Raw genomic sequence first — 288,358 nt, forward strand, 5'->3', positions numbered from 1 at the left:
ACCCTGACGTCTGACCCTGACGTCTGACTCGGACGTCCGACCCTGACGTCAGACTATCATGGCACCTTTCCAAACTATTTTTATGATATTCTTATGATGAGAAAAAATGAATGGTATTGAAATGTTGCATGGCGGGTCTTCGAAAAAACAACTGGTTGGTGATATAAGACGACCATGACGGGCCTCCGAGATAAGGACTCGCTGGTGATATAAGACGACCATGACGGGCCTCTGAGATAAGGATTCGCTGGTGATATAAGACGACCATGACGGGCCTCCGAAATAAGGACTGGCTGTTGATATAAGACGAAAGTTTCTACGCATCAGCCCCTATTCCACACCACTGATTCACACAGTAAGTACGATTTACGCAGTCACCTTAAAAAAACAAAAACTGTGTTATTTTATTCTGTTGTTGTAAAATGTTTCGAACATGACGTTGTGAGTAGTCGTCTACAATATATTTCGCGTTCTTTGTCTGACGTGTGATTACGAGTTTGCATTTTTGTGAGGGTAAATGACAATCGAAGATTTTTTTCTGTTCGTGAATTGGATATAGAACAATTCTGACGAATGCACAAAAAATAGTTTCATGGAGTATAAGTCAGTTTATTTCTACACCAAGGATATTGGTCAAACTAGTGTTAGCACTGAATATGCTGTTCATTAATTTTACCTGACGAATGCACCGAAAACCCCCAATTAAGTAAGAAAAAAGAGCGAGCTACCTCGGCCTGCGGGTGAGGTACTCTGTAGATCTCCGAGTTGAACCCTTACATACACTTAGAGCATATTGTTGTTGGTTTCTTTTCAATCAAAAGCCAGTTCAACCGAAACACTGTTACATATTTGAATTTGCTAAAGTGACTCTCTGATAACAAGATTGTAACCGTGTATTTAAAAGCTAAAAACTCAAAATATTAAATGATTGGTGAGTGCTAAAAGATTTACTATGATCTACCATCCTCTCATAAGGTAGAATACCGTGATTTCTGCACCTTTCTTTTTAACTAAACTGGGTATCCTTCATGATTACCATTGTTTTTGACATGTATTAATCCTTTTTGGTATATTCAAACAACTGAAATAGTTGTTGATTTTGAAGTAAGAGTGCATCTTTAATGTTGACTGCTACGTTTTCAGCACCATGCGAGCCTTTGTCTTCCTGTCCGCTGTGTTGGCCGTCACGTACGCCGCACCAAGGTAGATACTGTAGCTATATTGGTAGATATATAATTATGCATTATAACAATTACCAAGATTCACATCTGGATGTTAGGACCAGAAACGAGATTTCAAATGTATACTCGAGTTGTAAGCCCATTATTATGATCTAATATTCACTGCCTGGACAGCATATTGTATCGTCAATATTAACCATGTATAAGTTAGCGTTCAAATTTTGAATGTTATTGAATATATCACAAAAAAGCGATATATCAACGATAACACATTTACCGTTTGAACTATTCTGTTACGCACGTAATCATATAAACCGGATACACACGTGATCATGTAGACCGGATACACACGTGATCATGTAGACCGGATACACACGTAATCACGTAGACCGGATACACACGTGATCATGTAGACCGGGTATACACGTGAGCATGTAGACCGGATACACTCGTAATCAAGTGGACCGGATACACACGCGATCATGTAGGAATGACGTCACCATTACGTCATATGTACTTCCGTTGTGTGGAAAATTCTCAATAATAAAAAAATGTTCTTATGATTGATAGACATGTTTTCACATGCTCAATACACTGTAAATCAATTATTCCTCAAACTTTTAAACCTTAAGTATCTATTCTTGCTTAATTTATCATTGAGAGTAGAGATTAAAGCATAAACTGCTGCCCTATAGTTGAAAGGTCATTTTGGACCGTGCAATTTTTAGAGTTTGTTTTTCAAGTGGAGTGATCTTTCTTAGGAATAACTTGACCCCCCTTTTTTATTGACTTAAAGGGTAATTTAAAGCTTGTACTTTAAGAATATATGTGGTTATCATAGCCTGCATTCGCTCGAAATGCCTTTAAATGTTGTCTAAAAATTATAATTTTACACTGAATTATATAGGGAATAACAATGGTTGTGTGTAACCTGTAGACCGGATACACACGTGATCATGTAAACCGGATACACACGTAAGCATGTAGACCAGATACACACGTGATCATGTAGACCGGATACAAACGTGATCATGTAGACCGGATACGCACGTGATCATCATTTATCCGGTTGCTCCCATGCCTCGCACACCCCATTACATTGAATACAATACTGTTCTGGCTCCTCCGTCAATATGACTGTCAGTTCACGGATTCTCAAATAAGCCCTCATAATCTTGATATTAGGTTAGATAACAAGTCATACAAACATTTTATAAACGCACTTCGTCCCTCTAACTGGGAAATGCCTTTGACTCTGGTTTCTATACAGCTTCTTATAGAGCTGGAGCCACTGTTTCGCATCCGTGCAGTTGCTTTCATACCACAGTCAGCAGTCACGGTACTGTACGGATGGTACTAGAACGGGTACAATCTTGACCCACAGGTGCGTGTGTGTGTGGGGGGGAGGGGGCACCAGTCTGGCTGGTTATTGAAATAATACGTATTTCTTTGCATCCCAGTTTGCTCCAACCTAACAACATTTCATTTTTTTAGGGTTACGATGGTAGGAGGCGCCAACTAGATACCTCACAATATAACGTTTATGATATTGTTGTTGCTGGTGATTTTCGTAAACTCTCTCCCACCCCCTCCTCCTCCTCTCACTCCTCTCACTCTCCACCTCTGTATACAACTTTTTTTTCATTTTGTTTCAGCAAAAGTGCACAGCAGACCAGGTTTTTGCTAAATGACTGCAAGCCATTCGACGCAGTGTGTAATTTGCGTAAGTAAATTCTAATTCAATAACATAATCTCAGGTCGGGGATCGAATCCTTTTGCCTCGGTGAGAAGGACTAACCACTTCGCAAACCGGACAACCTTGCTTAGTTCAAACTTTTTTTTCCAAAGATTGTGAGGAAAATTATGATAACTTATACTAAGCGTTGTATTCTAAGTCACTGGTCCGGCTTGGTGACCACAAACCAAACTGACATGCGCCTAGGCTGGGAATCGAACTCGGGTCTCCCGGGACAACGTTGATTGTAGATGCCATTAAGGAAAGTATGGTTTGGCCAAATCGTTGTAAAATGTTCAAAGTTTAAACAAAAACAAAAGCGCTTATTACGTTGAATGATCTTTAGTAATTGCAGATTTATAAAGCCGTTTTCTAGTCGTTTTCACAAAATTGCGCTGGATCTCGATCTTGTTCATTCCTTGAATAAAACGCAGAAGTATTGAAGTGTGTGTGTTACAGAACATGTTTTCAACTTGACGCAACTGAAAGCTGAGCTACAGGTAGCCCTGGACGTCATTGGGAGCGATCCAACGGAGCAGGCGTGTGAACAGGAATTGCACAAGATCGCTGGAAATGCGTTGCTAGACTATGGCGTACCACTGGCCTGCCACTCGTAAGAAACATGGGAGGGTTCCCGTTACCCCAATCAGCTCGTGAAACCTGTCCTACCCCGTCCAGTACATACATTAACATTGGAGATTTCCCATTACCCCACTCAACTCATGGAACCTGTCTAACCTCGAACAAGACATTTACATGGGAGAGTTCCAATTGCCCCACTCAGCACGTGTACCCTGTCTAATCCCGTCCAAGACATTTACATTGAAGATTCCCCATCACCTCATTCAGCTCGTGTAAATTTTCCACCCCTTCCAAGAAATAAACGTTGGCGAGTTCCCTTTTACTCAATCAGCTCGTGTAACACGTCGAAAACATTTACATGGGAGAGTTCCCATTACCCGACTCAGATAGTGTAACCTGTCTAACCCCGTCCAATACATTTACATGGGAGACCTCACATTACCCGATTCAGATAGTGTAACCTTTAAACCCGTCCAAGAAATTAACATTGACGAGAAACCATAACCTCACCCAGCTCGAGAAGCCTGGCTTACCCCGTCCAAGACAAGTACATGAGAGGATCCCCATTACCCCACTCAGCTTGTGTAACCTGTCTAACCACGTCCAAGACATTTACATGGGAGAGTACCCATTACTCAACTTTAGCTCTTTTAAACTGTTTAACCCCAATCGATACAGCTGCTTATTTGTCATGACCCAGTATGAATTATCTCACTCATATATACATCTGCTCATCTGCCATTATCCAGCATGGTGTTTCTCTACCGTCCTTACCTCTGCTCATCTGGCATAACCCAGTATGGAGTATACCCCTGTCCAAGACAATAACATGGGACAGTTCCCTTTACCCAACTCAGCTCGTGTATCCTGTCTCATCCCGTCCAAGACAATACTATTTTAGAGTTCCCGTTTCCACATTCTGGCTTGTAAACTGTCTAACCCCGTCCAAGACATATACATTGGAGAGTTCCCATAACCCCACTCAGCTCTTGTAACCTGTCTAACCCCGACCAAGACATTAACATGGGCGAGTACCCTTCACCCTACTAAGCTGCTGCTCATCAGACATTACCCAGTAAGAAGTCTCTCTCCCGTCTTTTACCTCTGATCGTCTGTCATTACCAAGTATGCTGCTCTCTCCCGTCTTTACCTCTGATCATCTGTCATTACCCAGTATGGAGTCTCTCTCCAGTCTTTGCCTCTGCTCATCTACATTTACCGAGTATGTGGTATCACTCCCGTCTTTACTTCTTCTCATCTGTCATTATCCAGTATGGAGTCTCTCTCCAGTCTTTACCTCTGCTCGTCTACCATTACCCAGTATGGAATTCCTCTCCCGTCTTTACCTCTGATCGTCTGTCATTACCAAGTTTGGAGTCACTCTTCCGACTTGGCCTCTGATCATCTCTCATTACCCAGTATGGAGTCTCTCTGTTTCGTCTTTACCTCTGCTCGTCTACCATTACCCAGTATGAATTCTCTCTCCCGTCTTTACCTCTGATCGTCTGTCATTAGCCAGTATGGAGTCTCTTTTTCGTTTTTGCCTCTGATCATCTCTCATTACCCAGTATGGATTCTCTCTCTTTCGTCTTTACCTCTGCTCGTCTACCATTACCCAGTATGGATTCTCTCTCCCGTCTTTACCTCTGATCGTCTGTCATTATCCAGTATGGAGTCTCTTTTCCGTTTTTACCTGTGATCATCTCTCATTACCCAGTATGGAGTCTCTCTTCCGGCTTTACCTCTTATCACCTCTCATTGCCCATTATGGAGTCTCTCTCCCGTATTTACCTCTGATCGTCTGTCATTACCAAGTACGGAGTCTATCTCCCGTCTTTTCCTTTGATCGTCTGTCAATACCAAGTATGGAGTCACTCTCCCGTCTTTTCCTCTGCTTATCTACCATTACCCAGAATGGAGTCTCTCTCCCGTCTTTACCTCTGCTCATCTATCATTATCCAGTATGGAGTATCTCTCCCGTCTTTACCTCTTCTCATCTGTCATTATCCAGCATGGAGTCTGTCTCCCGTCTTTACATCTGCTCATCTACCACTACCCAGTTTGGAGTCTCTCTCCCGTCTTTACCTCTGAACGTCTTTCATTACCAAGTATGTAGACTCCCTCCCGTCTTTACCTCTGCTCATCTACCATTATCCAGCATGGAGTCTCACTCCCGTCTTTACCTCTTCTCATCTGTCATTATCCAGCATGGAGTCTGTTTCCCGTCTTTACCTCTTCTCATCTGTCATTATCCAGCATGGAGTCTCACTCCCGTCTTTACCTCTTCTCATCTGCCATTATCCAGCATGGAGTCTGTATCCCGTCTTTACCTGTTCTCATCTGTTATTATCCAGCATGGAGTCTCTCTCCCGTCTTTACATCTGTGCATTTGACATTTATAAATATGGAGTCTCTCTTCCGTCATTACATATGTGCATTTGCCATTACCCAGTATGGAGTCGTTCTCCTTCTAAGAAAGGTCACTCAATTTGAAGTTTTGTTTCGAAGCAATTTCTAGTTCTATTAAAACATTTTTAATTTCGGAGACATATAAAAAAACATTCTCTTTGAATGCAGGTATGCGACTTAACATAATGTTGAACAGATATAAAGTATGTGCATCACTCAGACTTAAACTAAATATCAATCTGAAGTAGCATTGTAGAGGCGCTACATTGTTCTATTTTTAGTTTCCAGACGCTGATAAGCCATTTGCATCTGACGCCCGACACCACAGCCGCACCTGCCCGCCGCTTCCTTCTTGACCTACATGTTGTCATTGATGCGATCGGTAACACTTTATGAACCAATTTACCGTCGGATACTCCCTTTGTGTGCAGTTTGCCTGGGAAATTCTCGTAATCATGACTAATTTATGAGGCAGTTTTATTGGTTCCGCAAAGTACCAGATGCTATACGGTTGAGAAATACTTTATCAATTGTCGGAGTTGGCCCGGGTCCGTCGTCTTAATACAATAATTTTTAGACTTTTATAACCGTATCTCGGAAATCGCATCGGCAGATCGACATAACATTTTTAACTTTTGGCAAATTAATGCGCGCACGGGCGTATCAACTACAGCGCAGTTAGAACTGCGTTGGTCAACAACCTAATTTACATTAACAGTTACGTCGAAAATACCTAGTAAGCAATCTGCTTCAATTGTTATGGACTGCGTTCTGCATATCAATTAGCTAGCTAAAAGTAGCGCTGTTAGGTGTTTTCTATCTTTGTTATGCGGTTAATATAGTTCGAATAAGCTGCGTTTTGCGTAATTTTACGCGATTAAAATTGTACAAAAAGCAATTATTTCAATATCAGCGAGTTACAGAACGCAATATAAAAAGCAGAATCTGCAAATAGTTTCTAAATGAACGCGTACTGAATCAAATATACATGTAAGACCGAGGACCGATAATATCTACATGTATTTTATAGTTAAGAATTGAATCTGGGTCATCGCATTCAGACAGGTTTTTAAACTCTTAGAACTTGTTAAAACCCGGAAATAATATGGATCGTATTATGATGCAATTAAATGCTATTTAGGCGTGAGATATCAAACCATAATGTTTTAAATGAAATTATAATACTTCATTTTATCCTATCATCAGTTTTGTTTTGGTTATTGAAGTTTATTCATAAGAATATTTTCTATGTTTTAAATTGCTTAAATCGCTCTTACTTGACATTTTTATTGAGATTGATAGTTTTTCCTTGTGTTTGTAAAATGAGTGTCGCATAAGACCATTCTCTTGTGTAAGTACATACTAACAACCTTTAACCAGTACTAAATTCATATTATACACTTTTATCATTCAAATCAAATCGCGTAAAGCATTGACAGGCTATCGACCTGCTACAATTTGTGTCATAGTCATGTAATGTCAAATGAAACAGAAAGTGTGTGAATATTCCTCAGTTTGTCTCATTAATTTCAGACCAAAGTTTTGAGCATGTAGTATAATGCATATGCATATTTAAAAACCACTGATATAAATGAGTAATCTGTTCATTCTGTGACATAGGTTGAGGGCATTATTAAGATACATGTACATCAAACATACAGGGAATAAATAGTATTTGGGTGATTCGATCCAGAGGTATTTGTCGTTGTAGAAGGAAGCCTTAAACATAAACCTAATTAATATGTCCAATGCATTTTGTTGGGGATGCATTTGGTTAGACCGGCATATCATGGAAGTGAATTTAATATGCCTAAGTCAAGTTCAAATTGTAGAGTAGATTTTACTAAAATTCCTAAACGCTTTATCCGTGACAGTGCATTGGTTTTGAAACCAAAACTCCAGATAAGGTTTTATATGATATTGAGAATTACTCCATACTTTATACGTATATATTTGGCGTATTACACATTTCAAGTGACTTATACTACATGATCTAATTGAGAATCAACATAAAACTTTACAAGTGTTCCAAAGGAAATTATGAGCGAGCATATACTATATTTTTATGTTAATAATTATGTTTTACAATTACATAACTATACTCACAAAACGTTGCGGGCCGAAAGCCATTCAACGCTTTAAGCGCTTTGATTGGCAATATTAAAAAAAAACACACGACACTGAAGTTGTGAACCATGTGAGAAACCCTTTAAGTCACGTGTTTCCTCACCCTGATTTTAACTGGACAAATTTTTCAAATGTTTCATTTGAAAACGTACATTCAAAATGACGGTACGACAATATTTCGTTTACAATCTTTCTAGGCACGGCGAGGGTAAACACAGAGTAAACACTTCTATCCTTTTCAACAATTTCAGCCCGTGCATTGGGAGTGAACGTGGATCACCTTCATGAAATCGTGCAGCAGCTGGTAAATGTGCTCGGTAGCGACCCTACAGAGCAGTTATGTGAACAGGAAATGCATGCCCTCTTTAGCGGAGCGCTTATCGACCACGGCGTCCCACTCTTCTGCGGATCGTACGTATCTACTCTCCATCGTGTTTAATACAGTTAGCCAACTGTGCCATAGGTAGAAGCATTCACCAAAGATGGTGCATTATTAAATATATCACCTTTATTTAAGCTGTACAGTCATTTATGGGCTGAATATAAAGTGAGCTACTGTGACGGCCCGTAAGTGAGCTACTGTGACGGCCTGTAAGTGAGCTACTGTGACGGCCTGTAAGTGAGCTACTGTAACGGCCTGTAAGTGAGCTACTATAAACAGGTCGTAAGTGAGCTACTGTGACCGCCTGTAAGTAAGCTACTGTGACGGCCTGTAAGTAAGCTACTGTGAAGGCCCGTAAGTAAGCTACTGTGACGGCCTGTAAGTGAGCAATGTGACGGCCCGTAAACTTGAAACTTGAAACTTGTTTATTTGATTAAACGCCTATTTTTACATAAAATACTCAATGGCGTTGTACAATACAATGATAAAATATTTTAAATAATTTAAAGATATAATACTATCTAGACATCAAACATACTTAATTTGAAATAAACAAAAATATAAATAAATAATTAAGCTAAATACATAGTTAAAGCAAATAAAACACATGACATGAAGTAAGATAAATTAAAATATCTAAAAATAAAATGAATATACAACATAAAATAAACAATCATTGCATGCTAATTTATCACAGTTAGTTTTCCACTGTTCATTGTTCAGTCACTGTTTTTAAAACAACATGTCAAATTTTCGAAAGTAATGTGTCTTCAAGTTCTTCTTAAACACTTCTAACGATTTCGATGTTCGTATATCAGATGGCAAATCGTTCCACAGGGCTGGGCCAATGGTACTAAAACTGCGATCAGAGAATGTTTTATGTTTGTTTGTTGGTACGACGTAACACCCCACACTGGATAGCGAAGAACGAAGATTGCGTGGTGGTTGCTTTACTGTCAACAGATCTACTAGGTATGCCGGTGCCTTTCCGACCGAGCAATTGTACATGATGGTTAAAATTTTAAAGTTTATCCTAGCTTTCACTGGTAACCAGTGTAATTCAAACAAAGATTGTTTGGAGCTTTCATATTTGCCTCGAGAAAGCACAAGTTTTGCACACATGTTTTGAATTCTTTGCATTTTCTGAATATCACAGGCAGCAATGCCATACAAGATGGAATTACAGTAGTCAATGTGTGACATTACCAGTGAAAGAACAAGAATCTCCGTTGCCTCTTTGGTCAAATATTTTCGAATGTTTTTAATTCTCATGTAGTTTAGCATGGCTGTTCGGCATTTTCGTTTTACATGCTCCTTAAAGTTTAAAGTTTCATCGAGAAAGGCACCTAAGTAACGTATACAGTGTCCAGCTTCGATACTGTCACCAACAATATTGATGTTTTTGTTTGACATTTTGCAAGTTGCTGCCTACTCCCGAACATGATGAACTCAGTTTTTGCTGTATTCATTTTTAGTTTATTTTCATTCATCCAATCATTGATTATTACAGCACACTGTTCAATGTCTTGAATAGCACTTTGTTCTGCAGAAGGTATGTTTGGCCGAAAACGTTTATTGGCAATATGGTCGTCGGCGAAACCGTACACTGTGATGGTCGGGGGTATCACATCAAACAGGGTACCTGCATAAGTGAGATACAACCATGGGCCTAGACAGCTTCCTTGGGGCACACTACATTTTAGTTCTCGAGGTGTTGAATACGTCGAATTGACATTAACACTACAATTACGAGGGTGTAAGTACGAGTCAACCCATGCAATAGCCGTAGAGGAGAGGCCATATTGCTTGTTTAACACATCTACAAGAATAGTATGGTCGACTGTGTCGAAAGCTGCGCTTAGATCTATGGCTATTAATGCTGTTACCTCTTGTAGCTCCAACCCACCCAGAATGTCATCAACTAGACGCAAGAGAGCAGACTCACATGAGTGATAACGTCTATAGGCACTTTGGTTTTTGGGGAGTAGATTATTTTCATCTACATGTTTATTTAATTTCAGAAGCACTGCCTTTTCAATCACTTTAGAAAGGAATGAAAGATTGCTGACCGGTCGGTAATTTGAGAATGTAAGTTCAAGGCCAATCTTTTTAATCAAAGGTCGAACAATGGCTTTTTTCCATTTACTAGGGAAGACACCTTGCATAAGGGATACATTGACCAATTTGGTAATGAATGGCAAAAGTTCACCTAAAAACTGTTTCAGAAGCTTAGTTGGTAGAATATCTAGTTCACATGATTTAGATTGCATGTTTCCTATGATTTGTTTAACTTCATTCTCTGTCAGTTCATCAAAATTGTCAAAAGATGGTATATCCTTCACTTGGGGTTCAAACTGATCAAATGTTTGTAGTGACTCTCGGATTTTGCTTATTTTGTCCATGAAAAAATCGGCGAATTTCTCAGCTGTGGTGTTGTCGTTTTCTCCATTCGGCATTGGGTTATCAGCACTTGTTCTAGTGATGTCAGCAACACATTTATATAACTTTTTTGAGTTTCCTTTGAGATCAAGTACTGTCTGACTAAGTGTCCTTCTTTTCTCCTCTTTCAGTTCGAAATGATACTTGTTTCTTGCTTGTTTAAACAACTGATAGTGCTCAGGGGTCTTATACTTCATCCATAATCGTTCACATTTACGAGATTTTCGTTTGAATTGCAGGATATCCTCGTTAAACCACGGCTTTGGAGCACGACGTACACGAGTTATCTCTTTCACAGGTGCATGTGTATCTAAAATTTTCTGAACTTGATCTTCGAACTCTTCAACTATACCATCTACATTGTTTTCCGTGAGAGATATTTCGTTCAGATCATTCGCAAACTTTGATTTGTCAATTGCTTTAAAATTTCGGAATGATACCGATTCACTTTTAATGTTTTCCTTTTTCACATTAGTAATGACTTTGATGACACAGTGATCAGAAATATAAGGGACCTGTTCACATGACAGTACATTGATGCCATTCGTGACCTCAGATATGACAAGATCAAGTACATTTCCTTCAATTTGGGTAGGGAATGTGACATGTTGTTCTACCCAAGTGAATACAAAGAGTTATTGAAGTCTGTAGATGCACTGGTACCGTCATCCAGGTGTAGATTAAAATCTCCAAGAATCAGGTTCGAATATGAGGGCAGTATTTCTTCCAAGAATTGGAGGAATTCCGAGACAAACTGTAATTCAGTGCCCAAAGATGGTGGTCTATACAATCCCAGGATTGTCATTGAAATGTTTTTGAATATTATTTTCCAAAGGCCATGCTCGAAAGTTTTTCTAGGTATGGTCGGTACTCTGCTGACAGTAACCCCGTTCCTATGGACTAGAGCTACACCACCACCGATTCTGTTCTGGCGATTTACTGTATTTAGTTTGTAGCCGTTTTGATTTAAGTCAGAGATGTCAACTTGATTGTGTTTTTCATCTGAAAACCAGGTTTCGGTTAAAATTGCGAAGTCAATTTTTTCCTCTCTTAAATATTGGCCTATAATGACATCTTTATGCACTGCGGAATGGCAATTTAAAGTTATACATGATATTTTTTCATTGTATTTATTAAGTGTATTCGTCTTCTTTGGATAGACAAGATTGTTGATATTTACACCAGTTTGCTTCTTACTCCTAGGGCGACCAGCTTTTTTCCTTCTATAGTTCAATATCCCCAGGCTTTTTAATCTAGTCAGAACACACTGATAAGGTATAATCCATTGTCTAGGCACTGTGGACAATCTCACCAATTGATCAACACTATACTTCCTAACGGTAAATGTGTGATTTGGATAATCCCTCATGATCACTGAGATGGAGTTCACACAATTCAGGTCACTATAAATCCAATATATTCCTATGTTATGAATAATAAATAAATTGGTTCAAAAACACAAATGCACTAATAAATCCAACAATTGAATTCATATGCATGATCAGCATGTATTCATAAGTGTATTCATAAGTGAGCTTTTCTGTGACGGCCCGTAAGTGAGCTACTGTGACAGCCTGTAAGTGAGCAACTGTGACGGCCTGTAAGTGAGCTTCTCTGTGACGGCCTGTAAGTGAGCTACTGTGACGGCCTGTAAGTGAGCTTCTCTGTGACGGCCTGTAAGTGAGCTACTGTGACGGCCTGTATGCGAGCTACTGTGACGAACTGTAAGTGAGCTACTGTGACGGCCCGTAAGTGAGCTACTGTGACGGCCTGTAAGTGAGCTACTGTGACGGCCTGTAAGTGAGCTACTGTGACGGCCTGTAAGTGAGCTTCTCTGTGACGGCCTGTAAGTGAGCTACTGTGACGGCCTGTAAGTGAGCTACTGTAACGGCCTGTAAGTGAGCTTCTCAGTGACGGCCTGTAAGTGAGCTACTGTGACTGCCTGTAAGTGAGCTACTGTGACGGCCTGTAAGTGAGCTACTGTGACGGCCTGTAAGTGAGCTACTGTGACGGCCTGTAAGTGAGGTTGTCTGTGACGGCCTGTAAGTGAGCTACTGTGACGGCCTGTAAGTGAGCTACTGTGACGGCCTGTAAGTGAGCTACTGTGACGGCCTGTATATGAGCTACTGTGACGGCCTGTAAGTGAGCTACTATAATGGGTCGTAAGTGAGCTACTGTGAATAAGCTACTGTGACGGCCTGTAAGTAAGCTAATGTGATGGCCTGTAAGTGAGCTACTGTGACGGTCTGTAAGTGAGCTACTGTGACGGCCTGTATGTGAGCTACTGTGACGGCCTGTAAGTGAGCTACTATAAAGGGTCGTAAGTGAGCTACTATGACGGCCTGTAAGTAAGCTACTGTGACGGCCTGTAAGTAAGCTAATGTGATGGCCTGTAAGTGAGCTACTGTGATGGCCTGTAAGTAAGCTACTGTGACGGCCTGTAAGTGAGCTACTGTGACGGCCTTTAAGTGAGCTACTGTGACGAACTGTAAGTGAGCTACTGTGACGGCCCGTAAGTGAGCTTCTTTGTGACGGCCTGTAAGTGAGCTACTGAGACGGCCTGTAAGTGAGCTACTGTGACGGCCCGTAAGTGAGCTTCTCTGTGACGGCCTGTAAGTGAGCTACTGTGACGGCCTGTATGTGAGCTACTGTGACGGCCTGTATGTGAGCTACTGTTTTTTCCTTCTATAGTTCAATATCCCCAGGCTTTTTAATCTAGTCAGAACACACTGATAAGGTATAATCCATTGTCTAGGCACTGTGGACAATCTCACCAATTGATCAACACTATACTTCCTAACGGTAAATGTGTGATTTGGATAATCCCTCATGATCACTGAGATGGAGTTCACACAATTCAGGTCACTATAAATCCAATATATTCCTATGTTATGAATAATAAATAAATTGGTTCAAAAACACAAATGCACTAATAAATCCAACAATTGAATTCATATGCATGATCAGCATGTATTCATAAGTGTATTCATAAGTGAGCTTTTCTGTGACGGCCCGTAAGTGAGCTACTGTGACAGCCTGTAAGTGAGCAACTGTGACGGCCTGTAAGTGAGCTTCTCTGTGACGGCCTGTAAGTGAGCTACTGTGACGGCCTGTAAGTGAGCTTCTCTGTGACGGCCTGTAAGTGAGCTACTGTGACGGCCTGTATGCGAGCTACTGTGATGGCCTGTAAGTGAGCTACTGTGACGGCCCGTAAGTGAGCTACTGTGACGGCCTGTAAGTGAGCTACTGTGACGGCCTGTAAGTGAGCTACTGTGACGGCCTGTAAGTGAGCTTCTCTGTGACGGCCTGTAAGTGAGCTACTGTGACGGCCTGTAAGTGAGCTACTGTAACGGCCTGTAAGTGAGCTTCTCAGTGACGGCCTGTAAGTGAGCTACTGTGACTGCCTGTAAGTGAGCTACTGTGACGGCCTGTAAGTGAGCTACTGTGACGGCCTGTAAGTGAGCTACTGTGACGGCCTGTAAGTGAGGTTGTCTGTGACGGCCTGTAAGTGAGCTACTGTGACGGCCTGTAAGTGAGCTACTGTGACGGCCTGTAAGTGAGCTACTGTGACGGCCTGTATATGAGCTACTGTGACGGCCTGTAAGTGAGCTACTATAATGGGTCGTAAGTGAGCTACTGTGAATAAGCTACTGTGACGGCCTGTAAGTAAGCTAATGTGATGGCCTGTAAGTGAGCTACTGTGACGGTCTGTAAGTGAGCTACTGTGACGGCCTGTAAGTGAGCTACTGTGACGGCCTGTATGTGAGCTACTGTGACGGCCTGTAAGTGAGCTACTATAAAGGGTCGTAAGTGAGCTACTATGACGGCCTGTAAGTAAGCTACTGTGACGGCCTGTAAGTAAGCTAATGTGATGGCCTGTAAGTGAGCTACTGTGATGGCCTGTAAGTAAGCTACTGTGACGGCCTGTAAGTGAGCTACTGTGACGGCCTTTAAGTGAGCTACTGTGACGAACTGTAAGTGAGCTACTGTGACGGCCCGTAAGTGAGCTTCTTTGTGACGGCCTGTAAGTGAGCTACTGAGACGGCCTGTAAGTGAGCTACTGTGACGGCCTGTAAGTGAGCTACTGTGACGGCCCGTAAGTGAGCTTCTCTGTGACGGCCTGTAAGTGAGCTACTGTGACGGCCTGTATGTGAGCTACTGTGACGGCCTGTAAGTGAGCTACTGTGACGGCCTGTAAGTGAGCTACTGTGATGGCCTGTAAGCGAGCTACTGTGATGGCCTGTAAGTGAGCTACTGTGACGGCCCGTAAGTGAGCTACTGTGACGGCCTGTAAGTGAGCTACTGTGACGGCCTGTAAGTGAGCTACAGTGACGTCCCGTAAGTGAGCTTCTCTGTGACGGCCTGTATGTGAGCTACTGTGACGGCCTGTAAGTGAGCTACTGTGACGGCCTGTAAGTAAGCTAATGTGAAAGCCTGTAAGTGAGCTACTGTGACGGCCTGTAAGTGAGCTACTGTGACGGCCTGTAAGTGAGCTACTATAAACGGGTCGTAAGTGAGATACTGTGACGGCCTGTAAGTGAGCTACTGTGACGGCCTGTAAGTGAGCTACTGTGACGGCATGTAAGTGAGCTACTGTGACGGCCCGTAAGTGAGCTTCTCTGTGACGGCCTGTAAGTGAGCTACTGTGACGGCCTGTAAGTGAGCAACTGTGACGGCCTGTAAGTGAGCTACTGTGACGGCCCGTAAGTGAGCTTCTCTGTGACGGCCCTGAAGATAGCTACTGTGTTCCGTTAGTAAGCTACTGTGATGGCCTTGAAGATAGCTACATTAGAGTTTTGTTAGTAAGCTACTGTGATGGCCCTGAAGATAGCTACTGTGAAGCTATGTTAGTAAGCTACTGTAATGGCCCTGAAGATAGCTACTTTAGAGTTATGTTAGTAAGCTACTGTCATGCCCCTGAAGATAGCTACTGTGTTCCGTTAGTAAGCTACTGTAATGGCCCTGAAGATAGCTACTGTGAAGCTATGTTAGTAAACTACTGTAATGGCCCTGAAGATAGCTACTTTAGAGTTCTGTTAGTAAGCTAATGTGATTGCCCTGAAGATAGCTACTGTGTTCCGTTAGTAAGCTACTGTGATGGCCCTGAAGATAGCTACTGTGAAGCTATGTTAGTAAAATACTGTAATGGCCCTGAAGATAGCTACTGTGAAGTTATATTAGTAACTACCGTAATGGCCCTGAAGATAGCTAATGTGTTCCGTTAGTAAGCTACTGTGATGGCCCTGATGATAGCTACTGTGTTCCGTTAGTAAGCTACTGTGATGGCCCTGAAGATAGCTACTGTGAAGTTATATTAGTAACTACTGTGATAGCCCTGAAGATAGCTAGTGTGAAGTTATATTAGTAACTACTGTGATGGCCCTGAAGATAGCTAATGCGAAGTTATATTAGTAACTACTGTGATGGCCCTGAAGATAGCTAATGTGAAGTTATATTAGTAACTACTGTGATGGCCCTGAAGATAGCTAATGTGAAGTTATATTAGTTAGCTACTGTGTTGGCCCTGAAGATAGCTAATGTGAAGTTATATTAGTAAGCTACTGTGATTGCCCTGAAGAAAGCTGCTGTGAAGTTATATAAGTAACTACTGTGATGGCCCTGAAGATAGCTAATGTGAAGTTATATTAGTAACTACTGTGATGGCCCTGAAGATAGCTACTGTGGAGTTATATTAGTAACTACTGTGATGGCCATGAAGATAGCTACTGTGAAGTTATATTAGTAACTACTGTGATGGCCCTGAAGATAGCTACTGTGTTCCGTTAGTAAGCTACTGTGATGGCCCTGAAGATAGCTACTGTGAAGCTATGTTAGTAAACTACTGTGATGGCCCTGAAAATAGCTACTGTGAAGCTATGTTAGTGAGCTACTGTGATGGCCATGGAGATAGCTAATGTGGAGTTATGTCAGTAAACTACTGTGATGGCCCTGAAGATAGCTACTGTGAAGCTATGTTAGTAAACTACTGTAATGGCCCTGAAGATAGCTACTGTGGAGTTATATTAGTAACTACTGTAATGGCCCTGAAGATAGCTACTGTGTTCCGTTAGTAAGCTACTGTGATGGCCCTGAAGATAGCTACTGTGAAGCTATGTTAGTAAACTACTGTAATGGCCCTGAAGATAGCTACTTTAGAGTTGTGTTAGTAAGCTACTGTGATGGCCCTGAAGATAGCTAATGTGAAGTTATATTAGTAACTACTGTAATGGCCTTGAAAATAGCTACTGTGAAGTTATATTAGTAACTACTGTGATGGCCCTGAAGATAGCTAATGTGAAGTTATATTAGTAAGCTACTGTGATGGCCCTGAAGATAGCTAATGTGAAGTTATATTAGTAAGCTACTGTGATGGCCCTGAAGATAGCTAAAGTGGAGTTATGTTAGTAACTACTGTAATGGCCCTGAAGATAGCTTATGTGAAGTTATATTAGTAACTACTGTAATGGCCCTGAAAATAGCTAATGTGAAGTTATATAAGTAACTACTGTGATGGCCCTGAAGATAGCTAATGTGAAGTTATATTAGTAACTACTGTGATGGCCCTGAAGATAGCTTATGTGAAGTTATATTAGTAACTACTGTGATGACCCTGAAGATAGCTACTGTGAAGTTATATTAGTAACTACTGTAATGGCCTTGAAAATAGCTACTGTGAAGTTATATTAGTAACTACTGTGATGGCCCTGAAGATAGCTAATGTGAAGTTATATTAGTAAGCTACTGTGATGGCCCTGAAGATAGCTAATGTGAAGTTATATTAGTAACTACTGTAATGGCCCTGAAGATAGCTAATGTGAAGTTATATAAGTAAGCTACTGTGATGGCCCTGAAGATAGCTAATGTGAAGTTATATTAGTAAGCTACTGTGATGGCCCTGAAGATAGCTACTGTGAAGTTATATTAGTAACTACTGTAATGGCCCTGAAGATAGCTAATGTGAAGTTATGTTAGTAACTACTGTAATGGCCCTGAAGATAGCTACTGTGAAGTTATATTAGTAACTACTGTAATGGCCCTGAAGATAGCTAATGTGAAGTTATATTAGTAAGCTACTGTGATGGCCCTGAAGATAGCTACTGTGAAGTTATATTAGTAACTACTGTAATGGCCCTGAAGATAGCTAATGTGAAGTTATATTAGTAAGCTACTGTGATGGCCCTGAAGATAGCTAATGTGAAGTTATGTTAGTAACTACTGTGATGGCCCTGAAGATAGCTAATGTGAAGTTATATTAGTACGCTACTGTGATGGCCCTGAAGATAGCTAATGTGAAGTTATATTAGTAACTACTGTAATGGCCCTGAAGATAGCTAATGTGAAGTTATATTAGTAAGCTACTGTGATGGCCCTGAAGATAGCTAAAGTGGAGTTATGTTAGTAACTACTGTAATGGCCCTGAAGATAGCTTATGTGAAGTTATATTAGTAACTACTGTAATGGCCCTGAAAATAGCTAATGTGAAGTTATATAAGTAACTACTGTGATGGCCCTGAAGATAGCTAATGTGAAGTTATATTAGTAACTACTGTGATGGCCCTGAAGATAGCTTATGTGAAGTTATATTAGTAACTACTGTGATGACCCTGAAGATAGCTACTGTGAAGTTATATTAGTAACTACTGTGATGGCCCTGAAGATAGCTAAGGTGAAGTTATATTAGTAAGCTACTGTGATGGCCCTGAAGATAGCTACTGTGAAGTTATATTAGTAACTACTGTGATGGCCCTGAAGATAGCTAATGTGAAGTTATATTAGTAACTACTGTGATGGCCCTGAAGATAGCTACTCTGAAGTTATATTAGTAAGCTACTGTGATGGCCCTGAAGATAGCTAATGTGAAGTTATATTAGTAAGCTACTGTGATGGCCCTGAAGATAGCTACTGTGAAGTTATATTAGTAAGCTACTGTGATGGCCCTGAAGATAGCTAATGTGAAGTTATATTAGTAACTACTGTGATGGCCCTGAAGATAGCTAATGTGAAGTTATATTAGTAACTACTGTGATGGCCCTGAAGATAGCTATTGTGAAGTTATATTAGTAACTACTGTGATGGCCCTGAAGATAGCTACTGTGAAGTTATATTAGTAACTACTGTGATGGCCCTGAAGATAGCTAATGTGAAGTTATATTAGTAAGCTACTGTGTTGGCCTTGAAGATAGCTACTGTGAAGTTATATTAGTAAGCTACTGTGATTGCCCTGAAGATAGCTAATGTGAAGTTATATTAGTAAGCTACTGTGATGGCCCTGAAGATAGCTAATGTGAAGTTATATTAGTAACTACTGTGATGGCCCTGAAGATAGCTACTGTGAAGTTATATTACTAACTACTGTGGTGGCCCTGAAGATAGCTACTTTGAAGTTATATTAGTAACTACTGTGATGGCCCTGAAGATAGCTAATGTGAAGTTATATTAGTAACTACTGTAATGGCCCTGAAGATAGCTACTTCAGAGTTCTGTTAGTAAGCTACTGTGATGGCCCTGAAGACAGCTACTGTGAAGTTATATTAGTAAGCTACTGTGATGGCCCTGAAGATAGCTAAAGTGGAGTTATGTTAGTAACTACTGTAATGGCCCTGAAGATAGCTTATGTGAAGTTATATTAGTAACTACTGTAATGGCCCTGAAAATAGCTAATGTGAAGTTATATAAGTAACTACTGTGATGGCCCTGAAGATAGCTAATGTGAAGTTATATTAGTAACTACTGTGATGGCCCTGAAGATAGCTTATGTGAAGTTATATTAGTAACTACTGTGATGACCCTGAAGATAGCTACTGTGAAGTTATATTAGTAACTACTGTGATGGCCCTGAAGATAGCTAAGGTGAAGTTATATTAGTAAGCTACTGTGATGGCCCTGAAGATAGCTACTGTGAAGTTATATTAGTAACTACTGTGATGGCCCTGAAGATAGCTAATGTGAAGTTATATTAGTAACTACTGTGATGGCCCTGAAGATAGCTTCTCTGAAGTTATATTAGTAAGCTACTGTGATGGCCCTGAAGATAGCTACTGTGAAGTTATATTAGTAAGCTACTGTGATGGCCCTGAAGATAGCTACTGTGAAGTTATATTAGTAAGCTACTGTGATGGCCCTGAAGATAGCTAATGTGAAGTTATATTAGTAACTACTGTGATGGCCCTGAAGATAGCTAATGTGAAGTTATATTAGTAACTACTGTGATGGCCCTGAAGATAGCTACTGTGAAGTTATATTAGTAACTACTGTGATGGCCCTGAAGATAGCTACTGTGAAGTTATATTAGTAACTACTGTGATGGCCCTGAAGATAGCTAATGTGAAGTTATATTAGTAAGCTACTGTGTTGGCCTTGAAGATAGCTACTGTGAAGTTATATTAGTAAGCTACTGTGATTGCCCTGAAGATAGCTAATGTGAAGTTATATTAGTAAGCTACTGTGATGGCCCTGAAGATAGCTAATGTGAAGTTATATTAGTAACTACTGTGATGGCCCTGAAGATAGCTACTGTGAAGTTATATTACTAACTACTGTGGTGGCCCTGAAGATAGCTACTTTGAAGTTATATTAGTAACTACTGTGATGGCCCTGAAGATAGCTACTGTGAAGTTATATTAGTAACTACTGTAATGGCCCTGAAGATAGCTACTTCAGAGTTCTGTTAGTAAGCTACTGTGATGGCCCTGAAGATAGCTACTGTGAAGTTATATTAGTAACTACTGTAATGGCCCTGAAGATAGCTACTTCAGAGTTCTGTTAGTAAACTACTGTGATGGCCCTGAAGATAGCTACTGTGAAGTTATATTAGTAAACTACTGTAATGGCCCTGAAGATAGCTACTGTGGAGTTATATTAGTAACTAATGTAATGGCCCTGAAGATAGCTACTGTGTTCCGTTAGTAAGCTACTGTGATGGCCCTGAAGATAGCTACTGTGAAGCTATGTTAGTAAACTACTGTAATGGCCCTGAAGATAGCTACTTTAGAGTTGTGTTAGTAAGCTACTGTGATGGCCCTGAAGATAGCTAATGTGAAGTTATATTAGTAACTACTGTAATGGCCTTGAAAATAGCTTTTGTGAAGTTATGTTAGTAACTACTGTGATGGCCCTGAAGATAGCTAATGTGAAGTTATATTAGTAAGCTACTGTGATGGCCCTGAAGATAGCTAACGTGAAGTTATATTAGTAACTACTGTAATGGCCCTGAAGATAGCTAATGTGAAGTTATATAAGTAAGCTACTGTGATGGCCCTGAAGATAGCTAATGTGAAGTTATATTAGTAAGCTACTGTGATGGCCCTGAAGATAGCTACTGTGAAGTTATATTAGTAACTACTGTAATGGCCCTGAAGATAGCTAATGTGAAGTTATGTTAGTAACTACTGTAATGGCCCTGAAGATAGCTACTGTGAAGTCATATTAGTAACTACTGTAATGGCCCTGAAGATAGCTTATGTGAAGTTATATTAGTAAGCTACTGTGATGGCCCTGAAGATAGCTACTGTGAAGTTATATTAGTAACTACTGTAATGGCCCTGAAGATAGCTAATGTGAAGTTATATTAGTAAGCTACTGTGATGGCCCTGAAGATAGCTAATGTGAAGTTATGTTAGTAACTACTGTGATGGCCCTGAAGATAGCTAATGTGAAGTTATATTAGTAAGCTACTGTGATGGCCCTGAAGATAGCTAATGTGAAGTTATATTAGTAACTACTGTAATGGCCCTGAAGATAGCTAATGTGAAGTTATATTAGTAAGCTACTGTGATGGCCCTGAAGATAGCTAAAGTGGAGTTATGTTAGTAACTACTGTAATGGCCCTGAAGATAGCTAATGTGAAGTTATATTAGTAACTACTGTAATGGCCCTGAAAATAGCTAATGTGAAGTTATATTAGTAACTACTGTGATGGCCCTGAAGATAGCTAATGTGAAGTTATATTAGTAACTACTGTGATGGCCCTGAAGATAGCTTATGTGAAGGTATATTAGTAACTACTGTGATGGCCCTGAAGATAGCTACTGTGAAGTTATATTAGTAACTACTGTGATGGCCCTGAAGATAGCTAAGGTGAAGTTATATTAGTAAGCTACTGTGATGGCCCTGAAGATAGCTACTGTGAAGTTATATTAGTAACTACTGTGATGGCCCTGAAGATAGCTAATATGAAGTTATATTAGTAACTACTGTGATGGCCCTGAAGATAGCTACTCTGAAGTTATATTAGTAAGCTACTGTGATGGCCCTGAAGATAGCTACTGTGAAGTTATATTAGTAAGCTACTGTGATGGCCCTGAAGATAGCTACTGTGAAGTTATATTAGTAAGCTACTGTGATGGCCCTGAAGATAGCTAATGTGAAGTTATGTTAGTAAGCTACTGTAATGGCCCTGAAGATAGCTACTTTAGAGTTATGTTAGTAAGCTACTGTCATGCCCCTGAAGATAGCTACTGTGAAGTTATATTAGTAACTACTGTGATGGCCCTGAAGATAGCTACTGTGAAGTTATATTAGTAACTACTGTGATGGCCCTGAAGATAGCTACTGTGAAGTTATATTAGTAAGCTACTGTGTTGGCCTTGAAGATAGCTACTGTGAAGTTATATTAGTAAGCTACTGTGATTGCCCTGAAGATAGCTAATGTGAAGTTATATTAGTAAGCTACTGTGATGGCCCTGAAGATAGCTAATGTGAAGTTATATTAGTAACTACTGTGATGGCCCTGAAGATAGCTACTGTGAAGTTATATTACTAACTACTGTGGTGGCCCTGAAGATAGCTACTTTGAAGTTATATTAGTAACTTCTGTGATGGCCCTGAAGATAGCTACTGTGAAGTTATATTAGTAACTACTGTAATGGCCCTGAAGATAGCTACTTCAGAGTTCTGTTAGTAAGCTACTGTGATGGCCCTGAAGATAGCTACTGTGAAGTTATATTAGTAACTACTGTAATGGCCCTGAAGATAGCTACTGTGAAGTTATATTAGTAACTACTGTGATGGCCCTGAAGATAGCTAATGTGAAGTTATATTAGTAACTACTGTTATGGCCCTGAAGATAGCTACTGTGAAGTTATATTAGTAACTACTCTGATGGCCCTGAAGATAGCTAATGTGAAGTTATATTAGTTAGCTACTGTGATGGCCCTGAAGATAGCTACTGTGAAGTTATATTAGTAACTACTGTAATGGCCCTGAAGATAGCTACTGTGAAGTTATATTAGTAGCTACTGTGATGGCCTTGAAGATAGCTACTGTGAAGTTATATTAGTAACTACTGTAATGGCCCTGAAGATAGCTAATGTGAAGTTATATTAGTAAGCTACTGTGATGGCCCTGAAGATAGCTAATGTGAAGCTATATTAGTAACTACTGTGATGGCCCTGAAGATAGCTACTGTGAAGTTATATTAGTAAGCTACTGTGATGGCCCTGAAGATAGCTAATATGAAGTTATATTAGTAACTACTGTGATGGCCCTGAAGATAGCTAATGTGAAGCTATATTAGTAACTACTGTGATGGCCCTGAAGATAGCTAATGTGAAGCTATATTAGTAACTACTGTGATGGCCCTGAAGATAGCTAATGTGAAGTTATATTAGTAACTACTGTGATGGCCCTGAAGATAGCTAATGTGAAGCTATATTAGTAACTACTGTGATGGCCCTGAAGATAGCTACTGTGAAGTTATATTAGTAAGCTACTGTGATTGCCCTGAAGATAGCTACTGTGAAGTTATATTAGTAACTACTGTGATGGCCCTGAAGGTAGCTACTGTGAAGTTATATTAGTAAGCTACTGTGATTGCCCTGAAGATAGCTAATGTGAAGTTATATTAGTAACTACTGTGATGGCCCTGAAGATAGCTACTGTGAAGTTATATTAGTAAGCTACTGTGATTGCCCTGAAGATAGCTACTGTGAAGTTATATTAGTAACTACTGTAATGGCCCTGAAGATAGCTACTGTGAAGCTATATTAGTAACTACTGTAATGGCCCTGAAGATAGCTACTGTGAAGTTATATTAGTAACTACTGTAATGGCCCTGAAGATAGCTACTGTGAAGTTATATTAGTAACTACTGTGATGGCCCTGAAGATAGCTAATGTGAAGTTATATTAGTAAGCTACTGTGATGGCCCTGAAGATAGCTACTTTGAAGTTATATTACTAACAACTGTGGTGGCCCTGAAGATAGCTACTTTGAAGTTATATTAGTAACTACTGTGATGGCCCTGAAGATAGCTACTGTGAAGTTATATTAGTAACTACTGTAATGGCCCTGAAGGTAGCTACTTCAGAGTTCTGTTAGTAAGCTACTGTGATGGCCCTGAAGATAGCTACTGTGAAGTTATATTAGTAACTACTGTAATGGCCCTGAAGATAGCTACTTCAGAGTTCTGTTAGTAAACTACTGTGATGGCCCTGAAGATAGCTACTGTGAAGTTATATTAGTAAGCTACTGTGATGGCCCTGAAGATAGCTACTGTGAAGTTATATTAGTAACTACTGTGATGGCCCTGAAGATAGCTAATGTGAAGTTATATTAGTAACTACTGTAATGGCCCTGAAGATAGCTACTATGAAGTTATATTAGTAACTACTCTGATGGCCCTGAAGATAGCTAATGTGAAGTTATATTAGTTAGCTACTGTGATGGCCCTGAAGATAGCTACTGTGAAGTTATATTAGGAACTACTGTAATGGCCCTGAAGATAGCTACTGTGAAGTTATATTAGTAGCTACTGTGATGGCCTTGAAGATAGCTACTGTGAAGTTATATTAGTAACTACTGTAATGGCCCTGAAGATAGCTACTGTGAAGTTATATTAGTAAGCTACTGTGATGGCCCTGAAGATAGCTAATATGAAGTTATATTAGTAACTACTGTGATGGCCCTGAAGATAGCTAATGTGAAGCTATATTAGTAACTACTGTGATGGCCCTGAAGATAGCTAATGTGAAGCTATATTAGTAACTACTGTGATGGCCCTGAAGATAGCTAATGTGAAGTTATATTAGTAACTACTGTGATGGCCCTGAAGATAGCTAATGTGAAGCTATATTAGTAACTACTGTGATGGCCCTGAAGATAGCTACTGTGAAGTTATATTAGTAAGCTACTGTGATTGCCCTGAAGATAGCTACTGTGAAGTTATATTAGTAACTACTGTGATGGCCCTGAAGATAGCTACTGTGAAGTTATATTAGTAAGCTACTGTGATTGCCCTGAAGATAGCTAATGTGAAGTTATATTAGTAACTACTGTGATGGCCCTGAAGATAGCTACTGTGAAGTTATATTAGTAAGCTACTGTGATTGCCCTGAAGATAGCTACTGTGAAGTTATATTAGTAACTACTGTAATGGCCCTGAAGATAGCTACTGTGAAGCTATATTAGTAACTACTGTAATGGCCCTGAAGATAGCTACTGTGAAGTTATATTAGTAACTACTGTAATGGCCCTGAAGATAGCTACTGTGAAGTTATATTAGTAACTACTGTGATGGCCCTGAAGATAGCTAATGTGAAGTTATATTAGTAAGCTACTGTGATGGCCCTGAAGATAGCTACTGTGAAGTTATATTAGTAACTACTGTAATGGCCCTGAAGATAGCTACTGTGAAGTTATATTAGTAGCTACTGTGATGGCCCTGAAGATAGCTACTGTGAAGCTATATTAGTAACTACTGTAATGGCCCTGAAGATAGCTACTTCAGAGTTATGTTAGTAAACTACTGTAATGGCCCTGAAGATAGCTACTGTGAAGTTATATTAGTAACTACTGTGATGGCTTTGAAGATAGCTACTTCAGAGTTCTGTTAGTAAACTACTGTGATGGCCCTGAAGATAGCTACTGTGAAGTTATATTAGTAACTACTGTAATGGCCCTGAAGATAGCTACTGTGAAGTTATATCAGTAACTACTGTGATGGCCCTGAAGATAGCTACTGTGAAGTAATATTAGTAAGCTACTGTGATGGCCCTGAAGATAGCTACTGTGAAGTTATATTAGTAACTACTTTGATGGCCCTGAAGATAGCTAATGTGAAGTTATATTAGTAACTACTGTAATGGCCCTGAAGATAGCTACTGTGAAGTTATATTAGTAACTACTGTGATGGCCCTGAAGATAGCTACTGTGAAGTTATATTAGTAACTACTGTAATGGCCCTGAAGATAGCTACTGTGAAGTTATATTAGTAAGCTACTGTGATTGCCCTGAAGATAGCTACTGTGAAGTTATATTAGTAACTACTCTGATGGCCCTGAAGATAGCTACTGTGAAGTTATATTAGTAGCTACTGTGATGGCCCTGAAGATAGCTACTGTGAAGTTATATTAGTAACTACTGTAATGGCCCTGAAGATAGCTACTGTGAAGTTATATTAGTAAGCTACTGTGATGGCCCTGAAGATAGCTACTGTGAAGTTATATTAGTAACTACTGTGATGGCCCTGAAGATAGCTAATGTGAAGACAATTAGTAACTACTGTGATGGCCCTGAAGATAGCTACTGTGAAGTTATATTAGTAACTACTGTGATGGCCCTGAAGATAGCTACTGTGGAGTTCTGTTAGTAACCTACTGTACGGTTACTGTAAGTATCAGTTCGATGGTTTTTAAGAAGTTAGTAAGCTACTGTGACGGTTTGTAAGTAACTGTGACGTTATGTAACAGTAACCGGGCCTTCATCCTCTAAAGTTTTCCATAATATTCTTTGCTTTTCCCTTTTTGTTCGAAATTGCAATATTTTTTGCCAAGGCGCGAGTTTAAGAGCTTAACATTTTGTCATGTAGAGCTCATCAACACCCTGTCGATATCATGACCCTGTGTAAGGGTTTGTCCCGACGCGCGGTTTAAACATTGTTATTTCCCAGTGTTGATCCCTATGTGTCGTTGAACTGCAGGTTCCAGACGCTCGTGTCCCACTTCGGGGTGAGCCCTACCGCCTAGCCACCCGGCCGCCACGCACTGCTGGAATACGTGATGGATGCGCAATCGATTATCAAATATGATTAAAAAAAATACAAGTTATATTCAATAAATGTTAAATCATTTAAATTCAGATTTCAAAATATATATATTGCCATATAATTAAATGCGTGATCATCCTGTTCGTAAAAAAAGAACAATAGCAAATATACTTTTCGCATTGCAAGCATTTCGAAATGTATATATGCCATCTCCAGTCACACGCACACGCACACGCACACGCACACACACACACACACACACACACACATATATATATATATATATATATATATATATATATATATTCAAAGTCAGATACTCAGTTAAATAACAGTCCTGCCCCCCCCCCCCCCCCCCCCCCCCGAAATAATAGCTTTTATACACTGACATATAAATCAGAACTAGTTCTACATGTACATTGACAAAACATACAATTTGATTGAGTACCTCTTATATGTTCTGAAACTGTAACCTAAATTACAATATAAGGAGATTTGGTATAAAATCAAATTGCTAGTTTTGTCAAGGGTTATGAAGTTCTAGATCCGATTAATGTGTCAATGTTTATAAAATATAACTGTAGGTTTTCCCATTGGTAAGAATAAGGCCCTAAATTGCCCACATATCCTAAATATCGCTCACCTATCCTTTAACCAATATGCAAATACCCTCAATCGTTCTCACATCCTTAAGCAATGTGCGAATACCCTCAATCGCTCAACTATCCTTAAACCGATGTGCAAATACCCTTAATTGCTCACCTATCCGTAAGCCAATGTGCAATTACCCTTAATTGCTCACCTATCCTTATACCAATGCGCAAATATCCTTAATCGCTCACCTATCCATAAACCGATGTGCGAATACCCTTAATCGCTCACCTATCTGTAAACTGATGTGCGAATACCCTTTATCGCTCACCTATCCGTAAACCTATGTGCAAATACCCTTAATCGCTCACCTATCCGTAAACCGATGTGCGAAAACCCTTAATCGCTCACCTATCCGTAAACCGATGTGCGAAAACCCTTAATCGCTCACCTATCCATAAACCGATGTGCGGATACCCTTAATCGCTCACCTATCCGTAAACCGATGTGCGAAAACCCTTTATCGCTCACCTATCCGTAAACCAATGTGCGAATATCCTTAATCGCTCACCTATCCGTAAACCAATGTGCGAATATCCTTAATCGCTCACCTATCCGTAAACCAATCTGCGAATATCCTTAATCGTTCACCTATCCGTAAACCAATGTGCGAAAACCCTTAATCGCTCACCTATCCGTAAACCAATGTGCGAATACCCTTAATCGCTCACCTATCCGTAAACCGATGTGCTAATACCCTTAATCGCTCACCTATCCGTAAACCGATGTGCAAATACCCTTAATCGCTCATCTATCCGTAAATCGATGTGCGAATACCCTTAATCGCTCATCTATCCGTAAACCGATGTGCGAATTCTTTAATTGCTAACTTATCCGTAAACCGATGTGCGATTACACTCAATCGCTCACCTTTTCTTAAACCGATGTGCGAATACCCTTAATCGCTCAACCATGTTTTGGTTCCGAATAATTTACAGTATGTGAGGCCCGTCCCAGGTATGGTAATGATGTATTGGTGCGAATAATGTATAGTTTGTGAGGCCCGGCTCAATTATGTAAATGATGTATTGGTTTCGAATAATGTGCAGTTTGTGAGGCCCCTCCCATGAATTGAAATGATATATTGATTCGAATAATGTACAGTATGTGAGGCCCGGCTCAAATCTGGAAATGACGTATTGGTTTCGAATAATGTACAGTTTGTGAGGCCCGTCATGAATTTTTCGTGCAAATGAGACTTTCTCGCAAAAGCCACTTCCATATATTGCTGTTTAGATATTGAGCTTTATTCTGTAAAATATTGATGTCAGGCAGTAAGATATTTTTCAACACGTTCATGTTTATTGGGGAATACAAACTTGAAATAAAGTTGTTGGCTAAATAATGCTTTAATACCGACATATTAAACCAATGTAGTATAATACAAATATTTTTGCTTTTGAACTGACAACTAAATTGAACCATAATTTAAAACTATCTATCTATTGCTAGAGAATTTGGACACGCTTTTGTCAACACATGTTGCGACTCATCAGAGTCGATTTTTATGTCTGCTGAAGGCTCGAGAATTTTGAATTGTTTTGATGTTAAATGTCTCAATAAACTTTGCGACACTTCAGAGCCCGCATGTAATTTTGCTGAAGTGTCGAGCCAACTCGGGAGCTGCCCGGAGACGTCCGTGGACGGTGAGCATAATGGACTATTTTCTTCCACCGACCACCGGTTTCGCGTTCATGGTGCCGTTTTTCACTCAGGGCTTCCGTAAGGACTGTTTGCCTTACTCTGATAATCGTTATCATAAAGGTGCTAAAAACTTCCCAGAGTCTGTGGATGAATTTATTGAAACGGAGATGACGTACGGTGCGCTCTTATGGCCATTCGAGCATAATCCCCAGTTTTGTAACATTGCGGTTTCGCCATTGAACACCGTTGAAAAAAGACATTTCAAGGCGACGTGTTTTTGATGAGACCGTGAACTCAGTTATTTCAAAAGATTCATACCTGAATGAAGACGTAAGCTTGACGTATCCCTCAGTTGTTGACTTGGAGAGAATTGTGATTGAAAAGGGACATGGTGCTTTAATGTTCAAAACGGATTTAAAACGGGCGTAAAGACAGATTTTGGTTGACCCAGGTGACATGCATATCCTCTGCTTTAAATGGAACGATTATATATATATATAGACATATGTTTACCACTTGGACTTCGCTCAGCAGCCTATATTTGTCAGCGTGAGACTAGTATGCTCAATATATTGTTTCTTTACATAATGTAAAAGTGGTAACTTTCTAGATGATTTCGGATGAGCAGACAATGCTCAGTGCGCGGAGAGGTCATTCAATATTGTTTCAGAAGTGTTTCAGTGCGTGGACGAGGAGGAGAACCCCAAAAGATATGCAGACATTGTACCCGCATAATCTTTCTTGGTATTCTCGGGTCAGTCCTTTTTATCAGAACGATACGGACTGTTTTTTCTGTTTCTTTTCTGGAAACATTATCCTTCATGTGGCACGCACCGCAAATGTGCTTCACGGAACGTGTCTCTCATCGAATGTATGCCGTGTGTGGACTGGTTTCACTGCACTCACCACGTTGAGAGCGTCCCTCTTTCTTACTCCAGCTGAAAGTATCCCTCCGACGGGTATCCTCATTACGAACAGCACCGGGCCTCTCCAGTAGCAAATTCAAACTCTCCACTTTCAACTTTTTGGAAGGTGTTATACCTGCTGTTATCTCCGAATGTTCAAACGGCATCAATCAGTCCAATCTTTCGGTCATCGAAGGCATCGCACGAAGATCGTCGAGCGTCACCTCCTCCTTCTGCACTAAAAGGGTTTGGGGTTGGACCTTCGCTTGCGAAACGTCGCCATGGCCACGGCCAAGGGAACGAGGAGACAACTGCTGTTTCCACGTGTCAAGATGTTTCTTCTCGCCAAGGGCCCTTTTCTTTTTGACTTGCCTGCGTAAAATATCTCTGTCCTTCAGCAGATCGTCTAAGTAAAGTAGTGGCCCATTTCTTCTAGCTCGCGGATAGAAACCTTAACGTCCACCACGTTCTTTGATCTCGCACCACCAGACGCCATTTTTTTCAAGATATTTCATAAAATTTAAACTATATAGAATAACCGCTTGGCTGGCAGCGTGCTTAACAATGAAATAGGCGCTTAAAACAGCGCCACCTATCACCTAAGAACTATGGGAAACGCGTGACGTCAGAGAGCGCTTAATAATTATCGTATTTATGTCTAAATACTTGAATTGAAACACTAATACATATTATTGATATGATGTAAATAGCTCAGTTTGAAGAGATTTTTAGAAAATATAATTATGTAGCCAAGTAAGGATTCGATCTCGATCACGACCATCTGTATAGAAGGCCTTGAATTCGAATCTTGGCTAGGGTTTACATTTTTTAACTCATTCGTGTTAAATACATATATTTTGTTTACAAAAGATGGACTATTAAACTAAAGAACTGACATTTTTATGAACCTAAAAATGTAGATATTAAGAAATCTTTCAATACAGTGCTTCCCGTCTGTTGCTTTTACAACAATAACTTGTAAAATCATTAATGTTAATATGCTTTATAATATCAATTTCTTAAAAACTGACTGAAAAAAAAAATAATCTCACATATACTAAACCTTAATTATTACATTTCGATTTGTTGTTTATATATTTAAAAGAAAATTACCTTGCAAAATGAGTTCGAAAGCGCATTGTCGATTGGGTAGCGGTATATCCAGAACTAATCAAATACGGCGTTACAAATGAAGCGTTCATCCGCGTTTATTTCCCTTTGAAGCTTACTTTTTCGCGGAGGAATAAAAAAAATCGTCATGTGAATTGGAAAAAAATCGCCAATTCTAAGTAGGGTTACCCCAAACAAACATTTTTTAACAACTTACTGCAATGGTTGGCTTCTCTTCAAGTCGACGCGGGTTCGATTTCCGGCCTGGGCGCGTGTGAGTTTGGTTTGTGGTCCCCACGCTGTACGAGTGGATCTCTTCCCGGTACTCCGATTTGCCCAACAACACAAGGGCCACACTTTCACGTAACATCATGCTAACGAGAGTGAATAATATATTATGTTTTAATAACTTGTTTCTCAATTGTTGTCACGTATGGAATGAGTTTAAATAATCTATACAATAATGTCAAGTTAGTCATTAAAATGCGCAAACGTGCACTGTGTTTAAGTTAGGTGGGGATTGTGGAGAGATGGTAGGGAGAAGGTGGGAGATGGTCACTCATTTATTTTAGTATCGAGCGTTCACATAAAGGATTTCATATAAAAGGATATCACGCATATACTTATAGCCGTTTCAAGTTACCTACACTCTGCTAGTCAACAAAATGTATGAATTCAAATAAAAAGAAATCAGAGAAGTTTAATTTTTTTGCATCAAGATCAAAATATAGTTTTTAAAGACAAACTGCTAAAATTGCTAGTATTTTATACGTTAAATTGACGTTACTATTTGACCAGACTATCACGTTTTAGCAAGTGCAAGTAATCCAGGTGGCGAGTGTACAGCACCATGTTTGGATATCAGATATCAGCCCTGCCACAGGCATCTAGCATTCCAGCCATCAAACGCCCGACAACGTCAGATAAAAGCGGCAGAATGTAGATCAGATTAAACACAAACTTCTTAAACCCATTAAACGCTAATTGCTGAGAACACCTCGCCGTGCTGTGGAAAAGAAGCCACATGATTTCTCTTCGCTGCAGGATGAAATAAAACTTGGGAAGTATACTAAACGCGTTGATCACCTATTATATATAAAAGGCAAGAGTACCGCGTCTGATGTGGCCCGGTTCATTACAGGATCTAAGTTAAAACTTTACATTCTTCCTTCTGCAAGAAAGTTGATTTTTTTCTCACATTTGTTTACATTTTATATGCTACCAAACATGTAATTCATATAAATATGAAGTAAATAATGGACATATGATATAAAGGCAATATTAACTAACACCTTAAGCCTTTAATGAAACAGACCCACTTAGCGGGGCCCACTTCGCGGGGCCCATCTCTTGTCATCCTGTGTTTACCTACAGAGCCAAACCTGTCAGTACTGATCTCACATATCTGTAATTGTTTTCGACTATCCAAATGTCGGCTGTAATTGGTACCAGAAAATAAAGCATTATCGCAGGGTTCCATCATTCATTTCATAAGCAAAGGTATTTAAAACGTAAAATAGTTCATATATAAATATTTGAATATTTATTCCAAAATCCAGCCATCTCGTCAAAACACAGGGTATACGGCACCACTCCCCGTGCCTTTGCAACACCATATACAATAGTGGCAAGTTGTGCGAGTTTATATGGCGAACATTGATTCAGGGAAACATATTACTTTGTAGGAACACAACTCATTTCAAATTCAACATGTACGTCTTTTTCGCACAAACTATCAAAAACAAACAGCTTGTTCGTAGACCTAGACAAAGAATTAAATACTTTACAAGTACATGGATTGTCCTATCAGTTTGCACCAACGAAACACATATTCATGGCATAAGGATGAGCACCTGACGTCACACTCACGTCACACTTACACACTAGTGAGGTTGAAGTCGCGACGTTCCATTCAAGAAATTGCTATAATTTTTTTTTCTTCAGAAAAAAAAGGTTACAACTGGTAGTACGTTACAATCATTTGAAGTTTTGAATACGTCTATTATTAGCATCAGTTAATATACAATGTGTTCGTCATTGTTTCAATTACCGTACTTATATAGCAGAATATCTTGATAACAATCACGTATCTCATACAGTGTGTAATAACAAAATTCTGTAAAATTCGAAATGAAAAACCAACTTATTTCTGATGTCGATTTTTTGTCAAACTATGGATTCAGACATTAAACCCACGGCTGAAACCAACGTCAATGTGTCGTTGTTCTGACGTGCTGTGCCCTCGGAAAAGTGATAGATGGACATAATATTGCAGCACATCATCCAGCGTCTCTTTCTTGAAGTTGTATTAAATGAGTACTAACAACATGAGTGTGGTGCAGGGTTGCCCACAGGAACTTCATTTCCAGGGGGGATTCTTATGTTCATGGTACCACTATTGTTAACACTTTGTCTGTCTTCACTGTGGTATTTAACTCGTGATTCATAGTTGACTTCATCGGCTGTTATGACGTCATCACACGTCGTGTCTGCACTGCACGTGGAGCTCACACTGAATGTCTCCTTCCTGGGTCGACCCTTGGGCTTGGTCGGCGACTCAGTGTTGCCGCATTGCAGTACCTGGAATATTGACATTCCAGAGTCTTTTAAGAAATAGATCTTCTTCAAAACATGTACTAGTGCAAAACCAAATCAGAACAGACGAACAGTTTATCAAACGGTTACAAATTAGTAAATTATTTTCGATCTCCATAATATAGAGTTGTTAATTATTCATGGCAGTTATATACGTGGAAAATAGAGAGGTTGCGAAACACTACGTGTTTTGTACGTGTACCAGGTACGTCTATGTGAAGCTGCACGTATATTTGAACGTTGCATTTAAGGTTAAAAGTCGTTTGCGAATTTTGTCTTTAAATCTCTACTGAAAAGCCCACGTATACTCGCATAAATAACACTCCCCGTGCTTTCGTTCATGTCATAATATGCGTGTACATTGTACACATAACTGGGTGACGTAGTTCACAAAAAGAAGTCTACACCTAGACGTACGCGTACAAGTAGTGTTTTGCAAAACTCTTTTATATAAAAGGCAAAATGTTCGAACAATGTTTCGGTTGTCCTTCTGAAGGGTTTGGGACGCTTACCAAATAAAAGTTTAATATTTCCGAGATATGTCCAATATTATAAATAGAATAATGTTTACCTGTTTCTTCCACTTCATACGTCTGTTCTGGTACCATGTTTTCACCTGAAGCTGGGTAAGACCCAGCCCCTCGGCGACTTCTATCCGGTCGGGAGTAGAGAGGTACTTCTGAGTCTCGAACCTCTTTTCCAGAGCCATCAGTTGGAGATCGGTAAACACCGTACGACTTCGGCGACACCGTTTCGGCTTTCCGAAGTGTTCCGATCCTAATGGCGATCTGGTACGAATGTAAACAGGAAGTGGAATCGGTATCGCTATTCCATTATCTTTGGAAGTGTTTGTATCCAAAATATTTTCAATCGAGTACCCTGAAAAATAATTTGTTGTTTACATATGGTTTAACAGATGGATATCACTTGATGTATTGATTTGCACTTAAAATATAATTTTAAGTAAATACATTAAACCGTTCTGTAAGGTTCGTCCTACTATTTTGTATCATTGTGCATTTAGGTTCATTTAGACAATTTAATACTAACGATATATTTCTCCAATTGAAACTTATAAGGTTAGAATGATAATGGTAAGTAATAAACTTAGTCGATTGGATATTCCCGTAAAATGCACGTCATAATACGCATGAACGATGATGGTTCGGAAAGCCAATGGACAATACAGTAGAGTCAGATCTCGTAACATGGACGACCACACATACGAACGGTGGCTCTGAGAACCATGCACGACCACACGTACGAGTGGTGGCTATGAGAACCATGCACGACCACACGTACGAGCGGTGGCGCACGGTGGGCCTGAGACCCACACACGACCACACGTACGAGCGGTGGCTCTGAGAACCATGCACGACCACACGTACGAGTGGTGGCTCTGAGAACCATGCACGACCACACGTACGAGTGGTGGCGCTGCGAACCATGCTCGATCCCACGTACTAGTGGTGGCTCTGAGAACCATGCACGACCACACGTACAAGCGGTGGCTCTGAGAAACGTGCACGACCACACGTACAAGCGGTGGCTCTGAGAATCGTGCACGACCACACGTACAAGCGGTGGCTCTGAGAACCGTGCACGACCACACGTTCAAGCGGTGGCTCTGAGAATCATGCACGACCACACGTTCGATCGGTGGCTCTGAGAACCATGCACGATCACACGTTCTAGTGGTGGCTCTGAGAACCATGCACGATCATACGTACTAGTGGTGGCTCTGAGAACCATACACGATCACACGTACTAGTGGTGGCTCTGAGAACCATGCACGATCACACGTACTAGTGGTGGCTCTGAGAACCATGCACGATCACACGTACTAGTGGTGGCTGTGAGAACTATGCACGATCACACGTACTAGTGGTGGCTCTGAGAACCATGCACGATCACACGTACTAGTGGTGGCTCTGAGAACCATGCACGATTACACGTACTAGTGGTGGCTCTGAGAACCATGCACGATCACACGTACTAGTGGTGACCATACACGATCACACGTACTAGTGGTGGCTCAGAGAACCATGCACGATCACACGTACTAGTGGTGGCTGTGAGAACCATGCACGATCACACGTACTAGTGGTGGCTGTGAGAACCATGCACGATCACACGTACTAGTGGTGGCTCTGAGAACCATGCACGATCACACGTACTAGTGGTGGCTCTGAGAACCATGTACGATCACACGTACTAGTGGTGGCTCTGAGAACCATGTATGATCACACGTTCTAGTGGTGGCTCTGAGAACCATGTATGATCACACGTTCTAGTGGTGGCTCTGAGAACCATGCACGACCACACGTTCTAGTGGTGGCACTGAGAACCATGTATGATCACACGTACTAGTGGTGGCTCTGAGAACCATGCACGACCACACGTTCTAGTGGTGGCTCTGAGAACCATGTATGATCACACGTACTAGTGGTGGCTCTGAGAACCATGCACGACCACACGTACTAGTGGTGGCACTGAGAACCATGTATGATCACACGTACTAGTGGTGGCTCTGAGAACCATGCACGACCACACGTTCTAGTGGTGGCTCTGAGAACCATGTATGATCACACGTTCTAGTGGTGGCTCTGAGAACCATGCACGACCACACGTACTAGTGGTGGCTCTGAGAACCATGTATGATCACACGTACTAGTGGTGGCTATGAGAACCATGCACGACCACACGTACTAGTGGTGGCTCTGAGAACCATGCACGATCACACGTTCTAGTGGTGGCTCTGAGAACCATGTATGATCACACGTACTAGTGGTGGCTCTGAGAACCATGCTCGAAAACAAGCACTCCTAGTTCCCGCACAAATTTCTCCGAGGTCTGAAATCCTGGAATATTACATAAGGTAATACAAGACAAAAATGGGCCAAAATCATGAGCGAGTCTCTTTAAATGGCAGATTTCAAAATTACTTACTGTTGAGATACAATTTGTATAAATAAACCTAATAATAAGCAGAAAACCTACAAGTTATAATATCATATTTTATTCTGGAATGACATTTTGCTTTGAAAATTGAGTTCATTGTCACATTTTGGCGATTCAGAGTTTTTTCTGCCTTCCGTCTTTGTTTTGTACAGTATATTTATTTTTAAATAATCGATAGTATTCAAGCAATATATGTACAATAAAAAATAATGTAGCGCGTTTGGCGATTACAAATAATGGTGCGAAAACATGGCATGAAAGAAAAAAGACTGATGAAACCTTTTGTAAACAGGTTATATATGTGACATTGATCTGGCTATCTCACTCTTACACTATGTATGGAAAGTGCTTGATTCTTTTTGGAAACATTGCATGTTACAAACTATCAATTCATCTTGACGACCTTGTTTTTTTTATTTTTTTAAACAGTAACTAATAAACACTACACTATATTTGCTAATGGTTCATGTTTCTCCACCATCAAGATCTTATTCGTTGAATATAAGGGGCAGATAATTTGGTTACAAATTTTCACGAGAAGGCCAACAAACAAGCCTTAGTTTCTCATGAACCTTTTTTCGGGCAATTAATAGATATTCGATTGTTCTACTCTCCCGCTTTGTAATCAGTTATAATCTGGCGCATAAAGGATTTCTATGTCCACATAGATTTCTCTTTATAGTGAGTATTTGTTCGTTGGTGTTGTTTGTTTGTGAGGTGTTTTTTTTATAAAATAGTTGCTTCTTATTTTCTAATCTTTAAAATGAAATTAAAATTATTATATAAGCGACGTGTTTTATTCAATTGTACTTATATATATATCACACAAGAACACCAATAGACAAAAAACAGTTTTGATACTTAATGTTTATTATCGTAAATGTACTCCGATTTGTTATCGTGATTTTCATAACTTATGTGGTACAATGTATACAACACATATTTTACTAATAAACGGGCCATTGGAAATGGTTCCAAAACACAAAGATTCATTTACTTTTACCTCCCGATTAATCATTTTTTCAACATAACATAATCTCTTAACTGATGATTTAGCCAAAAATAATGTTTAAACATATTATTAGAGTAATTTGCCTGTGATGATTTAAATCTTCTTTGTTATTAGATTTAGATTTAGTTATTTACTATTTGACATGTTTCTTACATCTTATGAAAATGTTTATTTATTAATAAATCACTATTTGGGCGAAGAAATAATAAAAACAAAGCGCTTGTTTTTTTCAAATCAGTAACTAAACATATTTTTATCTTTACCAGCTTAAAATCTTCCCTTGTTAAAGTCAGTCGAAGCTGTAAACAGCTCTTACAATATAAAGCTTGTTTAAAACCGTTGTTGTTTGAGCTACTCAGGGCACGTGCATTTCTTGACTAAAATATGTTGGTTGTTGATTGTTAAAGGGACTTGACACCAGATGGTTAACAAATCGGCAAATACAGTATTTCCTAAAAAGGCGCATATACTTGTCAATATGAGCTAGTATGAGGACGATCATACATCACCTTACATGATTGAACGAATAGTTTGTGGCTGTCGCAGCTTAGTTGACCCGTTTAGAAATAGAGCATAATGGTTTCCCAGTTTATAGTGGGTATATGTAGCATTCGAAAGCAACGTAATTAGTACAGATTAGTACAGATTGATATACCGACGCTATTTTTAAATTAAATGGGATTTACACGGTAGACAGACAAGTATAGTTTGGAATTGGAATTCGAAAGATACACGAGTCGTAAGCGATGTAATACATCAGCAATTTAGATTCAATGCCTTGTACACAAGGATATCAATTTTAGGTTAGTTTTTTTTATTTTTTTCCTTGCAGTTGTATCATCTGGTGTTTAGTCCCTTTAAAAAGTAGTTGAATGTCAATTGTATATTATACACAGTATAACCCTCCCTTCCTGTATATACATACGACTGGTTGTTTATCATTTCCAGATAGATTATATTGTCAGATGAGGACTACAATTACACCTATCAACGCGATCTTTCCGAAAACAAGGAGGAAGCAATAATCACTATAATTAATTAATTAATCGCCCAGCAGCGCGCATCAACATATCGGTAATGGGTAATTATGTGATTACCGAGGAATCCAGAAGTCAGGTTTGTTGGGAGTAGCCCGCCATTATGATATACATAATATAATATCATGTGGGCGCTTTTATTTCTTACAACACCCATTAGTTGCACAAAAAAGTTTATGACTACGACATTGTGCGTTAAATCCTAATTTATCAGAACAGATCAGACGTTTAATTCGGCTTATGCAACAAGTCATCTCATCTCGTCAAACAAATACATACACAGTAAACACAATAGTCATGCAAGTGATCATCGTGACAAGGGAATCAATATCAATAAAAATTCAAGTATAGCTAAGAAATATGGAGAATGTTAATGTATATCAAAATTGTGAATAATGATAATGTATGTAATATCTAATATGTATAGCTGTATAGCGGGTTAATTAGATATGTTATGGAAATGCGGCTGGTTACTGGTTGCAAAACTTGCAAATGAAAATAAGATTAAAACTTGCAACTGAAAGAATGTATCATTTAAGGTTCTTTACATGTATTTAAGATGAAGAGTTAGTCAGAAATACCTCATAATTGTATTTTGATTCCGATGAATTAAATGGCAAGGTTTGGGTAAAGTATTGTCATTCTAGAATCAACCAACTGATACGAGAGCTCAATTGCCAGGGCAAATCGGCGGTTAGTTCGAGTCCAACAACAGGTGATAGAAGCGGTAAGTTTGAGGCTTACAACAGGTGATAGAAGCGGTAAGTTTGAGCCTTACAACAAGAGATAGAAGCGGTTAGTTCGAGTCCAACACCATGTGATATAAGCGGTTAGTTTGAGTCCAACAACAGGTGATATATGGCGGTTACTTTGAGTCTTACAACAGGTGATATAAGCGGTTAGTTCGAGTCCAACAACAGGTGATAGAAGCGGTTAGTACGAGTCCAACAACAGGTGATATAAGCGGTTAGTTCGAGGCTAACAACAGGTGATATAAGCGGTTAGTTCGAGGCTTACAACAGGTAATATAAGCGATTAGTACAAGTCCAATACCATGTGATATAAGCGGTTAGTACGAGTCCAACAACAGGTGATAGATGAGGCAAGTTTGAGCCTTACAACAAGAATATAAGCGGTTAGTTCGAGTCCAACAACAGGTGATATATGGCGGTTACTTTGAGTCTTACAACAGGTGATATAAGCGGTTAGTTCGAGTCCAACAACAGGTGATAGAAGCGGTTAGTACGAGTCCAACAACAGGTGATATAAGCGGTTAGTTCGAGGCTAACAACAGGTGATATAAGCGGTTAGTTCGAGGCTTACAACAGGTAATATAAGCGATTAGTACAAGTCCAATACCATGTGATATAAGCGGTTAGTTCGAGTCCAACAACAGGTGATAGATGAGGCAAGTTTGAGCCTTACAACAAGAATATAAGCGGTTAGTTCGAGTCCAACAACAGGTGATATATGGCGGTTACTTTGAGTCTTACAACAGGTGATATAAGCGGTTAGTTCGAGTCCAACAACAGGTGATAGAAGCGGTTAGTACGAGTCCAACAACAGGTGATATAAGCGGTTAGTTCGAGGCTAACAACAGGTGATATAAGCGGTTAGTTCGAGGCTTACAACAGGTAATATAAGCGATTAGTACAAGTCCAATACCATGTGATATAAGCGGTTAGTTCGAGTCCAACAACAGGTGATAGAAGCAGTCAGTTCGAGTCCAACAACAGGTGATAGAAGCGGCCAGTTCGAGTCCAACAACAGGTGATAGAAGCGGTTAGTTCGAGTCCAACAACAAGTGATATAAGCGGCAAGTTTGGGTCCAACAACAGGTGATAGAAGCGGCCAGTTCGAGTCCAACAACAGGTGATAGAAGCGGTTAGTTCGAGTCCAACAACAAGTGATATAAGCGGTTAGTTCGAGTCCAACATCAGGTGATAGAAGCGGTTAGTTCAAGTCCAGCAACAGGTAATATAAGCGGTTAGTTCGAGTCCAACAACAGGTGATAGAAACGGTTACTTCGAGACTTACAACAGGTGATAGAAGCGGTTAGTTTGGGTCCAACAAACGGATTTTTTTACATAAACTGTTTGCGTATGAGCTATTGCAAAAAAAACGGTCCATAGCAGCGACCCATGAAAATGTTTTATCGCGAAATTATACTAGGTTGTACCTAGTCTAATAATGTATAACATGGACTCTTTTTTCATCAGTAAGTATTTTCAACTAAGTCAATTTTAACGTTTGCCCGTACATTTTGAGAAATATACTTGGAGTTTTTTTTCGTTTTTTCGTGTTAATTTGTGATATGTTATATGAAATGTATTGTTGTCATCTGTGTTTCAATTTTACTTTTTAAACGTCATTAAAAGTCATTGATTTTTTTCCGCGTTATTGTGACACAATTGCATCTTTCCTGGCAGTAATATATATATATATATATATATATATATATATATATATATATATATATATATATATATATATATATATATATATATATATATATATATATTATAACACAACCATTGTAGTTAGGGTTAGGTATTTAGTTTTGATTCAGCTAATTAATCGTTTTTCTGATATTTTCTTATTATGGAAAATAAGACATTTGACGGTCATGGTTGTAGCTGTCCTTAACCTTTATTCTTTCATGCTTTCCGGTGGTTTATGGAGATTAATCAGTCAACTAAAAAGGATATTTCACTGTTTTATAAGCCCGATATCAATTATATGTGAGCATGCACACGGCTGGAACACAATTCAACAACGTCATTTCCGAAATGACGTTACGTTCGAATACAATTTGGTGCACTTTTCTGAAAAACTATAATACTGTCATTTAAAATCCTTTTAAGGCATTTAATGAATAGAAAAACTGTTTCAGCGTTAGATTGCTATATATTTCACCCCGTGAACACCATTGTGAATAATACACTCATGAAATATATAACTTTTGGAGCTCACTCGGTGAAATATCTAACGATCTTACACTGAAACAACATTTATCCTCTATATTTTAATCAAAATGCCTTAATCATTGAAACACACTTAATTTGCTTTAGCATGTATACACAAACTCATATAAAGATCAGTTTAAACTGAAAGTTTACCAAAATAGTTCTTCTTAAGCTAGAGTGAAAATGATCGAATGTTATTATTTCAGTCCAGCCAAAATGAAACGATATGAAAATATTGCGATCGTGAAATTCAACTTTTGGTGTTCGCTCGGTGAAATAATTATGTTGCGTGTTAGATTGAAACATGTCGAGCGTTTCAATATCTTTAGTCAAATATATTTATTCTATAAAAATATATTCGAACTTTACCTAGAAAATATAGGATCTATCAATTCAATATATTTCAAAATAATAATTATGGACTAAAAACTATTTTTTTTTATAAAAAATAATTATGTAATAATAAATAAATAAATTGTTCTTAAAGAAATAAATGTTTTCATAAAAGAAATATTTATGTCAGTTAAACAAATGAGCGCATGTAAAAAAAATATTTACGACCAACAAAATATTTATATATCGTTAAAGCTGCACTCTCACAGATATACCATTTTTACAACTTTTTTATTTTTTGTCTTGGAAAGTGCAAATTTTTGCGTAAATATCTGCAAGCCAATGACATAAGATTGCTGACAAAAAAATCAGATCGTAGATTTTCATATTTCCGTTCGAAAATTACTGTAATATGGCTTAAACCGTTACTTACGGTTTAAAAAAATGCATAAAACATGAATTTTTGAACTTAAATATAAAAATCTGCGTTCTTATTTTTGTCAGCAGTCTTGTATCACTGGTTTCCATGGATTTTCGCAAAAAATGCTCGTTCCAAGACAAAAAAAAAGTTTTAAAAAATGAATATATTTGGTATAATTAGCATCATGAGATACTATCTCTATATTGTAACAGCAGTTTTGATTGGTCAAGGCAAAACAATATGGCATGGCCCAAACACAGTGGCTGGATGAGCTGGATGAGTTCCTGTCATAAAGTCACTGTGACCTTCCTGGAATCACGTTGAAACATGGAAGCTTAATAAATTTATTAAATATTAAATATTTAAATTTGGCGAGTCAAAAAAAAATTATTGTTGCAATAAATCCGAATTCCCATCATGCAAATTATACCCAATATTTTTATTACCTCACCCAAATTAAAAGGTCTACTGCATGAACATATACTGCATATTAATATTTCATTAAACATTTTTTAACATGTGCCATTTCACAAATATAACTTTCTTAATTCAATAAATATTTTTAAAAATATTTTTTTAAATCTAGTCCATTCATATTTTTTTCGATTGAATACTTTGAATGAATTTAACCAATATTTCTGTTTTTATTTTATATATATATATATATTGTATATTTGTTATTGAATAAATATATTTGACGTATAATAGTCAACGTTTGCCATCCGCTATATTTCTAGCTCATTGGATATACGAATTTGGTCGTGCTTGAAAATCCCATCTGGTGCCCCTGTGCCGACGTGCTACTTCTTATTTATTTTATTGTATGATTTATGAAAAGTACATTATGCAATTTCAATGCAGCGCAATTAAATGCATAAGTATGCAAGACTTTCAATGAGCAATGAATAAAAATAAACGCCTTTTTTTATTTGATCCCAACAGTGATATATAATTACCACGTTTCATGACCTTAGTAAACAATGTCGTAGGATGTACAAAAATGGTTTCTTACAATTTTCCCACAAATTGATGTATAAGTGGTGCAAGAAGAAATATCAGTAATCCTCGTTACCGGCTTACGTGCATGCCCTCGGGTCGGATTGTTCGATCCGGACCGGAAACACATGTAATGTATTATTATTCCATCACATAACTATTGAACATTTTGTTTTTAATTCACATCAGCGTCCGTAACGTGACGCAAGTCGCCAAGTATGGAGGGTATGGCGCGTGACGTGAATTTCATTTGTTTAAATATCAAAGTCAAAGCAAATGCAGAACTTTGTGTAAGTTCTTAATCTTGCCATATATAACGCCACAAAACGTTCAGATCGCAGTATTTCATTTTTACATTCGAAAATTGATATTTTACGGAAAGATTTTCGGCAGTTTCTCAAAGAAGTGAAAACTGTTCTATTGCGAGTTATCTTAAATGATTGAATTGAAGGCTTTGGTACCAAATTCAGCTGATTGTGTGACAAAATATATCAAAACTGTCAATCTGTGAGAGTGCAGCTTTTAAACAACAACAACAACAACAACAACAACAACAACAACAACAACATCAACAACAACAACAACAACAACAACAACAACAACAACATCATATTCATATTATAGTCGTACACTTCATTTAATAATAAAATATGGTTTTATTTGCGTTATATTGCATTTAACACTTTAAGATCTATTGAATTATTTTTAAGTATATAATTTATACTAAACTATTAAGGTATATATGGATGAGTGTATCGTATATACAGATGAAGTGACCACCGTGCTATGTCCACGTGTTTAATGTCGACTTACGATTTATAAATCGACATTTCGCAGTTAAGTTGACCAATCCACTTATTAACTTGATACGCCGACATTATTATTGCAACATGTCATGATGTAACTTGCATGTCGACCATAAGAACGTCGACTTGACATTTTGAACACTTTATCTGTATATACGATAAACTGCGCCACAATTGAGTGACCATTCAAATATTTTAAAAGAGAAATTATAAGAATGAGTATATTTTCGCTCGATAAAAGGCAGTCTTAAGAATAGAATACATATACAATATTGCAATTTATTCATACCAAATTTCTTTTTTTTCAGTTTTACGCTGAAGTAGTTAATTTATTTCTGTGGTTTATTCTTTTCGTGAATTTAAGAAGCTAAAAACATTAGAATTACTAAGTAAAATAATGAATAGTTAATTAGGAGGTAAAACTCAAAACAACAGTCGTGTACAGTTATTTTTATTTGGAAGTAGTTTAATATGAACATGCTTTGTATTATTATAAATTAATTTCCGTTCTGTTTTTTTACTTATGCGTTTAATCATGTCTAGTAAAATATACGCCCATAAAAATATATGCTTTGCATGAACAGCTGAATCGATTTGCTTTCAGAGCCCGTGTTAACAAGGAGAGTATAACACGGATGGTTTTAAGAATCAATTCGTAGTATTGATACATTTGTCATCGAAATATATTTTTGATAATATGCATGAAGGTCAATAATTGTTCCATGGCTACAGCATAAATACTACGAACACCAATTGATTCTTTTTTAGCTTACTTGCGAGCGGGGCAGGTCAAATATTCGATATTTTAGGGTATTTTTATACAAAGCAAACATTTCGTGTATATATTATGTATATAATTTGTCAATGTCAAATTGTTCACTATTTCTATGATATATATTTATATGTATGCTAAATCTTCATTTGTATATAAATATTCAAATATATTTAATAATTGACCTGCCCCGCTCGCCACTAAGTTTAAGTGAAAAATATAGTCAAAAGTATGTTTACAATTCGCGTTCGATAGAACTCTAGACTAAGTCTTGCGGTATAAGATATCAGAGTATGTCCCGCTTCTTCCATATTTTTTTTATATTACGACATTACCTTACGATGGATGTGGTCATTTTTGGACGTAGAGGTTTGATTATGTTTGAGTGTTTTTTTTAAAAATATTTCCATACTATTTAACCAAGCGGTACCTTACGTTGAATGTGCTCATTTTGGATGTAGAGCTTTTATTATGTTTTTGTGATATTTCCATACTATTTAACCAAGCGTAATAGTGTCACTTTATTTGTCGTACAACTTTCATACCGGCGTTAACCATATTAGAAATAAAACTGAACGTACTTATTTACCAGCACTGCACCAGCAAATGTTGTGTTCAACTTCACACTTTCTAAAGGAAAAGAAACTGTTTTAAAAGCGCCAGTCAAACCATACAGCAATCTAACGTGAATATGGTAAATAATTCAAACCTCTCTTCAGGTCCTGATATCCGAAGGCGGTGGAGTAGTATCCAAGCTCCTTGGTTGCGGGGTAGGGGTTCGCCTGCTGGGCCACCGAGGCCGGCTGGTAACCAGGGGTGGCGAGCGTCTGCTCGAACGTGCTGTATCTGTCGGCGGCGGCAGCCAGGGCGTCCTGGGCTCCGAGGATATCTCGGATGAGGAAGGATGAGGAGCGCGGCCCCTGCAGGAACGGTGGCGCTGAGAACATTCCCCCGACACAGGCCTCACTCGCTCCTCGACAGTGCCCTTCCACCTCTCAAGCAACAGTGTCGTCAACAAATAGTATCCACTCAGCCTGATCAAAATCTTCCTAATTCCTGAGGTTTTCCACAAATACTTGCAAACTTATTTTCAAAATCAAATTACGTATATGCACGACTTTACTGTTTCTTCCCTGCTCGATACAAACAACGTTGGCTTTTCAGCAAATACAACTTCCACCCGGAGTCTGTATACCTACATGTACTAGTTTGTATAGTAACGTAAATTGTTTACAATGTGTGATTGTTACCAAAAAATTAGCGAAACCGAAGAACGTGGAAATCTGCACGAGTTATCTTTTAATCGACTAATTGGTTCCAACCCCTGTCTTGAATCGAGTGAAACCTTGCCCCTGGGTTAAACAAACACAACCCGACCCGGGGAGCCTTCTCCTTAGACGAGATATTAGTATATAATGCTCCACAGTAAGTGATAGGAAAACAAGCTCATATTTCACTGTTGGTTACATGCCTTCCCCGACCAGGAGGGTCTACCCATCCGCCTTGTTTTGTGGGAAACAAGCAAAATGGTGTACAAGTCAATTAGCAATCACGTCGCTACTGGGTCTATATCTGCAGAAACGATAAGCCTGGGTCACTTACATCCGCGCCACAAAAGCGAAAGCCTTAGAAGCTAAAACCTTTCGAATTATACGTTTATAATAAAAATGTCCACAGCTTATAAAGTCCTAAACGACTGATTTTAAAATACACAGTTTCAATCCTATGTTGTAAATATGAATGAAAACAAATCTGTTTTTTTTATATTTTGATTATTTTTACAATATTTAAACAAATTGTGTTTGCTATGTGAGGATTTCTTGCTCTAAACCTGATTTGATCATATTTTTACAGAACACGATTCGAACCCAGTAGACGCATGCTATGTTTAAAACCATGAAGGGCTGTACCGTGGTAAAATGAGTTGAGGTAGTTATTACTTAAATGCGCACTCTTACTCCCAAATAAGATTTACCACAATTAAAACAATTGTTTTAATATACCAAAAAATGATTACATGTTGAAAACAATGATTCTTATGAAGAATACCGAGTTCTATTGGAAAGAACGATGCAAAAAAACACGTTATTTCTACGTTATGAGACAATAGTAGATCACACTAAATCTTTTAGCACTCACTAATCATTTAATATTTTTGCGTTTTCAGCTATTAAATACACGGTTACAATCTTGGTATCAGTAATATTTTTTTCCATAAATGCATTATATAGTAAGACGTTTAAAGCTGCACTCTCACAGATTGAACGTTATGACAACTTTTTATTTTTTGCTTTGGAACGGGCCAATTTTTGGGAAAATTAATGGAAACCAGTTATATAAGACTGCTGACAAAAATTAGATCGCAGATTTTTATATTAAGTTAAAAAATTGATGTTTTGTGCATTTTTCTTAAACCGTTAGTAGCCATAAAACATTAATTTTCAAACGGAAATATGAAAATCTACGATCTGATTTTTTGTCAGCAATCTTATATCATTGGTTTGCATTTATTTACGCAAATATTTGCTCTTTCCAAGAAAAATAAATAAAAACAGTTGTAAAAATGGTACATCTGTGAGAGTGCAGCTTTAAGATTTATCACTCAAAACTTATGTATATGTACTGATTTTGAAAAGAGTGTCACTTTAAGTATTTGGAGAAACTGCGGTCAGAGCCTCAACACATACACACTCATAATATTAGGATAATGGTGTTTGTGCAGAATTGAAAACAATCGCTCTACCTCGCATATTTGTAAATATAACTCCATCAGGCAGAATCAATGTATCTCAATAAAAGTTTTCACATAAAGAACATTTCCGATGATTTCTGTGATGTGTATAATATTATTGTTGTCTCTATCAAATGTTGTATGTAGAGTGTGTACGTATTTTTCGCTTGCACAGTTTTAAAATCGGATACCCATGCATGTGATTACCATTCATAACCAATACACATCATCGACGGATCTCCTAGTGGGGATCGGACAACGGACCGTCTGAGCTGACACGCTCCACCGCTCGGCCATCACCACCGATAGTTATCATCCAATTTGTGACATTGAAAAAGTAGAAGGTTTCATGAATAGGATCTTTCCACAATGGATCTAATCTAAAGATTCCCTTTATACATTTTATAGAAGTATACTGAGTATTCTTCGTACATTAAATCTTATTTGGTTTTTTTCTGGAGCCGTGGCAATACTATATATTTTTAGAAATCACTTAAAACACCAGCTTTGTCGGTTAAGCGAAGGTAACATTTCGTTTATTTAAATTGATAAAACTTCCGAAGGCCCGTTTTTATCATTTTATGAGAATTCGTTAAATGAATTTTGTATTGAATGAACACGAATGTAAAATCCCCTACTTCTAAAGCATGTAGAAAATAAAGAAAAGAAAATGAAAGAAAAGAAAAGAAAAGAAAAGGAAAGAAAAGAGAAGAAAAGAAAAGAAAAGAAAAGAAAAGAAAAGAAAAGAAATGTTAAAGATTCCCGGCAGCAGTACGATTCGAACCTCATCTGCTGGATTTGAACATAGCCTCGCGATCATGAGATTGTTGGTTTTAAAGTCGACGTTGACAACATTGCAACACAACTTGAATGTCAATGTACTGGATATGTACAGATTTCAACAAGCGAATGATTATGTACAGGGTATGTACGGAAGTCAGCAAGTGATTGATTATGTACGGGGTATGTACGGATTTCAGCAAGTGAATGTTTATGTACGGGGTATGTACGGAAGTCAGCAAGTGTATGATTTTGTACGGGGTATGTACCGATTTCAGCAAGTGAATGATTATGTACGGAAGTCAACAAGTGAATGTTAATGTACGGGGTATGTACGGCAGTCAACAAGTGGATGTTTATATACGGGGTATATATGGAAGTCAACAAGTGAATGATTATGTACGGGGTATCTATGGAAGTTAACAAGTGAATGATTAAGTGAATGATTATGTACGTGGTATGTACGGAAGTCAACAAATAAATGATTATATATGGGGTATGCACGGAAGTCAACAAGTTAATGTTTATATACGGAGTATATATATATCGAAGTCCCCAAGTAAATGTTTATGTACGGGCTATGTACCGAATTCAACAAGTGAATGTTGTTAATTCATGGGATATCGGATATACGTTAGACCGCAGGTTATCACTATCACGAGTCGACAGATTTAGATATCATAGGTTAAGGCAACGAAATGGCCTTTATATGAATACGAAATGTAACTTATTTCATTATTCGTAAAGATAAACTATCTGCTAGAGTGCGCAATGCACACATACTAGAGATACTTACATAAATAATTGGTTGAGCTACATACATTGTGTGTATATCACGTGGTAAATTGCGTCATAAATGCTACACGGGTAGGTAATATTTTGCTTCGAATGAAGACTTTAAACAAAGATAACTTCACTATTCCTTCACCATTTTAAATGAAGCATAGCGCAATCTACGCCGCTCACGGAGCCCCGCCTTCGGTCTTTCACCGGAGTTTGATTAAGAGTATAGTTTCTTAAAACACTTCAATACTCCTTTTTACAAAACGGCCGTCTGACGTAGCACTGTCAAAACATTATTTTAGAAAAACAAAGTTTGTCGAAGTGTTTGATAAAACTAATCACCTTATCAAACTCCGATAATAAAACGAAGGCGGGGCTCCTTTAGCGGCATAGACTGCCCTTTTGTTCATTTGAAATGGTGTAGTAAAAGAAAAGTTATCTTTGTTTTAAGTGTTCATTTTAAGCAAAATGTTGCCTTCCGACGTAGCATATATGACATAATTTATCACGTGGTATACGCACACTGTAATAGCTCAAAGCTTGGCCATCTAAAACAAATTCTGAAATGATAATGTATTGTAGACGGTCGATTTTTGAGCTATAACTTTACACACCAGGTGAGTTTTTAATGTAATTTAATCGTACAATTTAGAATGATTGTATTTCTTGAAAACCTAATACTTTTTTGACTAAAAACCAAAAACCTTTAGGTATCCTTATTTCAAATGCATTATACACACTAAACTTTATACGTTCTACCGATGGAATTAAGCTACAGTTTTATTTATTTTGAGGATACGGTTCAAATTAGGCTTCTGTAATATGTCCCTGGATTCTGTAAAAGGAATGCACCTTGTTACAATGAACTGTTACTGGGTAAACACTGGTGATATCAATCATTCTTCATATCCTGGATACAAGAAACAAGATACAAGACACAAGATAGAAGAATCTTTATTTAAATTCGGGTAGATCTTAACAAGAAACATTAGCTCTATGATCTATTTTCCGACATGAATAACAAACATGCAGAACATATCAAAACATAACAAGGAGTTTGTGACCTGGAAATGAAAGCGTATAGTTTTAAATAGGTACAAATATTTGAACAAGTGTTTACAATTGCCGTTACTTATTATATTCGTGCATACAATTACAAAAGGTAAGATGGATAAGAGCATTGAAAACAGTGATAACATTAACAAGTTATGGAAAACACTACAAAAAGTTATACACATTATTACATAGCAAATCGATAGCATATTAAATATTTGTTTTATTTATATTCATTCTTAAGTAATATATGACTTTCTGTCGTTATCACTATTTCATACTGTTCATTGAGACTTAAATAAGTGTTACGGCCAAGACGATCTCTGTCCGTTTCCATTTGAAAATGAGTTTGTTCAATGAGTTCACTTATGGAAATGAGACCACATATTATGCGGTTTACAGTTCAGTGTGCGGGTTAATGCGGTTTACAGCTCCGTATGCGGGTTAATGAGCATACCGCTGACTTCCGACCACGTACCGTTGTGTGGGCGTGGCCGGATCCCCGCCACGTGGCACAAGAGCTGATACACCTCCGTATTTTTAAACGGCGGAGACAGGTAGTTCTTCTTGAAATCTGAAAATATTCGAACTGTTTTTTATTAAGATACAACATTTTGAAAGTGTATTTAAATAGAGAAAAGTGTACCAATCAAAATTTTCTAAACGCTTTACCAATATTACAATATTTATTATAAACTATTATTATTTATATTATTATAAATAACGATATTTTCAACATGGACAGATATAAAGTTCGATGAAAATGAAATAACTGCTATAAATTGCAAAAGTCATCAAGAATAAATGTATAAAATAATTGTCATGGAAGGCAGTCTATTGATTTAGAATGATCGGACAAGGTGCTTCTAAGTCTGCACGTACGCGGCCCGAAAGCAAGGAAGATGGCTCTCATGTCGACGTCGGCGTTGTCGAAGCCATGGTTGCCAACCCAGGGGGACGTCAATAGCTGCTCACCGTAAACCTCTCCCGCACGGGGCTGCAACATGACATAAACACCGTGTGCATAAGGGTACACACACAATACATATGAAAGCAAATTTACAACCATCTTGGATATACAGACACCGTACACCTGAGTTCATATCCACAAATACTGTAAACTTACTTTGCGTACATTCATAAACATCTAGCACCCGGAATAACAAATACCTTACACTCCTACTAAAGCAGCTTACACGTGGACGTACAGACCTACATACAAAACCACTTACAATCGAACGTACAAACAAAACCATCTTACACTCGCATGTACATAAACAACCACCTTACACTCGGACGTACATACACAACCACCTTACACTCGGAGGTACATACACAGACACCTTACACTCGGAGGTACATACACAGACACCTTACACTCGGACGTACAAACACAGACACCTTACACTCGGACGTACATACACAACCACCTTACACTCGGACGTACATACACAACCACCTTACACTCGGACGTACATACACAGACACCTTACACTCGGACGTACATACACAACCACCTTACACTCGGAGGTACATACACAACCACCTTACACTCGGACGTACATGCACAACCATCTTACACTCGAACGTACATACACAGACACCTTACACTCGGACGTACATACACAGACACCTTACACTCGGACGTACATACACAGACACCTTACACTCGGACGTACATACACAGACACCTTACACTCGGACGTACATACACAGACACCTTACACTCGGACGTACATACACAACCACCTTACACTCGGACGTACATACACAGACACCTTACATTCGGACGTACATGCACAACCACCTTACACTCGGACGTACATACACAACCACCTTACACTCGGACGTACAAACACAGACACCTTACACTCGGACGTACAAACACAGACACCTTACACTCGGACGTACATACACAGACACCTTACACTCGGACGTACATACACAACCACCTTACACTCGGAGGTACATACACAGACACCTTACACTCGGACGTACAAACACAGACACCTTACACTCGGACGTACAAACACAGAAACCTTACACTCGGACGTACATAAACAGACACCTTACACTCGGAGGTACTTACAAAACCACCTTACACTCGGAGGTACATACACAGACACTTTTCCCTCGGACGTACATACACAGACACATTACACCCGGAGGTACATACACAACCACCTTACACTCGGAGGTACATACACAGACACCTTACACTCGGATAAACATACACAGAGACCTTACACTCGGAGGTACATACACAGACACCTTACATTCGGACGTACATACACAGACACCTTACACTCGGGTAACATACACAGACAACTTACACTCGGAGGTACATACACAGACACCTTACACTCGGAGGTACATACACAGACACCTTACACTCGGAGGTACATACACAGACACCTTACACTCGGACGTACATACACAGACACCTTACACTCGGAGGTACATACACAGACACCTTACACTCGGACGTATATACACATACACCTTACACTCGGAGGTACATACACAGACACCTTATACTCGGAGGTACATACACAGACACCTTACACTCGGATGTGCATACACAACCACCTTACACTCGGAGGTACATACACAGACAACTTACACTCGGAGGTACATACACAACCACCTTACACTCGGACGTACATACACAACCACCTTACACTCGGAGGTACATACACAGACACATTACACTCGGAGATACATACACAACCACCTTACGTTCGGACGTACATACACAACCACCTTACACTCGGAGGTACATACACAGACACCATACACTCGGACGTACATACACAACCACCTTACACTCGGAGGTACATACACAGACACTTTACACTCGGAGGTACATACACAACCACCTTACGTTCGGACGTACATACACAACCACCTTACACTCGGAGGTACATACACAACCACCTTACGTTCGGACGTACATACACAACCACCTTACACTCGGAGGTACATACACAGACACCATACACTCGGACGTACATACACAACCACCTTACACTCGGAGGTACATACACAGACACTTTACACTCGGAGGTACATACACAGACACTTTACACTCAGACGTACATACACAGTCACCTTACACTCGGACGTACTTACACAAACTCCTTACACTAGGGTGTACTTACACAAACTCCTTATACTAGGGCGTACTTACACAACCACTTTATACTAGGGCGTACTTACACAACCACCTTACACTCGGAAGTTCATACACAGAAACCTTACACTTGGACGAACATACACAGACACATTACACTCGAACATACATACACAACCACCTTACACTCGGACGTCCATACACAGAAACCTTACACTCGGACGTACTTCCACAACCACCTTACACTCGGACGTACTTCCACAACCACCTTACACTCGGACGTACTTACAAAGACACCTTACACTCGGAAGGTCATACACAGACACCTTACACTCGGACGTACTTACACAGACACCTTACACTCGGACGTACTTACACAGACACCTTACACTCGGAAGTTCATACACAGAAACCTTACACTCGGACGAACATACACAGACACATTACACTCGAACATACATACACAACCACCTTACAATCGGATGTTCATACACAGAAACCTTACACTCGGACGTACATACACATGCACCTTACACTCGGACGAACATACACAACCACCTTAAACACGGACGTACATACACAGGCACCTTACACTCGGACGAACATACACAGAAACCTTACACTCGGACTTACATACACACATACCTTACACACGGACTTTCTTACACAGACACGTTACACTCGGACGTACATACACAGACACCTTACACTCGGACGTACATACCCAGACACATTTCACTCGGACGTACCAACATAGACACCTTACACTCGGACGTACATACAAAGATACATACACTCGGACGTACATACACAGGCACCTTACACTCGGACGTTCATACACAGACACCTTACACACGGACTTTCTTACACAGACACCTTACATTCGGACGTACATACCCAGACACATTACACTCGGACGTGCAAACACAGACACCTTACACTCGGACGTACATACACAGACACCTTACACTCGGACGTACATACAAAGATACTTACACTCGGACGTACATACACAGGCACCTTACACTCGGACGTTCATACACAGACACCTTACACTCGGACTTTCTTACACAGACACCTTACATTCGGACGTACATACCCAGACACATTACACTCGGACGTGCAAACACAGACACCTTACACACGGACGTACATACACAGGCACCTTACACTCGGACAAACATACACAGACACCTTACACACGGACTTTCTTACACAGACACCTTACACTCGGACGTACATACACAGACACCTTACACTCGGACGTAAATACACAGACACTTTACACACGGACGTACATACACAGAAAACTTACACTAGGACGTACATACACAGACACCTTACACTCGGAGGAACATACACAGACACCTTACACTCGGACGTACATACATAGACACCTTACATTCGGACGTACATACACAGACACCTTACACTCGGTGGTACATACATAGACACCTTAAACTCGGACGTACATACACAGACACCTTACACTCCGACGTACATACACAGACACCTTACATTCGGACGTACATACACAGACACCTTACACTCGGACGTACATACACAGACATCTTACACTCGGTGGTACAAACACAGACACCTTACACTCGGACGTACATACACAGACACCTTACACTCGGACGTACATACACAACCACCTTACACTCGGAGGTACATACACAGACACCTTACACTCGGAGGTACATACACAGACACCTTACACTCGGACGTACATACACAGACACCTTACACTCGGACGTACATACACAACCACCTTACACTCGGATGTACATAAACAACCACCTTACACTCGGACGTACATACACAGACACCTTACACTCGGACGTACATACACAACCACCTTACACTCGGAGGTACATACACAACCACCTTACACTCGGACGTACATGCACAACCATCTTACACTCGAACGTACATACACAGACACCTTACACTCGGACGTACATACACAGACACCTTACACTCGGACGTACATACACAGACACCTTACACTCGGACGTACATACACAGACACCTTACACTCGGACGTACATACACAGACACCTTACACTCGCACGTACATACACAACCACCTTACACTCGGACGTACATACACAGACACCTTACATTCGGACGTACATGCACAACCACCTTACACTCGGACGTACATACACAACCACCTTACACTCGGACGTACAAACACAGACACCTTACACTCGGACGTACAAACACAGACACCTTACACTCGGACGTACATACACAGAAACCTTACACTCGGACGTACATACACAACCACCTTACACTCGGAGGTACATACACAGACACCTTACACTCGGACGTACAAACACAGACACCTTACACTCGGACGTACAAACACAGAAACCTTACACTCGGACGTACATAAACAGACACCTTACACTCGGAGGTACTTACACAACCACCTTACACTCGGAGGTATATACACAGACACCTTACACTCGGAGGTACATACACAGACACCTTACACTCGGACGTACATACACAGACACCTTACACACGGACGTAAATACACAGACACCTTACATACGGAGGTACATACACAACCACCTTACACTCGGAGGTACATACACAACCACCTTACACTCGGAGGTACATACACAACCACCTTACACTCGGAGGTACATACACAACCACCTTACACTCGGAGGTACATACACAGACACCTTACACTCGGATAAACATACACAGAGACCTTACACTCGGAGGTACATACACAGACACCTTACATTCGGACGTACATACACAGACACCTTACACTCGGGTAACATACACAGACAACTTACACTCGGAGGTACATACACAGACACCTTACACTCGGAGGTACATACACAGACACCTTACACTCGGAGGTACATACACAGACACCTTACACTCGGACGTACATACACAGACACCTTACACTCGGAGGTACATACACAGACACCTTACACTCGGACGTATATACACAGACACCTTACACTCGGAGGTACATACACAGACACCTTACACTCGGAGGTACATACACAGACACCTTACACTCGGATGTACATACACAACCACCTTACACTCGGAGGTACATACACAGACAACTTACACTCGGAGGTACATACACAACCACCTTACACTCGGACGTACATACACAACCACCTTACACTCGGAGGTACATACACAGACACATTACACTCGGAGATACATACACAACCACCTTACGTTCGGACGTACATACACAACCACCTTACACTCGGAGGTACATACACAGACACCATACACTCGGACGTACATACACAACCACCTTACACTCGGAGGTACATACACAGACACTTTACACTCGGAGGTACATACACAGACACTTTACACTCAGACGTACATACACAGTCACCTTACACTCGGACGTACTTACACAAACTCCTTACACTAGGGTGTACTTACACAAACTCCTTATACTAGGGTGTACTTACACAACCACTTTATACTAGGGCGTACTTACACAACCACCTTACACTCGGAAGTTCATACACAGAAACCTTACACTTGGACGAACATACACAGACACATTACACTCGAACATACATACACAACCACCTTACACTCGGACGTCCATACACAGAAACCTTACACTCGGACGTACTTCCACAACCACCTTACACTCGGACGTACTTCCACAACCACCTTACACTCGGACGTACTTACAAAGACACCTTACACTCGGAAGGTCATACACAGACACCTTACACTCGGACGTACATACAGAGACACCTTACACTCGGACGTACATACACAGACACCTTACACTCGGACGTACATACACAGTCACCTTACACTGACTTTCTTACACAGACACCTTACACTCGGACGTACAAACACAGACACCTTACACTCGGAGGTACATACACAGACACCTTAAACACGGACGTACATACACAGACACATTACACTCGGAGGTACATACGCAGACACCTTACACTCGAAGGTACATACACAGACACCTTACATTCGGACGTACATACACAGACACTTTACACACAGACGTACATACACAAACACATTACACTCGGACGTACATACACAGACACCTAACACTAGGTAGTTCATACACAGACACCTTACACACGGACGTACACACGTAGACACCTTACACACGGACGTACATACACAGACACTTTACTCACGGACGTACATACACAAACAACTTACACTCGGAGGTACATACACAGACACCTTACACTCGGACGTTCATACACAGACACCTTACATATGGATGTTCATACACAGACACCTTACACTCGGACGTTCATACACAGACACCTAACACTCGGACGTACATACACAGACACCTTACATATGGATGTTCATACAGAGACACCTTACACATGGTCGTACATACACAGACACCTTATATATGGACGTACATACACAGACTCCTTAAACTAGGACGTACATACATAGACACCTTACACTCGGAGGTACATACACAGACACCTTACACTCGGACGTTTATACACAGACACCTAACACTCGCACGTACATACACAGACACCTTACATATGGATGTTCATACACAGACACCTTACACTCGGACAAACATACACAGACACCTAACACTCGGACGTACATACACAGACACCTTACATATGGATGTTCATACAGAGACACTTTAACTAAGACTTTCATACACAGACACCTTACACTCGGACGTTCATACACAGACACCTAACACTCGCACGTACATACACAGACACCTTACATATGGATGTTCATACACAGACACCTTACACTCGGACAAACATACACAGACACCTAACACTCGGACGTACATACACAGACACCTTACATATGGATGTTCATACAGAGACACTTTAACTAAGACGTTCATACACAGACACCTTACACATGGTCGTACATACACAGACACATTACACTCGGACGTGCAAACACAGACACCTTACACACGGACGTACATACACAGGCACCTTACACTCGGACAAACATACACAGACACCTTACACACGGACTTTCTTACACAGACACCTTACACTCGGACGTACATACACAGACACCTTACACTCGGACGTAAATACACAGTCACTTTACACACGGACGTACATACACAGACAACTTACACTAGGACGTACATACACAGACACCTTACACTCGGAGGAACATACACAGACACCTTACACTCGGACGTACATACATAGACACCTTACATTCGGACGTACATACACAGACACCTTACACTCGGTGGTACATACATAGACACCTTAAACTCGGACGTACATACACAGACACCTTACACTCCGACGCACATACACAGACACCTTACATTCGGACGTACATACACAGAAACCTTACACTCGGACGTACAAACACAGACATCTTACACTCGGTGGTACAAACACAGACACCTTACACTCGGAGGTACATACACAGACACCTTACACTCGGACGTTTATACACAGACACCTAACACTCGCACGTACATACACAGACACCTTACATATGGATGTTCATACACAGACACCTTACACTCGGACAAACATACACAGACACCTAACACTCGGACGTACATACACAGACACCTTACATATGGATGTTCATACAAAGACACTTTAACTAAGACTTTCATACACAGACACCTTACACTCGGACGTTCATACACAGACACCTAACACTCGCACGTACATACACAGACACCTTACATATGGATGTTCATACACAGACACCTTACACTCGGACAAACATACACAGACACCTAACACTCGGACGTACATACACAGACACCTTACATATGGATGTTCATACAGAGACACTTTAACTAAGACGTTCATACACAGACACCTTACACATGGTCGTACATACACAGACACATTACACTCGGACGTGCAAACACAGACACCTTACACACGGACGTACATACACAGGCACCTTACACTCGGACAAACATACACAGACACCTTACACACGGACTTTCTTACACAGACACCTTACACTCGGACGTACATACACAGACACCTTACACTCGGACGTAAATACACAGACACTTTACACACGGACGTACATACACAGACAACTTACACTAGGACGTACATACACAGACACCTTACACTCGGAGGAACATACACAGACACCTTACACTCGGACGTACATACATAGACACCTTACATTCGGACGTACATACACAGACACCTTACACTCGGTGGTACATACATAGACACCTTAAACTCGGACGTACATACACAGACACCTTACACTCCGACGTACATACACAGACACCTTACATTCGGACGTACATACACAGACACCTTACACTCGGACGTACATACACAGACATCTTACACTCGGTGGTACAAACACAGACACCTTACACTCGGACGTACATACACAGACACCTTACACTCGGACGTACATACACAGACACCTTACACTCGGACGTACATACACAGTCACCTTACACACGGACTTACTTACACAGACACCTTACACTCGGACGTACAAACACAGACACCTTACACTCGGAGGTACATACACAGACACCTTAAACACGGACGTACATACACAGACACCTTACACTCGGAGGTACATACGCAGACACCTTACACTCGAAGGTACATATACAGACACCTTACATTCGGACGTACATACACAGACACCTTACACTCGGACGTACATACACAGACACCTTACACACGGACGTAAATACACAGACACCTTACATACGGAGGTACATACACAACCACCTTACACTCGGAGGTACATACACAACCACCTTACACTCGGAGTTACATACACAGACACCTTGCACTCGGACGTACAAACACAGACACTTTTCCCTCGGACGTACATACACAGACACATTACACCCGGAGGTACTTACACACCCACCTTACACTCGGAGGTACATACACAGACACCTTACACTCGGATATACATACACAGAGACCTTACACTCGGAGGTACATACACAGACACCTTACATTCGGACGTACATACACAGACACCTTACACTCGGGTAACATACACAGACAACTTACACTCGGAGGTACATACACAGACACCTTACACTCGGAGGTACATACACAGACACCTTACACTCGGAGGTACATACACAGACACCTTACACTCGGACGTACATACACAGACACCTTACACTCGGAGGTACATACACAGACACCTTACACTCGGACGTATATACACAGACACCTTACACTCGGAGGTACATACACAACCACCTTACACTCGGAGGTACATACACAGACAACTTACACTCGGAGGTACATACACAACCACCTTACACTCGGACGTACATACACAACCACCTTACACTCGGAGGTACATACACAGACACATTACACTCGGAGATACATACACAACCACCTTACGTTCGGACGTACATACACAACCACCTTACACTCGGAGGTACATACACAGACACCATACACTCGGACGTACATACACAACCACCTTACACTCGGAGGTACATACACAGACACTTTACACTCGGAGGTACATACACAGACACCTTACACTCAGACGTACATACACAGTCACCTTACACTCGGACGTACTTACACAAACTCCTTACACTAGGGTGTACTTACACAAACTCCTTATACTAGGGCGTACTTACACAACCACTTTATACTAGGGCGTACTTACACAACCACCTTACACTCGGAAGTTCATACACAGAAACCTTACACTTGGACGAACATACACAGACACATTACACTCGAACATACATACACAACCACCTTACACTCGGACGTCCATACACAGAAACCTTACACTCGGACGTACTTCCACAACCACCTTACACTCGGACGTACTTCCACAACCACCTTACACTCGGACGTACTTACAAAGACACCTTACACTCGGAAGGTCATACACAGACACCTTACACTCGGACGTACTTACACAGACACCTTACACTCGGACGTACTTACACAGACACCTTACACTCGGAAGTTCATACACAGAAACCTTACACTCGGACGAACATACACAGACACATTACACTCGAACATACATACACAACCACCTTACAATCGGATGTTCATACACAGAAACCTTACACTCGGACGTACATACACATGCACCTTACACTCGGACGAACATACACAACCACCTTAAACACGGACGTACATACACAGGCACCTTACACTCGGACGAACATACACAGAAACCTTACACTCGGACTTACATACACACACACCTTACACACGGACTTTCTTACACAGACACGTTACACTCGGACGTACATACACAGACACCTTACACTCGGACGTACATACCCAGACACATTTCACTCGGACGTACCAACATAGACACCTTACACTCGGACGTACATACAAAGATACTTACACTCGGACGTACATACACAGGCACCTTACACTCGGACGCTCATACACAGACACCTTACACACGGACTTTCTTACACAGACACCTTACATTCGGACGTACATACCCAGACATATTACACTCGGAGGTGCAAACACAGACACCTTACACTCGGACGTACATACACAGACACCTTACACTCGGACGTACATACAAAGATACTTACACTCGGACGTACATACACAGGCACCTTACACACGGACTTTCTTACACAGACACCTTACATTCGGACGTACATACCCAGACACATTACACTCGGACGTGCAAACACAGACACCTTACACACGGACGTACATACACAGACACCTTACACACGGACTTTCTTACACAGACACCTTACACTCGGACGTACATACACAGACACCTTACACTCGGACGTAAATACACAGACACTTTACACACGGACGTACATACACAGACAACTTACACTAGGACGTACATACACAGACACCTTACACTCGGAGGAACATACACAGACACCTTACACTCGGACGTACATACATAGACACCTTACATTCGGACGTACATACACAGACACCTTACATTCGGTGGTACATACATAGACACCTTAAACTCGGACGTACATACACAGACACCTTACACTCCGACGTACATTCACAGACACCTTACACTCGGACGTTCATACACAGACACCTTACATATGGATGTTCATACACAGACACTTTAACTAAGACTTTCATACACAGACACCTTACACTCGGACGTTCATACACAGACACCTAACACTCGCACGTACATACACAGACACCTTACATATGGATGTTCATACACAGACACCTTACACTCGGACGTACATACACAGACACCTTACACTCGGAGGTACATACGCAGACACCTTACACTCGAAGGTACATACACAGACAACTTACACTCGGAGGTACATACACAGACACCTTACACTCGGACGTTCATACACAGACACCTTACATATGGATGTTCATACAGGGACACTTTAACTGAGACTTTCATACACAGACACCTTACACTCGGACGTTCATACACAGACACCTTACACTCGGACGTACATACACAGACACCTTACATATGGATGTTCATACACAGACACTTTACACACGGACGTACATACACAGACACCTAACACTCGGACGTACATACACAGACACCTTACATATGGATGTTCATACACAGACACCTTACACTCGGACGTTCATACACAGACACCTAACACTCGCACGTACATACACAGACACCTTACATATGGATGTTCATACACAGACACCTTACACTCGGACAAACATACACAGACACCTAACACTCGGACGTACATACACAGACACCTTACATATGGATGTTCATACAGGGACACTTTAACTGAGACTTTCATACACAGACACCTTACACTCGGACGTTCATACACAGACACCTTACACTCGGACGTACATACACAGACACCTTACATATGGATGTTCATACACAGACACTTTACACACGGACGTACATACACAGACACCTAACACTCGGACGTACATACACAGACACCTTACATATGGATGTTCATACAGAGACACTTTAACTAAGACCTTCATACACAGACACCTTACATATGGTCGTACATACACAGACACATCACACTCGGACGTGCAAACACAGACACATTACACACGGACGTACATACACAGCCACCTTACACTCGGACAAACATACACAGACACCTTACACACGGACTTTCTTACACAGACACCTTACACTCGGACGTACATACACAGACACCTTACACTCGGACGTAAATACACAGACACTTTACACACGGACGTACATACACAGACAACTTACACTAGGACGTACATACACAGACACCTTACACTCGGAGGAACATACACAGACTCCTTACACTCGGACGTACATACATAGACACCTTACATTCGGACGTACATACACAGACACCTTACACTCGGTGGTACATACATAGACACCTTAAACTCGGACGTACATACACAGACACCTTACACTCCGACGTACATACACAGACACCTTACATTCGGACGTACATACACAGACACCTTACACTCGGACGTACATACACAGACATCTTACACTCGGAGGAACATACACAGACACCTTACACTCGGACGTACATACATAGACACCTTACATTCGGACGTACATACACAGACACCTTACACTCGGTGGTACATACATAGACACCTTAAACTCGGACGTACATACACAGACACCTTACACTCCGACGTACATACACAGACACCTTACATTCGGACGTACATACACAGACACCTTACACTCGGACTTACATACACAGACATCTTACACTCGGTGGTACAAACACAGACACCTTACACTCGGACGTACATACACAGACACCTTACACTCGGACGTACATACACAGATACCTTACACTCGGACGTACATACACAGTCACCTTACACACGGACTTTCTTACACAGACACCTTACACTCGGACGTACAAACACAGACACCTAACACTCGGAGGTACATACACAGACACCTTAAACACGGACGTACATACACAGACACCTTACACTCGGAGGTACATACGCAGACACCTTACACTCGAAGGTACATACACAGACACCTTACATTCGGACGTACATACACAGACACTTTACACACAGACGTACATACACAAACACCTTACACACGGACGTACATACACAGACACCTAACACTAGGTAGTACACACATAGACACCTTACACACGGACGTACACACGTAGACACCTTACACACGGACGTACATACACAGACACTTTACTAACGGACGTACATACACAGACAACTTACACTCGGAGGTACATACACAGACACCTTACACTCGGACGTTCATACACAGACACCTTACATATGGATGTTCATACACAGACACCTTACACTCGGACGTTCATACACAGACACCTAACACTCGGACGTACATACACAGACACCTTACATATGGATGTTCATACAGAGACACTTTAACTAAGACCTTCATACACAGACACCTTACACATGGTCGTACATACACAGACACCTTATATATGGACGTACATACACAGACTCCTTAAACTAAGACGTACATACACAGACACCTTACACTCGGAGGTACATACACAGACACCTTACACTCGGACGTTCATACACAGACACCTAACACTCGCACGTACATACACAGACACCTTACATATGGATGTTCATACACAGACACCTTACACTCGGACAAACATACACAGACACCTAACACTCGGACGTACATACACAGACACCTTACATATGGATGTTCATACAGAGACACTTTAACTAAGACTTTCATACACAGACACCTTACACTCGGACGTTCATACACAGACACCTAACACTCGCACGTACATACACAGACACCTTACATATGGATGTTCATACACAGATACCTTACACTCGGACAAACATACACAGACACCTAACACTCGGACGTACATACACAGACACCTTACATATGGATGTTCATACAGAGACACTTTAACTAAGACGTTCATACACAGACACCTTACTCATGGTCGTACATACACAGACACCTTATATATGGACTTACATACACAGACTTATTAAACTAGGACGTACATACACAGACACCTTACACTCGGACGTTTATACACAGACATCTAACACTCGTATGTATATACACAGACACCTTACATATGCATGTTCATACACAGACACCTTAATCTAGGACGTTCATACACAGACACCTTACACTCGGACGTATATACACAAACACCTTTTACTCGGACGTATATACCCAGACACCTTACTCTCAGACGTACATACACAGACACCTAACACTCGGACGTACATACACAGACACCTTACACACGGACGTACAGACACAGACACCTAACATATGAACGTATATACACAGACATCTAACACAAGGGCGTACATACACAGACACCTTACACTCGGACGTAAATACACAGACACCTTACACTCGGACGTAAATACACAGACACCTTACACACGGACGTACAAACACAGACACCATAAACTAGGAGGTACATACACAGACACCTTACATATGGACGTGCATACACAGACAACTTACACTCGGACGTACATACACAGACACCTTACATTCGGATGTACAAACACAGACACCTTACACTCGGACGTACATACACAGACACCTTATAAATGGACGTACATACACAGACTCCTTAAACTAGGACGTACATACACAGACACCTTACACTCGGACGTTCATACACAGACACCTAACACTCGTATGTATATACACAGACACCTTACATATGCATGTTCATACACAGACACCTTAAACTAGGACGTTCATACACAGACACCTTACACATGGACATACATACACAGACACCTTAAACTAGGACGTTCATACACAGACACCTTACACTCGGACGTATATACACAAACACCTTACACTCGGACGTATATACCCAGACACCTTACTCTCAGACGTACATACACAGACACCTAACACTCGGACGTTCATACACAGACACCTAACACTCGTATGTATATACACAGACACCTTACATATGCATGTCATACACAGACACCTTAAACTAGGACGTTCATACACAGACACCTTACACATGGACATACATACACAGACACCTTAAACTAGGACGTTCATACACAGACACCTTACACTCGGACGTATATACACAAACACCTTACACTCGGACGTATATACCCAGACACCTTACTCTCAGACGTACATACACAGACACCTAACACTCGGACGTACATAAACAGATACCTTACACACGGACGTACAGACACAGACACCTAACATATGGACGTACATACACAGACACCTAACACAAGGGCGTACATACACAGACACCTTACACTCGGACGTACATACACAGACACCTTACACTCGGACGTAAATACACAGACACCTTACACACGGACGTACATACACAGACACCATAAACTAGGAGGTACATACACAGACACCTTACATATGGACGTACATACACAGACACCTTACACTCGGACGTACATACACAGACACCTTACATTCGGATGTACAAACACAGACACCTTACACACGGACGTACATACACAGACATCTTACACTCGGTGGTACAAGCACAGACACCTTACACTCGGACGTACATACAGTGTCACCTTACACTCGGACGTACATACACAGACACCTTTCACTAGGACGTACATACACAGACACCTTACACACGGACTCTCTTACACAGACACCTTACACTCGGACGTACAAACACAGACACCTTACACTCGGAGGTACATACACAGACACCTTAATCACGGACGTACATACACAGACACCTTACACTCGGAGGTACATGCGCAGACACCATACACTAAGAGGTACATACACAGACACCTTACATTCGGACGTACATATAGAGACACCTAACATATGGACGTACATAGACAGACACCTTACTTATGGACGTACATACACAGACACCTTAAACCAGGACGTACATACACAGACACCTTACTGATGGACGTACATACACCTTACACTCGGACGTATATACCCATACACCTTATTCTCGGACGTACATACACAGACACCTAACACTCGGACGTACATACACAGACACCTAACATATGGACGTACATACACAGACACCTAACACAAGGACGTACATATACAGACACCAAACATATGGACGTACATACACAGACACCTTACACTCAGACGTAAATACACAGACACCTTACACACGGACGTACATACACAGACACCATAAACTAGGAGGTACATACAGAGACACCTAACATATGGACGTGCATACACAGACACCATACACTAAGAGGTACATACACAGACACCTTACATATGGACGTACATACAGAGACACCTTACATATGGACGTACATATACAGACACCTTACTTATGGACGTACATACACAGACACCTTAAACTAGGACGTACATACACCGACACCTTACTTATGGACATATATACACAGACACCTTACACTCGGACGTATATACCCATACACCTTATTCTCGGACGTACATACACAGACACCTTACACTCGGACGTACATACACAGACACCTAACATATGGACGTACATACACAGACACCTAACACAAGGACGTACGTACACAGACACCTAACATATGGACGTTCATACACAGACACCTAACATATGGACGTATATACACAGACACCTAACACAAGGACGTATATACACAGACACGTAACACTAGGACGTACATACACAGACACCTAACATATGGACGTACATACACAGATACATTACACTCGGACGTATATACAGAGACACCTTACATATGGACGTGCAGACACAGACACCTAACATATGGACGTACATACACAGACACCTTACACTCGGACGTACATACACAGACACCTAACATATAGACGTTCATACACAGACACCTAACACAAGGACGTACATACACAGACACCTAACATATGGACGTTCATACACAGACACCTAACATATGGACGTACATACACAGACACCTAACACAAGGACGTACATACACAGACACCTAACACAAGGACGTATATACACAGACACCTAACACTAGGACGTACATACACAGACACCTAACATATGGACGTACATACACAGATACCTTACACTCGGACGTATATACAGAGACACCTTACATTTGGACGTACATACACAGACACCTAACATATGGACGTACTTACACAGACACCATATACTCGGACGTACATACACAGATACCTTACTCTCGGACGTATATACAGAGACACCTAACATATGGACGTACATACACAGACACCTAACACTAGGACGTACATACACAGACACCTAACATATGGACGTACATACACAGATACCTTACACTCGGACGTATATACAGAGACACCTAACATATGGACGTACATACACAGACACCTAACATATGGACGTACAAACACAGACACCTTACATATGGACGTACATACACAGATACCTTACTCTCGGACGTATATACAGAGACACCTAACATATGGACGTACATACACAGACACCTTACATATGGACGTACATACACAGACACCTAACATATGGACCTACATACACAGACACCTTACATATGGACGTACATACACAGACACCTAACATATGGACGTACATACACAGACACCTAACATATGGACGTACATACACATACACCTAACATATGGACGTACATACACAGACACCTTACATATGGACGTACATACACAGACCCCTTACATATGGACGTACATACGCAGACACCTAACATATGGACGTACATACACAGACACCTAACATATGGACGTACATACACAGACACCTTACATATGGACGTACATACACAGACACCTAACATATGGACCTACATACACAGACACCTTACATATGGACGTACATACACAGACACCTAACATATGGACGTACATACACAGACACCTAACATATGGACGTACATACACATACACCTAACATATGGACGTACATACACAGACACCTTACATATGGACGTACATACACAGACCCCTTACATATGGACGTACATACGCAGACACCTTACATATGGACGTACATACACAGACACCTAACATATGGACGTACATACACAGACACCTAACATATGGACGTACATACACAGACACCTTACATATGGACGTACATACACAGTCACCTAACATATGGACGTACATACACAGACACCTAACATATGGACGTACATACACAGACACCTAGCATATATACGTACATAGACAGACACCTAGCATATGGACGTACATACACAGACACCTAACACTCGGACATACATGCACAGACACCTAACATATGGACGTACATACACAGACACCTTACATATGGACGTACATACACAGACACCTAACATATGGACGTACATACACAGACACCTAACACTCGGACGTACATGCACAGACACCTTACATATGGACGTACATTCACAGATACCTTACACTCGGACGTATATACAGAGACACCTAACATATGGACGTTCATAAACAAACACCTTACATATGGACGTACATACACAGACACCTAACATATGGACGTACATACACAGACACCTTACATATGGACGTACATTCACAGATACCTTACACTCGGACGTCTATACAGAGACACCTAACTTATGGACGTACATACACAGACACCATACACTCGGAGGTACATACACAGATACCTTACACTCGGACGTATATACAGAGACACCTTACATATGGACGTACATACACAGACACCATAAGCTAAGAGATACATACACAGACACCTTACATATGGACGTACATACACAGACACCTTACACTCGGACGTATATACAGAGATACCTTGCATATGGACGTACATACACAGACACCTTACATATGGACGTACATACACAGATACCTTACACTCGGACGTATATACAGAGACACCTTACATATGGACGTACATACACAGACACCATAAGCTAAGAGATACATACACAGACACCTTACATATGGACGTACATACACAGACACCTTACACTCGGAGGTACATACACAGACACCTTACACTCGGACGTACATACAGAGACACCTTACACACGGACGTACATACACAGACACCTTACACACGGACGTCCATACACAGACACCATAAACTAAGAGGTACATACACAGACACCTTACATATGGTCGTACATACACAGACACCATACACTAAGAGGTACATACACAGACACCTTACATATGGACGTACATACAGAGACACATTACATATGGACGTACATACACAGACACTTTACTTATGGACGTACATACACAGACACCTTACTTATGGACGTACATACACAGATACCTTACTTATGGACGTACCTACACAGACACCTTACTTATGGACGTACATACACAGACACCTTACTAATTGACGTACATACACAGACACCTTACACTAGGACGTACATACACCGACACCTTACATTCGGACGCACATACGTAAACAACTTCCTCTTGGAAATATATACATAAAGTCCATAGCCTCAGACTTGTTAACATAAACATCGGCAAAAGCCTATATGTATTATATTTATAAGGTTGATTGAAGGATATGTGAAATAGCTACGTCGTTTAACCGGGGAAGAATGGTTAAGACAGACGTACGTGGATGATGAACCATCCTTTTGTGGCTGTGAGGAAGATAGGTGGCACCAGGGCATGCTTCCTGAAGTGCCAGCGATCCAGAATTTCCCGCTTACGGTACACGTGCAGGTGTTCGTGGAACCCATGCAGGCGCCGATACACCTGGTTGCACAACGATACGATGATTACATTCGAATACCAAACGTTTGATCGAATATTCGAAAATTCGCTTGAGTACTCATTACAGCGCTACATATAGCAAACTACTCACGCACAACGCATGCCGTAGCTGTTGGTAATGTGAATTATGTAGTAAATCTTCACAGTCCGAACCCCTGAGGTTGATACGCCCGTGCATGCTATCTGCTTATGGTAGATTCCGATTGACAGTTATTAAAGTCTGCAGGCCTAGCGGACTACAGCCTAAAAACTTTATCCTTAACCGCACATGGTTTTGGGAACTAAAAGACCATTAGCCATGTAATGAAAGATTACCTCGTCTTCCTTTCCTTGATGCGGCCATATGTACACTTGTGTTCCGGCCTCTATGATCGTCCGTACGTCCGTCATATCGAGCGCTTCCGAGATATTGATCTTGTGCGTTTGATCAACCGATGCCATGCCATGGTCGGACACGATGATGAGGTCAACATCCGGCTTGGGATGGGCCTCAAGCTTATCCAAGATTTCTGTGACGAAGGCGTTCACATGGTCAACTTCCGCCTTTAGCTCACGGGAGTTCGGGCCGTGATAGTGGCCCGCTGTGTCTACCGGCATGTGGTACACGTCTACAATATAGAGGAATGAGATATGTCCATAAATAGAAACGACAATTGCAATATCAAGAACAAAGTCTAATGACAATAACAACACATAACATGATATAGGATGTTTTATGATTTAAATTATACGTATTATAATTCGTGCAATTGAAACCGTTATTCAATTAGCAATGTAACACCCTAGTATGAGGAATCAGTATCATCTACCAACACGCAACGTCGAGTGTATCGTTGAGCAAGCTTTCCATCGCCGTGTCAAGCAGAATGCGGAGCTCTGGCGACTTCCGGTCCAATAGAAACTCATCACAGTAGGACGGCGCCACCCCGTTGATGCTCAAGTTACATGCACGCACATTAAACAGTCCAGCTCGGATTCCCTATGGACGTGTAATGTTAACATTATAATTAAGTATATGTTTACATGTAGCTCTTACATTTATATATTTACTTATATATGTGGGAATTATTTATCTGTATAATTAGATATATTAGTTTGCCACCTAACGTGAAATCCTGTAGCCGCCCTGGGTGGGTTTAGGGTAATTCAGCGGACGAATCATAGTAAACAACCACAGTCTTGACCGACAGACATAGAAGCTGCGTCCTACCTGTAACTGGGCGGTGATGTAGAAGGGCTGCGCGGCCTCCCACCAGTCAAGGTGCAGACTGGAGGCACGCACGAGGGGCAGCTCGAAGTGGCGGTCCTGAGCCTCGTCCCACATGTAGTTACCCACAAAACCGTGTTGCTCCACGTGCAGACCTGCGCACAACGAACATACAGTAAGGATTTGCTTTGTTGAATAGACACTACTACTACATTGGCTGCTGCTACTGTCACTACCATTACCACCACCTCTACTACTACTACTTCTGACAATGCTGCTACTGTCGCTGCTACTAATACTAGTTCTACTACTGCTACTGCTGCTACTCTTACTGCTGGTGCTGTTGTTGCTGCTGCCGCTTCTGCTACTGCTTTTGCAGCTGCTGCTGCTTCTTCTGCTACTGCTACTGCGGCTGCTACTGCTTCTGCTGCTGCTGCTTCTATCGCTTCTGCTACTGCTTTTGCACCTTTTCTTCTTCTTCTTCTTCTTCTTCTTCTTCTTCTTCTTCTTCTTCTTCTTCTTCTTCTTCTTCTTCTTCTTCTTCTGCTGCTGCTGCTGCTGCTGCTGCTGCTGCTGCTGCTGCTGCTGCTGCTGCTGCTGCTGATACTGCTATTACAACTAATTATACAACTACTATTTCTACTATTTCTACTATTACTACTACCATTGCTGTATAACGATTACTTTTTTATGAATATAAACAAATACTCCAGTACAAAACATGCCCATTTAAGAAGAATATACGATCGATATATTTTTCATTTAAGTATCACGTAAATACCCTACTTTACGCTTCGAACTTTAGTTAGAAAAAACGAGCGAAAGTTTCATGTATTTTGTCCTAGTTTCTAATTTTAATGCAGACGGTATGTTGAATATATTTGTCGTCACGCAATCATACCTTTAAGAATACAACGTTAATGCGTGACCTTGTATGCGCTATCGGGTAACTACAGTCAAATGTTATGACCTACATACACTGGCACTGTTATAATCTTTAAAGATTTGATATTTGCCTTTGATTTATAGAAATTGCTTATAACTTATATTTTTTATATTGAAACATTCAACGTGAAAACTAGAATATAGTATACCGACTATTATAAAATATCCCAAGACTTTTAAATCGTATACCGAAACTAGCATATATTATACCGAGACTTCTATATATTAAACCGATGCAAATATACCGATATTATCACATAGTATACTGATACTGTCATACCGAGACTAATATGAAGTATCCCGAGACTATAGTTAAGTATACGGAGCCTTCTATATAGTATCCCGATACTTATATGGTAGAGTATACGGAGCCTTCTATATAGTATCCCGAGACTATAGTTAGTATCCCGATACTTATATGGTAGAGTATACGGAGCCTTCTATCAGGTATCCCGAGACTTATATGGTAGAGTATACGGAGCCATCTATATAGTATCCAGAGACTATGGTGGAGTACACGGAGCTTTCTATATAGTATCCAGAGACTTATATGGTAGAGTATACGGAGCCTTCTATATAGTATCCAGAGACTATGGTAGAGTATACGGGTCCTTCTATATAGTATCCCGAGACTATGGTGGAGTATACGGAGCCTTCTATATAGTATCCCGAGACTATGGTGGAGTATACGGAGCCTTCTATATAGTATCCCGAGACTATGGTGGAGTATACAGAGCCTTCTATATAGTATCCCGAGACTATGGTGGAGTATACGGAGCCTCCTATATAGTATCCAGAGACTATGGTGGAGTACACGGGGCCTTCTATATAGTATCCAGAGACTATGGTGGAGTACACGAAGCCTTCTATATAGTATCCAGAGACTATGGTGGAGTATACGGAGCCTTCTATATAGTATCCCGAGACTATGGTGGAGTATACGGAGCCATCTATATAGTATGCAGAGACTATGGTGGAGTGCACGGAGCCTTCTATATAGTATCCCGAGACTATGGTGGAGTATACGGAGCCATCTATATAGTATCCCGAGACTATGGTAGAGTATACGGAGCCTTCTATATAGTATCCAGAGACTATGGTGGAGTATACGGAGCCTTTTATATAGTATCCCGAGACTATGGTGGAGTATACGGAGCCATCTATATAGTATCCCGAGACTATGGTGGAGTATACGGAGCCTTTTATATAGTATCCCGAGACTATGGTGGAGTATACGGAGCCTTCTATATAGTATCCAGAGACTATGGTGGAGTATACGGAGCCATCTATACAGTATCCAGAGACTATGGTGGAGTATACGGAGCCTTCTATATAGTATCCAGAGACCATGGTGGAGTATACGGAGCCATCTATATAGTATCCAGAGACTATGGTGGAGTACACGGGGCCTTCTATATAGTATCCCGAGACTATCGTGGAGTACACGGGGCCTTCTATATAGTATCCAGAGACTATGGAAGAGTACACGGAGCCTTCTATATAGTATCCAGAGACTATGATAGAGTATACGGAGCGCCTTCTATATAGTATCCCGAGATTTCTGTACATGTATAGTATACCAAGGGTTCTTATAGTATATCGAGTATATGTGTAGAATAACGGGATTAAAGATGAGCTCATTACGGGTAATGTCATCGTCGGATACCCCCTATACACACTGCGTTATTCTTCGTTGTGTACCATAAATGTGGCTAAGAAAATCTCGTAATCATGAATAAATAATAAGGCAGTTTTATTGGTTCCGCAAAGTACAAGACGATTTACGGTTACAAAATATTCTTGCGAATGCTGACGTCGAATCGGGTCCGCCTTCTCAGTTCAATAATTGTTGTTGGTAGTCGAGTGCACACGGCCACTGACACAGTAATGCTATTGAACAATATTTGACTGTAACATTCGAATTCATTGGTAGAGTTGTCTCTTTGTCTCATGCATATTGATTAAAACGCTATATTGTGAGTCAATTGTCCCACGGTAGGTATGAAGTGTAACGGAAGAAAGTACCCGTGGTTGCCGACGATTGAGTAATGCAAGTTTAGGAATATTGAAATAATAAAGGAAACACTTCGATAAATCAAAGTTTATTATTTCAAATATCGTAGATCACAAAACGAAGATTTTATCATCATGCCATGCAAATCACGAGTGATTGTGGCCATGCAGCGTGGAATAATTATACCGTTCGGTTGTGGTTAAAAGATGAATAATTAGGACAAATACTCCGAAGTAAGGCAAAATAACGCATCGTGACCACAAACATGCAATTAGTAAGAACATTAAATGTTAGAGTACTGGATTTGTGAGAGTTCATTGTAACATGTGTTTAAAGAATGACTATTTTATATGAACAATGTTATGTATTTCAATAGCTATTAAAGCTTTACTAAGCGTAGGTAATTATAAAGCCTGTAAAAATATGTACGATGTAGAATCGTGATCATATATATTCACGAGACTAGCCTCTGTTTACTATATACTGGTAAAGGTTTACAATATTTTAGAATCGGTATATTATATAGTAGTCTCGGTATACTATTCATCATACCGAGACTGGAATACTTGTATACCGAAACAAGGATATAGTATACCGATACTGGAATACTTGTATACCGAAACAAGGATATAGTATACCGAGAGTAAAATATTGTATACCTTCACCAGTATATAGTATACCGAGACTAGTTAACCGAGGATATTAGTTAGATAACCGAAACTATTACTAAGTATATCGATACTTTATTATGTACAGTATTCGAAGAAAAGTATATCGAATACCGTGACCAGTAAATAATATACCGAGACCATTGATTTGTACACCGAGACTTATACATAGTTAACCAAGACTTCTTTAAAGTTGTCCAAGAAAAGTATACATCACATAGAGACTATTATGTAGCTTACCATAACGTATAACACATACCGAGACAAGTGTATAGTATACGGAGACTAGTATATAGTATACAGAGTCAAGCCAATTGTGTACCGAGACAAATATATAGTACAACGAGACAAGTATATAGTATACCGAGACTACCTTATAATAAACCGAGACAGCCAATCTATCCGTGTATAAGTCGCGGTGCCTGTCATACAGTTATCGATATGAATTGATAATGTTGCAGATATTTGGCTTCGGAATGTTATCAATTTATTACGTGCTTTATTAAAACAACAACAACATAAAAAATGGAGTCTGATGCAACATGGGTTCTTTGAAAAATTGTGCCTTACTTTATAGTGAGTGAATATTCTGAGGAGAAACGTGACACCCCTTTTTTATTGTTTAATTCAATCGGGGTTGAACTGAATTTTCAAGAAATGTATTCTTATTACATACAAGAAACGCTAGAAAATACATTTTTTCCAAACTAAGGTTTGCCTTTTTACATTGGAATATATAAGCCAATTCATTATTATAGTAATATCATCCGATTGCAAACAATTTCATAATTATGAATACAATAGTTTGTAAAGTCGGAAGTCATCGCTTTGATTGAGGTTAGTATGTTTTTATGGGGGCATAAATTGTAATATTAAAAGAAATATAATATATTAACCGTTTGGCAATAAATAAAGTCATATATTGACGTACTTGGATATTCTTATTACTTTGATAAAATAACACAACATAAAATTTTAATCTAAGCCCTACATTACCTTGATGTAGATACTAAACTTTCATAGGTTTCTATTATTACATTGACTTTGTGGTCTCTACTAAAATGCATTTCAAAGAAACATATCGCTGCCCACATTCCATGTGTATTGTCCTCTTTGTATTTGTGTATCTTCATTTATTAAATTTCTATGAAATTCATTTTTTAAAAATGTACCTTTTGAAACAGAGATTTAAATATTTTTTCCTGACGCAGTTGGATCTTAAAGGGACTGTGTCAGAGATTGGCACCAAAAAAAGTTTTTTTTTCTGTAACGAATCTCAGGACAATTATCTAATAGAATGTGTTACGCTTTGATATCATAATTGTAAAAAAGTACCAAAATGTAAAAAAAAAATGTGTCGGAGATCGGGTTCGAACCCGCGTCGCCAAAATTGAAGTCCAGCGTCTTACTCACTGAGCTACAAAGGTTTAATCTAATCGGGTGACATAATTAAGCTAATACACCTACCTCGGTAATATCACGTGATAACACCGACTAGCCAATCACGCATAAAGAATGAATTCTACCTGGTAGACATACCCAGTAATCTGTTTTAATGGAAAAATACGAAATAACTGCTAAACTTAAATAAATTGTAAACTATGTGGTACTTAAGTTAGTAAGTTTCAATGCATTGTACACATCAATGCCAAGTTTAAATCAGTTTTCGACAATTTTCTTTTTTTCGCTATTTTATCATACGTGAGACAGCCTCTTTAAATGTTTGTTTTCTTTGTAAGATTTTTTTCTTTGAATGTAATATGACTCATTTTATCTAATATTTTATTATTATATTTAAAATTATCCAACTTCTTTTACATTAAATGATCATTTGCAGTCCTACGTTTTCAGTAAATGTAAATTTATAATCACAACAATCACTGAACTTGTATAGCGTGTTTATATAATATAATGTAGAACATCAGCTTCGTGCTCGGGAGCGGCATAAACTGTAGGACTGAAACTAAATTTTCCTTTTTAACATTGAAATATATTAGCCGATTGATTATTAGTGAATGACTCATGGAGATTTACGTGAAGTAAGCGGCCTATTGACCCAGCGACCTAGCGGCGTAAAGTAAGCGGCTTAGCGGCCTGGCCTTTTACTAATGATTAACTCCCGCACGAGCGCGTGGGTTGGAGGCGCCTCGTGAAGCACAGACCTGTTTCTAGGGTTTTGTAGTTCGGGAACGAGTTTGTTGGGAAGTCCGGCACCAGCCACTCTGCACGGCTACCAGACTCGAACAACCGCCTGAAGCCATCCGTCTGCACTCCAGGAAGATCGAAATAGTCCCAGCGGAACCCGTCCACCAGGAAAAACAATAATTTACTTCCGGTTGATGGCACCACGAACGAAAAAAACACAAGAGTTAAAACACGTAAATTGCACATAGTTTTTGAGCTTATCATCGATTGAATTTACTGTTGATGGTTACTATCGCGTTACTCAAGCGGTTCATTATATCTAACATTAGTGCCGCGCGTGAACATCTTCCATGCTTTATATCTTCGACATAATTTATATGTAAATTATTCATAAAGCATACTTCCATCCTCTAGTGACACAACTATTCAGTTAGAAATGAACTCCGAGTGCTTAAAGCCAATTCATACATAACCCGTTATGTAAAGACGGTGAGAAATCAATCGTAACAACTCGGCCATCTCCGGCAAGTTTCGAGATAGACCTCGTAAATAGTAGTAAGGATATACGAAAGTGCGATGCGGCTGCCGGCGATTAACACCGTTTTCAATCCGCGTAAAGAAGGCCCATTGTAACAACAAGGAAATGGATTGTGTTAAATAAAATATGCTTGTTTAAGAGAAAATATTTAGTGTAACCTCAAAGAATGTTCGTTTTATGAATATTTAGATGTTTCCTTATAATTGAAGCACTCTATTTCCTCCAGAAAAATCGTGAGCACACAGAAAATGTACTTGACAGTCATTGAAATGATCATACGGTTCATGGCTAGTCTAATGTTAGGTTCATGGCATGCATGAATCATTACATCGGATTAAATGCATGCATGGACTAAATGTCAACATTTTCTCAACAGTTATAGGAATACCCTATGAAATGTAAGTTTTAAGTCATACTTTGCCGTGTTATTTTTCACACCATGCCTTGCCATTAAAACAACATTACTATTCTGTAAAATCATTGGTTGCCTTGTGCAGAGTTTTGTGGGTTGTGGTAGGATGGGTGTGAGCTTGGCACCCAGTCAGCTTTACCAGCTGAAATCTATGCATGCCTTTACTTCAGCATTGTTGGGTTTGGGCTACAGATTTTTTTTGTGTAAACAGTTCTGTGGGGTTGGGGTGGGGCGGTGACAATCCACGCAGTAAGCTCAATTGTTAGAGTACCAGTACAACGTTCATGTGGATATGCACCAGACAATTGTAACCACGGTCCCCCAGGTCTGGGGAATAGTGGGGACTTTGACTTTCAGTACAGCCAACCTCGGCTAAAATCCCCACTCTGCGCGGATGATCCAATGGCAAAATCCCTGCCAAATGCCCCCACACCACAGGGACTCTAGGTAAGGTCCATTCCCCTCTATATTTTAAGCGAAGATAAAACCACCGCATTCACCCAGCACTGCAGGGCCACCTGATAGGTAAAAACACGGCCCATTTCCCCGGGTTAACCCCAGTATTCCCCCGGACCTGGGGTGGGGTGGGTGGGTTACAATTGACTGGTGCACTAAGTTGACAGAACTTGTCTTAAAATTGAACTTGTTCAAGGCAGATCATGCTTCACTTTACCTCCTAAGCTGTGGATAAAACCCACTCATTAGAAGTTTCCTTACACATTATATTTGTCTTAATCTATAATTATTAGTCTCAATATCTTTGAGTAAATTGTCATTTTTTATTAAAAACAACAACACCAAAAGAGTAACTGATAAGATACTCAACTGATTTATGTTTTTGTAAATAAAAGCCTTAAACAAATATTTAGCCAGGTTACTAAGCTTTTCAGCAATGTATACCAGACTTTTTTCAATAATACTTAATCTTTTTTGAATAATTAGCCTTTAGATCACTCTTCACCAAATGACTCTTTTATGTCCAACTCCATAAAATGCAAACAAGAATAATTACAGTTTGGATCAACATGTCTCTTAATTTTATTTTTAATATTAGTCAAGTAATAACAGAGCCATCTGTATGCAATCCAATGAAAAATTAATGATAAATTAGTTTTGCTCCCATTTTTACTTTCATTTCTATGCCAAGCCCTTTTAAGTGCATTGAGTCTTTTGGGAGACTTCACAATATTTCTGGCGTTTAATCCCCATATATGGCTTTAAGTTGCCATACAAATTTAAGTCTTCATTATAAAAATACTGTATGTCTCCACTTTAACCATAAACACACAATGAGAGGACTATTTAAAGCATGACCATGTGTCAGAATTATAGATCTTTCTTTGTATTTTATTTGTCTAAATGTATTACCGGTCTCTTTAGCAATATCCTTGTGCCTCTTTGAGTACTTGGCTTGACAGTTTGGTTTTTATTACATTGTTTTGAATGTTTTATTTGTACACAACAATGATGATGATGATGATGACACTATGCTATGCCAAAACCTCAACACATTTTTCTTCAAACAGAAAAGGACCGTCATTCAGAATAACTTTTATTACATTATTTGAGAAAATAAACTCATACAATCAACGAAATAAACATGCATCTGTAAAATCACAAGTCATGTTATGTGTTCGTTAAATTTAACTTAATAAAGAAAATAAATATTGGTTGCAGTAAGCAATGCGCATCTTTTCTAATAAACATTCCAACAGACTGAAAAATAAATCAACACAAATTGAAAAACTGTTTGCAAGTCAGCTAGTATCTTATTTTATGCCTTATCAGATTGCTATGCAAGCTGGAAGCTTACAAAATCACTCTTAAGTCTGTTGCCTAAGTAGAAACAAGTATGGACATCCTTTTCCGGAGGTCAAGAGAAAGTATCTTGGAGGTCTTGAACTCACAGCCTTGAATTTGAGGCTTATCCTCTAGACCACTTTCACCTTTTCACATTTTAAAGAGCCTAGTTTACAATATGGCATTTGCAAGGATGTGCCCTATTAACGGATTTTCTGAAGTCTTAAAAATTGAACTGAACAAAATAGTTCTCCTTTATTTGGTCTGCCGATGCCACCTGTTTCTGTTTTTGTAGTTATCATCCCTCCATGATATAGGAAAACCACTTTAAGCGTAGATAAATCCTTTACCATATTACCTTTTAAAATATATGTTCGGATTTATTTAATAATCACAGATCAACAGATGACTTTTATCTTCAACTTCACATCAGTATGTAAGTCATCAATTATTTGAGATGACAAGATGTTCCACTGAACGCTTTGTTTCCATCTTGCACTCATTTTTCCAAGGTAGGCGTTGCAGTTGTGTTAGATGATTTCCATGCATTGCAGGTCAATCCTCATACAATGGCATTTTTGATTACATTCGGATTCCAGTGCCTGAAATAGAAAACAGAAAATACAACAATAATAGGAATTATATTTTCAGATCAATTATTTTAAAAGCCTGTACAACAACAGAAAAGTATTCACAAAACATTAAGTCAACACCAATTTAAAGCTGCATCCTCACAGTTTTACTGTTCTGACACCTTTTTTATTTTTATCTTTAAATGAGCCAATTGGCAATTATTGTGCAAATGTATGGAAACCAGTGATATTAGACTGCTGACATAATATCAGATCACAGTCTTTCATATACAAGTTTGAAAATTTGGTAAAAATTCCTCCTACTAGTCATATAAGGTCACACATAATAGAACAGATTTCAATTGTTTGGAAATTATTTTTTTGCTATTGCTTTAAGCCATATAATTAATTATATGTGTAAATTTAATTTAATTACTCCTTTGGGCTTTTGAAGAATGACCAAGAAGAACTGTCAATCTGTGAGAGAGCAGCTTTTAGCTCTGGACTACTGGTAAATTAAAAAATATGAAATGAAATTGTTATCATGTTTAAATTCATCTACAATGTTGATATTTCAATACTGTCAATCCTTGTTGGTTAATTGTACAAACATGCAGGTAATTTTGGGCTTAAACCAATAGGATACTTGACTGTTAAATTATTGTCCGAATTTCGAAAATAGTACAACCATTACCTCATCTGCCTTTTTCATTAGAAGAAGCCGGGAATCAGAGTCAGCTGCACCCCTGGTACCATACTCTTCTCTGAAAATGACAATAAGATTAAAATTTAAATGTCTGCATTTCATTGGCACAGTAAAAATGTCAGCATTTTTCAATGTTTCTGCATCACCACCACTGGTGGATATCATAGAATTATAGTCTTGAAAGAAATGTGTGCTGGTTTATGCGTTCAAACTCATTTTGTTAAACCAATAGAATGAAGATCTAATTTATTTAGAGAACTATATTAGTGAACAGGGCCGAGGCATTCAATTGTGCCATTACATTAAATTGTTCGACACCAACACTCACGGACATATAAACCATACATCCTTGGTTAAAAGAATGTAAATTTTAATTATAAAAAAATAAAGTTAATGATATGAAATGTATGAGATAAATACACTGAGAAAGAAAGTCTAACCTATTATCGATCTAAGTAAAGTCAGATTCAGACTTATTTGTTATTAAAAAAAATCAAATAGAGTATTTGTTTTCTTAATTTTTGCCACTGATCACTGGAGCTTCAAAATTGTTATTTACTATATTAGAATCTGTCAAATGAAAGAAGACTTTACCCCACCCACTAAGAATTAATGACATTTCCAATTAGTTTCTCATTAGGGCTCTTTTAAAACTATTTTTATATTTTGTTAAAATACAATAAGTATAAAAATAACACTTACACACAAATAAGTGGTAAAAGTTCGCTCCTCATTCTGTCTTTGGACTAACATAGACATAGTTGGTGCTCACTTGAACAACGTAGACTAGATTCCCGACTTGTAATGTTTTACAGCATATACCATCATCATGTTGCTATTACGCTGCCATCTTATATTCAAACACCAATAAGATTTACCAGACTAATGCACCCACAATGTTTCAGACAAATTCAAGTAAAAACTGACTATCACAAATTTTCATTCTATCCTCACTCGGTTGTACTTTGGAACAGTTTGCCAAATCATATTGTCACTATCCCCACCCCTGACACATTCAAGGTGGCTGTGGCAACCATTAAGCATTAGATAAGCGAGCAGTGTTTTTATTCTTTTACCAGTTCACCAATCACTTTTTATCATGTTACCTATTGTGTTCTCTTTTATACCCTAGTTCTCACTTTTCTGATGTGATTTGCCTCATCAGTGTTTTATTTTTTCACTAACAAGCCGGCGCGCACCGTTCATGTCAGTAACACTCGGAAGAGGAGTTGACATTAAACAGAGATAGATAGACATTATATCTCTTGGTTGTTTGAACAGCTTCTTGGTCGGCCATGATGGACTATTTTATGGACGTATTATATCCGAGGCCATATCTTGATACTAGCCGAGGAGTTCCGATTGGGTGAGAAATGTCAAAGGAATGGAATACAGAGAGAGGAATTATAACATCATTTAAAGTGACACTCTTATTCAAAATCAATGCATACACATGTTTAATAAATTTCAAGTTGACTGCTAAAACTTTAACTACTTACTAAATAATGCATTTACGGAAAATATTAATTACTGATAACAATATTGTAACCGTGTATTTAATAGCAGAAAGCGCAAAAATATTAAATGATTGGTGATTGCTAAAAGATTTACAATGGTCTACTATAGTCTCATAAGGTAGAAATACCATTATGTTTTATGCTCATTTTTTTCAAATTAAACTCGGTATCCTTTATAAGAACCATTGTTTTTGACATTTGTTCAACCTTTTTGGAATATATTATTAATTGTGCTAAATCTTATCTGGGAGTAAGAGTGCATCTTTAATGGGATAGTTTAACCTGCCGAATTGATCACTAGAGTCCACAATGAGTTATAACGGCTGTGTAACGCCTAGTTTAACATAAGATTTTCACTCCGTTAAATATTGATCCCATGAATTATTTTAAACGAATGAAGATCATCATTAACGTTGAAATCTGACCCCGACCGTTATGACCATTCCTTGCGTGAAAAGTTGACGCTCGTTACCAATGTTCAAGCTAGTATTCAATATCAAACTAGGTCACTCCTATGGCTTTATTTCAGTTGCATGTTCTAATATCTAGTTTGGCCTGGACTGGTCTGGTCTTCTGACCCAGCATTTCGTGTCGTACCAGGCCAGGCTGTTTTTTATTCATAATCAGAAATAAATGTCAGTGGATTAAGCTTAGTTTGATTGAATCCGCAAAACACCAGTTAAATACAAACAAGTTTTGAAAAGATGCAATACAAAGAAACTAGCAATTGAATATCTATTGTTAGGAGAGTTGGTGGTCTGAGACCAAGTTTGATAGCGACATTGTTTTTTTTTTATTTGAAGTGTTTACGTAGCAATATTTACTGCTGACAGGGTAATTAGCCAACCCTTGTGCTGTGCTCTTTCGAATATTCTAAGAATGAAGGCTTGATTATACTTATTTGAGGGGCCCTATTTTAAGATCCGCTTTCATGGGGGGTACATTCTACATTTCATTTGTCATTCACTATAGTGAATATTTTACATTCTGCATTCAGTGCGCAAAAAGGTCTCTGACTGACTGTTTATGATTGTTATTTTCGTTACCGGTTTTGGGGAAGATACTCTAGACGGCATTGTTTATTAAGTTCATGTTTTTGTATTTTATGTTATCATTGACTCATATATTATGTAATATTTTAGGTCTAAAATGTATTTTTATTGTTGTTGTTTTTATCATTTTTCTATAAAAGTTTCCTTTAGTTTGATATAGTAATAAAAATAAATGAATATCTTATTTTTGTGCCGACGTAAAGTTTATTTAATGTCTATAATGAGTGATTAATACCTGTTTTTGTTAAATCTTCATTCTATAGTCAATCCTTATTACATTTAAGTTCATTGTAAAGCCGAGATAACCTTTAAATGTAGTTTTAAGTACTTTTAAGAAATTTGATCGATGTGACGTTGAAAGTATTACGTTGAACGGTTGTACGTTGACCCTTTGTTCGTTGAACCGTTGTTCGTTGTTTGCGTGTAACAAACGTGTAATTGACATTGTCTATCAGTCCGTTCCCTGATCACTGTTAGGCTTAACCCGCGCTCAGTGTTTAACCGGGTTGAAGGTCGTGCCAGGCCCAACCCGCACCTAGTGTTTAACCGAGTTGAAGGTCGTGCCAGGCCCAACCCGCGCCCAGTGTTTAACCGGGTTGAAGGTCGTGCCAGGCCCAACCCGCACCTAGTGTTTAACCGAGTTGAAGGTCGTGCCAGGCCCAACCCGCGCCCAGTGTTTAACCGGGTTGAAGGTCGTGCCAGGCCCAACCCGCACCTAGTGTTTAACCGAGTTGAAGGTCGTGCCAGGCCCAACCCGCGCCCAGTGTTTAACCGGGTTGATGGTCGTCTCAGGCCCAACCCGCGCCCAGTGTTTAACCGGGTTGAAGGTCGTGCCAGGCCCAACCCGCGCCCAGTGTTTAACCGGGTTGAAGGTCGTGCCAGGCCCAACCCGCGCCCAGTTTTTAATCGAATTGAAGGTCGTGCCAGGCCCAACCCGCGCCCAGTGTTTAACCGGGTTGAAGGTCGTGCCAGGCCCAACCCGCGCCCAGTGTTTAACCGGGTTGAAGGTCGTGCCAGGCCCAACCCGCGCCCAGTGTTTAACCGGGTTGAAGGTCGTGCCAGGCCCAACCCGCGCCCAGTGTTTCACCGAATTGAAGGTCGTGCCAGGCCCAACCCGCGCCCAGTGTTTAACCGAGTTGAAGGTCGTGCCAGGCCCAACCCGCGCCTAGTGTTTAACCGGGTTGAAGGTCGTGCCAGGCCCAACCCGCGCCCAGTGTTTAACCGGGTTGAAGGTCGTGCCAGGCCCAACCCGCGCCCAGTGTTTAACCGGGTTGAAGGTCGTGCCAGGCCCAACCCGCGCCCAGTGTTTAACCGAGTTGAAGGTCGTGCCAGGCCCAACCCGCGCCCAGTGTTTAACCGAGTTGAAGGTCGTGCCAGGCCCAACCCGCGCCCAGTGTTTATCCGAGTTGAAGGTCGTGCCAGGCCCAACCCGCGCCTAGTGTTTAACCGGGTTGAAGGTCGTGCCAGGCCCAACCCGCGCCTAGTGTTTAACCGGGTTGAAGGTCGTCTCAGGCCCAACCCGCGCCTAGTGTTTAACCGGGTTCGCGGGTGTTTTAAGGTCCGCCCACTGCCACTTATCCGACACACAACCCCGAGGTTGTATTCTTAGTCAGTTAGATGACCTAAATTAAATCGTAATGATTAAGAAGGTTAGTTCGATACGCTTACTCGGCCCATACTTAATCATTCAGATTTTAATTCATGTCATCTAACTGTAAAATAGTACAGAACTTTACTGGGATGCCCTCGTTATGTTTTTTATTCATAATGATCAACAAAAAATTGCACATTAAGGTACTGAATTTGTTTGATTAGATGTATGCTATAAAGAGCGTATCGAGGGAAGATAAGTCTCTGTTAAAAAAAAACATTACATAAAATGAATAATCATTATATTACCATGACCTGAAACATTGCAGCTGTGCTTATTATGTTTAATAAATGTGATTGCGACTGGGACGTAACTCGTACAAGTATCCTACAAAAGTAAAACACGAGTATTCCTCCTGAACTACACTACGAACCTACGAAAAAAACCGCGATGTTTACAACACCGGGATGCGTTCGGTAAATCTCAGGTAGTTGGATTTCTTTGCATTTAAAGTTGCACTCTTACTCCCAATTAAGATGTAACACAATTAATACAATTGTTCCAATTCTCCGAAAAGGATGAATCCTAAACATAAATCTTACGAAGGATACAATGTTGAAAGAAAGGTGCAAAAACACGGTATTTCTACCTTATGAGACGATAGTTGATCACTGTAAATCTTTAAGGACTCACCAGTCATTTAATATTTGTGCGTTTTCAGCTATAAAATACACGGTTACAATCGTGTTTATTTGATTATTTTCCAACGAGGCTTTATCTAGTAAAAAGTTAAAGGTTTATTACCCAAAATTTATGTTTGTTTAACAAGTGAATGTATTGATTTTAAATACAAGAGTGCGACTTTAAAACTCATCGTGATCTCGGACGTTGTAGGTTCGCGCTCAGGCTCGGAACTGCGTGTAAAAGAACATACCCAGGTAGGTTGGGGAAGTCGCTGGTTCTTTCCAGAAACACCAAGGTCTTTTCTGCGGGCAAGCGTTCTATGGCATTTATTTTTAACTTTATTAAACAGTTAGAAATATCCTCATTATTGTTGAAAGTTTAACACTGATCAGTTTTCAAAAATATTTTGATAAAAAAATCAATTTTGAATGGTCTCAGGGTCAATTATTAACGTTGAAAAATGACAACAACAACAATAAATAGTTCAAGAACGAAGAACATCAACTACTACTGATACCAAAAATACGACGACCAAGTCCACTACTACTACTACTACTACTGCTACTGCTACTGCTACTGCTACTGCTACTGCTACTGCCACTGCCACTGCCACTGCCACTGCCACTGCCACTGACACTGCCACCTCTACCGCTACCGCCACCGCCACCGCCACCACCACCACCACCACCACCACCACAACTACCACCACTACCACTACCACTACCACCACCACCACCACTACTACTACTACTACTACTATCACTACCACTACCCCTACACTATTACCACTACTACCACTACCACTACTACCAGCAGCAACAACAACAATAAATAGTTCAAGAACGAACAACAGCAACTACTACCACTACTACTACTACTACTATTACTACTAGTACTACTACTACTACTGCTACTGCTACTGCTACTGATGCTGCTGCTGCTGCTGCTGCTGCTGCTACTGCTACTGCTGCTGCTGCTGCTGCTGCTACTGCTACTGCTGCTGCTGCTGCTGCTGCTGCTGCTGCTACTGCAACTGCTATTGCTGCTGCTGCTGCTGCTGCTGCTACTTCTACTACTACCACTACCGCCACAACTTCTACTACAATGGACTCGAACACTGCCTTCATAACGGCCAATAGCGCACGATTGTTCACTTCTTGATTCAACCTTTGTTCGTCCAATTTGCATTTTAACACACGTTTGCCCACGATAAACATTTTACAGATGAATTAGCAATGCCCGGTGACGAGGTTACACTACAGGATGATTAACTAAACAAATTGTCGAGAAAGCAGCAGGAAACAGCACAATTTTATAAAAACAACGTGCTAGTAGAAGGACTTTATTTAAAGTGATTCAAACGAAGTTCATTCACCGGCAGTGACATAAACATTCATGTTGAAGGTATGTTTTTAGATTCATGCTTAAAATTGATGAATTATATCCTGTAAGTTATTTTTGTAAAAGATTTAAAAACTGTCAAGATTGATATTATTGTTTACGAAGTTGTGTTTCTTCAGTCAGTGATGCGTATCATGTATCCGTCTGCTTGTTCATGTTCGTTCATCAGACGACAAATAGTTGGAGAGTGACAGCAGAGTTTGCACTCTTAAAGTGACACTCTTATTTAAAATCAATACATACCCATGTATAACAAACATAAATGTTGAGTAATAAACCTTTAACTACTTACTAATAATGCATTTATGGAAAATATTAACTACTGATAACAAGATTGTAACCCTTTATTTAATAGCTGAAAACGCACATATATTAAATGACTGGTTGGTCCTAAAAGATTTACAGTGATCAACTATCATCTCATAAGGCAGAAATACCGTTTTTGTGCACCTTTCTTTCAAATTAAACATAGTATCCGTCATAAGAACCATTGTTTTCGATATTTATTCATCATTTCCGGTAAATTAAAACAATTGTAATAACTGTGATACATTTTATTTTGGAGTAAGAGTGTATCTTTAATATTTCTACCACCACTACCGGTTTAATGGTTTTCATAAGAATAAAACATCGTATTTTAAATACATACGATGTTATCGGCTGGAAATATTGCCAAATGACATTCAGAACAGAACAGAGCAGAACAGACAGTTTATTCGACTTATACATGTGTACATCGTCGTAATACATATACTTATACATATAAACATGTCACGTATCTAAACTTACAAACATAATGTAATAAAATAAAATATAAGCAAAAATATTATGTAAATTGAATACCAAATAATTATTATGTTAACTTTGGCAGTGAGGGAATGTTTCATAACTACTATATCAAGTTAAATTATTTATCAAGGTGATATTCATCCTCTTTGTCCCTACTATTACAACATAAACAATATCTTTCGTTACGAGGTATATTGTAACGTGCATAACGTCCTGTTTGTATTCTTAAAGGGTGTGCAGAAACTCTCAATCCAACAAAGTATAAACGTAAATTCTTTGGAACTAAATCTAAATATATTTCATAATCAAAGGAAGTTTTGAAAATTCTATACATATCCAAAACAGAACTGTTACTAATATTACCATACCATTCTTGTTTAAATGTATCTATAATTCTACATTTAAATTCGTTTATAAATACATTAACATGCGCAATATTTGGGTTATCAAATACGTATGCAAAACCATAATCATTTAACAGTTTTTTTACCTTAGAAACCCAGTTTATATAACCCTTATTACAGCCATCAATGGCCTGTTTATACACGCACTTTATCATAATGTTATTACTGTTGCAAATCTAAAACCAGTATCTAATAATTCTTACATATCGATTAATGTATAAAGGGTATCTACCTAGTTCTCCATACTCTGTAGCATTACATGTGTTTTTTAACGTGTAACAATCGCTTACAAAATTTTAAATGTATACGTTCAATTTCTTTTGACTTACTAAAACCCCATATTTCACAGGCATAATTCAATATTGAGCCAACAAAAGAATCAAATAGTTGACAAAATATTTTAGGTTTAAGGTCGTATTCTTTGCATTGATATAATAAAGTATTCATGGCCTTAAGAGCTTTTCCAACCAAATGCTCTTGATTCAATGTAAAACTTCCAGTGTAATTTATCACAGTACCTAAATAATTAAAGTTATCAACAACATCGATAGTATGGCCATTATATGTCCAATGCTCATTACGACGTATTCCACCCCGTTTACGGAAAACCATTATTTTTGTCTTTGATGTATTTATATTTAATCCCCATGCTTTGCAATACAAGTAAAGAGTGTTTAAATGGTTTTGGACTTCCTCGGGCGATTTCCCTAAAATGGCCATATCGTCAGCAAATAGCAACATAATTAATACAATGTCATCAATACTTAAACCGGAAGTGATGCTATCTTGTATATATAGTTCTAAGTCCTCTACAAACAGGGAAAAAGAATCGGGGACATAACCTCCCCCTGGCGCAGGCCAACGGCATAACTAAAGTATTCAGAGTAAGATGTACATGATTTCACACAAGATTTAACATTTTCATACATATCTTTCACTATTCTAAGTAATTTACCTTTTATACCAGATTTATACAACTTAAGCCACAGAGCATTGCGATAAATACTATCAAAACACTTCAACATGTCGACATAAATAACATAGAATCTTTTATTATCATTGATATATTTTTGCACAATAGACATTAAAATATATAAATTGCGTCAACTGTTGAGCAACCTTTTCGAAATCCGAATTGTGCATCTGACTATGGCATTAGCCTCACAAAATGACTCGATGCGCTTATTTAAAATTGTTGTAAATACTTTTGAAAAACAACTAACAAGTGTAATTCCTCTATAATTATTGACATCATTAACATAACCTTTTTATGGAGTGGAATGATGACACCTTCTGTCCACTTTTCTGGAAAAAAACAGACGCTAAAATGCTATTAAATACATCACAAAAGTGGCTTGTTAATATGTCAGCGCATTCAATAAAGTACTCATTTAATATACAGTCGCTACCAGCCGATTTATTTCGTTTTAAATGCTTTATTGCGTTACGTACTTCAATTATAGAAATAGGTTGGTCTAACTCTGGAAATGTAGAGATATCTTCATCAAAATCATTACTTGAACAAAACTGTTCAGCCTCGTCGTTATTGCAATCAAATGTTTGTTGCTAAGATTTTTAAAAAATGTTTTTAAATCTTCCAAAGGGATATTACAATTATTGACTTTATTTTTTGATTTAAAAAATTAAAAAAATCTCTAGGTTTATTTTTTCTTAAATTCTCAATATCCTTCATTTTTTGACGATAAGCAAAGTTTTTCTTTTTACGAAGTAAATCTTTATAAGACTTCTTTTGTGCACACAGACTAGCTCTATTAATATCGGTTTTATTCGAATTAAAAATATGTAAAGCTTCTTGGTATAATCGCCGTGCATTAACACATTCATTATCAAACCAATCTGCATTTTTCGTACAACTATCAATATCAAACAATGGTTTGTTACTGTAAGTACAATGTTTAGAAAATAACGGGTCCGCGACACTGCGGATTGTAGCCGTAAATCTATCTAAAACATCATTAATTGACAAACTATTTGAACAGTTTATATTATCAACAATATCATCGAACACAGGTAATTTTGTAATAATCCCAGTGCGAAATTGTTCACGTAGAGTATTATCCCATTTAAATTTAACATCAGTGTATGTATCGTAACTATTCGAGAAATTATTACAATATAATGAAAACTGTATTGGAGCGTGATCGCTCCATTCATTGAAATCGCCAATAGTAAAGTTGGATATCAATGAAAAGTTACATTCATGGGTCAATAAGTAATCAATTACGGAAGATCCGTTATGAGAATAAAAAGTATGTTTACAACTGTCACCAATTCTACCGTTTAAAATGCGAATACAAGTTGATTTACAAAGATCTAGCAATTTAATCCCATGACTATTATGTACATTTTCAAGAGAGGCCTTAACAGAGGCATTATCAGGGACATAGTCTAGGTCGTCAAAAACAGTATTAACATTATCATGTGTAATAAAATCGCATTTGTTGCCTACACGGCTATTAAAATCACCAGATAAAAATATTTTACCAAATTCAGAAAAATATGTGATGTCATTTTCTAGAATTTTAAATAGATCTACGTTAAATGTATTGTAAACTGGCGAACCTTCGCCCCATATATAAGATGCACAAATATATACATCCTCCTCAGTATTAAAGAAATTACGATCTAGTTTTAGCCAGATAATGCTATCATAATGGTTTTTTACAATTTGAATGCCGTTTGCTAGATGGTCTTTAAAGTAAATAACGATACCACCGCTATTTCTACGGGCGTTTTTGTGTTGAAATTTTCTGCAGAAATTAAACGAACTGTAACCGCTTAAATTAACGTTACTAGATAAATTTGTCCAAGTTCATATAAAATACAAATATCAAATGAACTAATCAAATCAGTATTGCTCTTTTTACAATCAGTTAAACCATTGATGTTCCACGACAGGATGGACACCTCACCGCCGTCGTGTCCCTACGCCCTCACAGCAGTTCCGTCGATGTAGAGGGTGTCGTAGGCTAAGTAAGCCCTCTTACCCAGCCGCCTCGCCTCTTTCATCTGGGGAACCAGCTCCCTTCTCTTCTGAATGACATCCGGGGGGAATATTTCAAAAACTCGAAACTGGGTCCCATCAAGCTGTTTCCATGATTTACGAACCATTTCCCGGTCTTTGAAAAAAGAAAACTTTGCAATAATATTCCTGGTCTTGCCCGCAACTGGGGAACCTGGTGACCGGTGAACCCTCTCAAAACAAATACTGTCCGCTACCTCACGGGCGATCTTGAAGGCGTCCTGGAGATACCGACGCAGCTTCCGCTCCGTCGCTTCCGCTTGCTCGTTCCCGTCGGTGTTATCCTCGGGCACCCCGGTGAAAACCAAGTTGTTTCTCATAGATTGAGACTGCAGATATGAGACGTCGTCACGCAGAGTATCTCTCTCCTTTTCCAGATTCTGCATCCGCTCTGTCAGGACAGCCGCGTGCATATCGACCCCCCTCCACCTTGTCTTCGAGACGTATTACTCACGCGTCAACTTTCTTCACTCGGTCACCCAGCGCTACCGACAACTTTTTTATGTCGACCTCAAAAGATGCCATTCTTTTTTCTAAGGATTCAATGGCCCCTAACTTTTTTCTACGGTTTCAAGCCTACCATTCACGGCGTTCAACACATTCAACAAGTCCCGGTTTGTAGGTTCACTGCTGCTTTCTGCCATGGCTGTACTGACCTTTGTAACTCCACTAACTGTGCTCAAAAATACACTACCGTCTAAATTCTCATCACCGTAAAGCACAGAATTAGTCCTGTTTAGAATATCACTTACAGATGTAATTCCAGTGTCCGAATCTCCGGACGGGCCTCTTTGTTTACATATTTTCCGGATATTGGTTTTATTGTCACTACTATTTCTATCTTTTCTCTTTTTATTTTTAGATTTAGTCATTATATTTCATCGTGAATGTGTTCCATGCACTAAAATACATGTACATTAAATCCACCACTCAACTGATCTTATAAACCTTTTCTTTTTAATTAATTCCAAAATTATTTTCACATTCAAAATTCGAGTGTTCGCGCCTAAATCAGAACAAATCGAAGCAGAGCAATGCAATGCAACGTATCTACCGCTTCCGGTTCATTAATGCTCATCAGTAAATGTATATATAAAACTTGATACAGATTCGATGTTAACAGGCTGGCTATATTGTATTTTCATGTTTTGTCCTTGATGAGGATGTTAAACGTGAGTGTATACAAGTGTACAAGAGGGTTTCATGTCCCTGTCCCCCGCCCAGTTACACTCAGTGTACAAGCTGTATGAACGCGCTCGACCGATCCTTTGGCAGGCGTCCTACATTATTTCAATAAAAGTGTGTACGTATTATATTTTTTTATGAGGACATGTGTCACATTCTTTTAATCACACATTTTCTTCCGGTAAAAAGAACGTGGGAACAACTTCCTGCTTAACCTGCGCTTCTGAGAAACCGAGCACCATACAGGCATGTCATTTCCCGCCCTACATGCATCACCATACAGGCATGTCATTTCCCGCGCTACATGCATTGCAGAAATGAAGAACAAGGAAGAACTCATTACATATACAATACCCGCTTTAATTACGCAGGTAAGTAATCATGAGCTCTACTTTAAGTGGCCTGAAAGGTTATAAAATTGTAGAATATTAAAACATAATCATACATGCATCAAATAAACAATGCGCAATTCATACTTATACACTTATTCTATATTCACTAGATGTACAATAAATTAAAAATGAAAACATATATACTCGTAGACCGTGCTGTGTTATATTTTGAAAGCGAGCCTAAATGACTAACACGACCATACATATTTTTCCATGACTTCATGAAATCTTCGCCCCGTTAGATTATTATTTACCGCTAAAACAAAAAAGGTAGTATATGCGAGAAATTGACTCATTTTATAAGTATGGGCAATGCAACGTATTTTTAGCCATACTGAAAATCCTTTCCTCCCACCTCAGATAAGTAGATCCAATAATTTAACCATGCTAGAAATTCTTATCTTGCCCACGGGCGAAGATAAATGCCCGTATGGAACTACTTTTTAATTGTCACCACATTGTAATTACCTCCCTTGTTGAAGACAGTCGTCTGTAGCATCATAGAAACCTTGTCTTGTGGCAATATTTAGAATGCTAATTAACTTTTTCTCGCTTCAAATAACACCATAAAAAAGTTTTCACGCATATTTCAAGAAATAATGCTCCACTCTCCTCCGAACTATTTAAAGACCGATTTGACTAGTAACATAACCTGAATCACTGCGAGCATATCCATGACAACCACGAATTATCAAATATCCATACGCATTTATTTTCACTACGCACAAAAGAGTTCCAGCAAAAAATACATGTTTATACAATTTTGTTTAACTGAGGTGGGAGAAAAAGCATCTACCATAGCCGCTCTTGTAAGATAGGTTCATCCCAACCCTCGCGCAGGGTGTTTTGCGGAAACTCGGTAAACCCCGTTTCCGCAAAACACCCTGCGCTCGGGTCGGGATGAACCTATCTTCCATTCTCGGCCATGGAAGATACTTATAATCTATTCCTTGGTGGATAAAAAAGCATTGTATAGGTAAAATACATTTTATCTATATTTTGTTTAACTGGTGTGTGAGAAAAAAAGCATCTACCATGCCCTCTCGGTAAGATTGTAAGTATCTTCCATGGCCGAGAATGTAAGATAGGTTGATCCCGACCCGAGCGTAGGTAATTCTAGAAATTCTTTTCTTGCACACGGGCAAATATTAAACAAGTACACGTATGGAACTTCTTTTAATGGGCTTCACATTGTAATTACCTCCCTTGTTGAAGACTGTCGTCTGTAGCATCATAGAAACCTTGTCTTGTGGCATTAATTAGAATGCTAATTAATTATTTCTCGCTTCATATGTGACCATAAAAAAGTTTTTCACGCACCTTTCAAGAAATAATGCTTCACTCTCCTCAGAACTTTTTAAAGACCGAGTTGACTATTTATTTTCACTACGCACAAAGCGTAAAAAGGCGTTTGTGATTGTTTCTTTGCAGTAGAATGTATTTGACGTCGATTAAGAGTGCACGCACTATGTTTAATAACTAAACGTAGATAAATACTGAGATGATTTCCAGTAAGAATCATAACATTAACAGTAAAATGATAATGAATGTTCCTTTTTAGAGCCGTGGCGTCACACCAAGTGTAATCAGTAAACGTCTGCTGTTTCGCTTTGAGTTTGTTTTGTTCTATTCTAACCTACCACAACCATTATTCCAGATACATCTTGTTTATCATCATATTATATTTTGAATATTATTAATTTGACAAATGTCCTGATTTATGTTGTTGATAGAATTATTTGTATCTACTTAAATGTACGTATGTAGAAAATGCCATTTAATTGTCTCTTTTAACCATATTTATTCGTCGATGAATAACTGTTTCAGGTCCAAAAATTATCGAGCTGCACTCTCACAGATTGAACGTTTTGACAACTTTTTTTTTTGTCTTGGAACGAGCTATTTTATGCGAAAAATCCAGTGATAAATGAATGCTGACAAAAATCAGATCGCATATTTTTATATTTAAGTTAAAAAACCCCGATGTTTTATGCATCATTCTTAAATCAATAGTCACGCGTTTAGCCATAGAAAATTAATTTTCGAACGGAAATATGAAAATCTGCGATCTGGTCTTTTGTCAGCAGTCTAATATCACTGGTTTGCTGATATTTACGCAATATACGGCTTATTCCAAGGCAAAAGATAAAAATAATTTGTCAAAATGGTAAATCTGTGAGAGGGCAGCTTTAATGGCGAATATCAAGATTTCGTTTTGTACGGTTATTGACTTCAGGTGACGTGTATTTCCCTTTTTTAACCGTAGACTGTGGTATTTTCAGAACCGAAAAAACACTCACTATAATACCAACCCATGTGCAACATAAAACGGGATATAAACTATAAGTGTTTATAATATACTTCAAATATCTTCTTAAAACCTCGTGTTTACAATATGTTATATTTATTACGCCCGGAAAAAGTAAATGCTCTCGAAATGACGTCACTGACGATAAAAAGCCAACTTTTTATGGTTTGTCACGTGACGTGTTTGTATAACGTACATGCAAATAGGTCACCGGGTTTTAACGGCACCAAGTTCCCCTTGACGTACATACATATAGGTCACCGGGTTTGAGCGGCACCGAGTTCCCCTTGACGTACACACATATAGGTCACCGGGTTTAAGCGGCACCGAGTCCCCCTTGACGTACACACATATAGGTCACCGGGTTTAAGCGGCACCGAGTCCCCCTTGACGTACACACATATAGGTCACCGGATTTTAGCGGCACCGAGTTCCCCCTTGGCGTTCATACATATAGGTCACCGGGTTTTAGCGGCAGCAAGTTCCCCCTTGACGTACATACATATATGTCACCGGGTTTTAGCGGCAGCAAGTTCCCCCTTGACGTACATACATATAGGTCACCGGGTTTTAGCGTCAGCAAGTTCCCCTTGACGTACATACGTATATGTCACCGGGTTCTAGCGGCACCAAGTTCCCCTTGACGTACATACATATAGGTCACCGGGTTTTAACGGCACCAAGTTTCCACTTGACGTACATACATATAGGTCACCGGGTTCTAGCGGCACCAAGTTTCCGCTTGACGTACAAACATATAGGTCACCGGGTTTTAGCGGCACCAAGTTCCCCTTGACGTACATACATATAGGTCACCGGGTTTTAACGGCACCAAGTTTCCGCTTGACGTACATACATATAGGTTACCGGGTTTTAACGGCACCAAGTTTCCGCTTGACGTACATACATATAGGTTACCGGGTTTTAACGGCACCGACGTACATACATATAGGTCACCGGGTTTTAGCGGCACCAATTTCCCCTTGACGTACATACATATAGGTCACCGGATTTTAGCGGCACCAAGTTCCCCTTGACGTACATACATATAGGTCACCGGGTTTTAACGGCACCAAGTTCCCCCTGACGTACATACATATAGGTCACCGGGTTTTAGCGGCACCAATTTCCCCCTGACGTACAAACATATATGTCACCGGGTTTTAGCGGCACCAATTTCCCCCTGACGTACAAACATATATGTCACCGGGTTTTAGCGGCAGCAAGTTTCCCTTGGCGTACATACATATATGTCACCGGGTTTTTGCGGCAGCAAGTTCCCCTTGACGTACATGCATTTAGGGCTGTTTGAATGGATATTTCATTTAATTTAATATGGCATAATACATTAAAACGAACAATTTCTGATTACAAAAGAAAAAGTGTTATGCAGTGCAAGAAAACGTATATGGCACCAACTTTTCTTCTCAAGGATCTGCTTGGAATAATTAAGGAATGAATTGCGGGGTTGATGTCATTATCGGGGTATGAACGCAATTGGGTTCGTCAATGTGTGTGGTATCCGAAGGACTCCACGCGTACTTTGACAAACCCAATTGCGTTCATATCCCCGATAATGACATCAACCCAGCAATTCATTCCTTATATTTACACCAATAGTTCATTATTTCATTCAAGAATTGTTAAAAAACTACTTCATTTCATTTAAGAAAACCTTTCAGTAAACCGTTCTTACCCATTCTGTAAATAGAACGACCCGACTATAACCGGAAACATTTTTTTCAAATGACGTCACAATAACGCGGGAAAAGATCAACCACTTGAAATCACTTTAAACGTAAAAATTGAAACACTTCTGGCACCAATATATTTAAAATATAATAAACTAACACTTTCTAAAATGTTGATCAATATTTTACGGGATCTGCTGACACAATACAACCAATAACAAGATCAATAGCTTTCATGTATATTGTAATTATTCACATGGATCAGCGAAAAAATATGGCATTGTAGGAACGTATACACAAAATCATAAGGATTAAAGATAGTAAGGTAACAACGCCAAACGTTATATTTCTACTCATATTGAAAATGCTTTGGTTATGTATGATCTATGAGACCAATCTCAGATCTCTAACACTGTGTAGATAATCGAGCAATATTTGCTAGATCAGCGATCGACATCTGAACAATCTCGATTAAAATAAGAAATCAGTATGGCGTCCCATTCGGCTAATAAAATACACGCGGGTGATTAACGTTGATGCAAGCCACGTGCAAGCACCTTGCCTGTTTACATTGTTGCAGTAATTGTCTGTGATTTGCAGCTATTAAATCCAGAACCTATTTTTTTTACCTACGGTTTTACTTAATTGAATTAGTTTTCCTTAGTTTAGGAATTCCGACGACTTATTCAAGCCGACAAACAACTTATAGTATATTGTTTCGACATTTCGGGGGAAATATGAGCTCACATACATCCGCTAAATTCTGACATCAAATATTAATATAAAAATAATACAAAACACGTACAACCAGTTCCTGACAGTACCAGGCAATATTACATAATACCCCCCTCTTGTTTTGCACCAGTCAATTGTAAACATTGCCCCCCCCCCACCCCAGGTCCGAGGGGTATACCGGGGATGGAGGGAAATGGGCCGTGCCTTTACCTTCCAGGTGGCCCCGCAGAGCGAGTGAATGCGGTGGTTTTGTTTTCGCGCCGAAAACAGCGGGGAATGGGCCGTGGCTTTCTGCAAACAAAATCAGTGCGAGTGCAGATCAATAAATATTCCCCATCTTTCATATTCATATTTGAAAAATAATCATCGGTTTAAAAGGCTCTATCATCTGTTATCTTAAATAAACATCAACATGAAGTTAACACAAAACGTATGCTTTAAATATGTACATTATAATAGGCCTTACCTAGGATGTCCCCGGTGTGCGGGGGCATTTGGCGGGTAATTTTACCAGCAGTTTGTTCCCACAGGGTGGGGATTTTACCTGGGATTGGCTGGACCGTATGTCTAAGTCCCCGCTATTCCCCGGACCTGGTGGGGGGGGGGGGTGCAATTGACTGGTCCATTTGCTAGTATTGCCTTAAACAGATGGCACGTGATTGGCAGCCCTGAAATTAATGTCAACATATTTTACGGGTTGTCTATCATAATTGTAGAATTTGAATGTCCAGATTATGTAGAACAAAATTAACTTTAATAGGGCAACCAAAAAGTACAGGAATGACACAATCTAATTTTATTCCTATAAACCTTTGGCAATACTCCGCTTTTATGAAAACTCTAAACACCACTTGTTCGGGATTTTATGATAATATTTTATTACATTCATGACAAATGAACGTCTCCAATGATCTATGCTGATGTAATGATTTATTTGGTTTTAACATTGAACCCACACTATGAATGTTAGGTTTCTCTGGCACCAAATCAGTGCATAGGGCCGTTCTTATTGCAAAAATGCCATTGCCACTTTCTTGTCCACGATATCGTGTAAGTGTTCCTGTGTTGTACCTCGTGTAAGTCTTCCTGTATGTACCTAGTGTAAGTATTCCTGTGTTGTGCCTCGTAAGTCTTCCTGTGTTGTACCTCGTGTAAGTTTTCCTGTGTTGTACAACGTGTAAGTCTTCCTGTGTTGTACAACGTGTAAGTCTTCCTGTGTTGTACAACGTGTAAGTTTTCCTGTGTTGTACAACGTGTAAGTTTTCCTGTGTTGTACAACGTGTAAGTCTTCCTGTGTTGTACAACGTGTAAGTTTTCCTGTGTTGTACAACGTGTAAGTTTTCCTGTGTTGTACAACGTGTAAGTCTTCCTGTGTTGTACAACGTGTAAGTTTTCCTGTGTTGTACAACGTGTAAGTTTTCCTGTGTTGTACCTCGTGTAAGTTTTCCTGGGTTGTACAACGTGTAAGTTTTCCTGTGTTGTACAACGTGTAAGTTTTCCTGTGTTGTACAACGTGTAAGTTTTCCTGTGTTGTACCTCGTGTAAGTTTTCCTGTGTTGTACAACGTGTAAGTCTTCCTGTGTTGTACAACGTGTAAGTCTTCCTGTGTTGTACCTTGTTTAAGTCTTCCAGTGTTGTATACCTTGTGTAAGTCTTCCTGTGTTGTACCTCGTGTAAGTGTTCCTGTGTTATACCTCGTGTAACTCTTCCTGTGTTATATACCCCGTGTAAGTGTTCCAGTGTTGTATACCCCGTGTAAGTCTTCCAGTGTTGTATACCTTGTGTAAGTCTTCCTGTGTTGTACCTCGTATAAATCTTCCTGTGTTGTACCTCTTGTAAGTCTTCCTGTTCTGAATACCTCTTGTAAGTCTTTCAGTGTTGAATACCTCTTGTAAGTGTTCCAGTGTTGAATACCTCTTGCAAGTGTTCCTGTGTTGAATACCCAGTGTACGTGTTTTAGTGTTCAATACCCCGTGTAAGTGTTCCAGAGTTCAATACCCCGTGTAAGTGTTCCAGTGTTCAATACCCCGTGTAAGTGTCCAGTGTTCAATTCCCCATGTAAGTGTTTCAGTGTTCAATACTCCGTGTAAGTGTTCCAGTGTTCAATACCCCGTGTTAGTGTTCCAGTGTTCAATACCCCGTGTAAATGTTCTAGTGTTCAATACCTCTTGCTAGTCTTCCTGTGTTGAATACCCCGTGTAAGTGTTGATTACCTCTTGTTAGTCTTCTTGTGTTGAATACCTCTTGTTAGTCTTCCAGTATTGAATACCCCGTGTTAGTGTTCCAGTGTTCAATACACCGTGTAAGTGTTCCAGTGTTGAATACCTCTTGTTAGTATTCCTGCTTTGAATACCCCGTGTAAGTGTTCCAGTGTTCAATACCTCTTGTTAGTCTTCTTGTGTTGAATACCTCTTGTAATAGTTCCAGCGTTCAATACCCCGTGTAAGTGTTCCAGTGTTCAATACCCCGTGTAAGTGTTCCAGTGTTCAATACCTCTTGCTAGTCTTCCTGTGTTGAATACCCCATGTAAGTGTTCCAATGTTGAATACCTCTTGTAAGTGTTCCAGTGTTGAATACCTCTTGTTAGTCTTCTTGTGTTCAATACCCCGTGTAAGTGTTCCAGTGTTGAAAACCTCTTGTTAGTCTTCCAGTGTTGTACCTCGTGTAAGTGTTCCAGTGTTGAATACGCAGTGTTAGTGTTCCAATGTTGAATACCTCTTGTTAGTCTTCTTATGTTTAATACCCCGTGTAAGTATTCCTGTGTTGAATACCCCGTGTAAGTGTTCCAGTGTTGAATACCTCTTGTTAGTCTTCTTGTGTTTAATACCTCGTGTAAGTGTTCCTGTGTTGAATACCTCTTGTTAGTATTCTTGTGTTTAATACCCCGTGTAAGTGTTCCAGTGTTGAATACCTCTTGTTAGTCTTCTTGTGTTTAATACCTCGTGTAAGTGTTCCTGTGTTGAATACCCCGTGTAAGTGTTCCAGTGTTGAATACCTCTTGTTAGTCTTCTTGTGTTTAATGCCCCGTGTAAGTATTCCTGTGTTGAATACCCCGTGTAAGTGTTCCTGTGTTGAATACCTCTTGTTAGTCTTCTTGTGTTTAATACCCCGTGTAAGTGTTCCTGTGTTGAATACCCCGTGTAAGTGTTCCAGTGTTGAACACCTCTTGTTAGTCTTCTTGTGTTTAATACCTCGTGTAAGTGTTCCTGTGTTGAATACCACTTGTTAGTCTTCTTGTGTTTAATACCCCGTGTAAGTGTTCCTGTGTTTAATACCTCGTCTAAGTGTTCCAGTGTTGAATACCTCTTGTTAGTCTTCTTGTGTTTAATACCTCGTGTAAGTGTTCCAGTGTTGAATACCTCTTGTTAGTCTTCTTGTGATTAATACCCCGTGTAAGTGTTCCTGTGTTTAATACCTCGTGTAAGTGTTCCAGTGTTGAACACCTCTTGTTAGTCTTCTTGTGTTTAATACCTCGTGTAAGTGTTCCTGTGTTGAATACCTCTTGTTAGTATTCTTGTGTTTAATACCCCGTGTAAGTGGTCCTGTGTTTAATACCCTGTGTAAGTGTTCCAGTGTTCAATACACCGTGTAAGTGTTCCTGTGTTCAATACACCGTGTAAGTGGTCCTGTGTTCAATACACCGTGTAAGTGGTCCTGTGTTCAATACACCGTGTAAGTGTTCCTGTGTTCAATACACCGTGTAAGTGGTCCTGTGTTCAATACACCGTGTAAGTGGTCCTGTGTTCAATACACCGTGTAAGTGTTCCTGTGTTCAATACACCGTGTAAGTGGTCCTGTGTTCAATACACCGTGTAAGTGTTCCTGTGTTCAATACACCGTGTAAGTGTTCCTGTGTTCAATACACCGTGTAAGTGTTCCTGTGATGTATTCCTCATGTAAGTATTCCAGTGTTGAATACCTCTTCTTAGTCTTCTTGTGTTTAATACCCCGTGTAAGTGTTCCTGTGTTTACTACCCTTATGTAAGTGTTTCTGTGTTTAAAACCCCGTGTAAGTGTTCCTGTGTTGTATACCTCATGTAAGTATTCCAGTGTTAAATACCTCTTGTTAGTCTTCTTGTGTTGAATACTTCGTGTAAGTGTTCCTGTGTTGTATACCTCGTGTAAGTATTCCAGTGTTGAATACCTCTTGTTAGTCTTCTTGTGTTGAATACCTCGTGTAAGTGTTCCTGTGTTGTATACCTCGTGTAAGTATTCCAGTGTTGAATACCTCTTGTTAGTCTTCTTGTGTTGAATACCTCGTGTAAGTGTTCCTGTGTTGAATACCTCGTGTTAATCTTCCTGTGTTGTACCTCGTGTAAGTGTTCCTGTGTTGAATACCTCGTTTAAGTATTCCTGTGTTGTACCTCGTGTAAGTGTTCCTGTGTTGAATACCTCTTGTTAGTATTCTTGTGTTTAATACCCCGTGTAAGTGGTCCTGTGTTTAATACCCTGTGTAAGTGTTCCAGTGTTCAATACACCGTGTAAGTGTTCCTGTGTTCAATACACCGTGTAAGTGGTCCTGTGTTCAATACACCGTGTAAGTGGTCCTGTGTTCAATACACCGTGTAAGTGGTCCTGTGTTCAATACACCGTGTAAGTGGTCCTGTGTTCAATACACCGTGTAAGTGTTCCTGTGTTTAATACCTCGTGTAAGTGTTCCTGTGTTGAATACCTCTTGTTAGTATTCTTGTGTTTAATACCCCGTGTAAGTGTTCCTGTGTTCAATACACCGTGTAAGTGTTCCTGTGTTCAATACACCGTGTAAGTGTTCCTGTGATGTATTCCTCATGTAAGTATTCCAGTGTTGAATACCTCTTCTTAGTCTTCTTGTGTTTAATACCCCGTGTAAGTGTTCCTGTGTTTACTACCCTTATGTAAGTGTTTCTGTGTTTAAAACCCCGTGTAAGTGTTCCTGTGTTGTATACCTCATGTAAGTATTCCAGTGTTAAATACCTCTTGTTAGTCTTCTTGTGTTGAATACTTCGTGTAAGTGTTCCTGTGTTGTATACCTCGTGTAAGTATTCCAGTGTTGAATACCTCTTGTTAGTCTTCTTGTGTTGAATACCTCGTGTAAGTGTTCCTGTGTTGTATACCTCGTGTAAGTATTCCAGTGTTGAATACCTCTTGTTAGTCTTCTTGTGTTGAATACCTCGTGTAAGTGTTCCTGTGTTGAATACCTCGTGTTAATCTTCCTGTGTTGTACCTCGTGTAAGTGTTTTCTTGTGTTGAATACCTCGTTTAAGTATTCCTGTGGTGTACCTCGTGTAAGTGTTCCTGTGTTGTATACTTCGCGTAAGTCTTCATGTGTTATGTACCTCGTGTAAGTATTTCTGTGTTGTGCCTCGTGTAAGTCTTCCTGTGTTGTACCTCGTGTAAGTCTTTCTGTGTTGTACCTCGTGTACGTGTTCCAGTGTTGTACCTCGTATAAGTCTTCCTGTGTTGTACGTCGTGTAAGTCTTTCTGTGTTGTACCTCGTGTACGTGTTCCTGTGTTGTACCTCTTGTACGTGTTCCTGTGTTGTACCTCGTGTACGTGTTCCTGTGTTGTACCTCGTGCAAGTCTTTCTGTGTTGTACCTCGTGTACGTGTTCCTGTGTTGTACCTCTTGTACGTGTTCCTGTGTTGTACCTCGTGTACGTGTTCCTGTGTTGTACGTCGTGTAAGTCTTTCTGTGTTGTACCTCGTGTACGTGTTCCTGTGTTGTACCTCTTGTACGTGTTCCTGTGTTGTACCTCGTGTACGTGTTCCTGTGTTGTACCTCGTGCAAGTCTTCCTGTCTTGTACCTTGTGTAAGTCTTCCTAGTAAGTGTTGTATACCTCGTGTAAGTGTTCCTGTGTTGTACCTCGTGTATGTGCTCCTGTGTTGTACCTCGTGTAAGTCTTCTTGTCTTGTACCTCTTGTAAGTCTTCCTAGGAAGTGTTGTTTACCTCGTGAATGTGTTGCTGTGTTGTACCTCGTGTAAGTCTTCCTTTGTTGTACCTCGTGTAAGCGTCCCTGTGTTGTACCTCGTTTAAGCCTAACTGTGATAAATAACTTGTTGAGTCTTCCTGTAATGTTTACCACGTGTAAGTCCTCGCTGGTTGTTTTAAGTATTTTAGGTCATTTATGAATCATCAATCAAACGACAAGTATTCAAACATTATATGTGTGTCATTATCTGCATTCGGAACTGTTGGAGTACGCTGGTTTAATGTACATACATGATAGAACAGTATTGGCATTGGATGACCCCAGGTGATATTAAATGTAATTAACGCTGGAGAGAGAACGTATTTCTTTAAGGAGTCGATTGAACAAAGCCTAGTTTAAAGCTGCATCATGTTTGTTCGAAATGCTATACAAAACATTATGAAAGTGAAACACAACAACAACAACACGTGTTAGAAGCATTCAATTGCAAAGTTGTCTTGGGTTGTTTTTGTCCATGACCTAAAGCAAACTCAGTACATATGAGCTGGCATCCTCAATATATTCTATTTTATATCAAGAAAGATATTTTCCTTTTATACATGAATTGAATTTTGTCCTGCAATTTTAACCAAAGAGTAAACTAATTATAAAATGTGCTTTCAACTTTTCATATGCAATACCGGAAAGCTGTTTTCTGGTCCAAAACAAGAGCGAGTCCCTTCAAACACTAACGGCACATTCTCTGTGTATGAAGAGCATGACCCTGTTTAGAATGTCCTTAGAAATAGTTGGTGTTCTGTATATAACATGTTTTTATGCTTTGCTGGAAAAAATGGTTAATGGTTAAAAGGATTATAATAGTATATATATAGTAGATAAGAAATGGTGTCATTGTGTACACATGCTTACAAGAGAAGGGTACCAGTCTATTTGCGGTTCACTCCGATGGAAAGCGCGCTCCATGTGGGAACGGTTAAAATACGAGGCTACCTGGCCCAGGTACCTCCGCAACACGCACATCAGCCATATGTTGGCAAAACACTCATACAAATAACACTAATTGAATTTTCTAAATCTTACGTTCTAAGAAATCTGGATTTATATTTTGTAAGTTTGACGTTGACTTTTAAAGGTTTGTTTGCGGAATCAAATGAACAGTAAACCGTATGTATATTTAAAGTTTTTTAATGTTGTAAATTCACATAAAACATAATTGATATGGGCATTACCTTATCGTAAATGTTTTTGTAACCTTAGGGTTAGGATCATCATCATCATCATCATCATCATCATCATCATCACCACCACCACCACCACCACCACCAACACCACCACCACCACCACCATCATCATCATCATCATCATCATCATCATCATCACCACTACCACCACCAATACCACAAACACCACCACCACCACCACCACCATCATCATCAATTAGCATCCTCATCATCCTCATCATCATCATCAGCATCATCATCATCAACATCTTCGTCATCATCATCATCATCATCATCATCATCATCATCATCATCATCATCATCATCATCATCATCATCATCATCATCATCATCATCAATCATCATCATCCTCATCATCATAATCATCATCATCACCATCACCACCACCACAACCACCACCACCACCACCACCACCATCATCACCATCAATCATCATCATCATCATCATCATCATCATCATCATCATCATCACCACAACCACCACCACCACCACCACCACCACCACAACCACCACCATCATCATCATCATCAATCAGCAGCATCATCATCATCAACACCATCATCAACATCGTCATCATCAGCATCATCATCATCACCATGAACTAGATAGAATACGACTTACGGCAAATTCATTTCGGAATTCATAACCCAGCAACATGTGGAAAGACGTTTTAGACACAGAAATGTATATACAATTGCACCTAAACAAATATTAAGTTTTGAAGATGCAAATCCAAACCCCTGCATCTATCACAGTTTTCAAGTTATACCTGTGACTAATAGGATGTTATTTTCTCACACAAAATATAATCTATGCAAAATATCGTCATGCAGGGTTTTATTAGACCTTTGTTTTCACAGAGTCTTTGATCAAAAAGCAAACCAGAGGTATTTGAAAAGAAATTTGAAACAAAGTTTTATGTAGTGTACAAAACAGAACCACAGAATCTTAAAAAGTTCTTCAATAACAAAGAAGTTTTGTTTCTTATATCTCCCTGTACCTGGCAAGTACGGGTGTGTGATTTTATCTCGGCTTCCTGCAGTGATTCCATCTGATGCCGTCTTACAATTTGTTTCAGATTATTTTCTAAAACACTTCTGGTAAACATATTTATTCCAGGTTTATTGTATTCTAAATGATGGATCAAAAAAGATTTTGTGAATGAAACCAGAGGAAAAGAAATACATGGTTTCATAGTTTATAACAGCATCATAAATACATATATGCATACATTTCCAGTTAAAATGACTATAAAATGTATTGCAACTCATAATGTACCACCTTTTAGCCAAAACTGTTGTGATTATAAGGAACTACTTTTCTTGCGCATATATCACCCATAGTCGCTTATGTGTTAATCCGATCTTGTCATTTTTCAGTTTAATTTCGTCCCGTTTAGACGTCCAGTATTGACTTAAAAAAGAGTATTGCAACTCATAATGAGTTCCAGGAGACAATGTAATTTTCGATTATAAAGCATCTCTAGAGCTAAAAAGTTATATGCAGTATAAACCTTGTATACAGTTTATACAATCAATAACTAAAGAAGTATTATATATCCTCTTACAAATTCCTGGCAAATGGATAAACGTATTCTATTTGTTTACTATCACTATAGTTTTCTACAAATATTCTTTATCAATTTATACACCCATTTATACTCATCGAAAATGTCAGGAAATACATGTACATGTGAAAAAAGTTAGAAGTTGGAATAAGTTGTTTCTGTACTATTCAAGGTAGTATGAATAATTAATACTGTTATGTAACAAAACATTGCTGCATTAGTTAAAATAAACAGATCCATACGTGTTTTAGAATCGAATGAAATGATTATTGCTACCAACAATGCAATACATAATAATGTAGGGGCAATCTGCATACATTCAGAAGCACCAGCAGTCCTTATGATACTGTTGTCTATAGTTAATTATCCCCTCCAGCCCTCCGCTAGTCTATGTAATCTGTCTAATTCCGACTGCACAGGTGAATACTACACGTCGGCACCGAGGCTTTATCTCGTGCACTGATCGTCATTGATGTCTGATAGGCGAATGGAATAAAATACATTAGAAACAGCCGGAAGGCGAGTTTAGTTACAATGCAGCTTTGCGTGTTTGGAAATACAGCGCTCTTTTTGGCGTAGCTGCATTAGATTTGTTACGACATATTGTGCACCAATCAAATGCTTTAAATCAAATGCGTAGTTTAAATACACATACAATAAAACCTTTTGATTGGTTAATATTTTAAGTGAAGTGGTATCTGAAGGGTGAATCTTGATAACGTAATTAACTTTTTTACCTTTTTTACACTGAATACTCGCGGAAACATATTAAAAGAGTGGCATTGTTGGTTTTTGTAATGTAAACTGAAATGATTTCTGTTAATATCACAGTATTTAAAATGTCATCGCTGAAAAAAACAACATTTTCCCGTTTCGTATCCCTATGATAAGAAATAGGGCAAATCGTTTGATCGGTTGGGCTATTTCAGCAAAAATCGAAATTGCCGGATATGGCCGAGGTCGGTAATGCATTCGAAACGCGCGGGACCTTAATACAAACTGACCAAGATTACTACAGCGCCACTGGTCTAACATGAATACCACTCTACATGTACATGTAAGCAACGCACTAAATTTCAATAACTACAATTATTTTATTATTTCAAACAGTTTTGAAAAATAACTTTTATTATTCTGTCTTTATATCAGCACGCAGCGAGACTTAATATGAAAACAAATGTTTGTTTCATGCATTTTCTTTGATTGATTGTCCTTGTCACGCATTATGCCTTTTAATCTTCCGTGTAATTGCAATTGTTAGTTGAGTTCAGTCGAGGTGATAGCCAGTCGGCACTCCACGGCCTGCCTTCTCAACTGGTTCAATTTGGTGAATGTCAAATATCATACAAAAATAATGAAATAAATGCATGATCAATGTATGAACACATGTTCTCTGTTAATCAGTAAACGTATTTTCCGCTTTTGCTGTGTTTTGGCTGTTTAACTTGCGGAAAACATCATTCAATGTAGGCCATTTTTTTGTTTGTTATATTTGTGACACACTATTCATGTCAAAAGTCACCAAATTGAGACAATTTTACCAGAATAGAGATGCGCCTTATTTTATACGTTACTGCCAGTAGTTAACCCTTGACCCGGATTGTCCGTTATATAGATGGATAATGAATGTCATGGGTCGCCCTATAGCTGAAGTGTCATGTTTGAAAACGTTGAAAACATTTGTATTGAGGTAATTACTACAGTTTATAATGAGAATAATTTGTCAACATTGTAACGAAGATTGTCAACATTCAAATGGTCGTGTTTATTTCTATGGGTGATGTGAAACTACATTTGAAAAATGCGCTCGTTTTCTGTGAACACTTTTTGCTTTAAATGAGAAGCGTTCGAGATGCCTTAATATCCTCGACGTTATTTTGTTCTGGGTTCGTACAAACAATTGAGATTGCCGAAAAGAGAGCATTGGGCTTTAACATCAAATACGTTTTCCAAATTAGCGCTATCAGTAGTTTTCAATTTAATTTATCTTAAGTTAATGGAGGTTTAAAATCTATTTGTTCCGCAATAGTTGAAACAAATCATAGAGATAAAAAGTAGAAAAAGCTCATGTACGAATTGGTGTTGACTGGTGCGTTTCAGTTTTGTACATGTTAAGGTACGGTAGACATATTTTTGATCCATAATTATATAACAGAGCCTTTATGAGCATGGCGTTTGGCACATTGTAGCGACTGGTGTTCGTCCGGGCCCCACATTGACACATTGTAGCGACTGGTGTTTGTCCGGGCCCCTCATTGACACATTGTAGCGACTGGTGTTCGTCCGGGCCCCACATTGACACATTGTAGCGACTGGTGTTCGTCCGGGCCCCACATTGACACATTGTAGCGACTGGTGTTCGTCCGGGCCCCTCATTGACACATTGTAGCGACTGGTGTTCGTCCGGGCCCCTCATTGACACATTGTAGCGACTGGTGTTCGTCCGGGCCCCACATTGACACATTGTAGCGACTGGTGTTCGTCCGGGCCCCACATTGACACATTGTAGCGACTGGTGTTCGTCCGGGCCCCACATTGACACATTGTAGCGACTGGTGTTCGTCCGGGCCCCAGTCAATCAGATCGTAAGGCTTAAGGTCAATAATTTTCGAGGTGTTGCCTCGTTTTTGGCGTAAACTGCGTTTCAATAAAACTATTAAGGACACTAATTCCATAGATCCTGTCAGTGTCTTTAAGGATGTGCCTGGGTCCACTGAAGCAGGGTAAGGTTAACAACTAAGAAGTTTTATTGAAATGTAGCCCAGAAATGCAAGTAGATGTAAATTAAAGCTTTTATATGTCCTTCACCTTCAAGGTTGCCCTTGCAACGCGACATGACTAATTATATAGAAAACGGGCGTACCACGTTGTCATATGATAGAGTCTGGTACGGGTCGCTGACCTGTCATTGCCTGCCAGCTCTAGCAAATATCGCTGTCTCCATATCACTGGTCAGTAGAAATACATCTATGCTTGGTTAAGATGTTAGCTACAATTGGCTTTATCTTTATTTTTGTATACGGTTATTGTACATTTGTTTGTACTCTCGGAGATGGTCGATGTGATGGTCTATGCATATTTCTGTAGAGTATTTGTGTATCCAAACTGGAAATGAGTACTTACTTTGAAATATACGGACAGCATAGCGACTGTTTGAGTTTCTTAGTGCTTTTGCGCGTTAGGTTGATATAATTAGGGAAACATAATGTTATAACCCTCCATTTCATTACAGATCCTCTGTACGAGCGACTATTACCTGTTTGCCATTGCACTCTAATTTCAATAATTTGTCATGCCCCGTCCATTTATGTTTCCCCATATCGGACATGTTATGGCCATTGTACGTTTTAACAAACAAGTTTTAACAAACTCCGTCGTCATTATTTGTATTTTCGGTTTTGCTTGACGCCAGCTAACGTTGTCGTCATATCTGTGACTTGCATCTCTATAAGACATTTTGAATGTCCCCATTCATTCGGCTCTGTTTTTCTGGATGTTGAAATTGGATTTTCGGAGTAATTGTAAATGGGACAACGTATAGTAATGATTACCGACATCTCCTGGTTTCTATTTTAATTACTGTCAGTGCTCAGCATATCTGTTTTAGTTCTTCAGTATTATGTCTCTCACTTATCGCCCTAGCCATTCCATTTTGATTGCATTTTGACAAATTAAACTTTTGCAGACGAACTGTACGTACTGGCAAAATGTGCTTTATTCCCTCATCCTTTTATTGATAATGTTAAATACATGTACGGCAAATAAAAAAACAAGGAATTTAAGTTATTCCTAATTCTCCTGTATTTATTTGACCAGAAAACGAATTGCGTTCTTTTTTGTGGCTTGCCAATGGCAGTGATTATGTCTTAGACGGCCTAAAGGCTTGCCAATGTCGATGTGAGTGTGTATGTCTTAGACGGACCTAAAGGCTTGCCAACGTCGATGTGATTGTGTATGTCTTAGACGGGCCTAAAGGCTTGGCAATGTCGGTGTGGGTGTATTTGTCGTAGACTGGCCTGAAGGCTTGCCAATGTCGCTGTGGGTGTATATGTGTTAGACGGGCCTAAGGGAGTGCCAATGTCGATGTGGATGTATATGTCTTTAACGGGCCTAAAAGTTTGTGTATATGTCTTAGACGGGCCTAAAGGCTTGCTTATGGCGGTGTTTTTGTCTAAGACGGGCCTGAAGGCTTGCCAATGTCGGTATAGGTGTATATGTCTAAGACGGCCTAAAGACTTGCCAATGGCGGTGTATATGTCTAAGACGGGCCTGAAGGCTTGCCAATGTCGGTTTGGAAGTTTATGTCTGAGACGGGCCTTAAGGCTTGCCAATGTCGGTGTGGGTGTTTATGTCTAAGACGGGCCTGAAGACTTGCCAATGCCGGTTTAGATGTTTATGTCTAAGACGGGCCTAAGGCTTGCCAATGTCGGTTTGGATGTTTATGTCTGAGACGGGCCTAAAGGCTTGCCAATGTCGGTGTGGGTTTATTTATCGTTGACTGACCTAAATACTTGCCAATGTCGGTTTCAGTGTATATGTTTTAGACGAGCCTTAAGGCTTGCCAGTGTCGGTGTGGGTATATATGTCTTAGACGGGCCTAAAGGCTTGCCAGTGTCGGTGTGAGTGTATATGTCTAAGACGGGCCTAAAGGCTTGCCAGTGTCTGTGTGGGTGTTTATGTGCTAGACGGGCCTGAAGGATTGCCAGTGTCGGTGTGGGTGTATATGTTTTAGACGGGCCTTAAGGCTCGCCAATGTCGATGGGAGTGTTTATGTCTTAGACGGGCCTGAAGGCTTGCCAGTATCGGTTCGGGTGTGTATATCTTAGACGGGCCTAAAGGGTTGCCAGTGTCGGTTCGGGTGTGTATATCTTAGACGGGCCTAAAGGCTTGCAGTGTCGGTGTGGGTGTTTATGTGCTAGACGGGCCTGAAGGCTTGCCAGTTTCGGTTCGGGTGTGTATATCTTAGACGGGCCTAAAGACTTGCCAGTGTCGGTTCGGGTGTGTATATCTTAGACGGGCCTAAAGGCTTGCCAGTGTCGGTGTGGGTGTTTATGTGCTAGACGGGCCTGAAGGATTGCCAGTGTCGGTGTGGGTGTGTATGTTTTAGACGGGCCTTAAGGCTCGCCAATGTCGGTGGGAGTGTTTATGGCTTAGACGGGCCTGAAGGCTTGCCAGTGTCGGTTCGGGTGTGTATATCTTAGACGGGCCTTAAGGCTTGCCAGTGTCGGTTTTAGTATGTATGTCTTAGACGGGCCTAAAGCCTTGCCAATTTTGCTGCGAGTGTATATGTCTTAGACGGGCCTAAAGGGTTGCCAGTGTCGGTATGAGTGAGTATGTCTTAGACGAGCCTAAAGGCTTGCCAATGTCGATGTGAGTGTGCATGTCTTAGACGGGCCTAAAGGCTTACCAATGTCGATGTGAGTGTATATGTCTTAGACAGGCCTAAAGGCTTGCCAATGTCGATGTGAGTGTGTATGTCTTAGATGGGCCTAAAAGGTTGGCAATGTCGATGTGAGTGTGTATGTCTTAGACGGGCCTAAAGGGTTGGCAATGTCGATGTGAGTGTGTATGTCTTAGATGGGCCTAAAGGGTTGGCAATGTCGATGTGAGTCTGCATGTCTTAGACGGGCCTAAAGGCTTACCAATGTCGATGTGAGTGTACATGTCTTAGACGGGCCTAAAGGCTTGCCAATGTCGATGTGAGTGTGTATGTCTTAGACGGACCTAAAGGCTTGCCAACGTCGATGTGATTGTGTATGTCTTAGACGGGCCTAAAGGCTTGGCAATGTCGGTGTGAGTGTGTATGTCTTAGACGGACCTAAAGGCTTGCCAACCTCGATGTGATTGTGTATGTCTTAGACGGGCCTAAAGGCTTGGCAATGTCGGTGTGAGTGTGTATGTCTTAGACGGGCCTAAAGGCTAGGCAATGTCGGTGTGAGTGTGTATGTCTTTGACGGGCCTAAAGGATTGCCAGTGTCGGTGTTGGTGTATATATAATTAGAGAATGACATTTGTTTATGAAACGCTCTTGGAAAGTTGATCTTAGCTATGGGATCTATATTAATTTCAATAGGTAAAATGTCAATAGCATACTCATCATTGTGTGAAACTCATGTCTGCACATATCTACATATGTTATGGCTCAGGTTAAGCGTTATATGTAGGTTGCTTTGGACCAGTCGTTGACTTGTATTGGAGCTTGGGTCAGGTCAAAGGTCAAGATCACGGGTTTGTCCGCGCAGTTAAGAAGAATAGTATGCTGAATGTTTATTCCCCATCTTGATGTTTCGGTCAATACATCACCCGTCAGTGTCAAAATCGCAATATTTTTGAAATCATGTTTAGGTGAACAGCGAGATGCAGGGTCAAATAATGTTAGGTACGTAGCCCTTTACCCGTCAGTGACCTTGCTTGGTTATGGGTTCAGGTCAAAGGTCAAGATCACAGAAATTATATTCAGTATGTTTGTTTAGTTAATGTGGCACTCTTATTCAAAATCAATACATAATTATACATGTATAACAAACATCTATTTTGAGTGATATACCTTTAACTACTTACTAAATAATGCATTTATGGAAAATATTAATTACTGATAACAAGATTGTAACTGTGTATTTAAAGCAGAAAGCGCAAAAATATTAAATGATTGGTGAATGCTAAAATATTTACCAGAGATCTACTACAGTCTCATAAGGTAGAAATACCGTGTTTTATGCTCATTTCTATCAAATTAAACTCGGTATCTTACATAAGAACCATTGTTTTCGACATTTATTCATCCTTTTTGGAATATTAAAACAATATTATTAAATATGGTGAATCTTATTTGGGAATAACGGAGTGCATCTTTAATACTAATTTGTTGATAATAAACTCGATTTTGACGAACGGCGATAATCTGTTTCCTGGGAAGAAACCAGTACTATGTCCTTTATGAGGGGCTAATATTAAGTACCCCTGGTTGGGATCGAACCCACAACCCATTGGAATACAATTATACCACTCTCATTCCTATTAAGTTGTCGTCGCAGTTACTAGATACTGATAGTATTTGGGGTCCTAAAATGTATGTATGTTTCCGCTTGCCAAATAGACAACCCGTTTTAATTTGGGAAACCAAATGTCAAAGAGGTCGAGATCTTTGCACTCATGTTTGTTAAACTTTGGTTTTAGTTACGCGTTCTAAACATGAGATTTTAACCCCAAGATGAAGAGACGCAGCTGCAAAGATCAATATATCGGAGAAACCGTTTTCGGAATATGAATTCAATCACGAAAGTGTTGTAGAATATTTACAATTTGTACAATAAACAATACGGTAGTTTGATCATCTACGAGAAGAGTTTAGTGAAAGGATGACTGCCTTGATATCCCAAGCAGGGAGCCAGCACAGTGTACTGCTCGCAATGACTTCCTACGTACGGCATAATTACTAGTTAGAAGTTGGTATAGGTTGTCCCTGTATTATTCAAGGTAGTATTAACAATTAATACCGTTATGTAACAAAACATTGCTGCATTGGTTAACAGATCCATACATGTTTTAGAATCAAATAAAATGATAATTGCTACCAACAAAGTAATACATAATAATGTAGGGGCAATCTGCATACATTCAGAAGCACCAGCAGTCCTTATGATACTGTTGTCTATAGTTAATTATCCCCTCCAGCCCTCCGCTAGTCTATGTAATCTGTCTAATTCCGACTGCACAGGTGAATACTACACGTCGGCACCGAGGCTTTATCTCGTGCACTGATCGTCATTGATGTCTGATAGGCGAATGGAATAAAATACATTAGAAACAGCCGGAAGGCGAGTTTAGTTACAATGCAGCTTTGCGTGTTTGGAAATACAGCGCTCCTTTTGGCGCAGCTGCATTAGATTTGTTACGACATATTGTGCACCAATCAAATGCTTTAAATCAATTGCGTAGTTTAAATACACAGTAATTGTAAATGGGACAACGTATAGTAATGATCACCGACATCTCCTGGTTTCTATTTCAATTACTGTCAGTGCTCAGCATATCTGTTTTAGTTCTTCAGTATTATGTCTCTCACTTATCGCCCTAACCATTCCATTTTGATTGCATTTTGACAAATTAAACTTTTGCAGACGAACTGTACGTACTGGCGAAATGTGCTTTATTCCCTCATCCTTTTATTGAAAATGTTGAATACATGTACGGCAAATAGAAAACAAGGAATTTAAGTTATTCCTAATACTCTTGTATCTATTTGACCAGAAAACGAATTGCGTTCTTAAATTTGTGATAAGTAGATATATTTGTATGCGTTGCTTCTATAGAAATCAATTTGTTCAGTTTCATTTATCCTAATTCTCAGGGAATCTCAGGGAACATAATATGCTGATCGTGCACAACTGCAGCTGCCAGTCGGACTGTATTATAGTAAATACTTCAAAGTTATGATCGATTGTACAGAGACTCATTATGAGATGATGTTTCTTCCATTTGTTATGCTTCCTCGCTACGGCGCTATTGTCTGGGTGTATATGTCTTAGACGGGCCTTAGGGAGTGCCAATCTCGGTGTGGGTGTATATGTCTTAGACGGGCCTTAGGGAGTGCCAATCTCGGTGTGGGTGTATATGTCTTAGACGGGCCTTAGGGAGTGCCAATGTCGATATGGGTGTATATGTCTTAGACGGGCCTAAGGGAGTGCCAATGTCGATATGGGTGTATATGTCTTAGACGGGCCTTAGGGAGTGCCAATGTCGATATGGGTGTATATGTCTTAGACGGGCCTTAGGGAGTGCCAATGTCGATATGGGTGTATATGTCTTAGACGGGCCTTAGGGAGTGCCAATCTCGGTGTGGGTGTATATGTCTTAGACGGGCCTAAGGGAGTGCCAATGTCGATATGGGTGTATATGTCTTAGACAGGCCTAAGGGAGTGCCAATGTCAATATGGGTGTATATGTCTTAGACGGGCCTAAGGGAGTGCCAATGTCGATATGGGTGTATATGTCTTAGACGGGCCTAAGGGAGTGCCAATGTCGATGTGGGTGTATATGTCTTAGACAGGCCTTAGGGAGTGCCAATGTCGATGTGGGTGTATATGTCTTAGACAGGCCTAAGGGTGTGCCAATGTCGATATGGGTTTATATGTCTTAGACGGGCCTAAGGGAGTGCCAATGTCGATATGGGTGTATATGTCTTAGACGGGCCTAAGGGAGTGCCAATGTCGATATGGGTGTATATGTCTTAGACGGGCCTAAGGGAGTGCCAATGTCGATGTGGGTGTATATGTCTTAGACGGGCCTAAGGGAGTGCCAATGTCGATGTGGGTGTATATGTCTTAGACGGGCCTAAGGGAGTGCCAATGTCGATGTGGGTGTATATGTCTTAGACGGGCCTAAGGGAGTGCCAATGTCGATGTGGATGTATATGTCTTTAACGGGCCTAAAAGCTTGTGTATATGTCTTAGACGGGCCTAAAGGCTTGCTAATGGCGGTGTTTTTGTCTAAGACGGGCCTGAAGGCTTGCCAATGTCGGTATAGGTGTATATGTCTAAGACGGCCTAAAGACTTGCCAATGGCGGTGTATATGTCTAAGACGGGCCTGAAGGCTTGCCAATGTCGGTTTGGAAGTTTATGTCTGAGACGGGCCTTAAGGCTTGCCAATGTCGGTGTGGGTGTTTATGTCTAAGACGGGCCTGAAGACTTGCCAATGCCGGTTTGGATGTTTATGTCTAAGACGGGCCTGAAGGCTTGCCAATGTCGGTTTGGATGTTTATGTCTGAGACGGGCCTAAAGGCTTGCCAATGTCGGTGTGGGTTTATTTATCGTTGACTGACCTAAATACTTGCCAATGTCGGTTTCAGTGTATATGTTTTAGACGAGCCTTAAGGCTTGCCAGTGTCGGTGTGGGTATATATGTCTTAGACGGGCCTAAAGGCTTGCCAATGTCGGTGTGGGTGTATATGTCTAAGACGGGCCTAAAGGCTTGCCAGTGTCTGTGTGGGTGTTTATGTGCTAGACGGGCCTGAAGGATTGCCAGTGTCGGTGTGGGTGTATATGTTTTAGACGGGCCTTAAGGCTCGCCAATGTCGATGGGAGTGTTTATGTCTTAGACGGGCCTGAAGGCTTGCCAGTATCGGTTCGGGTGTGTATATCTTAGACGGGCCTAAAGGGTTGCCAGTGTCGGTTCGGGTGTGTATATCTTAGACGGGCCTAAAGGCTTGCAGTGTCGGTGTGGGTGTTTATGTGCTAGACGGGCCTGAAGGCTTGCCAGTTTCGGTTCGGGTGTGTATATCTTAGACGGGCCTAAAGACTTGCCAGTGTCGGTTCGGGTGTGTATATCTTAGACGGGCCTAAAGGCTTGCCAGTGTCGGTGTGGGTGTTTATGTGCTAGACGGGCCTGAAGGATTGCCAGTGTCGGTGTGGGTGTGTATGTTTTAGACGGGCCTTAAGGCTCGCCAATGTCGGTGGGAGTGTTTATGGCTTAGACGGGCCTGAAGGCTTGCCAGTGTCGGTTCGGGTGTGTATATCTTAGACGGGCCTTAAGGCTTGCCAGTGTCGGTTTTAGTATGTATGTCTTAGACGGGCCTAAAGCCTTGCCAATTTTGCTGCGAGTGTATATGTCTTAGACGGGCCTAAAGGGTTGCCAGTGTCGGTATGAGTGAGTATGTCTTAGACGAGCCTAAAGGCTTGCCAATGTCGATGCGAGTGTGCATGTCTTAGACGGGCCTAAAGGCTTACCAATGTCGATGTGAGTGTATATGTCTTAGACAGGCCTAAAGGCTTGCCAATGTCGATGTGAGTGTGTATGTCTTAGATGGGCCTAAAGGGTTGGCAATGTCGATGTGAGTGTGTATGTCTTAGACGGGCCTAAAGGGTTGGCAATGTCGATGTGAGTGTGTATGTCTTAGATGGGCCTAAAGGGTTGGCAATGTCGATGTGAGTCTGCATGTCTTAGACGGGCCTAAAGGCTTACCAATGTCGATGTGAGTGTACATGTCTTAGACGGGCCTAAAGGCTTGCCAATGTCGATGTGAGTGTGTATGTCTTAGACGGGCCTAAAGGCTTGGCAATGTCGGTGTGAGTGTGTATGTCTTAGACGGACCTAAAGGCTTGCCAACCTCGATGTGATTGTGTATGTCTTAGACGGGCCTAAAGGCTTGGCAATGTCGGTGTGAGTGTGTATGTCTTAGACGGGCCTAAAGGCTAGGCAATGTCGGTGTGAGTGTGTATGTCTTTGACGGGCCTAAAGGATTGCCAGTGTCGGTGTTGGTGTATATATAATTAGAGAATGACATTTGTTTATGAAACGCTCTTGGAAAGTTGATCTTAGCTATGGGATCTATATTAATTTCAATGGGTAAAATGTCAATAGCATACTCATCATTGTGTGAAACTCATGTCTGCACATATCTACATATGTTATGGCTCAGGTTAAGCGTTATATGTAGGTTGCTTTGGACCAGTCGTTGACTTGTATTGGAGCTTGGGTCAGGTCAAAGGTCAAGATCACGGGTTTGTCCGCGCAGTTAAGAAGAATAGTATGCTGAATGTTTATTCCCCATCTTGATGTTTCGGTCAATACATCACCCGTCAGTGTCAAAATCGCAATATTTTTGAAATCATGTTTAGGTGAACAGCGAGATGCAGGGTCAAATAATGTTAGGTACGTAGCCCTTTACCCGTCAGTGACCTTGCTTGGTTATGGGTTCAGGTCAAAGGTCAAGATCACAGAAATTATATTCAGTATGTTTGTTTAGTTAATGTGGCACTCTTATTCAAAATCAATACATAATTATACATGTATAACAAACATCTATTATGAGTGATATACCTTTAACTACTTACTAAATAATGCATTTATGGAAAATATTAATTACTGATAACAAGATTGTAACTGTGTATTTAAAGCAGAAAGCGCAAAAATATTAAATGATTGGTGAATGCTAAAATATTTAACAGAGATCTACTACAGTCTCATAAGGTAGAAATACCGTGTTTTATGCTCATTTCTATCAAATTAAACTCGGTATCTTACATAAGAACCATTGTTTTCGACATTTATTCATCCTTTTTGGAATATTAAAACAATATTATTAAATATGGTGAATCTTATTTGGGAATAACGGAGTGCATCTTTAATACTAATTTGTTGATAATAAACTCGATTTTGACGAACGGCGATAATCTGTTTCCTGGGAAGAAACCAGTACTATGTCCTTTATGAGGGGCTAATATTAAGTACCCCTGGTTGGGATCGAACCCACAACCCATTGGAATACAATTATACCACTCTCATTCCTATTAAGTTGTCGTCGCAGTTACTAGATACTGATAGTATTTGGGGTCCTAAAATGTATGTATGTTACCGCTTGCCAAATAGACAACCCGTTTTAATTTGGGAAACCAAATGTCAAAGAGGTCGAGATCTTTGCACTCATGTTTGTTAAACTTTGGTTTTAGTTACGCGTTCTAAACATGAGATTTTAACCCCAAGATGAAGAGACGCAGCTGCAAAGATCAATATATCGGAGAAACCGTTTTCGGAATATGAATTCAATCACGAAAGTGTTGTAGAATATTTACAATTTGTACAATAAACAATACGGTAGTTTGATCATCTACGAGAAGAGTTTAGTGAAAGGATGACTGCCTTGATATCCCAAGCAGGGAGCCAGCACAGTGTACTGCTCGCAATGACTTCCTACGTACGGCATAATTGCTAGTTATTAACAATTAATACCGTTATGTAACAAAACATTGCTGCATTGGTTAACAGATCCATACATGTTTTAGAATCAAATAAAATGATAATTGCTACCAACAAAGTAATACATAATAATGTAGGGGCAATCTGCATACATTCAGAAGCACCAGCAGTCCTTATGATACTGTTGTCTATAGTTAATTATCCCCTCCAGCCCTCCGCTAGTCTATGTAATCTGTCTAATTCCGACTGCACAGGTGAATACTACACGTCGGCACCGAGGCTTTATCTCGTGCACTGATCGTCATTGATGTCTGATAGGCGAATGGAATAAAATACATTAGAAACAGCCGGAAGGCGAGTTTAGTTACAATGCAGCTTTGCATGTTTGGAAATACAGCGCTCCTTTTGGCGCAGCTGCATTAGATTTGTTACGACATATTGTGCACCAATCAAATGCTTTAAATCAATTGCGTAGTTTAAATACACAGTGATTGTAAATGGGACAACGTATAGTAATGATCACCGACATCTCCTGGTTTCTATTTCAATTACTGTCAGTGCTCAGCATATCTGTTTTAGTTCTTCAGTATTATGTCTCTCACTTATCGCCCTAACCATTCCATTTTGATTGCATTTTGACAAATTAAACTTTTGCAGACGAACTGTACGTACTGGCGAAATGTGCTTTATTCCCTCATCCTTTTATTGAAAATGTTGAATACATGTACGGCAAATAGAAAACAAGGAATTTAAGTTATTCCTAATACTCTTGTATCTATTTGACCAGAAAACGAATTGCGTTCTTAAATTTGTGATAAGTAGATATATTTGTATGCGTTGCTTCTATAGAAATCAATTTGTTCAGTTTCATTTATCCTAATTCTCAGGGAATCTCAGGGAACATAATATGCTGATCGTGCACAACTGCAGCTGCCAGTCGGACTGTATTATAGTAAATACTTCAAAGTTATGATCGATTGTACAGAGACTCATTATGAGATGATGCTTCTTCCATTTGTTATGCTTCCTCGCTACGGCGCTATTGTCTGGGTGTATATGTCTTAGACGGGCATTAGGGAGTGCCAATCTCGGTGTGGGTGTATATGTCTTAGACGGGCCTTAGGGAGTGCCAATCTCGGTGTGGGTGTATATATCTTAGACGGGCCTTAGGGAGTGCCAATGTCGATATGGGTGTATATGTCTTAGACGGGCCTAAGGGAGTGCCAATGTCGATATGGGTGTATATGTCTTAGACGGGCCTTAGGGAGTGCCAATGTCGATATGGGTGTATATGTCTTAGACGGGCCTTAGGGAGTGCCAATGTCGATATGGGTGTATATGTCTTAGACGGGCCTTAGGGAGTGCCAATCTCGGTGTGGGTGTATATGTCTTAGACGGGCCTTAGGGAGTGCCAATCTCGGTGTGGGTGTATATGTCTTAGACGGGCCTAAGGGAGTGCCAATGTCGATATGGGTGTATATGTCTTAGACGGGCCTAAGGGAGTGCCAATGTCGATATGGGTGTATATGTCTTAGACGGGCCTAAGGGAGTGCCAATGTCGATATGGGTGTATATGTCTTAGACGGGCCTAAGGGAGTGCCAATGTCGATGTGGGTGTATATGTCTTAGACGGGCCTAAGGGAGTGCCAATGTCGATGTGGGTGTATATGTCTTAGACGGGCCTTAGGGAGTGCCAATGTCGATGTGGGTGTATATGTCTTAGACGGGCCTAAGGGTGTGCCAATGTCGATATGGGTTTATATGTCTTAGACGGGCCTAAGGGAGTGCCAATGTCGATATGGGTGTATATGTCTTAGACGGGCCTAAGGGAGTGCCAATGTCGATGTTGGTGTATATGTCTTAGACGGGCCTAAGGGAGTGCCAATGTCGATATGGGTGTATATGTCTTAGACGGGCCTAAGGGAGTGCCAATGTCGGTGTGGATGTATATGTCTTAGACGGGCCTAAGGGAGTGCCAATGTCGATGTTGGTGTATATGTCTTAGACGGGCCTAAGGGAGTGCCAATGTCGATGTTGGTGTATATGTCTAAGACGGGCCTTAGGGAGTGCCAATGTCGATGTGGGTGTATATGTCTTAGACGGGTCTAAGGGAGTGCCAATGTCGATGTGGGTGTATATGTCTTAGACGGGCCTAAGGGTGTGCCAATGTCGATATGGGTTTATATGTCTTAGACGGGCCTAAGGGAGTGCCAATGTCGATATGGGTGTATATGTCTTAGACGGGCCTAAGGGAGTGCCAATGTCGATGTGGGTGTATATGTCTTAGACGGGCCTAAGGGAGTGCCAATGTCGATGTGGGTGTATATGTCTTAGACGGGCCTAAGGGAGTGCCAATGTCGATGTGGGTGTATATGTCTTAGACGGGCCTAAGAGAGTGCCAATGTCGATGTGGGTGTATATGTCTTAGACGGGCCTAAGGGAGTGCCAATGTCGATGTTGGTGTATATGTCTTAGACGGGCCTAAGGGAGTGCCAATGTCGATGTTGGTGTATATGTCTTAGACGGGCCTAAGGGAGTGCCAATGTCGATGTGGGTGTATATGTCTTAGACAGGCCTAAGGGAGTGCCAATGTCGGTGTGGATGTATATGTCTTAGGGAGTGCCAATGTCGATGTTGGTGTATATGTCTTAGACGGGCCTAAGGGAGTGCCAATGTCGATGTTGATGTATATGTCTAAGACGGGCCTTAGGGAGTGCCAATGTCGATGTGGGTGTATATGTCTTAGACGGGCCTAAGGGAGTGCCAATGTCGGTGTGGATGTATATGTCTTAGACGGGCCTAAGGGAGTGCCAATGTCGATGTTGGTGTATATTTCTTAGACGGGCCTAAGGGAGTGCCAATGTCGATCTTGGTGTATATGTCTTAGACGGGCCTAAGGGAGTGCCAATGTCGATGTGGGTGTATATGTCTTAGACGGGCCTAAGGGAGTGCCAATGTCGATGTTGGTGTATATGTCTTAGACGGGCCTAAGGGAGTGCCAATGTCGATGTTGGTGTATATGTCTTAGACGGGCCTAAGGGAGTGCCAATGTCGATGTGGGTGTATATGTCTTAGACAGGCCTAAGGGAGTGCCAATGTCGATGTGGGTGTATATGTCTTAGACAGGCCTAAGGGAGTGCCAATGTCGGTGTGGATGAATATGTCTTAGACGGGCCTAAGGGAGTGCCAATGTCGATGTTGGTGTATATGTCTTAGACAGGCCTAAGGGAGTGCCAATGTCGATGTTGGTGTATATGTCTTAGACGGGCCTAAGGGAGTGCCAATGTCGATGTTGGTGTATATGTCTTAGACGGGCCTAAGGGAGTGCCAATGTCGATGTGGGTGTATATGTCTTAGACAGGCCTAAGGGAGTGCCAATGTCGATGTGGGTGTTTATGTCTTAGACGGGCCTAAGGGAGTGCCAATGTCGGTGTGGATGTATATGTCTTAGACGGGCCTAAGGGAGTGCCAATGTCGATGTTGGTGTATATGTCTTAGACGGGCCTAAGGGAGTGCCAATGTCGATATGGGTGTATATGTCTTAGACGGGCCTTAGGGAGTGCCAATGTCGATGTGGGTGTATATGTCTTAGACGGGCCTAAGGGAGTGCCAATGTCGGTGTGAGTGTATATGTCTTAGACGGGCCAAAGGGAGTACCAATGTCGATATGGGTGTATATGTCTTAGACGGGCCTAAGGGAGTGCCAATCTCGATTTGGGTGTATATGTCTAAGACGGGCCGTAAGGCTTGCCAATGTCGGTATAGGTGTATATGTCTTAGACGGCCTAAAGGCTTGCCAATGGCGGTGTATATGTCTAAGACGGGCCTGAAGGCTTGCCAATGTCGGTGTAGGTGTATATGTCTTAGACGGCCTAAAGGCTTGCCAATTGCGGTGTATATGTCTAAGACGGGCTTGAAGGCTTGCCAATGTCGGTGTAGGTGTATATGTCTTAGACGGCTTAAAGGCTTGCCAATGGCGGTGCATATTTCTAAGACGGGCCAAAAGGCTTGCTAATGTCGGTGTGGGTGTATTTTTCGTAGACTGGCCTTAAAGCTTGCTAATGTCGGTGTGGATGTTTATGTCTAAGACGGGCCTGAAGGCTTGCCAATGTCGGTGTAGGTGAATATGTCTGAGACGGCCAAAAGGCTTGCCAATGGCGGTGTTTATGTCTAAGACCGGCCTGAAGGCTTGCCAATGTCGGTGTGGATGTTTATGTCTAAGACGGGCATGAAGGCTTGCAAATGCCGGTGTGGGTGTATTTGTCCAAGACGGGCCTGAAGGCTTGCCAATGTCGGTGTAGGTGAATATGTCTGAGACGGCCAAAAGGCTTGCCAATGGCGGTGTTTATGTCTAAGACGGGCCTGAAGGCTTGCCAATGTCGGTGTGGATGTTTATGTCTAAGACTGGCCTTAAGGCTTGCGAATGCCGGTGTGGGTGTACAGTAAAATTGCGATCGCTCGAGGTCGCCGGTGACCGAGCCTAAACCTTGAGGGAACCGATGTTTCGAACGACCCGATTTTCAATTCTCCAGTCTGTTATGAAATATATTTCAGTGTATTTCATGTATGAAGTAGTCTGTTTACTAAGACACCGATTATGTGTTGCGCTGTGGAAATAATTCATATGTTCAAAGGCTGTCGTTTACTATATTAACTTGCAAAAATTTAATACTTAACAATTGTTTGTTTATTTTGGAACAAGCATTCGGGAAAAAGTGTGAAATTATGACCTCGAGGGAGCCATAAGGTTTTGTGCATGATTTGTGTACTTGGGACCGAGAATATTGCTCGACTCCTCCCCCCAAAATAGGTTTCGATGCAGCGTAGGTATATTTGATATGAAAATAGAGGGAAAAATGTTCGGGACCAAGCTCCGACCTCGAGGAAACGCCGGTTCTCGAACGACCGCTTGTTCGAATGGCCGCAGTTTTACTGTATATATCTAAGAAGAGCCTAAAGGCTTGCCAGTGGCGGTGTGGGTGTATATGTGTTAGATGGGCCTAAATGCTTGTAAATGGCGGTGTGGTGTATATGTCATAGACGGGCCTGAAGGAGTGCCAATGGCGGTGTGGGTGTATATGTATTAGACGGGCCTGAAGGAGTGCCAATGGCGGTGTGGGTATATATGTCTTAGACGGGCCTGAAGGAGTGCCAATGACGATGTGGTGTATATGTCATAGACGGGCCTGAAGGAGTGCCAGTGTCGGTGTGGGTGTATATGTATTAGACGGGCCTGAAGGAGTGCCAATGGCGGTGTGGTGTATATGTCATAGACGGGCCTGAAGGAGTGCCAATGGCGGTGTGGGTGTATATGTCTTAGAGGTGCCTGAAGGAGTGCCAATGGCGGTGTGGTGTGTATGTCATAGACGGGCCTGAAGGGGTGCCAATGGCGGTGTGAGTATATATGTCTTAGACGGGCCTGAAGGAGTGCCAATGGCGGTGTGGGTGTATATGTCTTAGACGGGCCTGAAGGAGTGCCAATGGCGGTGTGGGTGTATATGTCTTAGACGGGCCTGAAGGCTTACCAGTGTTGGTTCGGGTGTGTATGTCTTAGACGGACCTAAAGGCTTGCCAGTGTCGGTTTGAATGTGCTTGTCTTAGACGGGCCTTAAGCCTTGCCAATGTTGCTGCGAGTGTATATGTCTTAGACGGGCCTAAAGGCTTACCAATGTCGGTTTGGGTGTGTATGTCTTAGACGGGCCTAAGGGCTTACCAATGTCGATGTGAGTGTGTATGTCTTAGACGGGCCTAAAGGCTTGCCAATGTCGATGTGAGTGTGTACGTCTTAGACGGGCCTAAAGGGTTGGCAATGTCGATGTGAGTGTGTATGTCTTAGACGGACCTAAAGGCTTGCCAATGTCGGTGCGAGTGTGTATGTCTTAGACGGGCCTAAAGGCTTACCAATGTTGATGTGAGTGTGTATGTCTTAGACGGGCCTAAAGGCTTGCCAATGTCGATGTGAGTGTGTATGTCTTAGACGGGCCTAAAGGCTTGCCAATGTCGATGTGAGTGTGTATGTCTTAGACGGGCCTAAAGGCTTGGCAATGTCGGTATGAGCGTGTATGTCTTAGACGGGCCTAAAGGGTTGCCAGTGTCAGTGTTGGTGTATATATAATTAGAGAATGACATTTGTTTATGAAACGCTCTGAGTAATTGCCCTTAGCTATGGGATCTATATTGATTTTTGGGTAAATAGGTAAGATGTCAATAGCATACACATCATTGTGTGAAACTCATGTCTGCACATATCTACATATGTTATGGCTCAGGTTAAGCGTTATATGTAGGTTGCTTTGGACCAGTCGTTGACTTGTATTGGAGCTTGGGTCAGGTCAAAGGTCAAGATCACGGGTTTGTCCGCGCAGTTAAGAAGAATAGTATGCTGAATGTTTATTCCCCATCTTGATGTTTCGGTCAATACATCAAAGGTCACCCGTCAGTGTCAAAATCGCAATATTTTTGAAATCATGTTTAGGTGAACAGCGAGATGCAGGGTCAAATAATGTTAGGTACGTAGCCCTTTACCCGTCAGTGACCTTACTTGGTTATGGCTTCAGGTCAAAGGTCAAGATCACAGAAATTATTTTCAGTATGTTTGTTTAGTTAATGTGGCACTCTGATTCAAAATCAATACATAATTATACATGTATAACAAACATCTATTTTGAGTGATATACCTTTAACTACTTACTAAATAATGCATTTATGGAAAATATTAATTACTGATAACAAGATTGTAACTGTGTATTTAAAGCAGAAAGCGCAAAAATATTAAATGATTGGTGAATGCTAAAATATTTAACAGAGATCTACTACAGTCTCATAAGGTAGAAATACCGTGTTTTATGCTCATTTCTATCAAATTAAACTCGGTATCTTACATAAGAACCATTGTTTTCGACATTTATTCATCCTTTTTGGAATATTAAAACAATATTATTAAATATGGTGAATCTTATTTGGGAATAACGGAATGCATCTTTAATACTAATTTGTTGATAATAAACTCGATTTTGACGAACGGCGATAATCTGTTTCCTGGGAAGAAACCAGTACTATGTCCTTAATGAGGGGCTAATATTAAGTACCCCTGGTGGGGATCGAACCCACAACCCATTGGAATTCAATTATACCACTCTCATTCCTATTAAGTTGTCGTCGCAGTTACTAGATACTGATAGTATTTGGGGTCCTAAAATGTATGTATGTTACCGCTTGCCAAATAGACAACCCGTTTTAATTTGGGAAACCAAATGTCAAAGAGGTCGAGATCTTTGCACTCATGTTTGTTAAACTTTGGTTTTAGTTACGCGTTCTAAACATGAGATTTTAACCCCACGATGAAGAGACGCAGCTGCAAAGATCAATATATCGGAGAAACCGTTTTCGGAATATGAATTCAATCACGAAAGTGCTGTATAATATTTACAATTTGTACAATAAACAATACGGTAATTTGATAAAATAATTTAAATTCATTTTAATCATCTACTAGAAGAGTTTAGTGAAAGGATGACTGCCTTGATATCCCAAGCAGGGAGCCAGTACAGTGTACTGCTCGCAATGACTTCCTACGTACGGCATAATTACTACTGACAGGTACAGGCTGGGAAGCGCTGTTTATCTTGTCGTTAATCCCCGCGGCGACCATGTATGAACCCTGCATTCGAGGTTTAATAGCAACAGTAATGTTACAGACTGGATCAGGAATAGAAAGAAATACCAATATACTCTTGTACTCTAAACTTGCGTATATACGTTTGACAATGTACGCGGCGGCGTGTATGATAGACCTTTAATACTATGTGTGTCTCAATGTACTCGTGTATAATAGACATGCGTACACGTGTGTCCATGTACACGTGTATAAAAGACCTGCAAATGCGTGTGTCAATGTACACGTGTATAATAGATTTGCATATGCGTGTGTCAATGTACACGTGTATAATTGACCTGCGTATGCGTGTTTCAAAGTACACGTGCATAATAGACCTGCGTACACGTGCGTCCATGTACACGTGTATAAAAGACCTGCATATGCAAGTGTCAATGTACACGTGTATAACAGACATGCGTACACGTGTGTCCATGTACACGTGTATAAAAGACCTGCATATGCGTGTGTCAATGTACACGTGTATAATTGACCTGCGTATAAGTGTAACAATGTACACGTGTATAATAGACATGCGTACACGTGTGTCCATGTACACGTGTATAAAAGACCTGCATATGCGTGTGTCAATGTACACGTGTATAATTGACCTGCGTATAAGTGTAACAATGTACACGTGTATAATAGACCTGCTTATGCGTGTTCCAATGAACACGTGCATAATAGACCTGCGTATGCGTGTTTCAATGTACACGTGTATAATAGACCTGCGTATGCGTGTGTCAATGAACGCGTGTATAATAGACCTTAAATACTATGTGTGTCTCACTATACTCGTGTACAACAGACATACGTACACGTGTGACAATGTACACGTTTGTAATAGACCTGCAGGTGTGTGAGTTAATGTACACGTGTATGGTAGACCACCGTATGCGTGTGACAATGTACACGTGTATAATAGACCAGTGTATATGTGTGGCAATATGCCCGTGTAATACAGACCAGCAAATGTGTGTAAAAATGTATACGTGTTTAATGGATTAGCGTGTTTGTTTGTCAGTATGCACGTGTGTAATGATTCAGCGCATGGGTGTGTATGTGTACGTGTCAATATACACGTGTATAATAGACCTGTGTATGTGCGTGTCAATAAACACGTGTATAATAGACCTGTGTATGTGCGTGTCACTGCACACGTGTACTATAGACCTGCATATGTATGTGGCAATGTACAAATGTTTAATAAATCTGCATATGCGTGTGGCAATGCACACGTGTATAAGAGACCTGCGTTGTGTATATGACAATGTGCACGTGTATGAGTATGTGTGTCCATGTATAAGTCTAAAAAAGTATGTGTGAGTATTATTATCATCCTAAAAAAAGTAGCCAGGGCAAATTGAAGTGATTCAGATATGATATGCTTGAAGTCAATATTTAATTTATTATGAACGGCATTTGTTTGCCATATACGAACGAATTGCTTTGTATATTTACAGCCCGCGTGAGCAGCACCGACACGGCGGAAATCCGTACCGACGACCGGTAGGCGCCATTCGCCAGGGAAACATATCTAATGCATATGTAAATGAGAATTAGGAGATTTGCGGTTCACGGGAAAATTTCTATTGACAAAACTATAAAGACTTGGAAACGAAGAATTTGGCTTAAAGAAAGTTAGCGGTATTGGCTGATAATACTCGTCATGGTGTTTTCTTCTTAGAAACTCTTCTTTATCAGCAATAATTGCTTTGGTTCTTTAATGTATCGTTGCCTGGTAACGGGATAATAAAATACATGTTATATATTATCATGAACCTAGTCTAATACCACTATCATTAATTTGACAGTTAAATGTAAATGACGAAGATAGTTCAGTGTTCGCGATGTATAAACTACATGTTGTGTGATGAATGATAGCTGAACATACACACAGTCGCGACGTGACCACAGTGAAGCACAGTAGTTGAAGCTGAACCCCGGATGTATCTTCTCTTCCGAGGATTTAGTACGATCTCTTTCTTCAGGAGGAATATTTGAGGCGCAAAAACACGCTGGAGAAAACATTAACTGTCAGAGATCAGACGGTAATATATGTGTGAGACTTTGTGCTGTACATGTTTCCTTTGGCTCCAGAATGGGATCTTGAAAACATAGGTAAGTTAACTGGCAGTGAGTAATACTCACCCAGGTTAGTTGGAGAGCAATGCATAGTTATCTAAGAATTATACTTGCTTGTGTGTTGAAGAAAAGTGAAGTGTTCAAAAGTATGGATTAATATAAATCGATTGGTTTTCTCTTCGAAGACCGATTTGAGAATCATCTATGTATTTTAGTGAGGATTTATTGGCCCATCACACGAGTCTAGTGCAGCCATTTATATCATATGAACGGGAGTGATTGTGGTCGGAATATTCAGGGGGAAATGAACGTCTAAAGAGACCTGAACGCAATCGAAGAGAGAGAGAGATAACGGAACTTAAATAGCATTAGGTTGTTGAGCCGCTTGAAAAGCTGTTGAAAATATCGAGTTTTCATCGAACTGCTACTACATTGTGGATATGGTTAAAAGTTAAATGGCCTTATTAAATTATGAGTAGATTCAGTGAGCCAAAATCACAAGAAAACCTACGACGGGTAGTGAATGTGCCCACCTGTACTAGGGATTATGTGTGACGTGATATCGAAACAGCATTACAAGTAAGGTAAAAACTTAATCAGTCTTTATCAAAGTTCGATTGGCAGGTCAAATATCACGTCTGATAGCAACGAGTTTTGGTAGAATAGTCGAAATTTATATCAAGATGGCAGTATTTTTTTTAAATATGTCGTATATCTACTTTGGTATATTAGCAGTCAGTCGTTCTTGGTCTTTATCAGGCGAATAAGAATATTTAAAAAAGGAGGATCAGTATACAAAATATAGTCTAAGACACTCATCTCAAGTCAAGAGTTATTAGTATTAATTTACCAAACAATACGCCGGGTATCCGTGTCACTCAAGGCCCAGTTATTACGTCGTCAAATGCGTCCTAATAACATTTAAACATGACATGAAGTATGTACAGAGCATTATCAGCGTTCTTATCAGCCTCATATTATTCTATTTGTTATCGACATTACCTGCTCGGCACTCATCACTATTTAAAACCAATGGAATGACAATATTTTTCAAACTTACTTATTCCATATTAATTTACTGAACCGTTCGTTTTAAAGTTGATAGATTTTGATGAGTGTGAATTTGGCTCAGCCATTGGCAAACGCGGCAAACGACATTCGAAATTATACAGTAAAAATACAATTTCGAGCTGCAATGTTGAGCTGGACGGAATCCTATCTCGACATTCAATAATATATAGTGAATTTTGAATATCGAGCTGCATTGTTGAGCTGGACGGAATCATTCGGTATTATACAGCAAAATTTCAATGTCGATCTGCAATGTCGAGCTAGTCGAAATCCTAGCTCGACATTTTATGATTTATATTGAATTTTCAATGTCGATCTGCTATGTCGTAAGCTAGACGGAATCCTAGCTTAACATTCGGTAACTTCTCACACATAAGATTGTTGCGTTTAGGTGTCATACTGCTATGACAATGCTGTACAAAGTGCGCTGATATTTACCATGCTATTTTAAACTGCAAAAATAGTTTTGTTGTGACACTGACTTTAAATAACATGCATAATTAAAACTAATCAATTATGAGACAAAAACAGAGCTGTGCACGCAGAAGGCAATGCTCGTCCGTCTGTCAGGGAGTGCAGGTGAACACTTAGTTAGGACCGATACTGTTTATTTCAAAACATGTTATTGTCAGTCCTTAAGATTGAAATTCAGCAATGGGAGTAGTCGTTAACTGATTCAATTAATGTTCAACATACGAACAATCACGATGACAAAAACGCCATCGTGGCTGTCATACATTAAACATACGCACATTAAAACCCCCCACATATTCTTGGAAGAAAAAAATCATTACACAATCTTAAATATGGTAAAGATAATTACGATTAAAATTTATTTCAATGACAAAAAATCACTTTTTTATTCAAAGAAGAAACAGTATATAAACTACTAGATATGTTTCAATGACAAAACCTTGTACACAAAAAAATATCAGAATTCATATTGCTTCAGTAAACAATTTTAATTTCAACCATTATATACGTTATCATTTACATCCAGGTCTTTATAAACATTTAACGTTTATTTAATCAGCACAGCTGGGCTTGAACGTTTAATAACCATGAACACCTTCGAATCGCCTCTGTTAATAGTTATTTTGCGGTCAATATGACAGGATATTTCACAGTATATAAGTAAATAATTGCATATTTTTTTGGCTTTTGACCTAAAAAGATATCCCCTTCATTATCGGTCGCCTGATTTATCATTAGCATCATCTTGGTAAATAAAAGTTTGGCCAACATTCAGTTTTATAGCTAAGGACGACTGAAGGACTAATACTTGTACTTTTGAATGTCTTGATAAATTCGACGTACGGCATTCGACGTTCAGAATTGGAATTTTGTCTAAATTCGACATACATCATTTTACACTGCAAATTTCATTGTTAGAAACTGGAAATAAATACGGCATTCGACTTTGGGAATTAAAATATCGTCTTTAACTCAACATACAGCATTCGACAGCACGAATGGAATTTCTAAAGACATTGCTGACGTTTCACATCTCAGCATGCCGCATTCTGTTTTCGAACGTCTAAGATAGACAGCTTGTCGTGCTGCACAATTAAACATCCCTATACGAACGGAATATGTATGTCGTGTTGCACAGTTTTCAAACTTTAAAAAATGAATCCCAAATGTCGGAAATATAGAGCCTGCACAATATTTGAATTGGCGGTGTTGATGTCGCAAACATCAACACCGCCTTACGACATCAAATCTGCCTTACGACATCAACTCTGCCTTACGACATCAAATCTGCCTTACGACATTTACACTGCTTACGACATAAACAACTACATTACGACATCAACTCTGCCTTACGACATAAACTCTGCCTTACGACATCAACACTGTCGTAATGCCTTACGACATCAAAACTGCCTTACGACTTCTCTGACTTACGGCATCAACTCTGCCTTGTAACTTCAACACTCTCTGCCTTATTACATCAACACTGCCTTACTACATCAACTCTACCTTACGACATCAACACTGCCTTACGACATCAACTCTTTACGACATCAACACTGCCTTACGGCATCAAGACTGCCTTACTACATCATTACTGCTTTGCGGCATCAACCCAGCCTTACGACATCAACACTGCCTTACGGCATCAACTCTTCTATGATAACCACATATATGCTTAAATTACAAGCTTTAAATTACATTTTAAGCCAATAAAAAGGGGGGTCAAGTTATTCCTAAGAAAAATCACTCCACTTGAAAAACAAACTCTAAAAATCGCACCGTCCCCCATGACAGTTCTTTCAAAATGACCTTTCAACTATAGGGCAGCGGTTTATGCTTTAATCTATACTCTAAATGATAAATCAAGCAAGAATAGATACTTAAGGTATAAAAGTTTCAGGAATAATGATAGTTTTGATTTACAGTGTATTGAGCATGTGAAAACATGTCTATCAATCATAAGAACATTTTTTTTATTGAGAATTTTCCACACAACGGAAGTACATATGACGTAATGGTGACGTCATTCCTTAACGACATCAACTCTGCCTTATGACATCAACTCTTCCTTACGACATTAACACTGCCTTTCGACAGCGACACTGCCTTGCGACATAACCACTGTCCTACGACATCAACTGTGCCTTGCGACATCAACACTGCCTTACGACATTAACACTGCACTCAGACATCAACACTGCCTTTCGACATCATATCTGCTTTGTAACATCAACACTGCCTTGCGACATCAACTCTGTCTTACGACATCAACTCTGCCTTGCGACCTCAACACTGCCATACAGTATTAACTCTGCCTTGTGACCCACATTGTCGTTGAATGGCAGACAGAAACCCACAGTGACGTTGAATGGAAGACAGAAACCCACTCTGACGTTTAATGGAAGACAGAAACCCACAGTGACGTTGAATGGAAGGCAGAAACCCACACTGACGTTTAATGGAAGACAGAAACCACACTGACGTTGAATGGAAGACAGAAACCCACAGTGACGTTGACTGTAATACAGAAACTCACAGTGACGTTAAATTGAAGACAGAAACCCACACTGACGTTAAATGGAAGACAGAAACCCACAGTGACATTGATTGGAAGACAGAAACCCACACTGACGTTGAATGGAAGACAAAAAACACACTGACGTTGAATGGAAGACAGAAACTCACACTGACGTTGAATGGAAGACAGAAACCACACTTACGTTGAATGGAAGACAGAAACCCACACTGACGTTGAATGGAAGACAGAAACCCACACTGACGTTGAATTGAAGACAGAAACCCAAAGTGAAGTTTAATGGAAGACAGAAACCCAAAGTGAAGTATAATGGAAGACAGAAACCCAAAGTGACGTTGAATGGAAGACAGTAACCCACAGTGACGTTGAATGGAAGACAGAAACCCAGAGTGACGTTGAATGGAAGACAGAAACCCACAGTGACGTTAAATTGAAGACAGAAACCCACAGTCACGTTTAATGGAAGACAGAAACCCACACTGACGTTGATTGGAAGACAGAAACCCACACTGACGTTTAATGGAAGTCAGAAAACACACTGACGTTGAATGAAAGACAGAAACCACACTGACGTTGATTGGAAGACACAAACCCACACTGACGTTTAATGGAAGACAGAAAACACACTGACGTTGAATGGAAGAAAGAAACCACACTGACGTTGAGTGGAAGACAGAAACCCACAGTGACGTTGAATGGAATACAGAAACCCACAGTGACGTTGAATGGAAGACAGAAACCCAAAGTGAAGTTTAATGGAAGACAGAAACCCAAAGTGACGTTGAATGGAAGACAGAAACCCACAGTGACGTTGAATGGAAGACAGAAACCAACAGTGACGTTGACTGGAAGACAGAAACCCACAGTGACGTTTAATGGAAGACAGAAACCCACACTGACGTTGATTGGAAGACAGAAACCCACACTGACGTTGAATGGAAGACAGAAACCCAAAGTGAAGTTTAATGGAAGACAGAAACCCAAAGTGACGTTGAATGAAAGACAGAAACCCACAGTGACGTTGAATGGAAGACAGAAACCAACAGTGACGTTGACTGGAAGACAGAAACCCACAGTGACGTTAAATTGAAGACAGAAACCCACAGTCACGTTTAATGGAAGACAGAAACCCACACTGACGTTGATTGGAAGACAGAAACCCACACTGACGTTTAATGGAAGTCAGAAAACACACTGACGTTGAATGAAAGACAGAAACCACACTGACGTTGAATGGAAGACAGAAACCCACAGTGACGTTGAATGCAATACAGAAACCCACAGTGACGTTAAACTGATGACAGAAACCCAAAGTGAATGTTAATGGAAGACCGAAACCCGCAGTGACGTTGATTGGAAGACAGAATCCACACTGACGTTGAATGGAAGACAGAAACCCACAGTGACGTTGACTGGAATACAGAAACCCACAGTGACGTTAAAATGATGACAGAAACCCAAAGTGAATGTTAATGGAAGACAGAAACCCACACTGACGTTGATTGGAAGACAGAATCCACACTGACGTTGAATGGAAGACAGAAACCCACAGTGACGTTGAATGGAAGACAGAAAACACACTGACGTTGAATGAAGGACAGAACCCACAGTGACGTTGAATGAAAGACAGAAAACACACTAACGTTGAATGGAAGACAGAAACCCACAGTGACGTTGAATGGAAGACAAAAAACACACTGACGTTGAATGAAGGACAGAACCCACAGTGACGTTGAATGGAAGACAGAAAACACACTGACGTTGAATGGAAGACAGAAACCCACAGTGACGTTGAATGGAAGACAGAAACCCACAGTGACGTTGAATGGAAGACAAAAAACACACTGACGTTGAATGAAGGACAGAACCCACAGTGACGTTGAATGGAAGACAGAAAACACACTGACGTTAAATGGAAGACAGAAACCCACAGTGACGTTGAATGGAAGACAGAAACCCACAGTGACGTTGAATGGAAAACAGAAACCCACAGTGACGTTGAATGGAAGACAGAAACCCACACTTATATTGAATGGAAGATAGAAACACACTGACGTTGACTGGAAAACAGAAACCCACACTTACGTTGAATGGAAGACAGAAACCCACAGTGACGTTGAATGGAAGACAGAAACCCACAGTGACGTTGAATGGAAGACAGAAACCCATACTGACGTTGGATGGAAGACAGAAACCCACACTGACGTTTAATGGAAGACAGAAACCCACAGTGAAGTTGAATGAAAACAGAAACCCACACTAATGTTTAATGGAAGACAGAAGCCACACTGACGTTGAATGGAAGACAGAAACCCACAGTGACGTTGAATGGAATACAAAAACCCACACTGGCGTTGACTGGAAGACAGAAACCCACGCTTACGTTTAATGGAAGCCAGAAACCCACACTAGCGTTTAATGGAAGAAAGAAACCCACACTGACGTTCAATGGAAGACAGAAGCCCACACCGATGTCGAATGGAATGGAAGACACACTGACGTTGAATGGAAGAGAGAAACCCACACTTACGTTCAATGTAAGATAGAAACAACCACTGGCGTTAAATAGAAGACAGAAACCCACACTTTCGTTAAATGAAAGATAGAAACCCACACTGACGTTCAGTTGAAGACAGAAACCCACACTGACGTTCAATGGAAGACCGAAACCCACACTTACGTTCAATGGAAGACAGAAACCCACACTGACGTTAAATGGAAGACAGAAGCCCACACTGACGTTGACTGGAAGACAGAAACCCACAGTGACGTTGAATGGAAGACAGAAACCCACTCTGACGTTTAATGGAAGACAGAAACCCACAGTGACGTTGAATGGAAGGCAGAAACCCACACTGACGTTTAATGGAAGACAGAAACCACACTGACGTTGAATGGAAGACAGAAACCCACAGTGACGTTGACTGTAATACAGAAACTCACAGTGACGTTAAATTGAAGACAGAAACCCACACTGACGTTAAATGGAAGACAGAAACCCACAGTGACATTGATTGGAAGACAGAAACCCACACTGACGTTGAATGGAAGACAAAAAACACACTGACGTTGAATGGAAGACAGAAACTCACACTGACGTTGAATGGAAGACAGAAACCACACTTACGTTGAATGGAAGACAGAAACCCACACTGACGTTGAATGGAAGACAGAAACCCACACTGACGTTGAATTGAAGACAGAAACCCAAAGTGAAGTTTAATGGAAGACAGAAACCCAAAGTGAAGTATAATGGAAGACAGAAACCCAAAGTGACGTTGAATGGAAGACAGTAACCCACAGTGACGTTGAATGGAAGACAGAAACCAACAGTGACGTTGACTGGAAGACAGAAACCCACAGTGACGTTAAATTGAAGACAGAAACCCACAGTCACGTTTAATGGAAGACAGAAACCCACACTGACGTTGATTGGAAGACAGAAACCCACACTGACGTTTAATGGAAGTCAGAAAACACACTGACGTTGAATGAAAGACAGAAACCACACTGACGTTGATTGGAAGACACAAACCCACACTGACGTTTAATGGAAGACAGAAAACACACTGACGTTGAATGGAAGAAAGAAACCACACTGACGTTGAGTGGAAGACAGAAACCCACAGTGACGTTGAATGGAATACAGAAACCCACAGTGACGTTGAATGGAAGACAGAAACCCAAAGTGAAGTTTAATGGAAGACAGAAACCCAAAGTGACGTTGAATGGAAGACAGAAACCCACAGTGACGTTGAATGGAAGACAGAAACCAACAGTGACGTTGACTGGAAGACAGAAACCCACAGTGACGTTTAATGGAAGACAGAAACCCACACTGACGTTGATTGGAAGACAGAAACCCACACTGACGTTGAATGGAAGACAGAAACCCAAAGTGAAGTTTAATGGAAGACAGAAACCCAAAGTGACGTTGAATGGAAGACAGAAACCCACAGTGACGTTGAATGGAAGACAGAAACCAACAGTGACGTTGACTGGAAGACAGAAACCCACAGTGACGTTAAATTGAAGACAGAAACCCACAGTCACGTTTAATGGAAGACAGAAACCCACACTGACGTTGATTGGAAGACAGAAACCCACACTGACGTTTAATGGAAGTCAGAAAACACACTGACGTTGAATGAAAGACAGAAACCACACTGACGTTGAATGGAAGACAGAAACCCACAGTGACGTTGAATGGAATACAGAAACCCACAGTGACGTTAAACTGATGACAGAAACCCAAAGTGAATGTTAATGGAAGACCGAAACCCGCAGTGACGTTGATTGGAAGACAGAATCCACACTGACGTTGAATGGAAGACAGAAACCCACAGTGACGTTGACTGGAATACAGAAACCCACAGTGACGTTAAAATGATGACAGAAACCCAAAGTGAATGTTAATGGAAGACAGAAACCCACACTGACGTTGATTGGAAGACAGAATCCACACTGACGTTGAATGGAAGACAGAAACCCACAGTGACGTTGAATGGAAGACAGAAAACACACTGACGTTGAATGAAGGACAGAACCCACAGTGACGTTGAATGAAAGACAGAAAACACACTAACGTTGAATGGAAGACAGAAACCCACAGTGACGTTGAATGGAAGACAAAAAACACACTGACGTTGAATGATGGACAGATCCCACAGTGACGTTGAATGGAAGACAGAAAACACACTGACGTTGAATGGAAGACAGAAACCCACAGTGACGTTGAATGGAAGACAGAAACCCACAGTGACGTTGAATGGAAGACAAAAAACACACTGACGTTGAATGAAGGACAGAACCCACAGTGACGTTGAATGGAAGACAGAAAACACACTGACGTTAAATGGAAGACAGAAACCCACAGTGACGTTGAATGGAAGACAGAAACCCACAGTGACGTTGAATGGAAAACAGAAACCCACAGTGACGTTGAATGGAAGACAGAAACCCACACTTATATTGAATGGAAGATAGAAACACACTGACGTTGACTGGAAAACAGAAACCCACACTTACGTTGAATGGAAGACAGAAACCCAGAGTGACGTTGAATGGAAGACAGAAACCCACAGTGACGTTGAATGGAAGACAGAAACCCATACTGACGTTGGATGGAAGACAGAAACCCACACTGACGTTTAATGGAAGACAGAAACCCACAGTGAAGTTGAATGAAAACAGAAACCCACACTAATGTTTAATGGAAGACAGAAGCCACACTGACGTTGAATGGAAGACAGAAACCCACAGTGACGTTGAATGGAATACAAAAACCCACACTGGCGTTGACTGGAAGACAGAAACCCACGCTTACGTTTAATGGAAGCCAGAAACCCACACTAGCGTTTAATGGAAGAAAGAAACCCACACTGACGTTCAATGGAAGACAGAAGCCCACACCGATGTCGAATGGAATGGAAGACACACTGACGTTGAATGGAAGAGAGAAACCCACACTTACGTTCAATGTAAGATAGAAACAACCACTGGCGTTAAATAGAAGACAGAAACCCACACTTTCGTTAAATGAAAGATAGAAACCCACACTGACGTTCAGTTGAAGACAGAAACCCACACTGACGTTCAATGGAAGACCGAAACCCACACTTACGTTCAATGGAAGACAGAAACCCACACTGACGTTAAATGGAAGACAGAAGCCCACACTGACGTTGACTGGAAGACAGAAACCCACAGTGACGTTGAATGGAAGACAGAAACCACACTGACGTTGAATGGAAAAAAGAAACCCACAGTGACGTTGAATGGACAAAAGAAACCCACACTGACGTTGAATGGAAGACTGAAACCACACTGACGTTAAATGGAAAAATGAAACCCACACTGACGTTGAATGGAAAAAAGAAACCCACACTGACGTTGAATAGAAGACTGAAACCCACAGTGACGTTGAATGGAAGACAGACACCCACAGTGACGTTGAATGGAAGACAGAAACCCACAGTGACGTTGAATGGAAGACAGAAATCCACAGTGACGTTGAATGGAAGACTGAAACCCACACTGACGTTGAATTGACAAAAGAAACCCACACTGACGTTGAATGGAAGATAGAAACCCACAGTGACGTTGAATGGAAGACTGAAACCCACAGTGACGTTGAATGGAATACAGAAACCCATACTGACGTTGAATGGACAAAAGAAACCCACACTGACGTTGAATGGAAGATAGAAACCCACAGTGACGTTGAATGGAAGACAGAAACCCACACTGATGTTAAATGGACAAAAGAAACTCACACTGACGTTGAATGGAAGATAGAAACCCACACTGTCGTTGACTGATATACAGAAACACTCACTGGCGTTGAATGGAAGATAGAAACCCACACTGACGTTGAAAGGATGACATGAACTACCCAAACTGCCCTTTTTTATCCTTACACATTAATCCTTTTAAAGTAAACCTATGCACAATGTAATTATATGGTAAATGTTGAATATTGCTTAATATTGTTTGAAACGAAGTTATTTATTTTCAGGTTTATGGCTGAATACGATCAATCCTAATTGATGTCATGAGAGGTCACATTTGGCATATAAAGGTGTCCTCCAGCAATTGTTTCTGTTTCTGGAAGTGTTGTTTAAGATGTGACACTAAAAGTGTTTAGCCATGGAAACGACGCCGATATTACAGCGGCGGATGTCGTCACGGCAGCTGAAGCGGATGTTCACGCGGTACGAGTTCGAGAACGCGGAGTTGGAGCGGCTGTACCGCCGGTACGTGTTCAAGCTCCAACAGAAATCGCTCGCGCACCTGCTCAGTATCACGTGCGCGCTCTGTGCTTGCCTAGCGGCGCTCTACTTCTATTACATTCAAAACGTCACACTTCCGGGAATATACATGTGTGTGCAATTTTCTGTGTTCCTTTTATTGTTCGTGCTTATTCATACACCATTAGTGAAAGAATCTCATCAAGGCATATTGTGCGCTGTGATTCTTATAGGCCTTATAGGATTTGTAGTGTTTTCACTTCCGATGGAATTCGGTAACCAGGTCCGTAATCACCCGGCGCCTGTCTACACGGCGGCGCACGGCGCATGGGAAGTGACGTATGTAGTGTTCCTCATCTACTCCATGATGCCACTCCGCACGTACCTCGCCGTCATCCTGGGAATAGCGCTTTCGCTGACCCATCTGGTAGTGGCGGCTCTCGTTGCAAACAGCGCTCCGGAGCTACTGTGGAGATTGGTGAGGATTATACATGTTCTGTTGCATATTGCATTATTGTATGCGTACCAGGTATGGTTACCGTATATGTTTCATTAGATTTATATATCTCACAATACATTTTACATAGGTCAGGTTTTCAGGTGTCAGTCTGCTTATTTATAAATGAAATTTAATATTAATAACAAAATAAGCAAGTTGAATGACCAGCTTTAGAACCCATAAGACATGGGAGCCATTGACACAACTGTGGATATACGTCCCGGGTTACTCATTACTTGTTTTCTCATGTAGTGTTTCCATTTATGGATACTCAGTACTTGTGACGTTAACATGCGAGTTTAACTGTTATAGAAGAACTTCCAGCGGTACTTAGTACAGCTGTTGTCCATATGTAGTGTGTACCCTTATAGGTTGTTGAGTGGACACTTGCAGTTTTAAGACATTGTTTAAGGCGCTTAACTCACTATATAACAGGTTAAAGATATTTTATAAAGCCTTAAAATTGAGATGCAGGCTCTGTTTGCGTATGTGTGGCTTCCTGATTAGTTTGCACTACAGGCAAGTTTCCGTTTGTTTCAAATATAGCACGCTTAGGGACAGAAAGAAACTCATTGAGAATATTAAAGCGAAATAAGGCTTCCTTCTTTGGCATATTTACTGCAGATTCTTGTCTTCACAGCCGATATTCCCGACGTTAATGCCATGTTAGGTAGCGGGAAAACCATTCACTTCAAGCGTAATTAATACATACTATAAACAGGAAATGACTTGCCGTGATGAACAAATTTATCTCCGTATACTAAACTGGGGACAGCAATTACCTTTTATATGTTAAAGCTTTTACTGAGAAATAATTTTCGGAAAAAGGGAGTGCACATAAGCTGATATAAATCACTCTCCATACGGTTTTCTACTGGTTTTCATTTTAATCGGCCAAGATAACGAACCGATGGTGGGTGGGCACCTCATACACACGACCACTCATTCATATAGGCGGGAGTTTCAGTCGGGGAGGGTGGAAACATTTTGGGATTTAAACATACATGTATATGATATATGAAGGTCTCAAAGAAGGAGTGTCAATTGCCGTGTCAAATTTGATTATCTACGTATATGCCTCTTAATAACCCTGCAAGTCTATCAGGACATCTCCAAGTCCCTTTTTACCAGATTACTTGCCTTTTAATGGGGTTATGCAAGATGACCGTCGTCTCTGAACTAATGCCGCCATTTGATAACTGAATTACATGTTGACATTGATTAATGAGAAAATTGTGGTTAGGCAGTTTTTGTGCTGGAATGTAAACTCGACAGTGTAACCACGGAAACGACACGTTGTATTGCAAGGGATTTACGTAATTAACACGAACACGACTGTCATTTAACAATTCAATAAAGAAAGTATCAATAAATAATAGCACATAGTTGTATAATCCAATAGATTATCTTATCGACCTCCGACAAACATCCTCCGACCAACATCCTCTCCGACTACTGACCAGGTGGAACTCGGCTACCATTCGTGTCATGTTAGTAAATTAAGGAATCCTACCTATAAACAAGCTAGATCCCTGATAGCTCCATTACCCATAAGCGTGGAAACTGGACGTGAGATGGCTTACAGCCAAAACCCGTTGGGTCGATATCGCTTGGCTCGATATCCTCGTTGTACTTTAAAAAAATCTAGGGAAAAAATCTTTCTTGTAATACTTTTTTAGACACAATTTTTGTATGTTCTTTTTCTGCATTTAAAGCCATTGCCTGTTTAGGTCGAATAACAACATATCATATACCGCCTTCAGTACAACGCTGGCCGCTACGACGTCAAGGTTTGCGTTGGTGATCGCTTTGCCGTTAGTGTTATAGAAGGTTGAAGTCGAAAATGCCGATGTGGTTAACTTTAGGGTTGATGATCACTTTTCCGCTAGGACTAGGGTAAGGCTTATTGGCCGCTTTAGGTGAGGTTTAGAGTTCGAGTTAAAGTACACTTTGCCGCTAGATTTAGAATAAGAGTTAGTTACCTCTTTGTGATAATGATTAAGGTTAGTTTTAAGGTTAGTGAAGCACTCGGGCCTTTCGGCGAGAACTCCGATAAGATTATTAGTTAGACTTGTTAACAGTTTGTGCCCAGCCTATGGTCAGAATTTGGGCAAGTGACGTCTTTATCGTAAAGATTAATGTAAGTGACCCTTCGCCGGCTTTTGAGGATATATTTTAAATCCAGAAACTTGAGATGCAGCCTTTGATCGCATATGTTAGGCTTCCTGGTTGGTTTGAAAAACACACAATTTTATTGTTATTGTTAAAAAAAGCATGAGTTTGAAAGAAAAACCTCGAAAATACTAGCAAGAAATAAGGCTTCTTTCAGTGATGCGCTCAAATCATGTACAATTTGTCATCGACGAAATACAATCCAATTATTACATTGATCAAATGAGTGTTGTATACTTTTTCTGTTGATAAGTAATATTTTGCTCCAGCTAGACTTAGTTCGGGGGTAGCTTTAATTCATGTGATAGTTCTAGTCCATTACAGGTCCACCATGGTGTGTCCCTCCTCTCTCCCGTCTTATAATTTACGGAGTATAAAACACAGAAGATGCTCAATACATATCATGCGTCTCTTTTCTTGTTACCAAGAAACATTGTTTTATATCCCTGTAAGGAATGTTACATGCAGCCCCAAGGGATATATAATTTCTCGCGTGTGAACCAGATTCTTATAAGCTAAGAAGCTATGTGCTCTTCTTGTCTAACATAATACAGACAATACCACGGTGACTCATTCCTTGTTAGAAAGTCTACACGCTCAATACAAACCATTCGTAATAGTAAATAGCAATCTTTTTCGGACAATCATTCGCGGCTTTAGGACCAGGTTAAACATATGCGCACACGCATTATTTTTTCCATTTAAAGGTATTTTAATAAAGCGGTGAAATTATTTCAGCTCTTGAATGAAAGCGAAACATATTTTGTTTTATTTTAGTTTCACCCACCCGATGCGGAGTATGCTCTAAAGAGCTATTGTAGCGTTGAACATAGATAGTTTGAAAATAATATACATCTGATTAGTAACCATCTTTTACACCTTAGTAACAGCATGTAGTAATCATCGGTTGTTCAGTAATACGCCCCCTGTGCTATCTAATGGTTGTTTTGCTATACGGCCCCTGTGCAACCTTATGGCTGTTCTGTTATACGCCCCCTGTGTGATCTAATGGTTGTTATGTTATATTGCCCCTGTGCTATCTAATGGTTGTTCTGTTATACGGCCCCAATGCTATCTTATGGTTGTTCTGTAATATGCCCCCTGTGATATCTAATGGTTGTTCTGTTATACGCCCCCTGTGATATCTAATGGTTGTTCTGTTATACGGCCCCTGTGCTATCTAATGGTTGTTCTGTTATACGGCCCCTGTGCTATCTAATGGTTATCCTGTTATACGCCCCCTATGATATATATTGGTTGTTCTGTTATACGGCCCCTGTACTATTTAATGGTTGACCTGTTATACGGCCCCTATGCTACCTAATGGTTCTTCCGTTCTACGGCCACTGTGCTATCTAGTGGTTCTTCGGTTATACGGCGCCTATCTAATGGTTGTTCTGTTATACGGCCCCTGTGCTATCTAGTGGTTCTTCGGTTATACGGCGCCTATCTAATGGTTGTTCTGTTATACGGCCACTGTGCTATCTAGTGGTTCTTCGGTTATACGGCGCCTATCTAATGGTTGTTCTGTTATACGGCCACTGTGCTATCTAGTGGTTCTTCGGTTATACGGCGCCTATCTAATGGTTGTTCTGTTATACGGCCACTGTGCTATCTAGTGGTTCTTCGGTTATACGGCGCCTTTCTAGTGGTTGTTCTGTTATACGGCCCCTGTGTTATCTAGTGGTTCTTCGGTTATACGGCGCCTATCTAATGGTTGTTCTGTTATACGGCCCCTGTGCTATCTAATGGTTGTTCTGATATACGGCCCCTGTGTTATATAATGGTTGTTCTGATATACGGCCCCTGTGCTATCAAATGGTTGTTCTGTAAAACGGTCCCTGTGTTATCTAATGGTTGTTCTGTTATACGGCCCCTGTGCTATCTAATGGTTCTTCGGTTATACGGCCCCTGTGCTATCTAATGCTTGTTCTGTTATACGGCCCCTGTGCCATCTAATAGTTGTTCTGTTGTACGGCCCCTGTATTACCTAATGGCTGTTCTGTTATACGGCCCCTGTAATATTTAATGGTTGTCCTGGTATACGGCCCCTGTGCTTCCTAATTGCTGTTCTGTTATACGGCCCTGTGCCTTTTAATAGGTGTTTAGTTCTACGCCCTCTTGTGTTATCTTATGGTTCATCTGCCACTTGAGTAGAGTTTGCAATATTGCCAAGAAATGTCTGAAGAAAATAGGTTTGGAAGTTAATTAACTTGGTGACTTATGTCTTGTTTGATTACCTGACAACAAGCGTAACATAGCAGACTTGAGCATTGTAGACGGTGTAAAGTGGAAAGTCTATTAACGTTTTAAAAATAATTATAAGTAGTGTTTTGTTATTTTTATTGGAATTGATGTATTACGTGCACTAAAAATATACATGTTTAAATTAAATAAAGAAATGACGATTTAAACAAAATTTGTTCCTTGAGTTATATTACTTTGAGACCAAACGTATCAGTTTATTCGACGTTGCTTTAATAAATCAGTCGCATTTGCTCTACGGCTAGGCGGCGGAGGCTGCGCTACGGCGGCCGTAGGCCCCTGAAATCGAGAGAATCCACGATAACCGTACGGCGTATTATATAATTAAGGCCGGCGGGGTCGCCGTAGGATTTTAGCGCGGAGTTATCACTTTTTTCATTTCTACACACGCCGCAGCAATAGACGTCCTGTAGCCATGCCGTTGAGCGGTTCCACGGCCGCACGGTCGCCGTATAGTCCACCTGTGAACGCCATTTGGGCGCCGCAAGGCTACCTCACGTTTGACATGATATTTGTCCAATTTCACAACCGCCTCAAGGACACTCTAATGCCGCCATGTGTTATTTCTTCAAATGTCCTACGGCAGCTACATGTTATCTTTCGCCACAAATACCAAAAAATCCCGTGTGGCTATCCTATCAGTTGTGGCTGCTACAGTATTCGGCGGCTGTATAAGTGGTATAGGCCGTAGGACTTTAGACCCTACGGCCTGCGTGGTAAATGTGACTCAGGCATTAAGGTATCCGACCCACAAAAAATGTTTTTTTTAACAGCTCCTTTATTCTTAATCAATGTTGTCCCATATAAATTTGGTATTATTTAAAAGATATTTGCTTACTTCAATATTTTAACATATTTTAACGTTATTTGTGCCGGGGTTAGATTGTGCGACGTCTAAATTTACTTTATAGCTGCTGGCGGATAGCGTCCTTTACCTGTGTGTGAACGTGGCTGGCTTCTTCATACATAACGTAACGGAACGCGCCCAGCGTAAGACGTTTATAAAGACCCGGAACTGTATCGCATCCAGGCTAGACATCGCAGACGAAAATGAAAAACTTGTAAGTCATATATGTTGTGGCTTCGTCTGAAAATGGCATTCTTTCTGGTGGCAAAGTAAATTGATATTACCGGAATATGTTCATATTGAAGAAAGTTCAGTAATTTAACTGAATCTGTAAAACGACATAGCTATGGAGATTACTTTTGAAAAGGTAGCTGGCAAAGGCAATATTTGTACATACTTATGGGTGAACCAAGCTGTAGTCTTATACATCCTTTGTTATCTATTTAAATATAGAGTAGCATCAGCCTTTTTAAATGTTTAAGATGAAGGTTGCCTTAATACAGACTGGATGTTCTGTAATTAGTATGATGTTGACGCGCAGAGCCTAACAAAGTGAAGTACCGTCATTAAGATTTAACGTTTGAGTTCGTGCGGTGGGGAGGGGGGGACATCGACCGGTGAAAGCAGATCCCGCTGATATACGGCGCGGTCATAAGGCCAGATTATATGCCATAAGCAGCCCCCGCATTCCTCCCGTCGCAGCAATAAGCCGGATTTACGAGCAACCAGAGACACTAACCATGATTTCACGTTATGCTATAAAACATAATATTATAGTACTTGCTTTATCACAGCAATAAACCTGTGATATATAAATGCGAACTGAAGTAGTATATGCATTAATTTACATTTACCCAAAGCATATGGATGTAGGTATAAAACGGTAATACTCGAAGGTTGATAGGCACCACCGGTGTTTATTTAAATGAGAAAATATATGCATGTGACGTTAATTATTCAATAATAAGTATTGTCATGGTGAACTTTAGGAAAAAATGCTAATATAGTGAATGATATGTTATTGAACTTACATTAAATAACACTTGTACAGTTCAATTTTGACAAACATTTTTATAAAAATAAAGATTTTAAAATTTTCTAATTCTTGTACTTGTCCTTCCAGAGTTATAATCCTTTGAATGTGCGAGTGAAGGACATTTAACACATATCATACGTATGGCATTATATTCGAATTTCTTTACAATGGACGTTTGCCACTTTCTATCCTCTATTCCCCAAAAGTTAAAGATCCAGTAGATCCCGTTTTTCATTTAATGAGGACAATAATTCAGTGGACTTGGACAGTGCAGATATCGCTGTAACTTTACCGAGATATTTACCTCGACATGCCTCTATTTTCGGCAAAAAATAGCCTAAAATCGTTTGGCCACGAGTTGTCTAAAAAACTTTCCGTAACCATGTGTGTACGGATGTTCTGCGTTATCTTTGCCATTGATAAGTATCATCTACGATATCTCAAGAAGAGATTTGTTGAAACATTTGTACAAACTCCTTCGATACTTTATTGACATTGTTATTGAAGAGAACGATACCGTAGTGGCTTTTGTATGGTTGTATTTGAAGTACCTGCTTCTTTGTTTGAGTTTTATACAATGGTAAGTACGAGACAATCGTCATTCCCTCTTCACGATACGTCACAATATGTCCTATGTTATCCAACATCAGTCCTCACACTATGTCACAAGATGTCATATGTTATCCACCATCAGTCCGCACACTATGTCACAATATGTCCTATGTTATCCACCATCAGTCCGCACACTATATCACAATATGTCCTATGTTATCCACCATCAGTCCGCACACTATGTCACAATAAGTCCTATGTTATCCACCATCAGTCCGCACACTACGTCCTATGTTATCCACCATCAATCCGCACACTATGTCACAATATGTCCTATGTTATCCACCATCAGTCCGCACACTATGTCACAATAAGTCCTATGTTATCCACCATCAGTCCGCACACTATGTCACAATAAGTCCCATGTTATCCAACATCAGTCCGCACACTATGTCACAATATGTCCTATGTTATCCACCATCAGTCCGCACACTATATCACAATATGTCCTATGTTATCCACCATCAGTCCGCACACTACGTCACAATAAGTCCTATGTTATCCACCATCAGTCCGCACACTTTGTCACAATAAGTCCTATGTTATCCACCATCAGTCCGCACACTACGTCACAATATGTCCTATGTTATCCACCATCAATCCGCACACTATGTCACAATATGTCCTATGTTATCCACCATCAGTCCGCACACTATGTCACAATAAGTCCTATGTTATCCACCATCAGTCCGCACACTATGTCACAATAAGTCCCATGTTATCCAACATCAGTCCGCACACTATGTCACAATATGTCCTATGTTATACACTATCAGTCCGCACACTACGTCACAATATGTCCTATGTTATACACCATCAGTCCGCACACTTTGTCACAATAAGTCCCATGTTATCCACCATCAGTCCGCACACTACGTCACAATATGTCCTATGTTATCCACCATCAATCCGCACACTATGTCACAATATGTCCTATGTTATCCAACATCAGTCCGCACACTATGTCACAATCAGTCCTATGTCATACACTATCAGTCCGCACACTATGTCACAATAAGTCCCATGTTATCCACCATCAGTCCGCACACTACGTCACAATATGTCCTATGTTATCCACCATCAGTCCGCACACTATGTCACAATACTATGCCACAATAAGTCCTATGTTATCCACCATCAGTCCGCACACTATGTCACAATAAGTCCTATGTTATCCACCATCAGTCCGCACACTATGTCACAATATGTCCTATGTTATCCACCATCAGTCCGCACACTATGTCACAATAAGTCCCATGTTATCCAACATCAGTCCGCACACTATGTCACAATAAGTCCTATGTTATCCACCATCAATCCGCACACTATGTCACAATAAGTCCTATGTTATCCACCATCAATCCGCACACTATGTCAAAATAAGTCCTTTTTTGTCCAATATCAGTTCGCACACTATGTCACAATATGTCCTATGTTATCCACCATCAATCCGCACACTATGTCAAAATAAGTCCTTTTTTGTCCAATATCAGTCCGCACACTATGTCACAATATGTCCTATGTTATCCACCATCAATCCGCACACTATATCACAATATGTCCTATGTTATCCACCATCAGTTCGCACACTATGTCACAATATGTCCTATGTTATCCACTATCAGTCCGCACACTATGTCACAATCAGTCCTATGTTATCCACCATCAGTCCGCACACTATGTCACAATCAGTCCTATGTTATCCACCATCAGTCCGCACACTATGTCACAATACTATGTCACAATAAGACCTATATTATCCAACATTTGTGCGCACACTATGTCACAATAAGTACTATGTTATCCAGCATCAGTCCACACACTATGTAACAAACCCATGTCACAATAAGTCCCATGTTCTCCACCATCAGTCCGCACACTATGTCACAATGCTATATCACAATTAGTCCTATGTTATCCAACATCAGTCCACACACTATGTCTTTATTAGACCTATGTTATCCACCATCAGTCCGCACACTATTTCACAATAAGTCCCATGTTCTCCACCATCAGTCCGCACACTATGTCACAATAAGTCCCATGTTCTCCACCATCAGTCCGCACACTATGTCACAATGCTATGTCACAATTAGTCCTATGTTATCCAACATCAGTCCACACACTATGTCTTTATTAGACCTATGTTATCCACCATCAGTCCGCACACTATTTCACAATAAGTCCCATGTTCTCCACCATCAGTCCGCACACTATGTCACAATGCTATGTCACAATTAGTCCTATGTTATCCAACATCAGTCCGCACACTATGTCTTTATTAGTCCTATGTTATCCACCATCAGTCCGCACACTATTTCACAATAAGTCCCATGTTATCCACCATCAGTCCGCACACTATGTCACAATAAGTCCTACGTTATCCACCATCAGTCCGCACACTATGTCAAAATAAGTCCTATATTATCCAGCATCAGTCCGCACACTATGTCACAATAAGTCCTATGTTATCCACCATCAGTCCGTACACTATGTCATAATACTATCTTACAATAAGTCCTATGTTATCCACCGTCAGTCCGCACACTATGTCACAATAAGTCCTATGTTATCCACCATCAGTCCGCACACTATGTCACAATACTATGCCACAATAAGTCCTATGTTATCCACCATCAGTCCGCACACTATGTCACTATGTCACAATAAGTCCTTTGTTGTCCACCATCAGTCCGTACACTATGTCACAATCAGTTCTATGTTATCCACCATCAGTCCGCACACTATGTCACAATAAGTCCTATATTATCCAGCATCAGTCCGCACACTATGTCACAATAAGTCCTATGTTATTCACCATCAGTCCGTACACTATGTCATAATACTATCTTACAATAAGTCCTATGTTATCCACCGTCAGTCCGCACACTATGTCACAATATGTCCTATGTTATCCACCATCAGTCCGCACACTATGTCATAATAAGTCCTATGTTATCCACCATCAGTCTGCACACTATGTCACAATAAGTTCTTTGTTGTCCACCATCAGTCCGCACACTATGTCACAATCAGTTCTATGTTATCCACCATCAGTCCGCACACTATGTCACAATAAGTCCTATGTTATCCACCGTCAGTCCGCACACTATGTCACAATAAGTCCTATGTTATCCACCATCAGTCTGCACACTATGTCACAATAAGTTCTTTGTTGTCCACCATCAGTCCGCACACTATGTCACAATCAGTTCTATGTTATCCACCATCAGTCCGCACACTATGTCACAATCAGTTTTATATTATCCACCATCAGTCCAAACTTATATCACAATTAGTCCTATGCTATTCGGATTGAGTAGATCTTGCCGCCATCACTCGAAACCTGTGAGATGACGGTTCACTCGACAATAAGCGACAATGTGTGAGGCAGTTATACGACAATGCACGGATGAGTTTCTGGATTTATGCGAGAAATCTATATACGGCGAGAGTCTTTAGTTAAACATTGCTTTAGAGGCACTTCTCAACAATTTGTGAAAATAGACTACAATCGTTTTTCGAATTCCCATGACATCACGCGACATCTCCTTGACTTCTGCATGCAATAATACAATGTTATTATTTAGGTGATTTTCATATTGGCCCATTTATTCGTCCGAGGTAAGCTGTGTTGGCCCGAATCCGATGGGCGAAAACAATTACTTCTTAACAAGGGCAAATAATTTGGCCAATTTAAAATCACCTTATTAATAAGTATTTTATTTATTAACTATTAGGTATGCTACGAAACTTTGGTTAAAACATTCTAATTCCTTACCTTAAGTTGTTATTGAAGCTTATTATGGATTCCTTTTCTCAGGACTGGACTTTGATGATTTTGACATGCATCATTTATAAGTGACATTGTATAGACTTATGAATAAAGCCGATTGCACTGTATAGTCTAAGGAAGCATATGTTTTCTTGTTTCTTTCGTAAATCGTTTGCCAAAAGTTCAAAATTGGTTTCGCGATTCTTTTCACCTTCGTCCTCCATTTAGTCGGTTTCCAAAATAATAATTGTCACAAAATCCACCAACAGGTTGAACACAACTGAAATATCAAACCCTACAAGGTGGTTGAAGTATATTATAGGTTAGTTATTCTAAATATGCTTTAAGGAACACAATTTTCAAAACAGTCAGCACAGCGGAAAACAAAATGGCTGCTTTTATAATAATTTACAGCAGTCTCATATTAGGGCGCGTTTCGACAGCCAATGAAAATGGTCCGTTCCTCGAATTCCGTATTTAGCGAGGTTAGTGGCCAATCATAACGGTAGAAACACGTATTAGCCGACTTTGGTCTATATTTGGCAAGTTTTGGCATATATTGTGGCCAGTTATCAAGTAATAGTACTGCGATTGTACCGGTATCGCGTCAAATACATAATAGTGAATTAATAACGCGAGTTATGGAACTTGCCGCATATCGCAGCTTAAGTCGCAGCAGAGCGTATTGATATTACACAAACGTAGCTGTGAGAACTTTCACATTTTGAAAACAAAATCGTTTATTGTTTACTTCAAACTTGTAATACATTAATTACGCAGTTTCAAATTGTAACTCTGGAACCCTAATTTACATAAAAAATGATTGATGTATAGAACTGCATTTATTAGGTGGAATGATAAATGAAATTTTTATCCGCTAATACCATGTAAAATACAGTGTAGTTAAAGTTATCTCCACCTCTCTGTTTACGCTTGAGGTTCAATAGTGATCTCCCCTGTACACAGGAAAGCCTGCTGGTGAGCGTGTTGCCTCGACACGTTGCTATGGAGATGAAAGAGGACATCACGTCCCCCCATCAAGGACTGTTCCACAAGATCTACATTAAGAACTACGACCCCGTCAGGTAAGGCATTTTAAGGTATGCAACCCCTTTAGGTAGAGAGAGGTCCACAATATTTCTGTCTACGATCTACGACCCCGTCAGGTAGAGAATGTCTCACTATATATACATATAGATAGAATACTAGGTTAGTGCTGTGCATAGAGGGAGGCAAGGCGGGTGAATTTATCAAGTGAGCCGAAGGCGACTATCAAGAAGGAGCGTGTTCCACAATATATTCATATATGAATCTGCGACTCCCTGAAGTAGGGTATGTTCCACAAGATCCATGTAGAGCTATTTTACCAAATCAGATACAGAGTGTTCAACAAGCTATGTGTGGAGATGTATGTCTAACCCTATGTCTAACCCTATGTCTAACCTTATGTCTAACCCTATGTCTAACCCTATGTTTAACCCTATGTCGAACCCTATGTCGAACCCTATGTCGAACCCTATGTGTGGAGATGTATGTCTAACCCTATGTGTGGAGATGTATGTCTAACCCTATGTCTAACCCTATGTGTGGAGATGTATGTCTAACCCTATGTCTAACCCTATGTGTGGAGATGTATGTCTAACCCTATGTCTAACCCTATGTGTGGAGATGTATGTCTAACCCTATGTCTAACCCTATGTGTGGAGATGTATGTCTAACCCTATGTCTAACCTTATGTGTAACCCTATGTCTAACCCTATGTGTGGAGATGTATGTCTAACCCTATGTCTAACCCTATGTGTGGAGATGTATGTCTAACCCTATGTCTAACCCTATGTGTGGAGATGTATGTCTAACCCTATGTGTGGAGATGTATGTCTAACCCTATGTGTGGAGATGTATGTCTAACCTATGTCTAACCCTATGTGTGGAGATGTATGTCTAACCCTATGTCTAACCCTATGTCTAACCCTATGTCTCGCAAGATATATTTTACTTAATTTTTATCGATATCTCGGTATTTGCGGGATACTATTGTTTAATACACCTGTTAAAATTTCGAACGTAATTGAAAGGCATTCCCGTTGATAACATTGATGTTACAAACTTTCATGATATGGGAGATGTTAACTTTATATGTTCAAAGGGTAATTTCAGTTTGGCAGGTTGCAGCCAGTAACTAGTGTTTATGTGTTTCAGCATCCTGTTCGCGGATATTGTGGGTTTCACAAACCTGTCGTCCCACTGCTCGGCCGGTCATCTCGTGCAGATACTCAATCAGCTCTTCTACGAGTTTGACGTCCTGGCCGAGGTAACGTCCACCCACTACGAACACACTTCCACCCACGACCACCTACATGAAGCCCAACTACTACCTTCTTTCCATTTCTTTTTCATTTCCACTCACTACCACGCTTCATCCTACTAGCACCCAATACCACCACTACCACACACCTACTACCCCACTGACTACCACGCCACTTCATCCAACTCCTACTCACTACCACAAACTTCCACCCACTACCACACAACTACCTAACCTCCAACCACCACCAAACTCCCATCCAATACCACAATCTTCACCTCACTACCACCAACTACCACGCCACTTCAGCCACATCCTCCCAACTCCTACCCACTAACACACACTACCACGCCACTCCACCCACTATCTTCCAATTCCTACCCACTACCACGTCACTCCACCCACTACCACGTCACTCCTACCCACTACCATGCCACTCCACCCACTACCATGCCACTCCACCCACTTCCTCCCAACTCCTATCCACTAACACACAATACCACGCCATTCCACCCACTTCCTCCCAACTCCTTACCACTACCACGTCACTCCTTCCACTACCACGTCACTCCACCCACTACCATGCCACTCCACCCACTTCCTCCCAACTCCTATCCACTAACACACAATACCACGCCATTCCACCCACTTCCTCCCAACTCCTACCCACTACCACGTCACTCCACCCACTACCACGTCACTCCACCCACTACCACGTCACTCCTACCCACTACCATGCCACTCCACCCACTTCCTCCCAACTCCTATCCACTAACACACAATACCAAGCCATTCCACCCACTTCCTCCCAACTCTTACCCACTACCACGTCACTCCTCCCACTACCACGTCACTCCTATCCACTACCACGTCACTCCGCCCACTACCATGCAACTCCAACCTCTTCCTCCAAACTCCTATCCACTATAACGCAACTTCCACCCACTTCCACACACCTACCTACCACCACCACCCAACTCCCATCAACTACTGCAATGTATCACATAACTACCACCCACTACCATGCAACTACACCCACTACCACACAACATTCACCAACAGTCACGCAAGTTCCACCCACTACCACGTCACTCTTACCCACTTCCATGCCACTCCACCCACTTCCTCCTAACTCTTACCCACTACCACACAACTTCCACTCACTACCATACAACTTCCACTCACTACCATACAACTTCCACCAACTACCAAGCAGGTTCCCCCAGCTATCACGTCACTTCGTCCACTACAACACAACTACATCCCACCACCCAACTCCCATCCACTACCACAATCTACCATTCAACTCCCTCCCACCACCACCCAACTCACATCCACTACCACAATCCACCAACTCACTACCTCCCACCGCTACCCAACTCCCATCAACAACCACAATCTACCACCTCACTACCTCCCACCACCACCCAACTCCAATCCATTACCATTAACTATCAACTCGACAACCTACGTCCACCACCCACTACCACCTCCTACCACACCACCTCACTACCTCCCACCACCACCCAACTCTCATCCACTACCACAATCTACCACCTCACTATCTCCAACAACAATCCAACTCCCACCCAATACCACAATCTACAACCTCACTACCTCCCACCACCACCCAACCCTCATCCACTACCACAATCTACCACCACACTACCTCTCACCATCACCAAAATTCCATCCACTACCACAATCTACCACCTCACTACCTCCCACCACCAATCAACTCCCATACAATACCACAATCTACCAACTCACTACCTCCCACCACCACTCAACTCCCATCCACTACCATAATCTACCACCACACTACCTCCCACCACCACCAAAATTCCATCCACTACCATATTCTACCACCTCACTACCTCCTACCGACAACCAACTTCCATCCAATACCACAATCTACCAACTCACTACCTCCCACCACCACTCAACTCCCATCCAATACCACAATCTACCACCTCACTACCTCCCACCACCACCCAACTCCCATCCACTACAACAATATACCACCTCACTACCTCCCACCAACACCCAACTCCAATCCACTACAACAATCTACCACCACATTACCTCCCACCACCACCAAACTCCCATCCACTACCACAATCTACCAACTCACTACATCCCACCAACACCAAACTTCCATCCACTACCACAATCTACCACTTCACTACCTCCCACCACCACCCATCTCCCATCCACTACCACAATCTACCACCACACTACCTCCCACCACAACCAAACTTTCATCCACTACCACAATCTACCACCTTACTACCTCCCACCACCACCCATCTCCCATCCACTACCACAATCTACCACCACACTACCCCCACCACCACCCATCTCCCATCCACTACCACAATCTACCACCTCACTGCCTCCCACCACCACCCAACTCCCATCCACCCACTACCATCTCCTACCACACCACTTATTCCCATAACCAGCAACTAGCACCTCCTACCACACCACTTATTCCCATAACCAGCAACTGCCACCTCCTACCACACCACTTATTCCCATAACCACCCACTACCACCTCCTACCACACCACATAATTCCATAACCACCCGCTTCCACCTCTTACCACACCACTTATTCCCCATAACCAGCAACTACCACCTCCTACCACACCACTTATTCCGATAACCACCCGATACCACCTCCTACCACACCACTTATTCCGATTACCAGCAACTTCCACCTCCTACCACACCACTTATTCCCATAACCACCCACTACCACCTCCTACCACACCACTTATTCCCATAACCACCCACTACCACCTACCACACCACTTATTCCCATAACCACCCACTACCACCTACCACACCACTTATTCCCATAACCACCCACTCCCACCTCCTACCACACCACTTATTCCCATAATCACCCACTACCACCTCCTACCACACCACTCATTCCCATAACCAGCCACTACCACCCTCTACCATATGTCTCTGCTTTCCTACCATTACATTAAGGTGTTACAACGTTCGCACTAATGTTCTGCCCATCATTCTTGTGATAAAACTATTATTCGTATGTTTGCATTGGGAACATTGAAGACCTTTGTTTCTTGCCATTATTATAATCAAATGAATGGTGGTCCGTAAATTAAATTATTTAAATTGCATTTAAAATAAGTTTATGATTTGAAACCAATATAATGACCTTAACACAATAAACCTAATCTAAGCTTGAAATAAATACCACGTTGTTATATTTTGTAGAAAATTCCATGTTCCGTAGTTCGTAAATCATGATATAAGGGTGTACTTTAGCCGTGGTTTCTAGTGTTAATAATTTGATTAAGATTCTGGGGATTTTCTGATATTGCTGGCCATGTCATCTAGTGTTGCTACTATGTTTGTAGAAGAACCACTGTACGCTCACCAAAATCCTAGGTGACTGCTTCTACTGTATGCCATGTAATCTAATGTTGCTTCTGTGTTTGTAGAAGAACCACTGTACGCGCACCAAGATCCTAGGTGACTGCTTCTACTGTATGCCATGTAATCTAATGTTGCTTCTGTGTTTGTAGAAGAACCACTGTACGCGAATCAAGATCCTAGGTGACTGCTTCTACTGTATGCCATGTACTCCAATGTTGCTTCTGTGTTTGTAGAAGAACCACTGTACGCGAATCAAGATCCTAGGTGACTGCTTCTACTGTATGCCATGTAATCTAATGTTGCTTCTGTGTTTGTAGAAGAACCACTGTACGCGAATCAAGATCCTAGGTGACTGCTTCTACTGTATGCCATGTAATCTAATGTTGCTTCTGTGTTTGTAGAAGAACCACTGTACGCGAATCAAGATCCTAGGTGACTGCTTCTACTGTATGCCATGTAATCTAATGTTGCTTCTGTGTTTGTAGAAGAACCACTGTACGCGAATCAAGATCCTAGGTGACTGCTTCTACTGTATGCCATGTAATCTAATGTTGCTTCTGTGTTTGTAGAAGAACCACTGTACGCGAATCAAGATCCTAGGGGACTGCTACTATTGTGTGAGCGGGCTGCCGGAGGCCCAGGAGCACCACGCCCGATGCTGTGTGGAGATGGGCATGGACATGATCGACCATATAAAGTACGCTTATATACTTTCATTATAAATAAAAACTAAAATATATTCCATTGCTATAAGAAAGAAGTGTTACATCTATGCTACACATATACACGTTTGTCAAGAAGAGACTTTTGTGTGGTATACGCACGTTTTAAATGTCAAACTTAGGGAACTTTGTTGACGGAACTAAGTTAAATTCAGCAAGCGTTCTTGTGTGTGATTAATGATTGCTATACACATGTGTACGTTTAAAAACCATAGAAGCGGTTTCCCGTGTGACATTGCTATACACATGTGTACGTTTAAAATCCATAGAAGCGGATTCCCGTGTGACATTGCTATACACAATCATGTGTACGTTTAAAAACCATAGAAGCGGTTTCCCGTGTGACATTGCTATACACATGTGTACGTTTAAAAACCATAGAAGCGGCTTCCCGTGTGACATTGCTATACACATGTGTACATTTAAAAAAACATAGAAGCGGGTTCCCGTGTGACATTGCTATACACATGTGTACGTTTAAAATCCATAGAAGCGGATTCCCGTGTGACATTGCTATACACAATCATGTGTACGTTTAAAAACCATAGAAGCGGTTTCCCGTGTGACATTGCTATACACATGTGTACATTTAAAAACCATAGAAGCGGTTTCCCGTGTGACATTGCTATACACATGTGTACATTTAAAAAAACATAGAAGCGGGTTCCCGTGTGACATTGCTATACACATGTGAACGTTTAAAAAACATAGAAGCGGTTTCCCGTGTGACATTGCTATACACATGTGTACATTTAAAAACCATAGAAGCGGATTCCCGTGTGACATTGCTATACACATGTGTACATTTAAAAAAACCCATAGAAGCGGGTTCCCGTGTGACATTGCTATACACATGTGAACGTTTAAAAACCATAGAAACGAATTCCCGTTTGACATTGCTATACACAATCATGTGTACGTTTAAAAAACATAGAAGCGGTTTCCCGTGTGACATTGCTATACACATGTGTACATTTAAAAAACATCGAAGCGGTTTACCGTGTGACATTGCATTACACAATCATGTGTACGTTTAAAAAACATCGAAGCGGTTTCCCGTGTGACATTGCATTACACAATCATGTGTACGTTTAAAAAACATCGAAGCGGTTTCCCGTGTGACATTGCTATACACATGTGTACATTTAAAAAACATAGAAGCGGGTTCCCGTGTGACATTGCTATACACATGTGAACGTTTAAAAAACATAGAAGCGGGTTCCCGTGTGACATTGCTATACACATGTGAACGTTTAAAAAACATAGAAGCGGGTTCCCGTGTGACATTGCTATACACAATCATGTGTACGTTTAAAAAACATCGAAGCGGTTTCCCGTGTGACATTGCTATACACATGTGTACATTTAAAAAACATAGAAGCGGGTTCCCGTGTGACATTGCTATACACATGTGAACGTTTAAAAAACATAGAAGTGGGTTCCCGTGTGACATTGCTGTACACATGTGAACGTTTAAAAAAACATATAAGCGGGTTCCCGTGTGACATTGCTATACACATATGAACGTTTAAAAACATAGAAGCGGGTACCCGTGTGACATTGCTATACACATGTGAACGTTTACAAAACATAGAAGCGGATTCCCGTGTGACAGTGCTATACACATGTGAACGTTTAAAAACATAGAAGCGGGTTCCCGTGTGACAGTGCTTTACACATATGAACGTTTAAAAAACATAGAAGCGGGTTCCCGTGTGACATTGCTATTCAATGGTGTTTGTTCGAAAACCAGATAAGCTCTAACCAGGACTAATTCCTTTTTGAGCACTATGACCCACAACATAACGAGATATTAATACTTTCACTGGGTCCGACGCCGACGGGTGATTGTGCGTCGTAGAATTAACGTACCCCCCTCTCAATTTTACTAGTTATTGTTGTTGTGCTATGTTGCAGCGACGTGTGCGCCTCAACGGGAGTGAACTTGAACATGCGGGTGGGCATCCACACTGGGCGCGTGCTCTGTGGAGTGCTAGGTCTCAAGAAGTGGCAATATGACGTCTGGAGTAATGACGTCACACTAGCCAACACCATGGAATCAGGAGGCCTTCCAGGGTACGAATAAATCTGAATATATGACAGAGCATAAGTTATTGCTCTGAAACTGGAAGGATTGCAACGTTGTATAAATTCGTGTGCGCATGTAAAATCATGCGTTAGTTTTTACCAATGTTCTGATGCATGTTCATGTGTATATGTTCCTGTATTGGTAACTTGCTCTTCTCTTTATTAACATAATGTATATCACAGACCATAACTTTCACCAGTTTTAATCGATAGAAACATTACTTTTAACTTTTATTTTTAACAAAACAATGTACTGCAATGCAGGAAATATAAGCAGACAACAATAACAAACCACATATGAACTATTCAATAATGGCATGTGTTTGCATTTCCGATGTAAAGGCGCGTGCACATCACGGAGCGGACGCTGGAGTTCCTGCAGGGAGAGTATAAGGTGGAGGATGGAGGAGGCGGCACCCGGAACGCCTACCTCGCCGAGCATAACATACAAACATACTTCGTCAAGTCCCGCCACCCGCCACCACAAAAGGCAAGTTATCTCATAAGCCGTGGTAGTGAAGACGCTGGCGTCGCGCAATATAGCACATATAGCGTTTGTTCAGCAGGCCTATCACGTCAGCTATGAAATTGTAGTGAAGTCGATGGCCTCGCGCAAAATAGTACATTTGTATTGGTTCAGCAAGCGTATCCCGTCTGTGTCATTGTAGTGAATATACGGGCCTGGCGCAATGTAGCGCTTATTCTGTAGACGTAAGCAAGTGTATTACGTCAGCTGTGACACTTTAGTGAAAATGCTGATGTGGCGAAATAAAGTCTTATACTATAATGATGTACAAATGTAATCTTCATCCGTGGATAAATGGCACAGCTTATATGAACCGTACTTGCTGAACCTATGCGTTTCTGTGCGCAACGCCAACTGACTTTATATTTTATTTGATGCATACAAGTTAGGTCATATTAGCTGAAATATTCAAAATCCCGTCTACCAATGCCATGATATGTTAAGCATTGTTAAAACGTTACCATTGATGCTGAATATGCGTACACGTTAGCGGTATGTTCATTTGCAGTGATCTGGTTTGCAGGAGACGACATTGTCGGACAAGAACCTGTCAAACATTCGCGCCAAAAAGCTGTCTTTCCGGAGCGTGACGAACTGCGTGATGCGGATGATTCACGCCATCAAGTTCAATGCCGATATCCCCTTCTCCAACGTGCTGACCCCACACACGGAGGACAGCAGCAAGCCGAACTCCGGCCATGGCGCCTCCAACAAGTTTGTGAGTTCGCATACCTAATAGTCAATCTCTTCTTTGCAGTATGAATGGAATCGGAGTAGTTCATATTTGGACTAAAATATACGCATTATTTAACTGGGGAATATGTGGTCACGTAGGTTTTAATTAAAATCCAATTTTAAAGGTTATCATTATTTTTTTTATCTGAACACAAAGCATACATTTTTATTTAAGCATTAAAGTCAAATGAGCAAAGCATAATAATGCATTACGATGAAGACGTCTCTCCTGCGCATCAATCTATGTTTTCCGCCTTTAAAGTAGTTTTTTAAGTTCATCTTTTCCAAATACTTACTTGAATAAGTCTATTTTATTTAATAAATGAAATATTTAAGATTTCATAAAATTCGATCCTTTCGAAATAATTTTGGTATTTAGGCAGATTGTAATTCTAAATTTTCAGTTCATCTTCGTTTCAAAGCCGTTTGGCAGATGTGAGTGGAGAACGCCGAGAAAGATGTTCAATATTGAAAAGAATTTCCTAAAAAAAGTATTCAGTTCTTTAAGAAACATAAAACATGATTTGCTTCAACGTTCTCCTAGCCGCCCAGAACAAACGTTTTCAATAATTGTTTTGCATTTGTTCTTGATACAATAACAACATATGTTTCACCCGTGTAAAGTGGTATACTGATCTCTGATGCGTTGCCATGGTTTGGAAGCTGTCTTTCATGCTGTAATTCCCGAGGAGTGAAAGCGTAACGGTTCTATCTGGTTCTCTATTACATCTCAGTTAGAACTGTATCGCTCTCCTCCCTACCCCACATCCCTCGATCATTATATACTTCAGGTTGTCGAACAATTAAGAAGTAGTAGTTTATGTCAATTGTGAAGTATTCAGATATGTTGTTTTACAAAACAAACAAACAAACATTTATTTAAGTCTCACCTCTTTACATATAAATAAACAAATGGTAAACAGTATCATAAAATTGACAAAAACACATGTATATTATTTTCTTTTTAGCAAAGAGCCATTCTTAAATAGAATCATGAGAGACGAATGTAAACCAATATCGGTATTCAAATTGTATATAAGTGAATGTATCTTTTCACGGTGATGATGCATAGCGGATTCTTTTCGCCCATATTTTTATGGGCTCTAACCGGCGCCGATGCTTATTGAGAGGATGATTGAGTGCGAAACCGTGCACTTATCTTTGTTTTATGTTGCACCCTTTGTTTTACTTTGATTTGAACATTACACGTGCACCTATTACACGTGAGTGTATGTTGTTTTCCAGACACGATTCGGCCATTCTGTGAGGAAGGCACTCAAAAAACGGTATTTATGTTTTGTTTTTAGCCTAGTTTAAACGAACACCTTTGCGTCAGGTCTTAGTCGTAAAGTTGAAACAATTTTAGTTTAGAAAGCTCACGTGCAAATTGACCTGCGCGATAGTAATTTTATTATAAAAATGTAGGATGGAAGCGGTTTTGGTACATGGAAACTATTTCAAACTTCAGTAATAGATTGTGTTGCACTATAACTAGATACATTTTTTCTACAAAAAACGAATAGCAAAAAGACAGTGATTAATCTGTTCGTCGTATGACACATGCGATTATATGTGGGTCGTATTCTTATAGTTAATTGGTGAAGACTATTTGCGATATAAACTGCAGATCTGCAGAGACTACTACCAGTATATTATGTTGTAGGCACTCAACCACGGCTAAGCCTGTGTTGGACCGGGTGAACAAGTACCTGAACCAGGCGATCACTGCACGGGTCGTGGAGCGCGAGAAATCACAGTTCGTCAACTACTTCACTCTCCGTTTCAAACAACCGCAGAAGGAGGAGGCAGTAAGGTTTCATGATATTTAACTCCAGCTTCTAAGGATCTAGACACCATATTATACAAGTGGGAGAAAAAAGGCGCAAAAGCTTAAATAAAATTGGCATCGTTGTGTTTAACTTATTGACTCGTACCGACTTATGTATCACATCGCTAACGTTTTTTGCGCATAATTCAAAATTCGAAATTTAATGGGGTTGTCGACCACGTTATTCCCCGTAAGTTTAAAAATAGCGGCGTCGCTTTATTTATCTGTAATCTTAATTGTATGATTTAAACTTGGAAACCATTATGTACTTTGGTAAACGGGGAAACACAGATGAGACAGCAGCATGGTTGTTACGTTTATTATTTTATTAATGTAAACTGATGTATCATCGGCCTCCCACCAGCTCTCTTTAACAATTCTAGACTTGTTTTGAGGAAATATTGTATGTACCGACTTTTGGACATCTGGCGTCTAGTCCAGAATTGTCAATATGTGTTAGTATGTGGCCGACAATAAATCATTTTACATTATTCAAAGGGTAAACGCAACAATCTTGTCGGCCCACATGCATCTTCAACTGGGTTTCCCCGTTTAAAAATAGCGCGGACTGGTATCTAGTCCCTTTAATGAACAGTTTAACTTTGAATAAATCGAAGGTTAATCGCTTTTTTTATTTAATGACTTTTATATTCTTTTTCGCTTTCACACTCGAAAAAGAAGCTTTGAGATACCATATGATGAAAAAGTTGTACTTTTTCATGTTTTTACGCTTGGTATAGAGTTCTTTACCCAATAACCAGATAGTCAAAATACACCATCAAGCTATTTGTGTTTCAGTACCAGAAAATGGGAGACTTTGCGTTCAGCAGCAGCATGATGTGTTCCACCGTGATGTTGGTGTGCGCAGGGGCTGTACACGCCGCCATGTTGCCGCGGACTCTGCTGCTACTTATGCTGTTCCTGGCCACTTTCTGCTGGCTCGCAGTCGTGCTCATTCTTATCCTCAGTATAAACCTCAAGGTAGCAACCCTCTCATCCTGACACATCATCCTCAGTATAAACCTCAAGGTAGCAACCCTCTCATCCTGACACATCATCCTCACTGTAAACCTCAAGGTAGCAACCCTTTTATCCTGACACATCATCCTCACTGTAAACCTCAAGGTAGCAACCCTCTCATCCTGACACATCATCCTCACTGTAAACCTCAAGGTAGCAACCCTCTCATCCTGACACATCATCCTCACTGTAAACCTCAAGGTAGCAACCCTCTCATCCTGACACATCATCCTCAGTATAAACCACAAAATAGCAACCCTCTCATCCTGACACATCATCCTCAGTATAAACCTCAAAATAGCAACCCTCTCATCCTGACACATCATCCACAGTATAAACCTCAAAATAGCAACCCTCTCATCCTGACACATCATCCTCAGTATGAACCTTAAGGTACCCTCTTATGCTGACACAGCATCCTCAGTTTAAAACTCACGGTAGCAACCCTCTCACCGTGACACAGCATTCTCAGTATGAACCTCAAGGTACCCTCTTATGCTGACACATCATCCTCAGTTTAAACCTCAAGGTAGCAACCCTCTTATCCTGACACATCATTCTCAGTATGAACCTCAAGGTACCCTCTTATGCTGACACATCATCCTCAGTTTAAACCTCAAGGTAGCAACCCTCTCACCGTGACACAGCATCCTCAGTTTAAACCTCAAGGTAGCAACCCTCTCACCCTGATACACTATCCTTAGCTTAAACCTCAAGGTAGCAACCCTCTCACCTTTACACAGCATCCTCAGTTTAAACCTCACGGTAGCAACCCTCTAATCCTGACACAGCATCCTCAGTTTAAAACTCAAGGTAGCCTCTTATGTTGACACAACATCGCAAGTTTAAAACTCAAGGTACCCTCTCATGCTGACACACTATCCTCAGTTTAAACCTCAAGGTAGCAACCCTCTCACCCTTACACACCATCCTCAGTTTTAACCTCAAGGTAGCAACCCTCTCACCCTTACACACCATCCTCAGTTTTAACCTCAAGGTAGCAACCCTCTCACCCTTACACAGCATCCTCAGTTTAAACCTCAAGGTACCCTCTCACCCTTACACACCATCCTCAGTTTAAAACTCAAGGTAGCAACCATCTCACTCTGACACACCATCCTTAGTTTAAACCTCAAGGTAGCAACCCTCTCACCCTTACACATCCTCCACAGTATAAACCTCAAGGTACCCTCTTATGCGGACACACTATCCTCAGTTTAAACCTCAAGGTAGCAACCCTCTCACCCTTACACACCATCCTCAGTTTAAACCTCAAGGTAGCAACCCTCTCACCCTTACACAGCATCCTCAGTTTTAACCTCAAGGTAGCAACCCTCTCACCCTTACACAGCATCCTCAGTTTAAACCTCAAGGTACCCTCTCACCCTAACACACCATCCTCAGTTTAAAACTCAAGGTAGCAACCATCTCACTCTGACACACCATCCTTAGTTTAAACCTCAAGGTAGCAACCCTCTCATCCTGACACATCATCCTCAGTATAAACCTCAAGGAAGCCACCTGAGAGTGAGAGTGGCCTAGTGGTATAGGTGTCCACCTCTCACCCAAGAGGTTGTGGGTACGATCCCCACTAGGGGTACTTTCTCATGGCATCTCAAAAAGGACACAGTACTGGTTTCCGTCCAGGAAACGGACTTGAGAGTGATCTTATAAGCTATCAGCTTTCGTCTCAATCGAGCTAAAATAAATTAGTATAAACCAAGGTAGCAACCCTCTCATCCTGACACATCATCCTCAGTATGAACCTCAAGGTAGTAACCCTCTCATCCTGACACATCATCCTCTGTTTAAACCTCAAGGTACCCTCTTATGCGGACACACCATCCTCAATTTAAACCTCAAGGTAGCAACCCTCTAACCCTTACACAGCATCCTCAGTTTAAACCTCAAGGTAGCAACCCTCTCATTCTGACCCATCATCCTCAGTATAAACCTCAAGATAGTAACCCTCTCATCCTGACACATCATCCTCTGTTTAAACCTCAAGGTACCCTCTTATGCGGACACACCATCCTCAATTTAAACCTCAAGGTAGTAACCCTCTAACCCTTACACAGCATCCTCAGTTTAAACCTCAAGGTAGCAACCCTCTCACCCTTACACAGCATCCTCAGTTTTAACCTCAAGGTAGCAACCCTCTCACCCTGACACTTTATCCTTAGCTTAAACCTCAAGGTAGCAACCCTCTCACCCTGAAACACCATCCTTAGTTTTAACCTCAAGGTATCAACCCTCTCACCCTTACACACCATCCTCAGTTTAAACCTCAAGGTATCAACCCTCTCACCCTTAAACACCATCCTCAGTTTAAACCTCAAGGTAGCAACCCTCTCACCCTTACACAGCATCCTCAGTTTAAACCTCAAGGTAGCAACCCTCTCACCCTTACACAGCATCCTCAGTTTAAACCTCAAGGTAGCAACCCTCTCACCCTTACACAGCATCCTCAGTTTAAAACTCAAGGTAGCAACCCTCTCACCCTTACACAGCATCCTCAGTTTAAACCTCAAGGTAGCAACCCTCTCACCCTTACACAGCATCCTCAGTTTAAACCTCAAGGTAGCAACCCTCTCACCCTTACACAGCATCCTCAGTTTAAACCTCACGGTAGCAACCCTCTCACCTTTACACAACATCTTCAGTTTAAACCTCACGGTAGCAACCCTCTCACCTTTACACATCATCCTCAGTTTAAACCTCACGGTAGCAACCCTCTAATCCTGACACATCATCCTCAGTTTAAACCTCAAGGTACCCTCTCATCCAGACACATCATCCTCAGTTTAAACCTTAAGGTACCCTCTCATCCTGAGACATCATCCTCAGTTTAGACCTCAAGGTACCCTCACAGTCTGACACATCATCCTCAGTTTAGACCTCAAGATACCCTCTCATTGAGAATCCATTTTATAATCGCCAGTGTCGTTCTTAATGTATCCGCCTTAATCTGATGTCAAGTTTCCCTCCAGTCAGTATGGTTTATCCTCCTCAATGTTTTCGCCTGAATTGGATACTTTACCCAAAGTGTCAACTTCACGGTACCCGCCTGAATCTTATATGTTATCCTTAGTGACAACCTCAAGGTATTCAACTGACTCCGATCCCCTATCTTTAGTGTTGACCTCAGTGAACCCGCCGTAATCCGACCACCACCCCCAGCGTCACCCTTCAGTTAACCGCCTGAATACGACCCCCTTAGCCAGTGCCATACTCAAGGTACTCTAAGGAATCCGATACCTCATTCGCTGTGTCAACTTTAAGATTCCCGCCTTACTTAATCCGATCTCTCATACCAGTGTCAACCTTAATGTAACCACGTGAATCTGATCCCTGATCTTCAATGTCAACCTCACGTTTACCGCCTGAATCTGGTCCCCATCCCCAGTTCAAACCTCAAGGTATCCGACGTGCCCCCTCCTTCCTTCCCGATAAGTAAGTTTGAAGTCTGGCTACACGTTCCAGACATAAGCTTAAAATAATATTTAATTTGCAAAATACATGTACGAATTAAACTTTATTACTTTTTGTTTATCTAATTACTATTACATTCTAGAGAACGTACACGTGTTGCGGTGCCATTTTGGAGTATAAGTCCTATTCACGTTTTGCGTATGTTTTTCTCTAGTGCACGGAGTTTGACCTAAGGAAGTCTTCCGGCCTGCGGCTGTTTGTCATGGTAACCACCACAGTACTCGCCTACGCCATGGCTCAAGTCAATGTGGTAAGCACACGGGTCCTTCTTATCACCACCGTTCCTTTGGACGACACGTTGGTGAAACCATCCAATTTTACATTCAGTATTTATTTTAGGGTAATCTTACGCCTAGCAATACCTAGAATTACAGCTACTCTATGAAACAGGATGATAGTTGGTTTGGAAGATAATGGTGATGCTTTGTTTGGGAAGCGCTGTTGCTCTGAACGAACATGTAATAAAGTTGAGTTCTCTCCCCGGTAGTTTTGTTGCTCTGACGGGGTGTTCCATGCGCTCACTGTGCGCGTGCTGTCATCAGACGATCACCTAGACTGCCATGTGCCACACTACGTCTTCCTGGCGTGCGTCATGACGTTCATCAGTATCTCCATCTTCTTGAAGCTTGCTGCTGGAATCAAACTCCTCCTGATGTCGATCATGGCGGCTGGCTACATTACTCACATGGAAGTGACGCACGTGAAAATATTTAACGAATTCGATTCAATATACAAGTAAGTTGTTAAACGATGCTTTTAAAGCTACATTATACTTCTTAAATTCGTTATGCTCAGAAGTCTCCGTGGACGAGAGGTGAATTTGATAGATAAAAACCCAGGGTAAAGTAAGCACGGTAGTTCACAGAGTCGCTTCTCACTCGATTAACGGCCTTGGGATATGTGACCTTGGCTGGTGGTCATCATGCCCGAAAAGTGGGTTTTCTCCGGATACTCTGGCCTCCTCAAATGTATAAGACCACCCTATTACATTACATGGTTCCAACGAGAGCGATAAACACAATCTTGTAATAGCTTGTTTCACTATAGTTTTAAGATAATTGAGTTTAAGCCAATCATCTGTGTTGCTGGTGTAGTATTATGGAGCCTGCACTGCATGGAATGCTTGTTGAACTGTTGCAGCCCTGTGATTCCAACACACGTGAGTGGGCTGGTGGTGCTGGCTGTCTTTATGGTGACCGTGTACGTGCAGGGCCGGCAGGCAGAATGGACAGCCAGGCTAGACTTCCTCTGGAAAACACAGGTACCATCTATACAAAACACTGCTTTTAACGTTGTTTTGCTTCAACATGTGTGCTTTGGAAATGCATTCATAAATGTAGCATGTTATAATGCAATTATGAACACAGCCTTTTTGTTGCCGAATGGTGGCAATGTTTTATTCAGTGCTGGTTGTTGGGTTGTGTTTTATGAGTGTAATATGTTGTGGCACGGATATACTACTGGCTGTTGAGTCGTGTTTTATGAGTGTAATATGGTGTGCACGGAGAAACTACTGGCTATTGAGTCGAATTTGAGTGTGTGTAATATGTGGTGGCACAGTGGGAGCGCTTACTGTGTGCGTGTAATATGTGGGGTTGACAGTGCTGTCTGTTGAGTCGTGTTTGTGTGTTTGATATAGGTGGTTGTAATTTTTATTCAGTGTAATATGTGGCATTGCTTGCTGTTGGGTCGCGGATGAATGGTGGTAATATATAAGGGCACGAAGGGGTCCTGGCTGTTGAGTTGTGTAAGTGTTTGTGCTAGTGTGCAGTGTTTTTGTGCGTGAACTACTAGTATGTGGTTGCAAGGTGGCAATGTTGACTTTTAATCCGTGTTCGAGCGTTTGCAATATTTGGTAGCAAGGCTGTGCTGGCTTTTGAGTTGTGTGTTCATGAAGTGTTTGTGTTTTTGTACTTTGTGGTGGCAAGGTGTCAATGCGGCTGTTGGCTCCTGTTTCTGTTCGTGTAGTGATTGTGTGTATTTTATATGTAGTACCAAAGAACTAGTGCTGGCTGTTGAGATGTATTTGTGTGCGTGTTATATGTAGTGCCAAGGTGCTAGTGCTGGCTGTTGAACTGTGTGCGCTTGATATATGGTGGCGATGTGGTGAAATTTGGCTTTTGAGTTGTGTTTGTGAGCGTGAAATATGGAAGGGCAAAACGCCAGTGCTGGCTGTTAAGTCGTGTTTGATTGTTTGTTCAACACAAAAGTAGTTGTTTATTCATAGACAGTGTCAATTAAGTTGATGTTTTACGGTGGAATGATGACCATGACGATTGTAAACCTATATATGTGTGTTTTCAGGCGACGGAGGAGAAGATCGAGATGACGGATCTGCAGAACAACAACCGCCAGATCCTGTGTAACCTGCTGCCCGCACACGTCGCCGCGTACTTCATAGAAAATCAGTCTAGAAAGGTCGGTACAGTTACAACCCAGGGAAAATAACGAAAGCAACCTAGTGCTAATCATATATCAGTGTCGGTCCAGTATCAACCCGGAAAACCGTTGGTTTACTCTCAAGTTATGAACACATTCGTTTGTCAATCTGTCTCAGGGGGTCCAACGTGAAATGTGTTCGCCGAATTTTAAGTGAGGGAAATTGTGTAAAGCCGAATAAAATGGCGGCGTGGAAAGGAATTTCGGTGTTTCAAGGATGTATTTCACCTGGTTAGTAAGTTATATCACCTTTCTCGCAATATAAACACGCCTACCCAGAGACCACACGTGTAAGCGTCTCTCGGTTTTTTAACCTATGTTTCTAGAGGCCTTTACAAAAAAGTTATCGAATGTATAAGCTGAACGATTGATTGTTTACAAAGTGAAAATAGAAAATTGCGTGACTTGAAACTGTGTTTTCGGCCCAAGTTTACCATTCTTGTACCTGTTTTAGCTATTTGTTATTGAATATTTGCATTATTTATCTTTTCGACCGCTACTGCACTTACATGGGTATTATACGGCCGATTTTTTCATGTTTAAACACCTTTTTGTTGGGCGACGAAGTTTTATGCAGTTTTTGTGTGAAGCAGAATCAGAATATACATGCGTTAATAAAAGTTTAATTAAGATATGAGCTGTTACACATGTTAATAATTATAACAAAAGGAAATTTGAACGTACCGTGTATTTGTTATGCAAAATTACTTGTATAGTTTTCCAGCAATTCATCTATATGAACTCGAAAATGAAATTATTACTCTGTAAATAAATGTAAGAACTCTTGATGTAACACGAACGTCCCGCAATACGGCAAATACAATGAATGCAATATTATCAGTCTAATTTTATCTTACCAACGAAAATACGTTTTAAAGCAGTTTAAGTCTACCCATACCCATACCCAACCCCACCAACCCCGGCAGTTGTCTTGCAATGGATCTTTGGGTACAACGCTAAATAACAAAATATATGTATGAAATAAATGTTATGATATAATAATAAAGCGCAATGACTAACTTTCACTGAAATATACTGATATTTATGTTGTCTAACCTGGTCTAAAATAATTTGTAAAGAGTATATGGTATTCTTATCAATGCAGGATTATAGATAGTTGAATTTCACGCAAATGTATAACCCACTCAACTATTTATTCTAGACCCTTTAAGACTACCTTAACATTGGTAGACGTATTTTAGTGAACTTAAGTTATTGATCGCAGTGAAGTGTTTATACCCTAAACATCGTCTATGAATTAAAAGAGGCTGTGGGGTCTTCCCATACGATAAATTTATCTATGGTCAGTGTAAAATGGTGAATTTTAGAGGATACAATCTTGCTAAAATAGTACACAGGTGTATCTGGTGTGTAATTTTGCATTAAAGGCACGTGGTATGTTCTTATCGGGTACCACATTTTCTTTTATTATTTATATTAAAATGTGTCTTGGGAATGCTATTAATGTTGCACTCACACAGATATTCCGTTTTTACAACTTTTTTTTATTTTTTGTCTTGGTAAGAACAATTATTTGCGTAAGTAATAGTTAACTGATATAAAAAGATTGTTAATCAAAGATCAGATCGCAGATTTTCATATTTCCGTTAAAATAATAATGTTTTATAGCTTAAACCGTTACTAACAATTTTAAAAAAAAATGCGTAAAACATAATTTTTTGAATTTAAATATATTTTTTTTTGTCGGCAGTCTTTATAGCGGGTTTCCATGGATTTTCGCAAAAATGGCTCGTTCCAGGACTTAAATTAAAAAGTTGTCAAACTGTTTAATCTGTGAAAATGCAGCTTTAAAGCACGCTTATTCTGATTCTGCTTCACACAAAATCTGCATAAAACTTCGTCGCCCAACATAAAAGGTGTTTAAACATGAAAAAATCGGCCGTATAATACCCATGTAAGTGCAGTAGCGGTCGAAAAGATAAATAATGCAAATATTCAATAACAAATAGCTAAAACAGGTACAAGAATGGTAAACTGGGGCCGAAAACACAGTTTCAAGTCACGCAATTTTCACTTTGTAAACAATCAATCGTTCAGCTAATACATTCAATAACTTTTTTGTAAAGGCCTCTAGAAACATAGGTTAAAAAACCGAGAGACGCTTACACGTGTGGTCTCTGGGTAGGCGTATTTATATTGCGAGAAAGGTGATATAACTTACTAACCAGGTGAAAATACATCCTTGAAACACCGAAATTCCTTTCCACGCCGCCATTTTATTCGGCTTCACACAATTTCCCTCACTTAAAATTCGGCGAACACATTTCACGTTGGACCCCCTGTGTCTATTCAATCAGTTCATGACTTCTTAATTGCATGCATAATTATATGTTAATTGTAAACCTAAAAAATATGTGTTGGTCTGCAATATATGAAGACATTTTTATCTTGGCGAGTTTCACATAACAGGTAGCTATAAGAAGCAGTTATATTGACATTTCAATGCTTGAAATAAATCAGAAACACGTGTTATAGCTTATACCATAATAACGTACAGCATTAGTAGTCGGAGCATACATTAAAACATAGATATTATCCGAGAGTGTTCTGAGAGTTTATGTTGTACCGACCGTTACAGACCGCTTTTCCTGTAACTTGCCTAATATTTGCGTATCGTCTGAATTCAGGAATTATACAGCAAGCACTACAGCAAGATCGGCGTGTTTTTTGCATCGATTCCCAACTTCTCCGAATTCTACATGGAGCTGGAGGCGAACCAGCAGGGCATAGAGTGTCTCCGCGTGCTCAACGAGATCATCGCTGACTTCGATGAGGTAACAATCCAAACCGCATGTACGGTCCATTCCACCGGTAATAAGGTTAAATAGAGGAAAGTTTTGTTTTTTTAAGAAATCTAATTATTTATTAGAACCAAAACTCCTACCTTCACGAGTGCAGATTAATGGGTCAGTAGAGAATTGGTCACTATTTATTAAAATAGATAAATAGTTTCCGATCAAAAACTTAAGGTATATTGATGTTAAGTTGTGTACGTTGTTGCGTACATAGCGAATATACATATGTAAACTGGGATTTCTTTAGGGGCTGGTAAGGGTCAATGTCAAGGTCAGAGTCACTACAAATACAACTCCCTTTATAATAACTTTAGTAAGGAATAACTCATATTGTTGGAACTTGAAGCTCATGTGAAGAATCACCTTAGGCTTGTGTTGTGGTCTGGATAAAAGTCACTGTTTCTAAAATAGAAAGTCGATTACTTATCAATTACTTAGGAATTACGTTTAATGATAACGTGTTTTATTTGGCGAGGTAGGGTAAATATGTGGGCGGGAGTTGTCAAGGTAGCTGTTGCTAAAAATAAAGAAATGCATTGTTTAATGCTCAAGTCCTATACGAAAGCATACGTATATGTGCGTGGACATCTGCTGTCGCATGATGAATTATTCGTTGTTTTTCATATACTTTTTACAGCTGTTAAACGAGCCTCGCTTCCGGGCGGTGGACAAGATCAAGACGATCGGGAGTACGTACATGGCGGCTGTGGGTCTCATGCCGGAGTTTCAGATACAAGCGGTAAGTACACACACCTGCCGTACTAGGCAGTAAAGCACACACCTGTCAGAGGAGTTAGGAAACACCGTGCGTTCATGAACATGTAGCTTCATGTACATGTAAAAGTTGTGTGTCAGATTTGAAGTCGTTTGCGAAATTTCACTATAAACTTTTAGGCTGGCTGATACTCGCATAAATGCCTGTCCTTGTGCTATTGTACACGTCATTCATACCCGGATGACGCATAAATGCCTGTCCTCGTGATGTTGTACACGTCATTCATACCCGGATGACGCATAATTGCCTGTCCTCGTGCTATCGTACACGCCATTCATACCCGGATGACGCATACATGCCTGTCCACCTGCTATCGTTCACGTCATTCATATCCTAATTACGCATAAATGCCTGTCCCCGTGCTATCGTACACGTCATTCATATCCTGATTACGCATAAATGCCTGTCCTCGTGCTATCGTACACGTCATTCGTACCCTGATGACGCATAAATGCTTGTCCTCGTGCTATCGTACACATCATTCATGCCTTGATGACGTATCGTATGACCTGTCAGTTCTGCCGGAGTTCATCATGGTTTGTTAGTTCATGTGTTTATTAGATCATAGACTCTGTGATACAGGACCTGTCAGTTATGGTGGAGTTCATCATGGTTTGTAAGTTATGTGCTTATGAGAGCAGGGACTCTGTGACGCAGGACCTGTCAGTTATGGTGGAGTTAATCATTGTTTGGTAGATCATGTGTAATTAAGAGCATGGACTCGATGACGCAGGGCCTGTCAGTTCTGATGGAGTTTAACAGTTTGTTCATGTTTTCAGGAGAGTCCGGACTCGGTGACGCAGCATCTGTCAGTGCTGGTGGAGTTTATTATGTCAATGCAGGAACGCCTTAGGATCATCAACGAAAACTCTTACAATAACTTCCAGCTCAAAATAGGTAAGGTGCACACCATTTAATCTACAGTGGTTCACATCAAGACAAAAACTCTTTATATATTCATTCTTAAGAGGCGACGTCATTTCCGAAAAAGGTATATGTAACACAATCAAAATTTAAACATTCATAATTGGTTCTTTTAGCTACATGTAGCTACATCCTTAGACACGGAGTAAGTATATATTCAGGCTGGAAATTTCCAGATTTGGTTTGAAAATATCGTAGGGACATTTATCGCATATATATAGTTTGCCCGTACCAAACTTGTGTCTCCAAGCACTCTTAAGCAGATAGATATCTTATTGAAACGGGACCCTAAGTAAATTTAGAAAGACATAGATACAAATGTTGTGAACTTAATTTTAAACATAATTATTTATAATGAAACTATGAGCATTTTGAAATCCTTAAACGATTTAGACTATTGGCCTTAATATTATTGTTCATGTCAGGTGTGAATGTTGGGCCGGTTGTTGCGGGGGTGATCGGAGCCAAGAAGCCGCAGTACGACATTTGGGGCAATACCGTGAACGTAGCTAGCCGCATGGAGAGCACGGGTCTGTCAGGAAACATCCAGGTAAACACTTAAATTAGGTTCAGGTTTGATGCTTTAGTAACCTTAAAAAGGAACAAACTTATAAGACTTTAAAAAGGAACACATTTATAAGCCTTAAAAAAGGAACACATATTTAAGCCTTAATAAAGGAACACATTTATATGCCTTTAAAAATGAACACATTTATAAGCCTTAAAAAATGAACACATTTGTAAGCCTTAAAAAATGAACACATTTATAAGCCTTTTAAAAGGAACGCATTTATAAGCCTTTAAAAAGGAACACATTTATTAAACATTTTAAATCGTTTGGTAATTTGGCCGCTGTCTGAAAATTGTCTCTCATGCTGAAGGACATTATATGTAAGGACAAATATCGCAGAACGGCCTGGCTCCGGTATTCATAAATCCCGTGGCTCTGGTATACATAAAACCCGTGGTTGTGGTATACATAAATCCCGTGGTTCCGGTATTCATAAACCCCGTATCAATCATGATTAAAATAAGGTTTTTTCAAAGTCTGATGTTTTTACAGACGACGGAGGAGATTCGAAACTCGCTATGCGACTGGTACCAGTTTGAGTGTCGGGGCACGGTGAGGGTGAAAGGCAAAGGGGAGATGACCACCTACTGGCTAAAAGGACGGAAGGTTGCGCCAGGGCAGCCAAGCCCGCGGCCCTTCACCGGTCCTGAAGTCAGCAAAGCCGCGCCGTCAGCGCCACAGAGTCCCGCCTCTAAGCCATCAGCGTCCGATAGCGCGGGCCGCCCTACCAGCGGCTCCCGCGACACGAGCAGCACGGTGAATGAGAAAAACTGTAAAGAAAGCGGTACTTCAAACCACGCTGCCCTGCAACAAAGTGTGTCAAACTCAAGTCATGTGTCAAGTGTCAGTCAACACCAAGATATTTTTGATAAACTATCTCAAAACCGCACAGATGCTTATTTGCCAAACAATGCTCTAACATTAAAATCTTCCCCCCGATCACCAGTTCAGGAACATGCGCAAAAAATAGACATGCAAATGAGTGTGCCTAATATGCCAACGCCCCCAGGAAGCTTAAGTAGGCGAAGAAACAACACGGATATGACAAGAGAATCTCGAAATCCATTGAAAAAGATTGGAAACACCTCATTTACCAACTGTATTTCAAGTCGTGGTCCTCCGTCGGAGTGCTCGTCCACGTACGTTAGGGTTGATTCTCCAGAGTTACCTGCCGTGCATTTCCGAAATGTGAAAATGTGTGACGGTGATGAAAGAAATTCGAGAGCAATACAAAATGATCTCTTTGACAGTTTAAAGGTCGGTACAGAAGTAAAACAAACGGAAAAACATGCAAAATTAAAAAAGAAACCAACTGCCCAAAGATCATCTAGCAATCCTTTAGACGTAGATTCTCGAAATAGTAAAGAGCAATCCAATACAGACGCGCCACCACCTTTGCCTGCTAAGACTCGAGACTCATACGGAGGATATTCAACAATCCATTACGATTCAGTATCATCGCCAACACGTGCCAACATAAACAATAAACATCAAGTGCCAAGGCCCTATAGCTCGGAACACGGCCGACCTATAGTACCATACCAGGTCAGCAAGCCTATTGTTCCACGCCTGCAGCAGACGCCGCTTGTTCAAGCAGGGCTTACGAATCCTATTTCGGGACAAATACGCCCTGCCCCTTGCCAGGCACCTAGAAGTATTAACCCTCCTGGAAGCCTTTGTCTACAAAGTAACAGCCAGGTTGCTCGGAATGATCTTGCTAGTATCAGAGAGATTCCCGCGGAAGAACGACAAAAAAGGTCGAGTTTGCTTAAAGAACTTCAAAAAACAGTCAATTCGAACGAACACAACAAATTAACAAGTAAACACCAACAGCTAACATCTACCAGTGTGCCAAATGAAGCGACTTACAGTGTTATTAACAAACAGAAACCTCCTGGTGATGAGCCCTGTAAAGAACAGTTTGTGACAGCGGTCTACCGAGAGCCAATAGCAAGCACTCCGCCGAACAAGAGCCCGTTGCCTTCCCAGTCGTCAACAGCTGCCTCAGCAAACAGAGGTACACCGCGCTCTGCACCGCGTATCTTGCCAAATGCAATAGAGGCCTCGCCGTCCAGGCCTCACAGTGATCATAGTAACCTGGCCCGCTTGCCGCCACGACCCACGCCACCCGACGACCGGCGGACGTCCAACGGATCCCAGCAGAGCAGCAACAGCTCCCAGTCCACCATCACACCCACTTCCGGCAACCCGCTTGTTGCAAGCATCGACGGCAAGATGATGTCATTATTGCCCGCCTCGTCGGAGGACCTTAAACAGGAGGAAGAAAGACTTCTGTCCATCTTGAAACGCTCTCCGTCTGACTGTACGAAAGATAAAGAAAATAACCGCAAGTTTGCACCTAACGTAAAACGGAGTAACTCAAGCCCAAGAGTTAGAAATAAAAGTTTCCCCGTAAGATTAAGACATGATGCTATACAAAATGTCAATGGATTTTCTGATAACGAATCGGAAACATCGCATGCTCATAGTGAAAACTCCTCGGTCGTTCTTCTGCAGCCAATAGAACTAAAACTAGCCCGGCCTGCATACGTACGTCAAAACTTGATATCAAACACTGACCATCATAATATAAAACATTTCATTGACCACTCTGATTACCATATACCCCACCTGAGCAAGCACTTGTCCAGGTCCAGTGACACAATCAACAGTAGTCAGCGCGGTCAGCGCACCCCAAAGTTTCCTCTGATGTCGGCCGAGTCCACGTCCCTCACCCAGCTGCTAAAGGAGCTGGCTAATGAACATCCATCGCTGGACTTAAGCTTGCCGAGGGAAACGCTCCATGATAACTTCGAGTCGGACTTTGACGATGACTTCGAATCACCAAATATAAAAAGGTTTACTGAATACGAACCTTTACTAAACGGTGCAAGTGATTTACTTGACGATAAAGAGAAAAGTGCTATTGATAAACTTATTCGTTCTCACAAATTAAACGATACCTATGATGAAAACAGGCCCGGGTGTTCAAGCAAGCCCACTGAAGATAAAGCTATTCCTAACCCGTATCAGGTGAAGCGTAGCACGGTGTATACAATGCCTCCGCGATACTGCCGAAGCCTTGACTACATCCCGAGCGACAGGGAGGAGCGACCGGGCTCCAACCAGTCGTCCGCCTGCGGAAGTCCGCGCGCCCAACACGCCCCTCGGACCGTACCCGCATACCTGCTCCCCTTCCTGGCCGGCAGGAACCCGCTGGGCATGGAGAGCATCAGTGTGTCGTCCCTCGCCTCAAGTAGCGAGCTATCTCGGAGTGACCCGGCCCTCAACCAGGCGTACGAGTCCGAGTACGACAACTATCGGCCCGGGATGATGAGTGATGACGACTTCTTCCACCCGGCCCCGTTCACAGGGCTTGACAGGGACATGCTGGAGGACGTGGACGTGGACAATGTCACCGTCAGTGACCACTACAGCCTAGATATGCCTCCACTTGCCGCATTCTCCAAAAAGAAAATAACAATTGTTTGAAGTACCGGCAATAATAATGGTTTGAAAAATATGCGTTGAAATGAATTTGAGAATCGTTTATGTGTTTACTTTCTGTAAACTAGCGTAGTCCATGTTGCATACATTACGTCGTTACGGCCTTCATTTCATATGAATTATGGCATTCATACATATATTTGACAACCTTTTAATGAGAGTTTGCTTTCATATAGTCGGTAAATATTTTTATATACTCTCCTTAAAAGGAGGCGATACTGATGATCCAAATGGCATTAAAAATCACAGTTGACGTTTTGCATAAGCACTGAACAGTAAGGTATCTAAATAGCATTGATTATTTCTTAACTGCACTCTGAAAACGTTATAGAAATACAAATGTGTAGAGGTTGTTGCTCCCATTGTGCCGCTACATAAGAGTTAGATGCTTTGATATTTAGCAATGAGGGGGTTCAAATTGCTGACTGGGAGGGAGAGCAGTTTTAGAAGCTAGTGTGTCGTTTGTTGTAACATCAAATGCAGTAATTGTTCACCTATCCTCAATCCCACCATTTGAATCAACGCACCTGTATTAATCTATAGATAGTTTGCTTTGAATGTCGTATAGTTTGATATCAGAATCGTGTCGATAAATATATGTATAATTATGCTGGTGCGCAATCGAACCATTGGAGCTCATTACAGTTTGCCTGGCTTCGTTGTTTTGATTTATCATTTTTTTCAGATTTGTTCTATTTTTACCAAAATGTCAGAATGGCAATGTTTGTTGTGTTCATATTTGTAAATAAATAGAAACACATACATGAGGAGTTGTATTGAAGCTGTTAAAGGGACTATTTTAAAGTTTGTATTTGGGACTATTATTTCCCATTTTTGTTTTACATACTTGTATTAACAAACTCAAAAACAACAACTGATGAATACTTATTGAAACAGCAATTTGTAATTGTTAGCCTGAAACCTTCCAATGACATTAGGCACTATCTTTATGAATTCGTCTATTTTTCAACTTTCGTTTTTAAGAAATTAAGAGCTTATAATTATATATATATTCATTTTCTTGTTTAAGTTTCCTTTGTTCATTCTTATGGCAATATACTGTAGACCACTAACATTTTTAAACTTGTCAGTATGTATTAACAGAAATAAATGGTTTGATGCGACGCAATCGCATAACCTGCTGTTATCTGGTTCAGTTATATCTATGTAGTGTGCTGGTTAAAATTTATTAAAAGCAACTTCAAGAATAAAGCAAATGGACGCTGAAACATATTAATATACGACTGTTTTCCAATTGGTACGATGGATAAATACATATTAACCAACATGAACGCGATGAGCTGTTAGTGTTCTATATTATAGTTTGTCTACTGACTAATCCTCTGTTTAAATCTACCGATTCACCTGATTTAAATAACGAACGAATAACAGCTAATTTACCAAAATAAAGGTGATCAAGGTTTGGAAAATCCCACTATTCAAATGGACAAAATAATATTACTGTCGCATAATGCGACTCATTACTGTTCATAAATGGGTAAAGCAACAAAGTCCTTTTAAAAGTTCAATTTTTATGTATTTTACATTCATTAAACTTAGATTTAACAATACATATATTCAAGATAACATTAAATGGGCACATTATCACCGATACTAGTTCAGATCTAGTAATAAATATTAATAAGGGCACATCGTGGGCACATACTTTTCAACAACATATGGTCGTCTATTGGAATGTTACCATTCAAAACATTTAATAAGAATATAAAATGTTAGATTATAGGATTTTTGACAGTTAATTGTAAACATGTGTACAGAATTGCTATTTTTATACGGAATATTTCGTTAAATAGCTATAAAAGCTTTAAGAAGCGTAGGTTAGTCAAAGTGTCTGTCAAAATATTTACGTATACAGGTGGCAGTTCTGGGCACTTTCAAACCTGTTTTTAGTCTTATGATATTTATCTTACCAAAACATTTCGCGAATATTAACAAGATAGCTAGATAATTATCGCGAACATTAATTGGTTAACACGAAACAATTCACGAACGTTAACAGGTTATATGCCACCATAGAAAATAGACGATTTGAATGCATATTGCTAATGTTATATTAGAGTGAGTGTGCCTGCATTTTTACTTTATCTAATATATACTTGTGACAGTTTCATAACGGCTCCAATGGTGACTATTGAACTATCGGGAAACAATGGGTACACAAAGGATGTTTCACATCATGCTGTCCCCAGAGAATGGCTGGCAGCGGCTTGACGTCAGGTACGCGGCGAGTTTTGGGCGCGCTTCGATCCGCTTCTTGAACGCCTTTAGAGCGGGGACGTCTTCCGCCTCCCAAGCCGCCGGAAATTGGGCTTCTGTGGCGCGCAGCACGTGGAGCAGGCCCAGGTCGGCATACGACAGGGACTTACCAACCACAAACCTGCAAACATTCCGCATAGTATATTATATAAGATCGCACATGTACGACTCGCGCACAGTTTTTCCTTACGAGATGAACTTATAGAGGTGACATATAGGATATTTGTTTATTTCAGTGTAAGATCGTATTTTATTTTGTCATAGAAAATATAGTTTTTCTATGATCTAATACTCTATGATCTTACACTGAAATAAAAAAAAATGTTTCTTTTATGCTTATTTTCGGAGTTTTATTAGTTGTTTTTATTTATTTCTTAAATGCCCCCTTTTTAAAAGGGTGTTATTTACGCCGCTACCCGTGGGGTGCCCCTCATGCAAAACTATAGCTGTCAACTTTTCTATTTCCGATTTGTTGAGAAAAAGTTCTCTGCTATTCATTCTTATAGTTTATTATTCGCTCGTTTTTTAGTGCAAAGCTTTTATGAACAGTAATCAATGAAGTTTTATAAGTGCACATATGTTCAAAAAAATAACGAAACACTTTCATTTTAAGTAGGGCATGAATACATTTAACCAAATAACTACGCCGCTATTTAATGAATGCAAATTTGGAAGGTCAAATGTGTTAGCAAAACAAACGCGGATACTCATTGGATTTTAAACACTTTTCTTAGTTTAAGACTGCATGTGTTTCATGATACATGATTATTAAGTCATCTTACTGTCAGAGACCAGACCGTTTCGCTTGAAAACAGGTTTGTTTTCCAGGTAAAGAGTGAATGCCACGCAAGTTTGTTGACAAGTTTTGAGGTGTGGGTGGGGTAAAAAATATCAGATCCAGGACTCAACTTAAGAACGGACTTAACTTCTGAAGTGCGAGCCCTCCAAGAAAAGTGAAAATAATAGTGTTTATATGTGGTGTGGCCCTCCCTAAAGAGTAGTTTGGCTAAGTCTCAAATCTCAGTCTGGTGTATTTTCCCCCTCCGATATTCACATACAATAGTTCACTAGCACTCCACCCCTCTCAGACCCGAAGTGACAACTCTACGCACCCTTTGCCGTCATCTTTTGATTTTAGGAGTCTCTCGAAGTACTGGAGCCATCGTGGTAGGCGACTCTCCAGGAAGCGGTCGATATACGGCTGTGTCGTTTCCTTCTGGGTGGCGTACGGCCCTGTCGGGTAGATACCATGGAACGCCAGTCGCCCTGCAGAGCGAGCACAAACATTTACATGTATATTCACACACCACCGCCTCGTACTGACATATTCGCATTATAACATACATAGATACATGTTTTCAAAAGAGTAAAGCATTCGCGTGTTCGTATTATAATATCGATAACATACAGATCAATATAATTTACAATACTCTGTTCTGTTTTTTTTTAGATAACCAACATTTTAACATGAACAATCCAAGCGGCTAAATTCTACTTATTGTTTAAACTGGAATGCAATTTTGTGAAACGAAAACCTTATAAACGTTATACCAAAATTAAAATTGCTTTTCACAGAATTCTTATCAAATAGTTTGGGCATTGGATTCGTCTTTCAAGAGACAAGGGACGGAAATTTATACAACTCAATTATTATTGTATTATAGTAAAGTTTCCTCATGAACATTTCTTCCTTCATTCCTTCCTATTATGTTATTAAAAGTACCAGTACCGGGGGGGGGGGGGGGGTTATACACCAGGAGTGGTGTTACTGCTCTTATAATACAGTCACTGGCACGCTGTAAATGCCGTGACCAGAGGTACTTAAAATATTCGATTATTATATTATACAATTTCTTTAATTTTTAATATGTTTTGCATTGTAACCTTTTCCCCAATGCATTCTTGGTAACTACCTCTCTTTACGACTTTAAACGGAAAATGGCAGTAAATGCCAGTTATTTTGTTGTGAATAACGAGAACATTATCTGGCACATCGATTTTCTAAAAAAAATCCATGCTATGAAGTAACGCACACACACTGATGGCTAAGGTTGTTTGTTTTTGTTAACTTCTTCGCTTAAACCAAACGTGTATTTAAAAACGGTGACGACCTGTGTATCCCTTGACGAACGGTGATTGTTGTGAAGAGCTTTATATGGTGAAGACCTGTGTATGCGGTAACGACCTGTGTATGCGGTGACGACCTGTGTATGCGGTGAAGACCTGTGTATGAGGTAACGACCTGTGTATGTGGTGACGACCTGTGTATGCGGTTACGACCTGTGTATGCGGTGACGACCTGTGTATGTGGTGACGAACTGTTTATGCGGTGACGACCTGTGTTTGCGGTGACGACCTGTGTATGCGGTGACGACCTGTGTATGCGGTGACGAACTGTGTATGCGGTGACGAACTGTGTATGCGGTAACAACCTGTGTATGCGGTGACGACCTGTGTATGCGGTGACGACCTGTGTATGTAGTGACGAACTGTTTATGCGGTGACGACCTGTGTTTGCTGTGACGACCTGTGTATGCGGTGACGACCTGTGTATGCGTTGACGCCCTGTGTATGTGGTGACGACCTCTGTATGCAGTGACTCTCTGTGTATGCGGTGACTCACTTTGTATGTGGTGACAAACTGTGTATGCGGTGACGACCTTTGTATGGGGTGACGTTCTGTGTTTTTGGTGACGACCTGTGTATGCGGTGACTTTCTATGTTTGTGGTGACGACCTGTGTATACGGTGACGATCTGTGTATGCGGTGCCGTTCTGTGTTTGTGGTAACGACCTGTGTATGTGGTGACGTTATGTGTTTGTGGTGACGACCTGTGTATGCGGTGACGAACTGTGTCTTGTGACGACCTGTGTATGTGGTGACGTTCTGTGTTTGTGGTGACGACCTGTGCATGCGGTGACGACCTGTGTATACGGTGACGTTCTGTGTTTGTGGTGACGACCTGTGTATGTGGTGACGAACTGTGTATGGTGACGACCTGTGTATGTGGTGACGAACTGTGTCTGGTGACGACCTGTATATGTGGTTACGACCTGTGTATGCGGTGACGAACTCTGTATGCGGTGACGACCTGTGTATGCGGTGACGACCTGTGTATGCGGTGATAAATTGTGTATGCGGTGACGAACTGTGTATGCGGTAACGAACTGTGTGTGCGTTAACGACCTGTGTATGCGAAGCCGAGCTGTGTATGCGGTGACAACCTGTGTATACGTTGACGACCTGTGTTTGTGGTAACGAACTGTGTATGCGGTAACGAACTGTGTATGCGGTATCGAACTGTGTATATGGTGACGAACTGTGTATGTGGTGACGATCTGTCTATACGGTAACGAACTGTGTATGCGGTAACGAACTGTGTATGCGGTGACGACCTGTGTATGCGGTGACGACCTGTGTATACGGTGACGACCTGTGTATGCGGTAACGAACTGTTTATGCGGTAACGAACTGTGTATACGATGACGAACTGTGTATGCGATGATGACCTGTGTATGCGATGATGAACTGTGTATGCGATGATGATCTGTGTATACGGTGACGAACTGTGTATGCGATGATGACCTGTGTATACGGTGACGAACTGTGTATGCGGTGACGACCTGTGTATGCGATGATGAACTGTGTATGCGGTGACGACCTGTGTATGCGATGATGAACTGTGTATGCGATGATGAACTGTGTATGCGATGACGACCAGTGTAATTGGTGACGAAGTGTGTATGTGGTGACGACCTGTGTATGCGGTGACGAAGTGTGTATGCGTTAACGACCTGTGTATGCGGTGATGAACTTTTGTATACGGTAACGACCTGTGTATGCGGTTATGAACTGTGTATGCGTTAACGACCTGTGTATGCGAAGACGACCTGTGTATGCGGTGACGACCTGTGTATACGGTAACGAACTGTGTATGCGGTATCGAACTGTGTATGGTGAGGAACTGTGTATGTGGTGAAGACCTGTGTATACTGTAACGAACTGTGTATGCGGTAACGAGCTGTGTATGTGGTGACGACCTGTGTATGTGGTGACGACCTGTGTATGCAGTGACGACCTGTGTATACGGTGACGACCTGTGTATGCGGTAACGAACTGTGTATACGGTGACGACATGTGTATACGGTGACGAACTGTGTATGCGATGATGACCTGTGTATACGATGACGACCTGTGTATGCGATGACGCCTTGTGTATGTGGTGACGAAGTGTGTATGTGGTGACAACCTGTGTATGCGGTGACGAACTGTGTATGTGGTGACGAACTGTGTATGTGGTGACGACCTGTGTATGTGGTGACGACCTGTGTATGCGGTGACGACCTGTGTATGTGGTGACGAACTGTTAATTTGGTGGCGACCTGTGTATGCGGTGACGAACTGCGTAATGTGGTGACGACCTGTGTATGCGGTGATGACCTGTGTATGTGGTGACGAACTGTTTATGTGGTGGCGACCTGTGTATGCGGTGACGAACTGTGTAATGTGGTGAGGAGCTGTGTATGCGATGATGACCTGTGTATGTGGTGACAACCTGTGTATACGTTGACGAACTGTATATACGGTAACGAACTGTGTATGCGGTATCGAACTGTGTATGGTGACGAACTGTGTATGTGGTGACGACCTGTGTGTACGGTAACGAACTGTGTATGCGGTAACGAACTGTGTATGGGGTGACGACCTGTGAATGCGAAGCCGAGCTGTGTATGCGGTGACAACCTGTGTATACGTTGACGACCTGTGTTTGTGGTAACGAACTGTGTATGCGGTAAAGAACTGTGTATGCGGTATCGAACTGTGTATATGGTGACGAACTGTGTATGTGGTGACGACCTGTCTATACGGTAACGAACTGTGTATGCGGTAACGAACTGTGTATGCGGTGACGACCTGTGTATGCGGTGACGACCTGTGTATACGGTGACGACCTGTATATGCGGTAACGAACTGTTTATGCGGTAACGAACTGTGTATACGATGACGAACTGTGTATGCGATGATGACCTGTGTATGCGATGATGAACTGTATATGCGATGATGACCTGTGTATACGGTGACGAAGTGTGTATGCGATGATGACCTGTGTATGCGATGATGAACTGTGTATGCGATGATGACCTGTGTATACGGTGACGAACTGTGTATGCGGTGACGACCTGTGTATGCGATGATAAACTGTGTATGCGATGATGAACTGTGTATGCGATGACGACCTGTGTAATTGGTGACGAAGTGTGTATGTGGTGACGACCTGTGTATGCGGTGACGAAATGTGTATGCGTTAACGACCTGTGTATGCGGTGATGAACTTTTGTATACGGTAACGACCTGTGTATGCGGTTATGAACTGTGTATGCGTTAACGACCTGTGTATGCGAAGACGACCTGTGTATGCGGTGACGACCTGTGTATACGGTAACGAATTGTGTATGCGGTATCGAACTGTGTATGGTGAGGAACTGTGTATGTGGTGAAGACCTGTGTATACTGTAACGAACTGTGTATGCGTAACGAGCTGTGTATGCGGTGACGACCTGTGTATGTGGTGACGACCTGTGTATGCAGTGACGACCTGTGTATACGGTGACGACCTGTGTATGCGGTAACGAACTGTGTATGCGGTGACGACATGTGTATACGGTGACGAACTGTGTATGCGATGATGACCTGTGTATACGGTGACGACCTGTGTATGCGATGACGCCTTGTGTATGTGGTGACGAAGTGTGTATGTGGTGACAAACTGTGTATGCGGTGACGAACTGTGTATGTGGTGACGAACTGTGTATGTGGTGACGACCTGTGTATGTGGTGACGACCTGTGTATGCGGTGACGACCTGTGTATGTGGTGACGAACTGTTAATTTGGTGGCGACCTGTGTATGCGGTGACGAACTGTTTAATGTGGTGACGACCTGTGTATGCGGTGATGACCTGTGTATGTGGTGACGAACTGTTTATGTGGTGGCGAACTGTGTATGCGGTGACGAACTGTGTAATGTGGTGAGGAGCTGTGTATGCGATGATGACCTGTGTATGTGGTGACAACCTGTGTATACGTTGACGAACTGTGTATACGGTAACGAACTGTGTATGCGGTATCGAACTGTGTATGGTGACGAACTGTGTATGTGGTGACGACCTGTGTGTACGGTAACGAACTGTGTATGCGGTAACGAACCAAGTATGCGGTGACGACCTGTGTATGCGATGATTACCTGTGTATGTGGTGACGAACTGTTTATGTGGTGGCAACCTGTGTATACGGTGACGACCTGTATATACGGTAACGAACTGTGTATGCGGTGTCGAACTGTGTATGGTGACGAACTGTGTATGTGGTGACGACCTGTGTATACGGTAACGAACTGTGTATGCGGTAACGACCTGTGTATGCGGTGACGACCTGTGTATGTGGTGACGACCTGTTTATGCGGTGACGACCTGTGTATACGGTGACGACCTGTGCATGCGGTTACGAACTGTTCATGCGGTGACGACATGTGTATACGGTGACGAACTGTGTATGCGATGATGACCTATGTATACGGTGACGACCTGTGTATGCGATGACGACTTGTGTATGTGGTGACGAAGTGTGTATGTGGTGACGACCTGTGTATGCGGTGACGACCTGTGTATGCGGTGACGAACTGTGTATGCGGTGACGAACTGTGTATGCGGTAACAACCTGTGTATGCGGTGACGACCTGTGTATGCGGTGACGTTCTGTGTATGTAGTGACGAACTGTTTATGCGGTGACGACCTGTGTTTGCTGTGACGACCTGTGTATGCGGTGACGACCTGTGTATGCGTTGACGCCCTGTGTATGTGGTGACGACCTGTGTATGCGGTGACTCTCTGTGTATGCGGTGACTCACTTTGTATGTGGTGACAAACTGTGTATGCGGTGACGACCTTTGTATGGGGTGACGTTCTGTGTTTTTGGTGACGACCTGTGTATGCGGCGACGTTCTATGTTTTTGGTGACGACCTGTGTATACGGTGACGAACTGTGTATGCGGTGCCGTTCTGTGTTTGTGGTAACGACCTGTGTATGTGGTGACGTTCTGTGTTTGTGGTGACGACCTGTGTATGCGGTGACGAACTGTGTCTGGTGACGACCTGTGTATGTGGTGACGTTCTGTGTTTGTGGTGACGACCTGTGCATGCGGTGACGAACTGTGTATACGGTGACGTTCTGTGTTTGTGGTGACGACCTGTGTATGTGGTGACGAACTGTGTATGGTGAAGACCTGTGTATGTGGTGACGAACTGTGTCTGGTGACGACCTGTATATGTGGTGGCGACCTGTGTATGCGGTGACGAACTGTGTAATGTGGTGAGGAGCTGTGTATGCGATGATGACCTGTGTATGTGGTGACAACCTGTGTATACGTTGACGAACTGTGTATACGGTAACGAACTGTGTATGCGGTATCGAACTGTGTATGGTGACGAACTGTGTATGTGGTGACGACCTGTGTGTACGGTAACGAACTGTGTATGCGGTAACGAACTGTGTATCCGGTGACGACCTGTGTATGCGATGATTACCTGTGTATGTGGTGACGAACTGTTTATGTGGTGGCAACCTGTGTATGCGGTAACGAACTGTTCATGCGGTGACGACATGTGTATACGGTGACGAACTGTGTATGCGATGATGACCTATGTATACGGTGACGATCTGTTTATGCGATGACGACTTGTGTATGTGGTGACGAAGTGTGTATGTGGTGACGACCTGTGTATGCGGTGACGACCTGTGTATGCGGTGACGAACTGTGTATGCGGTGACGAACTGTGTATGCGGTAACAACCTGTGTATGCGGTGACGACCTGTGTATGCGGTGACAACCTGTGTATGTAGTGACGAACTGTTTATGCGGTGACGACCTGTGTTTGCTGTGACGACCTGTGTATGCGGTGACGACCTGTGTATGCGTTGACGCCCTGTGTATGTGGTGACGACCTGTGTATGCGGTGACTCTCTGTGTATGCGGTGACTCACTTTGTATGTGGTGACAAACTGTGTATGCGGTGACGACCTTTGTATGGGGTGACGTTCTGTGTTTTTGGTGACGACCAGTGTATGCGGTGACGTTCTATGTTTGTGGTGACGACCTGTGTATACGGTGACGAACTGTGTATGCGGTGCCGTTCTGTGTTTGTGGTAACGACCTGTGTATGTGGTGACGACCTGTGTATGCGGTGATGATATGTGTATTCGTTGACGACCTGTGTATGCGGTGATGAATTGTGTATGCGGTGACGACCTGTGTATACGGTGCCGACCTGTGTATGCGGTGATGAACTGTGTATGCGATGACGACCTGTGTATTGGTGACGAAGTGTGTATGTGGTGACGACCTGTGTATGCGGTGACAACCTGTGTATGCGTTAACGACCTGTGTATGCGGTGATGAACTTTTGTATACGGTAACGACCTGTGTATGCGGTTATGAACCGTGTATGCGGTGACGACATGTGTATGCGGTGATGAACTGTGTATGCGTTGACGACCTTTCTATGTGGTGACGAACTGTGTATGCGATTACGAACTGTGTAAGCGATGACAACCTGTGTATGCGGTGACGAATTGTGTATGTGGTGACTACCTGTGTATGCGGTGACGAACTGTGTATGCGATGACGAACTGTGTAAGCGATGACAACCTGTGTATGCGGTGACGAATTGTGTATGTGGTGACTATCTGTGTATGCGGTGACAAACTGTGTATTGTGGTGACGACCTGTGTATGTGGTTTCGACCTGTGTATGCGGTGATGAACTATGTATGCGGTGACGAACTGTGTATGCGATAACGAACTGTGTGTGCGTTGACGACCTGTGTATGCGTTGACGACCTGTATGTACGGTAACGACCTGTGTATGCGTTGATAAACTGTGTATGCGGTAACGATCTATGTATGCGGTGACGCCCTTTGTATGCGGTGATAAACTGTGTATGCAGTGACAACCTGTGTATGTGGTGACGAACTGTTTATGTGGTGGCGACCTGTGTATGGGGTGACGAACTGTGTTTGTGGTGACGACCTGTGTATGCGGTTTGTATGCGATAACGACCTGTATACAGCAGTACAATGCTATGATTATTTTTTCTGTTGGTATATGTAAAATACAAATTGTTCTTAAAATGTGATATAAACACACTAAAACTACCCTTTTTGCATTTTCTGCCAAAGAGGTGCGGGCAACCTGACAAACGAAATATCAATGTGGCGTGACCTAACGTTTTACTTTGTAACAACATAAGGAAGAGCAAGGCCAAAGAAAATGCGTACCCTCGGCGATATAGTCGTGGCACGTGAGGTTAACCTGCTCCGCGTGCGCCGCTTCCTCCTCGTCAATAGGCAACAGACCAAACTTTCCCGCTAAATAGCGACTCGCCACGTGGGTCTGCGACAGGCTGAACTTTCCTATAACGAGAGTACATGTCAAACTTCAGATTGTTTTTTAAATACCCACTTATTGATCAGTGTTTTTGTTTCTGATTTCTGCCATTTCACGGCGATTGGGCGTACATGCGAAAATACAAAATCCACACACATGGCTTTGCGAAAATGCACTGATTGGCGGTAAGAAATGCGAAGTAATAAAACGGCGCATTTTCACCCCGAAACTTGAGAAGTGTGGGATTTTCTAACTTCTGAACGACCCAAATGAGTGTAAACAGGCTCTCTAACACGAACCTTTCTTGATGACGGGCGGCGCGAAGTGCGGGTAGAGTCCGCCCTCTCCCTTGATGACGTCCTTGATGATGATATCGCGGTCGTTCACCTCCGTGTAGAGAACACCCGCCTCCTCGAACAGTAGCCGGAGGAACTCAGCCCGCCCCGGACACACGTCCCAGTACACCAGCGTCCACCCCTCGTCCGACCCAGACATACCGCTCAGATCTTTCTGGATGAGATTCTACTGAGAACATGCAACATAGCAACGGATATAACTCGGCTAAACTCGTACAGTTACCATTTATTTACTTAAATAGCTAAATATATTTAGCACAGACCACTGAAAGCATCCGTGCCATATAGCGACCGACCTGTAAGCCCACAAACACTAAAAGAGCTGAGGTCCGTCTAATGTTTGTGGTTTGACTACGAAGTGGTCTTGAATATTTTTTATATCATATCATAACGCATTTGTTATTCACATAAAAAGGCTTGTTAAAACTGAAAATCTCAATAAGTTATTCATTCTGACTATGAAACTCCATGAAAACGGCCAGTCCAGCTGTGGAAATAAGCGCGTTTACACATGTATTCAATTAGGACATTCATTTAATTGCCGGGCAAAACCTACATATTTTTATTAGTATTTTAGATTTGATTTATGCAAGTGATGTTGATACCTTAGATCTAAGAGAATTGATCAATGATTTTGTTTGAAATTCTACGCAAATGTTTGATATCCAATGGACATGGGGAGTTTGGGAATATCCTTCCCTCTTCCAAACTTTAACCACTATATCCGAGCTTTTTTCTTTAAAGCATCATATGTATATACATACGACATTGTGGAATGTAACATTAATAATACAGCATTCTGTTCCTGCTGAAGAAATTAAACCTGTGAAAATCTGCGCATTTTAGTACATTTCAGTAGTGTTTTTTTTGTTTTTGTTTTATGATCTTAGCGCCATGACAATTCTGCAAATCATTAGGAACATTATTTCAAGATATGATTAAAAATATGATGAAAAATGCAAAATAAATCTTACCTTACAAGTATCTGAATTTTACAATTATTTCACCCCTTTAATACTTAACGCTACCTTCAGTAAACTGTTTTATGTTCTAAATTTTAAACCCGAGTTAGCTTGATCTACACATATTTACACAGATAGTGCATTGCCCCCTGTCATACCTGCTACCCGCACACCTCCAGCAGTGACGTGCCTCGGTTTATCCTATGAACATGTTTTATAGGATCTCTTTGTGAGTTGAGGACGAGACAACACTGGAGATGTTTTGGTCATTCTCATTCACTTAATGATGCACTCTTACTCTCAAATAAGGTTTCCCACAATTAATACAATTGTTTTAATATACCAAAAAGGATGAATAAATGTCGAAAATATGTTTGTTGTAAAAGTGTATGTATTGATTTTGAATAAGAGTGTCACTTTAACGTTTTTGCAGTTGCCCATTTGTTCGACTTGGTGACCGCTTACCAAACTCACTGAATGCCGGGAATCAAACCCTTGGTGAAAAGCGAGTGCGCAAAGTGCGCTAACTACTGCGCAAACCGAAACATTATTTTTTGCCAATGCGAGGTCTTGAAACGGAAACATCGTAATTGCAACAACTGCCCTTAATATTGTGACCGGTGCCACATTTGCAGATCTGTTCGATCATGGTTTAATTGTATTGTTCCATGATTTAATCTCAATAGTCATTTGTTTTAAAATATTATCTGTGTTTAATAACATTTTCAATCTTCATTCGAGTCAAAGTCACCAGAATTTTATCATGGGCTTCAAGTGGTTCAAATTAAGATCTGTCCCAATATTTGAAAAAAATCAAATGATGAGTTACTCTTACAAGTCTTAAAATGCTTAATTGCTGTGACAATGAAACTTAATAGTGAAGCACTAGATCTTATTGCCATTTGTTGAATATTGAGACAGATTTTCATGAAATACAATCAAAACCTTTTTAATAATAACTGAGAATATTTATTTTTTTACAATTTAACAGAATTTACTTTTCGTTTTCGCTCGCCTATGATTTGCCTTAAATTAGATAAAAAAAATGTGTGGTTATTTTTTCGCTTTTTTTCTGGCATAAAAGGTAGAACAAATAATCAATTTGTTGTGGCCTTACTGTACTTTAAAAATATCAGAATTTAACAAGATATACTTCAATCAACTTGTAGATGTTTAATGTTCTCAAAAATAACCCCAGGTTAACTTGATCGACATAAGGTGGCGTAGGTTGGATAACACTGGTGTGAAGGCTGTGTTCTACAGGGACGAGTACATGCAACTACCCCCCTTCCCTCCCCCCATCCCCTCCCCAACACACACAACCCCAACCCGGATTTTTGTTTGTTGAGCTTGATGTAGGAAATGCAACCCGGATTTTTGTTTGTTGAGCTTGATGTAGGAAATGCGTTACGTTTATTGCGTATCGGTAAATAGTTTTACAATTACATCAATATCTTTATATGTTCATCTAAATAAGACAGATAGTTAAATCTAACGTTATCATTTGTTTAAGCGTTTCAATTATTTCGATATTTCAGGCGGACCTATGAGGACTTTAGAAAGCTACGCCCCTTACATCATATTTGCACACCTGTCACACCTGCTACACGCACACTTCTAGCCTCAATTGTGCTTCGGTAGATAAAAGATGCACTCTTACTCCCAAATAAGATTTAACACATCTAATACAATTGTTTCCATATACCAAAAATGATGAATAAGTTTCGGAAACAATGTTTCTTATGAAGGATACCGAGTTTAATTTAAAAGAATATGATGAAAACTCGGTATTGCTACCTTATGAGACTATATTTGATCACATTAAATCGTTTAGCATTCACCAATCATTTAATATTTCTGCATTTTCCGCTATTAAGTACAACGTTATAATATTGTAAATAGAAATTAAAATTTTGCATGAATGCATTATTTAGTAAGTAGTTTTCATGCACGCACATCTTCGGATCACTTAAAGTGACACTCTTGTTCAAAATTAAAATATACACATGTAAAACAAACATAAAATTTGAGGGATTCACCTTCGTGATAGAGTTTGATTAACAAGTCTAAACCGAATACAAAAGTGTTGTAATGTGAAAGATATCAGATTCAATGAAATGCAAAGCACATCCCGACTTGATTAAACTTGATTTAACATAATAAGTTCTAGGTCCCTTTTTGTTCTTGTCACGGTGTTTTAATTAATGTCTTTTAAACGTCTAAAAAATCTTAACAGAGGTCAAAAAATACACATGTTTACCTAAACAAGAATAATGAGCTGGGCTTAATATTGACAAAAGAGGCTTAGATGATGTGAGAAATTGGGGACTGTATCACGTCGAGCCCGATGCCAAACTCCACGCACTTACACTTCCCTTTCCAACAACATTGATAATAGTAGACGGTACAGAGGTGAACACTCAAAGGCCCGGTGCACTGTCATAACAAAGTCAACTGTACAGTGATTATAAATCTCCAACCACTTTAAAGGGTTTGATAGATTGTGATCCTTATGGTCGTTTGATATTTGTGTCAGAGCTGTTCACTGGATCTTTTTCAGATAAGGCATTAACTCAAAAATCGGGATTTAAAGATGTTATTAAAACATTAAACGAAAACCAATTTATACAAGATGGAGATGCCACTTTGGTAGATAAAGGATTCAATATTGAAACATAATTAAATGATCTTGCATTAAAATAAACATTCCACCATTTGCTTCAAGTGATATGCAGTTTAGTGTTTCAGAAACAACACTCACAAAATTTTTAATAAAATATCAAAACATAGATTTCATATTGAGCGTCTCATTTGCAAAGTGAAAACGTACACAATATTGTCGCATTGTATTCGAACTTTATTATTTAAACGAGTGAATAAAATCTGGACAGTTGTTGTCATCTCACACTCTTCCAGGATACATCTGTCAAAGATAATACAATAGATAAATGATTTCTTTTTTTCATACACGCCTCGCCGATTGCAATTTTTTTCGCATACCGTATCATTGCATGTTCGGTTACAGACATGGCGAACACGAAATGTTATTTTATGCAATGCACGTTTATGAATAGAGCTATAGTAAAATTTGTTTAATAAAATTAAAAGTCCACATACCTTGCCGTGCATGAGCAATACGCATGTCTTAAAGATTCCCTCTCCACATCGACACTTAAAGATGCACACTTACTCCCAAACATGGTTTACCACAATTAATAATTTTGTTTTAATATTCCAAAAAGGATGAATAAATGCCGAAAACACTGGTTCTTATGAACGATCCCCAGTTTATTTTGAAAAAATGAGCATAAAACTTGGTATTTCTACCTTATGAGACTATAGTAAACCGCAGTATATCTTTTAGCATTCACATATCATTTAATATTTTTGCGCCTTCTGCTATTTATAAATACACAGATACAAAATCGGTGATGTGAATTTGTAAATACTTGAAAAAAATGTTGCTGTAATGATGGTGACGTACTACAAACAGAACGGCGAATCTTCGGCTCGTGCTTGGAAACCACATTACAACTTATCGGCACACAGTTGCCAATGAAGAATTGCTAGGTCATCGCATTATATCAAATCAATCACTCTTCGGACGCAACATGATTGCTTGACGTAATCAACCGCCGTACAGTGGAAACCGATTTGCGATTAGTATGATATCGCATGGACACTTCAAGAAGACGTCTTGAAGACAATTAAATTCTCTGAACTACCAAATAGGTCGAAGCTAAATTTTTGAACGTATCAAAGACTGGTTGTGACCGACTACACCCTGCGACCTGAAACCCTAGAGCCACCTTAGCGAAACCTTTCACAGATCTCTGAAACCCTAGAGCCACCTTAGCGAAACCTTTCACAGATCTCTGAAACCCTAGAGCCACCTAAGCGAAACCTTTCACAGATCCCTGAAACCCTAGAGCCACCTAAGCGAAACCTTTCACAGATCTCTGAAACCCTAGAGCCACCTTGGCGAAACCTTTCACAGATCTCTGAAACCCTAGAGCCACCTTAGCGAAACCTTTCACAGATCTCTGAAACCCTAAAGCCACCTTGGCGAAACCTTTCACAGATCTCTGAAGCCCTAGAGCCACCTTGGCGAAACCTTTCACAGATCTCTGAAACCCTAGAGCCACCTTGGTGAAATCTTTCACAGATCTCTGAAACCCTAGAGCCACCTTGGCGAAACCTTTCACAGATCTCTGAAACCCTAGAGTCACCTAAGCGAAACCTTTCACAGATCTCTGAAACCCTAGAGCCACCTTAGCGAAACCTTTCACAGATCTCTGAAACCCTAGAGCCACCTAAGCGAAACCTTTCACAGATCCCTGAAACCCTAGAGCCACCTAAGCGAAACCTTTCACAGATCTCTGAAACCCTAGAGCCACCTTAGCGAAACCTTTCACAGATCTCTGAAACCCTAGAGCCACCTAAGCGAAACCTTTCACAGATCTCTGAAACCCTAGAGCCACCTAAGCGAAACCTTTCACAGATCTCTGAAACCCTAGAGCCACATAAGCGAAACCTTTCACAGATCTCTGAAACCCTAGAGCCACCTTAGCGAAACCTTTCACAGATCTCTGAAACCCTAGAGCCACCTAAGCGAAACCTTTCACAGATCCCTGAAACCCTAGAGCCACCTAAGCGAAACCTTTCCCAGATCTCTGAAACCCTAGAGCCACCTAAGCGAAACCTTTCACAGATCTCTGAAACCTCTTGATGATTTTCCTTTTTTTGTGGTGAAGAGGGCGCATCGCGGTCGTACTGTTGGTTTGGCAATAGCTTTAAGTTACTGAACAAGCATTCAATAAACAGAAAGAAGATGAACGCGATTAACATCTGTACTTTACGAACATTATCAATACAATTAAGTGCTACACTTGGCCTCGAATGTGTAGTATGAACGCTATTTACGCATATATATATAATATATGCACTGATAAGACGTTTCAAGCTGAATAGTAAAAGTAATAGTGGCATCGTTACCATGAGGACACATAGTAAGTTGTTGTCTTTTTTTGACACTTTGGTAACTACATAAACAAATACTGTTTAAAAGGTGATAGGAAAACGGAGTAAGAAGTATTTTGCATATATAAAGTTCACGTGTTATGAAGCATGAATAGAGAAGTATAAACATGAATTAAACTACGTACCACGTCCTGGTGTAGAACCGGATATGGCTGGTGCATTGTCTCACCTTTCTCCGAAACAAATGGGCCATATGCTCAAACTAATGTGCTTGCCCCAGCTCTAACTACCATATAAATGGAGGAAACGTTATGTCATTACAGCTAGAAAAACATGCCAAGTAAGTGTCAAATGTTAACACAAGTAAATAACAGTTTGATAAAACAAAATTATAAAACATAATTTCTCGCACCGTCATTTTAAGGCAATAAACTCCTGTTTTGGTTTCATATGACCTGTAAAACATCTGAATACATTGATCCGGTCCACGGATAAATACTGCGGTCATTAGAAGGGGATACACTTTTTGTCAGGCGTACATTCTCTTATAATTGTACATATAGTTCTTTTGTGGACCGGATCAATGTATTGAGATTCTTTGGATACTTTCGGAAACTTAAACGAACTTCTTCAACTGGACGTTCAGGTGAGAATTCTGGTTGTCATGGAAGAATTGGATCGTTATCTTCATCATGTGGGCTGAAGGTTTTGGTGCATTTGTTCGTTTAAGTACCCCCCCCCCCCCCGAAGTCCAGTACCATCCAACCCATCCAACCCTTCCTCTCTCAGTTGTGAAATTATCGGAAGGTATACGTAGCCGTTAACGTTTTCAGTGCTATTTTTATCTCACCAGAGAACAAAGTACTCATGGTGAGCTGTTGTGATCGGTTTTTGTCCGGCATCCGTCCGTCCGTCAGTCCGTCCATCAACAATTGCTTAAAAACATCTGAAACTATCCGGCCAAACTCAATGAAACTTCACAGGAAGCTTCCATGGGGACCCTCTACAAAAATACAACAAGGGGTCACGATTGATCAACAACAACAACAAAATGGCCGACTTCCTGTTTTGCTTGAAAAAAACATCGCCTCTTAAACTACCAGTCCAAATTCAATGAAACTTTACAGGAAGCTTTGCTGGGTGACCCTCTACAAATATCAACAGGGTTGATCAACAACGACAACAACAGCAACAACAACAAAATAGCTGACTTACTGTTTTGCTTTAAAAAAAAATCTCCTCTGAAACTACTAGTCCAAATTCAATTTAAATTATCAGGAAGCTTCCTTGGGTGACCTTCTACAAACATACAACAAGGAGTCACGATAGATCAACAACAACAACAACGACAAAATCTCTGACTTCCTGGTTTTCTTTAAAAAAAACCCATCTCCTCTAAACCTACCACTCCAAATAAAATGAAAATTTACAGGAAGCTTCATTGCATGACCCTAAATACAACAAGGCATTGACATTGATCATCATCATCAACAACAACAAAATGGCCGACTTACTGTTTTGCTTTAAAAAATCTATGAAACTACCAGACCAAATTCAATTAAACTTTACAGGTAGCTTCATTACATTACCCTTTACAAATATAAAACAAGGCATCGTCATCAGTAAAGATGTGTTTAAATTGCAACATTTCTATTCATGCTTTATCACAGAGTTGTGGCCCTTTGCTTAGGTGAGCGTTTTAAGGCCACCATGGCCCTCTTGTTTCAGAAACTAAACAGACAGGTCATTCTTGACCAATAGATGGACAACATTTATTTTGGGTTATTGGGTTGAAGGTCACGGTCAATGTCATTGCAGTTTGTTTCTTAAAACAAACACATTCAATCTAGTTTAAAGCTTATTGTAAACAAAACTTTGACGAAAGCTGATAGCATTTAGAATCACTCATCGTGTGTAACCTTAAAAAGCGAAAAGACTCGAAACTGAAAGCGAACAGGCTTCAAATTGAGGACAAAACACAACATATCAATTGCTGACTTTTTGCGTTTGAAGTATGACAAAGTAGCAACTTAACGCCTTTTCGATCTTGTGACTTCCTACAAAAGGGTGAAAAGGCGCCGTATTGCTATTTTGTCGTTTTCGGAGCAAACCATGGACACAGTGGCTATTTGCCGCGTTCTCGTCCTTACCTCAATCAAGCGAAATGTTAAAAATCAGCAACAATCCTTTTATAGCCAGAACATGGTGTGTAGAAGTGGTCGGACCCCGGGAAATACTTCGAGATAACGAGCATTCGAAATAACTGTTTTACAAAACATGTATAAATGAACCCAAAACATTCGAAAAAAGTTCGACAAAACCGGAACATCGAGATAACATATTTCGACTGTATGTCATTTACAACTGAACAGATTGCAGTAATGACTAGATTTGGCATATACATATACATATTTAGATACAACGATTATCTCCGATGGCGTATGGTGAAAAAATGTGGACGTAAGAAGAGAAATGTTTCATTTTTATTAAAGAATGCGATTTTCGAATCATATCTAATTTCCCTAATTGGGAGAGTCGGCATGTGTTTTATAACTTCAAATAATTCAGCTTTATTGGGCAAGCGGCTAAACAGGTTTTTGAGATCGTCTTATTTTCTATATAGACATATATCACAATTCCGGGTGTAAAAACTGACACCTATGGTATCACTGTTTTATGTCTGTTATAGCGATCTCGAATGGCGTGTTTGTGTTGATATGTTGGAGCGTTACACGAGGCTACCAAGACTCTATGGGTGGGTAATACAGTATTTTTATTCTTGATATACTATTATTTATACCATTATCTTTGTCTGTTTAAAAAGTGATGTACTCAGTTTCTATCAAAAAGAAGTAACTCAATTAATTTTCAAGTAGTTCGTAAAGTTGTTAATTTCACCCCTTACTTTACGATGAAATATTTTCACTGTCATTATTTCACTAAAAACACATTTCACAGAAAGGCATACAAGAAAAATACGCCATCCTTTATGATGGTATACAGAAATGAGTAACGTAAAATGTTTTCAACTTCTTTCAAAAATGAAATCGGAAATGTAAGTTTACATTATTTCATGATAAATTCTACTCATTGGTATTTTGACTCAAGGAAATATAAAACAGATACCTTTAACACTAGGGCACCAGAAAATTGGTGGATATTTTAACCATTTAACAATACATTGATAACACCACGTGATAACCAATCACACAACAACGAATCGCTCAAAGCCGTTTTTAACGCTAATAAATAATGTGGCCTTCAAAGACGTTTTTTTAGCAAAGTACTTATATAAAAAAGAATTGACTTAACATGTATAACAGATAAAGTAATTGAACTATGTATGTGTTATTTTTCTTTCCAACTGAAATCAGACTTGAAATAATCAAATTTACAATCTTAATGCCAATAAAAAGTGTTTGTAATATATTACCAGTACATATTTACGTATTCTTCCCCTGCAAGTTTCCCCATATCTATGATATCAAAAGCTTGTGATGACCAGGCCTCAAATGTGCACAATATTGTACATTGTTTACCTTAAAGTGCTGTCAGTTTATACAGTCATTGTGTGTTACAGGGTCCTTGGATGCACGGCGTTTTATTGGTATGTTCATATGTTTATTTATATCTTACAATCCTTTCATTCTTTTCTCAATTGAATGAAAAATATTTCGGTCGAATAATTTACAAATATTGCCTATAGCGTTAAAAAGTAAAGTGAAAATTCATTCTATGATGTATTTTAGTCCTATAACCAGAACCCTCGTCATCATCATCCATCATAAGTAACATTGCTCCTATTTAAATCTTGAGATGGTCAGACGTATTTTCTCGCGGTCATGAAAATAAACAAAATTTCGGGGTTTGTAGTCGAGCTAAGGACTTAAAAATGGTGATAATTAATCTGTGAAGTTACTTGAAGTGTATATGTTTGAAAATTGTGAATTTGAGGACTTACAAATGGATGATTTTAGACATTTGGTGTTTTCTATGTAAGTACTATCAAATTGTATACTGCATAACTTTAAAAGGGACACAAACGTATTGTTAATTTTATAAATGAATACAAATGGAGCACTGTACGTCTACGCCCACGCCTGTTGGCTCAGGGCCGGCCGCCAAACGTAACCTTTCACTTTCTCCATCGGAAATGGACCTGCCAACAGACAATAAAAAGTCAAGGCCTCATGAGTCTTTTGACATTTCGAGCATTCCAGAACACTCCACTGACACTACTGCTGACGTCAGTCCTTCCATAAAGCTTTCTCAGCATGACATTACTGTAATATCAAATCATCTAAAGGCTCCTTTTCTTGTTGAAATTCAGAGTTCTATTACAACTGCAGTCGAATCTGCGGTTGATTCCCTTATTCCAAGGTAGTAAGCAAAATCAATCAAAATCTTTTCAAGGAGCATGATACCATAAAGTCGGAAAACAACTTTCTGAAAGTACGGGTATCAGAACTCGAGTCAAGAGTCGATCACTCCGAGCAATATAGCAGGAGAAACGGCCTTCGTATATCGGGCATAAAGGAGGCCGCTGGGGAAGTCACCGACGATATAGTCATATCTATGGTGTCGGACTTGGGAGGCTCAATCTCCTTGGATGAGATCGACAGGTCGCATAGGGTCGGAAAACGATATGTACCTGGGTCATCACAGGGGTCTGATCGGTCTGCTCGTACGATTAGACCACGTGACATCATAGTAAAATTCACGTCTTACCGCTCGCGCCAGAAACTGTTTAATATTCGAGCCAATGCAAAGGGGAAGGAACTATATAACAAGGTCTTTATTAATGAGGATCTATCTAGAGCGCGAAGCAACGTGTTCTTTAAAGCTAGGCTCCTCGCACGCAAAGGTCAAATTCAAAGTGCATGGACGTCTGACGGCACTATTTTGCTTCGTGACAACGACATGAACGTCCACAGAGTCACGAAAGCGAACGATCTTCTTATGTTTGAGAACTCGACAGTGCTTCGCCCAATACCACAACAACAGTCGTATGCGTCTGTTCTTTCGGCGGGCTCCCAGTGACTAACCATCTCTAGTGTTACGTTTTGTTTTATCTGAAGTATATTAGATACATTGCATTAAATTTACCATGTACTTTTATATCGATAAACACTAATAACGGTACTTACTGTTAAACAGTAAGGCTTTCATAGGTCATGAACTAGCACAGGTGTGTAAATCGAGGATTTATTTATTTAAACCACTTGGTCAGTAAAAGCACCTAAGTACATAAAATCGTGCTAAACCACTTAACGGTAACATGACCCGTTATAATTTATTGAAACAGTATTTGTACTGAACAAACTAACATGATCATTGTAGTATCTTTACAATTTAGCATGCTTTTACTTAAATATCTTCAATCCATAGTTTTGAATACCCCATCATCATATGATTTAATTTATTGAAACAGTATTGTAACGTACCAAATTAATTGCATCATTGTTAACCTTTGATCAAGTTAGTATATAACATATACTAATAATATTTGGATGCACATCATTGCTTCTAATCTGTTGGTTGGTGTGTGCCTATACAAGGTCAATGGTTGACTGAGTCGCATCTAACAATTTATTGTTGTGGGCGCATATGTATAGTTACAACACTTAATCATTACTTTGTCGTAGCTATTAAATGTTTAGAGCCTATTTAATACATATATATACAAATGTAACTACTTTGTACTATAACTAATTATGAACCGATCACTCACTGCATATACAGTCCATTTGTTTTTGTTACAAATTATTGAAACTTTTATTTTAGCATATAGGTATATGTAATTCTTTGTACATAATATTGTTGTTTACATCAATATCTGTTAACACTTCAGTTTTTCAGAAATTTGCTATTAATCATCATTTTTAAGGACCAAGGTTTTATATTACGCTCTTAGGTTCTTCCACATGACACATCACTTTTTTTTTGTTTATTCTTACTTTTCACATTTCTAGATCTCCATCATTCTGTAAACTTTTCTTTTCTTCACACTTTGGTCTTCATGCTCCTTGCCTTATGATAGTTTATGGGTACTCGCCAGTGACATTTAATGTCGTCAACCGGATATAGGCGGTGACTTTGTTTCTGTTTCTTATCCATTCTGTTTCATGAACGCACTGTGTAGTAATTGGTCGTCGGTAGCCGGTTTGACAAAGTTATACGTCGGGGGATATTGGTAAATCAGTACAGTTTTAATATTTTCCATCCCAATCCTATTCAACGTCTTAGCCCTGTTTTCTCTTAAGGCATACCACGTTTCACACTCAACGCCAACCACTGGAAAAAAGTTCCAGCCTAATGTAATGAAACTCCGTTGTAACGGGTTATGGTTTGTAGCCGTCTACTCAGTTTTCTCTGCCATTGTATTTGAATTATGGATTGTCCAGCTCATATTAATATCTGGTGATGTTCACCGTAATCCTGGTCCCGATTCATTTTCATCATGTTCAACAGAATCCAGTTCAGATTTATTAAAACTCCTCTTGTCACAACATCACGTCTCATTTATCCATTACAATGTACAAAGCCTGCAAAACAAGGTTGATATACTTTTCTCTGAATTGAATGGATTTGATATTATAGCTTTTTCTGAAACATGGCTTAATGAATCAATCTCTTGCGAAGATATATCTTTCATTGGTTATCACACGGTCGAGAGACGTGATAGACCAGACGACAGTCATGGTGGTGTTTGTGTATTTATCAAGGATAGTATACACTTCACTCGCCGCATAGACTTCGTTCTAGAAATCAATTGCCTGGAAAGCATATGGGTCGAAATTACTTTGAAAAGCCGTAAGCGTTTACTATTTAGGACATTTTACAGACCACCAAACTCATCTAGCGCGTATCGTGATTCTATAAAGGACTCTGTGGGACTTGCCATTGAAACAGGAATCAGTGATGTAATAATAACTGGTGATTTTAATTACAACTCAAGCAACTCAAGTTCTTCCAGGCGTATTCAAACCTTATGTTCTGTCTATGGACTTTCGCAAGTTATAACCGAGCCGACCCACTTTACTGAAAATACCTCATCCACACTAGATCTGATCTTCGCTTCAAATACTAATAGCTTAATATCTTCGGGTGTTGGGGATCCTTTTCTCCCATCCAATATTCGGTACCATTGTCCTATATTTGGAATACTTAAATTCGCAAAGTGTAAGACAACCTCGTTTCCGAGGCAAGTATGGTATTACGACAGGGGTAACTACGAGGAGCTACGAGGTCTTCTCGACAATAATGAATGGGACTCTCTTTCTGATGCAAATATTAATACATACACTAACAATGTAACTAACGCAATTTTGAATCACGCCAAAAGATGTATCCCAACTAAAACAGTCGTTATTCGACCAGACGACGTTCCCTGGATGACTTTGCATTTAAAAAATCTCATTCGCAAGCGTAAACGGTACTATAAAAATGCTAAGAGTAAAAACTCAACTCTACTTTGGGATAAGTTTCGAAGTTTTCGAAACGAAACCACTCTGGCCATTCGGAGTGCAAAGGAAACTTACTATTATATTCTTTCGGAAAAGATTTGTTCTGGGTCTGTCCAATCTAAAGGCTGGTGGACGATTTTAAAGTCTTTTCTTAATTCTCAATCTAAGCCATGTATCAATGCAATTTCAAGATCCCACTAACGGAGAACTGTGTCTAGATGACGCTGATAAAGCTGAACTGATTAATACACATTTTAGAAACCAATCTTTATTAGACGATAGTGGTCATGTCATTCCGCCGGTAAAATATCGCTACGGTAATAATAATCTTGATAATATAACTTTGCTACCAAATGATATCACCGACATTTTAACCTCCCTTCCCATAAACAAAGCCTCAGGTCCTGATGGAATAAGCAACCGAATACTAAAAGAATGCTCGTACTGTTTAGCTCGCCCGCTGTGTGCCCTTTTTAATACATCTCTTTCTACCGGTCAGTTTCCCAAGCAGTGGAAAGATGCTAATGTATGTGCAGTTTTCAAAAAGGGAGATCCGACACTTCCTGTAAACTATCGTCCTATTTCCCTACTTAATACAATGGAAAAAGTGTTCGAGCGGGCAGTATATAAACATTTTTTTAACCATCTTCGTGATATAAACTTTCTAACCTCGTTTCAGTCAGGCTTTCGGCCAGGTGACTCCACTGTTAATCAACTTACCTTCCTTTACAACACTTTTTGCAAGGCATTAGATGATGGCCTTGAAGTTCGAACAGTATTTTTTGATATTAGCAAGGCGTTTGATAAAGTTTGGCACAAGGGTTTGCTTGTGAAGCTTCAAGAAACAGGTGTCCATGGCAACTTACTATCATGGTTCCGTGACTATCTCAATAATCGTAGGCAACGCGTAGTTCTCCATGGCTCCATGTCTAGTTGGGCCCAACTTGAGGCCGGTGTTCCGCAAGGTTCCATTCTAGGTCCCCTTTTATTTCTTATATTCATAAATGACATTGTTGTTAATATTGGTAGTAATATTAGGTTATTCGCAGACGATACCAGTCTGTACATTCTGGTTGATGAGCCCCTGAGGGCCACTGAAATAATCCAGAGGGATATTGATAGCATAAGTACTTGGGCTGATAAATGGTTAGTAACCTTTAACCTTGCAAAAACTATGTCAATTTTGTTTTCCCGAAAACGACAACCTTGTTTCTATCCCGAGTTAACTATGTATGGTCAACAAATTTCAGAAACTAACTCGCACAAACATCTTGATTTGGTCCTTTCCAGTGACTGTACATGGCACGAGCACTTTGAATACATTAGAAGTAAGGCCCTCAAACGCATATGCATCATGCGAAAGCTAAAATTCCGTTTGGACAGAAAATGTCTAGAAATTATCTATTTTTCATACATTCGCCCAATTCTTGAATATGCTAATACAGTGTGGGATAATTGTACAGACTATGAAAAAAATGAACTTCAAAAGATTCAAAATGAGGCCGGTAGAATCATCTGTGGGGCTACAAGCTTGTATCTATTTCTGTTCTTCACAAGGAACTGAGCTGGCCTACTCTTTCAGAAAGACGACTCAATCACAAACTATGTCTCTTCTATAAAATGGACAACGGCCTTGTACCTGAGTATTTATCATCCCTTACACCCCAAACTGTTGGTTCTCATAATTATCCACTACGCAATGCATCTAATACAAGAACGGTTATGTCACGTACTAGTTCTTACTTTTCCTCTTTCCTTCCTTCTTCTGTACGTGCATGGAATGAACTTTCTCGGGATGTGCGGGACAGCCCTTCTATTGCTTCTTTCAAGAGATCTATTTCAAATCAATCTTCAGTCTGCCCTCCATAATATTACAACGGTAGCCGTCCCTTGCAGATACTCGACTGCGTACTAGTTGTAGTGCCCTTAACTATCACCTCTTTTGCAAAAACATAATAATTTCTGCTCTATGCGAATGTGGTGAAGTTGAAAGTAGCACTCACTTCTTCCTGCATTGTCCCTTGTAAACGGATATTCGACAAACCTTAATTCGTGATATGTTTAGAATCACACGTGTTGACATTGATATCATTCTCAACGGTGATCCCACCCTTAACAACGAGAGCAACTCAAAAATCTTCAGTTTTGTTCATAACTTCTTACAAAACTCGAAACGCTTCTGATTATGCTATATTCCCAGACTTGACCCTTTCTACCAAACGGTACAGGTACCCAACTATCATCAATCTAACTATCATCAAACTTACATATATTCTCGCTCTGTCTACTTTTGTTTTCATCCATGCTCTCTTTTCTTCTTTTTGTTACCGAAATCATCATTTTTATACACTATTTCAAACGCTTTCTTTCGTTCTCTTAAGATAATATTCTGCATGTTTTCATATTAACAACATATATACATGTAATTAAAATTGTCTAACCTTCTCATTACTCTGCATAACGTGTAAATTAATTCTCACGGAGAGAAACTTTATAAGCTAGGCTTTCGTTTCAATCCGATTCAATATATTAATGCAAATACTTAAATTATATTTAACGTGTATTATATGTATATATAGATATATAGATATGTTGAATAAAATATGTTTAAACCAAGTAACATTGCTATGTTGACGTGATTCAGAGGGTGGGTATCATTGGTCGCCCTGGTCGCACTTCTCGGCGTGTGACTGCCACCGCCAGCTGCAGCAGCGCGAGCGGCACTGCTTGAGCGGCGCTGGGAGTCTGGCACCAGGCAACTGCGGCCACGACGCGGCCGTCGTCTTCCTGCCATGTGACTGTAATAACCAAGGCGGTAAGCAACTCTCACATAAACGCCACAAGTATTATGTGAACAATACAATACTCGCTAACTTTTCAGTTTGTTTTGATAGACTGCGATAATGTCTTAAGTACTGAACCCGCTCCAAACTAATTTGGTTTCTACATATATCAATGTAAACACTAGGTTGCCATGACAACTACACATCCTGTCAGACTAGTTACTGCTCCACCTACGAGGCATGGTCTTTAACCAACTGCCAGGCGACATGCGGCCACTGTAACCCCGGTATGTAACATCAACAACTCCCACTTGTAAATAATAGAAAAAATAAATAAACACTTGTATTGCCATTAACATTACCATGGTAGTTCAATGTTGTACAAGAGGAACACGATATACTTAAAGCATCTGCATTTGATATCAAATACGGTTTTAAAACATATCCAGTATGGACACTGACACTTTCTTAATTAATATTGCATTTAGTTAAACCTAGTTTTAAAACTCACGGGCTTATTTGAAATACTCATTTAAATAAATATGCTCAGTACATTTATAAGTCAACATTATATTTTGTCCAATGAGAAGGCAGTATTTCACAAGATTTCCAATACAATTAAGTCAGTAAATCAGCAGTCAGCCGTTATTTATTTCAATCAGGTGAAGCGTAGATACAAACATACAAACATTGGCTGGCCCCGATCGTTTGAAGCTTACACAGATGTACTGAGAGAGAGAGAGAGAGAGAGAGAGAGAAAGAGAGAGAGAGAGAGAGAAAGAGAGAGCAAATATCTTCTAGCCAAATGTTCGTAAGCGAAATAAGTCAGCGGAAGGAAACAAGCGTAGAGATTAACAGCATTCAGCACGAAGCATACTATGAAATGAATTTCACTGATATGCATGTATATCAATTGAAATATGAACAAAGTCATTTTAGAAATACATATATATGAGGACGTCGGTTATTTAAAATGCTTCAATAATTAAAGGTGGATTTAATGTGATGTTCTGAGAATAAGAATTAATTTATAAAAGTTCTTTTCTAAGCTGGATGGGGCGCGTGGTCGGCTATGAGCAGCTGTTCTGTCACGTGCGGCACGGGTACAATGACACGTCATCGCAACTGCCTTGGAACCGACGTATGCGCTGGCAGCAGCCAAGAGGAATACAAGTGCAATGTCGGCACGTGCATTGGTTAGTATGAATACATATCATTTACACGACATTAAAGATGCACTCTTACTCTGATAAGATTTACTACACATATTTGAAGAGTTCAAGTCAATGAATCTATTAAAATGACGAAAAGGGCCAATAATAATCATCCGTGGTGTAAGTCCATTGCTTAAAATGTCTGGTTTAAAAGAGTTGCTTGCAAATATATACTCATGATATTATTGCCTATGAGGTTTAACATCGGTTATAGGGTTTCCGCATGTCACTCAAGAGGTTGTGGGTCTCTGTGGCTACTTTGCCCTAACCGCCGAATATATGATATTTATAAATTTATTACATTTTTTCTGTTTAATACGGAGATACATTTGGAAGAGTAAACAGTTAACCAAATCAAATTGGACGAACAAGTAATGTCCAGTGAAGTCATGTTCTTCGTTCTCGGCGTAATCCGATAAAATATTAAATATTTATTTGTGCAATCCGAGTTAAAATTCATGATTGCCGAATTGAATCTGACTCAATGGTAAGGATGCCCCCACAGCTACATGGGACATATATTTATATTTATAATCACCCTTCGTGGCGTAAAGTTTAATTGTCAGCGAAACATCTTAGCAACTAACAAACGCAAGGAATCGAAGAAACCAGATCTTGAATGTGTGCTATAGGGATATTAGATTTTTTTTTATTTAATATGCATTTGTTAAGCACTTTTCTTCTTTTTCTTCAGTGAAGTCATGTTCTTCGTTCTCGGCGTAATCCGATAAAATATTAAATATTTATTTGTGCAATCCGAGTTAAAATTCATGATTGCCGAATTGAATCTGACTCAATGGTAAGGATGCCCCCACAGCTACATGGGACATATATTTATATTTATAATCACCCTTCGTGGCGTAAAGTTTAATTGTCAGCGAAACATCTTAGCAACTAACAAACGCAAGGAATCGAAGAAACCAGATCTTGAATGTGTGCTATAGGGATATTAGATTTTATTTTTATTTAATATGCATTTGTTAAGCACTTTTCTTCTTTTTCTTCATTGAATGGCCTTTCATGGTGATTATAATTTATTGAACCACATTAATCATCCATCGTTAACGTAAATATATCCCTATAATCTCTGTTAAAGTGTTCATGGTTGGTTTGTGTTTCTGTAGACCCGGTTAACGGCGGCTGGAGCCCCTGGAGCCAGTTCAGTCAATGCAGCCAATCGTGTGGGTTCGGGGTACGTGCTCGCTCACGTCACTGTGACAGTCCTGCCCCACAGGGCACAGGGCTGTTCTGTATCGGCGAAAGCATACAGCGAGAAGCCTGTAACACCGAGGTCTGCCCAGGTAGGTTGACTTACACGTGCAACACGCGTGCACCACGAATTGTATCTCCCTCTAAGGTTATTATGGTGATACACGCATAGACCACGTACTGTATCACCCTACACGGTTATTGTGGTGAATCACCCTATACGGTTTTGTGGTGATACACGCGTGGACCACGTACTGTATCACCCTATACGATTATTGTGGTGATACACGCGTGGAACACGTACTGTATCACCCTATACGGTTATTGTGGTGATACACGCGTGGACCACGTACTGTATCAACCTACACGGTTATTGTGGTGATACACGAGTGGACCACGTACTGTATCACCCTACACGGTTATTGTGGTGATACACGCGTGGACCACGTACTGTATCACCCTATACGGTTATTGTGGTGATACACGCGTGGGCCACGTACTGTATCAACATATGCGGTTATTGTGTCGATACACGAGTTGACCACGTACTGTGTCACCCTAAAAGGTTATTGTGGTGATAAACGAGTGGACTACGTACTGTGTCACCCTATACGGTATTTGTGGTGATACACGCGTGGACCAAGTACTGTGAAATCATTAATGTTCGTGGGCATGAAATTTCGTGGGTACTTAAATTCGTGGATTTTCATTTTTGAAAAAAAAATCGAAGATGCGATCGTCCTAGATCGTCTGCATAATATCCACGCGCTGGCCCGTGATTTCCGTCTTCTACGTCACTCGGTTTATGACACTCGCTAATGTGGTACGACATGCCAATTAGTGCATATACCCATGTCACTTATCGATTTAATTGGGAATAAAGGTAATAAAAGAATATGTACCCTGATCATAAGTACAGATAGGGGAAGCCGTTTAATGCCAATTAAGAATTTTGCAAACTGTGAAAACACCGAAAAGGTGCGTATATTGTCACGTTCGGTGCTTAGTAACCTTCAATGTACTAGTAATCGATTAATTATTTCATTAAATAAAAAAATCGAGTACAGACACTCATCACGCACATCTTGTAAACTTGGAGATTTTCATTAACAGCACACGTTTAAACACGTGCTTATAACTGTCATTTGCTGCATAAAACATTTAATTGATTTGGTTCATTATTTGTTAGCGGCAGTTATAATATATTAACAGAGTAATTATCGTAAGTTATACAGTGAGACAGGTTTTAACACTGTATACTGCGACCTCTGTAAATAATACATGTATACTAGAGTATGTACGTAACAAGGCAATTGAAAAAGTGAATAAAGGGTTTATATTTCGTGGGATCTTGAATTCGTGGATCACCTAACCCACGAAAACCACGAACATTAATGCCCCACGAACGTTAATGATTTCATATAACGTGTTCAAACTGAACAATTATGAAGTTTACAACCATTCAATACATAGTACAATTGATGTTTATATTGAATTACAAAACAATCAAATATAGAATCAATATATATATAACAATATATTGGTTATCTTTCTTTTTTATAGCACAGAAGGATTATGTAATTTTTAAGTATTTATTTCCATTCTTTTGTTTAATACTAATAGACTCACTTCTACCTGTGAAATAGCAAAAACATTTTTCATTACACTAAATCACCGTACACCTATCCAGTGGACGGCTTTTGGACGCAGTGGAGTCCCTGGACCAAGTGCTCTCTCACGTGTGGCCTGGGATCCATCACTCGGAAACGTGCATGCACAAACCCTGCGCCGGCTTCTGGCGGCCGCGACTGTAAGGGAAACTCGATCGATACCCGTGACTGCACAGACGGACCGTGCGCAGGTTAATCTACTTATATTTCCCAATAACACCAATAAGCATCAGAGTACAGCCATTGTAGTGTTAGTGTCCATATGTGGTACAGTATTGGCAATGCAAAAGTACAGTAGAATTACAATTGTGGTACCGTGACATATTACTTGTGGGCACAGACGAAATGCCATAGAAGAGAACAGGAATGGTACAACATGTACATAAGGGGTACAGACACGGTTCAGTGCGTGCATAGATACGGTTTATCCGGGTACATAAATGGCATAGTGGGAATACATACATGAAACAGTGGGGTAAATGCAAGTTACAGTGGTACAAAAAATGTACAGTCGGGTACAGACACTGTACAGTGGGGTACAGCTATAAAAGAGTGGAATGAATGCATGATATAGTGGTGTACAGACAATGTACAGTGAGGTACAGCCATAATATAGTGGTGTAAATTCATGATACAGTGGGGTATGGACAATGTACAGTACGGAACAGACAATGTACAGTGGGGTAGAGCAATAAAACAGTAGAGCAAATGCATGATACAGTGGAGAACAGACAATGAACAGTGCGGTACAGACAATGTACAGTGGGGAAGAGCCATAAATCAGAAGGGTAAATGCATGATACAGTGGGTGTACATACAATGTACAGTGGGATAGAGCCATAAAACAGTGGGGATACAGACATGGTACAGTGGGGGTACAGACAATGTACAATGGGGCACCGACATTAAACAGTGGGGGTACAAACAATGTACTGTCGGGTACAGGCAATATACAGTGGGGAACAGACACTGTACAGTTGGGTACAGACATGGTACAGTGGGGGTAAATACATGGTACAGTGGGGGTAGAGACAATGCACAGTGGGGTTCAGACAGTGTACAGTGGGAGTACAGACAATGTACAGTGGGAGTACAGACAATGTATATTGGGAGTACAGACAATTTACAGTGGGGCACAGATATAGTACAGTGGGGGTAAAGACAATGTAAAGAGGTGATTCAGACAAAGTACAATGTGGGTACAGACAATGAACAGTGGGAGTACAGATAATGTACAGTGGGGGGTACAGACATAATACAGTGGGGTATACAGACAGTGTACAGTGGGGTTACAGATAATGTAAAGTGGAGCAGAGACTTGGTATAGAGGGGGTACAGACATGATACAGTGATGTACAGACATAGTACAGTGGGGGTACAGACTATGTACAGTGGGGTGCAGACATGGTACAGCTGGGGTACAGACAATGTTCAGTTAGGGTTCAGACAATGTACAGTTGGGTACAGACATGGTACAGTGCGGGTACAGACAATGCACAGTGGGAGTACAGAAAATATACAGTGGGGATACAGACATAATACAGTGGGGTGTACAGACAATGTACAGTGGAGGTACAGACAATGTAAAGTGGGGCAGAGACTTGGTATAGAGGGGGTACAGACAATGTACAGTGATGTACAGACATGGTACAGTGGGAGTACAGACTATGTACAGTGGGGTACAGACATGGTACAGCTGGGGTACATATATGGTACAGCTGGGGTACAGACAATGTACAGTTAGTGTTCAGACAATGTACAGTTGGGTACAGACATGGTACAATTGGGGTTCAGACAATGCACAGTGGGGTACAGACATGGTACAGTGGGGTACAGACTTGGTACAGTGGGGGTACAGACATGGTGCAGTGGGGGTACAGACATGGTAAAGTGGGGGGTACAGATACTCTAGAGTGGGGTACAAACATGGTACAGTGGGGATACAGAAAATGAACAGTGAGGGTACAGACAATGTACAGTGGAGTACATACATGGTACAATGGGCGTTCATAAAATGTACAGTGGGGTTCAGACATGATACAGTGGGGTACAGACTTTGTACAGTGGAGGTACAGACATGGTACTGTTGGGGGGGGGGGTACAGACATGGAACAGTGGGGTACAGACATGATACAGTGGGGGGATACAGACATGGTACAGTGGGGTAGAGACATAGTACAGTAGGGGTACAGAAAATGTACAGTGTGGTACAGACATGATACAGTGGGGTACAGACTTGATACAGTTGGGGTACAGACCTGGTACAGTGGGGTACAGACATGGCACAGTGGGGGGGGGGGGGGGTACAGACATGGTTCAGTGAGTTACAGACATAGTACAGTAGGGGTACAGACAATGTACAGTGGTTTTCAGACAGGTAACAGTGGGGTACAGACTTGGTACAGTTGGGGTTGAGACATGGTACAGTGGGGTTCAGACATGGTACAGTGGTGGGGGGGTACAGACATGGTACAGTGGTTTACAGACATAGTACAGTAGGGGTACAGACAATGTACAGTGGTTTACAGACAGGTAACAGTGGGGTATCAGACAATGTACAGTGGGATACAGACAGTGCACAATGGGGTATAGACATTGTACAGTGGGGTTCAGGCAATATACAGTGGGGAACAGACACTGTACAATGGGGTATAGACATGGTGCAGTGGGGGTAAAGACATGGTATAGTGGGGGTACAGACAATGTACAGTGGGAGTACAGACAATTTATATCGGTAGTACAGACAATGTACAGTGGGGCACAGGTATGGTACAGTGGGGGTAAAGTCAATGTTAAGAGGTGATTCAGACAAAATACAGTGTGGGTACAGACAATGAACAGTGGGAGTTCAGAAAATGTAGAGTGGGGGTACAGACATAGTACAGTGGGGGGTACAGACAGTGTACAGTGGGGGTACAGAAAATGTAAAGTGGGGCAGATACTTTATAGGGGTACAGACATGGTTTAGTGATGTACAGACATGGTACAGTGGGGGTACAGACTATGTACAGTGGGGTACAGACATGGTACAGCTGGGGTACAGACAATGAACAGTTAGGGTAAAGACAATGTACAGTTGGACACAGACATGGTAAAATTGGGGTTCAGACAATGTACAGTGGGGTACAGACATGGTACAGTGGGATACAGACTTGGTACAGTGGGGGTACAGACATGGTACAGTGGGGTACAGACATGGTACAGTGGGGGGGAGGTACAGATACTCTAGAGTGGGGTACAAACATGGTACAGTGGGGATACAGACAATGAACAGTGAGGGTACAGACAATGTACAGTAGGGTACAGACTTGGTACAGTGGGGGTACAGACATGGTACAGTGGGGGGGGGGGTACAGACATGATACAGTGGTGTACAGACATAGTACAGTAGGGGTTCAGAAGTACAGAAAATGTTCAGTGGGTTACAGACATGGAACAGTGGGGTACAGACATGGTACAGTGGGGGTACAGACATGGTACAGTGGGGTAGAGACATAGTACAGTAGGGGTACAGAAAATGTACAGTGGAGTACAGACATGATACAGTGGGGTACAGACTTGGTACAGTTGGGATACAGACATGGTACAGTGGGGTACAGACATGGTACAATGGGGGGGATGTTCAGACATGTAACAGTGGGGTACAGACATAGTACAGTAGGGGTACAGACAATGTACAGTGGTTTACAGACAGGTAACAGTGGGGTACAGACTTGGTACAGTTGGGGTTCAGACATGGTACAGTGATGTACAGACATGGTACAGTGGGGGTACAGACTATGTACAGTAGGGTACAGACATGGTGCAGCTGGGGTACAGACAATCTACAGTAGGGGTAGAGATAATATACAGTGGGGTACAGACACTGTAAAATGAGGTTCAGACATGGTACCGTGGGGGTACAGATATGGTACAATGGGGTTACAGACAATGCATAGTGGGGGTTCAGACATAGTACAGTGGGAGTACAGATAATGTACATTGGGAGTACGGACAATGTACATTTTGGTACAGACAATGTACAGTGGGGTACAGCCACTGTACATTTGGGTACATACATGGTAAAGTGGGGTTCAGACAATGTCCAGTGCGGTACAGACATGGTATTGTGGGGGTACAGACATGGTACATTGGGGGTACAGACATGGTACAGTGGGGTACAGACAATGTACAGTGGGGTACAGACATGGAACAGTGGGGTCACAGACAGTTTATAGTTGGGTACATATATGTTACAGTGGGGGTTCGGACAATGTACAGTGGGCTACAGAAATGATACAGTGGGGGTACAGATATGGTACTGTGGGGTACAGACATGGTAGAGTGGGGTAGAGACATGGTACAATGGGGTATAGACAAGGTACAGTGGGCTGCAGACTTTGTACAGTGGGGATACAGATATTGTACAGTTGGGTACAGACATGGTACAGTGGGGGCACAGATATGGTACAGTGGGGTACAGACATGGAAGCGTGGGATACAGACAATGTACAGTGGGGAACAGACATGGTACGGTGGGGTACAGACACTTTACAGTTGGGGTACAGACATTAATCAGTGGGGTACAGACATGGTACAATGGGGTACAGACAGTGTACAGTGGGGAACATACGTTGTACAGTGAGGTACATACATTGTACAGTGGAGTACAGACATTGTATAGTGAGGATGCAACCATGAATCAGTGGGGTACATACATTGTACAGTGGGGTATAGACATTGTACAGTGGGGTACAGACAATGTACAGTGGGGTACAGACATTGTACAATTGAGTACATAAAATTTACAGTGGGGTACATACATGAAACAGTTGGTTACAGACAATGTTCAATTGGGTACAGACATTGTAAAGTGGGGTACAGACATTGTACAGTGGGTACAGACATTTTACAGTGGGGTGCAGATATTGTTCAGTAGGGTACAGACATAATACGGTGAAGTACAGATAAGGCACTTTGAGGTAAAAAATGGTACAGTTGGGTAAATACATGGAACAGTGGGCTACTGACATTGTAAAGTTGATTTCTTTTATCGTAGATTGAGGAACCCACATGGTTCAGTGAGATACAGACATGGAACAATTGGAAAACAAACATTTTAGAGTTGGGAACAGGCATGTCATAATTAGGGTACATATATTAATTAGTGAGGTAAAGACATGGACAGTTGGGGCATACATGGTGCATTGGTGTCTAACATGAAACACAGGGGTAAGGCCATGACGCGGTGGGCAATGTACATGTACATGGGAAACATACATGGTAGAGTGACGTACAGACATGTTGTAATCGGGTAAAAGCATGTTTCTTTTGGGGTAAAGGCATGGTAGAGTGGGGACAGACATTGCTCATGGGGGTACAGTCAGGGTACAGTATAGATACAGTCATTGCAAAATAGAGTTACATAAATTGTACAGTGGGAGTACATCCATGGTTCTATAGGGGTATAACCAAGGCAGAGTAACTGTTACGTCATAATACAGACATGGCACTGTGGGTGTACATCTATGATCCCGTAGGGGTATAACCATAGTATAGTAGCTGTAACGATATAATTCAGACAAGGAACAGTGGGTGTACATCCATGGTTCTATAGGGGTACAACCATGGTATAGTGCCTCTTACGACATACTACAGACATGGTACGGGTGGTGTAGATACATTGGTCTATAGGGGTGCAGCCATGGTATAGTAACTCTTACGAATAATACAGACATGGTACAGTGGATGTACAACCATGGTTTTATAGGGGTGCAACCATGGTATAGTAACTCCTATGACATAAAACAGACATGGTGCAGTGGAGTACATCCATGGTTTTATAGGAGTATAACCATGGTAGATTTTCTGTTACGGCATAATACGGACATGGTACAGTGGGAGTACATCCATGGTTCTATAGGGGTATAACCATGGTTGAGTAACTGTTACGTCATAATACGGACATGGTTCAGTGGAGTACATTCATGGTTCTATAGGGTTATAACTATGTTTGAGCAACTACAGTCATGGTACAGTGGGAGTACATCCATGTTTCAATAGGGGTATAACCATGGTTGAGTAACTGTTACGACATAATACATGCATGGTACAGTGGAGTACATTCTGGCATTATAGGGGTAAATCCACGGTAGAGTAACTGTTACAACATAATATTGAAATGGTACAGTGGAGTTCATCCATGGTTCTAAAGGGGTATAACAATGGAAGAGTAGCTGTTACGTCATAATACAGACATGGTACAGTGGTGCACATCCATGGTTCTATAGGGGTATAACCATTGTAGAGTAACTGTCACGTCATAATACAGACATGGCACCGTAGGTGTACATTCATGGTTCTGTAGGGGTATAACCATGGTAGAGTAACTTGTTCCTCATAATACAGACATGGTACAGTGGGTGTATATACATGGTTCTATAGGGGTATAACCATGGTAGAGTAACTTGTTCGTCATAATACAGACATGGCACCGTGGGTGTACATTCATGGTTCTGTAGGGGTATAACCATGGTAGAGTAACTTGTTCGTCATAATACAGACATGGTACAGTGGGTGTATATACATGGTTCTATAGGGGTATAACCATGGTAGAGTAACTTGTTCGTCATAATACAGACATGGTACAGTGGTGCACATCCATGGTTCTATAGGGGTATAACCATTGTAGAGTAACTGTCACGTCATAATACAGACATGGCACCGTGGGTGTACATTCATGGTTCTGTAGGGGTATAACCATGGTAGAGTAACTTGTTCCTCATAATACAGACATGGTACAGTGGGTGTATATACATGGTTCTATAGGGGTATAACCATGGTAGAGTAACTTGTTCGTCATAATACAGACATGGCACCGTGGGTGTACATTCATGGTTCTGTAGGGGTATAACCATGGTAGAGTAACTTGTTCCTCATAATACAGACATGGTACAGTGGGTGTATATACATGGTTCTATAGGGGTATAACCATGGTAGAGTAACTTGTTCGTCATAATACAGACATGGTACCGTGGGTGTACATTCATGGTTCTGTAGGGGTATAACCATGGTAGAGTAACTTGTTCGTCATAATACAGACATGGTACAGTGGGTGTATATACATGGTTCTATAGGGGTATAACCATGGTAGAGTAACTTGTTCGTCATAATACAGGCATTGTACAGTGGGTGTGCACCCATGGTTCTATAGGGGTATAACCATGGTAGAGTAACTTGTTCGTCATAATACAGACATAGTACAGTAGGTGCACATCCATGGTTCTATAGGGGTATAACCATGGTAGAGTAACTTGTTCGTCATAATACAGACATAGTACAGTAGGTGCACATCCATGGTTCTATAGGGGTATAACCATGGTAGAGTAACTTGTTCGTCATAATACAGACATAGTACAGTAGGTGCACATCCATGGTTCTATAGGGGTATAACCATGGTAGAGTAACTTGTTCGTCATAATACAGGCATTGTACAGTGGGTGCACATCCATGGTTCTATAGGGGTATAACCATTGTAGAGTAACTGTCACGTCATAATACAGACATGGCACCGTGGGTGTGCACCCATGGTTCTGTAGGGGTACAACCATGGTAGAGTAACTGCCACGTCATAATACAGACATGGTACCGTGTGTGTACATTCATGGTTCTGTAGGGGTACAACCATGGTAGAGTAACTGTCACGTCATAATACAGACATGGTACCGTGGTTGTACATCCATGGTTATATATACAGTGGGTGTACCTAAATTATACGGACGTGGACATCTCTTTGAATTGTATGACTCTAGGGTTCGAACTTTCACACACAAGTTTACTGATATATCTTTTTTCCGCCTAAAAGCTGTCAACAAACACACGTGATGAAAACTTTCTTCAAGCGGATCATACTGATCTCTGACAGTGAACGGTTATTAAGTATCCCTGTATTACTAAACACACTCTAAAACTGTTAGAATCAAATGTTTATTCACATTTGTTTTATTTAGGTGTTTGACCGTTTCAATTGTCAATAAATGGCGAACTGTGTTATGTTGTTCATTCATTCTTGCCTATTTCAATTAAAAATACTTTCGTGCATTCACTTTTTTTAATATAGATGCAAGTAATAAAGACAATAAAAATAACCCTTTGAGAACTATTTATACACCAGCCGAAAAAAGAAAAGATAGCTACGTCATCAGCTGTCAAAACTTGTGGGGCGTCCGACGGAAAGCGATGTAACAAACATTCTTCTCGAAAAACGGGGTATTCAGAAAAATAATGAAAATACCAATACAACTCCTAAAATAAGCATAAAAACAGGCAGTTTGTTGATTTCAGTGTAAGATCGTATTAAATATAACTCGTGGTCACATGAAAACTATATTTACGACTCTTGAAATAAAGTTTTCTATGCCACTCATGAAATGTAATACGATCTTACTCTGAAACAAACAAATATCCACTGTTTCTTTCATGCTTTACGATGAAATATGGGGTTTTAACAGTGAAATAACAACAGTGAAAATATCAATTTGATATTTTCACTGCAAAATAAGGAGTGAAAATATCAATTTTCAGAACTACTTTTAAATTCCTTTGTTGTTACATGTACTTGCCCTGATCAAAACAGAACACTGGACTTCAGTAAATTATGTCAAAAAATGTTAAAAAAAAGAAAGAAATGTTTTTTAAATTTAAATAAATATATAATTGGAAATTAGCAACCTACCGTTTATTACCGGTTATCCCGTTTATCAAACATTTTACTAATCTTTGAAGCTTATGTTCGAACATTTGCTGTCATACCAAACAAATTACAGACAAAAACAACTGTTCGAACATAAATAAAATTGTATATCATCGTTCAAATGTATTTTGAACTGTTAACCGTTGTAGTACGTAAAATGAGCTTCCTGGAGAATTCACACAACAATTTTCAGATAGATCCGATATTTTTTACCCCACCCACACCTCAAAATGTGTCAACAAACTAGCGTGGCATTTACTCTTTATCTGGAAAACAAACATTTTAAAGCGAAACAGACTGGTCTCTGACAGTAAGATGACTGAATATTAACTTACTATAAAAACACGCGAACATGCAGTCTTAAACTAAGAAGAATGGTTAAAATCCAATGAGTATCCACATTTGTTTTGCTAACACATTTGACCTTCCAAATTTTCATTCTTTAAATAGCGGCGTAGTAATTTGGTTATGTATTCATGCCCATCTTAAAATAAAAAGTGTTTTCATTATTTTTTGGAACATATGTGCACTAATAATACTTCATTGTTTACTGCTCATAAAGCTTTGCAATTAAACATGAGCGAATATTAAGCTATAAGAATGAATAGCAGAGAACTTTTTCTCAGCAAACCAAAAGTAGAAACGTTGACAGCTATACTTATGCATAAGGGGCGCCCCACGGGTAGCGGCGTAAAGCCCACCCTTTTCAAAAAGGGGGTTATTCCGAAATAAATAAAAAAACAAATAAACTCCGAAAAAAAGCATAAAAGTAACAGAACATTTGTTTATTTCAGTGTAAGATCGTATTTAATTTCACTTGTGATCATAAAAAAACTACATTTTCACTCGTGGCTTCGCCACTCGTGAAAATATGTTTTTCTTTGCCACTCGTGAAATAAAATACGATCTTACACTGAAATAAAAAAAATATCCTCTATATCTTTATTTATTATGAATCACGATACAAAGTAATTATTAAGTTCTGCAACTAAATATATTTAGTTGCAGAACTTCATAAACACTTTGTATCGTGATACATAATAATTAAAGATGCAGTGGATATTTGTTTGTTTCAGACTACTATACTATATTTATGCAAATATAATGAAATGTAGATGGTCATTTATTGTTTGATGGATGAATATCAAGTTGAATCTTTCATCAAGCATTACGACCATCAGTTTACCAATATCAATTCAAATCATTTATTTGATAAGGGCCATCAGCCCAAAACAATCATTATGTACATGCATATACAAATAAGACATTTTCAGGTGAATGGTGAACGCAAGTTGTATGTCAAAATTTGACCAATTAAGCTGATCTAACAATGAACATGCTCTGTGTTTTAGCCTGGTCGCACTGGTACGAGGGCGAATGTTCTGTTACGTGTGGTGATGGGACACGTGACCGATTACGTCACTGCAGCACCGGTCGTGACGTCGACTGCCTTGGCAACGCAGCACAGACTGTAAACTGCTCCAGTCAACTTGTTTGCATTTAATGTGTAACAAATAAACTGCATGAAATATAATAATATTAATATGATCTGTATAATATCGCAGAAGGGATATTTGAAATTCTACATTCAGTCGTATTAAACGATCGATAAACGATTATATCAAAAGCACAAGTTGATAATATTGAGCTGTCACAATTCATATCATATCAAGTAGATCTATACATCGTGAATCTAAATGCAATATACAGTGCAATGCGAAGCCGATTTTCAAATTGATACCAATTTTAACGCAATCTTAACCTATTGCTCTCGTAATCAATAGTCTATAATCAATATTTTTAATTTATTTGACGAAGCGTTCTGGATAGATTGAGCTTTTTCAAAAAGATGTGCGACTGGCAATCCAAGATAACTGGCCTTTCATATAACTTCAAAACCAGCCCTACTATCCATGTATTTTATTTCTTATTGACATAAGACACATTATCAAACTATCTGGATCAGGTTTACTTAGTTTTAAAGATTTTATAGTACATAAAATCTTTCATCTGGGGCACGACGATGAAGTTTGATGTCCAAGTTTGACGGCGAGCTTTGACGTTGAATATTGACGTCAATGTCAAACAACGTTCATAATGATTATGTTCACACGTATATGTTTGGAATTTGCGTACACATTGTCCACGAATTATAGGAAGTTTGTTCATTTCAGTGTATATTAATTTCCTTCATGCTTTTGGAGGAAAAATAGAGTTTTATGGGTAAAATATATCTGCAAAATATGTGGAAATATCAACTATCAGAACTACTTTTAAAATTTATTGAAGTTACCTCCCCTTGATCAAAAGTTAATACGTCATTTCTGAACCAGAAGGGGTTGCCAAAAAATTTGAAATTTAAAAAAGGTTACATAATTTTAAACAAAGATACATTTGGAAAAAAAAAACTTTTTTACTGAGAGAACTTACGTAAAGAAAGACTTGATTGATAAGATAACCGCTTTTTGCAATCAGTGCCAAAATTCAAATCATATTTAAGCCACCATGTATGGGGAACGATGTAATGTTCTTAAAACGCTAGAAATATTAATATCTTCACATGTTTCGGTCTTCTTGGCAACCAATCTAAGGTCAATGTAGGAATTGTAGAAACGCTTTGAAGAACTATTGTGATGTTAAAATTCAAGACAAACAAACATGAAGCAGGCGAAAACTATTACAAATCGAAAACATCATGGTTGTATGTGTAAAAAATAAAACCGGCAAAAACCAAACAATCTACTATACATCGTATAGATACCAAAACAATCTACGATATCGTATAGATACCAAACAATCTACGATATCGTATAGATACCAAACACTCTACGACATCGTATAGATACCAGACAATCCACGACATCGTAATGATACCAAACAATCTACGATATCGTTTAACAAGCATCATGAATATGCTAAAGGGGACTAGTTTCTAGCACAGGTGATATTGACCGACTAAGCTCAGAATCAATATGAGTCGTCTTCTGGACAAGATCAATAACTATAGTACTTAGTTTGATATATGTATGGTCCCTACAAGCACCTACATGTTTCCATGCTAGTAAGTCTAAAATGTAGTACCGGTCTGCCCGCAAATCGGGATTTTCTGTCTCAGGGCGAAAGCCATACTTTACCACTCGTAACAACACTAGTATCCCAGGCTGTAGCACAATACCCTTACACGCTGACCCTATTCATGCCCCTATTACGGATAGCTAGTCTTAACCGAACTGTGCAATCGCTAAACGCCTAGCCAAGGATACACCACGGTAAAGGTTCCTATGGTCCCTTGCTCGCTTCCATAAAAAAGACCATTAATGTTAAGCAAACAAGTGTTAAATTGATTCCATATATGGTGCTGGGGGTTGGAAATCTAGAATACAGTGTTATTTCGCGTGCAAATCGGTCAATTCACTGAATTTCATTTAGTTGTCTGTACACTTTTATTAATAATAACACTGACAAAACACTGGTGTTTTTAGTTCTATGAATTCTGATTCAACACTAAAAGTTCAGGAGTAACGTCAAAATCTTAAGTATCTGATTCATAGTAATTAACCCCTAAAAGTTTTCTGTAGGTCTACGTGTTTCTTAGCAGGAGGTTAATATTACGTGGAGCCGGACCTTGCACAAGAGCTTTATATTTGTTTACAGCCACTTCAATTGTGTTCCTATCAACTCGAGGCTTCAACGATGCGTAAACTTACTCTCAAATAAAAAAAAAATAGCATTGATAGTGTCTAGATGGACACTTACATAATCACTGTAAGCATAGATATTCCACCCGTCATACCCAAGTTTTATAGCACGAGCCACTGATTCATTCTCTTCAGTTCATGAATTTCACAATTAAAATGAATAATAATGAGATGGCAGCATGCAGAGCATATGTTCTCTTCAAAAATAAACTAGTAATTCAAAATTTATTTACAGTATGCAAAATATTAGGAAATACAAATTTGGCACTTTGATTTGTTACGCTGAACATAAAACGTCTGCCTCCTAGTCACCATGGTTATCGATCACTAAATTAATTTTCCAAACCATGTACACGTTTGCCTCCCTTGAGACTTTAAATATGGTGATTTAGCAAACCAAGAAAATGTGTTTATGTAGTTAATACACATTTTGTTATTCAGAGATAATTATATGGCCGGACTGTGCCTGTTAGTGGAAATATTCTTGGCGGGCTGATATTGACCCGAGAATGTGCTGTGAATAGGACGACCCGGAAACAGTTTATTACATTAGGTTACAAGAAAGACCATTGGTGCAAAGCATCAAAGGGCGCCTGAACCGCATCTATGAAATTCTCAAAAAAATTGTAGTATTCTGCATGACAACATAGGCAAAAGCATTGAAATTGAAGATTGAACATTTCATTACGGGTGAGGTACATTAATGAACACGACAGAATTAGGGTGCTTGTGCACTATACTTTTTGTCATTGCCACATACCCATATACCAAGTTTTATTTCAATACCATAAGTAGTTTTAAAGTAATGCTCTGGTCAAGAAAAAGCGGCAAAGGGCAATAATTATGTAATTAGCTTAAAAACAGCTATAGTCATTGTGCACTGCACTTCCTCTCGTTGTGCTAAATACCATTGAATGATGTTTAATGAAATTCCAAAAAAATTAGTTTTCTAGTTATGCTCCGGACAGGAAAATATACAAAGGGAATCACTCTTGCAATACGCCGAAATAGAGTTATTGTTCATGTACACTGCAGTTCTAATCATATAGGGGGAGGAGGCAACGTTACCATGCTGGAATGACAACTTGTAGGGAAGAATAAGTGATATGAAATACCAATTTAACAATTTGTGTTGTACTTTAATAAACATTATCATTTCGTCCGAAAGTTGCAAACATAAATAGAACATAATTATTGAACTGTTAAGTTGCAAACATAAATAGAACATAATTATTGAACTGTTATATAAAAAGTGAACATTGTTTACTAGATGAAATGCATTTATAACATAACATGCCTTGTTTTTAGCTGTTTAATAATACTAAAATGTAATGTAAAATTGCATAAAAATCTAGTCAATGGAGTTATTATGTTAACTTCTTCATTTACATAGTAAAGAAGAGTTGAAAATGGATGTTTTTAGTTAATATTAACACAAAAACAGCATGTGTCTCATTGGACAATGGCAATTTTTTCAAATATGATAAAAATAACGCATTCAAACTGAATATGTATCAGACTATGTATGAAAGAAATAATACTGTTTCTATTTTTCACAAAGGTTTGGAAATACAACAATGCACATATAAGCATAAATAGGCCAAACATGCCAAAAAAAAAGTAAACAATGTGTGAAAGTGATACTGAACACTTAAAACAATTTCTTTGTGCATTAAAAGGATATATACCAGAAAAGCAGTACTAAATCAAGTCCAAAATGTATAATAACATGAAGAACACCCCTTATGAATATCTTCATAACAAATCAGAGTACATGTAAACAATAATCATTTATATCATTAGTATCAAATGTCTCTAGTTTAAAGTGTGTTTTCATTTGCATTAAATTACATTGTAATATATACCAGAAAAGCAATTATAAAAATCCTTAAATGTATAAGAAACTGAAGACAATAAAGAACAACACCCAATTTGAATATCTCCAAAACAAATCAGAGGTCACCTATATATAAAACAATAATCAGTCATATAATTAGTATCAAATGTGTCTAGTTTTTGTGTGTCTGTTCATTATCTTTACATGAGCATGTTTAAAGTGAAACTCTTATTTGAAATCAATACATATAATTGTATTTATAACACACATCAAATTGAATGAAAAAAACAATAACTACTTACTAAATAATGCATTTACTGAAATATTGTTTACTGATAACAATCTTGTCACCCTGTTTATAATAGCAGAAAGCATGACAAATATTAAATGATTGGTGATTGCTAAAAGGTTTACTGGAGTCTACTATAGTATCACAAGGCAGAAATACCACGTTTTATGTTCATTCTTATTAATTAGCAAATTGAACTCAAGATCCTTCATTAGAAACATTGTTGTTGACATCTATCAACCCATTTTGAAAAAAATGAAAACAATAATATTAATTATCATAAGTCTTATTTGGGAGTAAGAGTGCATCTTTTAAAATAGTGTGTGTGTTTTTTCACTTAAATATGAAACAATTCAATTTGACAAATGAGACAAAAGTTAGGAAATAGAAGTAGTAATTGTACATAATACAAAACAACAACAAAAATTGACAAAGCTCAATATAACAGGAAATCTATATGAAAACACAAATCCTTAAAGGCCATAATTATTTAAACTGAATTAAGGTATAAGTAATACACACTTTTATAAAGCTTTTACCGACAACATAGTTATTATCATGGTACACTATGGGACTTTTATCCAAATTTTGAAGATTTTTTACTGTGAATTAAAAATATTTTGTCTATATTTGTTTGTTTTTCATATTATCAGAGATTATGAAATAAACACAACAGTTTCTGGTAAAATAAACTTCAATTAACAGAAAAATTAAGTTCAACCGAACATATTATTGATACACATGGAAAAAAATCATTTTGATTGATCTTGTGAGTCTTCGAAACAGAGCAGTATTTCGATGTTTGAAAATATATAGCAGTTTTATAAATTCATAAAAAATAGTTAATAACAAGACAACCTGCTGAAATCATTTTAAATATTTTCTATGATGTCTAATGAACAATTTAAAAGACAATTTATGGTAGTTTACCGTTCAGTTTTGAAGGAAATATACATAATGTCATGTAACTATACATTTTTATAACTAATAAAATGCTTAAAAATCAACCTTTTTCTTGTAAAAAGCTTAATTGGACTTATTCATAAAATGTAATCATTGAAATAAATGAATTTTACTTGTGATACTAACTCAGAATTCAGATTTAAAAACAATGAATGTACTTTTAAATTAAAATATGTAAAGAAACAAGAACACTAAGTAGGCGGTAATGCCCCTCAAAAAATGTCAGAGTGAAAGTTCTCAACTAATGTCTTTTTAATATTATAACATGTAAACAGTCTCTGTTGGTAATCGATGTCTATTTGTTTTATTTAGTCAATGGTATTCTAACATTTAGAATTTTTCACAATAATTCTTCACTCTTCAACATTTGAAGTTTGGTTTGTTCCCATTGTACTTGTAGTGTGTGCACAGATGAAAATTACTCAATGCTGAGTCAATGCTGATTTGGTTTTCATGCCCCTTCAGGTTCTTTACCCATCTAGAATGTTTAGTGCTGTAAAAAAAAAAGTACTTTCTAACTAATTTGTATAGATAATAATAATGCCATACATATACAAAAAATATAAACAGTTTAATATTTCTCCACATTGTTTAAAAACAACAACAATAAGCTGATACATATATATATATAATATAAAGAAAATTACTAAATTTATCAATAAAATTCATCATCACCACCACCATCACCACCACCACCACCACTGGATTATTGAAAACAGTGAGTTTATAAAACAACAAACACCAACTCAAATATGTTTTATATGAAATACTCACATCATCTCTATCAGATGTGACTGGCTTGTGGATAGACATGGATGTCAAATCTGTCTCAATGATCCAACAAAGTATTTAATGCAGGCTGGAATTCTTCGTATAATAGTAATATTCAGTCTTTTTCCTGCCTGAAAGAAATTAGACTTCTGATTATCAACCAACAGAAGCTACAACCGTAAAATACAAATGCACATGTATTAATTATATATTCTGCACTAATATCCGTTTTAGCCAAGAGTAAGGGTTGGTAGGCACAAATGTGTAGTTGTTGTGCATTTGGTTGATAATGATTCACAACAGTATGGCGTTCAACGAGACCTACACCAAGCAAATGAATGTCGCTTGTGTCCAAGCTGTTGTGGCTTCCAGCCCGAAACCATGTACATCTTTTAATACAGGTTTATTTTGAAAATATGCAGTTTGTAAACAAATAATGGGTATTTTTAAGTCTTATTTTTTTCTAAGATAAAACAATCAAATAAAAGATTACATACTCATATCATATACATAAATGATGTACATAAGTACATTTAAAAATATGTAACATGTACATAATGCACCAGTCAATTGTAACCACGGCCCCCAGGTCTGGGGATATGCCGGGGAAAGCAGGGGAAATTCCATTATTGACCTATGAATAGCGGGGAAATACCTTCTGGTTCTAAACATAGCAACATCCGGATATGTGTAGTGTTCTAAAAATAAAACAACTCGGGGGCATTCGTAATAAAATTTTACGAATGTCACCTTCAACACATTAACAAATAAAGTTAGGTGAACATTTAATTCCAATTTCGATTAAATTAAAGAAAACAGCTTACCTCATGGTTTAATAATGCAGTAGACATAACAAAACAACATAAAACATAATTATTCCCATTCACATAATTACCGGTCCACACATTTTACATTTCATTCGGAACTCCTCCGAATATTTACATTTCCGGCACATGATATTACAGTTAACCAATCGGAAAACGTAAACGAAACGGGAACAGTTATTAAACTTATTTGTCGTTCTTCCGATATAATGGTTTGAAGATAAATTGAAGACAATCTATTCAACCATAAATAGCATTTTAACACCCATGCAATCGCCATCCATTTGCATTTATTAATCATAATAAAATAACAGTAAAACCCAACTGTCAATCAACTATAAAACCACTCCTACCACTAACTAAAATAAATTCCCATTCCATAATAGGCGCGCACTCCAGTGCGGCGCCAATAATAACGCTGGACAAAACTAATCACTTCAGTTTTCGTGGCCTGCTCACACAATACAAACGATAACAAGATGGGCAATTTTCAATTTACGTGTATATTAATTACCGATGATATGCGATCCGAACATATCCGAAGATGTTGCATTCATCGAAAAATATTCGCTTTTGCCGAAAGCATTGTGTGGGAACGGACACCGGATTTAGCTCAAAAAGTGATAAGTAAACAGACAATTATGCACTTGTTTTTCTTTACCAGAGCTAAGATCTTGCTGTGTTACCGCATATCTCCCGTATCCACAAATGAAGAAAGTGTTTGAACTAATAGCTGAATGCTAAATTTGGCCTATGGTATACTTTAAAGTGCCTACGATTTAGCAGACCTTGAAAAATGTTTCTTCAAATCTGAAATGATCACCTCAAAACTTACAGAATTTCAACAAGTATTGTCATTTTTAGGAAATATATTGAATAAATAAAAAATCTGTATCGAAGGATTTCACAAGCATAAGCTCAACTATTTTTATTGTAAGCAATGTAACTTTTAAACTGTTAAAGATATGCCCTTAGAAATGTTCACAGTACTGAATGGGGATTGCCGTATTATGTACTGGTGATAGTTTCAAAATTGAGAAATGTGTCCTGGTGATAACATGTAAAATGGGACAAAAATTGATAGTAACGCTGTTAATATGCAATGTACATGTATGTCTATTTCGAACTTTCAAATAATCTGCAAAATGTGAGAGTACAATTTGATAAGAAATTATTGAGCAAACTTTAGTTAACAATGAGTTTGATCCATGCTCTCCTTAATGAACGTATATATGCAAGCTGCTTAAATATCAGGGTTGGTCACAATACATTGTCCTGGAGTGAACAAGCAGAGACCATTATTCTGTTCTTAGTAATAGCAACATCGACCAAAGCTTAGAAAAAAAGCTTCACGTGTTCCAAATTTGATCACAATATCTCATTCCCTACTGATGACTTTCTGTGTGCCAAAACGTACGTACTTGATTTACAAAGAAATACTATATATATGAATAGCAAACACCACATAAATTATACGGCCATATGTTTTGTGTTCCTCAATGTATCAGATAACCGACGTATTTTAAATATTTAGATATTTGTGACTCGAACGTTGATGCTTGTGAAAAACACATCATGGTTAACTAATCTGTATAAATGAAACAGTTTTAAGTGCATACAGATAAAAAAAAAAACAACTTGTTTTTTGCTCTCATCCCTCGATATGAACAATATCGAACAATTTCCCTCGAGCTCATATATCCCCAGTACACCCCCAGGGCATCAAAAGGTATGCATATCTCCGTAACAACAAAATATATCGTATTGATATCTTACACATTACTAGATAATGTAATTACAATAAAATCGCTCGATTCAGTTTTTATTCTTATTTTTAATTTGTTGATTTATGTTTAAAATCGTACCACATAGATGAACATTTGTGAGCGATCATGCAACTTTCGGCGAGTATTGGGCTATTATATAAAAGAGGAGACAAAGAGGAGACACATTTCCATCATAGTAGTATATTGCACAGTATTAATTTGTTCAAAACTCTTCGATTTTGATAAATATATCACCATAAAATACAAAAAAAAATGATAGAAAACTTTCCATGTGTCAAAATCAAACGCTTATCGATTTATCACTTTTTGAGCTATATCCGGTGTCCGTTCCCCCACAATGGAAAGGCAGTTCATTTAAGGGCCGGTCACAATGCCAACGTCGTTTGAAGGACCAAAATTTAGCATTTGCGTTTTCCCGGAAATGCCTTTATATAAAATTAATATGTTTATGAATCAAAATTGTTGGAACTACCCAATCAACAATGTATTGATGCTTTGTTGTGATTGCAGCTATATTTAAAAGATATTTACACTATTTTAAGCAGGAAATGAATTTCCTTCACGAGTTTCCATTGTTCTTTTGAATAACTTTCTTATTTGAAAATATATCATCACGAACTCTCAAGACATTGCTGATTAGGTAGTCTGGGGCATTTTGAAACAAAAACTGCACATTTCTACTCTAGCAATGGTCCACGCCCATGATGGCGCACGAGAGGATCATGCATCATGCACCCATAGAAAGCCGGCCCATGTTATCAGTTATTAAGCATGAACACATAAGTTGGTTAGTTGCTCTTTTATTCCTTTTCAATATTTGTTTTACAACAACACACATTCAAGCATATTATCTGAGCAGAGTTCCAGTTAAGCCCCCGCATGTAGAATTAGCCTGGCCTGGCTTTGGTGTTTCGTGGAAATAGTGGGCGAGGTTTTGGAACCTGAAGATAGGAGCAACAAAATAAATGTAAATAAGTAATGCTAAAATGCAATCACCTAGAATAGTCAGCCGGGTATTCACCTGAAAAATACATTGTAGAAACATCAAAGGGAGACACAGTTTACTTAAATAAATATGGGTCGCATATAACTCTCATAGATATATGCACTGTTGGTTTATTTCATGGCGCCTCGGCACGTGACCCGTGGTTTCCAGCTTATAATAAATACATGTATATCTTCTCCATTCGCCGAGTTATGGCAGGAGTGAAACCAACCAGTATTGGAAGCTTGTTTAGCTTGATGTTGTTTACAATGAGTCGAGTCCGGTACCAGACTAAACTTGTGCCTTATCTATAAATATAACTTATGCTGGCACCAGTTAAATGATGATTATGCGGAAATATAGGAATACAGCTGATGACAAAGGTGAATAATATTTCGAAAAGTAATGACCATAAAGATAAAGACGGATTTTTTATTATAACATAACAATTACTATTCGTTTATTCATCATTTGAGATAGGGTTAGACTGCTTTAAAGAAATATATAAAACATATACCTAAAACAATATCATATACAAAATAAACTATTTCTTAACATAATTTAAACTTACGCATGGCAGACTAAAGGACAGCCGTAAGTAAACAAAGTTCCATCCTGTATCAGCTTGTGGCACTCTGCCTCGCAGGCTACTTCTGTTGGATCACTGCCCACCACATCCAATAGTATTTGAACATCACATTTCAACGTGTCCAGGTCAACTAAAAGTATGAACGCATTTAAGCTTGGTTTTGAAAAACAAAACTTCTTTCAAACCGTTTAAGCTAAATTCACCAACAATTTATTCAGAAAGCTTTTCTTATTGATTTGGTTCGTGGAAATAAGATTTATTTCGACATGTCATGAACAATAAAAATGTACAGTAATTAATAAAAAAATATCACATACATGCATTTATTATATACCCATCATAAATCCACACGCAATACATATCGCAAAATACGGTAGTGCGTTTTCCACTCCAGTGCAATACGGCCGTATTGCACTCTTGTGACGTCAGGTCATAACAATTATCGTAGCGCAATGTTAAATGACGTCATAAAACTAAATAGTGCGTCGTTTAAATGAAAACATGTGACTTTTAAGTGATCTAACAAGTAATGTATATAATAAAAGGGTTATTAGTACTGTACTTTGATCCGGAATGTCGTATTCGACTCTCGTGGATTTTTGCAGATTTTGATCTCACTCGGCTTGCGCCTCGTGAAATCCGAATCTGCAAAAAATCCACTCGAGTCGAATACAACCTCCCGGATCAAAACGCAGTACTAATAACCCTATTATATTGATAATCCGATCATACACACAAGCACCAATAAAAGCACAAACGCAGGTTCAAGAAAACCACATTTTGGTCCTAACTGTTGGTGGCATGGCATAGGCAGACAAGCTTACATTGAAAATAAGTTAGATCATTTATAATACTAACTATATCACTTTATTTTACTATCTCAGTTAAAAATTGAAGTACAATAATGTTACCTCTTTCTCAAATATAGCGTGACTTTCTTCTAAAGCATATCCCAGAAAAAATCACAACTTTACTAAGGCAAAAGCATTATGAATTAACAATATCTCATAAAAAGTACATGATACGATCTATTCATTACAGCTCATTTTTTCGGGAGATTGCTTTACGAAAATATTCTTAAAATAACAATTTTAAATGCAACACTCAGTTATTAATACAATTTTATTGATATTTCAATAATGACAGATATAATTACCTTTGCACAATATAAAAAAAAATCATAAAACAAAATAATCAAGGATATGACGCTTAACAGCAGGCAATGGATTCCAAAGACTGCATTCCTACCAATTCAACATCTGAGTTGATCTCATGTTCAGTCAAAGGTATGATACGATTGAAATTTTTCATTCAATCAAGGCGCCTGCATATTTCTCAATTTTCGAATCCATTAGGTCACACGAAACTAGTATTTTATTCTTAGGATTTACCGCATCTTTTCTTCTGAAATTTAAATAAAAAATCTAAAGTAACTGTCAATCAAAAATCGCAAAAAAATGCAAACAAACACACCAATTATGTCAATGATAACGTTTTTTATTGAATGATAATTTAACAATGAAGATACATTTACCAAATAGATCTAGAAACAACAGTGAACCAGTAACAGCCCAAAAGGGAAATACAAAAGGATTGAAAACATCTGGAAAACAAAAGTAGATATAATAATTTCGTGTTACATTTCCCTTAAAATAATTGTGTTTTCATTTTCCTTACGCTGGTTCGCCCCAATGTGCTAAATGACTTATATAATCGGCCGTTAATAGCAGATCCTATTTAATGGCTAGTTTGTTGACTCGATTAAAGGAACCAAGTGAAAAACGGTTATCATTTTGTTTTAACCATTCGGAGGGTTAGGGTTGTTTACATACTAACACTCTTTAACCATTACGCGTACATGCTCTATGTGTCTATTTTTGGATTTTAGCCCTACATGTTGAAATGGGCACTTTTTCAGGCTTCGAGCGTATCGCCTGCCTGAAGAGCGTTTTGCTAATTACCAATACTGTTTAAATTTTACACTGCATTGATACGACTCGATTCGCTAGAGCGGCGAACGCCGTAGTAATCCGTGTAACATTTCGAATACCGGCATTTCTCGGGCTTAGTACAATACTGGTGTAACTCAACTTATAGATAGAAGGCGCTACAACAGTCTTGGGCTAAGCCACTTACGTGTTATATGCCACATTTGTGATGCCAACATAGAGACGAACGCCGACTGAGGGTGAAGGTGAACATCAAATGATTTGTGCCGCTCTGAAATCAAACCAAGCCTTTTCATTCTCGTAAGGTAATCGTAAGCCGCTCGTTTGTGGTTTGTCCGCTTACTAAGATCATTATATAAGGTTACATCATAAACTGACCCATATTTTAAAGTAATAAAAGGATTCCTTTAACGCTGTCGTAAGCAAGTATTCTGCATAAAAGAAAGATGTTTCAAGAATAAAATTCAGTTTTTCTGCGAAAAAGTAAATAGTTTTAAGTATTTATTTTCTGATAAGATGATAACTATGTATTTAAACATACTTCTTACGACATAAAATACGGTCTGACAACATACTAATGCTGATTTGAACAGTTTTAGTAGGTAAGGAAAGAAAATCCCTACGTTACAACCTGTGCACTTCTACAAACCCGTGCAGTTTGGCTGCTACGTTACTAACCAAACCGTTCAAAAATTTAATGAATAAAAGCCGATGGACCCTTCTTCCCCGTGTGTCTTAATAATCATACACAAAACTGGTTTTAAATGGGGATATACAAAGAGCATGTCCTTTTCAAGCCATATTCACAGTGGGGCTATGTTTTTATAATAAAAGAAGAAATATTTGGAAACAATATTGTTCAAAGAACTTAGAAAAAAATATGTGAGTTTGGTCTTGTTTTTGGCATTTAATAGTTTTATACGAACAAGAGCCATGTCAAATGGAAAAGTGATCTCTTATCATGCCATAACGGCACCATAAAGCAACGACTAACACACTTACATGCATTTCCCAATGCTATTCCTAGACTTTCAATGAAGCGTTTTTCTGACGGGGCACACATCACGAACGGCACAATGCACAAGAAAAGGAGCTTAAACATTTTGATATGTCGAGCTGTACGTCTTCAATCCCTGACAAGTAGTACACAATCTGCCTTGAGCAGTGCTTATATACACAATGTTTAACACATTTGGAATGATGGTCACGATAATGACCTATAAGTGTTCCGATATGAGAACAAAGTACGAACATAATATACTACGCACAATTTACTGACGATCACATGTAAAATAACGAAATGGTTTATTATAATGATAAGGATATCGAATCCAAAACAGTTCTTATATAATGAAACGTAGGCTACTTTTTTAAGAATAAATGAAGAACTGCTGTTTGACAAACTGGTTGTGTTTACAAAAAGGTAACACTATGCCTATGGGAAGTGACATCAAACATGATAAAAAAACAGAACACGGTCGATGAGAACAGTGTGTTTTTATTGAAGTTCTTAAGTACATAAAATTAACCAAACGCTTCTTTGATATCACCCTCAATCACGATATAAATGGTTTGGGATGTTATAACATTGTATTATTTTTTGTCTTTTGGTGGCAACCAAATTCTCTTTTTTTCCTGAGTAAAATAACTTAGAATTTTTTCGTTTCTTTTGTTACGTTTAATTATTGAATTAAACGACATTGAGGCTATATTGACATCTTGGAAGAACTGAAACTAATAATGTGCAGCCAACCCATTTGTTCTTTTTGCTTGGTTTGATTGTGATTGTTTGTGTAAATTGTGTATACAGAAAAGAACAATAAACTATTATCAAACTAATTTTATAAAGCGCCGTGTGGACCTCGGGAATTTATCAGACATTATATGCGACTATATCATAGTCATAATCTCACTTTCATTTCTTTAAATGATTTAATCCTTAGAGGCACTGAGGCTTTAAGTTTCACTACACTTTCTACCATACTTACATTCGTAAAATATTCGTTTCTATTCTATTACTTTTTCAAGAATTATACGATTATTATATGATATTTACGTATATGATTCAAATGTGACCTCACAAACCTGGGAAATATGAATCTGTCTTATATTCGTGACTTTCATGGTTAATTTCTTTCTAAGGGAAGTAATTATAAGATGTTAATTTCCAGAATAAACATAATAATGTATTTTAACTTGTAAGGTGTGTGCATACTGTTTTCTAAACATGCTCAAGATTGCATCATTGATGAGAAAATGTGATGTAGACTTAGCTATCGGCTTTATATGGGCGCGGCATGAATCTCTTACCCCCTGAGATAATGCAGTCGTTAAATGGTGTCAGGTTTAAGTTATTTGGGTTTAGCAGAAAAGCGTGCTCAAATTAAGTACAATATAGCCCAAAACGGAACCATCCTGTATGATAACAATAGAGTTATCAACGTCGGAGAGCGTATCAGCGCCACAGGTAAGCGACGCTGACGGACGGGCATCGTTCAAGAAGCACTCACAAAAATATTAAGTAGAAATATCGAAATTTCGATTATATATTGATTGTGTCTTAACCCCTGTTAAGCAGGTGTGTGAGAAATCAATAGTGGCATATTTGAACGACTTATGAAATGCTCTAAACTGCTTAAAACTGAAAGGGTTTAACTTGATTAACTAAGAAGAGCCCTGATTAGCTTTCAACAGAATAGGCTGTACTAGTTTTACTAAGACTAAGGTCAGACCTGATTGTATTAAAACTTAGTTGCTTAGCTTGAATGACTAAATTTAGTCCTGGTTGGTTTACAAATGAATAGGTTGTACTTTTCCAAAGTGGTTGTTCAGCTCTGGAAGCGGAGGAAATTATCTGACATTTGATTGGTTTGTGTTAAGCCCTTATATGATAATGAGTTTGTTTCACACTAAGTCGTGTAGTACGTAGCCCATTGTTGTTTTGGGGGAGTAATATCTGAGACTTTATTGGTGTGACAGTACACACAACTGAATTGCGAAAACACTATGGGGTGTGAGTGAAGCTGGATTTGGTTGTTTGTATTAACACATTTCATGTAGCTTGATAACAGGCATTTTGGAATTTATTGGAATTCACAAAAGCTAATAATCGGGGATAGGCTAGAACGGGATTTACACGGATCCTTAAATACAAAACTTGATCAGTATAAGGGCTAAGACTTTAACCATGAAAAATATGAAATGTGGTTTTGTTATATGAAATTATTATTCAGTTATTTTGGTATCTTGGCAGTTCAAATAAATCATCCGAGGCCTATACAGGGAAAAGTAAGTCACTATTCCTAAGATGACGACACAATTATTGAGAAATAAGTGAACGTAGAAAAGCTAACATGGGTAAAACGATGGATTTATATTTCAAACACATTTTTCTACTGGAGCCATGCAAACGGTCCAAGCGCTCGACGGAGTAAGGTCATGCGTTATGCGGTCATCGAACGCAGGCCCATGTTTTCTTTTATTAAGTATGAATACCTAATTTGGTTCTAGAGTCTTTTTATTCATTTTCATTTTTTGTTTAACAACATCAAACATTCAAGCATATTATCCGAGTAGAGAACCAACTAGGTCGGCGCCTCCACATGTTGAGTTGGCCTGGCCTGGCTTTGGTGCTTCGTGGAAATAGTGGGCGATGTTCTGGAATCTGAGGGAAAGAGCAATAACATTTTGATTGATAAAAATATCCCTAAAGAGATAGAACAAGGGTTGTATTGTGCTGGTCTGATAATGGTTGTACCTTATAAGCAGAAAAACAATACATTTAATGAAGGCTTCAACAATAGCCAACATTTGAATTATTTGATTTCTCCAATATTTTGCTAGAATAACATGTATTGTTTGCATTATGATTTGGTGTGTGTGTCAAGTTGTAGAATAATCATCCGGGTTTTTTTTATTAGACCATACTGCAATGTATATATTGCCCTGTTAGCTCAGTTTCAGAGGTGTCAGCTTCGATATCTGGTCTAACCGCTTTATATATGATGCAAAAAGGTACAAGCGCCCCCATCACCATTTGCTTGGCATAAAAATAATTTACCAGGAAAACATGGATTACTCCCGCATTTTTCTCTCATTGATTACTAGTTTACACCCGTAACTAAGAAGTCTGTTCGACAATAGTATAGGAATCGAATCGGACCTTCTTGTTTATCAGTGTCTCTTCCAATCTACAAATCCAAAGGACCTTAACTGATTTCGTATGTCTATTCCTCGTATGGCAATGATACAGTGTAGACAATAATTTCACTGACCATTGACACCTCAACACTTGCTTACAACCAATACACATCAATGCATAATATGGGCAAGTTCGTTACGTTTATGTAAATGGTTTGTATTCAAAATGTTGCCATAACAACCTTTACGTTTACCTGCAAAGAGAGGTATGTTCGTAGACTCAAGTTATTTCGATCCACACTTATTTTTAAGTCACTAAAGAGATAACGAATATTTGAACACTGGCCAAAGTTTGAACTGCGCCCGCACTCTCACATATGGTTACATATGTGTTTATTTCTTTAGATACTGAATTCAAATTTAACCATTTCATGCACCTTGTACCAATACTTTGCCTCAAGTTTTTACCATAGAAAAATTGTATATTTTAAATATATTTTACAGGTCTCAACAATTGTTTGGACACACCAAGTATATATGTATATACAATGAATCTCTGCTTACTATGATGAATCTTCTTAACTAGTAGTAAATACGGTTTATATTTGAATTCTTGACTACTGGGCTGGTCCTGTAGTTTCCATTGCTTTATTGCACTAAACCATGCTCGGCTACTACAAACTACACATGTTCTAAACAAAATATAATCTTACCCATGGCAGATTAAAGGACAACCATATGTGAACACAGTTCCCTCCTGAATAAGTTTATGGCACTCTGCCTCACAGGCCGCCTCCGTTGGCTCACTGCCCAGTACATCCAGCATGATTTGAAGATCACATTTCAACGTTTCGAGGTCAACTGAAAAAAACACGTTCTAGTTTTGACCCAGATAGTGTGAAGCTAAATTTTAGACACCATTTATTCAGAAAAGTGTTCAGGAAAGCTTTACTTGTTAATTTTGGTTCTTTTAAATGTCGTTTTGACTGAAGATTTATCCTATCAGTTATACTATTGAATATGTTTTATCAGTATCATACAGTCAATAGAATAATACTCCAACAATAGATAACATTTAATCCAGGTATATGCATAGTTTTCAGTTGATCAATTGATATAGATATTTTCGACACATTCTTTTGCAGCAAAGGAAGGCAGTTGATATTAAAGGGGCTGTACTCCGTATGATGAAATAGCGAAATAAAGGGAAAATTGTCGAAAACTGACATAAACTTGGTATCGATGTGAACAATGCATTGAAACTTACTTACTGAAGTACCACATAGTTTACAATTTATTTATTTTTCGCATTTTTTTAGTATTTTTCCATTAAAAAAGATTACTATGTATGTCTACCTAGTAGATATCATTCCTTATGCGTGATTGGCTAGTCGATGTTATCACGTGTTATTACCAAGTTAGGTTTATAGCTTAAATATTCCAATTCTGTAGGGTAAGCCTTCGTAGCACAGTGGATACAACACTGGACTGAAATTTTGGCGACATTTTGTCCGAATCGATTTTTTTTACATTTCTTTTTTTACACGATATCTAAGAGTTAAACAATTTATTAAATAATTGTCTAATTGTCTGTGTAATTCTTTACAGAAAAAAAACAAAACTTTTTTGGTGCCAATCTGGTGTACAGTCCCTTTAAAACATAGAATGTATGTTTTATCTGAGAGTGTTCGCCATACCAACACGTACTTCCGTCAATAAATTTCTAAACCAAAAAAGGTGAGTAGGTTCACTGTTCTTAGTGACTAATCTATTCGATTGTAATAATCCCCTTCTTTCGACATCGCGAGTCGGCCACGGATTGAAGCTATTTGAGCATGGTTGGTTGATTGAAGCGGCCACAAAACGCATTTAATATCATTACGTTAATGACAAAATTGAGAAAAATATTAATTGTGTATTGGAGCTGGCAAATCTCGAGTACATTCTACAAACCCGATATATTCAGGATACATGGTACACTTCTGCAATTAAGCATGGGTATATAATTTACTTAAAAGTACAAGAGTAAGTAACGCGAACATGCTCTATGTGTCTACTTATTTGTCCATACTTACGGGTCGGAATCTTTCATCTACATATTGCATTAACATGAAATCAGCTAAATGACATTTGTTAGTTCTACAATCGGCACTGGGTTTCGATCGGCCTGAAAACATGTTGTTTTTGTTTTTGTTCTAGATTATAACAGGCACTTGTCATACATTCTTCCGTAATTGTAAAAGAAAGGTCTACCTTGTTGTCAATGACTTCTAAACTTTCGACCGAGCACTTGCTGGAGGTCACTTAGGATTATTATCGGTACAAGAACGCGCATTACACATATATCTAGAACATTTTTTTCCTTCCGAGCGAATTATTTTTCAACGTATCATTCATGCATTTAGAATACTTGATGTGATTTCGAGGGAAATTATGATACTTTTAAGTAAAAAAACCCTTCATGTCTGGTCGAAAAGACCGAACTTTTCATCAAATTATGGTCAAATCTGTGCAGCATAAGTGGTATGTAATTGAACATTGACAAAAAAATATATTGTGTTTCGAAATGGCGGTCCACTTTGGTCTTATAAAAAGTGGAAATATGCATCCGAGCCGAATGAGATTGTGCCATTCTACAAATATCTGAAAGCATTGTTTAATACTAAGCCTAGCATGGTCTAAAACCCTTGAGAAACTTCAAGCGACAAAAGCAGTTGCCAATATATTTAAATCTAAACTCATTTCTGGTTACTTAAAATATTCAGACGCCTTTAAACTGTTATGTTTCTTTTCTGAAATATGGAGATAAAGGTATTGGGAAACTATTTGACGTTTACATGTTAAGTTTTATAAGGGTGTTGCTTATTTAAATTTTAATGTTTCCAACAAGATGGCACTGAGTGAATGTGGCAGACATCCTTAGTGTAATTTGTGTGACACGTTGTGTTAAATATTGGATTCAACTGACCAGGTACCAAGCGCACAGATACCCCAAACAGGGTTATAATATGCTGCAAACTCTTGATGATGCTAGAGAAAGAACCTGGACCAGTGGTGTAAAACAATTATTATTAGACAAGGTTTCGGCTATGCGTGGTTAGCGTTCGGTGTTATTAACATGAACTAATTCCTCTTGATGTTTAAAACCCGATTGAAAGACTGTTTATCTCAACACGTACATGTATTTATTTAAAATTATTCAAAGCTTCTACATTATAGACATTATAAAACTGGGTTTAAAACGTTCGCAGATTTTCGTTAGTCAAGGAATTACCAGAGAAAGGAAGACATATGATTATTGATAAAAAGGCTAGATTCTGTCCATTGTTTTAAGCAAAATATTTACACTGTAGAAGACGAGTTCCATTTTCTTTTTTATATCCATTGTATGACTACTTCAGGACTTATTATTTGAATGATTAATGTGCTGATAATATTATTTGTCCACAATTTTTCTATCAATTGATGTCAAATGATAATAATATGTGATGTTTTGCCATTTCAAAGTCTATCTAGAAAAACTTCGCGCGTTTGGACTGCCTGGACTGCTGGTTATCCTTGCCTACATGATATTATTTCTTTAAATGTTATTAATTTTTACCTAAAAATCATTACTTCAGTGACACATCGCCTTAACCATGCTATGCTAATTTGTATGATGGGCTGGATGCATTGAGATGCATTAAATCTATGTTATGCTATGTTATATGTGGTACGTTTCCGTCAATAATGCAAAACGTTTTATTTAATAAGCCGTCAATTCACTTACAAATATTTCCCAAAGGTAGTCCTAGAGATTCAATGAAGCGTTTCTCTGACGGTGCGCACAAAACGAACGGCACAATGCACAAGAAAAGGAGCTTCAACATTTTGATATATTGAGTTATACTAATTTAATCTCTGACCATAAGTAACCGCTGCTTAAATACCAGGCCTAATGTGACCAGACTGGACTTATTTAGAAATGAAGGTCACGATATGTCAGTTAAGATTATTTGAACTACTTAATATTTATATCATAAAAATCGTCTAATTGTCTTCCTTTAAAATAAAAATTAGTCACTTAGAAAGAAAAACTAGTTGTTGTTGGTGGTTTTATGACGACTCCTTTTTAAAAAAAATATATTTGATTAACATTACGTTTGAAAATATGTTATAGGCATACAGTTCAACTCTTTTAAAATTTACACAGTTGCGAACTACGCATGACGCACTGAGATGACGTCGTATGGTCATGTGGTGTTTTTCCGATCGTCTGGTGTCTTATTTGTGATTTCGAAAGAAAATGGGGTAGTACTCATAACGCTTCTCATTAAAAAAAATTGTCAAATGAGAAAATTTTAACAACGAATATCTTAAATGCCCTCATTTTGTCATCAAATGTATTCTTGTATCTGTACTAGTGAGACCTGTTTAATGCATTTTCCATATTGTTGATGTACGAGCATTGTAATTTTCTTTGAATTTTACTTCAAACTCCCCCTATATTTTTCACTAATTTGATTTTGTTTTATTAGCATGCTTTATGAATACTGTTCAATGCTAACTTAATTATTTATTTTTTAGCAAATTGATAAGTGATATAAATTATTATTCGGTGCAATGACTCATTTTCAGATTCGTTCCGTGTTCATACATTTAATGGTGAATAAGAATAATACATACATTTTACTACGAGTACATTGGTGTCAAAATATTAAGAACCCATTCGCCAAAATCATGATCACAAGCCATCAACAGGCTGACAATTTTAAAATATTGCAAAAAACGTTATACATGCAATCGACGATTGAGATCCTACACTTTATATAATTATCATCTGAATATTGTTCTTAAGCTTTTCTGTTTCTTTTACTCGAATGTTCTTTGTTCTATTTTAACGTGTAATTATTTCATTAGTTTTAAGGGATGTGTCGTTTGATTTAGATGTAGTTGTTTTATTGTGTTTATTTTTAAGTGAATGCTGGAGGTTTGCATGACTTAATTGCATATGTTAGGTGGTGTTTCAAAAGAGCACCGGGGCCTACCCTAGCCACGTGGAATACCATGATGTAGGTTGAGTTAGCTCACGGGTGTAGGTCACGATGCTAAACAAGCATCCATGGCTTGTATGTTATTTCAATTTAAAAATCGCTCTTTTATTTATTATAACTTATTGATCACATATCACAATTATGGTAATGATGTGTTTCCGGTCGAGATTAAAACAACTCTAACACAAGAGCATGTTCACAAGCTTACAGAGTTCACTGTGTATACCATAATTTGTGTAAAAATTGACATAGAAAAACAATTATGTGTATCTTAACCCAATAGATAAGTCGCTGTTGTTTAATGACAGGATAATTTACATTCTATGTTGACGTTAAATCTAGTCCCCCTTAAATCCCGTTTTTTTAATAATGTTTATCTTCATTTTGTGATTAAATTTCTGGTAAAATATATATATTCAATTGCGCACTATCGAAATGTCATTCCTTTATTTTTATAAACTATACAGTAAGAGAAATAAGAAGTGGCACGTTGTTGTTAGTGGCATGGGGCGCTAGACCGACCAGTGTCACCTTGATAAGGCACATGAAGTGCACCAGATAACTGCCATTAATCAGAACATAGGTTTGTTCGAGAAGTTTCCTACAACCAGTTCTACGTATGTCTTACGAAATACTGGTCATATTTAGTGCAAAGGTAGCAACCGCTTGGCGTGTGCTGATAGAAATCTCGTTTTAGACTGTAGGCCGAGTCTTATCAGTGGAACCACACCGTCTGTTCGCTACTTTTAGAGTATTCAAAAAGAATAGGACGCCGTACAATGGCGATAACTTTTGGTATATCAAATCAATATCATGTTACAAATGTCTGTTATATATATTCGGAAACAATAATACCCCCAAATACCAAATACTTTAAGTGTATTATAGTATGAGAGTAAAAGAAACAGAATCTTATTTCTACTTGTACGCCAAAACTTCGGGGATTTTATATTGAAATAGTTAAAGTGCTTCTGTTCTAGTTGACCTTCTTTACATAAGCTTCAAATGTCAATGTCCTTAATGTCATGATCGGCACCGAAAATTATCACTTATATTTGGAATGAAACGACGGACTAAGCTATACAACTAGTTTCGGATCATTATACTAACTTGTTAAACTATTCTTTATGGAAATGCAGTTTATTTTTGTGTATAACACGCTGTTTTGCTACAAAATAATTTCCAATGAATATTATAGTACTGTTCATCAACATCATGTTTGTATTTTGTATGCTTAATTATCAACTATGTTCTGTATATCTCAAACAAATGCGGCCTAATACCGCCAGTTACTCCTTATTTATTGTTATATAAACATATCATTATATATTTCATTAATGAAACTCGTTACACATATCCAAAAAGTTATATTTTATGATTCTGTTACATAAAAATGTGCCAAAAGATGTTTTTTATTGACGTTTGATATGTTTTACAGAATTCATGTATGGCTGGTATATGGTAGAAACGAGGCTAACAGTAACCGACTACAGGTTTATAAAAATATTTATTGGGACATATGAATAAGAACATAGTTGCATGCACTAGATTTGAGTTTGTAAAACTTATCTCTTAAAACAGTTTAAAAACATCATACGACACTCTCAAACCGGCAGCAAATGCAGATCTCTGGATGACTCAGATGCTTATCTGTGAGATCACGCGGCTGTTTAGAGACAATAGACGAAAGGAGTGCCGTCCGATGTCGCTCAAAAGTATGGAGTACCAAGTGAATGAAATATTGTTCTGCTAAAATGATGAGCATATGAAACAAATTATATCATTCCTTTAGCACATATTTTTTTTTATGTTCTAGCCAAACAGGTGAATCTTTCAATGTTAAAATTCTCAGACATTTGACATCGACATTTTGGTCATAATTTAGGTGTGAAGAACTTTGAGTACGAACATCCTAAATCATGTAAAAGCATCACTATATATCACAATCTGCGTACAAATACCTCTCGATTATTTAAGTTGGCATACATATTTAAATTAACATAATAATATCAGCGAAAGCTAGGAAGTACAATTTTGAAGTGCTGTACAGTAGGTCCATAACGAATGAAATTGGGTACGAATAATGTTGTTGCCGGAATATTGTTAATCTGAATCAATTGAATAAAAAGAAAAACAACAAATTAAGAATGATAACAAACATAATTGAATTGAATGCACTGAATTTAGACTACTTTTGGTTATCTGGCATGTTTGTTATTGCGAAAAATGCATTTTTTTTTATCTAACTGGAGGTTTTAATGTAAAAAAGTTAAAAGAAATTAATTGAATATACATAGCAAACAAAATGTTTACATTACTTTAAGTAACTGGGACTAAAGTCAAATGAGTAAGATATGGGTCAAAAATTGACATCAACATATATTGCAAATTTTGCTCCGTCAAAGGATTACAAGTCGTCAAAGGATTACAAGTCGTATTATGTGCAAGTAAGTCTGAAAAACATTAAAACAACACAATACAGAACAGTATTTAAATTAATGACACAAAATCAGCTACATGTTCAGTAGGACATTCTTATTGGTTTCCTTAGGGTTTCGTGGTGTTTTCACTCCCGAGTTACGCGACGATTGTAATCATACAGTCCACTGTAAAGCCTCAGTGGGTGAACGAGTGAAAACAACAAGGAAAGCCGATTTAGATAAATTGGATGTCATGTCAGCAATAACGAAAATGGTGGAAAACAGAAAGTGGTAGTTCCACGTGGAGTGTACTGTATATGGGAATTTTCTGATCCCTTACGTCTGATCGGGTTTGTGCAAAACAGGGTGGGGGTTGAAAGGTATTGAAATTGTAGTTAGATAATTATAATATATTTGAAATAGATATTAAATGTTTATATTTGTATTTTAGTTTTTACCATGTGCAAGTGCAAAGATTTTTTCACAAAACAAGCATTTAATGCATTTAACCACAACTCGACCATCAAGGTAAACTTCGAGATAGACCAGTCACCTTGTATATATAATCGTAACAATTCGGCCATGGCCAAAAGGCTCCGATTGTTGTAAATCTATGCACTCCAGCCGTGCTCTTCATATATAACAGTTTATATCATTATGTTTTGAAATGAAGATAAACACTCATCAAACTCATAATAATTTGTCGTATTTTATTTTTTGTGTACATAACTCGTATTTAATATCATTATCTGATAATATTTCTTGTTTTAATGACATTTTATCGTTCAAAGATGCTATAACCCAGAATCCTGATAGAATTAACTACCCATTTTTGGTACAAAAAAAATGAAGTGAAGGATATGTCATTTCGAAATTTGTAAAATGATCAGTCAAGTTACTATTATTTGGACTAGTGCTTCAAGTGTTTGATTTATTGTCTTTGTAATGCATAATGCACCAGTCAATTGTAAAGCCAAGCTGGGAACTGCCTAAAAATCAGTTACCCGGTTAGCTCAGTTTGATATATTTCCATGCAAGTGTTCACATGGTCGTGGGTTCAAGCACCATACCAGTAGCACCTTTTCTCACAGGTTTACTTTAGAACCCATCATCCCGGGGTTGACAATTATGATGTTTTTTATTAAATATTACAGCCATGTTCTTTTGTAAACTTTCAGATTGAAAAGTGCATAGCTACAAGGCTAGTATTGTGAACATCAACTGGAACAAAGCTTAAATGGCTCCCTGACCTGACTTAAACATAGGATGGCAATACATCAAACAAGAAGACTATAAGTATTGAGATGGACCAAGTGAAACCTGAGCCTACCAAAGCTGACATATTGCGCAAGAAACACGTAAGTGCAGGTATTTGCTGAGATATTGTAATTATTTTTGAAATTTCTCATTCGTTTAGGAAATTCAGTTGAAACAGAGTAGGCAAAAAAAAATGAACAAAGGTATATATACATTTTGAATTCTAATTCATTTGAGAACTTTACTGGCCAGCACAGAATGGTAAAATGCTAGTCTACCAATATAAATCTGCCTGGTTCAATAAAGCTGATGAATGTACTAGTTGTGAAGCCTGGATGTGAATCCTAAGGTCCATACTTGGCTGATAATGCATATCGCTTTAAATGTTCTGACAGTTCAAGCTGCACTCTCACAGATTGACTGTTTTAACAACTTTCTTTTTATTTCTTGGTCTTGGAATGAATTATTTTTATGCGAATTTCTGAACACTGGTCATACCAGACAACTGGAAAAAGTGGATTGCTGTTTTCATATATTAATTTGAAGTAAAAAAAGACAACTGAAAAATTGGATCACTGTTTTCTTATTTTAATATGGTCAAAAGATGATGTTTTATGATGAAAATCTCATTATCAGTATTAAAGAATAAGTAATGCTTTTAACCATGAAAAAAGTTGTCAAAACCTTTAATCTGTGAGAGTGCAGCACAGATTATAAGTAAAGCGTTAGTAATGCTATTTACCATAAAACCATTAGTTACGAATGTAAATATAAAAAACATGATCTTATCTTTTGTCAGCAGTCTTATATCATCAGTTTTCATACTGGTTTTCATTAGCTTATTTCAAGCTTAAAAGTAAAAGAAGTTGTCAAAACCTTCAATCTGTGACTGAGAGTGCAGCAACTTATTTTTGTCTTGGAACAAGCCAATATATGCGAAAATGCATGTAAACCATTAATATAAGATTGTTGACAATATATTAGTCAGAATTTTTTTATATTTAAGTTCCAAATGTTTTATGCATTTTTCTTAAACCGTTAGTAACGCTTAAGTTAAAAACCTTAGTTTTCGACCTGAAATGTTTCGAAAGACTGGAATGTAATATTTTGTCAGCATTCTTATATCACTCAGGTTTGCAGATATTTACGGAAATTGGTCATTCCAAGGCAAAAAATACAAAAGTTGTAAAAACGGTAAATCTGTTAGAGTGCAGCTTTAAAGGGGCTGTACACCGTATGATAAAATAGCGAAAAAAGCGAAAATTGTCGAAAACCGACATAAACTTGATTTTGATATTTTGGTATACAGTGCATTGAAATTTACTAACGGAAGTACCACATACTTTACAATTAATTTCTTTTTTGCAGTTTTTTTCTTATTTTTTTTCCATTAAAAATATTAGTAGTTATGTCTAGCTAGTAGAATTCATTCCTTCTGCGTGATTGGCTAGTCGATGTTATCATGTGGTATTACCAAGTTAGGTATATAGCTTAAATATTCCAACCGCGTAGAGTAAACCTTCGTAGCACAGTGGATACAACACTGGAATGCAATTTCGGCGACCCCAGTTCGAACCCGGCCTCTGACTCAATTTTTTTTATATATTTTTTTTTTAAATTATGATATCAAGGAGTAAAACATTTTATTAAATAATTGTGAGATTGGTTACAGAAAAAACAAACTTGTTTGGGTGCCAACCAGGTGTACAGTCCCTTTAAATGACTAAGTGTGATTTGGCTCAATTCTCACCTAATATTTTATAGTGTTGTGGCACCTAAATGATTTGTTTTTAACAACATTACACAGTGTGTGTATACCACGTGATAAATTGCGTCATAAATGCTACGTCGGAAGGCAATATTTTGATTTGAAAAAAGACTTTAAACAAAGATAACTTCACTATTTCTTCACCATTTTAAATGAAACAAAGCGTAGACTACGGCGCTTACGGACCCCAACCTTCGGTCTTTTACCAGAGTTTGATTGCGAGTTTAGTTTCTTTAAACACTTCGACAAACTTTTTCACAATCCGGCCGTCTGACGGAGCACTGTCAAAACATTATTTTGGAAACAGGTTTGTCGAAGTGTTTGATGAAACTAATGACCTCATCAAATTATGGAAATAAAAACAAATGCGGGGCTCTTTAAGCGGCATAGACTGCCCTTTGTTTCATTTAAAATGGTGTTGTAAAAGAAAAGTTATCTTTGATTTAAGTCATTATTTTAAGCAAAATGTTGCCTTCCGACGTAGCATATATGACGTAATTTATCACGTGGTATACACACACTGTTACATGTGCATATGTATAAATTTGTTCTTAAATTTGTAATTTAGATTGGAAGATTCATTTTCTGGAAAGTAGAAAAGGGCTGTTACATACTGTTATCACAGCCATGACAGAAACCATATTGAGGAGCTTGTCTGCCTGTAGGAAGAAATGCGCTACTGGTTGGAGCAGCACTATTCCCTGGCCATACACCAGCACTTTGTTTGTCATAGAGAGCATTTCTGAGCAGTTATGGAGACCATTAACTATGCAGGTATGTCATAATCAAAATCTTGGTTTTTATTAAAAAAAAGTTAAATTGATCCCCTGTTGAGAAGAAATTTATTTCAAGATTGAAGGCACACACAATAGATTGATGCCCAAAAAAATATTTCTAATTTTAATGCATTATCATGTCTAATTAATTTGACTTAAATAATCAAAGCAAAAAAAATTGCAAATGATTAAGCTGCAGATATACAAATGCAAGCATTATTTAGGTGCTTTTTGACTGGGGAAATTGTTGCCACTTGTCTATTGATTAAGGAACACATTTACAATTAATTCAATAATGTTTAATCCGTACACTAATCATATGCCTTTTTAGCTCGACTATTCGAAGAATAAGGAGAGCTATCCTACTCACCCGATCGTCGGCGTCGGTGTCGGCGTCGGCGTAACCACTTATGTTAAAGTTTGCGTACCACCTCAAATATCTTCAAAGTCCATTGACCTATGGCTTTGAAACTTTGCACACTTGTTCACCATTATGCCCCCACCCTATACACAGGAGGAGGTAACTCTATCAAGCATTTTGACAAAATTATACCCCTTTTTCAACTTAGAATTTACATAAAAGTTTGCGAACCACCTCAAATATTTTCAAAGTCCATTGACATCTGGCTTTGAAACTGTGCACGCTTGTTCACCATTTTGCCCCCAGCCTGTACACAGGAGGAGGTACTTTATTAAGCATTTTGACAAAATTATGCCCCTTTTTCAACTTACAATTTATGTTAAAGTTTGCGTACCACCTAAAATATTTTCAAAGTCCATTGACATCTGGCTTTGAAACTTTGCACACTTGTTCACCATCATGCCCCCAGTCTGTACACAGGAGGAGGTAACTCTATCAAGCATTTTGACAAAATTATGCCCCTTTTTCTACTCAGAATTTACGTTAAAGTTTGCAATCCATCTCAAATATTTTCAAAGTCCATTGACATCTGGCTTTGAAACTTTGCACGCTTGTTCACCATCATACCCCCAACCTGTACACAGGAGGAGGTAACTCTATCAAGCATTTTGACAAAATTATGCCACTTTTTAAGTTTGCGTACCACCTCTAATATTTTCCATTCAATTTATGTAAATATCTCAGCACATCATGGTTTGTATTGAAATCTAATCTAACAGTGATCCATGCATATTTCGCCAAAACTTTTCAATTCATACTCCGAAAAGCGGCGGAATAGTCGAGCGCGCTGTCTCTGTGACAGCTCTTGTTTGTTTTATCTATCAATGTCAAAGAATTCAGCATGATCATGCATTAAATTGAATAAAATGCATTAAGTTATATAAACCCTTTAAAACAAAGACATTTCCTAAATCCAATAAAAATAATTGAATATTGATGCAGAGTTCAGTTAGAATATAATATCTTTTTTGCAGGTGTCACAGTGAAATTTGCACCAGTTTGTTTTCTGTGGAGACAAAGAGATAGTGTCCAGCAATGAAAACCCAACTCAAGATCTAACCTTGTTATGCCAATATAAAATAACTGTGTGGGAAAATGGGAAAAACCTGCAGTCAGGAATGCACGTAAATCATCAAAAGAACAGTGTGAAATAATCATGAATAACTTGACATTTATTTTGTTTGACATATTTATTCATGGTGCAGTGAAAACACGCTTATTTTCTCATGGTTATTTTAATTTAGAATTGATCGGAGGGAATATCACTATGTAGTTTCGGGTTCATCATCAGACCAAAACCCATGTACATGCCCAAATTAGTATTAAAAATTATCAAAATGGTACTTGTTGTATGTAATGTAACTTAATTTCAATTTATTAGGCCCCATTCAAAAAAGAGGAGTATATTGCTTTGCACATATGTCTGCCAGTAGACCAAAGCTTTTCCAGGTGGTAACTCCACAACTCATAGACATATTGTCAAACTTGATATGAAAGTTGGGCTTAACCTGTAGATGACCCTGTTTGATTTTAGGGTTAATTGGGTCAAAGGTCACAGTGACCTTGAACAGGAAGGTGTTACAGCATGTCTGACTGATAAGTCGACAATGCCTGCACCTATGGCCCTCGAACTCAACATGGAGGCTAACCCTTACCATAATACGACACCTATTGATTTAAGGGGTCATTGGGTCAAAATTCAAGGTCACAGTGACCATGAATGCTTAAAGGTTGTGCTTATAATGACTGGACAAAGCCTGCACCCATCGCCCTTCAACAATTTCGAGGTTGGGCCTGACCAGTAGGTAAACCCTAATGATTTGTCACAGAGACATTGAACGCAAAAAGCTTGCCTGTGTGACAACTCGGTAAAGCCTGCACCCATGGCCTTCAAACTTGAAATTTAGGTTGTGGTGACCAGCAGATGAACCCTTTGGATTTTGAGGTCAAGGTCACAACTCCAATATTGGTCATTAAAACTATGTCATTTACTTATACCCTTCTGCTAAGAGGATACATGTTTATAAGCAAATATCAGCCATCATTTGAATATGATCGAAAACTGTACCAACTACCCTCATACTTTGAATAGTCAAAATTTAAAAACTGCCCCAAAGTCAATGAAAAACCAGCTGTCAGTTCGGTCCATGCATATTTTATTCAATTGTCCAGATATTAGTTTTTTTGTATGACGCCACAGCACCATGCATATATATTTTCACTTTGATATCAAAGAAAGTAACCAAAAAAGAGCACAAATTTTGTAGATATGTGGAATCTGTTGATAGGAGTTGTGGGGGCATTTTTTAGGCTTGAACGAGAATCATTTTAACGTTATATTTTTATTATGTCCTCTGAATCTTGGGTATAGTTTGTATTGTATTTGCATTTTAAAGTCATTGGCTTCAACAAACCCTAATGAAATGAAGGCATGTAATTGCTTACTGAAGCGACGTCAAATAGCATATATTTAAGCATTTCTAACATAATGAATGTGCATTTAAATGATTTAAAGCGGTTAACATTTAGGAAACTTGAATTAAGATTTTTGAAGGCCATTAGATACATGATTAAGTAGAGCCAATATATTTGTGCTTATTATAATCTACCTTAAAGTATGTTCATCATTTATATAAAATCATTTGCTCACGTTTCATTTGAAAGAACGTAGCGGCAGTGTTTGCTTGCTTCAGTAACATCACCGACAGTCTTGCAGCGCTTTCAGCGCTTTGATATATATATATATATATATATATTTGGCGACGTGTGCAACATGTGATATGAAATTATTTTTATCAGTAACAAAAGAAGTACAAAATTGTATGACACTAGTTACGAACTTTGTTTGAGCTGTTTTACAAGAAACCTTTCTTAAATTCGTTTTATAAAATTTTGTAATTACTACTGCATATAAGATCCTGAACATAAAATGGTAACATGGTAACGTTAGTGATCACAAAGTTACGTCTGCTAGTGTATGTTTAGATGCTTGGAAATGAACTATGAGGAAGATAGCTGAACTAAAGCTTATTTGATTTCTTGAAGATGTGGCGCTGTTGGAGCCACGCAATTGCAAGCAAGCGAGCCTCACCATGCGGTACACGTGTTTGATCCATGTGCATAGACGCTCTTGAAACACAACCTGTGTCGTAAGGACCATCATGCGGTCCTACTGCTTATAAACTATGGACCTATAGGTCCGTGTTATAAACGAATGACAAATAGAAACTATTAAACCTCTAATAAATTACTTCTCTGACCATGTGAAATTCCACATAAATAAAATTAAGCTCCTGTTTCTTAAATAAATGGGATGTAAGTATTTTCGGATGAAAAATAATGAATGTTATTGAATGAAAACTCGCAGATAGGTACTTATAGGTAGGGATTGAAAATCGGACCAAAGTCATAATCGATCATCGAAAATAACCGGACTAGCCATTTAGATCAATCATGGATTATATAATCGAAACGGAACAAGTGAATATTTTACAAATATATCCAAAACTATATTGGTTTGTACATACATGTCTTTAAATGAATAAACATATTACAATCAGTTATGTTGTATATGCTGTTTTGTTATACATTCCAGGTTACAATTGATAATTTAGTAAAATGTTTTTAGGTGATAACTTAATTCTAAAATAATTGAGAATAAAAACTTGATTTTTCCACGTTACAAGTATATACCAGACAGTAGTTTTATATTTATTAAAAAGATCAACCATAAACTGATAAATTATTTACATAATTATCAGCATTTTCATCACTTTACAACAGATATTACATAATTTGGAACAAAAATGTAGTACAAAATGTATTTACATGTAGCATTTTAAAAAAATGTTCCAATCTTTTACATGAAATACTTATCAATTATCATGACATCATGTCGAAATGAATTTAATATTTTTCTAGAAAGATATAACATGGGGAAGTGCTGAATAAATAATCATTTTTACTTGATAATTTTTTTTATATTTGATATTACACTGAAGATGGTTTTTCTACTTTAAAAAGGCCATTTAAGAGTCTGAGTCTGGATTTTCACTCAGGAATGTTCATAATAATGGACTAAATGTTAATAACTGGAACAACACTATAAACCTGAACATGGTTCTTTAAAAGAAATTAGACGAGTATTTAGCTGTCTTTCAAAACAGGTATGGCACACAGAATATCGACACGTTCGTCCATGGGAGCTGACATTTTGAAACGGATGTTGCGAGAGTTAGCGCCCCTGATTTCTTAATGCCGTATAACCCCGTATAAGTCCGTACCGTTTCCCGTTTTAAAGAAAATTAGTACATACACAACACGGTTATTTCCCTTTGCCGTACATTAGCGATAATCGATTATGGAATAATGAAATCGAGTATCGCCGACCTCGGACACTAATAATCGACTTTCGACAGTACTCGATCATCGTTTTATCCCTACTTATAGGATATTTTTGCAGAGAACACTTTTTGGTGTATGACGAAATTAAAAACGAGAAATCATGAGGAGTGTTAAAACTAAGATACTGAAAGCTAATCCTTTAGCAAATGTTGATTTTTGCTCAAATATCGTTTTCTTGAAGACCATAAGTTTAATATTAGCGTCAACAGCTTTGTATGATTGGTTGATTGACATTATTACGTGATGTTATCAATGCATGATCAATACATGTATGTCAAAATATCAACTAAAACAAAAAACTTTTTTTTCATTTTATAGGTGTATGTCTTCAGCAATTTCGATGTCATAGAACTAAATATTAAAAACATAACTGTTTGCATATGCATTTGGTATGATGAAAACAAGTTTTCAAATGAAATTGGTTTAAACTTCTTGGTTAAAAAGTGCAAATCATTAGCAACATTGAGAAAGTCACTGTGATACACATTACGCAAATTCCTAAACGACGTTCTGCGCGCTAAATTTAGATTATATTTTCGGTTTTGTTGCATTTTGTAATTGTTTGATTGCTCATGGTTTTACATACTAATTTCCAACCAACTGATTAAATTCAAATTTTCAACAAAACTAATTTGATTCAAAGCATCAAAGACGTCGCGAATATTTTGGAACATTGCTAAAAGGAAGCAGATGCATTAAACCAGGATATCAAGTTACATGGATGTACGGTAAGCATTTTTCAGTTATGGAACGAAATCGGATTTTCAGCTTAAGGTCACCACAACCTTGACCTTTGCCCAGCTGACATAACAATAGTTTAAGCCTTTTATAAGTGCTCCCCTCCCAAACTGTGTAAAGTACACAACCTCTGTTTGTTGATCTCAATCTACTTGCCTTGATACATCTTATCAGATCACCGATCTGAGTATCATGCTGTGCAGTTTTGGAAGTTTTATTATAGAAATGGACCCAAAGTGGTCCTGAAGCAATAAACGAATACACAGAAAATTGGCCCCTACTGTGACACCAGTGCAATTAGCAGGAGATGAACAGCAGGGGATTATCATGCCAAACATGTTTGAGGGATCTCTACTATCGAGATTCAAATCAATTAGCAGATGTAATTGTTTGGTTACGTACAGTTCCTTCATGATATCATTGATAAAGTTATATGTAATGAATGGTCATTGACTTTTCAAGTTTACCCATTTATTAAAAATCAGATTAATTTAAGTAAGAAAAAACATCCTCCGAAACGTTTTTTCTTTAGCTGAATGGTCCTAAGGTTCGCTAACCTTCAATTTTGACAGAAATATAGACTATAATAACTTTTATTTAATGTCGGAAATATGTATATATATTGATAGGAAAACTTTTGTTTGGTATCTTGATGTTACCTTGTTCTGCAATCAATTTTTACAATTGTTTGTTTATCAAACATATTTTTTTTTCTTAACAATAAAAATGTTGGCTGGACCATTTTGATCACGTGATGCTCCATGGTACAATATTGAGACCTATACCAAACGGACGTCGAGTTTCCAAGCGACGTCAATAATAGTATATATCACAATAGTAAGCATCAAACTGGCGTAGTGGCATAGAAAGTCTTAAATAACCAACACTTACCCACTTACAATACATTTCGTCGGAACTTCTGTAACCTTCACTACCAGACGCACATCCCCTCTCCCCCCCCCCCCACACACACACAAACAAATCAAAAACAAAAAAAGCCAAAACATTTCGCTCAAGTTTACTTTTCATTTCAATATAGGAGAAAAAAAAGAATAAAATACGCCCAAAATACACTATTTCGGAATTAATGTTGTTATTTTTTACATTTTTACCCCAAACCCCTTACCACCTATTTAAACCAAATAAATTTCGGTTCTGAGGGAGGGGCGCAAGTCAAAAGATTACGCCCCCTTTTACGTGGAATTCTAGAGCCGCCCCTGACCTTTTGTACAAAAATACCAAATACAAAATATATCCTAAATACTTTTTTTCAATTACCGACACAGAACTTTGGAATTGTACACTATTTGATAAATATGTATGAAAATCATGCCACTAACGTAATTTTTATACAATAATCTAATTATTGACCAGTGTTTGTTCCTTTTGACACAATTTGGCACTGCCTTTCTTCCCTGTATACAGCAGATTACTTTTTTAACAATTTCCCGTATCGTTTGTCTCATTAAATGTAAAACAGTTCTCTTTTCATTGATGCGACATTTAGACATAAACAATCATTCTTTGTTATAATTATTTTTCTGAATCTTGCCGCCATATAATACAGCAAAAAGTAGTAATAAAAACTCTTCAAACTTCTTAATCCTAAAAAACACTGAGGAAAGTAAATTGGACAATATAAATACTTTTCCTGTTTATTTAAGGCGGACGGAAATAACCGACCCGAGGGAGCATGCGTCAGCGCTGACAACCGGACACGAAGCCTTATCCGGGGTCGGATCTATTGATCCACCCTGTATAATCGTTTCATGATATTGTTTTCGTTTCGGTTCTCAGTAAAATTGGACGTTGTAAGGGATGTTTTTCTATACATTTCACCACTGAGCGCACGTTTTGTTGTTTTCTGACGCCAATGATATGACTCGCAGTCATTTGGAGACAATGCCAAAAAGTTCCTGCAAAAACAACTATTTTACATCTATATATTCAAAGAGTCGGCAAAGCGACGAGGCTTGTCAACTGCGATATCTCTTGAGGACATAGGTCACGCGAAATCTACCTTTCCCCGTAGACCCGAGACCTTCCCGGCCCGTCGTTGAGCTCATTGACATACGCATTCAGCTGACAAATAATAATACATTGTAATATACAAATATAAAACACGCCATACTCCCAATGTGGCATTCTGGAAAAAAGAAGCATGAACGCAATAAGCATAGAAAAAATTATCAAAATTTAATACGCATGCACGCACGCACGATGGAACACACACACACGCATGCAAGAACGCACGCACAAAGAATACTTGTATGTATTGTATAGATCCAATTTCTTTCGTCACATATGCACAATCAAAAAACTATAATACCATTTAATGATACATTGAAGAACTGTAATGGTTTGAAAAGATGTCAGGGAAATTAAATGTACGATTCACAACATAAAAGGAAAAAAAACAACCTAAAGACAGTTCTTACTAATGCTTCCATTTAAACAGAAACTAAATGTTAAAAATATTCTTGTATCATACTGTTCAGAATTCATAAAGAGTAAAATTGATTATGTGGCACAGTCACACATACATAGGGTTTCTAACCCTAACCCTAACCCTATTATATGGCACAGTCACACATACACAGTATTTAAGGAAAAGCAGTACCTCGAAAAAGTTATTACCGATAGATATACAATATGTAAAAGAACATTTAAATGTGCATTTCTGCTTCAAATGAACCCTAACCCAGAACTCCGAGGGTGCTAATAGACCGGACATTAGGGACACACCCAGAACTTCGAACGTGCTGAGAGACCTGCCATTACGGACGCGCCCAGAACTCCAAGCGTGCTGAGATACCTGACATACCGGACACGCCCTGAACTCCGAGTGTGCTGTGAGACCAGACATTACGGACACGCCCAGACCTCCGAGCGTGCTGAGAGACCAGACATTACAGACACGCCCAGAACTCCGAGCGTACAGAGAGACCTAACATTACGGACACGCCCAGAACTCTGAGCGTGCTGAGATACCTGACATACCGGACACGCCCAGAACTTCGAGCGTACTGAGAGACCTGAAATTATGGACACGCTCAGAACACCGAGCGTGCTGAGATACCTGATATACCGGACACGCCAAGAACCTAGAGTGTGCTGAGCAAACTGACATATCAGACATGCCCAAACCTCCGAGTGTGCTGAGAGACCTGACATACAGGACACGCCCAGAACTCCGAGTGTGCTGAGAGACTTGACAATATGGACACGCCCAGACCGCCGAGCGTGCTGAGAGACCTGACATTACGGACACACACAGAACTCCGTGCGCGCTGAGAGACCTGACATACCGGACACGCCCAGAACTCCGAGTGTGCTGAGAGACCTGACACTACGGACACGCCCAGAACTCCGAGTGTGCTGAGAGACCTGACATTACGGACACGCCCAGACCTCCGAGTGTGCTGAGAGACCTGACATTTCGGACACGACCAGAACTTCGAGTGTGCTGAGAGACCTGAAACTACGGACACGTCCAGAACTCCCGAGTGTGTTGAGAGACCTGACATTACGGACACGCCCAGACCTCCGAGTGGGCTGAGAAACCTGACATTTCGGACACGCCCAGAACTTCGAGTCTGCTGGGAGACCTGCAATTACGGACACGCCCAGAACTCTGAGCGTGCTGAGATACCTGACATACCGGACACGCCCAAAACTCCGAGTGTGCTGAGGTACATGACATATCAGACACGCCCGAAACTCCGAGCGTACTGAGAGACCTGAAATTACGGACAAGCCCAGAACTCCGAGCGTGCTGAGATACCTGACATACCGGACACGCCCAGAACTCCGGGTGTGCTGAGATACCTGACATATCAGACACGCCCAAACCTCCGAGTGTGCTGAGAGACCTGACATACAGGACACGCCCAGAACTCCGAGTGTGCTGAGAGACTTGACATTATGGACACGCCCAGACCTCCGAGCGTGCTGAGAGACTTGACATTATGGACACACACAGAACTTCGAGTGTGCTGAGAGACCTGACACTACGGACACGCCCAGAACTCACGAGTGTGCTGGGAGACCTGACATTACGGACACGCCCATACCTCCGAGTGTGCTGAGAGACCTGACATTTCGGACACACCCAGAACTTCGAGTGTGCTGAGGGACCTGACATTACGGACACGCCCCGAACTCCGAGCGTGCTGAGACACCTGACACACCGGACACGCCCAGAACTCCGAGTGTGCTGAGATACCTGACATACCGGAGACGCCCAAAACTCCGAGCGTGCTGAGATACCTGACACACCGGAGACGCCCAGAACTCCGAGCGTGCTGAGAGACCTGACATACCGGAGACGCCCAGAACTCCGAGTGTGCTGAGATACCTGACACACCGGAGACGCCCAGAACTCCGAGTGTGCTGAGATACCTGACACACCGGAGACGCCCAGAACTCCGAGTGTGCTGAGATACCTGACACACCGGAGACGCCCAGAACTCCGAGCGTGCTGAGATACCTGAAATACCGGAGACGCCCAGAACTCCGAGTGTGCTGAGAGACCTGACATTACGGACACGTCCAGACCTTCGAGTGTGCTGAGAGACCTGACATACCGGACAAGCCCAGAACTCAGAGTGTGCTGAGAGACATAACATTACGGACACGCCCAGAACTCAGATTGTGTTGAGAGACATAACATTACGGACACGCCCAGAACTCAGAATGTGTTGAGAGACATTACATTACGGACACGCCCAGAACTCCGAGTGTGTTGAGAGACTTCATATTACGGACCAACCCAGAACTCCTAGCGTGCTGAGAGGCCTGACATTACGAACACGCGTGTGTACTAAGAGTACAGACTGTTCAGACTTGATTCGCCAAGAAGACAGTTGAACATCCGAAGACAATAATTCGTGCATTTTACAAATATGATTTTTATCATGCCCATAGGAAATTATCACTTGTATATGCATGTGTTAGCTTTGCAAATGCGAGTTAACACATTTATACTATGAAAAGTTGAAGTAAGTGTACTTAAACAATTGCTTTAATTATTGTCTTTTGAAAAAAAACATTACTGGTTGTATTTATCCAAATTTCGTTTTCTTTTGACAAATACTTTAACTCCAAGTGCATAACCATATTATTCAAATATTAATAACGTTTCCATAACCAATATTGTACTGCTCTCTTAAATGTAGTTTAAAATCATAGTCGCAAATTACACCATGATATACTTTTGTGTTTCTAACTTTTTCACTGAAACTTGAAACAGCATGCATTGTGATAATTATAAAGGTATAACTCATTTTTGATAGTTCTAACAATCATTTATGAGACTTGAGAGATTTTTCTTCGATATTGATATAGAAAGTAAACTTTTTTATAACCTATTTATATATCGTTTGTCTTCATTGTAAGCGTTTAAATGTGTTGTTTATCACGATCGGGTTGAATTAAAGAGATACTAATAATGCCACTTGACCACTACACTAGGCAAGGGTCATTATTGTTGACAAACAAGGCAGATTAGATAGTTCTGCTTGAACAACTTCTTAAAACACCTACGTAATTCTTACAACAGATGGGGGTCAGTAGGACGAAACAAATTCAGCGGTAAACTAAAGACTTTTAATAAGTCATCGACCCAGTGATCACTCGCATGACTGTGGTCATGTTAATTGACAAATAAATTAGAATGTATTTTCAAGGTTAAACACAAACACACACCCACACACACTCGCCGACGTTCTTAAGAGAGTGGAGTGGAGTGCTACTTTAACGTGAAACGGAAACGTCGTTTTCTAACGTAACGCGTCTTTACATTTATGGCTTTGCAAATGGACCTTTACTTTTAAATCAACAAAGAAAGATTAGATGATTTCAACTTAATTAACTTTCATACGTTAGGTTTGAGGTAAACCGATCACCTTTAAATTGTTAATTGTTTCTGGTATAAGGTGAACTTTGTCATAATGCCGATTGCCTCGCAAATGAAACGAAGCCAGTCGATGTGGATGCTAGATCGAGAAAGCACGTGGTGCGCAACATCATCATCCGCGTCGTCACCCCTTTCAGTCACGTACACACTCCGTCATCGACATATGTGATTCCAGTTGCCGAGAAAGTCAGAACAGTACCATTCGCAGATTCTGGAAACGAGATCGTAAGGAACGGAAAGCTACGAGCTGGTCGTCGCGTTTCGCTTGCGCACCATGTCTGTATGGTGACATTGACGCGGTAGACAGACAGGGGCGGTCGCTGTTGTTCTACGCGGCGCGTTACGGCCAGGTTGACACGGCGCAAGTGCTAATAGAGGCTGGGAGCTGCATGAACCAGGCTGATTACCTCGGTAGCACGCCCCTGCACGAGGCCGTGGACAAGGGCCAGATAGAGATCGCTGAGATATTCATGAGGGACGGTAGGACTTTTCCTATTGAAAATCGTTATAAGATCGTCATTTTTATCAGCAGCAGGTCGATAATTACTTGTAAACTAAACGTAAAATTTAAACTGATATAATATATCCATGATATACATTGTTTCCAGATGAATACAACAATTGCAAAGTATTTTATAGTTTAGCACACAACACAATCACTCCTCATGTTTGTAAGCCATTTAAATCAACATGAATTGCTTAATTGGTAATATTCCATAACTCATACATTTACTACTCATTCTGTTTTAATTATAAAGAATTAAAAATTTTTTTTTAATAATTGTACTCAGTTAACCCTAACCCTTATTTGTTTATTTAAATCATGGAGGAAAAGGTGATATTTCCGCTGAATTTCATGAGAAGGTTCTTTATTTTAACAGGATATGACATGATCTTTTTACCAAATTATGGCGTAATCATACCGGATGTGACGTCACCATTTTGTTTAAAGAATAGTGTTTTTATTGCATTTTCACTGGATATCTCCTCAGTATTCACCCTTCTTATAAAGGGAATCAAAATAAATTTGTACTGAACAGTTGCCAATGCGAGTCGATACTTGAATGATTACACATCTATTTTAAATTCGGGTTCATGATGTAAGCTTTAACTGCCTCCAGACAACTGCAACCATAGCTTTCAAGTATATGGAGAATAGACGACTGTACCAGCTTACACCGACAGGATACTCTCTACGAAAATACTCTTAATGATATTGAGCTACAGTAAATTGGACCAATCCTTGATTGTCATTGACCAACAAGCTTGTAAGAAGCCAAGGAATGAAATGACACACACATGAAACAATCTTTTCTATTTGTTAATGTAATTATAATTAACTACGCTGGCTTAAGCTTGAGCTTCGTGCCAGCATCTGTGCGTCTGGCATAGGGCGTCAATTCCACTGTGGCAACGGAATAGAGTACAAGTATCTTCCATGGCCGAGAGTGTAAGATAGGTTCATCCCAACCCGAGCATAGGGTGTTTTGCGGAAACGAGTTCTACCGAGGTTTCACAGAACACCCTGCGGGAGGGTTGGGATGAACCTCTTACACGAGCGGCTATGGCAGATGCTTTTTCTCCCACCTCAGTTAAACAAAAAAAGTACAAATGTATTTTCTTTGGCTGGAACTATTTTGTGAGTAGTGAAAATAAATGCGTATAGATATGTGATAATTCGTGGTTAAAGTAAGGATAAATTATATCTGTATGCAGCGAATGTCTTTCAAATCATTAAATCCTATTCGACAATGCAAACATTTTGCATGCTCATTGATTTGTTAAAATGTTCATACCCTATATAATCAAGTACGAATTGGCCCGCGGGAAAAATGTACTTTTCCAATTCGCAAAAATAATAATCAAAATATGTGCAAACACCAACACTTATATACTTGTATACGCTGCACCCATTACGTATAAATCGCAAAAATTGAACGCACATGTCGGTAATATATATAAATAACTATATGGTCCTCGTGATGGTCGGCTCAAGGTCGAACCGGGCGTTACGTATTGTACCATGTGTCTGTTCCTCTTACCTCAACTCATTAAATGTTAACAAAGGCCATCGACCTAACATGACTATATAAATCATTCTTTAAGTACGGGTAAAAGGCCGAAAACTGTCCATTATGTCAGAGAAAGAACAGTCCGAGGCACGCGAGGGGTTTCACTTACTTAAAACATGTAAAGAACTAGGTCCAAATAATAAATTTCATGGCGCTATTGTCAACTTATTAGACATTGTCACACCGGAGACGCCCAGAACTCATTATTCGGAGACGCCTCATTGTCACCACATTTGATTTGATAGTTATCATGAGAATCCCTTAGGCAAATCAAAATAATTTAACGCTTAAATACATGTACCTATAAATTGTAAACCATTATTTTGGATATCATTTAAAGTAATCATCTTTAAAGTTAAACCTCAACGGATATATAACTAGTGCAAAATGTGTGTTTATGTATTACTCGCTTTGTAACGCCGCATAACAGCATCGCCGCATAAACGTTTTTTTTTTCGTTTATGCGGTAATTTTCAACGCATAAAAAGGATTTTTTTATGTGGCAAAAAGGCACACTTTCGCCGCATAAAAAGCAATTATAACACATACTAGTACAATAGTTGTTGATAAAGTTTCATCAAGATCGGTCTTAGTTTTTTGTGTCCACTTAACCAAGCTTTGAACTAGACTTTTAGAGACGTAAATTCTGACAAAGATTTAGTAAGATCGGTTTAAATGTGAACCAAACCAATTGATCTTTCTGCGAAAACGTTTGAAATGACGTACAACCCGACTAAAGGCTGGAATAAATGTTACGACAAAGCACAACACCGTCATTTGGGACAATCAGAAAACTGAATCGTCGTATGACGTAACATACATTCTCGCCTTATTGTCAGACTGACGGGCATGTACCCTTGACAATGCGCACTTTCAAAATGTACGTGAAGTTAGCGGCCTAGCGGCCTATCGGCGTGAAGTAAGCGGCCTAGTGGCCCAGCGGCGTGAAGTTAGCGGCCTGGCGGCCTAGCGGCCTAAAATTTGTTTCTATCATAAACCATTTATACATGCCTTTTCTTCTTAAAAAAAGACAAATTTATGGTTTCTATTCACAAATCACCATCCTTTAGCGAATGTCTGCTTTTCGTCCAAAACTCGACCAAGCTGCCTAAAAAATCTATTAAAGCGAATATCAGCATTTTCATTTTTTGTATTGAGCAAAATTGTTAAACCATAGATTAATCATTGTTTTGGAAGGAAACGCATGTATACATACTTTGAAATAGGAAACCATTTTAGGCCGCTAGGCCGCTCGGCTGCCAGGCCGATCGACTTTTTTGAAAAAATGTTTATAATTGGTTAAAAGTGATAATTTGGGCATAGAAACAGAAAATATATATAAAAAAATAGAAGGAGAGGCATGTTCACATGCTTTGAAAAGCTGACTGCTTGTTCTGAAAAAAATGTTGATAACCGCCTCAGAGTGATAGTGTGTGCTTAAAAAATCAGTTAATATTTCTTTGTTTTATAAGAAAATGCATGTATACATGCTTTGAAATAGGATAGCATTTTAGGCCGCCAGGCCGTTAGGCCGCTAACTTCACGCCGCTAGGCCGCTAACTTCACGCCGCTGGGCCGCTAGGCCGCTAGGCCGCTAACTTCACGTACATACTTTCAACGTCATTTCAAACTGATAATAGGGTCATCATGGACTTATTTCTTTCATTTATTGTGTTTTTATGCACTAGTCATTTGAACACTCCAAGGGTTTATTTTCAACTTCCATTTTGGCTTAACTTGCCTGCAAACTTTTCCCGTATTTTCTTTAAAATGGCAATAATACCCAGCGCCCTAATCTTAATCATCACCATAATCAACAACATCATCACAACCACCATCATCATCACCACAATCACAACCACTACCACCATCATCATCACCACAATCACAACCACTACCACCATCATCATCCCCACAACCATCATCACATCATCATCATCATCATCATCATCATCATCATCATCATCATCATCATCATCATCAACAACGTCATCACCATCGTTTTTGTTGAAATATTTTTTAGCTTTATAATAAATGGATAAGTTAATCCTCTTTATGTGGCAAAAAAGCACAGTTGCGCCCCATATAGGCAATTTCTGCTTTATGCGTTGAGCGTCGCCGCATAAACGTTTATGCGTTGAAAATCACCGCATAAACGAAAAAAAACACACGTTTATGCGGCGATTCTGTTATGCGGCGTAACATCGCTTAATACGGAAACGTTTCACTTTTAAAGATGTTATATGTTTTCGACGTACAACATATGAACATATTCCTTTTCCTTTACGGCTACGCAAACCTCAGTCATTTCTTCATTCGACATTGAGTTGTTACAACCTAAATATCAGAATTTTATAAAGAATAAAATTTTATAATTATTTAATAAACCGTCAAAAATGGTTTTAAAGTGATGTTCTTCAAATTAGTGCATAGTATTACAGAAGACGAGAAAAAACAAGTTTGTTAACACACTTCTTGATTTTACAGTAAGTAATCACACCACACTGCTACTTCTATTCACTGTCCATTATTAGATAAATGACTGTCCATTATTGGAACAATGACTGCCCATTATTAGAACAATGACTGTCCATTATTAGAACAATGACTGTCCATTATTAGAACAATGACTGTCCATTATTAGAACAATGACTGTCCATTTTTTAGAACAATGACTGTCCATTATTAGAACAATGACTGTCCATTTTTAGAACAATGACTGTCCATTATTAGAACAATGACTGTCCATTTTTAGAACAATGACTGTCCATTATTAGAACAATGACTGTCCATTATTTGACCAATGACTGTCCATTTTTAGAACAATGACTGTCCATTATTAGAACAATGACTGTCCATTATTTGAACAATGACTGTCCATTATTAGAACAATGACTGTCAATTATTGGAACAATGACTGTCCATTATTAGAACTATGACTGCCCATTATTGGAACAATGACTGTCCTGACTGTCCATTATTAGAACAATGACTGTCCATTATTAGAACAATGACTGTCCATTATTTGAACAATGACTGTCCATTATTGGAACAATGACTGTCCATTATTAGAACAATGACTGTCCATTATTAGAACAATGACTGTCCATTATTAGAACAATGACTGTCCATTATTGGAACAATGACTGTCCATTATTGGAACAATGACTGTCCATTATTAGAACTATGACTGCCCATTATTGGAACAATGACTGTCCTGACTGTCCATTATTAGAACAATGACTGTCCATTATTTGAACAATGACTGTCCATTATTAGAACAATGACTGTCCTGACTGTCCATTATTAGAACAATGACTGTCCATTATTGGAACAATGACTGTCCTGACTGTCCATTATTAGAACAATGACTGTCCATTATTGGAACAATGACTGTCCATTATTGGAACAATGACTGTCCTGACTGTCCATTATTAGAACAATGACTGTCCATTATTGGAAAAATGACTGTCCTGACTGTCCATTATTAGAACAATGACTGTCCATTATTGGAACAATGACTGTCCATTATTTGAACAATGACTGTCCTGACTGTCCATTATTAGAACAATGACTGTCCATTATTAGAACAATGACTGTCCATTATTGGAACAATGACTGTCCATTATTAGAACAATGACTGTCCATTATTAGAACAATGACTGTCCATTATTAGAACAATGACTGTCCATTATTGGAACAATGACTGTCCATTATTGGAACAATGACTGTCCATTATTGGAACAATGACTGTCCATTATTAGAACAATGACTGTCCATTATTAGATAAATGACTGTCCATTATTAGAACAATGACTGTCCATTATTAGAACTATGACTGCCCATTATTGGAACAATGACTGTCCTGACTGTCCATTATTAGAACAATGACTGTCCATTATTTGAACAATGACTGTCCATTATTAGAACAATGACTGTCCTGACTGTCCATTATTAGAACAATGACTGTCCATTATTGGAACAATGACTGTCCTGACTGTCCATTATTAGAACAATGACTGTCCATTATTGGAACAATGACTGTCCATTATTGGAACAATGACTGTCCTGACTGTCCATTATTAGAACAATGACTGTCCATTATTGGAACAATGACTGTCCTGACTGTCCATTATTAGAACAATGACTGTCCATTATTGGAACAATGACTGTCCATTATTTGAACAATGACTGTCCTGACTGTCCATTATTGGAACAATGACTGTCCATTATTGGAACAATGACTGTCCATTATTGGAACAATGACTGTCCTGACTGTCCATTATTAGAACAATGACTGTCCATTATTAGAACAATGACTGTCCATTATTGGAACAATGACTGTCCATTATTGGAACAATGACTGTCCATTATTGGAACAATGACTGTCCATTATTGGAACAATGACTGTCCATTATTAGAACAATGACTGTCCATTATTGGAACAATGACTGTCCATTATTAGAACAATGACTGTCCATTATTGGAACAATGACTGTCCATTATTAGAACAATGACTGTCCATTATTAGAACAATGACTGTCCATTATTAGAACAATGACTGTCCATTATTAGAACAATGACTGTCCATTATTGGAACAATGACTGTCCATTATTAGAACAATGACTGTCCATTATTAGAACAATGACTGTCCATTATTGGAACAATGACTGTCCATTATTAGAACAATGACTGTCCATTATTAGAACAATGACTGTCCATTATTAGAACAATGACTGTCCATTATTAGAACAATGACTGTCCATTATTGGAACAATGACTGTCCATTATTAGAACAATGACTGTCCATTATTGGAACAATGACTGTCCATTATTAGAACAATGACTGTCCATTATTAGAACAATGACTGTCCATTATTAGAACAATGACTGTCCATTATTAGAACAATGACTGTCCATTATTGGAACAATGACTGTCCATTATTAGAACAATGACTGTCCATTATTAGAACAATGACTGTCCATTATTGGAACAATGACTGTCCATTATTAGAACAATGACTGTCCATTATTAGAACAATGACTGTCCATTATTAGAACAATGACTGTCCATTATTGGAACAATGACTGTCCATTATTAGAACAATGACTGTCCATTATTGGAACAATGACTGTCCATTATTAGAACAATGACTGTCCATTATTAGAACAATGACTGTCCATTATTAGAACAATGACTGTCCATTATTGGAACAATGACTGTCCATTATTAGAACAATGACTGTCCATTATTAGAACAATGACTGTCCATTATTAGAACAATGACTGTCCATTATTAGAACAATGACTGTCCATTATTGGAACAATGACTGCCCATTAATAGAAAACTGGACAGTCAATATTTTAAATATTGGACAGTGAGTAGATATAAAGTACAGGGCGCAGTTCCATAACCGATATAGGATAAAAAGACACAATGGATGACGTCACGGACATGTTTTAAGTAGCAATAAGTTTACATAAATATAACAAATAGTGTCATGTTTAGCATATTCATCTGATGTTATACCAGTAAATAGTTGATCCCCAAGTAGTGTCAACATTTGCAGAACCTATTAATGAGTAGAAATCATTGAGATTGTTTCCGGATGTATACCTGCAGGCGAGTATACGGAAAATTTTGGTCGAAAATGCTGAATTCTGGTGTAATATCTTTTTTGCACGGTGAAAAGGGGTCTAAATTAGGAAATTTAGTTCATGTTTAATAATGCTACACACTTGATTTTATCATTCATTAAAATAGGGTAAATTATTTTTTCTAAATCATGTTTGCCTGTGAATATTGCACTTGGACCTGCCAAGTCTGTGAAACTAACGCCCCCTATTCAGTTCTGCCAACATGAGCTAGCTCTATTTTATTCCTTAAATTAATTTGAATTTTTTATTTCATTAGTTTAAGGAAAGAGATAATATGAGTCAAGAGCGGGTTTTGAAATGAAAATGTCATTTAAAAGAAAAGACTCTATACGATTAAGCAATGCTAATGCGATCATGCATTTTTTAAAATTCATTTTATATATAATATAATAGTATCTACTATTTTCATTTTCGATTAATTGGGAGTCCACTTAAACTTTCTAGCCATTTCAGTGATATTTTATTTGATTTGTAGCGATAACTTGACCTTCTAAATGATTTGTAGCCATTTTAATGACATTTAATTCGACAAATAGTCATTCCATTGACCATCGATTTGACCTTGAACTTCGATTCACTTTGATAATTACGTGTTTAGCCAAGTTTAATACGTTTTAATGTTTTAATTCTGCCATGACCCCTTGAACTAATGGCGTTTACAAGCAAACAAGATGTAAATAATTATGGATAATTCTACCAAGTTTTATTTCACTCTACAATTGTAGGATTACATTGAATGATTTTGCATACCCAGGGGATAGAATAATGAATGATTTTGCATACCCAGGGGATAGAATAGAGATTGATTTTGCATACCCAGTGGATAAAATAGTGAATAATTTTGCATACCCAGGGCATAGAGAAGTGAATGATTTTGCATACCCAGGCAATAGAATAGTGAATGAATTTGCATACCCAGTGGATAGAATGGGGAATGTTATTACCCGTTGTCCTATATAAATGTAATTCACTATTATCGACTGTATTACAAATAGGAATCAACATTACATTACTTTGAATTATTGACCTGTAAACAGTATAAACTGTTACCCGCGAGGCTCCGTCATAAGTACGTCTTATACCTAGATTACAAAAATAAACTTCATATCGTTTGAATTTCTGTAATTGGTTTTATAATTTAAATCAATATGTGAAACTTCAATATATTCGCTTTACTTAAGTATTTGTCTTTTTAATGTTTGAACAAAATATATAATCAGGTAATAAAACAGTTTTTGAATGGGCATTTGTGTAACAGTCAAAATTGTTGTCCCTCGGAGTCGGGGTGACAGGGTGACATTCCGAACTGTTGCCCTCAGCCTGTCTACCTCGGGGCATCAGTGCAGTAGTCATCCCCGCCATCTCGGACAACAGTTTTGAATGTTACACAAATGTCCATGCAACAACTGTTAAATTATGCATACCCAGGGCATATAGAAGTGAAAGATTTTACATACCCAGGGGATAGAATCGTGAATGATTTTTTAACAACAGCACAACTACTTTCCCCACCACCACCACTACAACTGCTATTACCACTACATATACTATTATGACTACGACTAGTACTTCTACTACTACTACCTGTCACTTGGGACCGGCATGTATGTCTCTGTTCCATGTTTTAATACCTGTCACTTGGGGCCGGCATGTATGTCTCTGTTCCATGTTTTATTACCTGTCACTTGGGGCCGGCATGTATGTCTCTGTTCAAAGGGGGCCGGCATGTATGTCTCTGTTCAATGTTTTAATACCTGTCACTTGGGGCCGGCATGTATGTCTCTGTTCCATGTTTTATTACCTGTCACTTGGGGCCGGCATGTATGTCTCTGTTCCATGTTTTAATACCTGTCACTTGGTGCCGGCATGTATGTCTCTGTTCCATGTTTTAATACCTGTCACTTGGGGCCGGCATGTATGTCTCTGTTCCATGTTTTATTACCTGTCACTTGGGGCCGGCATGTATGTCTCTGTTCCATGTTTTATTACCTGTCACTTGGGGCCGGCATGTATGTCTCTGTTCCATGTTTTAATACCTGTCACTTGGGGCCGGCATGTATGTCTCTGTTCCATGTTTTAATACCTGTCACTTGGGGCCGGCATGTATGTCTCTGTTCCATGTTTTATTACCTGTCACTTGGGGCCGGCATGTATGTCTCTGTTCCATGTTTTATTACCTGTCACTTGGGGCCGGCATGTATGTCTCTGTTCCATGTTTTATTACCTGTCACTTGGGACCGGCATGTATGTCTCTGTTCCATGTTTTATTACTGGGCTTGTTTTAGTTCAATTGTATTACAAAAAGAAGTTCTTTGTATATACATATAGCCCACTTATGGAGTATGAATGGCATTTAACTCGTGTGACATTAGTCCTCTAGCTAAGTCATTGCAAAATACTTTCCTAACTTTGTCCCAAGACATATCATTGTAGATATATGTATATAAGTGGTTCACATTTCAGGAGCCGACATAAACGTGCATTATATGACCGGGTGTTCCCCGATCTACCGGGCACTACAACGAGGCTGGGAAGATATTGCTGACTTCCTACTGGATAACAATTGTGACGTCAACACATCGACAGCCAATGGAATGACTTGTTTTTTTGCGGCTGCGCATTCAGATAAAATAAACGTTGACCACTTCACCAAACGTCTTCTAAAGACAGGTTTATACAATATTTGGTATTTTGACGATGGTACAAGCTAAAAATTTCAAATGAACGCACTGCATTGTAAAGATATATGGAAAAAATATCCTAAATGTTTGATTAAATCAGAACTTACTTTGAATTACTATTTCAGATAAACCTTGACTGTTTTTATTTAAATATACCTTTCGTTAATATCGATTACTTTCTCTCTTTCCGATGACTGATTGGCTATGATATTTAATATATCTACCAGGTAGCATTTGTTTTTGTAATTTATGTATCGATTGCCAGGGGTTATTCAACGGCATTCTTTTATATAATAGTGCAACGCAATTATCTGAAATACATTTTAATGTAAAGAAACCATATTTTGAAAATTAAACATTATAGGAGTCAAATGCTTGTTCATACACATTTTTATCTATATTTTTACAGCGCCAATATAGTTTCAAGGCCATTGCATGTACATTTTACTTACTTTCAGATTACGACTTCAAAATGGACAACGAATGGTTAGAAACTGAGGGGTGCCCAATTACAATTAAAGACTCTAAGCTGCATCACAAAATACTTAAAAAGACTGGTCAGTACCGGTCAACAAAACGCTTATCCTTGCTTTTTTCAAGTAAACGAAAAAAACTTAAAACATTTCGAAGTTTGTCCTCACCGTGACAGAAAGTGGCATTCGTTTTCGACTCAAGAGTTATTATTTACACTTTGTAAATTCATTCAGTTCAATAAACTTATAGTTTGAAACTATATTCGTCTATATTCATGTTTGTTTCCTGTGAGATTTCAATGATAAACAGTGTATTAGCTGCATAAAGTTTTGACCAGACGACATCACCGTCCAGTTTAAACCTAGCCGCATCCCCGTGCAGATTAAAACTAACGGCCTCCAGGAGGAGTTAAGCCTACCCGCAATCCCGTGCAAATTAAGCCAAACCGCATCTCCGTGCAGATTAAACCTACGTGCAGATTAAACCTTATCGCATAACCGTGCAGATTAAACCTAACCGCATTACCGTGCAGATTAAGCCTAACAACATCCCCATGCAGATTAAACCTAACCGCATCCAGGAGAAGATTAAGCCTAACCGCATTCTAGTGGTGATTAAGCCTTACCGCATCCTAGTGCTGATTAAGTCTAACCGCATCCTAGTGCTGATTAAGCCTAACCGCATCCTAGTGCTGATTAAGCCTAACCACATCCTTATGCTGATTAAGCCTAACCGCATATTCATTCTTATTAAGACTAACCGCATACTCGTGCAGATTAAGCCTAACCGCATCTTTTGCAGATTAAGTCCTACCGCATCTCCGTGCTGATCTAGCCTTACCGCATCTCCGTGCTGATCTAGCCTTACCGCATCTCTGTGCTGATTAAGCCTTACCGCATCTTCATGCTTATTAAGCCTAACCGCATATTCGTGCACATTAAGCCTTACCGCATACTCGTGCAGATTAAGCCTAACCGCATCTTTTGCAGATTAAGCCTTACCGCATCTCCGTGCTGATCTAGCCTTACCGCATCTCCGTTCTGAATAAGCCTAGCCGCATATCCGTGCTGATTAAACCTAACCGCATCTCCGTACTGATTAAGCTTACCGCATTTTCCGTGCCGATTAAGCTAAACCGCACCCTCGTGCAGATTAAGATCTCCGTGCTGATTAAATCTAACCGCATCTCTATGCACATTAAGCCTTAAGGCATCTCCGTGCAATTTAAACCTAACGGCAATCTCCATGCACATTAAGCCATACCGCATCCCCGAGCACTTTAATTCTTACTGCATCTTCGTGCACAATAAGCCTTACCGCGTCCCCGTGCACTTTAATTCTTACTGCATCTTCGTGCACAATAAGCCTTACCGCGTCCCCGAGCACTTTAATTCTTACTGCATCTTCGTGCACAATAAGCCTTACCGCGTCCCCGTGCACTTTAATTCTTACTGCATCTTCGTGCACAATAAGCCTTACCGCGTCCCCGTGCACTTTAATTCTTACTGCATCTTCGTGCACAATAAGCCTTACCGCGTCCCCGTGCACTTTAATTCTTACTGCATCTTCGTGCACAATAAGCCTTACCGCGTCCCCGTGCACTTTAATTCTTACTGCATCTTCGTGCACAATAAGCCTTACCGCGTCCCCGTGCACTTTAATTCTTACTGCATCTTCGTGCACAATAAGCCTTACCGCGTCCCCGTGCACTTTAATTCTTACTGCATCTTCGTGCACAATAAGCCTTACCGCGTCCCCGTGCACTTTAATTCTTACTGCATCTTCGTGCACAATAAGCCTTACCGCGTCCCCGTGCACTTTAATTCTTACTGCATCTTCGTGCACAATAAGCCTTACCGCGCCCCCGTGCACTTTAATTCTTACTGCATCTTCGTGCACAATAAGCCTTACCGCGCCCCCGTGCACTTTAATTCTTACTGCATCTTCGTGCACAATAAGCCTTACCGCGCCCCCGTGCACTTAAATTCTTACTGCATCTTCGTGCACAATAAGCCTTACCGCGTCCCCGTGCACTTTAATTCTTACTGCATCTTCGTGCACAATAAGCCTTACCGCGTCCCCGTGCACTTTAATTCTTACTGCATCTTCGTGCACAATAAGCCTTACCGCGTCCCCGTGCACTTTAATTCTTACTGCATCTTCGTGCACAATAAGCCTTACCGCGTCCCCGTGCACTTTAATTCTTACTGCATCTTCGTGCACAATAAGCCTTACCGCGTCCCCGTGCACTTTAATTCTTACTGCATCTTCGTGCACAATAAGCCTTACCGCGTCCCCGTGCACTTTAATTCTTACTGCATCTTCGTGCACAATAAGCCTTACCGCGTCCCCGTGCACTTTAATTCTTACTGCATCTTCGTGCACAATAAGCCTTACCGCGTCCCCGAGCACTTTAATTCTTACTGCATCTTCGTGCACAATAAGCCTTACCGCGTCCCCGTGCACTTTAATTCTTACTGCATCTTCGTGCACAATAAGCCTTACCGCGTCCCCGTGCACTTTAATTCTTACTGCCTCTTCGTGCACAATAAGCCTTACCGCGTCCCCGTGCACTTTAATTCTTACTGCATCTTCGTGCACAATAAGCCTTACCGCGTCCCCGTGCACTTTAATTCTTACTGCATCTTCGTGCACAATAAGCCTTACCGCGTCCCCGTGCACTTTAATTCTTACTGCATCTTCGTGCACAATAAGCCTTACCGCGTCCCCGTGCACTTTAATTCTTACTGCATCTTCGTGCACAATAAGCCTTACCGCGTCCCCGTGCACTTTAATTCTTACTGCATCTTCGTGCACAATAAGCCTTACCGCGCCCCCGTGCACTTTAATTCTTACTGCATCTTCGTGCACAATAAGCCTTACCGCGCCCCCGTGCACTTTAATTCTTACTGCATCTTCGTGCACAATAAGCCTTACCGCGCCCCCGTGCACTTAAATTCTTACTGCATCTTCGTGCACAATAAGCCTTACCGCGTCCCCGTGCACTTTAATTCTTACTGCATCTTCGTGCACAATAAGCCTTACCGCGTCCCCGTGCACTTTAATTCTTACTGCATCTTCGTGCACAATAAGCCTTACCGCGTCCCCGTGCACTTTAATTCTTACTGCATCTTCGTGCACAATAAGCCTTACCGCGTCCCCGTGCACTTTAATTCTTACTGCATCTTCGTGCACAATAAGCCTTACCGCGTCCCCGTGCACTTTAATTCTTACTGCATCTTCGTGCACAATAAGCCTTACCGCGTCCCCGTGCACTTTAATTCTTACTGCATCTTCGTGCACAATAAGCCTTACCGCGTCCCCGAGCACTTTAATTCTTACTGCATCTTCGTGCACAATAAGCCTTACCGCGTCCCCGTGCACTTTAATTCTTACTGCATCTTCGTGCACAATAAGCCTTACCGCGTCCCCGTGCACTTTAATTCTTACTGCCTCTTCGTGCACAATAAGCCTTACCGCGTCCCCGTGCACTTTAATTCTTACTGCATCTTCGTGCACAATAAGCCTTACCGCGTCCCCGTGCACTTTAATTCTTACTGCATCTTCGTGCACAATAAGCCTTACCGCGTCCCCGTGCACTTTAATTCTTACTGCATCTTCGTGCACAATAAGCCTTACCGCGTCCCCGTGCACTTTAATTCTTACTGCATCTTCGTGCACAATAAGCCTTACCGCGTCCCCGTGCACTTTAATTCTTACTGCATCTTCGTGCACAATAAGCCTTACCGCGTCCCCGTGCACTTTAATTCTTACTGCATCTTCGTGCACAATAAGCCTTACCGCGTCCCCGTGCACTTTAATTCTTACTGCATCTTCGTGCACAATAAGCCTTACCGCGTCCCCGTGCACTTTAATTCTTACTGCATCTTCGTGCACAATAAGCCTTACCGCGTCCCCGTGCACTTTAATTCTTACTGCATCTTCGTGCACAATAAGCCTTACCGCGTCCCCGTGCACTTTAATTCTTACTGCATCTTCGTGCACAATAAGCCTTACCGCGTCCCCGTGCACTTTAATTCTTACTGCATCTTCGTGCACAATAAGCCTTACCGCGTCCCCGTGCACTTTAATTCTTACTGCATCTTCGTGCACAATAAGCCTTACCGCGTCCCCGTGCACTTTAATTCTTACTGCATCTTCGTGCACAATAAGCCTTACCGCGTCCCCGTGCACTTTAATTCTTACTGCATCTTCGTGCACAATAAGCCTTACCGCGTCCCCGTGCACTTTAATTCTTACTGCATCTTCGTGCACAATAAGCCTTACCGCGTCCCCGTGCACTTTAATTCTTACTGCATCTTCGTGCACAATAAGCCTTACCGCGTCCCCGTGCACTTTAATTCTTACTGCATCTTCGTGCACAATAAGCCTTACCGCGTCCCCGTGCACTTTAATTCTTACTGCATCTTCGTGCACAATAAGCCTTACCGCGCCCCCGTGCACTTTAATTCTTACTGCATCTTCGTGCACAATAAGCCTTACCGCGCCCCCGTGCACTTTAATTCTTACTGCATCTTCGTGCACAATAAGCCTTACCGCGCCCCCGTGCACTTAAATTCTTACTGCATCTTCGTGCACAATAAACCTTACCGCGCCCCCGTGCACTTTAATTCTTACTGCATCTTCGTGCACAATAAGCCTTACCGCGTCCCCGTGCACTTTAATTCTTACTGCATCTTCGTGCACAATAAGCCTTACCGCGTCCCCGTGCACTTTAATTCTTACTGCATCTTCGTGCACAATAAGCCTTACCGCGTCCCCGTGCACTTTAATTCTTACTGCATCTTCGTGCACAATAAGCCTTACCGCGTCCCCGTGCACTTTAATTCTTACTGCATCTTCGTGCACAATAAGCCTTACCGCGTCCCCGTGCACTTTAATTCTTACTGCATCTTCGTGCACAATAAGCCTTACCGCGTCCCCGTGCACTTTAATTCTTACTGCATCTTCGTGCACAATAAGCCTTACCGCGTCCCCGTGCACTTTAATTCTTACTGCCTCTTCGTGCACAATAAGCCTTACCGCGTCCCCGTGCACTTTAATTCTTACTGCATCTTCGTGCACAATAAGCCTTACCGCGTCCCCGTGCACTTTAATTCTTACTGCCTCTTCGTGCACAATAAGCCTTACCGCGTCCCCGTGCACTTTAATTCTTACTGCATCTTCGTGCACAATAAGCCTTACCGCGTCCCCGTGCACTTTAATTCTTACTGCATCTTCGTGCACAATAAGCCTTACCGCGTCCCCGTGCACTTTAATTCTTACTGCATCTTCGTGCACAATAAGCCTTACCGCGTCCCCGTGCACTTTAATTCTTACTGCATCTTCGTGCACAATAAGCCTTACCGCGTCCCCGTGCACTTTAATTCTTACTGCATCTTCGTGCACAATAAGCCTTACCGCGTCCCCGTGCACTTTAATTCTTACTGCATCTTCGTGCACAATAAGCCTTACCGCGTCCCCGTGCACTTTAATTCTTACTGCATCTTCGTGCACAATAAGCCTTACCGCGTCCCCGTGCACTTTAATTCTTACTGCATCTTCGTGCACAATAAGCCTTACCGCGTCCCCGTGCACTTTAATTCTTACTGCATCTTCGTGCACAATAAGCCTTACCGCGTCCCCGTGCACTTTAATTCTTACTGCATCTTCGTGCACAATAAGCCTTACCGCGTCCCCGTGCACTTTAATTCTTACTGCATCTTCGTGCACAATAAGCCTTACCGCGTCCCCGTGCACTTTAATTCTTACTGCATCTTCGTGCACAATAAGCCTTACCGCGTCCCCGTGCACTTTAATTCTTACTGCATCTTCGTGCACAATAAGCCTTACCGCGTCCCCGTGCACTTTAATTCTTACTGCATCTTCGTGCACAATAAGCCTTACCGCGTCCCCGTGCACTTTAATTCTTACTGCATCTTCGTGCACAATAAGCCTTACCGCGTCCCCGTGCACTTTAATTCTTACTGCATCTTCGTGCACAATAAGCCTTACCGCGTCCCCGTGCACTTTAATTCTTACTGCATCTCCGTGCACATTAAGCCTTAACGCATCTCCGTGCAAATTAAGCCTCACCGCATCCCCGTGCACAATAAGCCTTACCGCATCCCCGTGCACTTTAAGGCTTACCGCATCTCCGTGCAGTTTAAGGCTTACCGCATCTCCGTGCGTTTTAGGCCTTACCGCATCTCCGTGCACATTTAGCCTTACCGCATCCCCGTGCAGTTTAAGCCTTACCGCATCCCCGTGCAGTTTAAGCCTTACCGCATCTCCGTGCACATTAAGCCTCACCGCATCCCCGTACAGTTTAAGCCTTACCGCATCCCCGTGCAGTTTAAGCCTTACCGCATCTCCGTGCAAATTAAACCTCACCGCATCCCCGTGCAGTTTAAGCCTTATCGCATCCCCTTGCACATTAAGCCTCACCGCATCCCCGTGCAGCTTAAGCCTTACCGCATCCCCGTGCAGTTGAAGCCTTACCGCATCTCCGTGCACATTAAGCCTCACCGCATCTTACCGCATCCCCGTGCACATTAAGCCTCACCGCATCCCCGTGCACATTAAGCCTCACCGCATCCCCGTGCAGTTTAAGCCTCACTGCATCCCCGTGCACATTAAGCCTTACCGCATCTCCGTGCACATTAAGCCTCACCGCATCCCCGTGCACATTAAGCCTTACCGCATCTCCGTGCACATTAAGCCTCACCGCATCCCCGTGCAGTTTAAGCCTTACCGCATCCCCGTGCAGTTTAAGCCTCACCGCATCCCCGTGCAGTTGAAGCCTTACCGCATCTCCGTGCACATTAAGTCTTACCGCATGCCCGTGCACATTAAGCCTCACCGCATCTCCATGCACATTAAGCCTTACCGGATCCACGTACAGTTTAAACCTTGTTTTATCTCCATCCACATCCACGTGCAGATTTATCTTGAAATGAGCAAAAGTTTGCGCACATATCTGAGAACCAGTCAATATAACATCAAACGATGGTGGAAATTTTGAAATCTATATTATTCATTTTTTTTTCTGAATTAGGTAAGGTATGCATATTTAGTGTCTTAAATAACATCATAAGTATTGAATTTGATTGATATTATAGATGACTAATACTGTTAATGCAGATTGACATTAAGTTCTAAATGTTGCCTCTGTGATTGCCTCTGGCAGGACCTCTGTTAGGGCCTCTGTAGACAAGGAACATAATAGCCTTGGGATTAAATCGCCTGATCTTTGTATGTCGACAATTGTATTCTTTTTTTAATCATAGTAAACTACCTAACACGTGAATGTAAATATTGTATGATGGTGTGGTATTGTTTTAAATTAGTATTATGTAAATTTTGTGCATTGGCAGTTTACTTAGTAGAAGTCTTAATTAGAAATGTCTGTCTGTCTGTCTGTCTTGTGTACGAATGTTTAGTGGTAGAGTATGTGTTAGTTGTATGTATACTGTTTACTCCAAGTTGATGGTAGTAATGCTGAGACTGAACAATGATGTTCAAATCAAGACTTTAATGAGAACAACTCTACATTACCAGAGATTTACCAACCTATTTCTGTTAATGAAGTACATTGTACATTATATGTAAATTTTGAAGTATACAGTAGGTTTAGACATGCGACAATAATACTTTATTAAATATGCATTGTGATGCTGTACTATTGTATATGAATTATTAATTTTTCTGTGATGCTCTGTTATTTTTTGCTCAACAAGAAAGTAAGTCGGCATACGCCTTCAAACTCACTTTAATAAAAACAGTGTATATACAAAGGTAGAAGCGAACGTAACTTAATTGGTTGTTCTGACCAGCTGTGAGACATTTAAATCAGAATTCGTGCCATTGGTGGAGAGATGAACGCAAACCCATCTACGATCAATATCGGCTGTACCTCGTCGTTGTCAATTTCCGCGCCTGCGCATATTTCAGTCTACCAAGTTGTTTTTGTTTATATGGCATTATTGTGATTTAAAAACAAAAACAAAACACACATAAAACATTGAATATTCAAACTCTCCATAGTTGTTTCTTGTCTTTGTAGAAAATCACTGCTCATTGCAAAACGTCGAAAACATTAGAAAACAATTCAGTTTCGCTTGAAGTATTAAAATACACTGAACTGAGCACTTTTGTAACTATAAACATACACACTGCACATAGAGATAATTTTGTTTACTGAAATACATATTATAATTGTCATGATGGCTAGAAAAACGAAATTCGACAAGCGAATGTCGAGCGGACTAGACAAATGACATTCAACATTCGGAATGATGAGTTTTGTTCATCAGAAGCAAAAGAGTTAGAGACAATAAGATCTCTTTTCGAAAAGATCACTTGACTCTCAAACGTGGCCTTTAGTTCGCAAGCTGGTAACGTCTTAAGGTGAAAATGAAAGTGCGTTTTGCGCATACGGACTATACTATGGTGTTAACGCAATATATATTTCACCTTAGTGCATAATCCTATAGCGGATATTTACTGTGTTCACATGTGGTCGTGGAAAACATACTTTCTACGACGACAAGTGCCTGTCAGGTTTAATATATGAACATAAAAATTTCGGGCGATCGTGTGCACTTCTCAAAAAACAACACTTTATGGCGAACCAAGTGGCTTTATAGTTATTTAATGACAACACTGACTTTATCAATGGAAGCTACAGCTATGTCGGCACATTGACGGGTACAAATTAGACTGACGGTTGAACACAGCGGTTCGGATATCGGTTTGAAATTAAACTTGAGGACCTATTAAACTTGTGCCAGAAGAAATGTAAAATGATAAAATGTAAGGGTTTAAATGATTTTCTTAATGTTTTTCTAAGGGGCCACAATTCTTCGAAAGGGTAATTTTACGTTCGTGTAGAGAATTTTTAGCTTTATAACCTGGAAGATGGTATAGTATTAGCCGGTTTCTCTTTCCTAAAGAATAATGGACGGGTGGTCGAGATTCTATGGGTTAGGGGGATAGCGTCAAACAATTTCCTTACATTGACATAGTTAACTGGAAACATATTAGTTACGCTATTAATAATTTATGTTTCCTGTCTTTTCTGATTTTCTCGTCGCCTTGGTTCATAATAAAATTTACTACCTTTCACTGTTAACATTTATTTTGCATCGAACAATTTTCTTTCATTAATTGGTGATACGCTCTTCATGTTTCTCCCCTTTTCAGCTTTTGAATGGGATTCATCATATTTTTTTTCCATTTTACCTGGCCATGGTTATAAATTGCTCATATGTTTTGAATTTATTTTCTTTTTCTTAGTTAGGATCAAGCTATTTGTTTGGGATAATCAAAATTGAAAGTGGAACGATTAATGGCTTTCTGTTCACACTCACACAATCACATACTGTAACTATATGTATCTGTATAACCTTGTCTACACCTTAGATTGCATTCATGTTGAATCAAAATGTGTGTGTGTGTGTGTGTGTGTGTGTGGCTGTGTGTGTTTGCGTGCGGGCGCGGACGCGTGTGTCGGTGAGTGCGCGCGCGAGCGCGCGTGTGTGTGTGTGCATGTGTGTGTGAGTGCGTGTGCGCGTGTTTGCGTGCGTGTGTATGTACGCGTGAGTGTGTGCGCGCGCGCGTGTGTGTGTGTGTGCGTGTGCGTGTGCGTGCACATGCGCGTGTGCATGTGCACGTGTGTGCCTGTGCGTAGGCGTGCGCGCGTGTCCGTATGCACGTTTGCGTGTGCTTGTGCGCGTGTGGGTGCTTGTGCGCGTGTGCGTGCGTGTGCTTGTGCGCGCGCACGTGTGTGTGCGTAAGCAATCTAAACTAAGTCTATTGATTCCTATTGATTTATTCACATTTATCTGAACAATATGTACATAGCTCATTGCAAATGAATCAACACTTAATATATTTAAACAATGAGATTGCGTTATGTATTTTTTATCTGGTTTCGCTTTGAGTGTCATGTACGAACCTATTATATACTTATTGTCTAATCTTATTAGTCTGCTTAAACGAGCCGTATACGGTATAACTCCAATAATAATTTCATGAGATAAAAATAATAAAATCGTAGCACACGTGAACAGAGATTTATGTAATTGACTGTCCGTTTCTAAAATATTATTATTTGTAAACATTTGAAACATACGAAAGCGAGACGGGAGAAACTATACATTTTGGGTGCAAGCATTGTAATCTTTAGTAAATTCTACTCAGATTTAATCAATAGAAAGAAACATCACTACATTACTTTAGTTTCGTCAGAAACACTGCAATATTTACATAATATAGGTTCGTAAATTTCATCATTCATTTTTACCCTGTGATCATTGACAAAAACATCGCAAGAGTGAAGAGAAGGGTAATTAACATTAAAACAAGAAACAAGATGATGTCAGAACATTCGACAACGTGCCGCCACTCGATTGGTTTTTCATCATCCTCGGATTTGCCACTTACGGTACTTCCATTGTCATCAAAAGAACGGCCAGCTAAGTCTTCCGTTGGGAATGGCTCATCAGTAATTGTATCCGATATGCCCCATGCTTCCGAAATGGCAGAGGGCGCTCGGCCCACAAAGATTGAATCGTTAGGTTCTTTACTTTTACAGTCTTTGGAATCATCACACAATGGCTCATGCTCGTGCCTACTGTCCGTTCTAAATGTTACTCTCCTCGATGTGGAACTGCCGTCAGCCACATCGACACTGTTCCTCTTCCGAAAAATCGATCGCAATACATTCCCTCCTCGGCCAGTTCGCGACATTGGTCGATTTGCCCGTGAACTCGGGCGACTTCCTTGCGCGGATATAGTTCGGTTTGGGGATACGGGCCGTACTCGATGGTCGAAGAAAGATACGGATCTTGATATTGGTCTAGATGCTGCAATATCAGTACGCTCTCCGACAGGGCTGCTATTTAAAACCTCACGAACGATTTCTTCGCCGTTTTCATTTTCTATTATATTGTTTTCATAATCCTTACAACTAGCTACACTTATCACTCTTACGCGTGACCTTGTAGAAAGCTCTGCATTAAGCTGGTCTCCTGGTGCATTAGGGTTTTCACTTATGTTTGTATCATCCGCGTTATCGCTTTTCCATTCGTTTTGGATATCGATGGGTCTAGTATTTTTAACAACATTATCATCAATATTGTCAGCTTCTGTTGATGATTCAATGCCAGGTTCATTGATGTCATTACTTTCATTGAGCTTTTTGAGATCATCTATATTTTCCAACTCTTCCTCGCTCGTGTCAGTATCGTTGTCTGAATTACCTGTGGAATCATTTACATCGTATTTCGATAAGTTTTCCTCACTTTCCATTGATAATTTACTAGAAATACTTTCTTTGTCATCATCATCTTTAAACATATCATCTTTTTTGTCACTAAATATGTTTTGTCTTCCGTTTTTTGTCTCCTGATCGAAAAGAATGGAAGTTGTTGTAGCCATCCTTTCAAATCTAATGGCAGTTCCGTCGCGTTCAAGATACATATAATCATATTTTGGAAACAAATGTTCAATTGGAACTTTGGCGTCATCTTCACTTTCTGTATCTTTGATATCTTCTACACTCAATTCCTCAACATTTTCTTGTTCTTGTTCCGTTAGTAATTTGAATAAAACATTAGTTACTTTATCTCTGTTCTGTAAAACAAGTCTGACAAGTGCTTGGATTTTCCGTGGAATGGAATAACGTTTTGTCTCAAGGGTGGCAGCTCGTATTTGCATGACCGTAAAGGCTGTAGAGAGGGCACTTACAATTGCCATTGTGAGGGAGTATGCTGCATACAAGGATATATTGTCTGAATTATCCGGCATGGTGTCATTAACCACAATCAAAACAACCACAAATGATAGAAATACTGTTATGCTAAAACCTGACTTCTCACCGCTTTCAACGGGAATAACAAAACAGAACACAGTAAGTAACGCTAACATCACGGTTGGGATTGTCATGTAGAACGTTATAAACCTTGAATTTCTCTCGATTGAGACATGAAACTTAACAGCGCCTCCTGTGTTATTAGTCGAAGTATCTACTCCCAAAGAAATAACTTTCCATTCTGCGTGGTCTTGAAAATTGTGGTGCCTCTGTAGTCCGTCTTCCCCAAACTCAGTAATGATTTCATCTGAACTAGACCATGTGCCGAACTGCAACAAATAATCAAAATATGAATGTATTGAAATTTGGTAAGGTAAGTTGCATTCAAACACTAAAATAATAATATAGATACGCATTCTTAGGAACAACAAATGTCTTAATGTCTTATTCTCGCTAACTGGACTTGAACAGACTTGTATACTATGTACCGTAAATAGCACAAGCGTTGCATACCTGCAAATAACACGTCTGACTATCGTACGGGAAGTTGGTCATGTCGACTTGACATGTGGTCTCGACTATTTGGTACGGTTTCCAAAGACATGTACCGTTGTAATTTACATCCACGTACATAAACGAGTCACCCATCGCAGTTATCTTTTCAAACCCATTCATGAGAGTGATATCTGGCTTCCAAATGTCGTCTTGGGGTAACAACATTCGAACGATACCGTCCCGTTTTTCTGGTTCCCATGCAAGACTTACATCCGTCCACTCGACCTCAAGCTGCAACGTAGACGTCAGTTTCTGCTCAACCTTGAAAACGAAAGTGTCCTTTTAATTTCACATTCCAAGACAGTTTATTGACAGAATACGAGTATAATGTCTAGTAATAATTCATAATTGAAGAGTATGTACAATGCCAGATTATAAAGCATTACATATTGTAAAATATTGTGAAACTCAGGACTTCATAACTGTAGAGTCTTTAGTTTATTCATGTTACCTCATCTAAACCATTTACTCCAACAAAGTAGAAGTTAATGAGGGCTTCTATAGCAGCGCTAGTGTCTCTACTGGGCATCACGTCCTTCACGTATCCAAACATAGATCCATTAATAGCCTCTATTACAGCGTCTACAGGTGGTCCTAACGTCGGTACTGGTGTGGTGGTTGCAACAGCTTCGACGGACCTCAATTCTAAAACAGTAATATATGAGTAAGAGTTCGTATGTACATATTATTGTTACAGCCTGGTTGTTTCATATGCTAAAATCGATCATCACGACGCATGTTTAATTGATAGTTATATTTTCGATTTTTTCTTAATAATATGCATCAATTTGAAAATCTGGTAACAACATTGAAAAGGCAAATTCAGGGAAATGCTCATATAAATCCCCAACCTAACCCACTTGTTGACTATTATGATGTTCCTACAGATGTTTTGATGTGTGTGAAGTTGGCTCAGTCATCGGCAATCAACAATGGACATTCGATATTATATAGCAAATCTTCAATGTCGAGCTGTAATGTCGAGCTGGACGGAATTCTAGCTCGACATTCGATATTATATATTGTCAAATATTGAATGTCGAGCTGCAATATTGAGCTGGATGGAATTCTTGCTCGACATAAGAAAATATAGAAAGTTTTCACTGTCGAGCTGCAATGTCGAGCTGGACGAAATACTAGCTCGACATTTGATATTATATAGCAAATCTTCAATGTCGCACTGCAATGTGGAGCTTGACGGAATTCTAGGTCGACATTCGATATTATATAGGTAATATTCAATGTCGAGCTGCAATGTCGAGCTGGACGGAATTCTAGCTCGACATTTGATATTATATAGCAAATCTTCAATGTGGAGCTACAATGTGGAGCTGGACGGAATTCTAGCTCGACATTCGATATTATATAGCAAATTTTCAATGTCGAGCTGCAATGTCGAGCTGGAATTCTAGCTCGACATTCGATATTATATAGCAAATTTTCAATGTCGAGCTGCAATGTCGAGCTGGACGGAATTCTAGCTCGACATTCGATGTCATATAGTGAATTTTAAATGTCGAGCTGGAATGGCGAGCTGTATGCATTCTTATCTCGACATTCGATGATATATAGGGATTTTTCAATTTCGAGATGGAATAGCGAGCTTGACGGGATTGTCGATTCCTTTCGATATTCTTGTCGATAGATGGATGTAAACAACCACCTCCGTCCAGCTCGACATTGAATATTTGCTATATAATATCGAATGTCGAGCTAGAATTCCGTCCTGCTCGACATTGCAGCTCGACACTGAAGATTTGCTATATAATATTTTAGGTCGAGCTATAATTCCGTCCGGCTCGACATTGCAGCTCGACTTTCAAAAGTTGCTATATAATATCAAATGTCGAGCTAGAATTCCGTCCAGCTCGACATTCCAGCTCGACATTGAATATTTCCTATATAATATCGAATGTCGAGCTAGAATTCCGTCCAGCTCGACATTGCAGCTCGACATTGAAGATTTGCTATATAATATCGAATTACGATTGTCGACTGCCGATGGCTGAGCCAACTTCACACACATAGGTTTTTGTAAGTTACGACCAAGAGAACCCGTTACTGGCGTCAGTTTTAGGCCAAGAGAACGTAATACTTGTTGAGCTTGAAATGCGTTTTTTTGGATGAAAGGTCAGAACCACAACTCTTCTCTCGCCCTTAGTATGATACTTTTAATTCAATGGGTATATATTTGTCCTTTCAATATAATGTTTAAAGAAGTATGATTAAAACTTGTAGTTAAAATCCAATAGGTGCAATGACGATGATTATTTTACGTTTTAATGAAATGTACTCGCGAAGGCGAGCGGCCATTAAATAAACTGTCGACGCTATAGGTCATTGACTTTAGTGCATGAATCACTTTGTACATTGTATATGTGATTCCCATTATGAACGAAATTCAATGGAAAATAATCAAAATATACATGTATATGATACCAGCATAGTATTGCAGCGTAAATCCTCTGTAATTGAAAGAGTTGTCACTGTGAAAGTAAAGAAGATAGGCAGACACGGTTCCTTCAAGGTTGTAGGTCTTTAGCCAGTATCCGTAGTGACCACACGTTCGGTCCAGTATTTCGTCCGTCCGACACGGACCTAATAAGATGGTAGCCAAAATTTGAGCAAAGCAGATACATGCATTAGTATAGTTGGTTCGGAAAAAAATAAAAGTTCACTTTCAACATCATTTGGATCAAGTTCACAATATATTGTAATAAAAATGGGAATCATTATGTACGCAGAATTGCAGAAGTGATACATATTGATTAATAGCCAATACCGATGCAATAAATACATGCGTGAGCTGTAGTAGGTATTACCGTTATAGAGAATAAACCAGTCCACCGTGCACTCAACGGAGCTCTCAATGCGGGAGTACTTAAAACTCATAACCAGCCTGTAAAGGCTCGGGTCTTCGATCGTTATCAGCCAAAATACTTCTGCGTTGCTGAAACGTTTGACAAAACGGATAATACACATTGTCATACTAGCGTCTTAGTAGTACTAGTAGTAGCAGTAGTATTAGTAGCAGTAGCAGAGGTAGTAGTACTAGCAGTAGTAGTAGTAGTAGTAGAAGTAGTAGTAGTAGTAGTAGTAGTAGTAGTAGTAGTAGTAGTAGTAGTAGTAGTAGTAGTAGTAGTAGTAGTAGTAGTAGTAGTAGTAGTAGTAGTAGTAGAAGTAGTAGTAGTAGTAGTAGTAGTAGTAGTAGTAGTAGTAGTAGTAGTAGTAGTAGTAGTAGTAGTAGTAGTAGTAGTAGTAGTAGTAGTAGTAGTAGTAGTAGTAGTAGAAGTATAGGGTATTTGTTGATTTCAGTGTAAGATCGTATTTTATTCAACGAGTGAAACTGTTATTTTTCAATGATCGCGAGTGATATAAGACATAATCTTAAACGTGGCTTTTCCGGTTTGTTGTATGCTAATTATCAGATGTGTTGATGTATTTTATAAGGAGTACTGCAAAATTCATTAACCGGTTAAACACAATTATTTTGAAAAACCTTCGACATACGTAAATATGACGATATTCATACTTAGGGTATCTCCAAGTGGACGGATAATCGATGGTTAAATTCCAAGTACTGTTGTTGGCAATATAGTCAGCCTGAAGATTGTATGTGGATTCATAAGATGGGTAGTCTTCTCCGCAGTAAGGCGAATCTGAAGAGAACACTTATCATGTTTTCAAAAAAGGATGGTTCTGTATAATCGCCGTCTGTGTGAAGAATCGTGCAAAAATCATTTTGATCACAAATCTTCCGTTTGATCGTCAAAAATACTAATCGACGACGAAGTACTGCAGTCGATGCTTAATTGAACTTATATAAATATATGTTATGCAGATAGTATAGGGCAGTTTCAGCATATGCAATTCAATTTTTCGGATTAAGCAAGTTAAATGATGTAAACGGGTCCTGATCGTTTTCTGTCCATGGACAGTGTGATTTTAATCATATTTGAAATGAAATATCACAAACAAACCACATTTATATTAAAAGTAATTAGCATGTCCTCAAATAAAAACGGTTAGTGGCGTATCATGAACTCAAACGTCGCATAGTCAACTTGTTACAT

General features: G+C 39.7%; 10 protein-coding genes across 16 annotated transcripts in view; 4 read left to right on the plus strand and 6 right to left on the minus strand.

Moving 5' to 3' along the window:
* The first annotated feature begins 288 nt into the window (after positions 1-288).
* On the plus strand, positions 289-26,883 carry LOC128228465 (uncharacterized). The gene is made up of 7 exons (XM_052939790.1): positions 289-355; positions 1,144-1,203; positions 2,837-2,904; positions 3,376-3,529; positions 6,189-6,289; positions 8,286-8,445; positions 26,772-26,883. The coding sequence occupies exons 2-7, from the start codon at positions 1,148-1,150 to the stop codon at positions 26,815-26,817; spliced, it is 585 nt and encodes a 194-aa protein (XP_052795750.1). The 5' UTR covers positions 289-355; positions 1,144-1,147; the 3' UTR covers positions 26,818-26,883.
* A 5,733-nt stretch (positions 26,884-32,616) lies between these two features.
* LOC128238658 (homeobox protein Dlx1a-like) lies at positions 32,617-46,563 on the minus strand. The gene is made up of 3 exons (XM_052954791.1): positions 45,756-46,563; positions 34,314-34,621; positions 32,617-33,727 (listed from the first exon to the last, which is right to left on the minus strand). The coding sequence occupies exons 1-3, from the start codon at positions 45,991-45,993 to the stop codon at positions 33,467-33,469; spliced, it is 807 nt and encodes a 268-aa protein (XP_052810751.1). The 5' UTR covers positions 45,994-46,563; the 3' UTR covers positions 32,617-33,466.
* Positions 46,564-50,328: 3,765 nt separating this feature from the next.
* Positions 50,329-78,591, minus strand: LOC128239377 (glycerophosphocholine cholinephosphodiesterase ENPP6-like). Its single transcript, XM_052956003.1, has 7 exons — positions 78,220-78,591; positions 72,434-72,585; positions 72,037-72,202; positions 71,539-71,831; positions 71,065-71,205; positions 51,276-51,390; positions 50,329-50,967 (listed from the first exon to the last, which is right to left on the minus strand). The coding sequence occupies exons 1-7, from the start codon at positions 78,464-78,466 to the stop codon at positions 50,819-50,821; spliced, it is 1,263 nt and encodes a 420-aa protein (XP_052811963.1). The 5' UTR covers positions 78,467-78,591; the 3' UTR covers positions 50,329-50,818.
* A 27,344-nt stretch (positions 78,592-105,935) lies between these two features.
* LOC128231525 (adenylate cyclase type 1-like) lies at positions 105,936-180,521 on the plus strand. Of its 5 annotated transcripts, none has more exons than XM_052944518.1 (22): positions 105,936-106,039; positions 129,553-130,758; positions 140,776-141,485; positions 146,855-147,004; positions 153,180-153,298; positions 154,413-154,524; positions 158,501-158,628; positions 160,571-160,729; positions 161,084-161,231; positions 161,791-161,985; positions 163,248-163,288; positions 163,666-163,810; positions 164,629-164,811; positions 168,497-168,592; positions 168,830-169,077; positions 169,483-169,603; positions 170,647-170,760; positions 173,430-173,576; positions 174,235-174,336; positions 175,152-175,269; positions 175,722-175,846; positions 176,360-180,521. In XM_052944518.1, exons 3-22 carry the CDS (start codon positions 140,907-140,909, stop codon positions 179,357-179,359), a joined length of 6,030 nt encoding a protein of 2,009 aa, XP_052800478.1. In that variant the 5' UTR covers positions 105,936-106,039; positions 129,553-130,758; positions 140,776-140,906; the 3' UTR covers positions 179,360-180,521. The 5 variants fall into 5 exon arrangements, with proteins under 5 accessions (XP_052800478.1, XP_052800447.1, XP_052800458.1 ...); XM_052944487.1 differs by having other exon boundaries at positions 129,553-130,753; XM_052944498.1 differs by having other exon boundaries at positions 129,553-130,210.
* Positions 180,522-180,889: 368 nt separating this feature from the next.
* Positions 180,890-192,527, minus strand: LOC128233954 (glutathione S-transferase P 1-like). 3 transcript variants are annotated; one of them, XM_052947858.1, is made up of 5 exons: positions 192,423-192,527; positions 191,392-191,617; positions 190,984-191,118; positions 182,764-182,917; positions 180,890-181,772 (listed from the first exon to the last, which is right to left on the minus strand). In XM_052947858.1, the coding sequence occupies exons 2-5, from the start codon at positions 191,585-191,587 to the stop codon at positions 181,565-181,567; spliced, it is 693 nt and encodes a 230-aa protein (XP_052803818.1). In that variant the 5' UTR covers positions 191,588-191,617; positions 192,423-192,527; the 3' UTR covers positions 180,890-181,564. The 3 variants fall into 3 exon arrangements, with proteins under 3 accessions (XP_052803818.1, XP_052803823.1, XP_052803832.1); XM_052947863.1 differs by having other exon boundaries at positions 191,392-191,614; positions 192,423-192,492; XM_052947872.1 differs by having other exon boundaries at positions 191,392-191,598; positions 192,423-192,487.
* Positions 192,528-197,339: 4,812 nt separating this feature from the next.
* LOC128237415 (coadhesin-like) lies at positions 197,340-222,006 on the plus strand. The gene is made up of 9 exons (XM_052952940.1): positions 197,340-197,419; positions 200,080-200,145; positions 200,971-200,997; positions 207,501-207,671; positions 207,825-207,926; positions 208,689-208,835; positions 209,978-210,154; positions 211,753-211,923; positions 221,816-222,006. Exons 1-9 carry the CDS (start codon positions 197,407-197,409, stop codon positions 221,965-221,967), a joined length of 1,026 nt encoding a protein of 341 aa, XP_052808900.1. The 5' UTR covers positions 197,340-197,406; the 3' UTR covers positions 221,968-222,006.
* A 9,410-nt stretch (positions 222,007-231,416) lies between these two features.
* LOC128238586 (uncharacterized) lies at positions 231,417-235,310 on the minus strand. Its single transcript, XM_052954660.1, has 3 exons — positions 235,158-235,310; positions 232,189-232,336; positions 231,417-231,573 (listed from the first exon to the last, which is right to left on the minus strand). Exons 1-3 carry the CDS (start codon positions 235,255-235,257, stop codon positions 231,480-231,482), a joined length of 342 nt encoding a protein of 113 aa, XP_052810620.1. The 5' UTR covers positions 235,258-235,310; the 3' UTR covers positions 231,417-231,479.
* Positions 235,311-237,719: 2,409 nt separating this feature from the next.
* LOC128207568 (uncharacterized) lies at positions 237,720-242,164 on the minus strand. Its single transcript, XM_052910626.1, has 3 exons — positions 242,065-242,164; positions 239,009-239,156; positions 237,720-237,819 (listed from the first exon to the last, which is right to left on the minus strand). Exons 1-3 carry the CDS (start codon positions 242,162-242,164, stop codon positions 237,720-237,722), a joined length of 348 nt encoding a protein of 115 aa, XP_052766586.1.
* An 18,397-nt stretch (positions 242,165-260,561) lies between these two features.
* On the plus strand, positions 260,562-272,744 carry LOC128228475 (uncharacterized). The gene is made up of 4 exons (XM_052939801.1): positions 260,562-260,584; positions 261,205-261,509; positions 271,224-271,330; positions 272,421-272,744. The coding sequence occupies exons 1-4, from the start codon at positions 260,562-260,564 to the stop codon at positions 272,742-272,744; spliced, it is 759 nt and encodes a 252-aa protein (XP_052795761.1).
* Positions 272,745-281,731: 8,987 nt separating this feature from the next.
* The window catches only part of LOC128212626 (uncharacterized), a 12,616-nt gene continuing 5,989 nt past the window's right edge, over positions 281,732-288,358 (minus strand). The window contains exons 11-16 of the mRNA XM_052918063.1: positions 287,818-287,944; positions 287,108-287,235; positions 286,725-286,883; positions 284,737-284,930; positions 284,244-284,546; positions 281,732-284,059 (exon numbers count right to left, since the gene is read on the minus strand). Coding sequence (XP_052774023.1) covers positions 282,218-284,059; positions 284,244-284,546; positions 284,737-284,930; positions 286,725-286,883; positions 287,108-287,235; positions 287,818-287,944 — 2,753 coding nt within the window. The 3' untranslated portion in view covers positions 281,732-282,217. The remainder of the gene's footprint in view (positions 284,060-284,243; positions 284,547-284,736; positions 284,931-286,724; positions 286,884-287,107; positions 287,236-287,817; positions 287,945-288,358) is intronic.

Source organism: Mya arenaria, chromosome 1 (assembly GCF_026914265.1).
Source record: "Mya arenaria isolate MELC-2E11 chromosome 1, ASM2691426v1".
NCBI lineage: Eukaryota > Metazoa > Mollusca > Bivalvia > Myida > Myidae > Mya > Mya arenaria.

Excerpts from the sequence above, each read along its gene's own strand:
- LOC128228465 (XM_052939790.1), top strand. The coding sequence starts at position 1,148 with ATGCGAGCCTTTGTCTTCCTGTCCGCTGTGTTGGCCGTCACGTACGCC. Across the intron at positions 3,530-6,188 it reads GTACCACTGGCCTGCCACTC|TTTCCAGACGCTGATAAGCC; the intron begins GTAAGAAACATG and ends TTCTATTTTTAG. Across the intron at positions 6,290-8,285 it reads TGTTGTCATTGATGCGATCG|CCCGTGCATTGGGAGTGAAC; the intron begins GTAACACTTTAT and ends CAACAATTTCAG.
- LOC128238658 (XM_052954791.1), bottom strand. The coding sequence starts at position 45,993 with ATGTTCTCAGCGCCACCGTTCCTGCAGGGGCCGCGCTCCTCATCCTTC. Across the intron at positions 34,622-45,755 it reads ATATCAGGACCTGAAGAGAG|GGTACTCGATTGAAAATATT; the intron begins GTTTGAATTATT and ends ATTATTTTTCAG. Across the intron at positions 33,728-34,313 it reads GTATGAAGTGGAAGAAACAG|GTACTGCAATGCGGCAACAC; the intron begins GTAAACATTATT and ends TCAATATTCCAG.
- LOC128239377 (XM_052956003.1), bottom strand. The coding sequence starts at position 78,466 with ATGATAAGCTCAAAAACTATGTGCAATTTACGTGTTTTAACTCTTGTG. Across the intron at positions 51,391-71,064 it reads AAGGATGGTTCATCATCCAC|CCCCGTGCGGGAGAGGTTTA; the intron begins GTACGTCTGTCT and ends GTCATGTTGCAG. Across the intron at positions 50,968-51,275 it reads CTTCCTTGCTTTCGGGCCGC|ATTTCAAGAAGAACTACCTG; the intron begins GTACGTGCAGAC and ends GAATATTTTCAG.
- LOC128231525 (XM_052944518.1), top strand. The coding sequence starts at position 140,907 with ATGGAAACGACGCCGATATTACAGCGGCGGATGTCGTCACGGCAGCTG. Across the intron at positions 141,486-146,854 it reads CGGAGCTACTGTGGAGATTG|CTGCTGGCGGATAGCGTCCT; the intron begins GTGAGGATTATA and ends TTTACTTTATAG. Across the intron at positions 164,812-168,496 it reads TCCTCAGTATAAACCTCAAG|TGCACGGAGTTTGACCTAAG; the intron begins GTAGCAACCCTC and ends GTTTTTCTCTAG.
- LOC128233954 (XM_052947858.1), bottom strand. The coding sequence starts at position 191,587 with ATGTCTGGGTCGGACGAGGGGTGGACGCTGGTGTACTGGGACGTGTGT. Across the intron at positions 191,119-191,391 it reads GCCGCCCGTCATCAAGAAAG|GAAAGTTCAGCCTGTCGCAG; the intron begins GTTCGTGTTAGA and ends CTCTCGTTATAG. Across the intron at positions 181,773-182,763 it reads TCAAAAGATGACGGCAAAGG|GTTTGTGGTTGGTAAGTCCC; the intron begins GTGCGTAGAGTT and ends GAATGTTTGCAG.
- LOC128237415 (XM_052952940.1), top strand. Across the intron at positions 200,998-207,500 it reads GGATGCACGGCGTTTTATTG|AGGGTGGGTATCATTGGTCG; the intron begins GTATGTTCATAT and ends GACGTGATTCAG. Across the intron at positions 210,155-211,752 it reads TAACACCGAGGTCTGCCCAG|TGGACGGCTTTTGGACGCAG; the intron begins GTAGGTTGACTT and ends ACACCTATCCAG.
- LOC128238586 (XM_052954660.1), bottom strand. The coding sequence starts at position 235,257 with ATGTTTAAGCTCCTTTTCTTGTGCATTGTGCCGTTCGTGATGTGTGCC. Across the intron at positions 232,337-235,157 it reads AATAGCATTGGGAAATGCAT|TTGACCTGGACACGTTGAAA; the intron begins GTAAGTGTGTTA and ends TCATACTTTTAG. Across the intron at positions 231,574-232,188 it reads TGTCCTTTAGTCTGCCATGC|GTTCCAAAACCTCGCCCACT; the intron begins GTAAGTTTAAAT and ends TCCTATCTTCAG.
- LOC128207568 (XM_052910626.1), bottom strand. The coding sequence starts at position 242,164 with ATGTTGAAGCTCCTTTTCTTGTGCATTGTGCCGTTCGTTTTGTGCGCA. Across the intron at positions 239,157-242,064 it reads ACTACCTTTGGGAAATATTT|TTGACCTCGAAACGTTGAAA; the intron begins GTAAGTGAATTG and ends TGTTTTTTTCAG. Across the intron at positions 237,820-239,008 it reads TGTCCTTTAATCTGCCATGG|ATTCCAGAACATCGCCCACT; the intron begins GTAAGATTATAT and ends TCTTTCCCTCAG.
- LOC128228475 (XM_052939801.1), top strand. The coding sequence starts at position 260,562 with ATGCCACTTGACCACTACACTAG. Across the intron at positions 260,585-261,204 it reads CCACTTGACCACTACACTAG|TTGCCGAGAAAGTCAGAACA; the intron begins GCAAGGGTCATT and ends ATGTGATTCCAG. Across the intron at positions 261,510-271,223 it reads TGAGATATTCATGAGGGACG|GAGCCGACATAAACGTGCAT; the intron begins GTAGGACTTTTC and ends TTCACATTTCAG.